The sequence below is a fragment of the Argopecten irradians genome, chromosome 3, assembly GCF_041381155.1.
Source record: "Argopecten irradians isolate NY chromosome 3, Ai_NY, whole genome shotgun sequence".
Lineage (NCBI taxonomy): Eukaryota > Metazoa > Mollusca > Bivalvia > Pectinida > Pectinidae > Argopecten > Argopecten irradians.
The window spans coordinates 7,564,088-7,817,869 of NC_091136.1; the positions used below are offsets into that span (position 1 = coordinate 7,564,088).

Below are 253,782 nucleotides of genomic sequence, written 5' to 3' on the forward strand. Positions count from 1 at the left end.
AGATGAATTTCCACGGTAGTCGGATAGCACGGCTTGTGTTTTTATAAAAGAGGATAAACGCCTCTCTAACTGCTGTTGGTTATCAGGAAGTGAGTGTTAAAACGAAAGACTCTATATAAGAATTAACGTTCCGGGTATGGATACTGGTAACTGAACTTGATTTCAATTGTGGGGGTTAATATGTGATATTGAGTCCACCGATGTCTCATCAGCAAAGAACACTTTCGACGACAAACATGGAAAAGTGTACACTATTAACACTCCTCGTCCTTTCTTCTCTTGTCATGGTAAGTAAAACGAGTAACACACACAGCCTTTGAAACAATAGTATTACGTGTGTAACGCTTTGGTACAGACTTTGGTTTTAATAATAACATGCAACTAACGAACAGATAGAGAGGAAAGACCCAAGTATTCCTACACCAAACTTATATATAATTTCACAGAAACCGGGTTTTCTGACGGGTCGAAATTAGTACATGTATATATATTCCAACTGGTATTTTCAAAGTTTGTCTAAATTTCATGAATGTTCTATAGAATTACGTTGAACCGTTCCTTGCGATGATTAGCAAAAGTTCAATTTTAATAACCCGTGGATATCCATTCGTTGTAATCAATTAGCGGTTAGTATGGTTTTTAATATTCATGCTACAATTTATTCCAAGTTTGGTATAATTTGCATATTTATACAGTATAAATCATCAATAATAACATATCCCTTGCTTCATTACCATATCACGTATCGTTTCCGTGATTAATTCATATGGAACCGGTACCACGGTCCATTGGGTCACACAGTTCGTGGTTTACATTGTATGACAAGCCGTGAATAATTAATGAATTACTTGTTCTAAAAGTACATTTTGTTCAACTGCCGCGTTATCCATCGGAATGATCTAGTTAAGATAAATGGTGTTCAAATAATTCTAAGCCCATTGATGCTAGAGAGCGTCACATTTATATACGTGCGTCAGGATAGAGAGGATTTTAAGTTGGATAAAGATAGTTGAGGTGTCGGGTCTTCGAATGGCTGCACCAGTCGAAAGAGCAATGATAAATTATTTTCTATATAGATATTGTCTTGATCAATACATCCTGCAACGTCTTCCTATGTAAGCTCCTTATATGGTATGAAATATATTCGAGTAGACGTTTGGGCTTAACTTCCTGACGATCCGCAATCGGCTGTCTCAGTCAAAGCTTGCTTAATATATTGATTAATGGCAGCACAGGCTTTTGATTCTACAGTTACACAGCCATCTATATATGTGTAATACTACAAATATATATATATATATAATGTGTGTCTGTATGTCTGTATAACTATGGATTCGAAAGCCTGTGGTTGTAGTAAACATGACGTTTAAACAGAGTTAATATTGTACCTGCTTAATCGTATTGATCAACGATTTGATATTTCAACGATATTAATTAAAATACTTAACAATGTTGTGGAATTTGTCAATGTTTTACGTTATATGTTTCACAAGAAATGTAGAACAATACATTTATGCTATAGTTTGCTTATTGGTTATGTAAAAGAATTTGCCTGAGTGAATTATCTCTTTAACATCTATAATATGGTCTACTTGTTTGGTTTGGAGTGAAGTGTAGTGAAGGTGGGGTGACCATAGGGATTTCGTTACAACGCAGACCTACAACTATCATAGTATCGAACTTTTTAATAAGTGAAAATTTACCACGGGAATACAATAAATATGTCTTAAAAGTCCTAGAATCAACCCTTATGAAAAGGGAAAGCAGATGTTTTTAATGTCCTTATCTTGCAAGGTGTACGTGAGGACAGGATTCTTTATACAAAATATTCATCAATAATTCCGTTGTTATCCTAGATTACATGCTAGTATTACAGCTAGCAAGTATATCTTGTTGAGCCCCTACACGTTTAGATGACATCTTCTTGTCAGCTGCTTTAACGTTGACCTGCATTCATTTCTTGCTTCACATCACAAGTGACTACACAAATGACCATGTTTATAAACTACAACCAAAGAAGTGTGTAATGTTATAAGAACCTTGCAGGCCAGAATCTCTGGTTAGTTAATATACCTTTTGATACCAAAAAGACAGCGAGACATCCTCCTTTATCACAGAGAAACAGTCCATTTAGGTGTCGTTCACTCCAACATCCAATTCAGTTTCTCTTTCTCTGAATGCCAACATCAAGAAGGGGAGACACTAAGGCATGATGAAAACCGGTCCAATTGACAAGAACTGACTAAATTCATCTACAAATATCCACATTGTCGTGACATATGTTGTCCCAAATCTTATCCTTTGGATTAGAAATCGTCTTCTATCTGACAAAGAACTATAGCAGCGCAGGAATTGGGAAGTTCAGAAACGCAAGTGGTATCATGACCTGATACTGCGTGCATGCAGATGCAGCAGTATACATTCTTACATGGATAACTCACCTCCTTTACCATTCTAATACACTGAACGGCATTATAATACACGATAGACACGTTAGAGAATAATCGTTCTCACAAAGAAATAATGGTACATGGTCATCTGACCTCTTACAATTGGTAGGCAAAGGTTGCTGTGTCAATACAATCTTCCCAATGCCTTTGGATTACTTGATGACGTCCCACCATAGGCGCCTGGAAGACAACTGCCACAAAGGCTGTGGATTGGTACAAGGAAAATAATATGTTAGCATTGGTGTGTTGTATCTATCATTCGAAAGATCGAAGCTGCAATCATTTCCAGCTTGGCGTGCTACGCTCAATCCTTGATTCCGTTAAAGATGTCTTTGTTCAGTACAAGAAGGACATCGGTCATCTCATACCAAGTTTTTTTTAGTATATATAACTTGTAAGCCACAAATAAAGTTTTAATAAAAATCATGCGCATGATCCAATCAATCTGTCTTCTTTGCAAATAGTGTCCAGAGAATAATACGCATTTAAATATGTCGGAGTGTCCAGAGCTTGCAGATAAGTAACTACTTATCTTCGAGCTTTCATATCATGGATAACACCTACAGCACACCTATATTAATGTAGATATCAATACAATTAGAGAAATATGAACACCTGTTGTATTAGAATGTCATTTGTCGACTTTGCGTGGTATTTCGTGTAAAAAAGAATTCTAAAGAAGTCAAATCGGCCCAAGATTCCTATAAAAATAGAGAAGCGATGCAACAGGGTGGTCAATATGTATATTGTCAAGTACTACCGTAAGGCAATTTTTAAAAATTATATCTACATAAATGAATGCATCTTTTAACTTTTCAGATAATTATATATTTTTAACAAACTGGCTTCTACTTTTATTTTGTATCTGTATAAGTTTTATATTTTCAATATATTTAAATTAAAATCATGAGTAGTCTGTCTATCCGTTCCATAACAAAACGGAGATTTACTACAAAAATACTTATTTTCTGAAACTCCCGGCACATGGAAGTAGAATGCTAGTATGTATAAATGAAATGGTGGTTTGATTTGTTTTCCCGAAAAATCCAAGATGGCCATCATGACCGCCTAAAAAAGACTTTTTTAATTGATATATTTAAACAAAAATTGATATACAAAATTAATGTACATACACGGGAGCGCTCATCTTTAATATTCCAGGGGTTCCGATCATTTACGATCTCTACTCCCCTGGACTATCTCATAGAAAAACTAAAGGCAGCTCAGAGGAAAAAAATCTGAACCAATCACAGGCCAGCAAAAAATAGGCCTAAATCACCTGTTCTGTGTATTGCCTCCAGTTTAACTATGATATATAGTCAAGGGGTGTAGAGAGCGTACTTTTTAAGTGATCGAAACCCCTGGGGTATCGAGAATGGGGCGCTAGATATCACGGTTATAGTTTTGAAGGGATCAGGAAATGCAAATGACCGCAGAAGCCACGAAAAAGATTAAAAACTTGGAAATCATTCGGTGTCAGTGAAAACAGGTAGAATGACCTCCGGTTTAATCCCTTGGCTAACTACTTTTAAGCGTATTCTTTTAAACATGATATTTTTGTATCAATACAAAGTTTAAACATTATATCAAACCAAAACAATGTCTGTTTGGGTTACTTGGCAAAAAGCAAAAAAAAAAAAAAAAAAAAAACAATAGGGTCGGTAGGTCGGGAGGATTTAAAAAAAAAAATTCTAGTGCTTTGCACTCTAAAATAATGGCCGGAACCGAAGTCTGGGATCGAAATGCCGACTTTTATTTTATTTATTTTTTTAGTAGAAAAACGGGTAAAAAATTAGAGTCGGTCGGGTAATCCAAAACAGACAATTAATTATTTTTTGTTGCCTCATGGTTTGATATGGCCAGTTTTCCCGATAATTATGATTTAAAACGATTTCTGAAAGCATGTAAATAAACAAATTTAACCCGGTTTTTTCAGAACCGGAAGTGCATATTGTTTTCTATATTCGTATCTCTATCTGTACATTGGTGTAATATAGCCACGCCCCCGTGCTCACAAACGCACGTGTTTCTATTCAATGTCGGAGCAAACATCGTAGCACACACAATACAAAATACAAAGTCACGTGCGGTTTGATTGACAGCTGGTGATCCGTCAATTGTAATACCCTTATTAGGTTTTTTATACTTTATAAGTACATAAGTTGATTTTTCTTTTCTTTCCGAAATCGTACTCAAACCCTCTGAATATATTGATTTTTGTAGAATACATTATTCTCTTGTTTGTAATCTATCTAAGAGTTCATATATAAAAAAAATATGATAATATGTCGATCGCAAAAATGGCGAAGTTGCTCATATGACGTTCCATCGTGGGTTACGTCCCCTTGTAAGTTACCGAACGTACATATATGGTCAACCTGATCGTTACGCCTTTGAAACTAAAAATTGCCGCGCCTAAAATGTTGTTTATTTTGTCAATTATGTAGCTGCAATTTTATTTTACAACTGTTCACAAACAACACTAGCTTTAATATCTAATGTATCTTAAAAAATCGACGAAGTAAAATATCGGTGAAAAAATGGTACCTTGTACACCCCTAATGGGCAAGTACATTGTATGTTGTAGCGGAACAGATTCTGCTACAACTGTAGCTAGTGAAAGAGGTAAAATAATTATCTAATTTCACTTCTGGAATAATCGGAATAAAATCATTTAATTCGTTGGTTTCAGACAATGAGTGCATATGAAAAGCAGGTTAATAAGGTTCTTCATACGCATGCGCATTTTTTCCCGCCATTTTATATCGAAGCGTTTCAATGATGATGATTTTTTATTTACTAGTGAGCTGAGGAAGCTGATTGTAGCGAACCGAAGGATCATAGAAATATGGATCTGTATGCCATGTCCTTATTGATAATTCTATTTCGTTTCATATAGTGATATATAGTGCATTTCAACTTTTTTCGTAATGTTCTATTATCTTAAGCTTCACAAATATAGCATAGTTAAAATGTGGACTTTGAGGCTCTTTCCGGAAATTTGCATTTTTCGCCCCAAACAGATTGTTTGAACTATTTTTTTCGTGAAGAGTCTTCTTGTTATGTTCAGAGTACCTTTTGGTGTCTATAAAAACATTTGTATCAATTGAGATGGCTTCTTATATGCGATATTTTCGATCCGCCATTTATAGCAGCCATTTGCATTTACTACACTAGGCTCCTGCGCTATTTGCTGGTCCGATTTTGCCAAACAAACTGTTGGAGTACCTGGTGATTGATAATTCTATAATATGTAGCTACTTTTTGTACTTTTTTATAAAGACATCTAAAAAGTTTTCATGGCGGCATACATGCAGTGAGCGCGTGCCTCACTGCATCGTAAAGTAAGTTTTACTTAATTTTAGGCCTATATTTGAACGAAACAATAAAGAAGTCACAGATTACAATTTGTAGGCTTTTTTCATCCCCTATCTTTGGTAAGGAGAAAATATATCAATTGACTTCATTTAATCTTTATCACATATGTCTAGAAGTTTTTGCTCAGGATTTGGTCCCAACTGTGTCTCCCTCCTGTTTGATTAGAAAAATAATTGTCATTTTTCTTTTGTTTTAAGGAAATACAGTCACAGGCTTTGGTTACAGTTTGTCCACTGGGTAAGCTTTAACGAGAATTCTTTTGTTACTACATATATTTTTTATCTACTTATTGTAAGCAAAGGGAGACAATCCCAACTTTTTGTTATGGGTAAGCTATAGGCCTATCTATCATATTACAAACAATAGAAGAACATGGGCTTTTCTCTTACAGTGTTTAAAAAAAAGAGAGAAAATTAGAAACAAATGAAAGTTTATTATGGATGCGTAATTAATTAAATAGGAAATTAAGCACAATAAATATATCTTTTCTGCATGAAGACTTCCACATGCTTGTATGGATCTCATCTATGAGTACAACTTACTGTAATAATCATACAAGCAAATAGCTGTATACTATATTGTTTTGGATTTGTATCAATTTATCTTATGTTGTAATATTACATATGATTCATTGAATAAAAATATATATGAGAAAAAAGTTTCAACAAGGAAATAAAATCATTTAAAAACAAATTAAAACTGCTTGATTTTTTAGGATGGACGAAGGGCTATGAACGATGTTACTTACCTGTGCAGACTCTCAGATCATGGCATACTGCCAAAGGGTACTGTAAAAGGTAATGACTGCTAGTAAAGTTTGATGCGAGATCTGGACACTGAAGGGATGTATGAAACTTAATAATTTCATACAAGTCAGAAATTTATCAAGGATGCAGAGAAAGTTATGATGGCTTAATGGAAAAAAAAGATGTAAAGCTTATAATGGGAAATTTTAGAAACACAAGGGAATTACATGTATAAATTTATATTATTGTGACTGAAAATAAAACAATATAAAATAAATATTTCAGTCGCTTTAACACAAGTGTCCGTGAAATAAAAATACTAATGGTCGCATGCATGCAATTCTGAGATCAAATTCATGACGCAATTGTGAAAATGTATATTCTATAGAGTTCTATCATCATTGGTATCAAGGAGTCTTCACTGGATTAAACTAACAAACATACATTACAGCAACAGTACTACTCTATTTTTATTAAGAAGCTGCATCAGTTAAATTGCTATACATTTTTTGTATCATTGCAATATTTATGTTCCCCAAACGAAGTGGGGGGACATATTGTTTTTGCTCCGTTTCTTATTATTATTATTTTTATTCTTATTTCTTCTGGTTTCTTCCGCCGCGCGGGTTTCCGCAGCTTTTCTCAGAAACTACTGGGCCGATTATCACGAAACTTCACATACATATTCATTAGGGTATGGGATTGTGCATAAAGGTTTTTTTTTCCCAACCGGAAGTCCAAGATGGCCGCCAGGGCCCATTTCCTGTTTTCAGGTTTCGGTCTCCGATCTTGCTGAAAATTGGTCTATGGGGGTTTTAAGGGATGGCGAACATCATGAAAACATTTTCGTGAAGATTTTTGGTATTCCAAGATGGCTGCTGGCCAACTTCCTGTTTTCAGGTTTCGGTCTTCTATCTCAATGAAAATTGGTATATAGGGGTTTTTAAGGGATGGCGAACAACATGCAAAGGTTTTCGTAAAGATTTTGGTATTCCAAGATGGCCGCTGGCCAACTTCCTGTTTTCAGGTTTCGATCTCCGATCTCGCTGAAAATTGGTCTATGGGGGTTTTAAGTGATGGCGAACATCATGCAAACATTTTCGTAAAGATTTAAGTATTCCAAGATGGGTGCTGGCCCACTTCCTGTTTTCAGGTTTCGGTCTCCGATCTCAAAGAAAATTGGTATGTAGGGGTTTTAAGGGATTGCAAACAACATGCAAACATTTTTGTAAAGATTTAAGTATTCCAAGATGGCTGCTGGCCCACTTCCTGTTTTCAGGTTTCGGTTTTCTATCTCAATGAAAATTGGTATATAGGGGTTTTAAGGGATGGCGAACAACACAGTGTTCTCCCCAGGATTTTTTCACTGCGCAATGGTAATTTTTTTCTCGTTGCAAACTGTGCGGCGCAGCACGGATAATCTTTTTGTACCACAATTTAATTATAATGACCTAGTGTTATAATTAAAATAAAAATAACAAAAAATAATAACATTTTGATTTCACTGTCACATTTACTGAATCCAGATTAATTGCATTTAAAAATTATTAGAATTATTTAAATTTTTAAATTAGAATTATTTTAATGTGTTTCACAATTCTAGATTATTATAGGATAGAGAGATAGAAAAATTATTGTTAAAATTTAAGTCTTTTATAACACATATCTGTACACTTATATGACATGTTTATTATCATCCAATTTTGGAAATTTTTTCAAATCCGGATTTTTTATACCCATCTGGCTCTATTATTACAATTACCTAACACCAAAATGGCGGCCATTTCGGTTGCAAAGTTTGTGGTATCTTTCAGCTGTATATGACATTAAAGACGTGAGTACATCATTTACAATTGCAGGCAGGGTTTGTTTTTGGGATGATGCTCACTAGCTCTAATCAAAACATATGTTGAAAAGGTGTCAGTTTTGTTTCCTAAACTGCCGATGTGCTGTATTTTAGTTTACGTCGCCGTAGCTCACATGATTGAAAGGGATTTGATCAGTGATTTCTCCTCTCTCTAGCTGACCTATATCCCCAGACTGCTAAATAGAACAAGTGAGGTCTTGGTTAGGAACTAGTCACACCTCTTTTGTTTACTTATCAATGCAATTTAACAGTACAATCTGTCAGGACACCCCTGCGGATCACATGTAATCAACACTGTCACGGTCGTAAAAATGGACCCAACCACATGGCATAGCGGCATGACAGACACCGTAAATTTATAAGAATACTACTTGTCAGGTAGCAGGAGGGATTTATTATGAGGTTTATATTCAGTAGACCTTCTTAGAGAAAAATGGGGGTCTGATTTATTGATGTACAACGGGAGGCCGAAAGTGCGCAACGGAAGAAATTCCCGTGCAACGGCTCAAAATTTCCACATAACGGGACCGTTATGCGGAAAGGGCCTGGGGAGAACACTGCAACATGCAAAGGTTTTCGTAAGGATTTTGCTATTCCAAGATGGCCGCTGGCTTATTTCCTGTTCTTAAGATTTCGATCTCCGATCTCCATGAAATTTGGTCTACAGGAGGTTTTAAGGGATGGCGAACAACATAAAAACATTTCCGTAAAGATTTTTGGTATTCCAAGATGGCCGCTGGGCTCACTTCCTGTTTTTATATTTTGGTCTCTGATTTCAATAAAAATTAGTATATAGGGGTATTAAGGGATGCTTATCAATATGTTGAAAATTTTAAAAGATTGTCGCTGGGCAAACTTCCTGTTTTCAAATTTTCGTCAGCATTTCATTGAAAATTGGTAAATGGGGGTTTTAACTTAAAATTTTAAGGGATGCCATACAGTCATGATTACTGCCAAATCAATTTCTCTGAAAATAGCCTGGTATTACCGTATTTTTGCGCATATAGTGCACACTTTTTTTCAGATTTGTTGCAATTGGGGGTGCGTTTGGGGGACTATGTAATGGTGTCCATTACAATCAGTACTTGTTGATTTTTGTAATTAAGTAAGATAAATGTCCAATATTTGTATTTGTAGCAGTAAATAAATGTTAAACCTATTTCATTATAGTTTTGGAGGGAGACTAGCAGAGCCAACTGGATATATACTAAATGACTGGCTAGCTGGACTATGGGACAAGTCTCCCTATTGGATTGGTAAGTACATACTTTATGGCTGGCTAGTTAGCTGGTCCAAAAGTTGGAATGGGTATGATTCTTCCTTTGATATAAACAAATCAATGATAATAATCAAAAAGACAAAAATGATTCTATTATGAAATTAAAGTTATAATTAAATGGTAAGTCCATACCTTTAATAATTAAGCTTCTGTTTTGATTCAGTTGTCACAATAACTATAGACTTTATACTTGTTCAATGATAGACCTGCAGGAAGTGTGTGGCTTTGGTGCTGCAGTTAGTGCAGCCTCAACTTTGTGTTATAGCTCAATTGTATATGAAATGTATGTATTGCAGCTATTAATATAGCTGCTATATATTGTAGCACCAATCTTCATTATGGAACTATGTGCCAGATAATTACGGTAAGAGTATATAGCTATTTCTGTATCACAAGTGCTGGTTATTAATTTGTTTGACCAGCGATTATCATTTTTACAGAAATTCAATATATTGCCACTTTTTAAATTTGATGTTTTGTTGTTCCTACCATAAATTTTTTTACAGTTCAAAATTACAATAAATGAGGGTAATTTTTTTTTCAGGCTACAATTTGGTAGGTTACAATGGCAATGACATTTTCTTTGGCCAGTGGAGTGATGGTCGGCCGACTGATGTGGGAGTTGGTGTTTGGGCGGAGTTTGAACCAAGTACTCACAAAGGGGACTGTACCTATGTCAACAAGTCAGTCAATCAGAATCGTTGGTACATGGGGTCGTGTGATTGGCTACTGCCATTTGTGTGTGAGCTCTCTCCATGTCCAGCAGGTAATTAAAACAGTCGTAATTGACCATCTGATTAACAACTCAATCCAATGTAACATTTAAAATCTCTTTTATGTCTGATAGGTAAAAGAGAATACTAGTTATAATTTTATAAATTGAATGCTGATTTCAAAGGATATTTTCATAAATACTAGACTGGTAAACTCAGAAAATTATTATTTTGGATTTAATTAACAATATATTTTATGAAAATATTGATGCAACTCACACGGAAGCTTACTGTAGCTTTTATTTCATACTGATATCAAAGGCAGAAATGAAAAAGTCATGAAGTAAATATCAATAAATCTGAATTAACATGTATTTCTAGAGATAGGTTGTCATTTATAAGATGATTTCAGCAAACTTTCCTCTAATTTAATTGCATACTCAACTAGTTCCAAATATCTTGATGTAACGACTTGTTTCGCTACGACCGCAGTCATTAGCGTAGAGTAAGAATGATACAATTAATTTGTTTTGCTCTGGGTTCGACTGCCGCGTTAGCTTGCAGATTCCTATGTCTCGCCACAACACTCAACGGCACCAACGAGCACGGACAATGGACGACATCAAATTCATTCAACAGTTTACTAACACTCAACATGCGTAAAGGTGACAACAAGAAAATACCCGCGTGGCCCAGTGGGAAGCACTGCGAAATGGACAATCCCGCCGCCAACACTCCCACGTTCTCGCCACCAGAATCAACTCCTACCCATCAATGAAAGACCGAGCACGCGGCGCCACACACCGGGCCGATTATCAATAGCCCAACCTCCAATTTCACAAACACCGTTCTCCAGCGAAGATTCTCAAAATATTTCCCCAACGGTTAACCCCGAAACTCAACACAGGAGGCTCCCACCCCCCTCCAGCCCACCAACGGCTCTCAACACAAGAGTGAAGACTTTCAAATACCACCGAAACCCGTCCAAAAGCGAGACACGCCAAGTCCGACATTGCACAATTTCACAAGTATTTCAACCTCAAAAATATAGCAAAAATATCGACTGACAGCGAAAAATACACACACAGTAATGTCAATGCATTTCCATACTACACGATAACAGCAAATTAGGGGAAGGATGGGCGACAAATATATAAAAATTACATAGGTTTCAAAAACACAACCCTCACCTCTCAAGGCCCAGCAGAAAACTGAAAGCCTCGGCGCAGTCCTGAGATCTCGTGCCCAGCAAATTCCCGCCAAAGTCCCGGTTAATATAATTTCCGGAAAATATAGCAACGAAGCGCACCACAGCTTCGTTACATACCCCCCCAACCACCTAGACAGGCTGCGACCCGTAGCCGTAAAACTGATCCAAGGGAGATAATTTGGAAAAAAAATAAACCACAAAGTTCCTAACAAAAGTTGAAACATTTAAAGCCAAAAGTAAGATGCACAAATTTCGAATTTGGAAGTATCCAGTTCACGAACTCGAACTAGAATAAAAATAGAATGGAAAAAACCAAACTAAATTTTAAAGAACCTATCTATCCAGTTCACGAACTTGAACAAGAATAAAAAAATAGGATGGAAAAAAAACCAAACTAAATTTTAAAGAACCTATCAAGGGGAGGTAATTTAAGGAAAGAAAAACCTTAAGTTCACAAAATCAAACATCTCTTAATAAAGGGAGGTAATCCAAGAAAAAAAAAAAAATTCCAAAATTTTGCACAAAGACAAACATGCCTTAATAAGGAAACGTCAACTAAGGAAAAAGAAAAAGAAAAAAAAACTACCTATATTGTCCCCCCAACCACCTAGACAGGATGCGACCCGCAGCCACTAACAACTTACTGCACGAAAAAAAATAATGTGAAAACTGCATCAACATACCGCGGCCATTCTAAACAGGAGATAGAACATGTCATTAATGATTATCCTTCAATTGTTCCTCACTGGCCAAAATCTCCATCATAACATGTACAACAACAAAAAAACAAAACAATTGTACAACAAGGTACCAAAAAAAACAAAGGAGGTGGACTCTCTATATAACAATTATCCTGAAGTGGAATTGGGATTTAAAAAGATAACAATCATCCCAATGCCAGTATTATATTACAATATAATAGTATAATATTACAATAGTACAATATTAATTATATCACATCACAAGTATAGAACATGTACAAGTATCACCGATTAATTATCCCTAAGATGTTCAACATTGATATTCCTGCTAAGTAACCACAATGCGAGCGCATCAGAGGTTAAGACAATGAAAGTATTATATTTCATCAAGCAATCCTGCACAAATCTACGTATTTTCATTTTCAACCAATTACACAAGTATTTCCTTATCTTTTATTTATCTTTATGGTTTTTTTTTCCACAGATATTTAATTATTACATCTTTATTTCGTAACACCACTGGTACGTACCCGAAAATCTCCACTTTAAACAACCCTGATGTATTAAATGTAGCATTGTCGGAGACAAGCTATGAAACCCCCAGACAGCTCAGAGAGTCACATGAGTTATGTGCCCTTGGTATAGGTAGTAGCTGGTGGCTAGCAAAGTTCAATACTCAGCTCACCTGTAATATCACTTATTTTCTCTACGAGTACATCAATCACTTCTGTTTAGTAGTGATTATATATATATAGCTTAGGGCATGGTTGTTTTTCATTCCTTTTCTTTTGTATTTCTTTCTCTTTGTATACCTGTTTTACAGCCCTAGCAATCAACTGCAGATGCCTCGTATATATACATTGTACTACCACCTGAGGTATGTACAATGCCAAGTGACCTCAGAGCAGACTGGAGAATTTCAGCGCAGAAATGGGTGCTAAAAGAATTGTAACAGGCACCCTTGCTTACTTTTGCAATAAATGTATATTAGAAGATGTTGTCGAGTATTACAATGGTGAGACCATAATAATTATTATGAAATGGACATCAATCAGCAATTGATTTTACCCCTAACATATATATTTGCACGCGTTACACCTTCCACTGTGCAAAGTTAGACACCACCAAACATAACTTAGAGAGTTGAATAATTTTCCAAGGCAGAAAAAGTTTAAGCTCCATGTCCCGGAACTCCGTACACGAAAACTTTAAGATTATAGATAAACGTAATAATCCCTTGCTGTCATTAACCTTGTGGGTTTCACAAGATTCCAGCATTTATATAAAAAAAAACCAGAACAATGTCCCAAGAGTCTTTTAACCAAGTTAAATTTCCTTTATACTTTAGACAATTCCAAAATCAGAAAAGTACCCATAGATAATTTTTTTCTTTCTGCCTTGGACACCACCTCCTTTTTACACGACTTTAGAACAAAAGGAAAAAAATATGACATTATGGGAAAAAAAATACACAAATACAAAAACATACAATTAACAAAACAAAGTTTTCCACCGGGCCCTAAACGATCCTACAAGACTGGGGAAGCCACTCTTATGATTTTACTTAACCCAACTCGAATGAAAATTTGGGGTCGACCAGAGACTTTTCCCGTTACTTATATAGCTCCCTCCCAAACTAATTAAGTCTGACCACGTGAGTACAAGACCCCAGTGTTGGTCGTATCAACTCTAACCACCAGAACCATAGTCCCCACAGTGGCCAGAATACCTAACAGCCAAAAACACCCACCCCAACAATTTTGAATAGGAGAAGTCCTTGTTAGGGTTATCTCGAGGTGTTGGTCATATCAACTCTTACCACCAGAGACACCCCCAACCACCTGGATCTTCTCCCTAACTAACTACAATTATACCTACAGTCCTATCTACATGCCCCTGGTCGCCCCCACCAATTACACTTAACATTACATACCACCAGTTCACCTACGTAACAACCTCCCCCCTCCCCCACCTATTGTATATGTGGGTCCCCCCCCCCAACCCCGGCTATATACCTACCTAAATTTTCTTTAATTCCCGGATAGAGAGGTGGCGCAACTCATGAAAATACCGCCGCATCCCCGTGGGGTTCAAATGAACCCCATCGCTCAGCAGCCGGGGGGACATGAGGGCGTCGCCGAGCCACATAACTCTGACCCCGGTCCCTCATCTCGAGGGAGAGAGCCAGAGACATGCGTGCTCGACGAGCCGCATACTCCGCCCCGGTCACCGCACGATGCCGGGTCCGCGGAAATACTGCCATAAGGGCCACCCGCTCTACCCCCCAGCTATCTAATGTATCTAGTATCATACGCAGGACCCCCATGAAATGTTGAAACCTATCCTCCCTACTATCTAGGTCGTTCCCCCCCACCTGCAATATTACTACCCCCGGCCTAAATCCCTCCCTCTTCATTCGATCTACCAAGTCCACAATATCCCAAATTTTCCCCCCCCGACTTACCATAGAGACGAACCCCCACCCCCGTCAATCCCAGATCCCGAGTAAACCTCCCCTCCCTAGGGTTATTGATAAGATTGCTAAGTCTTGTTATATAACTATGGCCAATAATTGCCACCTGGCCTGATACTAGTCGTTTCATGTTTGCTTCTATATCCCTACAACATACAAAGGAAATATATATATATAAAAACAGGTCATAAATACATCCACAGACTAGACATGAACATTACGGAACTACTCATCAATACTAGGTATGAATGCATGGAATGTTCCTCACTATGCGTATTATTCCTTAAAGTTCTGATGCCCCCTGGGGGGGAGGGATATTCAGGGGTCGACACGGTGTCCTCCAGACCCCTGTGCTGCGCGGTTCGGGGTTATTACCCTGCCCGATCGGGCCCAAACTATAATGTTCCCCTTGTGTAACACTGAAATTCCCTGGAATCAAGTACTGGGGGTTTTTGTTACCCTGGCCAGCAGCAACACCCCAATGTCCCGATACTTATCACCTCAAAGTTCCTCCGGGCACTTTATATCACACTCTCCGGAATAACAATAAGGACGTCTGGGTCCAGACAGGGCCCTGCGCATTTCCCCAAACCGCTTTGACGTTGTGGATCCAGCAACGACACAGGGGCCTGGGTCCTCTTCCTTAGTTCCTCCCCCCAGGTCAGGGGCACCAGTATACAGCAAACATGAAAAACAAGTTGAACAACAAATGTTAGTCCTATCAAATTGTAATATCAATACTACTAAACAATAATAACCCCTCTTATATACAATGCTAAGTAAGATCATAAGCACCTGACCTCATCCAATCGGGGGGCCGCCTACGGCGCCGCCTCGGTAATGGGGTTGGTAGGTCCCCAAAATCCCCCTCTATTTCTAGCTCCAAGTGGTTACCAGTTTCTAGATTCCCCTCATCCTCCGTACCTTGGGGTAGTTCCTCAGACTCCCCCATATCATCCCAAGGGAGGCTGCTGTCCCCTAAGGATTCTATGTGCTCCTCATTACTAGCACCGACGTCTACCCCAATTCCGCCCCCTAAAACTGTGTGGGGATAACTCCCCAGGGGCTCTAGGTCCCCCCTATCCCTTTCATAATAGGGTTTTAAACGATTAAAGTGTACCACCTGTTGGTTCCTGCTACCAGGCTTTACAATGACATAATTGAGATCGGACAGCTTTCTCTTAATGAGGAAAGGACCCTTCCAACTACTTATGAGTTTGGGACTTAACCCCCTTTTTCCTCTATTTGTATGTAACCATACCTGATCCCCCTCCCTGAAAGCCTCACCATGCACCTTCCTGTCGTAATATATTTTCTGTTTATGCTGCTGCTGCCGAACATGGGCCTGAACAGTTTCAAAAGCTTTATTACTATCTCTCCGTAGCCTCTCAACAAACTCATGGGGGGTCATTGGACTATGTGGAGGGGGCTCAACCATTAGAGTTAGCGGGATATTAACCTCCCTACCTAGCATAAGGCGGTTGGGGGTATACCCAGTAGTTTCCTGGACACTGGAACGATAAGCCATAGTTACCAAAGGCAACCTTAAGTCCCAATCTGACTGATCTAGACTGACATAGGAGCGAAGTATTGCTACTAGTGTTCTATTGAACCTTTCCACTAACCCATCACCACTAGGGTGATACGGGGAGGTTCGAGTTTTTCGCATACCCAGTAAATCACACATCTCCTGGAAAAGCCTAGACTCAAAATTTGGGCCCTGATCAGAGTGGAGGGTCCGTGGTACCCCAAATCTACTGAAAAACTTACTCACAAGCACCTCAGCCACAGTCTTAGCCTCTTGATTAGGGAGGGGGTAAGCTTCCTTCCATTTTGAATAGTAATCCCCTGCTACCAGAATATAACGATTTCCCCTGTCAGTAATGGGAAAAGGACCCAACAAATCTATAGCTACCCTTTCCATAGGTTCTACTGCCCCCATGTTCACTAATGGGGCTCGGGGGTTCCTTACAGGGTTTTTGTTAGCCCCACATATCCGACAAGAGCGTACGTAGTGTTTTACGTCCCGGTGCATTCCTACCCAGTAAAATTTTAACTGTAACTTACCCAGGGTTTTCTTGGTACCTAGGTGACCACCAGATGGCGCGTCATGGGCATTTCTAAGGACCTCAACGACCCACCCCTGGGGAATTACCAGTAAAGGAGAAGTTTCCCGGGTCTTGACATTATACCACTTTCTATACAATAGGCCCTCGTGCAATTCGAGTTGATCCCACTGACTGATATATAATCTAACCTGCGACGTTAGCCCCGCTAGTCTAGCACCCTTGGGCTTTGCGTAATCCTCTTGTAATAGCTGTATAACCTTGCTTAACGTAGGGTCGTCTCCCTGGGCTTGCTCTACATCGGAATGGGTCCACTGATTCCCAAACACAACACTGCTACACCCCCCTGGCCTACGACTTAAGGCATCCGCATTTGTGTGCTTAGTACCACTCCTATGCTCAATTTTATACTGAAAGGTGTCAAGGAAATCAACCCAACGAGCAACCTGGCCTTCTGGTTGTTTGAACGAAGCTAGCCATTTCAGGGAGGCATGATCAGTCCTAATAGTGAACTCCCTCCCATAGAGATAATGTCTGAAATGCTTAACAGCCTTAATGACTGCCAATAATTCTTAACGGGTCGTACTGTACTTTAACTCTGAAGGAGCATGGGTCGTGCTAAAGTATGATAGGACTTTTTCTTCCCCATTCTGAATTTGAGACAAAACAGCCCCGCAGCTATGTTCACTAGCATCAGTATCTAGAATGAATGGTTTATCAAAATCGGGATAAGCCAGGACAGCAGCCTCACACAAGGTCTGTTTTAACCTATCAAATGACTCCTGACACTCCGCACCCCAACTAAACTTTGCATGTTTCTTAGTAAGGTCAAATAATGGGACAGCTATGTCAGAGAAACCCTTCACAAACTTTCTGTAGTACGAACAGAGGCCTAAGAAACTCCTCACCTCGGTCACATTGGAAGGGACTGGCCAATTTCTAACTTTATTGACCTTCTCGGGATCAGACTTTACGCCCCCAGCACAAACCACGAATCCGAGGTACAATACCTCGGTCCTAAATAGTCTACATTTCTGCGGCTTCAAGCGTAAACCCGCACTATGTAAACAATCCAATACCTGCTGTAACCTATCTAAATGTTGCTCAAAAGTACTGGCGTACACAATGATATCATCCAGGTAAACCAAACATATCTTCCAATGTAACCCAGTGAGGACCCTCTCCATCAAACGCTCAAAGGACGCGGGGGCATTACAGAGGCCAAAGGGAAGGACATTAAAATGATAAAGACCGGAGCCCGTAGTAAACGCAGTTTTCTCTTTCGCCTGTTCCGCCAACCCTAATTGCCAATAGCCCGAGGCCAAATCTAGGGTTGTGAAATACGATGACCCATTCAATGCGTCCAAACTATCGTCTATGCGCGGCAGAGGGTAAGCGTCCTTCTTAGTTACCAAGTTCAATTTCCGATAATCAATGCAAAATCGCATGGACCCATCACGTTTTTGAACTAACACTATGGGAGAAGCCCAGGGGCTATCCGACGGCTCTATGATCCCCTCTGACATCATATCTCGAACCTGCCTATCGACCTCCTCGCGCTTATGTATCGGAAGCCTATATGCTCTTTGTTTAATAGGAAGTGCATCACCGGTATCTATGTCGTGAAGATATTTATCACAACGACCTAACTTTTTATCGGTTCATGAAAACATCTCTACTTTTCATAAGAAATCGGGCTACAGTCTCTCGCTTATCTTCATCTACGGCTGCCTGTGTATCCTGTATTAAAGTTTGTAGTAAAGGATCTTGATCAGAGTTATCCCCCTTATCCACGCCAGTCACACTACAGGCTATCGGGTGTAACAACCCTACCAGAGAACCCCTCTGAATGACCACAGCTGAATCCCCAGGATTCATTACACGAATAGGGACCATTTTATAAGAATCACATTGTACTAAAGTCTTAGCGAGAACAAACTCTGGATACTCAGTATCAGTTACACAGAGAGACCTGGGCTCTACAATACCCTCAGTGACCCCAGGGTCACATCGAGCTGCTAATCCCGTAATGAGCGCTTCCTGCCCCGCCGCTACTGTATAATCGTGCACCGCCGTGACCTTACACACACGGGGTCGAGAACCCGACGTAGTAACCTTCTGTAAAGCACCGAAAGTTACAGTTCGATCAAAGGCGTTAATATTTGCCCTGTATTTTGACAGGAAGTCCACACCTAGCAATCCCTCCTCAGAGGTCTCAGCTATAAGAACAGGGTGAGGGTACGCCTCCTCATCTATAGTAATTAATAAAGTACAACAGCCTGCTATATTTAGTCTATCACCATTCGCAGTGAGGAAAGCACGGCCTACGGGCTCTAAATCCGGCATATTACCGTCAAACAATCGCTCAAAGGTTTTTATATCTATGGTTGTAATATCTGAGCCGGTATCGACTAAAAACCGTACGTCGCCTAGCGGACCAGTGATATTTGAATCAAGTCCCCCAACCCCTGCAGTTATGAACATAACCCCTTGGTGGGCCTCCGCGTCCTTTGGCCAAGATGGGACCCTCATCTTAGCCTTGCTTAGTTTAAAGGGCAATCCCTCTGAACATGTCCCCACCCACTACATCGGAAACATTGGGGACCCCTCGGAACCTGGCCGTGCACGGTATAGGGATGGGGAACAGGGACAGGGGAATTTCCTTGCGGTTTAACCATACAATGTTTACGAAGCAACTGCTCTAACTCTGCTACCCTTTTCTCTAACTTACATAACTCAGATTCTGATTCAGGCGCAGAATTATTTTCGGTTAGACTACCCACAGGGTTATTTGCTGTTTTGGCCACGCCCTCTAATTTGTCAAAGCTCTCTTCATCCAGAGCCATTCTAACAGCTTCCCCGAGTGTGCTTGGCTTATTCCGCCTTAATTGTTTTTGAATTTCCTTATTGTCCAACGCATCAATGAAATGTTGTATTTCTATCGTACCCCTTGCCGAGGAATCAACCTCAGGGTAAGCCCTACATGTTAACCGTTGGATATGGCCAGCCAAATCAGCAAGTGATTCACCCTTCTTTCGCGTTCGACCCCGTAACTGTGCCCAAAATACTCCTGTATCCCTATCTGGGTCAAATCTCTCCTTAAGGGCTGTCGTGACAGTATCATAATCCTGCCTCTCATATGGAGACAAATCAGAAAATACCCTTAACGCGGACCCCTTTAATTTAACTGCTAGAAATTGACATGCTTGCTGGTCTGTCCAGCGATTAATATTCCTACAGGTGTCGAAATGCGTGAACCAATCGCGATAACTCCCCTGGCCATTGTACGATTCTGGTGTCACAATTGGTTTAACTAAATCAGGGCTCGCCCTCGAGGAACTACCCCTCGTGGGTGTATAAGCACGGCCAAATTCCCCTGGGGTCCCCCCTGCAAGAGTGGCCTCCCCAGTGACACTGCCGCCCATCCTTCCCCTATGTCCTGTCGCACGACTTCCCCCATGAGCCCCTATGTCTGCAGTTAAAGTGTGTATACGGGCTTGTAAAGCCTCGATTTCATTAACCAAATCCGCACTGTCCATATTCCCACTAGTACTAAGGTTACACGCCTACACAAGTTTCGTCAATCAAGCTAACCAGACTAAATCTAGAATACAATAGAGAAACACAGTGCAAGCTATAAATAGCTCACACTTGAGAAATTATACACCCAAGCGTAACCACTCAACCGAAACGTAAACAGTACACCTGTATAAATTTCACAAACACAGGGATTTGTCTCAACGCCTAGTAAATAAACGAGCAAATAAGTCAACTATCAAAAATTCAAATTAATTAATTAGATAATTAGGGCCCCACGTTGGGCGCCAAATTGTAACGACTTGTTTCGCTACAACCGCAGTCATTAGCGTAGAGTAAGAATGATACAATTTATTTGTTTTGCTCTGGGTTCGACTGCCGCGTTAGCTTGCAGATTCCTATGTCTCGCCACAACACTCAACGGCACCAGCGAGCACGGACAATGGACGACATCAAATTCATTCAACAGTTTACTAACACTCAACATGCGTAAAGGTGACAACAAGAAAATACCCGCGTGGCCCAGTGGGAAGCACTGCGAAATGGACAATCCCGCCGCCAACACTCCCACGTTCTCGCCACCAGAATCAACTCCTACCCATCAATGAAAGACCGAGCACGCGGCGCCACACACCGGGCCGATTATCGATAGCCCAACCTCCAATTTCACAAACACCGTTCTCCAGCGAAGATTCTCAAAATATCTCCCCAACGGTTAACCCCGAAACTCAACACAGGAGGCTCCCACCCCCCTCCAGCCCACCAACGGCTCTCAACACAAGAGTGAAGACTTTCAAATACCACCGAAACCCGTCCAAAAGCGAGACACGCCAAGTCCGACATTGCACAATTTCACAAGTATTTCAACCTCAAAAATATAGCAAAAATATCGACTGACAGCGAAAAATACACACACAGTAATGTCAATGCATTTCCATACTACACGATAACAGCAAATTAGGGAAAGGATGGGCGACAAATATATAAAAATTACATAGGTTTCAAAAACACAACCCTCACCTCTCAAGGCCCAGCAGAAAACTGAAAGCCTCGGCGCAGTCCTGAGATCTCGTGCCCAGCAAATTCCCGCCAAAGTCCCGGTTAATATAATTTCCGGAAAATATAGCAACGAAGCGCACCACAGCTTCGTTACATTGAGATATTATGCCTGGTCAGCAGACTCAGCACTCTACTTATGATATTTATGCTAACAATCGACCCCAAACTTTCACCCAGGTTCAGATTTACCTCTCAATTTGACAGACTCATGTTATTTATATCATTCTTTAAAATCATTTGGTACAGGAACGTTTCAGTGTGCGAACAGTATCTGTGTGGGGAGTCTATCTCTATGTGATGGTGTGGATGATTGTGGAGACCGGTCCGACGAGAGGGACTGTGGTGAGGTTTACTTTACATTGAGGTTTGATAACATTGGATTCTATTTATATGCCATTTCTAGAGAGTACTACTTTTGTTACAAAGGTAAAACTAGCAACATTTGCTGTGTTTGATTTGCTTAATTAAAAGTACACATCTAAATGCAGGTCATAGTGATGCTAATATTGGAAAGAAAAATAAAGATTGATGGCTCTTTACTTCAGTATGCCATAAGACCTACGACCATAAGAGGTGAAACTTATTACTTATTTTGATCACAAGAGGTGAAATAAGTTTTTTGTTGTAGATGACTTTCTAAAACACCAGTCCTTCTAGAATTTGAAAATAATTACAATTACATTTGTATTAGAAAGTTGAAGAATTCCTCTTGCGGTTTCAGAAACAAGCTGTACATTTTATCAGTCTGGAACAGAGGGTGAGGTTGTGAGCCCTGTGGGAGCTATAGTCGGCCAGTACCTTGATCGTGCCATGTGTACCTGGGTAATTCAAGGACCACCAGAGTCACACATACAAGTTGATGTGAGTGATAAAGTCTACACTTAGATCCTCGCACATTTAATAATATTAAAAAGTACACTGTCAGTTAAACATCACTAAGATCTATCTGCAATTAATATGAACCATTTCTATTTGATTGAACTAAATTTTGAAATTAAAAATTCAATTAATATCTTCAGGTGATTGAATTCGACCTTGAGTACGGGCTTGACTATGTTGAAGTGTGGATAGGAGGTGCAACTGTGGAAGGAAGTCGATGTCTAACTCGATTGACAGGGAACCTACAACAGTCATTCTCTAGTTCCAATAATTTCCTCATCCTCCGCTTCCTCTCAGACCATTCCAACAACAGAAATGGAAGCTTCAGATTCTCCTGGTATACAGGTAAATGTCAGGAACTATTCCTGCTCACTGGCCTTTTAGATATTAAATCGTAAAATGGTGTTCTTGATCCTCCAAATTATCACATTGTTAGACAAACTTTAAAATTTCTACAAAAATCCATCATGTAGTAATTGCTTTATTTCTTCAATTATTTTATTAGTTCCTGACTTGAAGGAAACAAAATATTTTTTTTAATAATTAAGGAATCAAATGTCTAAAAGATGCAAAATTCAAAGAAAAAGAATTTCTTTGTAACAGTTCTGAATCAGGGTGATCGCCTGCTAAATAACATACTGGTAGCTCAATTGATATAGCTAATTATGTTGTGATGATCTCCAGTTCAAACCCCAGTACTAGAGTAAGTGCATTTTATCTTTCCTAAATGTGTACAATTTCTTATTTTTGGCAGAGTATAGATGTGTAATATCACAACTGGCGAATATGCGAGAGACTGAGGGCCAGCCAGGGGGTGTTACAACAATCCCCAGGGATGGGGATGTAGGATACTGTTTGAATAGGTGTGAGGAGAGTGTAAACTGTATGGGGGTGAGGTACACCCCAGGGGACGGAACATGTTATCTATTGTCTGAGGTGGCCATACCTGTACAGCAGATCGGAACTCACCTGTATGTCAAGACTTGTCCTTCATCAATAGGAACCATACCCAAAAATGTGTTGGGATAATACTAAAAAAATGTGTTGGGTAATACTAAAAATATGAAATAAAAAAAATGTATTGGGATTTTGATAATCTAAAAAATGTATTGGTATAAAAATGTTAATACTAAAAAAAAATTGGATAATACTAAAAAATGTATTGGGTAATACTTGAAAAAAATGTATTGAGATGATACTAAAAAATATATTGGGATGATACTAAAAAAATGTATTGGGATGATACTAAAAAAAATGTATTGGAATAAATTAAAAAAAAAACTTAATCAAAGCTGTTATTTTCTTCAATGTTGAGATACATAATGTCAAGATAACATCAATGGTGGACATTCTGACATTAAACATCTCTATCAAACATCTCTCTGTCAAAATATCTCTATTAAAAGTGTATTGTTGATAGAAGAAGAAGTTCTTATTCTTTTTGGAATGAAGGGGCCAGAGGAAACATGGCTGAAGATGAAAAGTGTAGTGTGGTCAAACTTAATGTGTTGTATCTAGGTCCCAGATCAATCAAGAAATACTGCTTTAATTTGTATTTAAAGTAAAATACAGTTCAGTTAGTAACACTTCAATATTTAGGATGGTGTTTTTTCATAGAAATACCAAATTTTACCTATTTGTGGCCATTGTTGGTATAAAACTCTGAGAAGTTAATAAGTGGTACATCAAATATTAGTAAGAGTTTGCCCCTGCTGACAGTGTACCCAAGAGGAACCTTGCCAATGACCGGTGGGATATTGACCACAGAAAATTACCCACAACAACTTCACACTCCCTTCTACCCTCTCCTCCACCCCGGGGACCTGGAGGCAGACTGGGTCATACAATCCCCGGGGAGAGGCATAGTGTCTGTAGAGGTATGTGGAATCCATTATTGTAGTGAACGCCTCTTTTGGAACACTTATTCATTAATTGTGTTTATAATCATTCACAAGTAAGAACTTCAGAAATGAGTGTTTTAACTGGCTATGAGGCTTAAATCATTTTTACACTTAAATCAAGGAAATATTTCCTTTTCCATATATCTTCTAATGTTAATAATATCAACAGTTTTATAACATGGCCGTGAACATAGTTAAATTCATTTTTTAGGAATGTACAAGCGTTATAATAACAGAAAACTGAATTTCATATTGTATAGATTAATACTCCGATACCATGTAATTTAAGAATATGGGTAACTGTGTATAATGTCATATAAAAATTGATAAGTATCAATCACTACCAATAAACAGATAAAAGATGTTGACCTCTGTGGAGCTGATGTAATTAAGTTCAAAAACGGTGACGACCCACTGGCTGATGTTCTGCTGACATTGACGTCTGGCAGTGATTGGCCTGCTGTTATCATGGCAACAGGAAACAGAATGCTAGTATCTATGCAACTTGTTGAACACCTATCATGCAGAGGATTCCTTGTTACATATGGAACAGGCAAGTATTGAATTCAAGGACTAATAGTGAGTTAAATTGTCAGATGCTAGCTTCCATCTACCTCTTGGCTGTAAGTTGGAGACCCAATTGGGTAATTATAAGAATTCAAACTGGCCGTTGATTAGAACATCTGCCATGTCCTTATCTAATAGTAGTTGATAGTAATTTAAGTTAGACATGTTGCTTTTACATCAAAATTAGCTTCTTGTATCAGCCTCCAGGCCCTGATTTCTCTAAACAAACTTAAGTCAAAAACTGACTTAAATCATAAATTTTCATATAAGTTACATAAGGAGAAAAACTTAAGTTTTGACTTAAGTCTGCACTTAAGTTTCGAGGAATTGAGGCCAGGATCATTAAACATTCTTAAGTCTCCAACTATCTGAAAATTGCAGTCAGCCAATCACAGATGACGTTATGAAAAGTTATGTCATCTACGATGGGCTAAGCAAAAACATCTAAAAAATTGTCATCACCCTGAAATCTGGTCTTTGAGATTTAAGATTGATATTAAGTTAATGTGTATCAGATATATAAAGTGTATCAGATATATAAAGGGTCATATGTTGAACTCAACTTTGTTTGTCTAAGTCACGTAATATATGAAAAACTGCCTTTAATAGAGGATTCACCGGTTGATTATAGATTCGCCGGTTGATTATAGATTTTATATAAGAACATTTTTAACTGCCAATAGGTTGTGAGATTGACCTCCTGTCTGACAGTGGAAGAGTTACTTCCCCTGGATATGGTGTTAAGCCCTACCCCAATCAGCTTGAGTGTAGCTGGAAGTTACGCTCAATATCTGGTCGGCCAATCAGCATCAAGTTTACAGACTTCCACACACAGATGCAGAAGGATTATGTTAAGGTAACACACTGGTAGAAATAAATACACAGTGACTGCTTATAAAGCAATTTTGAAACACTCCCCTCATGTAATTTTAGATATTAAATGCAGAAACCTGGTACATATTTATATATATGGTGGGCATGTAAAATTTTAAAGAAAAAGACTGTTGTATTGGCTTCTTTATTGGTTTTCAAGGATAGTTAATTAAAGTCAAAGATAGGATATTATCTGTGTGGATCATCTACTCTTCTCATTTCTAGCATTGGTGTGCATTTCATAATTACAGTCCAAAATTCAAATTAAAACTGACCATATAGTAAGTTAAAGATGCTCCACCGCTGACAGAGCATAAATGATATTCATCATTTGAATAATAATTGGTGTTTAATCATGTATAGATATGTCTAATTAACATAAAAAATAACATATAAAAATAAAAAATTCCTTTGGGGTATTCTCAATCAGTACTTCATTCCATGTAGGATATAGTGCCACGGAATGTTTTCGGGATGCAATTAATTATATTTCATATTTTTAACTTAAAGTAATTAGAGGCTCATACTTTTCATTGGTGGTAATGGTATAAAGTAAGTAACTTTTATAACTGAAGAAAAATACTAAATCGTCTGCTCCTGTATTTGATAGTGAAAAAATATGATTTTTCGGCAGTGGAGTATCTTTAAATTGCGTGATAGTTTTCTATACCATACACATAGAGATATCCTAGATAAAAAATTTGTTTGTACACAGCTCTACGATGGACTGAACATTCAGGGTACACCCCTACACGACAGCCAAGGACTGAGCGGGACAGCCTCAGGTACGATAGTCACAGCCCACAGTGATGCCATGTTGATTTTGTTCTCTACCGGAGCTTATGGACAGGATGTGGGGTTTAATGCAACTTTCTCATCTGGTAAGTCAATGCCGGTTATGAAGTATTTGAAGGTTAGATATAATGCTACATTTTCATGTGATTATGTAACATTAACAAAATTCATCCTTTAATGTAAGATGCAATGCTCTTCCATATTTTAGATATAAATGTTCTAATGATCAATGTTATTGACTTATCATCTTGGTACATTCATTCACAGATTGCGCAGACTTGGTCGATGACACTATTGAGGCAAGTCCAAAGTCCAGTCATATCCACTTAGATGATGAGCTGACCGTGAGGTGTCGGACTGGTCATTTCTTTTTACCTCCATATCAGGAGTCAGAGTCGGTCAGTCTGACCTGTCTGGAGGGTGGTGTCTACGATAAAGAGCTACCTACTTGTGAATGTGAGTAAAAGGCTTTGAGATCTAAATGTGATAATGATCACATTGAATTTATGTGAACGTTGATATATTTGCTTGTGCTTAATTTTGTGATTTACAGTTTAAATATAAAAGCTTTACGTTATTTTCACAATTGGTAAACCTAATTCAGACATTTACACCATACAAATGTAATCCATATATTCTCAAGTTATTGCTTTTGAGGAAAAGTTTTGCTGTAAAAAATGGCCTTGGAGTAGGGTAATGTAATCTTACTAGAATCTGTAAGATTCCATGTAAACAGTATGTTAAATGATGATAAAATTAATTACCTGATATGCCAACTCTTTAGTAGCAAAATAATGAAGTAATAAATGTGATTGTATGAAAGGGCTATGTGATGGAATAACTTAGAAGAATAATGCTAAATTGTATTCTATACAAATTCATTAAATTCATTTTGTTTTTGAATTAGATAGCGAAATGAAAAGTTTCTACCTGATATCTGACATTATGTTTGGTCTTCAGTGTCGTACTGTGGTCCGATCCCCCAGATACAGTTTGGTGTTGTGGAATCGTCTACTGGTGTAAGGGGAAACAACTCTATCGTCTACAGGTGTAACAGTGGCTATACAGCAGATAGAGACCTAATGGTGGTTTGTGGAGCAAATGGAAACTGGGGAACTATACCTACATGTTTTGGTAAAATATCATAAGAACGATATAAACCTTCAGCTCACACAACCATATTTAGGCTTGAGCTACCTGCATTGTAACCAACCCTAATTATGGTTTTAACTTCAAATATCAATTCCCAGTTAATTTAAACTCAAAGAAATATTAATAAGTTCACTTTAACATATCACAGAGTTATCTCCCTTGCATGTTGGTATCAATGATGACACTTTGTGAATTTTTTTTACATCATTTCTGAAAAACATGTTGTTACATCCATGAAAAACGAAATGTTGCAGTCAGTACCTAGTCTCAAGGACAGACAACTCTTGATAGGTAAAGATATAAAATTAAGATAACGGCTATAAATAATATAGACATGTCCTTGTGTCTTACTTTGTAGCTGGTGCCTGTCCTCTACAACATGCAGTGTCTGATGGCTACATGGAGGTGTTACATGGCAATGGTACTGAGCACGGCACAATACTCAAATTCTCCTGTAAGGATCACAATGAACTGATTGGTCAGTCAACTGTAACATGTGACAATGGGGTGTGGTCACCTAACCTTCCGCTCTGTCAAAGTAGGTATTTTTTTGGAAATATAACCTCTATGTTTGTACATTTGAGATCATTGTTACACCTGTAGAATGGAACCTATTGGAATGATCACTTTACCTGTGTAATATACAAGTTTCATGCTGTTATTTTGCAAAATCAAAATAGCTATTGTAATAGGGGGGTTTCGAGATCCCAAAACAACGTGGGTAAAGTACTATTTACGGTCGATTAGTCTCACCTTCCGGTGATTATGACGTCGTCATTTGACGTGATTTTTGTGACTTCATAATCACCAGAAGATGGGACTAATCGACGATAAATAGTTCTTTACCCACGTTGTTTTGGGATCTCGAAACCCCCGTATTAAGTTTATGTCCCATGAGAGGAGGGGGAGGGGTATTTATATAGGGTAACCCATATCTTTTTTTCTCAGGCATGTTTTTTCCATTCTTTCTCCTTCAATCCCAATTTGTGTAGTTACATCACATCTTGTTCTGATTCTATTCAGAGATGAGACCGTTTATGGCTTAAAAAAAAAAAAAAAAAAATCCAGTGTTGGTGTGCGTACCTTTCTTCCATCTACCCAAATGAGAGTGTATTAATTTTTGATTATCATGTGTTGCTTGTATCCAGATAGAAGCTGTGGAAAACAGATGATACCTAATGCCACACTGAGTGTAACCATTGACGACTGGGTATATGTTAGTGATGTTGTCATAGTAACCTGTATGTCAGGTTTCACCCTCGTTGGAGCTGACCGGTACAGATGTGGCGTGGACAGTCCACCAGAGTGTGTCAGTAAGTGTGTGATCGTAAATGATAGTTTCTTATTTGATTTTACAGCACAATATCATTAAGTCATGGATATTTTATTTAGCTTGAGGAATTGAAACACAAAATGATGAACCAAGTTTTGTAAAATATCAACTGAAGGAATAGCATTGATTGTTAGATACATTAAGTTTTATCATTGAAGAAAATGTTAAATTAAAAGACTAAATAAGTAGATATTCATAAACCTTTTGTCAGGTGCCCACATAACTTTTAAGTTTTCAGTTATAACAATAAGTGGCTTGGTAGTTAGAGAAACAAATATCAGATTATACAAACTGAAAAAAGTTGCCACTGTTTTAGATATAGATGAATGTACCACATCCAACCCATGTCACTCTACACAGACCTGTACAGACACCGCTGGCAGTTACATCTGTTCTTGTCCTCCTGGTCATAAAACATCCGCCAATGATCCTAATATCTGTGAGGGTAAGTTTGCATAAACATTACAAAATACTCAACTGATGACCATATATGTAATTGACCTTGATCTATTTCTGAATCAATGATTGGCCATTACTTGCCTTTTGAAGAGAAGGTACTTATGGTGAAGGTGTTTGAATAACCAGGTTAAGGTTTTCATGCAAGTGTTGAAATACATACTGTAATCCGTAACAATTGACAATGATTTCTACAATTTTTTGGGATAAAAATTGTTGTGATGGGTATTAACAATTATTTAGTGGACGAAAATGCTGGATATTGAGAATTTCAAGAGGCCATATTGGCTGTAATGACCAAGTTAAGGTTTTAATGCAAAACCAGAGTCGAGCTGTTCTTAAACAGCCCATGCTATTTTACAGATATCAACGAGTGTTTAGAGGACAACGGCTACTGTGAAATGGACTGTGAGAATACCCCAGGGTCGTATCACTGTCGGTGCCTAACAGGGGGGACACTGTACCCCGGCCCGGGGGTTGGACAACTCCAGGGGGTGGGGCTGTTGGCAGGGGAGACAGGACTTGACCCCTGGAACTCTTACTACATCAACCATTCATGTGTAGGTAAGTGTCGGTGTTTGTAGATTAACTTCTGAATCAATACATGCAAAAATTAAAACGACTGTTAAACTGGATATCCATGTTCAACAAAAATACAGGATTACATTTAATGTAGATTATATGACCTTGGTTTGTTATTTTTGGTCAGAGGTTTGTATAAATTAAGGAGATATTGGGCTCTTTGATACCCTCCTTTTGAGCTTAGTTTCTAATTTCTATAACCAAAGGCCTTCTAATAAGATTTTATGTGTCATTTACAACCTTTAGGCCACATGTTTGAATAATCTCTAATATAGCGGCTTTCATATTGGTAGCCAAATTTTGACTGATATCAATTTCATTGTTAATCTTATAGAATTATGTATCGATTACAGTCGTAGTTAGGTTTTATATACCCTCTTTACATATTTTCATCGGTAGCTAATCTGAGAATGCATGGTTTGATTATCGGTAGAAAATTTAATTTTCCCTTTCCGCAGTGACCCAGTGTGAACTGCCTATGTCCGAGCGTCGTACCCCGGATAGGAACGGCCGAGTACTAAGCTTGAAGACGATTTTCCTATATAAGGATACATTGACGTACTTATGTGACATTGGCTATACCATCAAGGGGACATTATCTCCTACTCACACTCGGACCTGTCAGGCTGACTCAACCTGGAGTTCACCTGTACCCGAATGTCAAGGTCAGATTTATCAAAGATGTACACTTTAATCAGTTAGTACAAAGAGTCAATCACAAGCATATTGTTAAGTCTCCAAATTGACTCATGTATATCACACACTGACACATTGATAAACTACATTTATAATGATAGCTCCTGGATGGTCACTCAATTAATTTACAGCAATTAATTGATAAACGGTTACAGTAAACCAATTAATTAATAACTTACTGTCGCAGCTACTAAATTCTGCGATTTCAATTTCAAAACAAGTTCGCAAAGATTAATATTCTAATATATAAAATTTTTATTGGATTTCCGATCAAAATCAGTGATGTACATGTAGATGTTAATTCGTGGATATATAAACTTTTCGCGAATTAACGAGGCTAAAGCTTTGATCGTTAAAATTTGTACAGTATTTTGATTATTATCAAACATTCTATTATATAATGGTTAATAATACATGGTGTTTGCTGTTGAATTTTGTAACTTTTTACAAAAAACAAAATGATTAAAACATTTCCTTTTTTTGTGTTCACAAACCGTTATTTAACCTTGGAATTAAACTTTCCATTATTACTGTAATAGTAATATGAACTTTAAACTTTATCTAGAGGTGACTTGTGACTCCAGCACTATTGACCCTGGCTCTCCCAACACTCAAGTTAAATATGGAAATTATTACACACTTCCCTGCACTGATGGTGCGACAGTCACAACACGAAGGAGCTACTGTGCCTACCAACCAGCTATAAATAGATATCGTCTGGTGGGCGGCTGTTCTTGTAAGTTCAATCTCTCTGTCAAACTTTAAGAAATCAAATGTTGTGAAGTACAGATATTTCAAGAAGAAGAAGAAATTATTGATTAACTTGTGTTTGAATTTATCCAATCACATCTTTGGTATTCCAGGGGTTACTATCAGTGTAATTATATCCACCCCAGGAATATGTTGAGCAAAACAGATTAAGGCTCTGTGTGATGCAACAGATATGAACAAGTAGTTTGGTCCTTTGGTGTACATCATAAGAATGAATAAAGGTACACTGTAGCTATGAAGTGGTGCATCACTTTCACTATAATCTTCAAAGGAAGTCAGCAGGACTGTGATTTGTCAGTTCTTTTCTCCTGAACTGCCTTCAGTTTCACTATGACATAGTCCTCGGGTGGAAGTAACGACAGTAAGCCCTGGGGTAATGAGGATGATCCCGTCAAGGTCATCTTGATTGGTGTAAGCTGAAAGTGGACCAAAATCTTTGTGAAATGTATTACAAATGATCCGAGATTGATGTGACCTAATTCGTCTCTTGATTATGAAATATTTGATTTAAAACAATTTTCAAGATGGGACAGTCTGATCTTGCTCTTAAACCATGGTGCTTTAAGGTTTATGTGTCTCTATTATTGTTTTGCTTGGTTTTTTCCACACAAAAAATACTTTTTTTCCTTCCAGATAATTTCCACACAAAAATTTAATTTTTTTTCTCACATATAATTTCCACACAAAAATTACTTTTTTTCTCAAAGGTAATTTCCACACAAAAATTACTTTTACAGATAATTGTAATTCAGTACCTTGCTTGAATGGAGGGAGCTGTGATGCACATAATGCCACATCGTTTGTGTGTAGGTGTGCTCCTGGTTATACAGGGGAGTACTGCCAGAATTGGGAACAGCAGTCTGTGTGTTTGGATGGATTCTGCGGTGATGATCGTGATGTCTGTTATCCGGTTTACGTCAACGAAAGTTATGTGTGTCGCTGTACGGATTACTACACAGAAGGTATAACATGCTATAGGTATTATTATACCTGCCATAACAAAGTTAAGGGGGATATACAGTAATTGGTTTGTTTCGTCTGTCTGTCTGTCTGTCTGTCTGTCTGTCTGTCTGTCTGTCTGTCTGTCTGTCTGTCTGTAGACACAACTTTGTCTGGTGAGCTCCTCCTAAACTACTTGACAGTTTTTAATAAAATTTGGTACAGAGAACTCTGATATAATTAGCAGTCTGAGTTAATTAGCAGGGGGTACTGATTGTCCATGCTGGTAACAGTTCTCTCATTGTAATTACTACACAGTGTACATTTTTAAGTGAGATTTAGAACAGAATAATTACATCTTATTACCATTCCAAGTTGACAATGAAACCTGGGCAGAGAACTGATTCTTTGTATAATAACTTCTCAAATCTAAATCTGTTTGAATTTTAAATACTGATTTTCTGGCCAGAAAGGACAGATGCAGTGAAACCAAGTCCAGTGAGCCAACATCAAAGATATCTGCCCATTTTAAAACAAATTATTTTTGAAGATCAGTTATCATGCAGGCCACAGAAATAGATATTGTATGGTACAATATAAAAAAACTAGGGTGATGTGTTATATAATATTAATTAAAATCAATAACTTGTTGCTTTAACTATTTAAATCATATTCTTGGATCTTCAGATAGCAGTCGAATCTGTCGACAGAACAACTACTGTACAAATTCTCCTTGTCTGAATGGTGGGACATGTTACAATGGGGTGGGCCAGTATTTCTGTGCCTGTGTCCCAGGTTACGGTGGACTTAACTGTCGCTATGACTACAACGAGTGTCTCAGTCTCCCATGTAACAATGATGGCACCTGTACAGAGACTGGTATCAACGACTATAGCTGTGTCTGTCCACCAGGTACTACAGGTAAGGATCATCTCATTATAGAGGGTGTCATAGAAATAGACAGAACTAGAAGTAGAATGGTGATCCAATATATTCTTGGCTCTCTAACTTTAACATTCTTCCAATGGGTTGACAAACAGTTACTTTAAAATTAGAATTGTTGGTGCCATGGACATTATCATATTTGGTAGTTATCCATGAATATATAAAGTCCAATTTATTTGACCTGATTTCACTAGATGTGCAGGGTGAAATTGTTAACCATGAAAGTTTGAAAACCGATTTCAACATTGGAAAAAAAATCCACATATAAAAGACCTACACATTAACTGTATGTCATATTACTACATTTAGACTGGTCACCAATAGAATTATGTATTTAATCTGATAATAGGCTGGAAGTCAGCTGAACATCTGATAGTATTAAAAACACTTCTAGTGGTGTCGGTCTGTGAGGTGTTTAATTAATACAGCTCCTTACTACCATGCTATTGCATAGAGAACCAGACAATAACATGATGATAAATGACTGTGGACATATATTGGTGGCTGTGTTGTAAACATCTTAGATATGCTGCTAACTCTCCATTGTAGGTAAAAACTGTGACGATGTTGATGAGTGTGCGTCGAGTCCTTGTGATTCTGACCGAACAGTCCAGTGCTACAATCTTAATGATGATTTCTACTGTCAGTGTAAAGACAACTTTTATGGTAAAACTTGTTCTGTAAGTATATTATATACATAGTGGTACCATATGATAATGAAAAGTTGGGTAGTTTCATGAAATGGTTTAGATTAGACCATTTTAAAAATAAGATAATTTTCAAATTCTTATAACTGTTTTTTTTTAGTCTATCCGTAGCATCCATGGATATATAATAGAACAGAATCAGTGTTTAAATAAAAAGTGGATGATAATGGGGGGAAATGCTACTGGTGTTGAATTTGAATTGCTAATTGTGAAATTGTTTAATTGCTTAATGATTGAAAGTTTTCAGTCAAGTATATTTTTCATGGGTAATGAACGCCCATTTTGCCTTCGATTTTACCAATGAATTTCTGATCATAGATATAGAAATGTTTTGTTAATTGGAATACTTATATATTATTGAACAGTGATATCTGTATATTCCTTTAGCTAGGAAATGCCTGTGATAGTAATCCATGTCACCGCGGCAGTACCTGTATACCTGATGGTATATCCTACACATGTACATGTGCTGCAAACCTGATGGGTGTGAACTGTGAAAACGAGCTGGATAAATGTGACAACAGCCCATGTCAGAATGGTGGCACATGTTACAATCTCGTCACCGACTACATGTGTGTGTAAGTATGAATATTTTAAAACATGAAATCAACATGAATGATAGGCTATTATTTTTGGCTGTTGGATTCTTGGTCTCAAAACAACTATAATTAAGAGTTTCTATGCTGGTGCAAGTGCGATATTCTTATCCTTAACAACTGACATTGATTTATATATTAATTTTAGATTATGATGTATAGATGAAGAAAATGATGGATTTTGAGAATTTCAAGAGGTCCATTGGGCCCAAATTGACCTTGTTCAGGTTTTGGTGCTTAGTCCAGAGGCAAGCTTTGCTGTTCGCAAACAGCTTTTGTAAAAATCCACTAAATGGTGAGGCTTAATATAATATATCATGGTGTTTCTTATATCCATCCCGTCTCTCGTGTTAAATTTTGGCCAGGTGCAATGCAAGTTCCTTTTGTGACTTGTCCAGATTTTTGTAAGGAGTTTTGAGCATTTACATCTTACATTATGAATTAGTTACACTGATGTGATATTATTATTGTTACTGAAAAAACAAAGATCTTATATTGTTTATTTATTTGGTAAAATTAAATATTGACTTGGTGTTCACAGGTGTCCTCAAAACTTTATTGGTAAAGACTGTGATTTGACCTATGACCTTTGCATCCTGGCCAACCACTGCATAGGACCAAACAGTACGTGTTCTGTGAATTCTGGAGGCAATGTTACTTGTGGATGCTCCTCCGGTAAGTCATTTAACTATAATTACACTGCAATTTTACCTTCACGGTCTTATAACTTACCTTCAAAATCCTAACTTAATTCTGGGTTAATCATCTTTACAGAGTTACCTCCCTTGTATTGTGACATCTCTTTTTTAGTAAGTATATTATATACATAGTGGTACCATATGATAATGAAAAGTTGGGTAGTTTCATGAAATGGTTTAGATTAGACCATTTTAAAAATAAGATAATTTTCAAATTCTTATAACTGTTTTTTTTTAGTCTATCCGTAGCATCCATGGATATATAATATGAACAGAATCAGTGTTTAAATAAAAAGTGGATGATAATGGGGGGAAATGCTACTGGTGTTGAATTTGAATTGCTAATTGTGAAATTGTTTAATTGCTTAATGATTGAAAGTTTCAGTCAAGTATATTTTTCATGGGTAATGAACGCCCATTTTGCCTTCGATTTTTACCAATGAATTTTCTGATCATAGATATAGAAATGTTTTGTTAATTGGAATACTTATATATTATTGAACAGTGATATCTGTATATTCCTTTAGCTAGGAAATGCCTGTGATAGTAATCCATGTCACCGCGGCAGTACCTGTATACCTGATGGTATATCCTACACATGTACATGTGCTGCAAACCTGATGGGTGTGAACTGTGAAAACGAGCTGGATAAATGTGACAACAGCCCATGTCAGAATGGTGGCACATGTTACAATCTCGTCACCGACTACATGTGTGTGTAAGTATGAATATTTAAAACATGAAATCGACATGAATGATAGGCTATTATTTTTGGCTGTTGGATTCTTGGTCTCAAAACAACTATAATTAAGAGTTTCTATGCTGGTGCAAGTGCGATATTCTTATCCTTAACAACTGACATTGATTTATATATTAATTTTAGATTATGATGTATAGATGAAGAAAATGATGGATTTTGAGAATTTCAAGAGGTCCATTGGGCCCAAATTGACCTTGTTCAGGTTTTGGTGCTTAGTCCAGAGGCAAGCTTTGCTGTTCGCAAACAGCTTTTGTAAAAATCCACTAAATGGTGAGGCTTAATATAATATATCATGGTGTTTCTTATATCCATCCCGTCTCTCGTGTTAAATTTTGGCCAGGTGCAATGCAAGTTCCTTTTGTGACTTGTCCAGATTTTTGTAAGGAGTTTTGAGCATTTACATCTTACATTATGAATTAGTTACACTGATGTGATATTATTATTGTTACTGAAAAAACAAAGATCTTATATTGTTTATTTATTTGGTAAAATTAAATATTGACTTGGTGTTCACAGGTGTCCTCAAAACTTTATTGGTAAAGACTGTGATTTGACCTATGACCTTTGCATCCTGGCCAACCACTGCATAGGACCAAACAGTACGTGTTCTGTGAATTCTGGAGGCAATGTTACTTGTGGATGCTCCTCCGGTAAGTCATTTAACTATAATTACATGTCTGCAATTTATACCTTCACGGTCTTATAACTTACCTTCAAAATCCTAACTTAATTCTGGGTTAATCATCTTTACAGAGTTACCTCCCTTGCGGGTAGGTATCAATATTGTGACATCTCTTTTTTATTTCATGAGCCAAATTGGTGTCGTTTTCTCAGAAAAGTATGATGTTATGCTCAAAAACACATGACATCACAATAAATACCTACCTGCAGTGGAGGTAACTGTGACACGCATACACAGAATAGCTTGATCATCTATATTTAAATGTACAAAAATAAAATGGAAACTAAAATTTATTATAAAATTGAGAAAAACTAATGAGTAGTGGTCAGTACCCCACAACGGACCCACATAGGATTTGAACTTGCAACCTAAAAGTTGAGAGTTGATGGCGATAGGACAGGATATCTTAATCACTCTTCTGTCGCTGCTCTGTGATTGTCATAGAAAAATGTTCTTTACATTGCTATTCCAAACAGGTTCTAATCTTGTGTATGATGTGTGCAGTGATATATGTGTTGTAATTATCATGTAGATATCATTAAAAAATACATTATTTCTGTGGGTTAAGGTTCTAGATATTTAAGGACATTTATCATTGTCTTGTCATGAATTTATTTAAAATCTATTACAGACTACATGGGGGTAGGTTGTACTACACTAAAAGTGCGCTGTGATACATCCACATGTGATAATGGAGGGACATGTTCTGTGGTCAACAAACGGACACAATGCACCTGTCCTTCAGGTGAGATTTACTGAGCTCAGACTAACTAGTTACCCAAAAATATATTTGTTTCAAGACTCGTTGAATGACATTGTTATATAAAAATTATGTGGTTATGTTGTAATACCTTTTGCATTGTTACAATGGCAAATATTACAGTACAAAAATATATTTATTTCAAGACTCGTTAAATGACATTGTTATATTAAATTTATGTGGTTCATGTTGTAATACTTTTTGCATTGTTACACTGGCAAATACTACAGCACATCTGGTCTAAAGTGCTAGTAGGTTTCACTAAGGCCTGACTATCTGTCCTCTTTTATTTATGCTTTTATAGACATCGATATCATGAAAACCTCGGTCAATTTGGACTTGTCATGGCCTGCAGCATTCACCATGGAAGGGACGGCAAATTGTATTTGTAAATCATATGCCCTGAAGGGAGATTTGCACAACAAATATTTTGTTTATCCTTTAACACTTGTTCTGGATCATATTGAAGTAAATTTGCGTGTTGTAGGGTACTCTGGAGAAACATGCGATAAGAATGTTGATGAGTGTGCCAGTGGTCCGTGTCAGACTGGCGCCCTTTGTGAGGATCAGGTGGATGGCTACAAATGTCATTGTCCTGATGGGAAATTGGGCTTCAACTGCGAGAAAGGTACATAGGGTTGTACTACCGATATAAAGGCCGCTATTTTCTTTGTACTAAGTTTGTATAAAACCTGCCTAAAGGACCACCTCTGTAAAAACACCACCTGCTCAATAAGACCACTTTCTTATGGCCATTGCGCTACCAATTTCAACTCAATTTACCTGTCTAATTAACTATAAAGACAATTGTCCCTTGGGTGGTCTATATATAGACAGCTTTATAGACTAAAGTGAGGATATTTTTATAGAAAGTTTTTTATGAACGTTTAGTATACAGATAGTCAGAGTTTTAGAATTGGATGTTTTCTTATGGTCAATTTTAACACAATTCAACTTGGGTATATATACCTCCTGACTAGCTTATTTCAAAAAATCTTTGTGTCCTTTGGGTGAACTTTATAGACAGGTTTGACTTATTTTCATGTTCTTTAGGTAGTGGTAAATGACCTGAATGCTAGGTTTGAATTTGTCTTCACAGAGAGATTCAGTACGATTTTGATTTCATTCTACAAACTTCCTCTGTGTGTGAGACTATGGACAAAATGGCACTGTTCTCACTAGACTCCGCGTCACTGTCCATATCTCTGTGGTTCAGACTCACAACACCTGGGAGCACTGAGGGAGACAAAAACGTTGTTTCCATTTACGGACTAAAGTAAGGATATTTTAGAAAATGATTTTATAGTTAATTCTAGTACATTTCTGTATCTGAATTATATTTAATGAAAAAGTCCCAATTCTAGTACAGTTTCTGTATCTGAATTATATTTAATGAAAAAATCCCTGAATTTATGTCTCTTCTAGATTTTAAGTAGGAATTCTATGGTACTTAGACTTAAATGTTAAACATGAATAGTTCAAATATTAAAATATTTTGTTTTCATATGATGTTGTTTTAGATAACTTTAAAGACATTCTTCTTCTATTTTGGAATCAATGTTATATCCCGTCACATCATGGTTTGATATATGAGGCAGGGACATATTTCTCTCTGATTATTTATTTCTACTTTTATTGAGTGGAAATTGAATTATTTGAATCTTTACAGATCAGAAAACATGTACTCACCACACAGTCAGTTTCTGATCAGGAGCCAATCTGTGGTTGTACAAGTTGGAGATAGCCTAAGTTCGGTCCAGGACCTTGGTACAGGGATGTTAGACGGACTGTGGCACCATCTTGTGGTCACCTGGAATGGTCAGAAGGGTCTGGAAAGGGGCGAGACAACTGGCCGATTGACCGTCTACGTAGATAATATGAAGCATAGCGAGACTAATTCTATCGGCTCCAATGTCAGACTACCCTCATGGTTAATATACTTTTATTTATGATTAGTCATATATTTTATCACATGTTTATTTGACCTTATTATGGAGTCCTTCGATTTTGAGGCTTGATTATTGGTAGTCGTTGGTAAGGTATTAACTGTTTGTCTGTCTGTACAATAAGTTTCCAGAGATGTTTTAAAAGTGCACAATTCCATCATGCTTTGATGCATGTGTATGAAGTATTTCGGAGATCACTCTCTTACTCTGGACTTAATCACTAGTTTTTCACTGGAATTTCACTTTTGACATATTCAATTTCAGGGGTATTCTTCTGATTGGAGGAACATTTGATGCATCAACCAATCAGATTGATAGAAGTAACAGCATGCTTGGCCGAATCAGTCGATTGTACATTGTAAGAGAGGAGTTTGACTCGGCTGTCCTGATAAATGATTTGTACTCCAAAAGAATGATGTATATTCCAGGCAACACGGTTCATGCTCCAGTGATTTACCATGTTGAGCACGGTCCACTGACTGTCGACTATAATAGTGAAGTAGATACAGGTCGATGTTTTACACCAGAATCCTGTTCAGGTCTTTACCAAGGTAGGTTGTGATGAACTTAAAAATCACAATCATGATTATCATGATTATTATTGAATCATTATCATGATTATAAGCTCACCTGGTCCAAAGGACTGGTAGCATCCTTATGGGCTACTGACTGAAAATTGTACAAATGATGGGGCTGACCCCCCAGGGGCCTGAGGGCGGGGTCAAAAGGGGTCAATTTGGCTATTTTCATATAAACGACTTCTCTGAAACTGTGCATGGGATAGCACCCATAATGCAATGGTAGCATCCTTATAGGATGGGGATTCAAAATTGTACAAATGATGGGGTTCACCCCTCGGGGGCCTGAGGGGCGGGGTCAAAAGAGGTCAATTTGGCTACTTCCATATAAATGACTTCTTCTCTGCAACTAAATATGGGATAGCACTCATAATGCAATGGTAGCATCCTTATAGGATGGGGATTCAAAATTGTACAAATGATGGGGCTGACCCCCAAGGGCTTGAGGGGCGGGTCAAAATTTATCAATTTGGCTTTTACCATATAAACGACTCCTCTAAAACTGAGCATGGAATAGCACTCATAAAGCAACGGTAGCATTCTTATAGAGTAGGGGTATCAAAATTGTACAAATGATGTGGCTTATCATGACCCCCTGGGGCAGAGGGGTGGGGTCAAAAGGGACCACTTTGGCTGTTACCATATTAACAACTTATTCTCTGCAACTAAGCATGGGATAGCACTCATAATGCAATGGTGGCATTCTTATAGGGTGGGGATTCAAAATTGCAATGACAAAAGGGCTGACCCCCGGGGCCTCAAAGCTTAATTAGGCTACAATTTTCATAAAAATTACTTCCTCTCTGGAACTATGTATTGGATAGCATATTTGTATGGTATCTATAGCATCATTATATGGTTTGGATTTAAAATTAAACAAATCGTTGGGTCAAGTTTCTTTTTTTTTTTTAATTGTAAGAGTCTTTGTGATTTTAGAGTTGAAGACTTGTTACACGATATTCTTAAGAACTACTGAAGGGATTTTGTTCAAACTTCACATGGAGGGTAACCCTTGGTCCTAGTAGTTTGTGCATAAAGTTTCAATTTTGAGGCTGATCGGAAAAACAGAGATGGCCGCCGAGGCAGCCATCTTTGATTTTGGCAGTTGAAGTTTGTTATCGATATTTCTTCAGAACTACTGAAAGGATTTTGTTCAAACTTCACATGGAGGTTACCCTTGGTCCCTAGTTGTGCCATACAGATTTTGAGGCTGATAGGAAAAACAAGATGGCCGCCAGGTGGCCATCTTGGATTTTGATAGTTAAGATTTGATATCCCTATTTCTCAAAAAGTGCAGAAGGGATCTTTCTCAAATTTAATATGTAGGTTCCCCTAGGGCCATAGTTGTGCATATTGCATTTTTGGACCAATCGGTATACAAGATGGCCGCCAGGCCGCCATCTTGGATTTTAATAGTTAAAGTTTGTTATCGCTATTTCTCAGATAGTACTGAAGGGATCTGTCTCAAATTTCATATGTAGGTTCCCCTAGGGCCCTAGTTGTGCATATTGCATTTTGGGACCGATCGGTCAACAAGATGGTCGCCAGGCAGCCATCTTGGATTTTGATATTCAAAGTTTGTTATCGCTATTTCTCAGATAGTACTGAAGGGATCTGTCTCAAATTTCATATGTAGGTTCCCCTAGGGACCTAGTTGTGCATATTGCATTTTGGGACCGATCGGTCAACAAGATGGTCGCCAGGCAGCCATCTTGGATTTTGTTATTCAAAGTTTGTTATCGCTATTTCTCAGAAAGTACTGAATGGATCTGTCTCAAAATTCATATGTAGGTTCTCCTAGGGCCCTAGTTGTGCATAATGTGATTTGGAACCGATCGGTCAACAAGATTGCTACCAGGGAGCCATCTTGGATTTTGATATTCAAAGTTTGTTATCGCTATTTCTCAGAAAGTACTGAATGGATCTGTCTCAAAATTCATATGTAGGTTCTCCTAGGGCCCTAGTTGTGCATAATGTGATTTGGAACCGATCGGTCAACAAGATTGCTGCCAGGGAGCCATCTTGGATTTTGATATTCAAAGTTTGTTATCGCTATTTCTCAGAAAGTATTGAATGGATCTTTCTCAATTTTCACATGTAGGTTCGCCAAGGACCGCTATTTCTCAAAAGGTACTGAAGCGATCTGTCTCAAATTTTATATGTAGTATGTTTGAAAAAGTTTAAAAAGAAGCTAAAAATTACAAAATTACTCAAAAAAAACAACAAAAAAAACTCAATTTAGAAAAAATATATTTTGGGTAAAATCAAATAATACTGGTATTTATTAAGTTTCACGATGTTTATTCTGAGTTTGACTTTTTTCATAACTTCAAAACATTTTAACCTGTTGATTATTACATTTCCTCACTGTTTCTGGTTAATCCAAACATGGCAGTGTATTTGAACAGAATTATGTGTGTATTGTATTTTGCTACTTATAGTTGACGAAACATTATAATCGGCAGATTTTTTTTTATTTTAAAATTGATAATATTTGTGAGTATAATACATTTGCATACAGTATTATCCAACAAATGTATTTGTATCAGCCTGAATGTGAATCAGATTGCGCGGATTGGGGCTTGCAACACTAATCAGATTAAAGTAAACTGCATAGCAAGGTAACATATGCCTCGCCTTTCGGTCGCTGCGATAGCCAATGAGAGACCCCGTTACTTATGGCACTGGGTACTTCACAGCATCATACACCTGCTGCATGAAGTACTGAGCCAGTGAGCGAGCCATTACATCAGTGACACCGCCAACGCCTGTTGTATATTGACAGTAATAGCATTGACTCAGTGTGTCTGATTAAGACTTATTTTTTCAGCAAAAAATCTTTAGGTAAACAAATTGGGCATGACCCCTTAATTTCAATGTTTTATTTCGTAATGCATTTAAACATTTCCACAGAGCTACATGGCCCCTAATTATCTCTGGTTACATGTTCCTGTATGGACACTGCTTGAATAACCCTACTTTGCTTCACTTGTAGTATATTGTTTTTTCAGCATCCAACTATGCATCTGTCCGGTTTTGTCCTGAGGACCAGAATTTGACCTTTGACCGGGACAGATTAACTGTATGGACTTCTCCACAGTTTGACCAATCAGTTTTATCTTTGATGAACATGTATCCAGGGGGTAGGTAGACAAAATAGGAGGCCGGTTTTACTTGTGAAATATTTTAGTAAGTTATTCCCCTCTTTGAGATCAATTTTTTGCCTGAGCGTTTTGGGATTTTAACATGTTTACTGGTTGTAGAAGGATATGTAGTCTGTAAGTTGTCACAAGAGGTTAGGCCTTTGAATACTATAGAAAGAAAGGATATTTATCTACACTTTACGTAATAATAATCTTAGCAAAGATTGCTAACAAAGCTTGAATCGACAGGATGCATTGAAATAATTACAAGGGCGCTCATGCTATAGGACCAAATTCGGACAAGCCTTTCATAAAGCTATTGCACAAACTAAGCAATAAATAATTTTGCAAAAGAAATCAATAAAGAAATCCACAGTTTTCATATTTCCGTCTGAATTGAATTAAAGATATATAAAATTGAGGCCTAAAAAAATGGAGGGGCGCATATAGAGATGGGAGTGCTTATGGGGGGTGGAATACGGTATATTGTTTTTGATATAAAGGTTACTATAGGTTTCCTCGAGTAATTACTAAATTTGTGCAGCGGAGGGTATTACTTGTCCGCTCCGGTGACAGTTCTATTTATAGTTTCTGTTTACTTCTTTCAGCTGTACACCTGCCTACTGGTCTGTATGGAGTCTCTGCAGCAGGATACGACCGCCAAGGCAACGCGGCTGTATGTACCTACAGGCTCTTCATTAAACGTAAGCATTTAAAAGTGCCAAGGCTATGCATTGTGCACTGAGAATCTTGTTGGTCTGTTTACTGACATATTTATATTCATGAGACAGACAATTTAATATATGTGCTGTTAAAGGTATGCAACATCTACTATTGAAAGACCAAACATTTAAAATATAGCTGCATGTTCATGGAGCATTTGAACAAATGAATGGTTGCCAGAAGCTGTCCGCATGTGATTTCTGTACATATTAATAAACCCTACATACATGTATGTCAAGCCCACAGGGACCTGACACAAACATTTTAACCAACAGTATATATTATATACATATATTATAGTATCAATGGTATGAACTCAACAGTAGAGAAACACAGGTTTAACAACGAACTAGTAGGGAAAAAAATTAACATGACAGACTATGTGACGACTTTTTAGAAAATGTCTAAGGAACATTATATTTTATTTAAACATATATTATCGTATCAAGGGTATGAACTCGACAGTAGAGAAATACAGGGTTTACCAAAGAACTAGTAGCTGAAAAAATTAACATAACAGACTGCGAGACGACATTTAGAAATGTCTAGCTAGCCTATTTTTATTATCTCCTGATTCATCAGGCCATAGCTTGGTCATTACTTAGTGAATTTTGTTCATCAAACACACATTGGAAACATTAATTTTTTCTCTTTAAGGTAAGATATCCCTCACTGGTGTAAAGAGCACGTTTATCAAAAGAAATCAGGAATTTAAAACAAGTTGATCTGTTTTTCTCTGTGGAGTTCATACCCTTGATACTATAATATATGTATATTAATACCGTTGGTTAAAAACTTATTCCAAGTCCCTGTAGTCAAGCCTATATCAACACATTCACATCTCTTCATTTGATTAAATCAAAGTTGTTATTTTCTATAGGCTCAGATTGCAGATCCTTAGACTTACCAAACAGACTACAGGAGAACCCGGTAGGGGGTCAAAAGAGGTGTTCTGCTGATGGGTCAAACTGTCTACTCAGGTGTCGCACCCCAGACCAACAGCCAATCCGGGCAGACCCAGTCTTTTACAGCTGCTCTAAATATGGTCAATACGATAAAGATGATAGAATTGAACCAATCATTTTCCCATCTTGTGCTGGTCAGTGGATTTTTTTTATTCTTATTTTTGCTTTTGAGATAAAGTACAGAATGTAATCAGAAAATCTTTTTGAAAATTATTGTTTTTAATTAAATATTTTGCATGGATTAGAATGATTTCATATATCATTCACGCTTAATTCGTGTCAAAGATATATTGAAAAGATTGTATATCATTCACATTTAGTTAGTGCTTAAGATATGTGAAATAGTATAAGACTCTTTCATATGTGGATGTGAAGGATAGGAATTTTCTACCCGAGGGTCACAAATTGTTGTAAAACCCTAGGCTTGTCGATGGTTTTGCAACATTTTGTGATCCCGAGGGTAGAATATCCCTACCCTTCATATCCACTAATGAAAGAATATTTTTCTTTCATACATCAACGTTTTTTTGCAATTTTACAACTATAATATCCTGTCATTTTGAAATAAATTCCAACATATTCATGACTGAAAGTCAGTTTTCCATACATGAAAAAGAACTTGATATTTTCAACAAAAACTCTGTTGTTTGCATCTTTATAGTAAAACCAGTCAAGTTTGTGAAAAAGATGTTAAAATTTTACCGAGGAAATAGAAATTTTGTTGACGCCATGACGTCAAAAGGCTTTATTGCATGGGTAGTCATGCAGTACAGCCTCAGGCGATATGATGAGTGTATTGCCCTAGACCAGCCAGTATTACAGTATTACACCCGTAGGTTTGAAAGAAATGTACCATCCTAGCTTCTCATTCTCACATTTCAATGAAACTTAATTGAGGTCACATGATGGATAACTATGACATGAAGGATGGTCATGATATACAATAGCAGACAGCAGTTATGACTTTGTATTATATAGTTGACACCAACTTCAAAACAGAGGCTTGCAATTGTTTAAAGTGTAGACATTTCATAGCTAGTTGAATGTAATTTGATTTGACTCTGCAACATATAAATTTGTTAACAGTTCCAGGTCAGAATTTAGCTAATTTCCATATTTGATTGAATTTAGTGTTGTTTTAGTTTAGTTTATCATTGCCTTTCATTGAATGATCATTATATATATTCATCTTGGCCAGATGCTGTTGTTCTAAGATACAATGTGACCATGACACTGAACTTTGACCTTCCTGAGATATGTGCAGATGCACCATCATTGAAATCAAAGTTGACAGCTTCATTGCGAAACTTGAATTCTGTGTGGAGTGGAAGCTTGTGTCAGCAGAGTGGCTGTACAGAGGAGGTGACCGATGTTGTTTGTTCTGTGAACAGTATCTACCAGGCTGATGTGAGGCTACAGCTTCTCTTTATACCGTAAGTCAGTGACTACCATTTTCGAAGCTTATTTCACCTTTGTCATAAGTATTTTAAAAACTATTTATTGACAAAAAAAGAAGTAATTAAGATCAGACAGTAGGCATTGTCTATACAGATCTTCTCCCTACAGGACAACACAACGGTACAAGTTACAAACATCAATGAACAGTAATACACAAAACAAAAACATAGATAGTCATCTAAAAACTTAATATGATAATAACATGATTATTGAGCAACTATTCTTATAAAAAAAATATGTGAAGAATTGGGACCATGAATCTGACTACTTCTGTTGCTAATGATAGTGAATCATGTCATAGCTCTATTATGTGTTGTTTATCAAGCTCTCTTGTTTTAACTATAACATACAGTTGACTATACCTGTGTAGTTAGATTATCAGTTTGTTGAAATTCTTTCAATTGAAATGCATTTATCAAAATTATAATCTACAGGGAGGAGATAGAGAACTCTGTTTCACACACAACCTTACCTTTGTCTGATGTCCTTGCAGCAGCTATAGACAATGGCCAATTAATCATGCAGGTACTGTGTCAATTGTTCTATTATATACATGTTGAACTTTTATCAAGTACCAGAGAATAAGATGGTATCTGTTGTTTTGAGTCTGGAGTGATAGTACATTACATGTTGGTAAAAATTGTGATTTCCTGAAGTTCAACAACAATTAACAATTAAATTTAGGATTGTTAGATTGCATTTATTGGAGATATAAATGCAATCTGGTGGCAGATAAATAGAATAGCTTAATGGGCCCTATGAATATTTATCTGCCACCCAGATTGCATTTATATCTCCAATAAATGAAATCTAACAATTTTTCAATTGCTATATTTACATTTTCCTTTCTAGTTCAAAGTAAAACATAATTTAGATGCAAGTGAACATTTGAATTTATTTAACCTCAACAGCCAATATCAATGTGATAAAAATAGTCCCTATAAAAAATTGAAAAGAAAACAAAATATCAATGTTTTCCAATAGCTTTTCAGTTTACTTTCAATTATCCAGACATTTAAAAGATTTTTCATAACCAAACTGGTTCATTCAACTACAATGTCAATTTTTTTCCGCGCAGACTAACATGGTCTCAGTAAACAAAACTCACATCCATTTATATAAATATTATTGACGCTGCATTTATTGGCTCATAATGCAGATCACAATTATCATTAGAGTAATGAGAGTCGCTGTAGCAAAATGTAAATATTGTATAATATAAATTTAAAAAAAAAATTAGTTGTGAATTCTGTTTGACTGAATGTATTTTACCCCTAGGGGGCTGAGGCTGACGTGATGTCCTTGGATCTGATATTACAAGGCCCCTTCTGTCTGGAGGGGTACCAAGTGGTAGGGAATTATTGTGGTGAGTAATACAAAAGCCTAAAAAATCTTACTTTTGTATCTTTGAAAATTGACTGAAGATGCTCTTGCTGTTTATAGTCAAAAGAATGATCATTCAGACTGTTGTGATACTGATTAGAACAATGGATTAGGTCTTGTCCACTGGTTTCTAAATTGACACCAGTGTGTAATTGTATCTGCATGCATATGGCCACATGAATATCTGACATCTGTATCATTAGAGGATAATTGATATTAGTGACAAAAACTAACATGTGTGATAAGTAGTTTAGTATGATTATTTTTGGAGGTAAGGAATACAATATTCCATTGTTATAACTTTGTATTTGTAGTTGAGTGTGGGCCTGGTACATATTTCTCCACTGTAACCAAGACGTGTCAGTCCTGTCCTAGAGGTCAGTACCAGAACCTGTGGGGCCAGACCAGCTGTAAGGTGTGTCCGAACACCTCCCCCACCACCTGGGGTCAGGGGTCAACATCTGTCTCCAACTGTTACAGTAAGTATATCTAAGAAACCTCTAGGTTCAGGGGTCAACCTCTGTCTAATACTGTTATAGTAAGTTCATCTTAGTAACCTCTCGGGTCAGGGGTCAACCTCTGTCTAATACTGTTATAGTAAGTTTATCTTAGTAACCTCTAGGGTCAGGGGTCAACCTCTGTCTAATACTGTTATAGTAAGTTTATCTTAGTAACCTCTTCGGGTCAGGGGTCAACCTCTGTCTTCAACTGTTATAGTAAGTTTATCTTAGTAACCTCTCGGGTCAGGGGTCAACCTCTATCTACAACTGTTACAGTAAGTATATCTAAGTAACCTCTAGGGTCAGGGGTCAACCTCTGTCTAATACTGTTTAAAGTAAGTTTATCTTAGTAAACCTCTCGGGTCAGGGGTCAACCTCTGTCTAATACTGTTATAGTAAGTTTATCTTAGTAACCTCTTGGGTCAGGGTCAACCTCTATCTACAACTGTTATAGTAAGTTTATCTTAGTAACCTCTCGGGTCAGGGGTCAACCTCTGTCTAATACTGTTTATAGTAAGTTTATCTTAGTAACCTCTAGGGTCAGGGGTCAACCTCTGTCTAATACTGTTATAGTAAGTTTATCTTAGTAACCTCTTGGGTCAGGGTCAACCTCTGTCTACAACTGTTATAGTAAGTTTATCTTAGTAACCTCTCGGATCAGGGGTCAACCTCTGTCTAATACTGTTATAGTAAGTTTATCTTAGTAACCTCTAGGGTCAGGGTCAACCTCTGTCTAATACTGTTATAGTAAGTTTTATCTTAGTAACCTCTTGGGTCAGGGGTCAACCTCTGTCTAATACAACTGTTATAGTAAGTTTATTCTTAGTAACCTCTAGGGTCAGGGGTCAACCTCTGTCTAATACTGTTATAGTAAGTTTATCTTAGTAACCTCTAGGGTCAGGGGTCAACCTCTATCTACAACTGTTATAGTAAGTTTATCTTAGTAACCTCTCGGGTCAGGGGTCACCCTTCTACCTGTTATAGTAAGTTTATCTTAGTAACCTCTCAGTCAGGGGTCAACCTTATCTACAACTGTTACAGTAAGTATATCTAAGTAACCTCTAGGGTCAGGGGTCAACCTCTGTCTCCAACTGTTACAGTAAGTATATCTAAGTAACCTCTTGGGTCAGGGTCAACCTCTATCTACAACTGTTACAGTAAGTATATCTAAATAACCTCTCGGGTCAAGAGGTCAACCTCTGTTTCCAAGTGTTAGATAGTATTCAGTCTGTGTGTATTACTGAGTTATCTCCCTTACGGGTAGGTATCCATTTTGACATCATTATTTTCTAAGCGCAATTCACATTGTTTTCTCGGAAAAGTATGATGTTATGCTTGCAAGCATCTTAATCAATAGCTACCTGCAAGGGCAGATAACTCCGTAAAATGCCATCATTTTCAATTGAACATATGATTATATCAGTTTTATATCGTAACAATTTCCATTTACATCACATTCACCTTGTTGGTAAATTGACATTTTTATTGTCTCCCCTTGTTAGCTACCTTTACCTGTCAATACATAATGTATCAACAACCATTGGTATTCATTTACTTACCTTAATTTATACAATATTTGTCCTCAGTTGCCTGTGGTACTGGATATTACTATGACTACCGCGATGGTGTGAAAGCATGTGTAGCCTGTCCGAGAGGCACCTACCAGCCGAGTAATGGCTCCTTCTATTGTTTGGAGTGTGGCCTCGGACTTACATCAGTTAATACAGGGACAAGAGACCGTAAAGGCTGTGTGGGTAAGTGGACAACATCAGTTAATGCAGGGACGAGAGACCGTAAAGGCTGTGTGGGTAAGTGGACAACATCAGTTAATACAGGGACGAGAGACAGTAAAGGCTGTGTGGGTAAGTGGACAAACATAAGGGCGGAGACAGTAAAGTTAATACAGGGACGAGAGACAGTAAAGGCTGTGTGGGTAAGTGGACAACATCAGTTAATACAGGGACGAGAGACAGTAAAGGCTGTGTGGGTAAGTGGACAACATCAGTTAATACAGGGACGAGAGACAGTAAAGGCTGTGTGGGTAAGTGGACAACATCAGTTAATACAGGGACGAGAGACAGTAAAGGCTGTGTGGGTAAGTGGACAACATCAGTTAATACAGGACGAGAGACCGTAAAGGCTGTTTGGGTGAGTGGACAACATTAGAGATCTCCATTCAAATATTCTGTATGTACATGTGAATATACTTCTAATGGCATATTGTACAGAAAAGTAAATTAGCAGAACACTAGAGTTAGTTTGGTAACTTTGAGTACAAGTAGAAACAATTCCTGATCACTTTATAACGATTCACATTTAATATGCATTGTATAGGCAGAGTATTAATTTCATAAGACATTTTGTGAAACAATTCTTGAGAAATTAAGGTAGGCTCCTTTTTCGCCCATTTGTCATATCATTTTTTACCATGCACTGAATTTAAGTCAGGATGTCACAATGAATTTTCAGCAAATGAAAAACACACCAAATTATATAACACTTGTGACATAAACAAAACTATTACATGTGTGATGTCACTGAATATTGGGTGGGCTTTTGTAAACTCACTTTCTTTTGCGGCTACTAAATTTCACAATTTCCATTTCAAAACAAATTCATGAATTTAAAATTGGAATGGAAATACGTATCGATATAAATTATGAAGATGCTAATTCGCGGAGATATCATTTCACAACTTTGCATGGATTGCAAATTTTGCAAATTCTGTCTGTAAATCACACTCGATAGAATGTAAATTTACAGTATATGATACATTATATATATGGTCCTTTATAAAAACACCAAACTGCAGGCAGCTAAGAATAGATTATACTTAGGTACTGATAAAACAGTGGTATTCAACTTGATTTTGGAGGAGTCATTTCATCTGTTTGCAAAGAATCAGGAAAGAAGTAAATTTGCTATTGGTCTGGTGTTCGTAACATTCATAACTATATTTTGATACTACTGCATGTGGTCTGGGGATGATGGTGAGTGCCAAGATCCCTCTAGGAAAAATGTGCAAAACCCTAGATAGTTGAATTAAGATGGTAGTTGTTTCATGATCAAGCAGATCTAAGTTAATTAATTAAAAAGTCCTGCTTTGGAGCTCTATAGTAATCGCCTTGTCTGTCTTTTCTCAAAAAGCAATTGGCTGATTGTTTTTAAATTGAATGTAGTATTGACACTTAGCATTTAGATGTGCAGTATGGATTAAAAGTTTTCCTTAGAAATCCAATATGGCTGAGACCCTTAAAAATGTAATGGTTTGATAATTTCATTGGAATTTATTATCTGGGACTTTTTTGGGGCATTGGCATTATATTGTTTTGAAAATGATTGGAAATTCAAGATGGTTGTCCGTACTGGCCCCAAAAGGAGTCAAGTTGTTATACAAGGGTCAGAGTTGCTGAATATGTGAATCAAACAGATCTGGTGCATCGTTTCTTAAGGATGTAACTTCAAAATGAAAATTTAATGTGGTTTTGAGGAATACTGATCATGAACATAATTGTACCATGGTTGTTGATGTTCTGTTGCCAGGATCATAAGTTTTGAAAGAAAAGTTGAGACCTTGAGCTGGTATGCTGCATTCAGAGCTTTTTCTCACTCCTTTGGGAATGGGGCCTGTGGCTTTGAATTTTGGAAAATGTGCAGCAAGATTTGGGAAACATTATGAAATATGAAATAAACGTAACAAATTAGACTTTTTATTTCAAGTTTAGTTCATGTATTTTTCTGAAGCCAATTCACAAATATTTAAAGCCTCAGCCAACTAAGTTCATGCATTGTTTTTGGAAAGTCTTCAATAGTCTTTGATTTTGGGAAATTTAAGGCTTGAATTGGGAAAAATCAAGAGGATTTGCCATGGGGAATGCGGCCGATATTATGGCTGCATTAACTGCAGTTAAAGGTCAGCTTATAATTAGTGGCACAGGGTTCTTTCTGACACCAGTTTTCTCATTGTTAATTAAAGGCAATATATTTGTTATTTATTTTGCTACCAATAGCACAATGAATGTCGTTTATATGGAACTCAAAAAAAAACCTTGGGTTTACTTCTATCAACTATCTGGAACAACTTGCGAGAATCGTTCTTGAATCAAAGAAATGGGGAAAGGTTTTGAAGTCTTGCTGGACAGCAATCAAAAGGACAATATGTATACTAAGGAAAGCAAATAAACTTTACCATTGACAACATGTAATCTGTGTCATATGTCTGATGATATGGATATAGAGGATCGTTTCGTTCATGAATTCAATTAAATTGAACAGTCGGGCAAGGATGGCTAAAGTCGGTAAAAATGGTGTGAATGTATCCAGTATAATTTCTTATGAAATGGAAAAATAACTATTCACTTTAAATGTTTTGGTAAAATAGCTATTGAAGTCTCCGACACTTTCACACATTTTATTGCTGAGTGCATAAAAGTATATAGAGGGATAGACTGATCTTCAGTGGATGTATTGACTCTAATTAAATGATAACGTTTGTTATTGGTGGCTGTACTGTGTAAGGTGAATAAAGTCACTATTCACTGTATAATCCTTATAACCATTACCTAGTACCCTGGGCCAGCGATCATTAGATCTGTTTTTTTGTAGACCGGGCCAAACAACAATTGTTTACAGTTAAGCCTAACACACAATAGATTTTTGGGTATCAAAAGACGTATGTTACCATTGTGTCATGTATAACAATAGGCTTCAATTAAATGTCTATTTCGTTCTGTTGTGTAAATGATTACTTATAGAATGGTTTTCTTCGGACAATCATATACACTGTACCCGTATGCATTGTCAGCTTGATCTTATTTTTATTCTTGTTTGAAGAAATATACTTTATATGTCATGTAGAATGGATGATAAGTATTTTATGGATGTCATAAAAATAGCTTATTATTAATGATATTTCTCTGTTGAAAAAGTTTGTTATGGTATAGATTGAAATATGATATTTTAATTTAGTTCATTTTTTTTATTTAGATCATCAATTAGAATAAATTAATGTAGATAATGTAATTGCCAGAATTTAGACCAATAGCCATACACAATCTATTTAGAAACAAATTGTATTATAATGGTCAAGTTGACAATACATAGAAGTAAGTGATAATGCCTGTAAAACCGTATATTGGTATTTAACTGATCCTCAATGAAGCAAACATGCATCATTGGTTATGACCTTTAACCCTTACCTGACGACTAACGCTGTCATACATGTAGGTGTATTACCCAAAGGTGTCCTACCTGTATTTACATGTGTATGATTGACACGGTACTGGTGTGATTAAATACCACTGTGTTTACACATGTTATGTGTACAAACTGTTGGATTATTGGAAATATTTCCGCCGTCACTAAGGGCTGAAGTTATGGTGAGTTCACAGATAAATACTGCGTTGATTGTATGTTATATGAATTGTATCAACACAGCTAAGCGATGCTATTTTAAAATGGTTAGGGATACATATGTGTAAGTTTGATTCTCCTTGGTAACGAAATGATTCACGGCCTGTTTATACCGATATACCACACGTGTGTTTGCTATATGTAAGCTCACATTTTTATGATTTTATCACACACGTTAGCGGATTATACTAATTATCTAAATGCAGGTATTAATGGCTAAATTGTGTAGATTTTGAAATTATTTTAGATAAAGATATTTTAAATATAGATCAATAATGTTGCAATGTTATATTTAGAATCTGTTGATAATAATAAAAGATATATTGTTCTTTGCTATGTAAACCTGCATTTAAACAGCATGACAGACATACGTCACAATGAATTGATTTTATATGTTATTCAGTTGTGCACTGGGTAGTAACAAAACGCTAAACACCTAATTAAATATTGACTCTAGGTGTGGTGTTGTGGTTGTAACGTCTTATAAGCACAGGAAATTCTACCGTTTATATTTGTAACTGAGGCACAGTAGTGTGTTTATATTGCAGCAGGAATGATGCCAATAATGACTCAAACCATATATAACTTCAATTGTTATTATTAGAAAGGAAAGTTCTTATTTGATCTATACTAATGCTAGATCACAAACCGTTCCTCTCTTGCTGTACATAATGTACAAGGGATATATTGATAATGATTTCAAAGAATATTGATTATGATTTCATTGGGAAATACTTTTCATTTTCACTTGTAGAGGCCTGCATATACTTTTATGTACAAAATGTGAACATATATGTGCCATTGAAATCCATATAGATAGATGTTGTTGACAATCTGTTTGTGTCTCTGGCATTATATGCTACCTTAGTCTCAGTCTAGTAGGCTCCTGAAACAAATATAAAGCAGAAATATATCTTGGTGACCAAATAGAATTTTAAGATATGATGAATTGTTTGACAAATGTATGGATCTAAAGAATAATGTTTCTTCAATCTATGAAAGAGGCAGCTGCTCTTTTATCCAGAAGATTTGATATATTTTGATCTCCATCATTCTTGCATTTTTACTCTCATTTTCTTTTGACCTTGGCGATACCAGGCATAAATATTCTGATGGAGCCTGAGTTGTAAATTCATGGCTTGAAAAGCTCTGTATGCATAGCTTGGCCTTAAGAAGGAAGTATTTTATGCCTGTTGTACATGTTTACCATGTTAGAAGTATTTAATTAAAACTTTTTATCTAACAGTGGTTAGTTAAGTTCAATTCTAAATCACTATAATGACCTGGAGGTATGGGTTTTAGATTGGGAGAAATTGGAGTGCTCGAAGAAAATCGTTGTGTTCAGGCTAGTGACCCCTGACCTTAAAAAGTCAATGCCCAGAATCGAACCCAGGCTAATTAGGTGAAAGGCAACAAAGTAGCATAACCATGCACTACACCACTGGATCACCACCATCAATTACTGCAAATTATTACATCAATATATGTTTATGTTAATATCTTCACTAGGTTCTAGTAACATTGGATTATAAAGAACTGGACAGTTGCTACTGCCTTCAATCTGTATAAATGTTCAGATTTGTATGAATGTGCTTACATTGGAATGCAAATCACCTGAAGAGAACAAAGCCTGATTTGAACAGGATTGTGTGGTGTCGTTTTTCACGTATGAATGTAGTATTTGTTTAGACCTTACACTTGGCTCTGTACGGCTCTGTACATTACGATGCTATCTGGTATAGACATAAGTAAGTGTACACACAGTTCTCCATGTGTAGTTTACAATACATAAAAAAAAATTTGGCAAATACTTTCTATTCGTGATATATTTCATTGTTTAAAATGTAAATTTCAGAATACAAATATATTCCATATATGACTTTTTAACTTGTTTAAAAGATTATTATAACCCCCTCCTTGATTTTCAGAAAATTTTGCTTATCATGATGACCAGTCACTATACACAGGTTTAGTAAATTAGCCAATAACTCATCATCAAATAAATTAATTTAATTAGCATCACATGCTTCAATGACAATGGCATTGGAGGTCTGGAGGATATTTGAGTGGATTGTCATGGTCCCAAAAATAGAGGTAGCACTTACCTGTACCCATTGGTTTAGAATTCTAGTAATCATATTTGATTGAAGAAATTGATGAATATAACATGCAACCTCTAAATCATTAATTAAGATTAAAATCAAAATATATTAAACAACATAAATTTTTCCCAATTTTATTCTTACACTGCAGGCCAATCATTTTCATAATGATTTTACAGAAAAAAATTAATACGCTATATATTATAATGAAAGATACCATTTATCCATATCACTGTGTTCATATATTGACTTGACTATGGTTAGATATAAAAAGTGTTTGATTTAATCTGATGTTTGATTATAAGCTTTAATTACAGTATTTCTATAATAACAGTACTCACTCAGGTGTGCTATTATCTCCTATAGAAAAGAATGAGTTGACATTAACCATGCAAATATGCATGTCCAATTGATGTTAAGCTTTTGAAATAAGTTTGTAGTAGCTTGATATATGATGTGCAATATTTTGATTTGCAACGATCCCAATTCAAACATTTGTAATAGGAAAGGATTATTGAGAAATATATATATAAAAAGATGATTTATTACATTTAACTTTATGATCTGGTGTGTAATGTATTGTAATTGCGAGGAGTTGAACATGGAAGTTGGAAATAAATAAATGAATAAACAGGATTCACTTTAAAAAGTATTGATTTATTAGATATTAAATCCTGTTATTCACCCTATCTACCCTGGTCCTCTATTTCTCCTATCTATCGTTGATGATTGCTATTGACTGTAAAAGCGATCGGAAATGTTCAAGGTTAGGAATTATGAAAACTTTATTATTAAAATTTCTTGAATTATTATCCAATTGATAAACTCATGGTCAATTTTTATACTGCGTACTTTATAATGCAAAATGAATTGTGTTATAAGATGTCAGTGCTGTCTGTTATAAGACAAATTTAGTAAATTTAAGTGGCATATAAGGTAGTCTTTGTAGTGCATTTTAATGTAGATGGCTGTAGTCTAAATCTCATTACCGTAAATTTAATTTAAGAATACCAATACAGTATATATGAGATACAACTTCTAAATTTTGTTACAGATCCAGCTTTGATTACTACAGAAGAAACAGCATTAGACTACGGTGCAGGTCAGTAAATTAAATATTTATAGCAAATGTATAATATTTTAGGTAATTCAGAATGACCTATTGTGACCATACATCGTCTATCGTTGTCTGCTGTCTGATGTGCATAAAATTTTCATTTAAATGACTTCTTTTAAATAACCCAAAGGTCTAGGGTACTCATATTGGGCCTGTAGCATGCTGGCATAAGATTACTAACAAATTAGTTCAAATGATCAAGGCCACAGGGATCAAATAGGCTAAAATCTTTAAACAGATTCTTTTAAATAACAAAGAGTCCTAGAGACCTGATATTGGGTATGAAAGATTTCTAACAGATTGTTATATAACATATGTGCATAACAAGTTAAAGGTAAAACAAATTTCATCTAAATAAATGACTAAAATTATCATCATTAATTCATTTACTTGATAAGGAGATATATGTATATGATATCACTGTTATAATCAAACTGAGTAGTTTTTGTTGTGACCGACAGAGACCTATATTTGTCTACATGTTAATTACAACTGTAAATTGTTCTAATTGTTTAAGCTCGTGGACAAGTCATGGCAGACTCGGATTTATCAGATGAAATCATCATTGCCATAGCCATCCTCACTTTCTTCATCCTCCTCGTCATTGCTATATTTATCCTAACTTGCATATTTAAAAACAAAAGTGAGTATATATTTCTACATTTGAGCTTCAGCTGTTTAGTTTGTTTGTAATCTGGTAGACATTTGAAACCTAACACCAGACTAGGTCGATAAGATTTATCATTATAAAGGCTTGCCATTTACATAATTACATGTATATGATAACAAAGTATTGGTATAATCTTGTGAATTACATTCAAGCAATATCTGATTTTAATAACTTATCTGTCATCAACAAAATGTGTATTCAACGCTGAATTTACAGGTGTGTGTATAGTTAAAAGTTTTTCTTTCAGTTCCCTGTCTCACATCAGATGACATAACAGAAGAGGAGATATCACACAAAAGCAGATTTGGAGAGGCAAAAATTGACTTCATCACCAAACGTCTCAACAAAGTTCGCCATATGAGAGGAGTACCACCAATTCATGAGATTCATCGAAACCAACGCCATTTGCCTCGTCACCATGACAACCTGTCATACTATGAGGACGATCCCATGTCGCCTCGACATTATCAGAGATATCCTAGAGAAAATTCGAGTTATGCCCCCTCGATACAACTTCGTAGGTATGAGGAATCCCTGATGGATGGACAGTAAGTAGCTGGTGTTCATGGTATTGGGGGAAAATATAATGATAATGTCAAGATAATGTCCGTGCTGGGATTTAGGCCTCAAATGTCAGTTTTTGTTACCCTTGTATGGGATACATGTGATGGAAGTCAGAAAGTCAAAGTGTGTAATATGTATAGTCAGGTATCTGAAAATACCAGAAGTTGTTGTCTAAGAGTGTATATTGTTGTGTAGTAAGGAATGCAAGAATTTTATCAATTTCTACAATTAAAGGAAGTCATAAGGAAAGCAAGAAATTTATCAATTGATCTAAAGAGTTCATAAAATTTCTACAATTAAAGGAAGTCTTTCTAAGTACATGTATCTGGGTAATTATACTAATTAATGTTCATAAATTCATATCGATGATAAGACCCATGAGATATTTAATGATATGTGTTTTTTTGTAGCTCTCCTAGAAGGATAAGAACAAGGCGACTTGCTCCTCTTGAAGGGACCAGGACAGTTGATGTTGTCACCAAGAAAAAATCGAAAAAGAAACAGCACCGGGAAGGTGAGGGCAAGAAACATTCAAAGAAGACTGCTGAAGATGCTGATCCTCCAATTACAACTGAGGTCCCACTAAATCAGTTACCAGATAGCTCGAAACTAAAGGACTCAGGCTGGTCAAATGGTACCGCAAAGAAAACCGCAGCAGCCGAACCGAAACCTGAAATTAATCCAAATACATTTAGTGACTCCGAGGCCAGTGATATAGACATTTCAAGAAGAGGCAAACAAACATCACAGGCTTAATCGTGTAGTATTTATATTAGAAATTGATATTTTTTTTACTTATTTTTGTATGAAGATTAGATGCTCATGCATATGTAGATTTTACTTAAGGTGTGGAATTGCCTTAAATTCAAATTTGATATGTTCTGACAGTTTCATCATATTGAATACCTGATAAGGAAAAAAAAGAGAAGGAAATTAATTAATGGTTCCATTCCAGAGTTCATTTCATTTTAGACTATTTTATTGTTAGATGTTAAAGACAATTGGAATTGGGCAACAGGCCACATGGCCAATACATGCCCGCCCCCTAAAGGGGGTTCCAGAGAAATATGTGCTTACAGAGCCATGTATCACTGTATCCTAACTTTTTTGTTCTCTTTTCAAATATCAAATAGTTTTGAAAATAACAGCAAGTAATGTTGTCCTTTGGTGCAAGTCTTCAACAAAAATAATGATTATACAGGGTATGTTTACAAAGTTGATATCAAATAGCATTGAGATAATGTTTATTGATGAATACATGTGTTGTCCTGGTGTCATTTAACTAACCACTTATTTACTAGTGATACTGAATTTGTTGTTTTTTTGTGTTTATAGATATATGTTTACTATACAGTATAGTCAAACTTCCTTCATTTGAAATTATGTAACTCAAGTCCAAGTATAAATTGAAGCAATTTGTTGGCCGTGACTAAACATTTCACATTGTATTCAGTGTTCATCTGACATTGCGAGCAAACTGTCCAGTTATATAGTCTTTTTGTTGTATACAAAGTATGGGAAATGAATACAGGTAGTGAAAAATAGGTCTTATCGAATGTTATAAAACATTTGATTTTTATATTAATTGCTTTCTATTCATATTTCAAAAAAAAAAATCATTTAACATATATATCATTTACACTCATATATTTTAATCAAAAGTGAACAAAATCAATGGAAGGATATTAAAAAACTTCTATAAAATAATACAAAGATTCTATTATATTGATTTATCAATATTCACTATGCAAACCCACAAATTATCAATCAAATAGATAAGTTTTTGGATGATATATTAATTTTTAATATGTCTGTGATAATACAACAGGAAAAATATTTTCATGGTGTAATTCTTTTTACCAGTTTCATTTAATAGTTTTTCCAAACATTATAATAGCAGAATAAAAAAAATGTGTTTTTAGATTAGATAGCTTTAAAATATTTAATTGCTTTAATTCTATTGTGCTTTAAGAAAATCAATTGATGTAATTTTGTATTTTTTATGACAACGATGATTGAAATGTATATATTTTGTAGTGAAAGAAAGTATATGATTAGTGCCATATAACAATACAGGATCTGTCTATGAACACTAGTAACCTAAATGTTTATATGTCATTACTTAATGCTACGCATCATGTACTAGTCTTAGAATTATTATTGGTCTATGACAATGTTTACAAAATTTGATATATTGTAAATGTATATCTTATTTATCTCCTGGCTGCTGTTTTGTATTTTTTCTTTTGCCAATTGTGATAATTTTAGAGACACGATGGCATGTAAAGATATGTTTAACCCTTCCAAGAGTTGTCGCCCCTTCCTTGTACTTTGTCATTGTTGATGCTATTTCAACATATATTGATCAATTATTATTACGATGTGAGATATTGAAAGTATTATTGAGTGCAAGTATAAGTGACTTATTTTCTTGGTATCTAGATTAGTAAATGATATTGCAACATTGCTTAGCTACCAAAGAACAATGTTGTTTCCACTTGTTTTGTCTTCTCATGTTTTTTTTATACTGATGCCTGAATCCATATAGACTCTGTGCTATTTTTATTATGACTCCGTCCATCTAGATATTATGTAGGATGTATTTGTACTTTGGTAATCGGGAATTGACATGTCTTATGCTGAATATTTTCTGTGATAATGATCTAACAAACATAACTGTGATATATCTGTTTTACAAATATGATATTCCAAAAATCTGCCGATAATTGGTAAAAGTACTGCAATATAAATAAAACTGTTGCTTCATAGACCTGATACATTTGATAATGGTGGATTCTTTTCAGGGAATCTTGTTTGCTATTCATGGTATCAAAAGAAGAATGCATTTAAGTTAAAAACCAAGTTCAATTATATTGCATTGCTACCACAAAATGTTTTATGATGTTTCTTAAAGTAGATCTACAATCAATACTTTTACCTCCAAACTATTCGTTGCATCTTTGCTAATAAATACGTTTACCAAGATTTGTGTCGTGTTTTGTTTACTCTCACCGGCAGTAGCCCAATACTAAATATGCCTGGAGAGAAACCTTTAGTTAAAATAACTGATCGGGGATTGCTTTCGTAACATACAAGAACTAGCCTAATATGGCTAAAATGAAACGTTTCTTTAAAATACAAGATCTGAGATTTTGTTTTCTTCAAAAATCCTTTTGTAAAATAGCATATCTGACAATGTGATTTCTTGACTCTTGCCTGCACTGCAGTGTAGTAGCACACTAAATAGAAACTGTATAAGGTGCCTATTGAGATCGTATTTTCCAACATCCTCGATACAACCAGAACAACGGACGTGACATTGTCTGTAACATGCAGCGATAAATGGCAGCAAATGTGTTCGTATGAATGACCTTAAGGTTCTCCCATACTTATATGACTTAAGCATTATTTTAAACTGTGTCATAAAGAAGGGTACGGTGATTGCTTGAAACCAAATATTTCCCGATAAATAACCTATAGCTAGACCAAAATGTTTCAAGCATCCAAAGATGTTAGCCTTGGCGATGACAACATTTATTTTAAACAAGTAGAGTTCCCACTATCACACAAGGAGACACGATGAATACCACGGTCTAATCAAAACACGTTATAGTTCCATTGCCTTCAAAGGAAGTAGCCATAATCATTTATGTCAACAAAATAAACAACAACAACGAAACACGCGATAGTTTCTGTCTTGAACTAGATGTTAGATGGTATGTTGTTTAGTTTATTTTTAGCCCACCATCATCAGATGGTGGGCTATTCAAATCGCCTTTCGTCCGTGGTCCGTCGTCCGTCCGTCCTTCCGTCCGTCCGTCCGTCCGTTAACAATTCTTGTTACCGCTATTTCTCTAAAAGTACTGAAGGGATCTTTCTCAAATTTCATATGTAGGTTCCCCTAGGACCCTAGTTGTGCATATTGTATTTTGGGACTGATCGGTCAACAAGATGGCCGCCAGGCAGCCATCTTGGATTTTGATAGTTAAAGTTTGTTACCGCTATTTCTCAGAAAGTACTGAAGGGATCTTTCTCAAATTTCATATGTAGGTTCCCCTAGGACCCTAGTTGTGCATATTGCATTTTGGGACTGATCGGTCAACAAGATGGCCGACCAGCCGCCATCTTGGATTTTGATAGTTAAAGTTTGTTACGGCTAATTCTCAGAAAGTACTGAAGGCATCTTTCTCAAATTTCATATGTAGGTTCCCCTAGGACCCTAGTAGTGCATATTGCATTTTGGGACTGATCGGTCAACAAGATGGCCGCCAGGTAGCCATCTTGGATTTTGATAGTTGAAGTTTGTTACCGCTATTTCTCAGAAAGCACTGAGGGATCTTTCTCAAATTTCATATGTAGGTTCCCCTAGGACCCTAGTTGTGCAATTTGTATTTTGGGACTGATCGGTCAACAAGATGGCCGCCAGGCAGCCATCTTGGATTTTGATAGTTAAAGTTTGTTACCGCTATTTCTCATAAAGTATTGAAGGGATCTTTCTCAAATTTCATATGTAGGTTCCCCTAGGACCCCAGTTGTGCATATTGCATTTTGGGACTGATCGGTCAACAAGATGGCCGACCGGTGGCCATCTTGGATTTTGATAGTTAAAGTTTGTTACCGCTATTTCTCAGAAAGTATTGAAGGGATTGTTCTCAAATTTCATATGTAGGTTCCTCTAGGACCCTAGTTCTGCATATTACATTTTGGGACTGATCGGTCAACAAGATGCCCGACCAGCAGCCATCTTGGATTTTGATAGTTAAAGTTTGTTACGGCTATTTCTCAGAAAGTATTTGAAGGGATTGTTCTCAAATTTCATATGTAGGTTCCCCTAGGACCCTAGTAGTGCATATTGCATTTTGGGACTGATCAGTCAACAAGATGGCCGCCAGGTAGCCATCTTGGATTTTGATAGTTAAAGTTTGTTACCGCTATTTCTCAGAAAGCACTGAAGGGATCTTTCTCAAATTTCATATGTAGGTTTCCCTAGGACCCCAGTTGTGCATATTGCATTTTGGGACTGATCAGTCAACAAGATGGCCGCCAGGTAGCCATCTTGGATTTTGATAGTTAAAGTTTGTTACCGCTATTTCTCAGAAAGTATTGAAGGGATTGTTCTCAAATATCATATGTAGGTTCCTCTAGGACCCTAGTCCTGCCTATTGCATTTTGCGACCACCATCTTGGATTTTGATAGTTTAAAGTTTGAAAAGCAGAAAAAAGAAGTGTAAGTTTGAAAAGCAGAGAAAAGATCCCTCTTTCATTTGTCAGACATAGATCAATCTTTGGTGGGCGCCAAGATCCCTCTGGGATCTCTTGTTAAAGTGTGTACACGATATCTTCTGTTTGGGAATGTTGCGTTTGAAAGTTGGTATATTCTACTAAACTTATGGTGAACGGGATTAAAACACATCCTATAAAATTGTAAATCTCCTGTGTCTCTGAATAACGTTTTATAAAGTTACCCAGCTGACGAACTCGCAGCCATAAATTTGGTTTGATATGGCCAAAGGAATGCTGACACGTGGCAGATATTTATTCCTAATAAATATCTACGTCGAGTGCCACGCTTTAAATGTCAAATAGTTATATAATTTATGGTCGCCTACTTTCTCGATCACTTTATGTAATACAAACCGCTGTGATTAAACTATCTTGAAATACACCTTTCGTGCCCGATTTGATTTTGCGAATATTGTTATCTATCTGTGGGAAAATATTCACCAATAAATATCTACTGATTAGTAATTCCAAAAATTATAGTATTTATAGTTCTCACAATTGTCACCCAAGCAAACATTCCTAAAAGTCTTAGACAAAATGTAAATATTATTTTTTTTTTTATAAAAATCTAGATGCCGCAACATAAAACATATCGGCTAACAGAAATATCGTCTTTTTTATTCAGACCTGATTAATAGCCAATACTACTCACACCTGACATACTACTAGGGTATATTGTTCGATGATTGTTAAGGAATGACCAAATAATAAGTCTTTTAAACTGAACAATATATTTTTTCGAAATAATAAGGGTTACAATTAGCATAATTTATGAAGAAACGCTCATCATGTTTGTTATCTGATGAAACACCTTCTTTGGTGCACGTGACTGAGTTTTTGAAAGTGATACATGCGTTTTTCGGAAGTAGATGTACTTCAGTGATACATACGTGCTTTGTTTCAAAAACTACGATAATGATAGATTTACCTCTCTCTTTTCTACAAATACTTATATAGCCAAGGTAATTGTTTATCATAGGCCAATCTGATAAAATTAATGTGTACTCTATATAGAGAGCCCATTCTCACTCTTTAAGTATGCTTTATCTGAGGCAGTCTGATGACTGACGTCAATCACTGTGTTCTAACAATAGAGAAGATATTGTGTTCTGTCCAGCTTGTCGTCCTTATCATCGGTCGGTATCAGAAGTATCAACAACATTGTTTATCCGCCTTCTTGACTTCGATAGCAAATCATAAGTGCACTTCAGTCAACGTCAATGGCGCACTTCGCTGGTCTGAGTTTAGGTGATGGATGACATTTTTCACAACCGTCCAAATATGGTTTTCTTTCTTGTTCCTTAGAATCGTGTCACCAACTGTTCTTCGTTGTTAAAGAAAAAAAAAGAGACCCCCCCCCCCCCCCAAAAAAAAAAAACCACCAATGAGCAGTAGTCATACATTTTAACTAGAAACACCCACTTATGTACAATAATGAATTGTATAAAAAGTATAATTGAATTTACATTACATATTTTAAATTCAGATACAGACACAAGATTTTTTTAAATAAAAACAAAACAAACAATTTTCGATACTGAAAACAACCACATATTTAACCACAATTTTAAATTCAGAAACGCAAGCAAAGATTTTCAAATAAAATCATGTTCAAACAATCTGGTGAATACGCTAATTAATACTTCATCTTCTTTATGTACAGTGTCAATTTAATAATGCATATATTGATTGTATAAATATGATTTATCACTATAATAACTACTATTTTATTTAATATGTCAAGAACGGCAACATTGTCAAAGGAAAAAAAAGCTGTATAAGCAAGTCATCCTTACAAGTTGGTATGTCTAGAACATAATTCAAAGCTGTCGTCATGATTGTAAAATAAATCAATATAAAAGTAAAGTAAGGTGTATCAAAGTCCGCATTTTAGGATGACTATTGACATTTCTTATACATCCTGTTAACATTGTATAAGGTTATAGGTGATTCTAATACAAAAATGTGGTTTTGGCATTACATATTTGATGGGGGTTTATCAATATTGTTTTTTTAGCAAGAAAAATAATTAGAAAACGCAATAAATGAAATTGCAAACCATTTATTAATCTAAATTTCATTTTATGGAATCATCAGATGGGAAAAAACATACTCCATTAAGTGCCATTACAAAAGAAAAAAACCCAAAACACACACACACACACACACACACACACACACACACACACACACACACACACACACACACACACAACACACACACACACACACACAACACACACACACACACACAACACACACACTTCACACACACACACACACACTTCACACACACACACACACACACACACACACACACACACACACACACACACACACACACACACACACACACACACACACACACACACACACACACACACACACACACACACACACACAAAAAAACCCAAAACACACACACACACACACACACACACAAAACAACCCAGTAACACCGACATTACAATTATATGATCATTGTTTTGATATTTTAGCAATGTATAGGAAATACTGTATCATTAAGGGTAATCTTACAATATAATATTAGAAAACAGAATATGTTAATCTGGTCCCAGGACAACGAAACAGACTTAAATCTAAAACGGTTTATGCTTAGCCAATCACAAATAATGTCACTAAACGTTACATCATACCTGATTGGTTAAGCTAAAACTTAAGTCTATGACTGTTTCATGGTCCTGGATCGAGGTCTTTTGGCTTCGCAAATAATGGTTTTAGCATCAGTGCATTTACCGTATCCATGGATGAACTCTCAACTGATCTTTTATGATATATATTAATTTTGCTATAATTAGTTAATTGCCATGTAGGATTTACCACATAACCCAAATAACAATCAACTAGAGACAAGAATAAGCATACACAAAGAAGGAACAAATACAATAATTATCAAAAATAAAATATAACAACATTCGGTTGTTAAGATCAACCAAAGGCCGGTATGAATATGTGTTGTTATGTAAAAACACAGACCGACATCTTATATAAACTATCTAAACATCACATCATCTTGACCTCAATATCCCCACTCCATATAATCTGGACCAAATAAACATTCGTTACCTGTTAATACGTCACCGGAAGTTAGTATTTATTGCCTGGAAGGTTTGGCTCTATCTGTATCGAATGTCACTCAAATTTCTGGTCTCCATCCCTCTATATATATAACGTAGCGGTCCACTGTGGGTCATTGTCCATCCGGTATTGGGAACCTAGGCAATAGAGAACGATTTTTTTTATGAAAACCCTGCATTTAGTAAGGAGCGATTCTCCGCTAGTCTACTATTTCAAGATTTTTTTTCACATATCGTATTGCCTTTGCTGACAAAAGAATACATGCTGTTTATTCAAACAATTTTTCCTACATTAAACTGGATATTCGTGCAAAACATCGACTAAAACCTATCAGTGGATGAAACTGTTCTTAAGCTTTCTATCTTAAGATTAGGAAGGTCATTGTGGCAGTTTGCTATAGTCATACAATGTCTAATAATAGACTTTAGACACTTGAGGTGTCATATTGTTTATTGCTCCTGAACATTTCACTGTGCCTAATCAGGACAATCTACTTAGAATGGTGCTCCACGCTGACATAGAATAAACAAAAGCAGTAAAACGTCGGTGCATTTTGTGATCGTCATAGCACATTGGCCGGGGAATGTGTTGCAGTATGGAATTCTTGGTGACAATATTCGTAGTTCTAGCAAGTAAGTAATAACTCTCTATTTCAATTTTCATGATAATTACTATTGTTTTCATTATTATAGAACGTCTGTCTGTGTTGCGAAATGGATTTGATAGGTGTTGTATGCACGTGTGTAGATGGGCGTATTCAGGTTACTGTAGCTTTCCTCAACACCGAATTATCCGTAAACTCTCATTGTTGTTTATGAAAATAGGGGAAATATATATTTCGAATTGTAATTGGTTTACCTGATCATGAAAAAAATATAAAAATATGCGTAAAATATATTCTCGTACATAATTAATTATACTTAAAATTAAGATAGCTTTATGAACTTATTATGATGCTGTTTGTAACGCTAATGATGAACATCTATACCTATAGGTTCTAGGCTATGGTTGTTGTACCCAAAACTTTTTAAAAATATCGTTTATAGGAAATCTACTCTAATATTTTATTGTATGGTCGCCACGTGTGCAATGTAATTACAACCATGTTTATTTGTTGTAAATAATATATTGTCCGTTATCCGTTTTCGGATGATTATTGTCAGTATTTTCCATGAATGTAACACTGTATAAGAATCCAAATTTGCCTTAAAGTTGAATTTTCAGTTATATTTGTTTATTAATTCCAGTTGCCATACAAATGACTGATGCTAAGCCAACAGTTGACCCTACCCAGCTTTGTAGTGACGTTTTAGGCCTGGACTGTTTGACGGACTATATCGCACATGAAGAGGAAATTTTATGTGGTACCGACGGAGTGACTTACCTGAATAAGTATGTGTAAAAACATCATCCAACAATTTGATAATTAATTACACGACACAGATTTAACGATGAGAAAATAATATGTCGACAATGGAGATTGATAAACAAAACAAATAACACAAACTGATAACCAGATTTTAAGAATACTTTATGAGGGATGTCTCTGTCATATCAAAAACAATCTCGGAAAATTGAATATTCATGAGGGTTTTTTTTCACTTCTTTCTACTTCTCTTCAAATTGTCAATCACATTTTTATTACAAACGAAAAACTGGCGTCACTCGCTTGTTATATGTAATACATTATATACATAAAACTTAAGAAATTAAGAAATTAAAAAAAACATCAGCTGCTGTTGACGCCATTGCTGAATGTTTTCGTTTATCTGATGCCATATATATTACAGATGTTTCCATGTACAAGCGAGATGCAAGGATCTCACGATAGACAAAGCGCACGATGGCAAATGTGACGATGATGATGACGTCACACCAAGTGATGACGTCACCACAAAAGTATCAAGCACAACAAATTTCGATAAGGCCACAACAGAACCGCAACCATCAACGTCGGAAGTGCGCATTACAACAACATTACATGAATTTGTATTCAATGAGCAGTTCTGTAACATATCAATAAACGATCCTTGTCCAACGATTCTAGATCCAGTGTGTGGAACTGACTTAAAGTTCTACCAGAATAAGTAAGTATTTTACTGGAGACACGGTGATATGAATTCTGTATTGTATCATTACAAAGTAACCACCATGATATAAAGAATAGTATCGATGTCGGAAGTGAAAACATATTCTAGCTAATGAGTACAAACCAAAATCCAAATACAATGTAATGAAAAACTGCCTACGATGAAATTTTTATTCCTATATATAGTGTAACTAAGTGTTTCATACTTTTTTGTGGGACCCACATCAAATTAATGATGTAATATGCTTCCCTGATATTTATCAGCATTTTTTTTTATTGCGGACGAAAGTAATGTCAATTGTACGACAGGTGACTATGAATTCATTGCTTAAATTCTTGAACTAACATATTTTGGATGTGGAGGATCAAAATGATATTCACATACTTAATTAATTAATTTCCTGCAAATTTTCATAGTTTTTGTTTTATTTAATGTAAAAATAATTATTCATATCTTTCCTGTATTGCAGTTGTGAGTTCCATAAAGTGAAGTGTATGGACAGAGATATAGAACTTCAGCCTCTAAGTAACTGCAAGGACAATAGACGGAGTTAAAGCATGACATATCAGAATAGATGCAGCTTACTCTTTTATTGTAAATAATTATTTATTAAAGTTTTGTTTATGTTTGTATGATATTTTTTATTTAAATTTTATTTATCAAATGACAACATTGCACTGGATTTTTGTAGTAATCACCGAAACATAGTTCCTTGTAAACGGACGGACATGCCAGAACTTTGGGAACAAAGTGTACAATTACCATGAAATAAATACTTTAGAAATAGATAGACCAATGATATAAATGTTACTTCCCAAAAAACATATTGTTTCCTGTTTTTACTTACATATAAATCTTTAGATTCCGTAAATATGTCATTTTTTGTTATGAAAGAGTCGTAATCGTGGTTAAATTTATTCATTATGACCATATAACGCCTCTATAATAATTAGAAGTTGATCAATTAACTAGATAAACATGATGGATAAGTATGTCATTACTTCGTTTTAGAGTTCCAAGAAATCGTTTTTCGGATAATGGTTTTTAAACTAATTAATGCACTTTACGGTGTATCGAACAAAGGCTTCCAATACAAATTCGACCTTAAAAATTAACATCAGTACCTCAGAAACCTACATTGTATTGGTAAAACCAAGTAAATCAGTTTCAACTTAATTTTCAAAGTTAACAACAATACCTAAGGAATCTACAGTGGGTCGTGGAATAAAGAAGATATAAAGTAAAAACATCCTATCTTTTCAGTACACTCGAGCTAATCAGTTGACCTTTTGGCAGACGTTTGTGTCACGACTGTTTCCCTATGAACTTGTAAAAGTATCATGTCGGTAGATAAACACATTGGATAGCGACAGTATGGAATATATACTAGGATTGTATTTACTGATAATGCCAGGTAAGAATATATTTTGACGTGATATCATTGTCTGTTTGTTCCAGGATATAAAGTGACACTCACTTCAACGTAACAAATCAACGATAATCAAATACACGCATAGATCAAACAGATACTAAGGATAACGCAGGCTAACTTCAAATGCAGTCAGATGGAAATGTTTTCACCATTTGAAACTCCACAAAAGACATATGTTAGCAATATAATACGAGTGTGTTAAAGGTTGTTACAGTACAATTTTGTCGACTTAATGTCCAAGTACACTTTTCCTGAACCAATATAGGTATGAGGGTCAGAAATGATATCCTGGCATATTGTATCTACTTGCACTGAAAGCATATAGATAAAGATTAGGAGTAAGGTTGAGGGAATAAGTGAAAAATGAAACCCCGCGAAATGTGCAGGAAAGTTACAAACTCTTCTTGCTAAAGGGTTTAAAACATCATATTACCATTTATGAAATTAATGGGTAAACGAAACCAAAATCAACAATGAAGTGATTAACACATTAAAGACAAATCCAATATCGACCACTGAATCAGAACACAAACCACAATAATCTAAAGCTGTTAATAATTCATTTAACTTCAGAAAACAAAATTTAAGTTAAAAAAACAACCTGATTTCGACATTGCAAGTTTTGGTGCCGGTGAAACGTTGAAAATGGACCTCCGTTGAAAATTGACCTCGGGTCATTCAAAAGGTTGTAAATTCCTCATTTTTTTTTAAATCAGGCAATTAAGTTATTGTATTTGAAATATAAATTTGATGATTGCCATAATTTAGACGCAATTATGATGATAGGGGTTAATTATTGATGTTTTAGTTATCATATAACAATACCAGATACGCAATTTGGATTATTTCTGGTAGTGGTCTGTAGGAAACTGTATATACCAATCCTGACAAAAAATACCATTATTGAAAAACATTTCGCACATACTGGCATAATTATGCATGAATATACTGCACTGATGTATATATGAGTTTTCAGGGATATTTAACAATTTGTATATATATATGGATTAATCTAAATTGATGTTTTAATGTTATGAAGATATAACACCAAAACCTCAGTGTACTCAAAATCGCCAAGCGGTATATGAAGATTTACTCTCAGTTTTTGTGGTATATATCTCCATAACATAACAATATATTCAAATTTATCCTTATTATTCAATTTACGAAATATGATATCTTCAAAATTCCTAATTCACTTGCAATTGGGGATTCTTTGATATCGTTACGCCGTTAACTCAGCCAGTCAGAAGCGACGTTGCAAGTTTTAAACAAGTATTCATTTCATATTGGAATTTTTAAAGTCTTTTAGTTTTTATTGGCGAGTAAAATCTAACACTTCGAGACGACTTCCATAAAATCTCATGTAAGGTGGTCACTAATTTGTGATAGCTTTGATGATATAACTACAGCAATCTACATATGAAATGCCTGTTTCCAGAAATATGTTAAACTTAGTCCAACAAAAACGATACCATGAGTTACATATTAACGTTAGACAATTGTCCGAAGGTGTTAAGCGCTTAATAAAAAATCTATAGAGTACTTAATTTGTTTCATCCAAAATAACTAACTAGTTCTTATTTCTGATGAGGAAACATACGATTTCCATTTCAGTCATATTTCAGTACATACTCGCCGACCTACCTGTAGTTTCATTGGATCAACTGTGTGCTCAGGTCAGTAAAATGGACTGTGATACTGAATACGTGAGCCATGACGACACCCAGACATGTGGAATGGATGGAGTAACTTACGATAATTTGTACGTGGCCAATACAAAGTTGACAATCAAAGATTTAATTAAATTGTTCGACTAGTTTGCAAAATTGGTAATATTTCCGAGGGTTTGATTTTAGTAAAATTCGTGGATTTCAACAAACTTTACGAAATATAATGATTTACAATTTTCAATGTCATGGATTAAGTATAACACCATTTGACATCAATGTCACTTTCAAAAGATACAGGACGATTCGCGAAAAAAACCCACGAATAAGTTTTTAACCATGAATCAGAAAATTTTGTACTCACGAAATTTAAGAACAATTCAACAGGCTAGTATAACTACAGCTGTCTGCGAATTGTGCATAGGAATGAAATGCACATAGACAATAAGTTGGAAAATTTTCCTGGTTAATACATTTAGCCTTTAGCTTCTGTGACTAGCAACAGACAAAACAATGCATCTGGATGCTTAGTCTAAATTTTGCACCCAATTATTTCACAATACGCATTATTTACAAAATCCCATTTGTGTGCAAGATAAAAGGGTTTTGCCCATACAATACTGCGAAAAGAATAAAATAGTTAAAAACACACAGTGTATTTACTGTAGGCATATTTCGATAGTAAATATTTAATCGAAATGATTTTTCTCTGTCTCATCATGGACCAAAGTTCACATGTCCAGGAAAAGTAAAACTCGTCTCTGGCTCTGGTCCTTGTGTTGATACCATCAATCAAAGAATTCAGCACCTTCGCACTTGTTTCTCTACTGTATCGTTACTCTTTTCGTAGTAAAAAAATGTAAATAGGATTGATGATACGGAACTCAAGTTTGGATTAGATATCGAGCAAAGGGAACCAACTCTGATGGTTCAATACATTGTTAATGTATAGTGGTGAACAGAGTCGAAGGAATTCGGTTTGCTTGATGTTTCTAATTGGTTTGCTTGAATGATACGCCAAACAGGCTGATTTTATCATTCTCAATTCACAATTATTTATCTTCTGTTTGCATGGTAAAATACAACAGTTTGATGATAAGTTAATGTTATTGAAATACTATATTGAATGAAAATAGTAATCCTGTATTTTTTCTGAAAAATGATTTTATATTGAAATTCGTCATTTAAACTTTTGGTTATCTAGAATCCATCACATTATTGTTCCCTCAGACTTGTTACGGACAGTTTAACATGCAATAACATGTGATAACGACAGTGATAAGTGTAATTTAAAGCTACTGATGTTTTCAATTGTAGCTGTGAATATGCCAAAGCCAGATGTTCTAATGTCAATATAGGAATAGCCAATATAGGGAGCTGTGTCGCAGCCGATCCTAGTAGTACACCACCTCCAGACCACATCGTCGCAATTCATGCTGACATCATTGTACAGGTACGTCACTATCACATCCATCATACCTCACCCTGACATCATTGTACAGGTACGTCACTATCACATCCATCACACACCTCACCCTGACATCATTGTACAGGTACGTCACTATCACATCCATCACACCTCACCCTGACATCATTGTACAGGTACGTCACTATCACATCCATCACACCTCACCCTGACATCATTGTACAGGTACGACACTATCACATCCATCCACACCTCACCCTGACATCATTGTACAGGTACGTCACTATCACATCCATCACACACCTCACCCTGACATCATTGTACAGGTACATCACTATCACATCCATCACACACCTCACCCTGACATCATTGTACAGGTACGTCACTATCACATCCATCACACACCCTGACATCATTGTACAGTACGACACTATCACATCCATCACACACCTCACCCTGACATCATTGTACAGGTACGTCACTATCACATCCATCACACACCTCACCCTGACATCATTGTACAGGTACTCACTACACATCCATCACACACCTCACCCTGACATCATTGTACAGGTACGTCACTATCACATCCATCACACACCTCACCCTGACATCATTGTACTACGCACATCATTCACACCTCACCTGACATCATTGTACAGGTACGTCACTATCACATCCATCACACACCTCACCCTGACATCATTGTACAGGTACGTCACTATCACATCCATCACACACCTCACCCTGACATCATTGTACAGGTACGACACTATCACATCCATCACACCTCACCCCGACAGTATGTACAGGTACGAGACACTATCACATCCATCACACACCTCACCCTGACATCATTGTACAGGTACGTCACTATCACATCCATCACACACCTCACCCTGACATCATTGTACAGGTACGTCACTATCACATCCATCACACCTCACCCTGACATCATTGTACAGGTACGTCACTATCACATCCACACACACCTCACCCTGACATCATTGTACAGGTACGTCACTATCACATCCATCACACCTCACCCTGACATCATTGTACAGGTACGTCACTATCACATCCATCACACACCTCACCCTGACATCATTGTACAGGTACGTCACTATCACATCCATCACACACCTCACCCTGACATCATCATTGTACAGGTACGTCACTATCACATCCATCACACACCTCACCCTGACATCATTGTACAGGTACGTCACTATCACATCCATCACACACCTCACCCTGACATCATTGTACAGGTACGTCACTATCACATCCATCACACCTCACCCTGACATCATTGTACAGGTACGTCACTATCACATCCATCACACCTCACCCTGACATCATTGTACAGGTACGTCACTATCACATCCATCACACACCTCACCCTGACATCATTGTACAGGTACGTCACTATCACATCCATCACACACCTCACCCTGACATCATTGTACAGGTACGTCACTATCACATCCATCACACCTCACCCTGACATCATTGTACAGGTACGTCACTATCACATCCATCACACACCTCACCCTGACATCATTGTACAGGTACGTCACTATCACATCCATCACACACCTCACCCTGACATCATTGTACAGGTACGTCACTATCACATCCATCACACACCTCACCCTGACATCATTGTACAGGTACGTCACTATCACATCCATCACACACCTCACCCTGACATCATTGTACAGGTACGTCACTATCACATCCATCACACACCTCACCCTGACATCATTGTACAGGTACGTCACTATCACATCCATCACACACCTCACCCTGACATCATTGTACAGGTACGTCACTATCACATCCATCACACACCTCACCCTGACATCATTGTACAGGTACGTCACTATCATCACATCCATCACACCTCACCCTGACATCATTGTACAGGTACGTCACTATCACATCCATCACACACCTCACCCTGACATCATTGTACAGGTACGTCACTATCACATCCATCACACACCTCACCCTGACATCATTGTACAGGTACGACACTATCACATCCATCACACACCTCACCCTGACATCATTGTACAGGTACGTCACTATCACATCCATCACACACCTCACCCTGACATCATTGTACAGGTACGTCACACTATCACATCCATCACACCTCACCCTGACATCATTGTACAGGTACGTCACTATCACATCCATCACACACCTCACCCTGACATCATTGTACAGGTACGTCACTATCACATCCATCACACACCTCACCCTGACATCATTGTACAGTACGCACTATCTCACTATCACATCCATCACACACCTCACCCTGACATCATTGTACAGGTACGTCACTATCACATCCATCACCACCTCACCCTGACATCATTGTACAGGTACGTCACTATCACATCCATCACACACCTCACCCTGACATCATTGTACAGGTACGTCACTATCACATCCATCACACACCTCACCCTGACATCATTGTACAGGTACGTCACTATCACATCCATCACACACCTCACCCTGACATCATTGTACAGGTACGTCACTATCACATCCATCACACACCTCACCCTGACATCATTGTACAGGTACGACACTATCACATCCATCACACCTCACCCTGACATCATTGTACAGGTACGTCACTATCACATCCATCACACACCTCACCCTGACATCATTGTACAGGTACGTCACTATCACATCCATCACACACCTCACCCTGACATCATTGTACAGGTACGTCACTATCACATCCATCACACACCTCACCCTGACATCATTGTACAGGTACGTCACTATCACATCCATCACACCTCACCCTGACATCATTGTACAGGTATATCACTATCACATCCATCACACCTCACCCTGACATCATTGTACAGGTACGTCACTATCACATCCATCACACCTCACCCTGACATCATTGTACAGGTACGTCACTATCACATCCATCACACCTCACCCTGACATCATTGTACAGGTACGTCACTATCACATCCATCACACACCTCACCCTGACATCATTGTACAGGTACGTCACTATCACATCCATCACACACCTCACCCTGACATCATTGTACAGGTACGTCACTATCACATCCATCACACACCTCACCCTGACATCATTGTACAGGTACGTCACTATCACATCCATCACACACCTCACCCTGACATCATTGTACAGGTACGTCACTATCACATCCATCACACACCTCACCCTGACATCATTGTACAGGTACGTCACTATCACATCCATCACACACCTCACCCTGACATCATTGTACAGGTACGTCACTATCACATCCATCACACACCTCACCCTGACATCATTGTACAGGTACGTCACTATCACATCCATCACACACCTCACCCTGACATCATTGTACAGGTACGTCACTATCACATCCATCACACACCTCACCCTGACATCATTGTACAGGTACGTCACTATCACATCCATCACACACCTCACCCTGACATCATTGTACAGGTACGTCACTATCACATCCATCACACACCTCACCCTGACATCATTGTACAGGTACGATACACTATCACATCCATCACACACCTCACCCTGACATCATTGTACATGTACGACACTATCACACCCATCATCACACACCTCACCCTGACATCATTGTACAGGTACGTCACTATCACATCCATCACACACCTCACCCTGACATCATTGTACAGGTACGTCACTATCACATCCATCACACACCTCACCTGACATCATTGTACAGGTACGTCACTATCACATCCATCACACCTCACCCTGACATCATTGTACAGGTACGTCACTATCACATCCATCACACACCTCACCCTGACATCATTGTACAGGTACGTCACTATCACATCCATCACACACCTCACCCTGACATCATTGTACAGGTACGTCACTATCACATCCATCACACACCTCACCCTGACATCATTGTACAGGTACGACACATATATCACATCCATCACACACCTCACCCTGACATCATTGTACAGGTACGTCACTATCACATCCATCACACACCTCACCCTGACATCATTGTACAGGTACGTCACTATCACATCCATCACACCTCACCCTGACATCATTGTACAGGTACGTCACTCTAACATCCATCACACCTCACCCTGAAATAATTGTACAGGTACGTCACTATCACATCCATCACACCTTACAATGACATAATTGTACGGGTACTTTACCGCCACTGGCGACACACATCACCCCGACATTCCAGAACCGTAACACAACTACCCCATTGCATTCTAACAGGTTTAGTAGTTAGACAATGACAATCTGTTCGTGTGCCTCGATGAAACAGATGGTGGCATTTTTTAGACTTTGTTTTGTCTCACATTCTTCAGATGTTTTAATAGTTTTATGGAGAGATTGATACATGTATATAGATTGTTTCACTGATTTGGTCTGAGACAAATAAGAATCTCAATCTAACTGTTAACATGAATTATTCTTATTAAAGCAGACCCTACTGTTTTTACTCATTTACCGTATTTTGAATACTAACCCATTGCTAACATATTTTGTGATTGGGTTGTAGTTTTTCTGTAATAATGCCAATACCATTGACTGTCTACTAGAAGGTAACGATGCGTATTGCGGTAATAACGGGATTTTATACCAAAACGAGTAAGTATGTCTGTCAATTATTGATCAGGCATCATGATAACATTGCATTATGAACTTTTATTAGTAGGAAAATGAAAGTTGGAAAATTGCTATCTCCTCATTAATCTCATTATAAAAAGTAACATTGACGAATAACTATCTTATTTATCTTGCTGGATACCTCCCTGTATGATATTTTCGAAGGAATGGATCATCCCACGTAATATGGTTTGATATGAAAAACATATTTTTTGTTCGAAAGTTTGTAGAAATAACGATAGGGGACGGTGGCTGAGTTTTATTTATTTTAAAGCACCTCGACATATTTGTACTACCCCTCCTCCCTTCTACCTCTGAGTATCGAGTTCAAATTCTTCTACTTCGTGAATCAATTGCCAAGAGCTGACCGTAGATCAATGGTTGTTTAAGGAGTACTCCGAACTCCGGGTGTCATCCACCCCTCATCATATGGCCACTCAGGCGTAGGATATAAGACAACAAACAGATGTGGATAATGAAGTGGATTCTCATACAGTGAAACTTGGTTGATGCGAACTCGGATAATTCGACAACCCGGCTTAATACGAAGTATTTTGACGGTCTCGGCCGCATTACCTCTTTATCGTTGTTTAAACAAATCGGATAATTCGAATTTGGAAAATCTCCAAGATCTCGGATATTACGAAGTAAAGTTTGGGTCCGAAGGACAAAAACTCTTGGAGTATGCCGATTTCTTTTTCATCAATCTGCCGTTTACATTTGTAATGTATTATTAAAATTTATATCTAGGTTTTCTTGTTATAATTTTGCAACAACCATCGGCGATCTTGACATTTCTCTTGTGCATATCGTTTTACAACAGGAATTAGTCTATATATACCAAGTAAAGAGATAGTTAGTAGACACGAAAACTCGCTTAATTCGAACACTAGGATAACTCGAAGTTTTATCTCGGTCCCTTCCAGTTCGTATTAACCGAGTTCCACTGTATTTGTTGTTTATTGTAGATCCAAAAACATGCCCCTAATTCATAGAGTTATTTTGCTAATTTCAGATGTACTTTTGCCAAAGCCAAGTGTACAGTGCCATCTCTAACCAACCAAAGCCTACAATTCTGTGCTGACGGCAGTGAAGCGGTGGGAAAGTAAAGTTTGATTAAGGCCTCGGCAAAACGTTAATTAAATGATGTCATCTATGTCAATGGAAAATGAGGAAGTGATGCCAATTATATAACTCAAGACTTTGTTTACTGCAAAACATTTATTAAACTATATCACATATGTCTATGAATATTTGATTAAAACACTGCTATTGTATTTCATTTATAAAGATGATTAACTATTAGTTTAAGTGGATACATAAAAAAATATAAATTACAAAGTGTTCCGTTGACAAGATGCAATAACGTATTATTGATTATTTCTGACATTTGATGACAATTAAAATGTGCTTACTTCCGGTTAAATAGTGTATTCTTTCTTAGGAAAATCATTTCCAAAATATTATCAATAAATAGAATGAATAGAATTAAACAATGATAATCAATGTCTTAATAACTATTGCTTTCCAAGACACAACTATTCAAGGGGAGTAATCAAACGAACATATTTTTTTTGCAGAATTTATCCCCCCTTGATCTCATTTGTTCCAAAGATAATCATGGAATATGTTATTTATTAAAGAAGTTATTGTAATCAGTTATTACCAATTATTTCTATGACATGACACACGAGTTTTATGTAATCGGATATTTACAAGAGAATGTTCGAATGGATATCACCAATCGCATCTCGAAAGTTCGGCGTAAAACCTGAGACTACTGGGGCATGACATGACGTGAGCAATACCGCCAACGTCACACTGGATATATTTCGCTGGATCTGAATGAGCCAACTTATCTGTGTTTCCATTGCACGGGTTTCCGGAATTACCGCCGATGCCTGTGGCATCCTGTGCCTTAGGCGCGCAGTTCAAAATATCATCGAACCATATCTGACCGGGAGGACAGGGCATGATGAAGGAATTTCCATGTGCATCACATTGGATGAATTTCGTTTCATCCTTTGGATAGGGGAAGTAATATTTGTTCAGTTTCTGGGCGTCCTTGCAAGGATTCACGTCTTGTTCTCCGTTTCCAACGCTGTCTTCGTCTGAATTGTCGTCTTCTGCGCCATCATCACCATCATCGTCGTTGTTGTCATTAGATGAGATACAGTCCTGTTTCGCGACGCTAAATCTCTCTCCGGAAGGGCACTGTGTGATCACGTGATCACCATCGCCGTCACACGTGATGAACTTGTTGTCGTCCAGAGGATAAGGGTGAACAAGATGACCTTCGCTGAGGGCACAGGAAGTACATGGACTTTGTAACGGAGGTGATGTTCCTGGTTAAGGAAAACATATTAGTATGGACGTTAGATTTAATACATTTATTTATGGTAGCAACACTTTTCAAAGAAAACAAGGACGTGTTCTGGTAATTATTGAAACTTTTAAAATTAATTAGCTGTTCATAAGTAGTCCGTTGTAATACATTAAAACTTTAATCTAACGAATGGACCAGGAAAATAATTAAAATAATTATTTGTAATAGTTATTCACTATAGAGTTTTCTGAGTTTGAGAAACAACAATTCGACTTTTAAGTACACATTATGTGTTTGATTTTCCAAAATAAATCTTTTTGTTTTATGGAAATGGAGAGGCAATATATTAAATATTATCTTTAATACCAATACGTCAATTATTAAATATTACTGTTGACATACCTTCACAAAGTGTATCGTAGAAGCCCTGAGGTAGGTCCCCCACCTTACACTCCCCTAGACTACCACTGACTCTACACAGGATCAGGTGTAAACTGAGAGTATCGACAGTACCACCTCCATAACCAGCACCGCTCCCGAATGTCCACGTGTGGGCAGCCACACAGCCCCCATCACTGTAGAGTTTACCGACGGGACATTGACTGATGTACATTCTTTGTTGGTCTGGACACGTGATGAACTTGGCTGGGTCACTGGGGTGAGGGTGATACTTAGCTCCATCAGGGCTACACGGATTAGGGATGGTGTTCCAGTCGGTATTCTCATATACTAAAACAAAGATCATCACTCAGGTAAATTTAACTTCACATCTATATTTCTAAAATTCATCTATTTACAGGAAACTCATATAGGTCATAACACTACAAAGAAAACTTTATATTTGCTTGGATTTGTGTCTACTTTGACAATCTAAACACATATTTTCAAATGACTTTGTCAATAAAATGATTTTCGTCTTTTCGGTAGAGAATATCTGTGATATTTGATCGCCAAATGACCTGTTCTCTCATTCATAATTCTCGATCGGTGCGTCTCCTAACTATATAGACCCATACAACTAATTGCATAGAGTTGGGGTCGTTCTTTAATTACCATGGCGTTTAATAGGACGTAGAATATAATAACCGAACCAAAACATATTGCTTGTTGATATATTACGTAATTGTGAGTGTGATCCATGTCTCTTCATTAAAATATATATCATATAAATTTCAGTTTTGTATACAATGTTAATACATGAAAGGAAACATTAAAACATCCTACCTCCACATATGCCTTCAAAGTCGTCATCCCAATCAATAATACCGGAATTGCACAATTGCCACTTGCCGTTTACTTTACATATTACATCAGTACCTAATACATATAATAAAAAGAAATCGGATCAATATTTGAACGTTTATCATTAATTGTAAAGTTGTAAATCACTTAATACCAAACAAGTAATACAAATGTAAGTCATTAGTTCACGTAAGATTATCAAGGTGTCTGTATATATTGTTTGTTCACTTTTAACGTGAATAACCCGAACTGATTGTTCGGACAACTTGTTAACATTCAAAAGTCTACATATCGTAGCTAGTGTCAATGAAAACAATAAACAGATTAAGAAAGATGTCTAAAGGATGGATAAATGAACGGCTTGGTGGACGGACCAACAGACATCCACATGGTGTGTGCCTACCAGTATCTTTTGGAGGGTCATTGGAGATGTCTCCGGTGAATGAGGAATTACGGCAGGAAGGATCGGGTTTCAATCTTACAAAAGTGATGAAAAGTGGCCGGCTGTCAGTCACATGAACTACGAAGACGGAGGGAGAACCGGCTATGGCTGTGTCCTGTTTGTCGTAAAACGCTGGTCCCGGATGTGACGTAGAGAAGGAAGTGAATATGTTCAGTACACCACAGTCTACTTCTATCTGTGAAATGCATTTTTTTTAGTGAAAATCAATCGATAACAGCAGAGTGTTAATTCATTTCTTCGTAGTTTCATTTGAGTAGCTGATGTGCTTGTCCACTGATGTATAGAAAAGTACGCATATCCTACAATGTTGACATTAAGTGTTTCATGCAAAACAGGAGTATGAAATAGTTACAAAACGACTTGTTGTTGTTATGTTTTTTTATGAAAAAGTTTAGTTTGGTTGGAATGAATATGTGTAAGATAAGAAAAAAATAGAAATTGCAGTAATAAATCTTCTGGAATTTATTTTGAAATAAAAATCGCAAGATTTAATATCCGCGAAAGAAAGTTGGTTTATAACATACACCCTTAGTGTGGTTGAACAAAATATATATTAAATATTGTATAGTGTATGGTATTTTAAAGGCGATGCAACGTTCCCTCTTTATCCACTCTGACCTCTATACCTACAATGACAGTCTTGTTGTTTCCATCATTAGGAACTTCAATAGTTGATCCCCCTCCTTCGCCCTCGGGTACAATCCCTTCAATGTGTCCATCTTCGCCTATCGGATTGGATGCTGAAACAAACGTTATTGGACTTGAGACAATAGCACTGTGGAGAATAGCCATCATAGCAATTATAATTAGAGGACCATTGGTTACAAAAACATAACGGAGAACGCAATATGTACGCATACGTATGATGAAATCCTGAGTCTTATTTAAAATTATATGTACAACATTGTTTAAAAGCAACATCTGTATATTCTGTTGAGTTTTATGTATCGCGACTTATTTCGTTGATTTTTTTTGGAACAGTGGGCTGAACATGTTGCTATGGTAAATCATTGGTCGCAATGCTTCGGAAACTGTTAGAGGCCAGTGAATGCAGCTATGATCATTATTGTGCAACAGACTCCAGTTTCCACTTCCATCTGCAAAAATTTAGAGAATATTTGTTTTAAACTGTCGAATAATTTACCTACCTCTACATGCACTCTTCTTTATCTCATAAATGATGTCATCAATTTGGTTGAAGTTGGTAAGAACGGACACATGAGTGCAGTCGGGGTCACTTGATGCATAATTCAGTTCTACGATATTGATGCTTCCTATACCAACAGCAAATATCCTAATGCTGTTATTCTTAGCAGCCTCAGCTGTTTGTTTAGTAAATATGAAAGACGAAGACCGTCCATCTGTTACCAAAATGGCTACTTTCGTAGCTTCTTTCCTTCCTCCGTATTTCTCCGGAAACACATACCTGTCTGCATACTGAATACCTGCACCAATACTTGTCCCTCCACCCCTATACGAGGTTTTCATAATAGCATACTGTAATGATGATTTAATCCAGTGGGTATTCAGACGAAATTCCAGCGTGGCACTGCTTTGGAACTTTACGAGACCAACCTGCACGGCTTCCGCCCCAATGTTTAAGCGGTCCACGACCTCCGACAGGAACCTTAGTACCTTGGCGAAATTACTGGAGCCAACACTCCCGGATTCATCGATGATAAAAACTACATCTATAGCTTTGTAGTCACAGGAGCCTGTAACGGAACAAGATGTCAGATTTTGCATTAGAGTGAGGTTCTAGTAGGTTTGGGTGGAATTTCAAAAATCGTAAGGAAAACAGCGAAAAAAATGAATAATTTATCTATTTCAAAAACAGAAACAAAATTCTTATTGTACCCAACGACTCTTTAAACTAGTTATTTGACAATAATTGTAGGAAGACAACATGAGAAATAGTTTGTATGGAAATCTAGCGATATCGGTATTTATTTGCTCAAGACTATTACATGTCTCGCTGAGAAAGGGGGTATTAATTATTAAAATATATATTACAAGTACATAATGCAATATATGTAGAGGCTGAATTTACAGAAATGTCTATATGAAAATACCAACAATTCGCAGTGTATCGAAAAGGAACATGGTACCGGTAATGTTCGCGTAATTATGTCTTAAAGTATTGCGGGGTATGATTATATGACATACAACCGCTAAAATAATCGTATAAGAGTCCCATATGCCCCCGCTTAAGCTCCGAACAAATATTTTACCGAACCCCTTATGGCCACCTGATCAAAATCGAATTGTTAACATTGCATAAGATGGGATAAACTCCCGGTTATGGCGTCATCAGGATGACCGCCGTCGCTAATTTCCCTAAAAATGAAAAACAGCCATAACTTTGACATTATTCAATCGAATGAGTTATCAAAATGACCGTAATAGAACACTTATTACATATCAGGACCAACTAATACCAAATATTTAGATATTTGTAGGCATTTGAGTACAAATTCCAAAAATAGCCCGCCAAAAACCGGTTATACGTTATTTACGAAGACAAATTATCGATCATCTTATTCAAAAGAAACAAAACGCTTCCGGCATTAGTTTAAAGCTAAAAAGTACATTTAATGCTATATTCACCCGGCGGTGCCGTGATTAATCTATTTATATAATACATATTCAAGTTTTCATGTTAAAAACGGTTTCATTTATCATTTCACTTTGTAATTTGTTATGAAATAAATTAGAGATATTATCACCCCGATTGTTATTGGTCTTGCAGTACTCCGGTCGCATGACATAAGCGTTAATAGATTATTCCGATAAAGTGGTCACCTCATTGTTACACTTTGGAACTTGTATTATGATACTTACATTTGTATCAGTAATTTATAACATATAAGGCACAAAAATAATCTATTTGGTAAAAGGTACTTAGTTATTCCGTGCGTTGTAACAAACAACAAAGCGTGGGAATGAAATCGATGTTGATTCAAAAATACATTCTGGTTTATAATGGAATATGACATAAATTAAAACATACATTGACTAGATCGCTGTATTGCATTGCTATGTGTAGGGTTTTAGCGAAAATACCCAATCGTTGACTTCACTAACCAACGTCCATATAGTTAAATACGCTTTAATGAACAATAACATATTATAAATCCAGAGAAGCATTTGACCCATAATTATCGCGATTTCTCAAAACCAAAAAGGCAAAGAAAGACTATAAATCATTCTATTGTCTATTTAAATAAACCAGCATTAATGTTTAGGTTTGTTCCGAGATATTGGTGTCAAGATGATGGTAGAAATGTAAAGTAAATAATTCAAAACTTAAAAGATGTTTTACAAAGAGGTAACTTCTGATGTCAATAATATGTGAGAGTTCTGATAATGAAGGTATGTCAATTCATAATACTTCAAAGATGCGTCAATACATTCAAGTAAGTCATTCTATTATTCATAAGTATATATATAAGTTTATATGCAATGTTAATAATGTAAATGTCAGTTAACGGTTCAAGACATAAGTACCTCTAATTAACACTGAATGTAAACCAACATGTGACCTTATCTAAGAGAAAGGAAAATTGTCTCCAATCTCCCAATTTTCTGAACATGTTTTGTTATGAAAAAGTATACGTTATACTCAATCAAAACTAAATTAAAATGCTCTGTAAATCAAAGTTATGTATTTACATAATATGTACCTAGGTATAGATATAAGCTATAAGTCTATTTTCCAATACCAACTTCAAATGTATTTTTAAATTATATGTATGTATATGACAGTTTACCCGGATAAAATATTGTTTGAACTGACTTAACTAAAGTGAAATGGTATACATTGAGTAAAATAGTAAAAAAATGCAATAATATTTTACCCTCGGTTGCTGTCTCCATTTGTTGCACCTTTGTTATATAGTTTGAATCGCTTTGACCTGGCTGAAAATGTGATGTCCAAAACAACGCCTGACTGGTCAAGTTTCCGGGAGCAGGGTCGGCTCCTTGTAGTTTAAGATATAAAGCGGCCGCTAGGCCGGAGTACAATGGCTTTACGAGATCATTCCACTCAACGGATGGCCAAGTAATGTTGAATTCCGACAAAATAATGTTGCATTCATCGCGAATTGCAGCGTTTCTACAGTTTTTTGTCAGCTTGAATTTATCTTCGTCAACCTACACAACGAAAGTTCAATCATGTAAATTATTTAAATATGTTTTGCGCATTTAAATCAAAACTAAACATCGATCATGAACAAAATAGCTCACAGATAAATACATATGATCAAAAGTATTGCTATAATAACGTCATGCAGAACATCCAACCGAAAGTTAAGTATATTGCAATGTAATGTTAAAATTAAGTTTACTATTGAACTGTGAAACTGTTTGTTAGTCAAAGATATACTAATTCAGATCACTTGCTTTTACTTTCTTTTACAATACAACAAATTCAGTGATGGTGCATTGCTATTATATCCAATATTCAAGGCCGCCGAATCATGAAACAGACTTAAATTAAGTCAAAACTTAAGTTTATGATTCTTTCATGATCCTAGAGCCTAATTGGCCTATGACTATGCCGCTATTAAAATTTTCCACGAGCTCATGTTCAGTATGTCTGACAGCATTATACTCGACGTACAATTCTTTCGGTTTATGGAAAAATAGCATCAAAGATAACTAACTAATAGAAATGAGAGAAACAAATTGAAATTAAATTATATATCTGTATCGCGCAGCCACTACATCACAACAGTCTCGCATCAGGTTCATGACATTGACCTCAGTGAACACAATACATCTGTTTGTTTAACTATCATACCATTCATATACTGTATTGTATATGTCTAAGTTTATAATAAAAGGGATTTTTATAAACCAGTAAACCACTTCATGTTGTCATAACATCAGTAAATAAAGTATTCTGAAACATATAGTTACATAAAAATGCGTATCACCATATTGTTTTGTTATAAAACATCCGTTTTGTATCATTACATACAGTGTACATGTATTTTAAAAGCTAAGCATTTGAGGTTGTGCAGAATATTCAGACATAGACGCTTATGTTATCCTACCTGCCAAATCCCTCCGTAGTATCCACTTCTGTAGGTGCTGCTCATAGTGCCGTCATCTGATTGAGCAATGGCTAACCGTCTGATAAATAAACGGTCGTCGGCGAAGATGCAGCTCTCCCGTATGCGGTCACTGACTGCCTGTACCACAGCCGGCCCAGAGGATTTAGCCTGTATTGTCTCGTCATGCTGACCAAGGCATAACGATTGTAGGATGACTGTTCAAAGAAGAAGTTTATATTTTCAATACTTTATATTAATATGAAAAGTTTTTTTGTTTCCATCTGAATATACAAAATGACGATAACATTGTGGGCTAATTCAAGAATAACCAAATATGCATGCTATAAAACCCAAAGAACAAGAATGATGGATATGATTTGTAAAAAATCAGACATCACTGAGATCTAGCTTTTACTACTATAATGTAGCCGAATGATAATGAAAATATTTTATTTTTCCTCAACTATCTCCTCCCGATTATTATCCTTCAATTGCTCCATGCTCCATTACTTGCCTTAACTTGAAGGCGGTCAAAGAAACAGAATATAAACTAGCATTACTAGTTAGAATATCAATTGAAGAGGTAAGGTATTATTTTCGTTTGGTAAATTGTTCCAAACTCTGTATGTATATTGTATATAAGTCAAATTATTTAAAGACATCGCTGTGTATTCTATTGTAACAATGACCTTATCATCACTTACCAAGGACAAAATCAATCACGAAAAATGTTGACCATTTTCCATTATTATTCTTATTAACCAAAAAAAAAAAAAAAAAAAAAAATCAGCAAAACTTTACAATAACATATTACTTATATAAAATCAAAATAATTTGCAGCACTCATAATTATCCACTGGTATCAGCTGAAGATGTGTAAAATTGTCAATCTTACCTATTGTAAGGAATCTCGTCAGGAAATGTGTCGTCATGTCAAGCCTAGACGATAAGAAAGCTTCAAACAGGAATATATCTCGAATTCGACTATTCCATACGCCTAGTCGCGAGGCCTAAACGACGATGATCTTGGCTGCCTTTATACTGATAGGTACCCTGGTGACCATCCTTCAGGTCACAAGTGCTTTTGGTGTTGTCAACAGCCAGTCTATAACGTTAGTTAGATTGATTTATTTGTTCTTTTCATCACCATTTCACTCCAATCGTTGATTTTAACACAAAACTGAGATATATATTATTACGATATCTTTCTCACAAGCGCCAGTTTTTTAACGAATGTTTGACATAATTAAAAGCGACTTAAATCAGCTGAATGTTATACTTAATAAACTAACAAAACTTGAGATAAAAAGCATAAATCGGATCATCCGTGCAGAAAATGATACAAACGATCTGTAACAAATCATTTTTGAAGTATGACGGTCCTTAAAGCAATAATTTATATTTTTGTGAATAAGACTTCAATAAGTACGATAAACAAACCATGAATATTTGTGCAGGCACTTAACTGGCAGACTAATAAATCTGACATAAAAGTTTATCTAGTCCCTCCCTAAGATAATCAAATTATGCATCATACCATTGTCTTGAAACTGTTATTATTCATTTTATGGGACTTCCTGGTCGAGAAAATTTATGAACTCCGATTGAATTAAAAGAACAAATAAAAAAAATTATGTTGTCGAAAAAGTCTACAAAATAAAAATTAGTTCGTATCATAGAATATAATAAAATAGCACGTCCCGAAAAGATATCTAATAAGAAATACTAAGCAAGCTAGAAACATATCAAAATAAGAAAAATATAACAAACAAACAAAAACAAGAAAATATTTGTATTAGAAATGTAAGTTTCGAAATGGCAGTACATTTTCTCATTTGAGGATACGTGGACAGAAATATGACATTACGACAAAAATCGCCATTTTACATGGCAATATACGTTAACCGAGCAGTTGGTCCACTGTGAAAATTATATGAAAATAACAATCATTTCCGTATTTTGCCATCTTTCCTGCTTTTAAATGCAAGTCTTTAAATGAGGTCCATTTCATATCGATAAGCAATTTATTAAACATAGCTTCATTTGATTTGTGCAACAAGATGTTATTTTAATTACGAATGCCTCAGAAAAAAACTTATCTGTAAAGACAAAAAAAAATCTCGGTAATTGTTTTGTTTGAATTGCGAGAAATATGCATAATTGAGAGGGCAAGTCTAAGTTATTCTTATTGGTGCATTTCGAATAATACATGGATACAACGGCGCAATTGATATTTTTAATTTACGTTGGCGTGTAATCGTGATAAAAAGTCGCCAAATCAACAGGTCAACATTCACAGGGAGGGTCCTTCAGGGGGTAATAATTTACTGGTAAATTGTTAGTCAGGCAGTTACCAAACAATACCAAATCATTTCAAGATGGCTACTTCTTTAGCTGCACAACATAAAAGACTTTCAAGTGTCCCCAGCGATAATGCAAATACTTTGTCATATATTTCCAGAAATGGTTTATTTGGTTTATATGTTTGTATTGTGCTGACGTCATTTCTAAACTTTAATTTCTCCAGCTTGTCAGTTCATTAAAAATATAACCCAGGAACGTTTTAAGTACTTCATACCCAGACTACATACTGACGATCTTATTATTATTTGTTTCCATTAGCAACCTTCCGTTGGTTTTGAGTGTCGTAAAATGACGCCCGCTTTTATTAGTTTTTTTTCATGTAATCCCTCAGAGCTGGAGTGCTGTATATGTACGTGACATTTCATGTGTTAGATTCGTGCCGTACTATCATAATATGAACCAAGCGAAGTCTGATTCGGTCAAGAGCTTTACTGAAAATATTAATGTATGTATTGATGGCTATCAAACCCTTTTTTATACTAACACGCAAATGGTCGTTTGGAGAAGACTTACTGAATAACATACATATGGCAGTGGTCGAAAGGCCACGTTGAGTTCTGAAAAAAAGCGATCACTGAAGCGAGAGAGAACGTTGAAGAGCGTGATGTAGTTACGATCAAATGAATTTCTGTGGTATATGGCATTGCTGCGAAAACGGATGTAAATGTATCTGAAAACTAACTGGTAACCTGAAACTATTTTATACTTCATTAAACCTGAAAATATATCACATCAGTACGAATAACCTGCCTTGAAGTCTGCTATCTCGCTAAAAGCATATCAACAATTTAGCCATAGATCTTAATTAAAAAGGATTGATGATTTATTTCTTCATTTGAACTAAATATGAAATTCAAACAGATTTTCGAAGACAATTTTAGAGACATATAGCTGTGGTCAATAGCAAGTATACTGATTTGCAATTTTGGCAAGAAACCATAAAAAGTAGCCTGCGATTAAAAAACACGATTTCACAGAGTCATGGAAGCTTTCATAATCCATCACATATATTGTTAGAATTGCATATGTACAGAGAGACTGTGGTATATTCGTGTGGTGGAACTATTGCCCTTTTATAGTGCTAGATCACTGAAGCAATACAACCCACTCGGTCACATTATACTAACAACATGCGAACCGGTCACCCTGCTCCTTTAATTCCGAGTGTTAAGCAGGAGCAGAAGCTACCGCTTTTAAAGATTAAGACGGATTCAGGCCAGGTGACAACACCCAGTGTCTAGCTCACAGGATTGAGCGCTCAACCGAAGGCCAAAAGCGAGGTGGTGTAAGGAGAGAAGTTATGAAGAAAAAAATTACTTGCCGTCTGAATGTGTCAATAGCGTTAGAATTTTTCTGTGTGGGCCAATTTGTTAATCTGTGATTTTATAATTTTCTAGTTAATGTGTTATCTACATGAACTTCAACGTCTTATTAGTTTTTTTGAGACGGATTCCAAAACCCTTCCCTTTTCCCGATAGTTATGGTCCGTCACAGTTCTTGCATTAATTTAGCTGTATTTGTATGATTACCATTCACATACATTTAATTACCAAGCTGACGGATGTGTTTCACAATGATGTAGATTAATAAATATAGGTTGCTCTGGTTAAATATGCAATAAGCAGTTCTGTAATCATTAATATTGTTTTGTCCTCTAAAAGTAATCTAATTATCCTGTCAACTTTAAAGGTTAAAGTGCTACACCACTGAAACATACTGAAGCAACACCAAGAAACACATTTAACCTGGTTTAATAATAATGCCTAACCACAGACCAGCCGCTCTAAATCCTCTGCCCCGATTGACCCTGGGTAGAAAAATGGTGTAGGACATATTATAATCAATGCAAATGGCACCGGACGTCAGACGAATGTAAATATAGAAGGCATAGAGCTTATAATTCAAACAAAGCTGTGACATCGACAGCAAGCAAATGGATCAGTTTTGTTGGGAACATTAACACCCTGTCATTGAACTGAGAAGAACTAAGAAATGGGTTCCACGAAATTTTCGTTCTATGGGGCATTATTTATGTTAGCTGTGATTAAATGTAAGTATGAAAATATAACAAGGTGTTACCGCCAGACGGGCCGTTTTCTTTACTGATACAGATGTGCTAGAACAAAATGTGCAACGATTATCTTTAAAGTCTTTTATAAATATCTGTATCTGTATGATTTTTTTTCATGATATAGACGAATTTTGAAAAAAAAATCCTGTTGTAAATTGTACAGAAACAACGTTAATTCGAAGTCAAGATGAGCGATAACGATTCGGAAACTTTTGATAAAAAAATCTTGATTATCGCTAAGAGAAAAACTGTATGCACTTGGTATGATTCGTTCGGGTTGTATCTATAAATTACGAACACTGACAAATTCAAAATATTTGCAAAGGTAATTATTTGCATAGTATCACAAGAAAACAGGATAACCAAACTACGCAATTTTGTTTTATTGATTTATTTAAGCATTAAACTGCTTTCATGGGGAATTTATGGTCCTACATGTATAATTCTACCATGATTGCAGACAATTTGAATAACGCGCGTTAGCGGTACAACAAGTAAACCACGCATGTTATTTCAATGTTGATAAATGACTCGATAACCTGCCCCATCAATAATAGGAATGATAAACTGCCCCATCAATAATAGGAATGATAAACAAAATACAATCCTAAAATACATTATCATCAAAAATAATTCGGGAATAGAAATACACAAGAAAGAGGACGATTTTAACACTAACAAATCCTTTGTTTTATCAGGATTTATCAGGATTTTATAATTAGATTTGTTTCCCTATTATTATATTTGATCAATATATTTAACCAGGAATTAGATATGAATATAAAAGCAACATATCTTTACATGAAACATAACTGTTAAGTATATGGGTTGTTAGAATGTATCGTTAAAACAAATTAAATTATTCATCATAACATCAAAGGATATGACGCATCCTGTTTATCTTCACTTGAAGATTATAATGCAATCTTTAAATATAAAAATTCTGCAAGAACGAGCTTTTCCTTTTTCTACATGAAATGACAATATTAACGGTTTTATTTCGCCTCTTTGTTTTTATGTAAAATAAGAAAATGGCATTATGGAAATGATTTATTTGAATATCGGCTGAATGTTTATTTCGCCTTTAAATATCGTCCCACCATTAATCTTGTCAAAGGGTATGGAAAAGGAACATACATGTATAAACTCTCTTACTCTGTATTATTCTCTTCTGTTTTCAAACTGATGACCAACCAAATGAACCAAGGAATAACAAATTTATATACGAATGTGGATATTCGTATTTATTTATACTTATATATATTTATTTTTTTACAACATAAAAGCATAAAAAACATTGCTTTTGTTTTAAAACTCCAATTCTTAATACATTTCAATCCATAATGAAATGTTCTATTAATGATTAAATATTTCAGTATCCGGATATTCAGTTGCAGGTTAAATTGTGTGAAAAGTCATATATCGTCCAATCTCCATCGTAACAAAAACCGGCATGGACGCATATAAATTTGTAAACACATACAGCGGAATTAATTGTTACATTTATCGTACAAAGGTTGGTCAAAGTCAATTCAACTCGGGTAATTAAGGAGTGGCATTCAGATTTTCTAGACATACTAATATTTATCACAAAATTCGCAACATTCACGACAAATATAAGTGAACAAAAGTGATGCTCAATGGAATACTATAAAAAAAATCCATTAAATTTTAGTTCGTTTCTCTCTTTGTAGTTCACAGAAGCAACGGAGACACCGCTGCAATGACAGTGCATATGCTGGGCATCATGAAAAATCGAAATATTGAAAACGTTACAACATTCAATATGGTTATAATGAATTTAAACAGTGACACAGCAAGTGTTCATATTTCATCATATGGTGGACATTTGGGAAATGTTACAATCCAGAGCAACGGTGTCCATACCGAACGTTTCAGCAGTGATTTCGAGGTGCTTAATTCTGGGCTAAGCCGTAAGGGAATCAAAGTGATTTCTGACCAACATTTGTCGATATATGGCATCAGCAAGCATCGAAATGGATTTGAAGGTTTCTTCTCGATTCCAACCAGCCTTCAAGGAAACCACTATTTTGTAACAACAGGAACGTCGTCTTCAGAAATTCTTGTTGTTGGTATTTACCAAGATACGTGCGTATTTGTAATTCTAAATTCAAACAATACACGCGTTTTGTACAACGGGAATAGCTACAGCAATGGAAGCATCATTAAGGAGAATTTAAACGAACACAGCACAATGCAAATATATAGCGAGGGTGATTTGAGTGGAGTAGAGATCGAGGCCTCCAAAACCGTTAGTGTGTTTAGTGGCAACAGAGTTAGCGGTCCGTACGCTGGAAGAAATCACATGCTAGAGCAAATACCTCCTATAAACCAATGGACTAAAGAATACGTAACAGCGCCTCCAAAGGGCTATTCATATGATTGTCAAATAATGTCGGGGTATCCAGACACGTATGTGAATTACACATGTTCAGAAAATGGCGAGGAAAGCACTAGTCTGCCAGAAGCCGGATCCTTTATAACACTGACATTTGGCGATTCGGTGTGTTCTCTTATTTCAAATAAGCCAATCATGGTAACGATGATCGTAGAAAAAGTTGACCGGCCATGTTTGATTACTGTGATTGGACTCGTTAAAATGACTGGAGGAACAACTGTGTATGTACCACCCAGTATAATAGATGCACAATTGGTCATTGTAAGTAATGGAAGCATTACGGTGGATCCTGTGGATACCAGTGAGTCCACACATATAATCTGTCCAAGCTATATCAATGGATGTGTAACATATGTGGACAATTTGAGGAATGAACAGAAATACATCATCAGCTCTCCCGAACAAAATTATCTTATTTCAAGTTTTTTCCACGGAAGAGGGAGTTCAAGAAGAAGGAAAATAGGGTATCCCATTCAACACTTTAACATAGAGGTAAATATGAAGATGTTCTCTTAGTAAAACATTATATTTGGTTTTCATCGTGCTAATTCTCCTATTCCGGATGACGGTCATTGAAGGAAGGTCTTCTTTATATCAGAAGTGGATGCATACGATTTATGAATAGCAGAACGGTATCTGATTACACAACACGGTCAACGGGAAAATCTGTAGTGTGTGTTGCAGTTGGACTTCAAAAAAAAAATATGACGTCATAAATACAATTTGTTATATAAGGTTTAAAATCGATCCAAAATCCGTTTGCAGAACGGCAATTTGAACAGATGCAAGAACAGAAACGGATTCATTCCGGTCACGCTTTATAGATAATTGGATGGCCAGTAGTACGCGTCTTATTCCCCGAAAGGTAGATGTTAAACTAAACTAGAATGAGTTTGTTTTGCAAATAACAGTGATGGTATTTTATCTCAATAATTTTTGTTGCATTTTATCTCCAATAATTGAAATAGCTACGTACTATGTTACAATGATTTTGAATTAAATTTTTTACAAACAATAGATACATGCATCAGGGCAGTAGCACTTTAAGGTATTATAACGCTTTCGCAACAACAGTTTACCAATATAATTCAATGTTGCTTGTTACGAGCATTTCCATTGGCTTAAAAATTTACTTTATCAGCCCATAAAGGAAAAAAGGGCGTCGCCGTTTGTAACGTCGCTTCTGATTGGCTGAGATGACGGCGTAATAATTTCATAGACAAAAGAGTCCCAAAATGAATTTTAAATGTTGAAGAGATTATCTTTAGTAAATTGAATTATAAGGATTAATTTGAATAGATTTTTTATGTTATGGAGATATAACACAAAAATCTGAGTGTACTCTCTTCATAAACCGCTTCGCGGTTTATTTAGAGTACACTCAGATTTTTGTGTTATATCTCCATAACATAAAAAATCTATTCAAGTTAATCCTTAAATATTTACATCCACTAGCCACTTCAACACTATAAACTAACCACGACAACGTGGAGTCTATAGGAGTAGACTGACACCCAATGAGCATTATGACGTCACTAATGTTGACATGGTAACGTCATCTAATCACCGTCAAAATGGCTGTTCAATCTTGTGTATTTAATCGTCGTTGATAAGCTGTTTTCTTGGTCTTACGTATACAATGTTAATACAGATACCCTAAAATGAGTTTATAATGTATATGTAAGTATTAAGCTGCCTTCCTTTATGGAATCTGTGGTCTATATAAATGTCAGAGCTTCGCTTGCAGACAATCATCTAATAACACTGTTAGAATCAAACCGTTTTAAATATGTTTGTTATTTTGTATTATCTAGATGGAGCAAACAATGAGGGAAGATTCAGATGTTGAGTGTGTTGAGAGTACCACCGATGGTAAGGCAATTGTCGTCGAAAAAATCACTATATAGATAACAATCATTACGATACTAGTAATTTTCACAGGTTGTTTCTTTCAAAATTTTCGGTGTTCATATGGCCTTTGCCATGCATGTTTAGCCTAAGAATAGGAATGGACACATATTGATTTTAATTTATATCATTGTCAATCATTTCATAAATGAATGACCTTATTCCGAAGATGCCTGCGAAAACCATCTGGAACGTCATATCCAACTTATGCAAAATTAATTGGATTCAGGAAAAAATCACTGAAATAAAATATTGATGTTATCATTAGTATGTAGATTATACAATTTATAGTTCAAATGTTAGAATTTCCATACGCCTTAAGATAATAAATGGAATAAGCGTCGGTATGACCTTCCGAAATGTGTTGGATTGAGACACAAGAAAGCCTACCCGAGTCTATTATTTGTGGCAAATGTTCATTCCGTGTTTCATATTGCGAATAGCATACCTTTGCTCGTTATTGCCAATTCCATATTTCCAGATCCAGAACTACCGAGGACATGTCAGTGCTGTAGTTCCAACAACTACACGACGGATGAACTTGACAATATATTGCAGCAGTTGAGGAATGAGTTATATGTCCAGCCGACTAAGACAGTGAGGTACACTCGCTCTCTAATCTCTGCACCGGATCATAGGGTCTCTTCAAAGGTCATAGGTTACACGTGTGGGTGTGTTATAGGATGTCTTGGCTTGTGCTTGTTGGTTTTTGACAGGGACAATATCCTGACAATGATGAAAACCATTCGAGAAAATCTTTCTTATAAGAAACTATAGAGTGATGAAAGCAAGTGTTTTAAACGAATGTGGTATTATATATATCTTGAACAAAAAGTACTAGACTAAGTCCAAAGCACAGCTCCCAAACTTTTGAAAATAGGTAATGATTATTAGCAAGCTGTTGCTCCCTGTTCCTCATAAGGCGTTTCATTTTAATCTAGCAAAAATGTCACTTTTAACAAATAATCATATTATTCTATTAATAACTCGTCCCAGGTCTTTGCGCAAAGTAGGTTTAATTATTGTATTCCAATATTGTTCCAAGTTTAAATGCGTTCTTGTTTTGTAGTTTCCATTTTGCTTGAATATCGTATGACATGCAAACAGTTTGATAATACAAAATGATCCATCGATTCGAAATACATGTTGATGAATATAATACATGTTAATGTGTTGAAATAGGAAAATATGTGTGATATACGGACATATTTCTACAATATTTTTAAAGATGGTGGTTCAGTTGTTAACTCAGCTTTTCGTTGAGACTTGATCGTTACTCTGACGGATATCATTGAACATTTACCTTTCAAAAATACTTGCATACAACGGTCAAATGTTAGCAAACTCGAGATCTACATCCTTCCAATTCTTCTCAAACTGGATATTATAATACATAAAGCAGTTTTCTCCAGCACAAATCAATGTTGGTGAAATATATCATTGTAACTTTAATCTGTATATAATATTCATTCTCAAAAATATCGTTTGTTGTTGAATAAATAAATGTCCTGTCACCATCTGTGAGGGTGGCCTTTTTAATTCAATGTGATTCGTATGTTATGACTTGTAAGTGTGTAGATACATAATTATCATTACGCAATTTATTTAAAATATCATTGTTTTTCTTTTGATAAGAATTCATGCTAAAATCCTAGTATTGTTATGTAAAACCTGCATTGTTTAAGTAAGAAATTAAAAAGATATCATTAAGATACTTGAAGGTTAGAAATTTCAGAAAATGTCTCACATATACTGGAGAAACATTGTGACGTTTCGAATCTTTAGTGCCCGCGCGGGTCATTTTTTTCAAATTGAAGATTTTTGCTTTGCAATACGGCTCTGTGTAGTTCGCGGCAAGGAATTCGAAATTCTAATATCATCATTTTTTGTTCTGTTTTATCTGTTTGAACTAACACTCTGTCAATTCAAATATGTTGTAAATGTCACCTATAATTGATCTGTTGATGTCGATATTCATTTTCAGACAAGATAAAATAACCAGTTTTTTACCAACGAAATATATATTGATTCACCCATGAAATATATCGCCCTTCAGATGTCACCCATGAAATATATCGCCCTTCAGATGATTGACCGGTAGCTTGGGTGGCTAATGCTGTTAATAGCGTGCCGAAATGAATGGAATCATTTTAATCGTTTATAATTATACATTTACCGTAACGGTATATCATAAACATGTCAATGTACGTTGTAAAGGTAACCAATATTTGACTTTTAAAATCATCGATTCATACTATACAAAAAATCAAAAAACAAATATGTTGTTTTAATCCTTTCCAGAGAATATTTGTCTTTACTTTGGTCACTTATGGAACCAATATAAAAACCCATTAACTTACCATTGTTGCATTTTTGTAAATTAATTCATTGTGTAAAGCTTGTGAGTTTGACCTTCATCCTTTTAATATTAAACTAAACTACAATACGCCGTAACAATAGTCCTGTTTGATTAATTCTAGGGTCGCAGTGGGCGAGAGGTTAATGTGTATTTAAATTGTATCAAAAAAAGTATTTCCGAAAACAAAGTCCCGACATTGTACCAATAGTCTTTCTTACCTTTGGGTTTAATCCGCATCGGAACAGTTTCGAATTACTAGCTATATGTCGGTAGTATTACCCGGGTACGCAGACTTCCTTCACCTTCTAAGTATGAAACGTTCTTTATTGATCCTGACTAGTTAAATATGACCTAAAATGAAAAACATTGATAAATTATTTGCAAAGTTCATATTTAAGCTCATTTGAGAAAAGATAAAAATTAACGAATTTAGTTTGCTGTACAATTAAAAATATATTCTAAAAATGAGTTCAAGCAGATTTTAAAAATAAAGTTAGAAAAATCATAAAAAATCATTTTTGCGATAGTTGAAATGTAGCCAAGTTCACAAATTATCCTTTTATGAGAATTAATTTTAAAATATCTGAATTAAAACTAATTAAATTGCTTTAATATCGTTATCCTAAGCACGAGGTGTGTTTAAAAAATATCACCATTCTATTCAATATCCAAAACAACTACTGGATATGTTTGTTGAATTTGGAAACCAGTTTTATGTTATGAATAGGTGAATATATTTTTTTTAAATGAAGTACTGTCACGTCCTACACTGTTATTGCCGCTGTTAGTCATAGTTAGAAGATGTCTAAATCATACCTTATTGCATAATAAAGCTGTAAACACAATTACATGTACATGGTTGATAAAAATGGCATTCACAGGTTGTATTTTAATTTTTTTACCAAAATAAACAATAAAACATTTTGATACTTTTTAAAATCTCAATAAAGCAAGAATTATCAATGGGCATCGTTTTCATATGATAATTCTACGTTTAACTTTCAGATGTGGTTATCTGATGATGTTCAACGCCTTTCCGTAATATATATCAACTTGGTTTGAGAGAATAGTATACTCACCTGAAACCGAAACTTGACTGACATTTATTTTTCATGGTTAAATAAAGTTATAATGATGAAAATCTTATATCAATATCCATTTATTCTTGTTGAACTTTTGTTTACAAATATATGCATACTAAGTAGTATTAATGAAAGGACAGCCATTTCTTTACAATGTATATCTATTTGTTTAGGTTTTGTTTGACTATATTGTGATATATTCTTGTTAATATAGGTATATAGCCAATTGTACTAAGCATACTGTCGATACCAAGTATAAAGTATTCCAGCAGGTCACATGTCTAGCCAGTACAGTTTATCTTAAAGCAGTGCACTTAGTTATCTTTTAACAAGGGGACACAATCCTAAACTATGTAATGTCCTGTATAATTCGTCATGATCCTGATCCGTAGATTAGTCTATCCCTTTGTAACTGTTACGTCACTACCTGTCTGTCTGTTAGTCTTGCCTTCCGGTGAATACAGTATGCAATCAGAAGTAAATGTTGTCGTCTCTTTTTAATCACAACTACCAAACACTACAAACTCCTTATAAATAAAACATCGATTTCACTCTTTGGGCGTTTGTTTACAGAATATTTCATTCAAATTGTCTGCTGATATAGGTTTAAAAATACATGTATAATTGTTTTGACATAATTTTAGTGATATGTTAACGTCACGGTATACAAAAATACAGTGTACATGTAATAATTCCAGTATTATTTTCTTAAAATTAGATTCGATATTCTACAGAAATTGATTTTTGTTTTGTTTTGTAATTTTTCCACGAAATCATTGTTCTTCTTATACAGTCTTATACATAATTTTGAAAGACCGCGTATAGATTAATGTTATCGTGTTAGTATCAATAGTACCAATTCGCGGAAATAAATATATTGTGGTTTCGTTTCTATCAATACACATATCGATAAATAGCATTTAAGGTTTTCAGAAATCCTGTATTGACCTTCACAGAAATATAATATTGACGTTCACAAATGATATTTGTAAATAACTTATTTAATGATATGTAATGCAGATAACACATCATTCCGTGGGTGTGATCAGGACGTGAAATAAGTATATCAGGTAAGTATGAATAGGTTTGTACCAACACCTGATTAGGATGATGTTGGAGGCTCATTACATCGATGTTTATTGAAATGATCATGAGGTTAATAGTTGAAATTGAAGTTATCGGCCTTCGTATGTCCTATGAGTAACATAGCTATAAGCTAAATCCTTTATTATTAAAATGCAAAGTTTCAACATAATTATTTTGTAGACGAAATACTGAATTCTAATTCTTATCCCTTCTATGTATATTCAACTTCAATTCACGCGGTGAAATAGACGCCTAAGTCATTGTATGCAGATACATATACGTGTACTTATTTAAATCGATACCCTTGTTAATCAGATACATGGATGTTAGCTATATATAGTAATAGATCAAAATGTGTGTTTGCGTCGGCCATGTGTAATAGATTGTTACCTTAAACGTATGATACACTGTATGGGTAAAGTCTATTGTTATTTTCCTATCTTACTCTGTGGCACTGTCATGTAAACGTCTAGAGAGTAATGGATATTTCATCCAAAAACATTATGACGATGAGTCACAAATTTCAGTAAAAATGCTTTGATCTCGAGGACAGATTATACACCTTGATATATACAGCTCCTTTTTTTCTTCCTTACCAATGTTGTGAAACTTGTCCATTGTATATCATATATAGTCCTTAGTAATTATTGTGTAACGCTGCAAGACACAAGCCAGGTCAGGTTATAGAGGTTTAATGCTCCATGAAATCAATACAAAAGGAGAGAAATGTATATTTAGGCTCTATATTTATACAATATTTCAACAGATCACGAAGTATTATATACAATACATAACAGACTACAACAAACCTCACACAATGAATACAAAAATTAGCTTGAAACTCACTATCTCATTGTAAAAAGGAAACTGAAAACATATTTCATCAGTAACGAGTTACCACGAAATCCACACCCTCTGGTTAAGTAGTAATCTCAAATAGTCTTGGTGCATATATCTAACATTCGGAATGTATAATGATATACTTACGTCCAGTCATGTATCTACATTGTATAATGTCTCAATGTGATAGCGGAAACGACTGACAACTGTATAAATAAACGAATCATACTTTGGAAAGTTGCGTCTGCAGCAAAGTGTTATTCTCAAATTTTCAATATATCACATAAAGGTATAAGCAAAATATCATAAACTATGAATGCGGAGATCATCACTGACACCAGTAGGTGCCTTGACGTCACGAATAAACTCGAGAAGTTTGACGTCATCGCAGTTGGCACCGAGGGAGTTCACCTTGGCAAGGATGGCCCACTTACATTAGTACAGATTGGAACGATTGATGACAATGTGTATCTATTTGATATCCATACAAACAAGGATCTCTTCACCAAGGGTAAATTACAGGACGTACTGACATCGCCGGGAATCACAAAGGTACGCCGTAATGTCTCTAATAACCCTGGTGACTGATTTCGGTGCTTGTTGCATTGGTGACCCTGCCGTGCGAAGAATGATAATATGTCAGGCCAAAAGTGACTTTGTGCAATTTGAAGAAGGACAATGTGCCATGCGAAGAGCGACAGGGTTTTTTGGTCGTATGGAACATTGTAGCTTTTTGTGTAGTATGTTATCGTTCTTCGCACGGCGGGGACAACAATGTGATAATGTGTCATGGCCGAAATCAAAAACTATAAAAATGCAATGTTCTCAACAATACGGAGTTTTCATACTGAACAATCGCTCAATATCCAAAAATGTAATTGTATTTCTATTTAATCTAATACCAAAATATTTCATGAAAATTAATCTCCGCAACACATGTCCGCAATCTAAAATACAATTGTCTAACAGGACATTAAAACATTTCTCTCATATTCCATTGATAAATAGGTGATGCATTCTTGCTCTGTGGCAAGTGCCGCCCTCTACTATCAATTTAACATTCGACTCCAGAATGTGTTTGACACTCAGGTAAAACAAAAAGATTGATTTCTATATTATATTGATCGCTATAACATTAACTTTTTTTAAGTTGATATTTCTATCTCGGGTGCAACATTCGTGTAAGAAGCTAACGATCGTTAAGTCCTCTCACACGGGTTACTTAATTCCTGTCTTTAATGTATTTATTACTAGCAGAAACATGAAATGTTATTTGATATACAGTAAACTTGCTTTAGGGACCACCTCTGTATAAAGAACACCTGCTTAATAAGATAACATGCATGGATATCCAATTAGTGAATATCAACTCAATTTCACCGAAATAAAAAAGACTTCAAGTGGGTTCTTCTGGTAGTCTTTAATGACACGCTTGAAGGTATATTTATTATTTTATTTATATTTAAGTCACCATATTTGTCTCAAGTAATACACTGATCCATATTTAGGTAGCCAACCTGATGATAGAGGAGAAAAAGGGGAGAGAACTCGTCTCGTTATTGAAACTGGAGGAAATATGCGAGAAATATTCGTCAGTGTCAAAGGTCAAAGATCAAGTTGCAGAAAAGGTAAAACATCGAATTTATAACATTATAATTCCTTTCACATTTACTAAGCAGGATAGGAATACTTGAGTGTGATAGGAAGTTAAAATAGGTGTCGTGTTGAGTGTGGTAGTCGAGGCACGTGTTGAATTCTGAGCGTTCAATGTTAAATTGAGAGCCATTTTGATAAGTATCACGTCTCGCTATCTCCTAGAATTTCAACTTTTATCCAAATAGCTGTTCAATTAAAATGTCTACAACCTGTTGAGAAAGAATACCGAAAGGTATAGTTATCGCAATGGACATTTCCAACATACAAATGCATCTAACTTCAAAATAACTGTTTAGTCGTCGATAAGGAAGATACTGTGTATCCCTTCACAATACCTGGTTCTAATCTTCAGAAATCCCCATGATACTTTGATCACCTGTTATATTTATCGTTTGTCCATCCGATTTTAGCCAGGTTTTTGGTGGAATTTTATGGTAGCTTGTTCTCCTTAAATAACAGGACATGGGGATAAGAGAGATGGGCAGTCTGTGGGATAGGCGTCCTCTATCTGATGATATGGTTCAATACGCAGCAGCTGACATCATCACTCCTGTGCAGGATGTGTACAACGCCATGAAAAAGTAAAGCAGTCACCTTAAAAAAAATATAAAAAAGAAAAAAAAAAAAAAAAAAAATATCAATACGGAGCAGCTGATGAAGCATAACTCCTGTCCAAGTAGGGTATAATTCCATGAACAAGTTAAACATCCATTTATTTACAAACAATGTATAAACAAAAACAGCAAATAAAAGCAATTCATTACGAAGCAGTTGACATAATAACTCCTGTGTTGAAAGTGCACAACGCCAGGAAAAGTAAAAAAAAAACCTCAATAGCATTATCATGTTCAAACCTGCTTAATACATATATTAAATCAACTATCAATAAATGCAGTATGGAAATGACATGTTTTTTTCTATTTTCCTCTCTTAGGTTCATAGACGAAAATGAGCTTTTAGAGCAATTCAACAAGCGCATAGAAGAGGAAATTCTTTACTTCGTCAATGAGAAAATGCGAGAGCAGCGAAGGAAGAGAGTTAACGAAGCGATATTACGTGTTTTGAGAAAGATTGATCAGCGATATTCACCTGAAACAAACTGGAAGGAATTGGACGACCCTGATGTCATAATGGCTATTGAGAGAGTCCCCTTCAGGGAACTTGGCGAATTTTCGCCTCTTATATCTCGGCTGAAGTACCAAAATATGCAGCAGGACTTAGATAAGGTGGAGGAGAGCTTTGCCTCGGAGGATGGCATTACCAACATATTGAGCGGGCAGTTTGCTAGTTCGCTGAGAACTGCACGTAGCTGTAGGGAGGGTGTGATAAAGGACAGAACAAACGCCATATTAGATCGGGTTATCAAACTAACACTGGATCACATCCGTAGGAATTATGACGTCACCACGCCATCGTCGCACATCTCACGTTTCGAGAAGGATATCCTGACTTGGATGCGACCATGCCCATCAGGGGAACACGACCCACGATACAATAAAGTTGTACTAGGTATTTCAAACATCAGGCCCGATTTCTTGAAACAAAATTAAGTAAAAATTGACTTAAGTCATAAATTTTCATATAAGTTACATAAGGAGAAAAATCTTAAGTTTAGACTTAAGTCTACACTTTTGTTCGAGAAATCTGGGCCAGATGACATATAGTTTTATAATAGCAATACATATTATAACAAACTTTACTTTCCCGTTATTTACGAATGGGTCTTTTACCTCTCTGTTGGTGCGATCAAAGAATTCGATTTTGATATAATCAGTTTCACTTTCGATACTCCATTGCTCCTCTTTGGCTTCACAAACATGATGCAGTTGATTTAGACCCAAATTGACCAGAAATATCTGTTCAGAGGGGTCAATCTATATACCAAATTTTGCACGTAGCTATTAGTTCGAACAGAGAAGTGTTGAACTTATATTTGTTAATCTAATTTATAATATTATTTTAGAGAAACAAACCATGGTATATACTCCATCAAATGACGTTTTTCGTTAAATATTTAACGTCTATTTCACAGCTTTATATTGGAAACTGATGGAGTCTGAACTTGACGATACTATTCAGACGTTTGAGCGAGACCCGGATGAGTTCGTCATGTATGAAGGGCACTACAAAAAGGTCAAGTTTTTCGCGAACCGAAGGTCAAAGGTACCTCAGGCCATAAGGTTGAAAGCGTCAAATTTCCTAGGAGAACTCGACGATATGTTCGGGCCAGGAGTCATTCCAGACAATCGATCTGCCCGTTGATATGAACAGTGGTTTGGATAGCAGTAGGTCATGGGTGGATTAATAACTGAATCAAGTCAATTTGCCTCGCGTATTTGAAACAGACAATTAATAACATGATCAGGGATATTGATTAATCATCGACCACCAGATTGAGCATTCTGTGATCAATTGACCTATTTGTAGATTTAACATTTAAAACATTTTCTGTTGTTGTATTTGTTTTGTTTTTGTTTGTTATTTACATGAAGTTTCACTGTGATAAAATGAACATTACAGTTTTAATATCTATGTAATCTATATGTTTGACTGTCTATATATCATAAATGACTTGTGTTATCCTGCACAACGCCTCTTTGTAAGCGAGGTCTCCTGAGGAAATATCAAGGTTAGATGAAACTTTAACATGGCCAGTTTCACAAAGAATAAAGGCCGTTCTGAATGAGTTTATATCACGTAAAAAACGATCTTAATGTTATTTTTCCCTCCATATATGTGCTTTAACTTAGTTTGAACAAAGGCAGTTCTTTCATTTTGATCCTTCATATAATCTTGTAGTTTTTAAAGTTGTAAAATAAAGCTGCCATTTAATGTTTAAAGTGTAACAATACAAAAAATGAAGAAGCCTTGTAATTTCAGTGCTTTCTTTTAATTATAAAAAGATATAGTAATATCTATACCTGCCTATTACTTATTGGAATCTGTGTGGAGCGTGGTAAATCTCATCGATGATTCCGTACATCATGATATTTACTATTACCAACAACATGCATGCTAATGTCATCGATACATATATCATATTATTAGTAGAACGTTCGCTTGTTTCAGATATTTATGGCTGTGATAGTTTGACATTTTTCTTAATTTACTAATGTTTATGTAATTCAATGTTTATTTTGACTATTTTACAATTGTTTGGTTGTGAGAATATACGAATTGTTAATAAAATATGTTGTCAATCTCTTTATAAATGAATAAATAAATATTACACTGATAATTTTGACACGTTTATTTGTTAGATATATGTTCACTAACAAACTAGATTCCCATCTCGGTCAAATATACAAGATGCAAGAAGCTTTATCTACAAAACATAACGAATGCCAACATTAAAGACATACTAAGTATAAGTAAGCATTTATCACACAGAATCATTTATATTGAACACAACAATACATGAAGATGAATAAAGAAAAAAAAGAAGCATAACTGCACAAAAATGTATAAAATGTAGATATATTGTAATTGAGATATTTATAGATATTAAATGGAAAACTTATCTTCACACTTGTTCAACAAAGTATTAACTAGATTAATATATTTTATTTAACGAATCGTTATCCAGATTAGGTCAATGTTCTCTGTTTAATCATCATACGATATCATTTGACGATAACAAAGTAAATATGCATATGAAAGCTATGGTTGCGAAAGGAAAAGAAATCTTTGATTGACTAATCTCCTTACACACGTGCTCCATAAGTATTTAACACATTATACATGCTTCGTAACAACTCATTATACTATACTAGTGGGAAAAAATGAAATATCATATATATTTTTTTAGCTACGTATTTGACCGAATGCATTGACGACGAGTTTTAAGTTCAATTAGATTTGTCGGTTTTTCCAAAATAAGTATTTGTTTACCGATATATGAACCACGAGCTCGTTCAATACACGTATGTGTATAGAGTATTTCATTTTGTTGTGCAACAAGGAAGCGTTAAGTTAGATGTTGTAAACATAAGCAGATTCAGTGCAGCAGTTTATCACACAGGCTGTGTATGGAATAAGAGCAACATTTGAAGGTAAGTTTATATAAGTCTCTTGGGGGTATGTTTCTTAATTAATGGTCAATTTACAGGTAATATTATTCAGCAAAATATATTACTTTTTAGACAAAGTGACTATTATATCATTAATTACTGATTAAAATAAACTCAATTTTATCGGGCAAGAGGAATGTACTGCTTTCATAGTTATTTATTGTTGAACGGTAGACAAAAACCAACATATAGTCTTACTGCCATAGTGGAATGCACATGATAAGATAATTATATATAGGTGAATGAATACATATATGTCACAGCTAATGCGTATATTCCATTTAAATCGATGACCTAGATATCCAGGTACACACGTGTGCCTATTGATAACATATGTGTTTCAGTCACGTATAGACCTCGAGATATCTTACCTGTGCTAATACATGTGTAACAAATTCATGAGAGTTATATACCCTTAATACTTATAAGAATGTGGTTATGACAGGTGGAGATGTTCTGCAAGAATATTATTTGTGTGACATAGACGTTTATATCGACGTATAGTACTAGACTATGTTTAATGCATATGCTTTATAGATGTCCATGTTAACAATAAGCAAGTTTCATTAAAGATTCATCACGCTCCAGTCTGGGTTTTAGACGTGTTTACAGCTACAAACATATTCATGCTTTCCTTAAGAAGATTCGTACCATGTGTACGGTACCACGATTGGCGAACAAAGGAACGCGCTGGATAACAGACCTAAGTTTTCCCCTGTGTTCTAAGTATATAGGATATAAACGCAGTGGTTACATTATATCGACATACTTTGAAATACGTTATCTATGCTTTTTCATACACCTTCTGTTTTGCTTTTAACAAAGACAAAGAAAACATGCCATTGACAAATGAAAGATATAGGGTCCGTCATATTTGATCCAATTGGCACGCTTTAAGAATCGAACCATGTGTACCAGTTCGGTTTTGTTGGTACGACACGTTCCATTACAGCGGGTTTGTACCGGTATTTCTGTTTAGGGAAGGCACTGATAACTATATTGGACTTGCCTCAGAGAATATTCCCTGAAGGAAGTAAGACTATTTCACACGAAAGAATTTTTGTAATAAAAAAGACATATTAATTTATTATGATTTTCAATCGTCTGTAATATATATTGCAAACGATATTCACCCCTTGTATACGGCGCGCATGTGAGCGATACGAGTCGATACAAGAAAACGCGTTTTGAGGGGGAAAATATTTTCTTCGTGTGTCAAAAAACAAAATAACACATTCCTACCACCTCCGCAAAGGGACAAAAATATCAAAAACAAAAACCGTGAAATACATAGATATCAATAATTGTTGAGGGGAAAATGCGCTTTGTGTTTAGTATCGGTGTATTCAATGTAAGAACATGTCGACTAATCGTAAACTGTAAAAGAATGACACCAAAATTTATCTTCACCTATTTACCTTAATAGATAAAAGAGCAAGCAGAATGTCACAAACAAGGAACGTGGAGGTTGTTACTGACGTAAACAGGTGTCGTGACATCGTGAAGGAACTGGAGAAATCTGAAGTCATCGCGGTAGACGCTGAGGGGGTCCAGCTTGGTAAGGATGGACCCCTAACTCTACTTCAGGTGGGGACGGTCGACCATGACGTCTTCCTTTTTGACATTCATACAAACAAGGCTCTTTTTACTGAGGGGAAATTGCAGGACCTTCTGACATCACCAAGGATTACTAAAGTATGCGAGAAATTAATTTGATTATTAATATCCTATTCACATATATCTCATAATCTTTTTTAAAAATTAGTAAAATAATACACATACTATGTATATTGCACGTCCGACGTCTTGTTGAAGGAAAATTCACCCCCTGTATCAGTGGTCAATGGAGCCTAATTTCAGCACTAAAACATTTAAGACCAGACACTTTACACATGAATTTAGGATACAGCAAAGTTGCTAAACAATCAATATAACACAATATACATTGTGTATATTCCTTTACGGACCTTTCAATATCAAATTGAATTTCCCATTATCTCCCAGGGTTCATTGCGGTCCTTACAACCACAATACATTCTGAAAATTCACGTCATTTTCAGGTGATTCATTCCTGCCATGGTGACAGTGCTGCACTATACTTCCAGTTTAAAATTCGTCTCCAAAATGTGTTCGATACACAGGTATGATTGTTATTTTGTTTGAGTTGCTCGATAGAAATGAAGGTAATTGGAAAAATATGGACCGCAATCGACTTTAAAGTTAAAGGTATTGCTTTGAAAATAGCATAATATCGTAACCTGTCATGGAATATGTTTATTTTATTTAAGGATTAACTTGAATAGATTTTTTATGTTATGGAGATATAACACAAAAATCTGAGTGTACTCTAAATAAACCGCGAAGCGGTTTATGATGAGAGTAGACTCAGATTTTTGTGTTATATCTCCATAACATAAAAAATCTATTCAGATTAATCCTCATAATTCAATTTACTAAAGATAATCTCTTCAACATTTAAAATTCATTTTGGAACTCTTTTGTCTATGAAATTATTACGCCGTCATCTCAGCCAATCAGAAGCGACGTTACAAACGGCGACGCAATTTTTTTCCTTTATGGGCTGATAAAGTAAATTTTAAGCCAATGAAAATGCTCGTAACAAGTAAAATTGAATTATTACGGTATAGCAGTTACAATAGTTCTCTGCTAAAGAGAGGAAACGCAGAAACAATAACCATGCGATTGCACTATTCACTTTTTACCTACTTTTTCTTGTTCTTTAATTCGGATTAAGGTTGCAAACCAGATGATAGAGGAAAGCAAAGGGAGAGAACTTGTCCCGCTTTTGAAGCTCGAAGATATTTGTCAGAAATATTCCTCTGTGGCGAAAGTCGCAGATCAGAAGGATGCAGTCAAGGTAAATAGCTATATCACACTGATCACTTTATGTTTGATATTGTCTGATATTTATAACGGCTGATTTCCATTTGTTTTTATGTTGATTAGCTATTTTAAAAACCAAAGAATCATTGTGTGCGTATTCCAAGTTCTTTCTCAAATGTTACTACTCAATTACACAAGCTAATAAGTAAGACGTCATACCAATACGCAGAAATTGACCACAGATAAGATTGCCAGTATTTAGTGATATCAAATATATTCATAGTCATATACGGTGTATTGTAACGTAAATTTGAACTAACCATCACAATTACTAGTTATATTGAATTGTCTTGTTGCGTGCCAGGTTATTGAGACCTTACACAGATCTGACATAGCTTAGTGGCAATTTATAACGGTACATGTTCCAGAACATCTGGATCTCGTCTTCGTGTAAGAGGCTTGTATATCACAGTATCTGCTAACCGGCTTTTATCTAATATATTTTGGCAGGACCTGTGGGTAAGAGAGATCGGTGATCTTTGGGCTAGGCGTCCAATGTCTGATGACATGGTGCAATATGCTGCAGGTGACGTCACAGCCCTTGTTCCAGAAGTGTACAACAACATGGATAAGTAAGAAAGCCATATCCTCAGACAAATTATATTATTACATCAAACGCATGAAAATGATATATACATGGATATTTTCACCAAGCAGTTATATCGAAGTTCAATCGGTATGACTAATACGTTCTAACAGCAGAACTTTTTCTGTTACTATATATTTCTTAGAATATACCTCCTATTTTTCTTTCCTTAGATATATCAAGGAACACGGGCTTCTCCATCAATTCCAAAAACGCACTGAAGAGGAAGTTCTTTTCGAAGTCGATGAACAGGCGAGAGAACAAAGACAAAGGCGAGTTAAGGAAGCTACTAATCGTATTTTGAAAACAATTGATCAGAAATATTCATCTGAAGCAAACTTGAAGGATATAGATGATCAAAATGTTATAATGGCAATCCAAAGACTTCATGTCAATGAACTTGGTGCATTTTCGCCCCTCATCAATAGACTGAAATGTCAGAGTATGCAACAAGGCCTAGATAATTTGGAGGAAAGCTTTCTTTCGGAGGATGGGACTTTCAATATAGTGAACGGAAGGTTTGACAGATCTCTGAAAACTGCATATAGTTCTAAAGATCCATTGATAAAAGACAGAGCAAGAGCTTTACAAGACCGTGTCGTGAAAATAACACTGGATCATATTGCTAGAAAAAATGACGTCACAACTCCACTGTCCCATATCTCACGTCACGATAAAGACGCTCTCAACTGGATGCGACCATCACCGTCAGGAGAGAATGACTCACGATATAACAAAGTCGTACTAGGTATGTTTTGCTTTGTTATCTTTAAATATATTATTGCTATAAGTAACAATTAGCATAATAGAGTTCCCCATTAGTTATTGCTGAACATAATTAGATATACAAATGATTGGCAGCAGCTAATTTATTTTTTTTTAACAAAATAACATTCTTTTTATGAGTACATTTGTATCTACACCTTTACATTGTCTTGGCTTTATTGAACATGGTATCCATAGCTGAATTAAACGCAGTCCGGAACTAGACAAAACACAATTAGGATTGCAATATGAGATGTGGAAAAAAAAACATACATGGATGAATTTGGCAAAGTACTATTTTCCTCAAAGTATCAGTTGTGATCCCGTTTTCTGACACAATAAACGAAACACGTTCGAGGCTGATGTTCCAGCCAGCAACGCATTCCAATGTTGTTACATTCGTGAATAATTTCAATTATATTCTTTTGTTTTAAAGCATTATATTGGAAATTGATGGAAGCGGACCTTGACGAAACTGTTCAGAGCTTTGGACGAAAACCGACCAAGTTTACTATGCATGAAGGATACTACAAAAAGGTCAAGTTTTACATGCATAAAAACACATCGGTACCTCAGTCAATTAAAGTTAAAGCAATAGATTTTATGAAATCACTCGAGGGAACGTATGGCGAAGGAGTGGTACCTAAACATCGAGTAAGTCGTTAACATCACGCAAAAGATAGACAACATGTTACTTAACCCCAAAGAAATAATGAATGAATGAATGAATGAATGAATGAATGAAAGAAAGAAAGAAAGAAAGAAAGAAAGAAAGAAAGAATGAATGAATGAATGAATGAATGAATGAATGAAGGAATGAATGAAGGAATGAATGAATATCAATAACTCACTGCATAACTGAAATATAAATAATTGATAAAGAACGAGAACGGGTTTTTTTCCAGGTAGCTGCAATATCATTTAATCATATATATGAATGTCTTAAAGATGTTATCTTTTTTTTTAAATCTGACATTAAATATATTAATGATGCCGATGTTTGTATGATGATATCATTACTTCTAGCGTTGTGCTCTATAAAACATTTTTTAAAACATGATCTGATGGAATATTTATATCGCTGATGCATCCTGGTTCCAAAGCATTTGGATCTCAGGGGTTGATTTAGCTAGATGGAACTCTTGTCATATTTGGATTTATTTAGTTGTTAGCTCAAGTTTCCCACGAAACTTGAATCCTTACAATGTGGATTTATTTTAATGTTGAAAATAGTTCTGTGATATTTTGCCATTTTCTAAACTGTACTTTTAATTTATGCATGTATTTATTATCGTAATGGTACACGTAGTACACTAACATAGAATCACAATATCTTGGAACTTGTATACATTCATACATTATGTACTTGATTATATGTAGGACAAGGCATTTTTGTTGACATGTAATCAATTTGAATTTTACAAAAAATAATAAAATTTTCGATTCTAAGAATGTCCTTGAAAATATTTATAATAAATAACATCGAGAATCAGTTTGAAAAAAGTTGTTATTATCAGTGCTAATTATATCTTACAGAATCTGGTAATGTTTTAATGTGCATATAGTAATGTATGTATCTAACGTGACGCTACCCAAATTGGTACGTTACCCAAAATAGTACACTTTTAATATATATGAAGCAATTTTTTTCGTTTACAATCTAAACTGACAATAATTGTCTTGAACAATCAATAGTAACTGTGACATTTTTCATGTGTCATATTCTTTCATGTTGCTTATTATCTCTATTTAAACATAAAAATAACGAAATTGTGAAAGCAACCGGGAAATGACGTCATGCGACAACCCAAAAAACACCATTTATTTTAAAACAAGGACAGATATATGACTTAAATCAACTAAAATTTGTTTGAACTTTCCTTAAATGAATTTTATTTTTGTCTATACATTTATTAATCAAATGTATGAAGTTACCATTTTGTTTACTCGAGCCTGCTGAAACACCGGGCTTGACCGGGGATGTTTCAAAGTTCTCTTTTTGAAAGTATATGCACTGCTGACAAGTAAACAAATCATAAAATTAAAACTAAAGGCATCTATTAGTTGAAGAGAAAAATCTGAATCCATGAACACGTTTGAAAATTTTTGGATAGCGTCACGTTACACTTTAAAATTATTTAAATTGGAGTAGTGTATATACGTATGTCTCTGTCACAAGGGATTAGTAAGCACTAATAACACAGAACAAACATCCAAGATGATTACAGTACTGACTGACTGTCAAATACTTTGTTAGATTAACAACAAACCTTTACGATAACGTTTACTCTGTGGCAGATATTCAGGCATCAAGATCACATAAAGTTTGGCACCAAGATAATACTATTATTGCTCTGGCATTGGAGAAATAATTGATGAACAAACAAAAGGTTTTATAGTTTCGATTTTCCATTTTTATTTCAATGGAAACAGGAACAACAATACATACGTAGAGACAAGATAGGGAAATGGAATACAATGTTAATGACTATTTTCTAACGCTCTCTTAGTACCGCAAATATCATATATAAAACCGCATCACAACATGAGATTTGCAGGGTATGCGTACATTTCCACCGAGGTCTTACCATATACAATTACACTAAATACCACGCTTGGATCGCTATGCTCGATAGAGCATGTCGTGTTTTTGTTACATTCAACTGTGATAAAGTCGAACACTTCGCCATTAGTAGAAGAGAAATTCGTGCTGTCAACAAGAAGTGGACTTCCGCCGTCCGTGGAGTGGATGTCTAGTCCTGCCATGTCTGAAACTCTTATAGTGATTACGATGTAGTTATGAAAGGGTTCCGAATCTCCTATTGGAGGCTCAACAAGAACGGACTCGTGTGAGAATTGGTCTAAGGACGGAACAATTGTCATTGCAATAGATTCTGCCACCGGAAACAGCAAAACCAGTATAGGTTTATCACTATGTATGGCATATGGTTGTGAAGCATTTATATCTATATCAACAAAGTTAGAGACCGAGTATGTTTTGTTGAACGTTGTACCGGAGACATTAGCATTCGTGTTATTCTCTGAGGCAATGATCCTAATGATACCACTGTTAATTCTAGAAATTGGCGGAACTATGAACTTCGACCCCCATTTGGAAACAGGAGGCAGATACTCCACCAAGTGGTTGCATTTGGTGCCTCCTTGGGAGCACAAATTACCTGACACCACTGCCACAGGATTATTACTTCTGATAAGTGTTCCCGTTAGGTCATCGTTCGAAGGATTATTTGCCTCGATATAAAACGTGTCTAGTTTGTGCAGCAGAACCGTGACTGTGTTCCCCTCCCTGTGATGCTGACTTGGTACTACCACAGCCGATGTGCTTAGTGTTATATTAACCACTGTGTTGTCGTACGGAGCCCCGACAGCAAAGGAAGAGCCAGTTTTACTTTGTGGTTTTGACGTTCCAACGATGTATGACGTACCTAGTGTGTCCATCGGTAGGACGTGGTAGCCCTCCGTTAGACCAAGCCCATTCACATTGAATGCTGTAGCGGCTGTTGAAGTATCTGTGTTTATGATGATCCCTTTGGTATGTCTTCCATTTTCACGCATAGTCATGTTGGGATCGATGTTAATGGTGTATGCTGGACCTGTGAGAGCATTTGATGTCGAACTAACAACGGTTTGTGTTTGTATGTTGGTATTTGGCGATGAACCTGCTACAATAACACTCAGCTTAGTGAGGGAGTAGATGTATGAAAAGTTTTCCATGAACATAACGAAATACGACTTCCCAGTGAACCCTGTAAAGTAAAACGTGAAAACTGTAAATAACTAGCTATTACAACAACATTTCCGTGAATGCTTTGCAAATGGTGAGACGAGTCGTTCGTCAGCGACTGTGCGCGTGTTACGTTTCCACAAATATATTCCTAGTGTTAAACTTTCATTCCACTTAAGCTTAATTCCGTCTTTGCATATTACAGAGTTAGCTCCCTTGCGGGTATATGTAGGTATCAATTGTTACGTAATTATTTTATGAGCGCAATTCACGTCGTTTTCTCCAAAAATTATGACGTTACCCTCGCAAACACATGACGTCACAATCAATACCTACCCGCAAGGGCAGATAACTTTGTAATATGCAAATTCTGAATAAAACCCAACAAGCATGACAATCAGTTTCTGTCACCTTAATGAGTTGGCGTCGTTTTGTCACTCTAGGGTATACAGTAAAACAAGTTATTTTCACGCCAACTCTAGGGCGATCATTCCTAAAATCTTTCACAATGATTTTATTAGATTATAACTGGTGTCCTTTTGTGCCTGTTTTTGAAAGTTGTTCACGATTTCTTTCTTTCTTTTTTTGTCTTTTTACGATATTACATTCGCAAAACTCAATCCCATGCATATAAAATAATCTCTAGAACAAGAATCAGTGCCATCTAAAGTAATCAATGACGGAGCATTACCATGTCTTGGTGGTGCCAAAGTCGAAGTTGCTTTTGTTGAAGGAGCTGAAATAATACAGATAATATAAGTGTTATCAAATTTCCACTTTCAATTATTTACATTGAATATGACATCATAGATATCGATAACGTGTTATGCTAACTACATCGAAATTTTACATTTGTATTAAGGAAAACGCCTTTGGTTTATTGGTTAATTCAAGTACTTTAGTGCCCAACGAACCTTCTATTGTATAAAAAGGGAAAAGAGGGGTTGTCATGGCAAAGTGACTATGTGATATTTCATTCAGAGTGTTCATTGGCATTTGCTTCCGAGGTACAATCATAAACGCACCATTATGACTCAAAAACAAAGAAATCTCTCGAACACTTTGCAAGCTCTTGCTTTCTCTATAAGCTCACAAATTTTCTGCACTTGATAGACGTAAAAATGCTGTCCTTGAACTATACATAATCTAATGATTTAAGGAAACTGAGAACAATTTAGTTTTTATGATATCGTTACTTTCAGCTATGTTAGTTCTAATGATCGATTAGTGTTGGATCGAATACAACCCAACAAATATACAAACCCGTAGAAACTGAAGTTGGAATTGTTGTCAGCATTGTAGATGGAACATTCGATGTCGAGATATTAGCTATAAAGTAGAAATCTGCACGTTATGTATTGTTCATTTTTGAATGGTTTCTTTCAAGTTTATTCCTGATAACGCTGTCAGCTTATATCTTTAAGTGTGGAATCTACCTATTGATATTTAATGATATGACTTCAACAAAAGAAACATCAGGAACAGTTAAAGTGAATAGTCGGGCAAAGAAAACCAGTCTAAATGTGTTCATTGGCCTTCCAAAAGTTCTCACATATTAATACGACGGTCAAGTTCTGCTTACGTTTCCCAGTTCTGACCATTGAAATAAAGAAAAGTTGAAAGCATTGAAAGCGAGGCTGCGTGGAAATGTAACCACGGACATAGTCAGCCGGGAGGACGTTTTAGGATTCCTATACTTTAAATTAATTTCTACTTACGCAGACAGATTTTGACGAGAAAGTTTATTTTTCTATTCCATAAGAAATTATACTGGATACATTCACACCATTTTTACCGACTTTAGTCATCCTTGCCCGACTGTTCACTTTAAACCTTTAAACACAATGCATATGTTTAAAAAGAGTATAAGTGCAATTTTAGCATCAGAAATATCAGAAATGGAAATGAATACATAAACAATAACAACGCAAAGAATTATAGGTACATGTACACGAGTATTCCTGTCTTAAAGCATCACAAAAGTTATCTTATCATTGTGCGGTTTTTATTCTTGTACTGAACTCCTCAGTAGCAATAAATACGAGCTTAGTTGATACATTTTTCGAAATCAAAATTTGTTATTTACGTTTGACGGATGTTTTTTTTAATATAGAAAATATAGGAAATTTACAAAACATTATATGCCAATAATTGAACAATATCAATAAAGATATAGTCTTGCATGAAAATTGAAATTAATATTCAATCATTTTTAACAAAATCACTTTGATGCGCGCCATACACGCAGTATTTTATGCTAAAAGTGGCGAACAATATAACATCATAATTTTGTATATACGTATGACTTACTTATTTGAGCTGTTGCCGTTGACAGCGAGCTCGAGGATGCGGTAGATGATAATGACGTCATCGAAGTCACTGAAACTAAACAAAGGGGCGTGTACGATCAGTTGTTTTCCTACTTTCGAAAATTGTTGTTAAGGAATACGTCTTGTATGGTAGCTTTGTTCAACAGGCTTAGAAAAGTGATAGAAAGCTGGAGTTTAACTCTTTCAAAATTACCAACATTATAATGCTAGCAAGTATAGAAAATTGAGACCCAACACCTCATTACCGTGTAGACTATCTCATTTTGGTACCATCAATGATGACTGCATCCAAGGTGTTTTAGGGGATCGATTTCCTGTTTGAGGTCCGCCTACTATGTATCAGTGATGAGAATTGCAAGAAACAATGATTGGTAGACCTATGTATCAGTGATGAGACATGCAAGAAACAATGATTGGTAGAAAACCATTCATACATAGTTGTAAATGTAGCTGGAAAGCATACCTGTTAACAGATTATTATAATTAATAAGTATACCCCTTTCGACTACACTCACCTCCACACAAATTACATGTTTTAAAGCAGCCAATTCTACTGGCGGCGTCCACATCGTTACATATATGTAGATGGCTGTCATAAAACGCACAATCGGGTGATGTATCGGCACATGGCTGGGAGGTAGACGACATATTGCTACCTGATAAAAGAAAAGAAATGAATCTTAATCACATTTTAAGGTACTAATATTTTACGAAAGAGTATTGACTTTGTTACAGACACAGCTCGAAAACGATTTCTATTAAATAAGTAGAAAACAATGACAACGGAGTTTACACCTCTCAAAATTGCATTAATTTCAAGGTCAACCTCAGATGCCGATTGAGCAGTGTGACAAATATATTGATCGAGGATCGAGATAATTGAATATATAAAAATAGATCATTATTCCAAACAAATGTAGCCAACTATTATTAACGATTTCTTACATTTGGTATTACACAGGTCGCCCTGACAACAGGTGAAACAGGTTCGGCGACTGGGCGTCTGTCGCCTGCCTACTTGTACTGGGTTATATATAGGGGGGTCAGCGCATTCCTGTAATGGAACAACCCACACGTAAATCAGGAGGAATAGAACTGCCAAAATTAAAGATGTCTATTGTCCACATGTATCTATCTTTCAGTATCTGAGATGTGTTCGGGGGTATATTAACATTTCAGTGCGATTGCAAAACAACATATTAAATCATTCAGATATAACATGGAATCGATCACGAATATATACCACACTCTCCTATATTTTACGGTGTAATACAGGTGAGAAAAACATCTTATTAAAAAGCTATATTTATACAACAGCACGGGATGTTTTTCCAAAATAGTTTGTGATTTTGTTATTTCATACCGAGATGCAAGTAGGAAAAAGGACACCTCAAAAGACTGGCATATGTTAATTATCTACGTAGATCTATACCATTGCATAAAGCAACCCCGTAACTCAGTGGTAATCTATTACGAATATCAGATTTAGAGATAGTGATATGGGTTGATATTTATTTCATTGATTTTTTTTTCTTTTAATGGCAAATCTAAAAGTTTCTCTTCTTATGTATTATGATTTAAATTGCAAAATGTTCTTGTTGTGATTGGATACTCACGAATTTCCTCATACAGCCCGTCTTATAGAAAATGTCCCCGAACTGGTGCGTTTCTTCGACATGGCAAAGCTACATAGGTCAAATCATAACAGGTATCATATCAAAGCAAGCAAATCGTCTAAAAGATAAATTTCATTTTGCAAAAATAACCAAATAAACCATTTCATACATCATGAACATAACGTCTGCCGTCATTCACACCTTATAAGGTTATAGACACATGATTTAGCAACTTAGTTGAACATTTCTATTTGTTTTAGAGAACATGTACTAATAATTGGAATACGACAATATATAGATGTCATGACAAATTGTGACGAATGATATAAATGTAATTTAAAATACTAACAAAAGGCTTTCAGTGGTTTGACATATATATGACACAGTTAATTTAATTTACCTCCCCATCTAGACAGAGGGAAATTACGTCACAGCTAGCAGGATCACGTGATTGTTGACAATTTAAGCATATTGGACCCCTCGGACTTGGAAACCCTAAATGAAAACGAATGTAAGGATATGGATTCGGTTTTCAACATGTTCGTACCTCAAGGAATGTTTATAAATATAAACAGGTTATAATTCACAAATTATACAACTTTGTATTTTGATAAAGTGTTAGATAGAACTGAAAACATGGTCTGCTCGACATTAGCTTGCCAGGCACAGTTATGTTATCGTGGCATATTCCTGCCATCACTTATAACAGTATAAAAGTAAGTATCGCGATAAATTGTCTTAGTTATCGTGATAAGTCATCTTATTGTGATACTTTTAACAATTATCTCGCTAAATATTTAGTTATGGCAGGAATATGTTACCATATCATAGTGAGTAACAATGTAAAAAGTACCGGTGGTTCCACAGCCGGCAGCATTACACAGGTCACTTTGACAACAGTCTGTACACAACGAATGGACGTATTTGCCTATTGTGTCGGAACGTCTGGTAGTGTTGATCAGAGCACACCGCTTTAAACAAACAAAACTTATTATATATTTACATTTCCACCAATAATTCAAAGGAGGTCGTCGAAGAAAACAATGTTCATTACTAAATTGAATGAATAAATCCTCCGTCCAAGTTACTTTTCTTTCGTATGACATCGTTAACGAACATAACAAAAAAACAAAAAACAAAAACAAAAAAATGTTGGGTACTTTTGCATGCCATATATTTTGCGCAAGATGATAATCAAATGAGCTAGAATCATCCTGACAGCTACATATAGAATAAAGAGTAGAATTCTGTCAATACCGTATTCAATGGTACTATCTAAAGAAGAAGAGCTAAATTATTTTAATGAAATTGTGCTAAAAAGGTATTTTTTGCTCATATGACAGAGCATAAGATAGGCAACTACCGGATAGATTGATGTTTGATTTCTATCTGAGGAATGGAATGAGTACATTGTTAAAAGGAAACTTCATCTATTTATGAATTGAAAAGGTTAAAAAAATGGTTTTATGACTCCATGTTCAAACATACCTGCTGTGACATACAACCAAGGTCAAACAGGTATTCGCCGTTCTCGTTTCGGTATGCTTCTGTCATACAGCTCTATATCGAAACAAAGATTTCGTAAAATGTTAATTGTCAAAAGTCACAAATTCGTTCGATTCGTGCCAATGCAATTGTAAAACAACATGAAATATGATATTTTAAGAAGACATGGCTTCTTTCATAACAATCTCAGTAAAAGTGTAAAATCTTCATAACGTAAACAAGCATCACAGCGTACCCTTCAGCAACAAAACTTTGAAAAATATCATGTCACTGGCATTATTCTATAATAACATTCATAACAGCAGGTAACATGATACCGCTTAAATATCGATTTGTGGCCAAAAATTCTTGAAAAATGTATCTGAACAATGAATAAAATCAACAAATAATATCTTTGAATAATAAATAATAAATTGGACATGTATCTCTGAATAAAATAATATTTCTGAATAATAAAATAAATAATATCTCTGAACAAAAAATGATATCTAGGGAAAGTTACTCACATCTCCGTCCGGACAGTGTTTGATAACAGAACAGTGACGGGGTTGTATAACGTCATTGCAGCTCAGACATCGAATGGCTGTGGAAACTGCGAAGATATTTCAGATATTACTTTCAAATTTTAATTCCACGCTTTCAATATTGGCTTAAATGTTGGCAACCATTGGCATACCACTTGTATCTATCTTCAAGCATATAGTTTTACCATATTTTTTGCGATTTCTACATTGGTAGTTGGGGTTATTTAAGTGTTTTCTACATTTTGGTTTAGCTTAGATACCTTTAACGGCCAATTTTAACAGATATGTGCAATAAATGAGGTCTCCACCGTATGCAGTGTGAATGAGTTGGTGATAGAGTATGTATGTTGAGCACTCACTCCTGTGAGGTAGGCTCTGGGTCTGTTTCCTGGCCGAGACACACCATAGTCTTTACAATTGGCGATTCCTCTCTTGCTTTAGCGCTCAGCATCAAGGACAACTGGCGTGCCCGGTTTTAGTATAATGTAACGGAGTTTGGTGTACTGTTCCATGTCTTTGGATCGTAGTGAATCAGAGAGATAGCGCGAATATTGCAAGGAGACACAACCCTGATATAAATGTACCCCATCCTACTTAAACATTGCGTACACAGGAGGCCGACCTTAATTACTTTAACTGTTAAAAAGGATATTAAGTCCCATCAACCAACCAACAATCTGATAGCATATACTTATGGTAATGTTATATCATTATCTTCGTGCCAACTGATCCTTGCCATGATCATAAAAGACGAATGACATTAGGATCCAATTATTGTTATATTCTTATTAATTGTTTACCCCTCTGAGGATACACTTGGGTTCTATGCACTTGCCACAGCACATCTTTGTGGTCATTTCTGCTCTTGCCTAACGTTATAAGCATGAAATGATTGAGTGGATATTGAGGCAGAGTGGGAGTTTGGTGTATGACAGTGTACATAAGTGTACCACCAACATAAAGAGACACAACACGAACGTACTGCAGTCAATAAAAACACACATACTCACCAAACATAACACACAACATACAGCGGAGGCCGTCCTTACTAAATATTAGTAGTTCTAATTAGGACATTATATAAAATTAATTAAAGGCCCACTACCTTCCGAAACGGCTTTTAACTTTTAAAATGGGAATGTAGAACGAGATCAATAATCTTACCGTTAATACTACACTCATCATCATCTCCTGAACAAAATAATTCAAATAAATAAAATGTTAATTTTCATAACGCGGGTCGTCTTATGTTTCCCGCCGTCGTCCTGATTACCGCGCGGTAGTTGAATACTACTGCGCCAGACCGCAAAACAGCGAAATGAATCTCCACAGTTTTCATATATTACGCAGGAAATCTTGCATATGTTTGGTGTTGTAACCTCATCTTAGGCCATCGATATGTATTTTCTTATGTTATTAATGTTTTTAAGAAACCTATAAAATTTGCTCCGGAAAGTTAGTGGGCCTTTAACATAACCCTTTGCCGTGATAAAGAGCATTGTCCAAGCAATGATTGGAATACATGTCCAACAATCCATGTGATGTATATAAAATAAAAAATATCTTGTTTAAATTTAAATTTGATCATATTGTCAAAAAAATGTTATTCACACGGCCTTAACATATTGACAACAAATAAAGCAAATCACTGGCTTAGCAGGGGTATATCTAAGTGGAATGTTTGATAATAGTTAAAAATGTCAAACTTACATTGCAGGCTGTTCCATATCACCAGAAGTATGAATAGGAAGTTTGTGTAGGAACCTGAAAGTCCATCTATAATGTTACGTCATATAATGAATGGTATTTGACATACAGTAAACAAACCTCGGATGCCCACTACGTTCCGTTTATATCGGTACCTAGTGTAGACTGATTACTTGGGTAACCAACGATGGCAGTAAAAATCACGAACGACGTTTTAGAGTTAAAGAGTTAAAATATAAAGTGTGAATATTCCCCAGTTTCGTTACATTTAAGTGTTCAGTTTTACTTTCCCCTCAACGCTGATGCTAAAATAATATGACGTGTCTAGAGGGAATCAAAGCCACGACGTCCGAGAATATATCCACGGTCAATACGAGACTAAACAATCTTTCCTACTTTACTACACCATATCGTTTCCAGACTTAACAGTGATTTCAAAATACTATTAATCTGGGGCGTCTAACTTATAAAAATTAAATATCAGGCTGGGCAAATGGAAAAGGCCAATATTTAACCAGTTGCGTTGATTTGAAAGTTTATTCGGAGTTCCTTCCTGGTGTTAGTTTTCCTACCATTCGGTCCGCTGTTTCCTTGGTTACCTGTACAAATTGCCTTATCTAAGCATTCTACTAATTTCATATCCTTATCGTGACCTTCTAAGATGTGTCTCATCTGAGTTCACAGACTTGACTAGTAACTTCAACTCCCAGTTTGACGTTGCTCTAGATTAACACTTTTGATTGTGATTTTTGATTTTATCATTAAAGGCCCACTAGTATACCTTTCCGAAACGACTTTTGATTTTTAAAATGGAAATGTAAAACGAAATCGATGATTTTTAAAATAGAGTCGCATAAGTATAACTTGCCGTTAATACTACACCTATCATCACCTTCTGAACAATTTAATTCAAATAAATAAAATGTTAATTTTCATATTGCGGGTCGTCTTATGTTTCCCGCCGTCGTCCTAAATAACTCACGGTAGTTGACTATCACCGCGCCAGATGGCAAAACAGCGAAATAACTCTCCACAGTTATCATATATTACGGATGAAATCTTGCATATGTTTGGTGTTGTAACATCATCTTAGGCCATCGATATATATTTTCTGATGTTACTAATATTTCTTTAAAAAAAATTATGTTCTGCTCCGGAAAAGTAGTGGGCTTTTTAATAATTATTTCATATTCAAGTGTTTCATTTGGCTTTAAACTTTCCATCAAAACAAAAAAACTACACAGAGTAAAAATAATCTCATTAGCTATCAACTTCAACTTAATTGTTCTTATTGAATTATTTTCTCTTTTATTCTATTTCACTAAAACAGTTCGGGAGCGAACCTTAGTCATTAAATTCCTAAATGCAAGAATGAAAGAATATTAGGTATTTGAAGGCTGGTATTCCTAAGCAGGTACGTCAGTTACTCTTTGTATTAAACAACTAATTAAATACGGAGCAAACTCTAACAAATGAAAGATGGTAGCTTATTATATTGTATGTAAATAATTTTGATGACAATGAGAGAAATGGAATACAAGTCGGGCGATTTATAGCTAGAAAACAAATAGCTGTACAACTCAATAACTACAGATTTATCCACACATAGGATGCCGACCGAAAAGCACAGTAAGTATATATATAACCTGAAAGTGGTCCATTTACTTTTGTATTATAGAATAACGAAATACAAACCCATTGTAAACACTCCAGATAGCATCCATAAATTCCACGATATTACTTAAGTCCCAGACGATGTGCGTGACTTTGAGTTTCTTTGCTTTCTTATCGGTTAGAGTTGTAGGCGGTATGCTTGCTTACTGGACGACTGTGGTAGCATTTAGAACCAATCACACAAGTTTACCTTGACACGATTACAGACTGTACTTCTAGGAGAAAGACAAATAATAACCAGATTTGATCGCGATCAAAACACGGGATTTCCACCTATGCAATGATGTAAGTAATGTAAGCGAACACACGATTGCTTTAATACTCTTTTCCTTCGCTTCAAGTCGAATGAATGAACGAACGGACGATCTCACTCAATATTAATCAGAAAGCGTTTCTTACGAAAGTAGTTTGTCCAACTGAAAAATAGATTTAGGGAAATCCCGTTTTGGGCATAAGATTTCAAAATGTGTGGGTCTGGCAATACATGTATGGTAATCAAATATAATTTGCTACTGTGGGATATGGTGATTAATTCAATTCAATTCATTTATTTGCATTTTTACATCCACAAACAAGGATCGATAGCAAATTACAAAGATAACATCACATGTATAACACATTAACAATAAAACAAGAACAACTTATGCATTCAGCAAGCCCGCTTTCCTCAGTTCAAACGACTTTTTAATGAAGAGGCCCAAATCCTGCAGAAGTTGTGGTTCATTAGATGACAATAACTTTATTAAATTTTCATAGTCTGTGAACATAGAATTAATGTTGTATTTAGATAGGAAACTTTTTCTTTCAGTAGAATTTACTGTACACTGGAGGATGAAGTGAGCTTCATCCTCTACAATATTGCAAAATTTGCTTAACCGGTGCTGGCGAGGTATCTTTTTTGTCCTACCAGCTTCAATTTCTAGGTTGTGATTGCTGATCAGAAGTTTTGTCAACAATTTTCGATATTCAAAATTTTGCAAAGAGAGATAATATTCCTCTTTATAGTTTTGTTTAAGTTTACTATATAGAAATAGCTTATTACTACAATCTAAAAGCTGCATTTTGCTTGAGAAAATAATGTCAAATCTGCCATGTATGAATCTTTTTAACGACCGTTTTAATCTGGCCTGTGCCTTCCTACTGAAGTTTCCCCTTTTAATGTCAAATGTGATGTTATTTTCGTTGATAATACTTGATACGTATGAATACCACGAATATGATCCACTTTCATGAATATTTTGACTGACCTTCAAAGCCTCTTTTACAAGATTATTAATGTCATCTTGTGATATTCTAGCCAAATAACACAATGCTTGAGTATTAATGAAACAGTCTAGTGTATATTGTCCTAATTCAGCCCTGGAAGCAGCATTTACTGCATATTTTCCAACCCCAAGGGCCATTTTGCAAAATTTTAAATTTATTTGTTCAAATGGCGTTTTATCTATTATTGAAAATTTGTCAAATGTTGAATTATTCACATGCGCTCTTTTACTTGCATTTGCAATTTTACTGTAAAAGTCAGCATACCATATTTCAGAATTATATGTTAAGATTGGTCTGACTAAAGAATTATACAACTTTTTCCAGAGCCATATGGGCATATCAGCTATTTTATCTAAATATTGCTTAATTGAAAACAGAACTTTTCTACTTTTTACACTAAGTTCCTTAGCAGCTAGCATGAATTTACCGTTGTTACATAAAGTTGTACCTAAATATTTATACTCAGAGACTTGTTCAATTTCCTGATTTTTAAACATAAACGGTTTCACATTATGTTTGGTTTTTATATTTCTCTGCCTAGTTTGGAAAATCATCGTTTTTGTTTTTTTAGCATTTATTGAAAGCTGCCATTTTTCACAGTAGTTTTCCAATTCAATTAATGATTGCTGCAGTCCCTCGGGAGTTTCTGATAAAATCAATAAATCATCCGCAAATGACAAACTACCTACTGCTAAATCCCCTAATTGTAGTGGATTATTATTTAGAATGACTGGTAAATCATTGATGTACATGTTGAAAAGGGTAGGACGTAAACTATCTCCTTGTTTTACCCCCTGAATAATGTTAAAATATTCTGTCGTGAATGTTTTAAATTTTATTGAGGATTGCGTTTTTCCATACATGTCACTAACAATTTTGAAAATATTTTTTTCCGACACCATGTTGTGCAAGCTTAAATAATAATCCATTTCTCCATACACTATCAAAGGCTTTATTGAAGTCCACAAAACATGCTTAGATTTTTCTCTTAGACTGTGAGTATTTAGTTAACAATGTTTTTAGTACGAACAAGGCATCAGTAGTTCTACTATTTTTTTGAAACCCAAATTGATTTGGGCATGAATGACGTTGTATATTGAGTGAATATATGTATGATGATGGTGATGAATGAGGGAATGAAGATTATGAATGATTTGTGTGCTGATATCTAATGTAACTTTTACATTTTGAAAACTTCTGAAAAATAAAAATAAAAATAAAAAATCATGTAGATATAAAAAAAATTGTAAAGAATTTTGATAACTTCATTTAACCTGAATAGTAGCAAACGTTAGCATTGTCGTCTATGGGAATTCATTTGGTTCTGCGGTTTCAAAACGTCAGTTTTTTTTCCAAAATAGCACCGGTTTTGCTTGTAAACATTCGTCGTCTCAGGTGACAGCTCTGCCACACACATAGAAGGTTTTAAACCTATCAGTTATTGGGTTTGTGAATTACTTTTGTTTGTTTGTTTGTTCAAATGTACGTCCTATTAACAGCTAGGGTCACGTAAGGACGGCCTCCCATGTATGCGGTGTAGCTACACATATACGTATATTTACGCAAACATGTGTACATTGTTCAGTACGTGTACATGTAGAACTTAAAACATCTCGAAAAGCATTTAAGTGTGGTATAGGGAATAACCAAATAAATGAAAAAAAAAATAACCTTCGAAACGGCCCGTGTGTAACCCGGCCGCTGAATTTTAACCCGGCCGCTGATTGGCTGGCTATTCTTGATTTTCAAAAGTAAAAATGATTTCTGACAGGTAATTTTTCCTAGATAACCATGATATGTATTTGGAAATTCAGACTGAGATTAAGGTTCAAAATATCATTTTTAATAATGTATAGGTAAAAACATTAGAATTTCAGGATTTCTTATGTGCAAAATGCGCCTGATTTCAATGAGGCTACCCTGGTTGGAGCTTGAGCTGAAGGATCCAAACTTTTTTTTTCTATCTAGTGTTATATGAGAACCTAGACTTTAATCATAGACCACATAGCCAACTAATATTTCTTCGCTTTAATAATACATCACAAAACTTTAACACTGTGGTCTATGTAAAATTATTTGAAGACAAAAGTTCATACAACATAGGTACGAAAAATCAACACTGTGCATACAGGTTTAAAGGCGCTGAAACAACTGCCGCAAGGACAAATAAAAAATAAAATTTTGATTTTTGATGCACTATATCTCCGCCATTTTGAATCATATGACCTTGAAATTTGTCATTATATGTGTCTGAGAGCATGCTCTTTATACTTCAATTCAAAACATTTCTGTTTGAAATTTCATAAATTACGACGAAATTACGTTAAAAATGAACGAAACGCCATATTCGGAGGGCTATATTTCCGCCAATCTCATATTCATGACTTTCTATATAACTCCTTGAAATTCATAAGTTTTGAAAACAAAAGTTTATACGACACAGGTACAAAAAAATCAAGACCATACATGCAGGTTTAAAGGCGCTAAAACGTCTCATGCAAGGACAAATTTCGATTTTTGATGACATATATATCCGCCATTTTGAATCATATGACCTTGAAATTGGTCATTTTGTGTGCCTCAGAGCATGTTCTGTCATCTGCGCTCTTCAAAACTTTTCTGTGACAAATTTCGTTTTTTACCTTTGCTTGACCCCGTTGCTACTCTTGACCTTGACATAATCTCTGATAACATGGCGTAAGAAAAGCACACGCAATGTCAGAATCTGTCTGTATAACTAAACATGGACGATGTTCAGCGTATTGTTATGAAGTTATGAGCGTTTAAAGTTCGTTCAAAAAAGGTAGTTTTTTTACGTCTGTGACCTTGACCTTGAACGTTATCGTACAAAATCGAACGTACGTTTCAAGCACTCATGTACGTACATAACGTGTCCAAATTTGAGCGTCGTACCTTGTTCCGTTCGTGAGAAAAAGTGTTAAGAAGGTTTTGTGGAAATAATAAGAATAATAAGAAAAAAAACCAGAACAAAAACAATAGATTTCCATCCTGAATGGAATGGAAATCCTAAATAAACAACTTTTACATTAGGGAGATAATTAAGTAGACTTGTTTAAAAGTTCTTGTTTCTGTGTTTAGATTCCATAGACATCGCATGCACCACTAGTATACTAATTATCCATATTTAAATTAGAGACGACACTGAAGCATGGCCTATTTACATAAATCATCCACGTATTGTAGAGATCATAGCTAAAATTTACCCTAACCCGTTAGCCTGGCATCCGCTTTAGTGTTATGAAACAATAAATATATATATTACTTCCGATATGGATTTACAAATGACTCTATCATTTAATCTATCGCTATCTAAAAAAGGTACTGTGTTTCTAAACTTTTGATGTCTGAAAAGGGGAATACCTGAAATAAAGCTGAACTGCGTTGAGCCATTTTACGGTCGTGTGTATGGACAAGGCGTTGAGGTGACATCCAATCTAATTAAAATACAGATCCTTATAACCACTCCGTTAAATAGAGGATCTGAGAACATCCCATTAGGGGTCATGTTCGGATGACCTTTATACCACGTATACTTCAGATCAAATGCATTTGCTGCACATTGCTACATCAATTAACAACGTCATTTGGCCCCAACATATATATACATATATCTTTGTTGTGCTCTTTGGGCGAGATGACTACGTTCATGAAAATAATTCTGACAGCTTTTTTTTAACAATTTCGTCCCATGAAATTCAACTTCCAAGATTGTGTGGGCAGCAATTTGATTGACCATCCCCAAAGGTCATCTAGACATGACTCCTAATGGGATGTTGTCAGATCCTCTTATCCAACTTTGTTATAATAATAAGGATCTGTATTTTAATCAGATTGGGTGACATCTGCTGTCCCCATAGCAAGTTATCAAATGGTTGATAACGGCGTTTCCACTTGAGATAACTGTTCTATGATTTTCCACTGAAAGTGTCTCACAATTTTTCGACTTGAGGGGTTCCCTTGTAAGAATGGTTTTAATTGCAATTGTCGCCATATTAGTCTATGAACCTGTTCTTGCTTAACACTCAGTAAAGAGGGAGTGAGGGACTGCCAGTATAGTGTGCCCGGGTGGGATGTGCTGTTCTTTATCATTGATAGTATGCGTCAGTTATATAACGCCATACAGACAAAAGGTTCCACTATTACAAAATGATACGACATGGATATCCAGTTGTCTCTCAAAACATCCACTCATCTATTCCTGCAACACTTTGGATACAGACGGAGCCATTTTAAATGGCCTTAGCTCTTAATGCAAATTACGTCATGATGATCCAGGTTGCAGTAAAATTGCAAAACGCAAAAAGTCAAAAAAAGAAAAAAGAAAAAAAAAAAAAAAAAATAACAACCTAGAACATTACGATATACATGTATAGAATAAAATATTGGATCAAGCATCATTGTTGAAGTACTCCTCTGAAGGTAGCATGCAAGACAAGGGTGAAAGTGTCGAATGAAACGAAAAATAGCGGACCTAGGATACATCCTTGAGGCACCCCTATGAAGGTTGTGGTTATCACAAAATGCCCTTGCAGCATTTGCGGAAATTAGAGTGTACGACGGAAAACATATATCTACCATTATGTTTTTAAGAAATTAGAACAGAAGAAAGTCAGAGGTCATTTTAAATTCAGTCCTATGAAGATGGCACAGAAGATGTCAAAAAAATCATATGCAATTATCATACTAATTGTTATCTATATAATTTGAATGTTGTGTATAAAATTAAGAGGCTAGGCCTCGAGCATTTCCAATATCACACTGATGTGTAAACGAAAAAAAAAAGCCTTTCATAGCCATATTATCAATCTGTTGTGGAATGATCATGATTTCGTAGAAATAATCTTTAGGTTCCTGCAACATGTAGCGTCTAAAGTTATTTATTTTTTCTTAATGAAACTTCCAAAAAATATCAATAAATCAACTAATCAAAATTATGTTTTGCACATTTTTATTCAAAATGACTTTTATATAACATCAAAATAATAAATAGCAATGTCTAATAACTTTCACTCATAATCTCTTCTATTTTGCATTTGTTCTCCTTCTCGTATCTCATTCTAAAAATGTTCCTTTGTACAATTTCACACGCACTGTCAAACACACCCTCTTGGGCACCAAATTTTATTACTTTCAAACCTTGCTACTCCAACAATGCTAGATATTTGCACGACAAGAACGTGGAATAAGGACTCGTACACATGTAGAAGTACCTCAAACACAAATGATATCAATACTTAGATAATAACATATGTGATAACCAGTATCACATTTTCATAATTCATTAATAATTAGCCATATTGTATAACTCAAATAATATATTATTGGGAATCAATGATCTAAGGTAGTTGATACAAAGGTCAATTAGCAAACAGACTAATCACAGTTTCATTAATAATGATAGACCAGAGAAAAATATTTCTAATGAAACTTACTTAATATTTACAAAACTATTACAAGAACTCCACAGTTTTGTCTATCAAAAAATACAATTTTGAAATACAGATGAAATGTAATGGTAATTTCATTATTCAAATTTTGAACATAGTGGCTCTATTACAATCCAATCGTATGACTCTAACTTTCAGACATTTCATAACTCACAGCTCAACATCAAATTGCAACTCTCAATTGCTCTCAGTTCTTCATTTAGACATTCTCTTTTTTTTTTCTCAGCACTAATTTAAGACATCCAGGTTATTAATGCTTGTACCTTACCAGGAATCTAAAGTTTTTATTTACAACCTGGATATTTTTAGCAGATGATTTATTTTGAGATGTATTCAATGAGTGCAAATATCCAAATTTGCACAGTGATGAATCAGTGTACAAATGATAGAATTAACATAATGGGTTTTACAAGATAAATGTGAAATATTGAAATTTGTTATCTTTGATTAGTACATTTGTGTTGTGCATTTGATGAGTTTAGTATATTGATGCATAATTACATACCATACCAGACTTATCAGTGAACTTGAAGTACATGGTCCCATCAACATTGCATGGACATCATTTGATTACATATAAGACATTATACATGTGGTTCTGTTTGTGGTCGTAAAAGCTGGAGAACAATATACATTAATGCATAACCATTAAATCTAGCACTTTGTCAAAACTTTTTGTAAGTATACTTATATAAAATGGTTGTGAAGAACTTAACATCAACAATGTAAGATTGACTAGCACCATTTAAATACTAAGTCAGACAATAACTCACAACTTAAATACAGCATAAACACAATCTTGGTATAGGTTTTTTTGTAAACCGGTGGCCGTCCATCTTTCACATTTGTCAATGTAAAACCAATCTATGAGTAGCTACAATCCATTTGTTGTCTGTCCATACTCGACCATTGTTAAGGTCTCAGTCAATATTGTTACATCTGAAAAGAGAGGAATGATATAAAAACTAAAATTAATGTACATGTTACAGAAATGTTTTTGAAGATTTATTGTTGTTGTTGTCCATCTTCATTGCACGTCATGTACATATGGTACATGAAATTTGAAACTACAACACTAACTATGTATACTGTATTATAATAAGAATCAATTACCTGCTTACATTACACTGATGAAAATATCTAAAGTTTTTTCTCATCAGAAGTTACAAAATGTTTTCATTATTACAAAGAAAATACCGTATTTTCAGGTACTTTTAAATTATAAAATGAAGCATTGGATCATATTAATATAAAAAATACAAACATTAACAAGATATATAAACTATATAATCCATAATCAATTTACCTAATATAGTCAAATATTAATTTCATGGAATGCCTCTTGGGAGGACAAAAGACAGCTTGTCTCCTATGACATCCCAAGCCACACGATTGGTCTGGAACACTATGACCCAGGTTAAAATGATGGCCACCCATATCACTGTCCCAATAATTGACCGGATCACATCTGCAATAAACCAAAAAATTCTGTCATTAACTGACATTTAGGTGGCAAATGTCATTCATTACATTGCATGGAAAGTTTTCCATCTGAAATATTGCAATGGCTACCAATAGTCTGACAACTTTTATGCACTTTCTGTGAAAGTAACTAGAAAGTTCCTGTATTTTTCATTTTAAGTATATAATATAATGAATTGTTTCTCCTGATACATAGTAAATATGTCAGGTGTTATCTCTATATTTACATTTTCACTGCAGTCCCACTATGTAACCTTATACTATAAGTGCAGTTGGCAGTCACATAGAATATGAACTTCAATCGCTTCTTATGACGTCACTATCATTGTGACGTCATTCATGGAATTTGCCTCTGTCCAGTTGGCATTCCGATCGGCTATGAACGCCAATTGAAAGACGTTCAATACTTAAATGACTAACAGAATACTACAAAGGATATATTGTGTGGCTTTTACAGGTGAGACGCTGTCGTCAGAAGTACCTGTACATGTCTGTACCACAATAAAAGTAGCTACAGAAAACAATATGCATACAGTTTATGAATATGTATGTCATTAAAACTGTAGCAACAAATAAGAATAAACAAAAGATTAATTATACAGTTAATTAATATTATGATTTAGCATTAAAACATTAGCAATGTTGTTATAAATAAAAGAGTAATTACATGTCCTTATCTGTTTTTGTTCCTCATAACTGGGATGGATGAAGGCTTCTTTGAAAAACCAGACTGAGTTAACAAACCATAGGAACGGTAGCATGGCAAACCCACCTGTAAGTGTAAGATTAGTAAGTATATGCAGCGAGTGTATATATAATTACTGTAATTCAATATCATGATTGTAATCGTTTACATAATCATGTTTACCGTATTCAACACTATAAAAGCCCTCTTCTCCTTATTTCAGGCCCCTATGTCACTTACATAAAATTCAATGCAGACTGAAAATATGAAAAATATGTATTTTTCTTTAAAGAATCTTTATCTAGATTGATTTATGGCTAACTTTGTGCAATTTTGAAAAAGGCTATAGTCCAAATTTTGTTCTAGCTATTACACATTATTTCATTTTTTAAGTCCTTGGGTTGAATACTGTAATTGAATTAAAAGGAATATAAAAATTTTCATTGTCAAATATTCAAAAATAATATTGTATTGGAACTAATCAATATCGGCAAAGAAATGTCACGATCTTTTGTGGATGTTCAGGTGAAATGTAGTTATATGCAATTTTCGTCATATATTTTGATACATTTTTGCCTCGATTGCTTCAAAATCGGCGTGGCATTTTCGCGTGTCGGCTTTTCTTTGATGTGCAAAAAGTAAATAAATTCACAAAATAAGAAGCTTTATCGGTCAAGAAGCGAGATTTTGAATTGGCAATTATTATTCTAGGCCACCGATAACACTTTGGAATAGATATATTGTGTAATTTGTCGTTTAATTATAGATTTTATGGTAGTCTGAGCCGTGAGGCATGGCTTCGTTAAGTCCAGGCACAAATCATCAAAATACACGGAGTTATTTCAGTCATCGAATTTCTCATTTAATTCTATACATTTATTTAAACTTAATTTGAACAAAAAGTTATTACTATAAGCCGTATTTTTCGTTCACAAACGTTAATTCAGAGACATGCAATTTCAAATAATTAACATTGAGAATAAAATTTGAAGAATGGTCCAATTGTTTAATATTTTGGGTTTCTTTTTAATTTGTAGAGCTTCCTTCTACTCCATAGATGACAAATCTGATGCTGAGGACTAGTACTAGTACTCCTGATGTCCAGCGCTAGCTGACACATTTGAACACCTCACAACCAGCCTTATTTTATTGTGTGTCAGTGATTTAGTGATGTGTGACAAATTTCCTAGGTTATATATACACATACTTTTATCAAAGAACTCTTTTTGAAGTCAATTACAATTGTTGTTAACTACTTAATTTGGACATGCAACTTTGTTACAATTTGTATATATTTTTTAATTTCAATTTATTAACTTCTTGATATCATGGATGAAAGTGTTTTTGTTTTAATATTGATAACTTGTAATGTCTGAGAGATGTGTAGATATGTCTACTGAGTGCATGGTGAGATTACAGGGAGCTGTGGATACATTGTTTTCAACATTTACTAGCTATATAGTTGTTAAATAAATTGAATTTAATTGAAAGAATTTTGTTTCTTCTCTTTTCATTCTGTAAATACATTCAAGCTCATGGATAGAACTAAATTCTGAAACAAAATGGTAAACACATGATCACTTAAAGACAAATTGTGGCAATTTATAATGCATGTACTTATTTGGTAAATGTTACTTGATGCAAGACTGAATGGATTTTGTAAATGACAACACACATTGCAAAAACAAATATATGGAAGATGTTCTTAAAGTAAGACTTAAGGAATCAACAGAGAGTACAGAGACAACTACAGAACTGAAACAAAGCAGATTTTGTGGCATCCTGTTAATCCAAACAAGAGGCCCAGAGGGCCTGTATCGCTCACCTGGTTTGTAATGCCAAATAATTTTCTGAATACAGGTTCATTGTTTCTTTTCTGAAGGAATTTTAATATTAACCTCTAAATCCCCTATTGGGCCCCACCCCTCCTGCCCCCTGGGGGTCAGAGCCAAAATTTATACAAGTTCTGTTCCCCTTCCACAAAGGATGTTTCTGGCCAAATTTGGTTACAATCCATGCAGAACTCTATGAGAAGTAGTGATTTAAAGGATTTACCTTTCCCCTATTGGGCCCCACCTCTCCTACCCCCAGGGGATCATAGCCAAAATTTATACAACTTCTGTTCCTCTTCCCCCAAGGATGTTTCTGGCCAAATTTAGTTACAATCCATACAAAACTCTAGAACAATTAAGTAGCAATTTAAAGAATTTACCTATAATTCCCCTATTGGGCCCCGCCCCTCCTGCCCCGGGGACCAGAGCCAAAATTTATACAAACTCAGTTCTTATTCTCCCAAGGATATTTCTGGCCAAATTTGGTTACAATCCATGCAGAACTCTATGACTAGTAGCGAATTAAAGGATTTACCTCTATTTCCCCTATTAGGCCCCACCCCTCCAGCCCCCGGGGGGCCAGAGCCAAAATTTATACAAGTTCTGTTCCCCTTCCCCCAAGGATGTTTGTGGCAAAATTTAGTTACAATCCATGTAGAACTCTATGACTAGTAGCGATTTAAAGGATTTACCTCTATTTCCCCTATTGGGCCCCGCCCCTCCTGCCCCCTGGGGGTCAGAGCCAAAATTTATACAAGTTCTGTTCCCCTTCCCCCAAGGATGTTTGTGGCCAAATTTGGTTACAATCCATGCAGAATTCTAGGACAAGTAGCGATTTATAGGATTTACCTCTATTTCCCCTATTGGGCCCCGCCCCTCCTGCCCCCGGGGGGTCAGAGCCAAAATTTATACAAGTTCTGTTCCCCTTCCCCCAAGGATGTTTCTGGCCAAATTTGGTTACAATCCATACAGAACTCTAGGACAAGTAGCGATTTATAGGATTTACCTCTATTACCCCTATTGGGCCCCACCCCTCCTGCCCCCTGTATGTCATATATAAAATGCCCTAAAAGTTTTATGTCGCGGAAAAAAATGCCCTTTTTTTGCCCAGCGCCCTGCCCTTTTCAAATCCTAGCTGGAACACTGACTTGAAGAACTCGACTAATCAATATTTGTTTTGAAATCACTTGAAGAACTCTTTACACATATAGATGTAATAAGTAAGCATTACTTTTCCATGCATTTCATCACTAAAAGTAGATTTCTTCTACAAAAAAATGAAGTCCTTCAAAAACCTCCCCTCAGTGCTTCCTTTCATTGCAGGGACATAAAAAGCAAAACTGATGAAATTAATTTATTTGTGAATATTTTTCAATTTCAGGGATCAATAGTGTTGATATCACTGGCTTACCTATATAATACTTTCGGCATAAAGACAACTTGTCCTCATTACTGACACGCTTAAGGTCCATCTTAGCTGAAATGAATGTAAATTAGATTTAAATAGTGGAAATACAATACAAATATATAGTGAAACAGATTTGGTTTGGTGTTATTAGTTTATTGTTTATAAATTTAAGTCCTATTAATAGCCAAGCAGAGTCATTTATAGACATGCCGGATTTGTTTGTGGAGGAAAGCTAGCTATATAGAGTATCCGGAGAAACATCAATGACTAGCATGGTCAGAATAGCTGGCAACTGCCCTACATTGGAATCCAACCTGTAAACCAGAGGTAGATGGCTTGTGCTAATGATATGTTTAGGTATCTAACTACATAGTCATCACAGTCTTTTGTTATTGAACGTAATAAATTCCAAACTAACCTTATCCAGGTACGAGTATTTATTCTTAATCAATTTTTAAAAAAGTGCAAACCAGCGATCTGTGTTAATTACCTCTCCTTAAGACACACTGGAAAGGTGTTTTCGTAATTATATGGTTACAAAGGTCTATTTATAGCAATTTACATGTGAATTTGACAACTACATGTTATAATAACTGATGTTCCAGTGGTTGGTTAAGATGTCCACAAGCACTCCACCTCTGGGTCGCAAGTCGAACCACCTGTTGGAAAGCTAGTTAATTAATTGTCAGGTATTTACAGAAGGCAGGTGGATTTAATTTTTTCCAGCATACACCTGTTATGTCCTTAAATGTCCCTTGCTGTTAATTATAACAGGACATTAATCAAACAAAAATCAAATGGTATAAAGAAACTTCTTTTTAGACAAGCCGTAATCAGTGTCTCATCGTGCTACACCTCCAACATTGTTCAAAATAACAGCTATTCAAACCTAGCAGACAATAATGAAGATGGGAAAAAACAATTTAATCATAGGTTTGGCTCTATTTTGACTAATGTTAGAGCAGAAACATATTAAAATATGTTGTTTCTGATTAGAGGTAAAGCACAACAACACACTTTTGAATCATTACATTAATGTATCTATAGCTCTAACTGGGTAACTGTTTTTTGAAATGCAGAAATGTTACTCATATGCGAGGTTAACATTGTGCCCGACCTGTTTAATGCATAGGTATTAAACTTGTCTGTCAAATATTGACAGACGTGTTTAATACCTATGGTTTAATACATACAATACACAATTTAAACATGTTGAGGTGAAACTGAGTTTACAAATTGCATGTTAAAAGAATATGTAAGAGCACGATATCATCGAAGAGACAAGGTTCAAACCATGGTCGGGTTTCTACATTTATTCCTCTACTGGTTGAACCTCAACCAATCCGACCATTGATTCATTATTTCATATAATCGATTAATAAGATAAATTAACCAGGTTATTAATTATCCTTACTGCACATAAAGAAAATAACCTTAAATGTGATTAAATAAAGTCTGGTTGAATCATTTATGTCCCTTATTCAACATCTTTTTGAAATATATGGAACAAAAGATAGATATTTTCTACTTTCTATTTATTGTTTAAAAATGTGCTGTTCGAGGTGAAATCACTAAAATGACAAGAAAAAACTGATTATAGGATCAGATAAGTTATCTGATTCTAACCGATGATCGACTGTAATTTTAGCCGATTATACAACACTAGACTGAGTAGTGAGTCATAATTACAAGACTGACTTGTGATTGACTAGGCCTACTGATCTGAGAGACTGGCGAATACTGTTTCATCGGCTGTAACGGAAACGGACTACGTACGTAACAGTTATTGTGCGGATTAATTTAAAAATACCGCTATTAATGTCAATAAATTGTTAATCATTGATGCCTTGGTCATAAAATATATGAAACCAGACCTATGAAACATTTGTTTACCTAGACTTTGTTGTATTTCCTTCTTGACAGTGTTCCGTTCCCGACTTCCGAGTTGTGCAAAACGTCACTAATTTTGATGTTTACCACTCATCTTGGTTACATTCACGCTTGTCATCTAACCGAGATATTCAAGCTTTCATTTGACCGTGTTAACCGTAGCACGCACGAAAGATGGCCGAGTACTTGGCGTCAATTTTCGGCACAGAAAAAGATAAGTGAGTATTTTTGTAATGTGTCCAATCAGAATCAAATTTATGCTGTGAAATTGGGATATTTGAAATACAATTTATATCACATTAGATGATTTCACCGAATATATGTACTGTATTTGCCGTAATAACATCTAATCGCATCCAGTCACAAATCGATAAATTACGAATTGCTTCAATGTTGACCTTTTGTTTTCATTTTAGTAGGTTATGGATTTGACTTATAGCATATATATATGTACATTTTTTTCAAATGGTTAGTTTAATTTTGCAATGTGTATATTTTGCTCATGTAGATACGCTGATAGGCATTCAAATTATGAAACTACATATTATTTGGGGCGAGTTGACTAAAATAAATGGTCCAAATCTGAGATCCTTTCTTAGAATTTCAGTTAATTTTATCAGTTATATATCGTAAGTGTGATGAATCTGTTATTGAATCATCGTGCCAATACAAATATATGTCTGATGGAGTCATATCTTTGGGTTGTTTTATTTTTTGTAAAAATGAAAATTACATGCAACATTACATGTGATGCTTTTTTTTTACAGAGTTAACTGTTCATTTTACTTCAAGATTGGAGCATGTCGACATGGAGAAAGATGCTCACGTCTCCATAATAAACCAACGTTTAGTCAGGTTTGTCATATTTCATGATCACTTGCGGCAGAGCTGATTATGTTATAAAACTGTAGAATGTGATTTTTCTTCTTATAAAAATTTACATATTTGTTAATATTAAAGCTGACATTGCAAGTTAAAAAATGTACATTTGAGATTAAAAGAAAAGTAATGAAATTTCTTTTTTTTTGAAAATTTGTTTCTTAGACAGCCCATTGCGTTTCTAAGGACGGGCAGACGCCATTTTGTTTGAACTCTGCTTGGATACGAGACGCCTGCCGACCCCTATATAAAGCGCGAATCGACACACGTGCGCTCAGTCATGTACATATACACCTAGCAGTTGTCCATTGTGTATCACCTACTAATACATAAACAAAACCCCTTACCTGTAAATACATGCATGTGTAGGGCTGATTTTAGCAAGCAAACATGCCAACTCTTCTAAGCTGTTATTTAGATGTACGTTTCACAAATTTAACTTTCCATACAAAATAAAAATCCTGATAATAATCCGTCCACATATCTCCATGTATACTATCATACCCGATGTACTCGACTGGCCACTTTCATGTGACCACCTGTCCCGAACAAGTGACGCTTCCATATATATAAACAACTAAAGGCACACGCGTGTACATGTGCGTGTAATATCTAATATGTTGAAGTATTTTATTAGCTCGTATTTGACATATTTTGGGATCTAGCTGACATTATTACTTCAATGAAACCTTGTCAGGTGAGTGCAGTATTTATATTTAGTTTGACAATGTTATCTCCTATTAGAATTTCCGTGTTTGTTTACATTATAATCAAAATGGATCTCGCACGTGGAAAGAAAGTATAATTCATTCATTACTTTTAATTTAACTGTATATATCTTTGTATGGTTCTTAGAAACTTTATTTGAGAAAACATTGAAAGTACTAACCATTTTATTATAATTAAGTCTTGGGTATATAGTGCAGTAGATCTAGAGCCGGTTAAGTGTTAGTAATGTTACACCTTGAACAGCAAGTGTTCAACTGATTGCACATGTGTGTGGTTCACACGCTTTATATAGGGGTCTGTACCCGGTGTTGTAGCCAAGCAGAGTTAAAACAAAATGGCGACTGCTTGTCCTTAAAAATGCAAGGGGTTGTCTCAGAACCAAATTTTGAAAAAAAATATTGAAAAAAAAACTTTATATTTTTTTATTCTCAAATGTATATTTTTAACTTGCATTGTCAGCTTTAAGAATGTATCATGATTGCTCTGTAGCCTGGATTCTGTTTGCTATGTAGTCTGGATTCCTTTCCCACAAATGGCGAGTGCAGCCAAGCAAGCTAGGGTCTAAATCTATTTGACATTGATATGTATTTGTACCACTCGTTCGAGGGTTAAGGATATCGATCCCATTCAAGATTTTGTTCTTTAATATTGCAATATAGGGTCTCGAGATCTCAAAACGAGTCAATGACGTGGGTATTAAAATTACTAGGGAACAATTTACCGTCTATTACTCCCACCTTCTACTGATTGTGACGTCATGAAACTCACAGCAAAAGATGACGTCATAATCACCTGATGGTGGGACTAATTGATGGTAAATGTATACGTACTATACTCACATTGTTTTATATATATTAACATGGTCTATATTCTTGTGAAAAAACATATCACAACTGTCACTGCTAAGAAGAGATACAGTCAAACCTCGATGTATCGAAGTTCAAGGGACCGTCAGAAAAACTTCGAAACATCGAGACTTCGAATTATTCGTGGTTGAAATTAGACCGATGTTTTTTAACCATGACCAACTGTGGTAGTTGTGTACATGTCGTCTCCGTTCCGTAAACTTTATAATCATTGTACCACAAGCAAAACAAAATAAAAAACGAAGTATGCAATTAATCACATGTATTGCTATCGTTAGCAATACATACGTATATTATAAACAAGACTTACGTGTACTAGGCCTAACCCATGTACAAGTGTTCGTTTGGTGACTATTTAAGCGATGGTTAATATTACGGAATGAATATAAAAACGAAAACACATTGTAAAACCGAAACTCCAAAGGAGGAACCGAAAGCGCTACAACACCTACAAAATACTTCGATTTAGAATGATCGATTTTCTCCAGTATTTATGCCAAAGTTGTGCAATGTAACAGTTTTGAGCATGAGTTACTAATAATGTGGCTCGCTATTTACCGTTCCGTAAATTCTACAAACCGCTACCAACGGTACTAACTGTATCTTTGCCGTACTAATAATTTAATAACGCAGCTTGTAAAAAGAAAGCACCGGGTATCGGCCTGATTAGTGATATTAATTATCTTGATGGTATCAAGCTAGCAACACAAGCTGTCATAATCCCTATTGTCCGGCGAAGGGCCGTCGCGAGACAGCTAGGTGTGACAGCATGCCGCGGGGTATCGGCGAACACCTGATCTGTACAGGTAATTTTTTATTCGAATCATCGAGTGTCAGTTACCTATGATTCTATAACAAATGGTCCATGAAAATAGTTCGATACATCAAGAACTTCGATTCATAAAATTTCGATTCATACATGGGTTAGTTAGTAATGTTATATAGTGAAGAAATTCGGGACCAGACAAAAAGTTCGATACAGCGAGAAATTCGATTCATCGAAGTTCGAATCATCGAGGTTTGACTGTATGTATAAATACATGTAAACATGCAAGATATCTGATATATTTTTTATCCTTTTCTTATCCTTTTATTTTTGCAGACTGTCCTTATCCAGAACCTGTATCTAAATCCACAGAATGCTGCCCTGACGGCGGACGGATCTCACAGTGAGTTTTATTGGAGTACAAGTGTTGTAACTTAAAGTAGTGTTCTTCATCACCTGTCTGGTCTATAAATCTGCTGTATTCATTTACACATCTGTAATCACGAGTTCCATTTCAAAATCAATATTAGAAATTTCTGGTATAAAATACATGAATGCATTGGAAACATTTTCCGATGTGTATAATTGTAAAGTTGATTTTTTCCATGCAGGAAACTGTAAATTACATATTAATTAGGGCTGAAACGATTCATCGCGATACACATTGAATCGCGATATTTGTATGTCGATACGATTTTACGATACAGCCTTGCCGTTTCGGTTCGATACGATGCAATCTTTAGACTCACACTTAAAGCAATAAATCTTAGCCATATCAAGATTATCAGACACTGGGATCACACCTAAAAGAGGTGTAAATACTCTCTGAACATCTCTCCACCTGTTTTGATTAACAGCCTGAGCCTATTAAGCCTGGTAGTGAGCTAGTGTCACTATTCATGTGTGTCTGTTACAGAAGTCGACCAGCTGGTCGCGGCGGATTTGGAAACAATCTACCAATATTTAAAGCCCTTACAATAAATGGAATGACTACAGCTAGTAAGAATCACATCAATAGCAAACACTTTTCACATTTGTTAATGGTTTACTCACGTTTTCAGTGTTAAATAGGCCTACATTGGCTGATGGAAGTCATACAATTTGCAATCGTAATGGCCGCCATTTTGGCATTTGGTAATTGTAACAAAGGAGTCGGATAGGTATAACAAATTCGGATTTAAATTAAATTTTATTAATGTTATATGGCCTACTACTCAAATGTCAATAAATTTTACTAGTATAAAAACAATTTGTATTGAAATTTTATGAACACAGATTTTTTTTTTCTCTTAAACATAATTAAATGTAATAATTTAATTAGTAGGTCAAAATTTATTTTATTAGTAATTTAATTAGTAGGTCAAAAGATTTTTTATCAGTATTTTAGGTATATAGCTAGTTGTTTTGAGAACAAGCTCACAATAAAATGATAATTATTTATAGTTTTGAATCCTGTTCAATTAATTTAAAGAGATATTTGAATATACTAATTAAATCTCTGATTTAAATAAGTATATTATTGCTTTAGAATTATTTCAAGTAGACATATGAACTTAGTATTATTATTTTTTGTTACAGTTAGATGGCTACATATACTTATACTCATGATCAAGTAATCAATTTTTTTTTTTACCTTTTTTTGTAATAATTGGAAAAATTTATGTTTGTTTACATCAAACATAAAAAATGTCTCTTTTAGGTATGATTTATTAATGCTTTAGTTGTACATTTTAAAATCCAGATGTAAAAAAACTGTTGAAAACGCAAGATGGCACAAAACAGAAGTATCGTATCGAAATAATAATCGAATCGATGGGCATGTATCGTGATACGTATCGTATCGGACTACTGGTGTATCGTTGCAGCCCTAATATTAATATAACGCAAACTTACTTGAGTACAATTTCTTGTAATGTAGGTTTACACTACATATATTTAAATATTTTAAATATATTGAAAGAAACCAGAAAAGTGATAAATGTTGTCTTTCTTAACTATTGACATATATATAATTATTTCATTGTTTATTTCAAAAATGAATTACTATCGATTAATAGTATTCTCAATTATTAGTATTAAATACAAAACACATGATCGCAAACTTTATAGATTTCGTGAAACTGATTTCAACTTACAACATATTTTGATATTATTGAATTTTGAGATACAGCAGCTATAGACTAGTACTTTCTTGGGTGTTGTATGTGGAAGCTTATCTTTTTATTTGTACAAACACATTTTTGATTCATAGGGTTTTCTGTACAGTGTATTTGATTTTCAATCCAAATCCATTAATTATATATTATTTTTTATAACTATATTCTTTCAAACCTTTTTCATATACTTTTTTTTTAAATAAAATTTGTATAAAGCTTTCAAGAAATTGAAAAAAAATGGATGCTCTTTAACTCCATGTTTTCATTTTCAGTTATTTATATACATTATCCACACAGTCTATATTTTGGGAAGTAAAATTAAAGAAAGAATATTTTTGTTTATCCCTATGAAAGTTGTTTAACAAAGAGTTTATATATTATTATTGCCTTAATTTAGTGAGATTGATTTATTATTTCCTTTTAAGCGATAAGTTTTGGTGTAGGAGCACTGTTTTCCATTGATCTGTGTCAAACAAGTTGTTTTCCTTTTATCTGATTGGTTCTCTTAGTGATTATTTAATGAATACGATAAAAGTCATATTACTAACAAACTTCTAATTATTCTGTCTTTGCACAGTACAGAGCTACCTTCCTTGCAGTTAGGTATCTATTGTGGCGTCATTATTTAGTGAGCGAAACTTACAATTTTTTCAGAAAAGTAAAACGTTATGGTTGCAAACATATGATGTCACAATCAAGACCTGTCAAAGGGCAGACAACTCTGTAATATGCAAATATATAATTTAGTTTTAAAGCAAAAACAAGAGAAAATATGATTCTATTATCATTTTAGATTAAATTGCCCCGTGAAACAAACCAATCATTTTAAAACAAACAAAATACAAGTAATAACGTGACTTTACATTATTATTCATTGAAAAATGACCAGTGAATGTGCATGTGTACTGTAGCCTATTGGTATTATCAAGCATTTACTTACAACTGGATTCACTGGTATATCTTTTAAATATGACTTTTTTTGTTTCATTTTGTTTTAAATTTAATGTATTGTGTTTCTGAACTTTATTTTAATTTTGAGTTATTTTCATTTCCTTTCAGTTTTATTTTGGTCTTACTTTACAGGCTGCATGGAATACGCAATGTTTCTTTTCAGTGTCTTCCAAAAGAGAAAAAACATACAAGTCTGGAAAAGAGACATCCTCACATGTTTATAGATAACAAAGTAATTCTTACTAAACAGCATGCATTAATTCTATTTCATGTATCCATGCATGATATTACCTTTTAAAACAAGGTGATGTTTCTGATTTTTTCCTTTTAATTATTATACAATGAATTAATACAATGTACATTTGAATAACTACCAGGTATAAGTTAAGATGTGTTACATTTATAATTTTTCAATACACTTATCAGGAAAAAAGGAGCCAAGAAAACTCCAAACATGTTAGACATACCAGACGAATGATTTCTCTCTCTTTAACATTTTAGCAATTCACTTGATATTAGCATGCTTGTGTAATCATGGTGTTGTATATAGCATAGGTATGCAAACTAACTCATGATACTTCTGGGCATAACATTTTCTTCCATTGCATATCATTTAATCTATTTGATAAGTATTCTGTAATCAATTATGAATATAACATTTCGGATATAGACAATGAAAGCCTTCGAAGGTAAAGTTCTTCTTGGTAAAATTTGATATAGAAACCAGTTATAACCTTCACTAATGAGACATAAAAAAAGTACGGATTAAAAAAAAAATGAAAATAATATCTTATCAAATTGCAACAGGTGAAAATGAAATGCTGCACAATCATCTGATTAGTTTACTTGTGCTTCAGTCTTTGCTTGCATAGTCATCATAATGTTTGGTGGTGACCCCAGTCTTTTTAGATACCTCGTGATGTAATCAAAGTTGTGGTGGTTTTGTATGTTTTCTCACTGTTATTATGGAAATTAATTATTTACGTTATCGTTAATGTAGACAGTAGATAAGGTTGTTAGCTTAAAAATGAAATTATTAATTGAAATGTTAATTATTTATTATAATTATTGTTTTTTTGATGTATATAATTATTTCAGAGTGTTAGATATGATAATATTTTTTAAACCTGATTGAAGGCAACATGGGTCATTTTCATTGAATTGATTCTTATATTAATTTTACATGAAACTAATTGAAAGCTGTTCAGTTTCATTATGATGGAAATATTCAAATGAGATTAGAAACTTATTGTTATGAAAATAAAAAAAAAAACACTTTTTATTCATTTCTTTATTTATTTACAAGCCTGCTAAATGGATTATTCTAGGGTTTGTACTCTTACCATCACACAAATAACCTGAGGATTACAACATTGTTGTAGTCAATTTTACAAGCTAGGATACTAACTTGGAATGAAGCTATTAATCCCATATGCTGAGGCCAAATAAAACAAGTTTATTTTAGGTTTTAATTGATCAAACATAATTTGATATGATTCATCTTAGAAAAATCTCTAGTTCTATCATAAAAAACTTGACTGTTAAAAATTATTTGTTGATATGCAGGATTTAGCTACGACTAGTACTATTCTTTAGTAATTTACCTGGTACGCGTCTCGTCTAGCTAAACGATTCCTGGACTCGTGACGTTCCTGTGGGATCTCGCCAAAATTTTGAGAACCCTCTATATATCTTTGTAATGGCCTGGACTCATCGAAATTTGAAAATTAGTGTTGTGGACTCACCATATAATAATCCTACAAGAATTTCTGTTCTTTGACAATTTCACAAATAAGATGTCGAGAATTTTACACACTGAAAAACAACATTAATTTGTTAAAGAGCAAAAAGTCATTGCTGATAAGATGAAATGAATATATTGGCTATACAGCTTTTTTTGAGAGCATTTGACAAGAAGAACTGATTTTATTTGGCCTTACCGTGTGTATGATTAACCAAAGTGTATGTTGGATTGTGAGTGCTAACATGTTTGTTTCAGTCGCAATGGACGACGTGGAAGCACAACAGGACTTTGATGATTTTTTTGAGGAAGTATTTTGTGAATTAGAAGACAAGGTAAAGTCTTGTTCATATTTAAGACATTTTACATGTGGTGAATCATGTAGATATACCAACTTCTCATTCAAAATCTTCAATGTTCTTCCTCAAGTCTTCATACTTACCCGGGGTAAAGGAAATGGTGAATATACTGTAAGGTCCAACACTAATAATCTTTAACCCGTGGCTGAAATTTCTAGTCCCATATACTTATACAATTGGTAATATTGGCCGACGAATGAAAACAAGCAAAAGTTATAAATTTCTATGCCAATACCTATTTTATCTCATAATGTGTTATATAATCATTAATTAAAAGATGATAATTGTTTTCAAAGTGGATTATCAATGAGAAAATGATATGCCTTGCTTATAAATACAGTAGAATTGGCTATTTAGACAATTAAAAAGAAGAAAATTGATAAGTCAAGTGACTGAAATTTGGTGTTGAAGAACTTTAGTTAGAGCATTATTTTTGATGAGAACTTGGTTTAAGTCTAATAGAAGAGTGCCTCTTGTGAAATGACAAAAGTTTTGCGAAAGTTGTTGTATTCCATGCATGAGGCTTTGCTAAAATATTCAAGAAAAAGAGAATGTTTTTGGAAGGTGTTTGTTAATATTACAGGCAGTTATTTCCTGATCAACAGTCAAAACTTAAACCAGAGGCACCCTTATACATTAGCTTTTAATCTTACTTTTTTGAATTTCAGAATTCATGACATAGACAGTACAGAGGTAATATTCTTTTTTTTTGTCAGGATTGTTCATGGTGTCTCATATAAGTTAATCTGAAATTCACTTCAAAGATGTATTCAGGTCATCTTTTGGTAATTTTCTAACAGAAACAAACATTTAGAAAATGAAATGTGTTATTTTTTGTATAAAATTCAATGTTTTATTAATAGTATACACCACAGTCCATTGAGTGTCCTGACTTAGAAAGTACATCCTTCTGTAAACCCTGGCCAAATTCTGTATTAGTAAATAGACCGATAAAAAGAGAATGGGGTAAACAGGCTTAAGGGATCACTTCTATGTAAATAAAGCTTACAAAATGATCAATAAACTGATAAATTCATATTGCCTGACTCTCATACATTATATGTATGGTTCAACAGTTAAAAGAGGTAACTGTCAGGCCTAGCTACTACACATATTTTGGCCATTGTTTTAACTGTCATATGATCATGAAACAATAAGGGATGAAGTCCAATCAGAATGCAGCGTCAACAGAAACCAGCCAATCAAATGGCGGTGTAGGTCGATTGAAGTTGTTGAGGTGAGGACACATATGAGTGACATTGAGTGCTTGTTTTTGTTTTTAGTCCAAATGGATGAGTTAGCTATTCAGCAGCACTATGATGAGTTCTTTGAAGAAGTCTATGTAGAAATGGAGAAGGTAGGCAAACTCAACGTCATATTCCACTACAATGTAAATGTATAGTACAAAACTAAGCCATTCATAAAAAAAAAAAAAAAAAAAAAAAACATGACGTCTGGCTTTAGGATTGTTTGTCTGTTTAAAGGTGTTTCATCACAATCTAAGCCTGGGCTAAAACAAAAAATTATAGTCTCCGCTATCAAAATTACATATAAATTAAATTCGCTGTCAAAAGTGGAAACAGTTTCTAAAATTTTGTCATTAAAAGAAATAGAAATTAAGTCAGTCTATATATGTTGGCATCATGTAATTTACTGTAGCAGTGATGGAGGTTTTTATACCATGGGGATTACCAGTAATCTCACCCAATGCATTCAACATGCATGGAAAGTGAAAGTAAATTCATTTGATACTAAATACAATTCATAGTCATAGATATAATATATATACTTGCTAACCATTTAGAGGCATTACATTTTGAAAAGTGATAAGCAAATTTTGGTACTAAAAAATGAGTTTCACTAGACCTTTTCAGTGATTTATTTGCCTAGAGTCTTAGTCATTTCCTTTGGGATTCATCATAAGTTTGAGAACCCTATATAGCTAGATCTTTTATTGAAAGATTAATATTAAGTTCTGAAATTCCTTTAATCTATACATATTGTTTTATTAGGAAAAGCTGCAAATTCAATATCCCAATTTTAGCATTAATCAAATTCTGTATGATGTTGACGGATAAAATCTTGACTCGAGTTTGAAAAGAATTGCGTACCAATTGAAACTAAGCTTTGTATGCATAAATCTTTAAAGGCACTGAACATAAAATTATGTCTAAACAGGTGAGTTGAGTATATATTACATGTAGATAATGACATTCGATAATTAATATACATGTATTAAAAATAAGATAGATCAATATTTTCTCTGAATTTGTGCTACAGATGCCTATATATATTATTATTAGTATAATTATACCTCGATAATGTTTATAATAGTGTTTGATGATTTGATTACATCACATGACAGGAAAATGAAGTGTCGTATTTCCCTCCGGGATAATAAATATCTTATATCCCGGGTTAGTCTGTTCCCATGGTGATCGCCTAGTGAATTTAGGTAATATTTACTCCCCAAGTTAGAGAATCATTTTTTATATAATAAACAATTCATATCCCCAGTGACAGTGTGAAATGAAGGTTAATTTACCCTCAGATGTATTATCTCCCTAGGGCAAGTCCTCTGGGAAATATTTTTGGGTAAATATACCTTCATATCAGTATCACGCTGTCATTGGGGCCATAAATGTATAATGTATATGCTGTGATAGACTCGGTTTACAGGTAAAAGAACTCCTTAAAATTAACATTATCAGTTCATATAGTTCACATTAGATTTTGTAATGCACAGTAATTACCTCCGTACCACATGACATGTTATTTTGATGCATTTTGAGGAAAAATTCATACTATTATGATAAAACATGTATGTACCTATTGATATATGATCACCATAGTGACGGCCAAAAGGCTGAATAAGTCAGAGGTGAATTATATGCAAAATGAATGAAGAACTGTAGTGATTTGGTTTAATTTCAGTATGGAGAGATAGAAGAAATGAACGTCTGTGACAACCTGGGAGACCACTTGGTGGGCAATGTTTATGTGAAGGTAAGATACAGACACCAACGTTAACTATTATGTCATGTCATCTGTTTGAAAGACACACATGTAATGGGACTATTTTTCTATAATTCCCAGCATCCGTTCACTAATTAGAGCCTCGCATCAGAGATGCAGAACTCTATAGTGATCACTGTGTTCATCACTTTGTCCATCCTTTCGTCCCTTTGTCCATCTGCTGTCTGTCCATCCACCTTTAGTTTTACTCAGATTTCCTCTAATGTACTTAATAATAGCTGATATTATTTATATGTGCAATGGTGATTTAGAATTTTCCTGAGCATTAATTCAAGATGGCTGCCATGACCTTAAAGGAGTCATCATTAAAATTGGTCTCAGTGGCCCTAAAGAGGTCAACATTTTAAAAGTAACTGATTTCAATGGTAAACAGGTTTTCAGGGACACTGAATAACACGGTCATTATTTTGAAGATGTCTGGAAAGAGTCTTTATGTATACTCTGCTTTTACTGCAGCTAATCATAAGGGTCAACTAGCGGGAAGTGGGGCCCTTTCTGACGTAATTCATTTTCTAGTTTGGTTGTCTTTGTGATTGCCATTGTTGTTATAAAGATATTTGTTTCTTTAAAACAGCATAAATATGTTTCCATTAATGACACTATATATTTGAGCATTTTCTTTAAATAATTATTGAATCGTCTTGTAACTGATGTGTATAACATATATATAATTACCATTTTTAGTATCGCTATGAAGAGGATGCAGAGAAGAGCATGAATGACCTAAACAACCGCTGGTTCAATGGTAGGCCTGTCCACTCCGAGTTATCTCCCGTCACTGATTTCCGTGAAGCCTGTTGTCGTCAATATGAGATGGGGTACGCAACATAATTTTGATTTTAATTGATGGCAGTTTTGGGAGAAAAGTTTGTGCATCAAATTATTTTTTTAGAAAGCAATTATTGGACATAAGCTTTTAATTACCTAGTGAATATTTTGAAATTTAATTTACACTGTAGCTGGTTATATTTGCGTGAAGTCTATATTCATTATTTAGAACTTCATTTGAGAAATGATAAATATTCTCATTTAGCCATGTATTGGTAGTGAAAATTGAATTTCATTTTATTTCAACAAATTTTGATGTCAGTCAAAAGGATTGTATAACAGGCAAAGTCTTACATGTATGTCAGAATTAATTAAAAAAAATCAGCAACCAAAATTAGATTTTAAATGCTATTGTTTGCTTGTTCTACAGGGAATGTACCCGAGGGGGATTCTGTAACTTCATGCACCTGAAGCCAATTTCAAGAGAGCTTCGTCGTGAACTTTATGGCCGCAGCAGAAAGAAGAGGAGGTAGGACAACAAGTTCTGTTATACACTCATATCCTATGGTCAATGCTGATTCTCATACTTATAATTAAGTGACCAATTCCTGATACAATGTGTATACAATATCTGACTGGAGTACAGAGATTTCTTGGTTAAACCTTATTTGTTTCAAATAGAGCTGGTAATTCTGACAGTATAGCTGGTGTACAGCAGCTTTTCATGTTTCGACATTCTTCAGTTTATGTAATCAGAGAAATAGATTGTCTATGATCTGGTAACTTCATAGCTAGAACATGGTGTAGTTAGGTGCAATATAGCTAGAACATGGTGTGGTTAGGTGCAATATAGCTAGAACATGGTGTGGTTAGGTGCAATATAGCTAGAACATGGTGTGGTTAGGTGCAATATAGCTAGAACATGGTGTGGTTAGGTGCAATATAGCTAGAACATGGTGTGGTTAGGTGCAATATAGCTAGAACATGGTGGTTAGGTGCAATATAGCTAGAACATGGTGTGGTTAGGTGCAATATAGCTAGAACATGGTGTGGTTAGGTGCAATATAGCTAGAACATGGTGTGGTTAGGTGCAATATAGCTAGAACATGGTATGGTTAGGTGCAATATAGCTAGAACATGGTGTGGTTAGGTGCAATATAGCTAGAACATGGTGTGGTTAGGTGCAATATAGCTAGAACATGGTATGGTTAGGTGCAATATAGCTAGAACATGGTGTGGTTAGGTGCAATATAGCTAGAACATGGTGTGGTTAGGTGCAATATAGCTAGAACATGGTGTGGTTAGGTGCAATATAGCTAGAATATGGTGTGGTTAGGTGCAATATATATAAAACTTGGTAATTCCATCTACATTTGGTGTTTAACCTCCATGAATAACTAAGCTATCCTCATTCAATTTATATCATGAAGCATGAATTAGAACGAGGATAGAATTTATGATTTGGCATATGATTTTGGCGAAATTTTTATATTTTTTTTAAATTGTGTAGTAATTTAAGATGCTCCACCGCCGACAGAGCGTAAACGATACCCATCATTTGAACAATAGCTGGTGTATAAATGTATTTATATGTGTCTAATTGACACAAAAATGCATATAATGATATACTTTGCTTTTGCGCATGTACAATCATTACTTAATTCTATATAGGGCAAATGCCATGGAATTTTTTCGAAACACAATTAATTATTTTTTTTAATATTTTTATTTTCAATTAAACATTTCAAAGGTGGTAATGATGTAAAGCAAGTAATTTATGTAACTGAAGAAAGATACTTATTCGTCTACTACTGTTATTGATAGAAAAAAATACCATTCATCAGCGTTGAAGCATCTTCAACAGAATTATTGATTCTTATAAAATAAAATTATGGAATGTGTAATATAAATTATCATGACTTTTATTTGTCATTATCGCATCCTCTACATCAGGTCAAGGTCAAGGTCACCACCAACCCGAGGCCGCAGCAGGAGTCGAGAAAGGAAGAGGTCGCGTAGTCGGGAGCGAAGGTCATCATCGCGTGGACGGGATCGACGCGGCAGAAAGGAACGAGACGGTCGTCAAGGGCGATACTAAACATTATAAACATACCAGCATAATGTCATACAAATTCGTTCATGGATGTGTATCATTAAAATCATTCATTAAGAAAAAAAATAGTTCTGTGAATTCTGACGGAAAGTGTACCCTGTGGTGGCATGTGCGTGCGATTTTCTAAACTGTGTCTGTATTGACCAACAGATTTACACAAAGACATTAGATGGTCAACCCTTCCACGTGTACATTGGGTGATTTTAAAGGCAGAGACCAGTTGCAAATCTGGAATGTAGTTGATTTCAGTACTACAAATTAAAATTTGTACATACATTTACAGAGCTGAGATTTTGTTGCATTGGGTAATAATTTTACATTTGTTATTGAACATAAAAATCTACCATTAGACACGGTAATTCACCGACAAGTTCAAGTTTTAATCATGTTAACAATGTTGACAAATCAAGTTTTTGTTTTTTTTACTTTCAAAATTTCTCTCAAAGTTCAAGATCTTTTCGTTCAATATTTTATTATGTCATGATGCGAAATAAAATTTATTCAGCTATAATTCAACTTCGAATTATACTTTACTGCAGGTTATTATTTAACTTGTTTCTGAATACACGAGGGCGCAGCTCGAGTGAAACTAATTCTTTCCAGGGGGACAATTCTAGATGTATCCCGACACAGTGACATACTATTTCGAACAAAATTAAAGTCAATCCATAAATTTGTTCAAATCAATACCAACAGGCTATCTTAATTTCTGGTAAAGTAAATCAGCAATATATTTGTCACCAATGGTTCTTAATCCGTCGGGCTTTAGTCTAGATGAATGAGGTCAACATCGTGCCCTGACTCCATAATGAAAGTCAAAATGACTTCGATTCATTTTGTTGTAGCACCTTTGTCATAGAATTGTAAGCAACATCGTTGCTGAAGTTGCAGAAGACGTCCGGTCACGGAACTTCCAAAGGGTTACTGTTTACCCACTGGATAATTTCTCCAACCTTCGAATTCCGGTGAAATATGGAACTTATTCAATGTCACGTGATCTAATCGGAGCATTCTAATGAATGAGAGGTATAACACAGTAAAAGCTAGTAAAAGTATTCCTTTATCATAATAATAATTCTGTTCAATACTGTGTTCCATCTTGTAAGCTGAACGTACGGGAGCGGATCCTAAAGTTGACAAGGAAAATATTCACTGCCAGGAATCGTCATTGATAGAAACGTACTTACTGGACCATGTAGTTAATCCATCACAAGGGAGAATATGGACCTTGTTGACATCTCCGTAACTGCACTTAAACTAAATCACTGAAAATTGTCTCCTTTTTTCCATGGTTAACGATTAGGAAACAATCCTTAAATACCCGTGTATGGCGATATATGACTTCTCTGTACGGCAACATTAATCTAGAAGGCGTCAGTCACAGACTGATAATTGGTCAATTTCGCAAACAAACTGCTTCTTCATTGAACAATAATGATCGTCATACCTGAAGCTGGAGCTCTGCCAGAGGTGTATACACTCGCCGTTACCCGACGGATTCTCGGGCGACCATAGAGAAGTAGAATTGGACATGTTCATCGGTCGTCCATCAAGCCATTCAAATGTATTGTTGTTGTTGATTCCGCCAATCCAACAACAGTTTTTCACACCTATGGAACAAATGATATATTTGTGATATAAAATGATATTTGGACAAATTGCATACAAATACATCAATCACTAATGGTAAAATACAATTTACCCTTTCACACGGCTGTACGACAAATCTTCATGTATCGATGGCGTGGATTTTTACGTGACGCTACCCAAATTTGTACACTTATTAATATATGAAATAGAATTTTCAATTTACAAGCTAAACTGCCAATAAATGTTCTGAACAGAAATATGATGCTTAATATTAACTGTGCCTTTTTTATGTCATATCCTTTCCTGTTGCTTATTATCTCTATTTAAACATGACAATAATGAATTTGTGAAATACACTGTATCCGGGAAACGACGTCGTGCGACAACCCTAAAAGCAACATTATTTTAAAACCACGAAAACAATTGCCGAATAGGAAATTTTTGACAGATATGTGACTTAAATAAACTTAAAAGAGTTTGAATTTTCCTTAATATTTTAGCCCACTTGTGCATATTGCATTTTGAGGGAATAATTTTCAAATTTCATATGTAGGTTCCCTTAGGGCTCTTGTTGTGCATATAACATTATGGGGCCATTCGGTCAACAAGATGGCCGCCAGGCAGCCATCTTGGATTTTGGTTGTTAATGTTTGAAAGTAGAGAAAAGATCCATCTGACAATTGTCCACATAGATTTTTGGTGGGCGCCAAGATTCCTTTGAGATCTCTTGTTTTTTTAATCAAATCAAATTTAGGAGGTGTGCAATTTTGGGTACTCAAACCTACTGAAACACAAGGCTGGACCGAGCATGTTCCAAAGCTCTCTATTTATGAAAATATGCACTGTTGACAAGTTAAAAAAATGAAATCAAAACTGAAGACATCTAATTGTGGAATGTTAAAAAGAAAAATCTAGATTCAAGCACACATTAGAAAATTTTAACAATTATCTTCAAAAAACGTACCTATTTGGGTAGCGTCACGTTACATGAAAAGCATAGAGAATTATTAAGATCAATTTCCTGGAAAGGTCACCGTAAAAATCATTTATGAACAACCAGTATAGGACGTGTAGAATAACATGTGAGAGTAGATACAGCAATAAAGATATGGGCACACCTTCTTTTTGATAAAGCATCTGTTTGACCTGTTGCAGCTCTTCTTCGGTATGCGGAAAAGCCAAGTGGCCTCCGTATTCTTCACAAACTTCATTGGCTTGTAGAAATCCCAATTCAACTTGTCCAAAATGTGCGTATGGCCATGTGTTATTGGATACACAAGCTGCAAAAGACGTAAAAGGGCCACAACTTTATCATGTAGCAATGCCTGACGAATGCTAGTCCGAAGTGATAGCAATTCCTTGCTAAGTTTTCTGTTTCTTGTTCAGTAATCATGTAATTAAAACACCAATTTAAACCCTTCTGGCTTCTGGAGGCCTATCTCTGTATAATGATAACTTTTTTTGAGTCAGCGATTCATACATTTACACCTTACCGTTATATTGTTGGAATACAGCGAAACATAATATCGTGCGGCTCAGTTTTCCTTTATAATATTGGTCAGAACTGACCATAATTTTTTAAGTTCTTAAGCATTGATGTTACTATTTTTTAAGTTCATCTGGGTATAAAAGAAATTTTGTTTGCACACTGTGTGAATCCGTGTAGCGGATTTAACAAAAGTTTGCAATCAAAGTTTATTTCATAAACCGATAAAGTTAAAAAATAGTTACATCAATACATATAATTATTTTTTCAGACTACTTGATAATATAAAATACGCTTAAACATACGATTCCAATGCTTTTCCAATGGATTTTTTTTTGGAATCAATACGCAACGTCGACGTCTCTATTGTGACGTCATGATAACGTCGGAGTTTCGCGCCATTCTCGGATTATATGAAGAAAAAGAATTTGCCAATCAGAAAGTAGGATTTAGTATGAAAATAAATAAAAAATAACTATTCGTTTATGATATTGTTACGGACCTTGTTATTTTTGGTGGTTTTATGTTGTTTTCAGAGGAGTCTTGATGACAGATTTGTAAGATATGTCTGAATTTAAAAGCTACATAACGACAGGAATATTTACTTGAAATAATCACACTTTTTGTCTTCCATAATTACTATGGTTCTTTATAACTAATAAAACCAACTCCGTAAACGCAAAAGACGGACGGGCTTAGAACATCGTCCTTTTCCTAGCATTTGATATAGACAAGTCACTAGGTCAAGGTTTCTCCCGATAGAAACACAGTAGTTTATAATTACATATGCTGTGACACATATATGACATGTCAGTGCGTAACAGAATATTTCCCTACCTAGAGGGTGTGACAACAAAAACACAACCCGACGGGTAATTCATGAAAGTCCAACCCGAGGCTTAGACATTCAGGAATTCCCCCGAGGGTGGTGCGTTTGTTGAAGCATTTTCACCGTGCCATCTGCACATCAATATTGATGACGTCATCAACAATGCACTCCCTGGTCACACCGCATTAAGTCATGACATCACGTAATTGTCTTCAGGTTCAAAAGGTTAGCGCGCGCAATCTGTCATACTCTAGAGGTTGACAGAGAAATCTTCCTCGGCTAAAACCGGTGAGGAGTCAGTGAATGGTGGGAGAAAGTGTATTCAAACTTATACGTATCCGGCGTTATACTATAGTTAAACTTATTTGAATTTCTGTATAGACACAATTTTTAATACTTTCTATAAGACAGACATACAGTTTAGCTGTTACTTATATTGCCTCGTGATTTATCGCGTACGCTACCCACATACATGAAGAAAACAGCAGCTTTTTAATTTCGTCTGCTTAATTATCATTATTGATCTGTGAGAAAATTAGCGATGAAAAATACATATATGAATGAAGAAACGAAACCTATAGTCAACGGAGGGGTTGTTGCATACGACAATTCGTTGCACAATGACAATGGCAGTTACACTTCATTAACGGACTATTTCTGTGTTAATTTTCTACAACACTTAACATCACGATCAGATAACGGCTGATTCATGCCGGTCCTTGGTGTCGCTACCGACCTAGAAAATCGTTCCCCTCGGCAAACGGCCTCGGGAGAACAGTTTATTGTCGATACCAAGAACCCGGGAAAACTTTAACTGTTGTCTAATCAGGCATTAGACAACCGGAAACTGCAACATATTTGATCCCCTTATGGTGAAACAAAAAGGATTAAAGTTTTAGTTTCCGTCTGTACGTCCGTCCGTCCGCAATAGCCAAGTGATTAGGATGTCCCAAATTACCACCACAAGCCCACCACCTTTGGGTTGCGGGTTCCAATAGCATGGCTATTTATACATGTAGGACGGTAATCCATTCAAACCAAATAGGTGGTCTTTATACACATATGGTCGCTAATGAAGGGTTGACTGCAAATTTACTAGTACCTTAGACTTATCATTGGTAAAAATATACTGTTACGAATGGTATAACAATGGTGCCCATGTCAACCAACAAAATCTACCACCGGCAACCATATTTGCAGATGGTCTAGAGCAGTCAGCTTATAATTAGGTAAGATCGGTAATGACGTAATTTCAAGATGGTGCCCTCCAAGTGTAATTGTCCTCATGACAAATTTTCCTCTGGATATGAATATATGTGGAAATTACAAAGTTAAAATGCATCCGTAGAATCAACCTCTGTTCTTAGCAATTGTATGTTGGCATTTTATTTATTCTCAATTGTACGATAGGTTTACCGTTGGTACCATTGACAAATATACCATCATTGGTAATCAAAATCAGTTCAAAGAACAGAGTCATCCCATGGTGCCAATGGTAATTTATTCTACCACTGGTAACTGAAATTAATACATTTTTTTCTTATCTGAACGCACCACTATCTAGGATGCATTCTAGTTTCATGATTTTGAGGCGAAGGTCAAATTACCACTGCGACTTTTAGATTACCACTGCGACTTTTAGATTACCACTGCGACTTTTAGAACATCGTAATCTGGACCCAATCGGCTTTGTTTTGTCACTGATCTATAACTACAAAGGATCTGAGGCTTGTTGGTGTTATGATATTGTCAAGTCAAGTCAGGTGCAATAGCTAGAGGGACTGGTATGGGAGATGTTTATTGTTGTTTTGCAATGCTCGGAATGATTTACATTCAAAAGCTATTAATAAAATGAAGAATGTCATTATCTGATATAATAAAATTGTCCGGTACACACTGACCTCTTTATACAGAGTATTAAGGATTGATATTTGCTTTGGTCGGTGTCATGGAACAATGTATTGAGGTGTTTTTCAAACATATTAAATGAATTGCGATGATGCATATTGTGTCTGCGGGATGTAGGTTTATGAAATTTTCTTAACCAATGCTATAATCTGGTCAAAGTTAAGGGCGAATAAAAACAGATCGTTTGCAGTAGTTTTGTTGATTTTAATTCGGGTAGAAACTGAAATAAGGAAGCTTTCACATTAAGAGAACACTGCACTTTGCACATTGTTATATATATATATATATATAAATTTTTCATTGTCAAGTACTTTAAAAATATCATAACCGTACTCAAATGATATCGCTGCGTATGTATGTACAAAAGAGATGAACACTTAGTATCATAGCGGAACAATGTACTATAATATCTTATTGTTCTAGCGACCTTCATTCGTCTTCTTATCATAGTAATAAAACACTTTTAAAATAGAATCTTTGATCTCTCATTACGATAAAATATAGAAATCAGTAAATAAGTCAGGACAAGTTGTCCAAGAAATAAATGAATAAACCATATACGTTATTTCATTTTTTTAATATCTATATAAAACGTTATTTGTGTTTCAAGGAATGATGTAATGTCGTATTATTACGTTTTGCACATTTTTTCCTAACCATACGGAGTTTGAAATAAAACCTATTATTTTCTTCATTATCGATATAGTGTACTTGGAAATATATTGTCGATGTCGTTACTATGGTTAAGAAAATCATTCAAGGTATATGAAGATAAATATGCTCACCTTTCCACATCGTTGTGTTATTCGTAGGGACAGGACCCTGAAGGATGGAGTACAGCCTACATTCTCTCGTTACGTCGTTGAATGAAGTAAACATACAATTCGGAGTGGCAACACACTTTAACGTACACTCTGATGAATTGCGTCCTGTTGATACAGCCAGACATGATTGGAAATCCGTGTTTACACGTGGTAAATGAGGCTTCCACCAAGAAGTATGTATATCTACAAATATAAACAGGAATATCAAAAGTATGTATACAAGAGGCCCACAAAATTCAGCATTCCTGAAAACCTAATATCATAAAAAAATCTTGCATCATTATTTTTTTAACATGCATAGATTAACAAAAAGAAAAAAAAAAAAACAAACAAACAAAACGAAAAACCAAAAAAAAAAAAAAAAAAAAAAAAACAACCAACAAACACCCACATTTGCTGAACTCATTTGATAGCGATGCTACAGTGATGGGTTGGTAGTTATTAATCGCAAACCTGAGGATGTAAATTCTATGGAAATATGTACTATGGTGTATTTTTTGATCGAACTATATTTCTAAATACTACATGTATAATGGCCAGCATGATTTATTTATAAACGGAATTAATGTCGACGTGTAATTGTTGATGGTGTGCTGTTGTTGTTGATGTGTTTTTGTTGTTTTTATAGTTGTATACGTACCAGTTAAGAGCTGTAATATCGACAGAAGAAAAGGTATTCGCATATCCATGTTTGCTATATAGTATCCCAAATCCCAAGAACCTCAACTAATGCATCCTCTCTGTCTGTCTCTATGCTTGCATGGATGTAAATTAGGTTTATGATGGCTAGAATAAATTCATTCTGGACGAATTGCTGAAGGAAAACTGTAGAAATCTTTGAACATTCTTTTGACAAATGAACTTCGACGCTGAATTTGCACTTATCATAGTATATGTCGAATGTCAATAGGTATTCCTTTGAATGTTATTACACCCACAGCCCGACACAACTTTTCCAATCTACAGGCATCTGTTAGTATGAATAATGAATTGCTTGTTTCCTCATTTTTAATAACGGTAATGTGTCTATCAGTATTTAATCAGCAATCCCATAGCAACACATATGATATTACGATGATTGGTATCTTTATAATTCATGAGTCCCTTGTGAGCAACTAGTTTACTTACATAATTGATATTTATACTGACAATTGCATAACAATAAGAGGCTAACTTTTTGAACTCATGTGTAAGGTGTTATCCATCATAGAATAGTATGACCGCTTACTTTCGCGTGAATGACATTTTCGCGATTGCGCGGGATATTGCTATGATCGGAAAAAATTGATCCGCGAAACATTCATGTGAATCATATGTATACCTTATACGTCAGATCGCGAAAATTGTAAAACCGCTAAAATGCGATTTTTTTTCTCGTTTTTAGACCTGCTATAGTATATACTATTGCTATATGTGTTTGGATACATTAACGATTATCCTACAAGTTTAAAGCTCAAGCTTTTAATTATAACACGTTTAGACAGATGGCAATGTGATCCGAATTAGACCTAGTCAGATACACAAGGTGAAATTAGGTGATTTTTTTCTTCTGAAAATGACAGGAATTTATTTCATTTTATGGTGAAAATATTTGAACGGAATTCACACGACGAGTTGTTCGGGGTACTAATTAACATGGGAGGTATTCCAAATATCTAATACGATTCCCAGACAAATTTCAAATTCAAGTTCTTTATCTATTTAAAGTTGAATTGCTTGTAATTTTCACCATCACAAACTCTCATAAAACATAGAATATGTGAATATGGATGCTTAAATATATAATGATGGTTCAGATCCATGAAAGCACCAAAATACTATTGACATAGCAGTAAATGTCGCATGAAATATCACACGTTTTGAAAGAACCGCCACAGTCAACGTCATGTTTTAAAATTCCGGGTAATATTGGAAAACGTGACCGACATTGGCGATACCCGTATCACGTGGTCAATATCGACAATACCCGTACAGATCTGAATAGATCGGATCAGTTCGGAAACTTCCGAGCTATTTTAAACGTGTGCGAGTTAAAATCGATATTTTAATTTGATTGTTTTATAACTTTGCAAATACGAACTTTACGAAAGTCGCTAAATATCGAAAGTTTTAAAACTTAAAGAGTCGATATCCCATTTCCGAAACCAAATTCATATTTTGTTAAAACTCATTTATTGAATAGCTTCCCCATACAACTGACCCTCTACATTGGATTTAGTTGCGTTATTCAATTGATTCAAGTTTTCGAAATCAGCGTGTAATAAATATATCCAATAAACCCGCTGTATTATAAAACTACTGTAAGAAAGGGGAGAGAATCATTCAATTATCTTGATTTGATAGTAAATATTCAGAAGAAAAAAAGTATAAACATAAAGATCTACTATTCTGATAAATAAAGCCAAAGCCAAGAGAAGTTTCATAATACTTTATTAATAGTTTTTCAGTATATTGACGTAAATCATTCTGGTACTAGAAGCAAAAATAAGTTTCCGGATTGATATTTTTCATTGTTTAGTAAATATCATTGACCTTTTTATGATTTAAGTACTTCTTCCATTCAAATACTCTGTATGGTACAATTTCACATGTTTAAACCTGAAAGTTTGATAATCCAACTGTTTCATAGTTCCAGAAGCCAGTATTATCAGCTCTATTATATTGATGGAAAAAAACTTGTTCACTGCAATGAGTACTGACAGAAAGATGAATTAACATAGAAGTCCAGACCTTTAATACGGAGAATTACTCACTAGAATTAAAGGTACTGTTAGATAAAAAAATGATAAGTGGGGTAAAATTGTGAGTATTTTTTTTACTTTGTCTGCTTAACATTCGTTTCCCATTTTACTGCATACTTCATATCTCTCACAAAGGAAAAGTGCAGGCAATAAATATATTGCTACCACAGTTGAGTCCACACATAATCACCTTTCATAATTACTATTTTATAAAAGGGGTTGAAACCCCCCTTTCGTGGCCAATCAGGATTATTTCATGACCATGAAACGGGCTGGACATGAGTGCAATCAACTATGGTAACAAATACCGTAAGAGAGGAGAGATAATTATTACTAACCTTGTTCTTATGATAAGGTCAATCAATAGACCAATTAACCATTGTTGACAAGAATTCTAAAAAGATAATGCAATAAGGAAATCACATTTATTTAAATAAACATAAAAAGCTTCAATTAATTAATGTTTCAATTAGTATATTGATAATAGCTGAATATCAACTTCAAAGTATTGTGAGAAAAGTTTTAACTCATCAGGAACCTTTACCCAACAAATGACACTTTAGAATTTTACAGGTGGAATTGGTTTTTAATACAATTTATTTACATTTAATGTTTCCAACAATATTTTTTTTATTTAGTACTTCGTTTTCTTCCAATCGTTGAATAGAGCTCGATAATAATTTCCCCTGAAAATATTTTGATGCAAAATTTTGTCTAATCAAAGTTTTTATCTCACATGATAAAATCGTTGTGCTCCTTACGATGGATAATGACAAACTGATGTATTAACATCGAGTAAATAACCCCTAGTACCAAAAAGTACTCACAAGCATAATTGCTACAGGTTAATCAAACAGAGAACAATGGAAGGGTCACAAGTATACGGATGAAGAATGGGCATTTTTCAATCAACCTGACTTTTTGTTTGAGGTTAAGAAGTATGCAGTAAGCCAGTTATTGCATGATTTCTCGTCATTCGAAATTTATTAACCCCCCCTCCCCGCTCGGGAGTTATTCATAATTCATAAATTAATAACACCATCATAGATATACATTTGTACAAAGGCAGAATTGAATTTATCAAACACGGTATAAAACAATGATCTAAATGATCTACAGATAGTGAAATGATCAGTAAAAGTGTTAAATACTCCCGATATTGAAATTTGTAATGCTATGAAATAGCGACTCGTTAACCATCAAGTCAACTTCGGGAGGACATTCATGAAAATGTCTCAAGCTGTCAATTGTACTCGAGGTATTGCAATTGAAAAGCCATTTATATACAAAGTTTATTGAATATATTATACAAAAAGACCCAGCACGATACGACTGTATTTCCCCATGGAAAACAACAATCCATAAACCCCGACTCCTACATCATTAAACTTTCACGCATATCCTCTTTGTTATCTATAATGGTATCGATCTTATGTACAATATATGATAATTTTTCGTTTACCACGTTATGCACGTTACGGTTGTGCTAATTACGTTTCTGACACTGTTTTACCCACTGTTCAATCATTTGTTTTCGTTGGGCTATATTTTTTGTGATTTTCATGATTTTAGAATTTCGTTAGAGGGTACCGTGCATGGTATTTATTATTTCTTTGGTAGCAAATGGTTAAATTGATAACCAACAAACACGATACGGCAACCTACAATAACGAGCTGTTTGAAGCCCTGAACGATATCACATAAATAGGTTTTTGAAGTATACACTTATAATAACGTGAACTAGGGAGCGCGAGTGTGTGATCAACGGCTATCCTTATTGTATGTTTGTATATATCGTGTATGTTACCGAGTAGGCTTAGCCAATGCAGGAAAGACTTATTGACATTAATTTACCAGTAATTTATGTATATACATTTATAAAAAAATAACATTTCGTGATGAAATAAAAATGAAAATTACGAAAATGAAACAACCTCGAGAAATAATGATTTCACAGTACATAAATAATCATCTCGGGCTAGTTCAAAGCACCTCAGAATCTATTCTGATGTATCATGTAGAATTACTGTTGACTACTCTACTGGGTGAAACAAGGGGAAACAACTCTGATAAATCAGTTTGACTTTGGAAGTACTGTCTACTTTTGTAATGAATACTGAAATATCTTGTGTGTGGTTTGTATACAGCTTATGTTTATGTGTTAATATAAGTTTTTGGTGGTTAGATTGCGTTGAACACACTATTAGTTTTATTTCAAATGTTGAAATAATGTGAAATTTGTCTATTTTGTTAAACATGTTTAAATATATTCATGAATGAATTTTGCAACAGACAAATATTCACTATAGGAGTACATTAGAATACATTACGATCCGGATGTATAACACTGCTCTGGATCTATATTGGAACTGGAAAATTTAATGGAACCAAAATAGGTCTGTTTTTTGTTTTAATGTTAAGTGTACTGACAACATGTTACATTTGTATGGATTGAATCAGACTTCCTGTTATTCTGAAACACTACAGATGTTAACTGATAAGCAACCGATTTATGTCATTTCTTTATCAGCTGTCAAGTGGAACAAATAGCTGTTGTCGAAGACTTCATTTAAAGTTTTGGTGGTAACAAAATGCAAGAATTGTCAATAGTGTAATAGTTATTGGTCAATATGGATATTCGTGTTTACAAGAACCTTTTAATTTGATTTTTTTTATGAATTCCCGATGTGTTTATTGAACATGTGTCATTAAAACTGATTTGGGTTAAAGCATGTTTTAGATGGCTTCCATTGCAACCATCATTTTAATGACAACTGAAAATCGTTACAATTTTATCAACGATATATTTAAGATTTGAAATTTAATAACCCATTTGCTAAATATTTGATTAAAAAATAGGGATTTGGGGGACAACAAAAAGAACCCAAACGCTATATAGTCAGTTACCAAATACATATTTAGATAATTCAATTATCATGTTGTTATTGAACAATTGTGAAAAGAATTTTTTTTCTTCAGATATGGCAAGTTTCAAAGTGCTTGCTGTGTTATTCCTGTTCAGCTTATCATGTAAGTAAGCTAACAATTGCTATACAAATCTATCTACCAAAGTAAATTAATACTATCGTTCAAAGCTCAAATTTGATGATATATCCATTCAACACAAAAATATTACCTTTAAAATGTCGATCGATTCTACACAGGATGTTACTAGTGGGGCAAACGCCATCATTGATAGTACATTCTAATAATGGACAGTGCTTCCACAATATCCCTTTAGGTAAGTTATCTAATTTCTCATCCGTTTATTTTTTTATTACTGTTAAATATATAAACATATATAAGCATATACTGTACACTGAAAATAGGAAATTCTTTGGACAATTTTGGTCGCTTATCCCTCATCAATTAAGAGTCTTGTTCCCCTAATCCCCAATCTGCATTACCTCCTTGTATTTTAAAAATAAACCTATTTTACTCCTTCCTTATTATTCTCTTCCTATCATGGATTTTCCTCACATTTGAATGCTATGTTTTCCGCTTGTGTAATCTTAAAAAAATATTTATTATATTTTCTTAAATATATTATATATTTTATAAATATTACACTTTTTCGTAAATCTTTGCTGTACCAATGGGGCTAAATAACATACCACGCGATACCTGATTATGTTTGAGCGAGACTATTGTTTCTGTTGGTAATAAAATGACACTAAGATTATATCCCGGGCTAACGTCATTTCAGCTGGAAGATACACAGAGTTGCGTTCCATCCCCATTTTATCTTCTATCTGTAACAATACACTTAACATGTTTGTCTGATCAAAATGACTGTTGTGTAATTATCATTTCATTTAATGTCTGCTTTTGTCTTGCCAAATGATAACATTGTATTAGCCATTTTCTTGGTGACTTCGACAAAGCGTTTCTCAATTATCGTTACTAAAATAGCAATTATTACAACCACTAGAGCAAAAATCAACCGCTATTAAATTGCCCTAATCTTGAAACTAAAATATTTCGAAAATTATGTCATTTATCGACAAGATACAAATTTTCTTCCAAATCGACATCTATCTGGTAGCTGGAAACATAACCTTTAATACAGAAAGACACCGAACTGAACGCTTTCCGCCATCAATTTCATACGTGTCTAATCTTTAATCATTACATAAATTACAAATAACAGCTTGCGTTAAATGCTTGTAGCCAAAACCACCACAATTCAAAAGAAAGTAATAATGTGATATTTGCAGAATAAAAACAAACAATTTTGCAAAATAAGAGGAAAGCTCACTTAAAATTTTAACGATTTGATGGCCTCGTTTTTAGTACTGACAGGAGAAAGTATTTGTGGCTGATCTAATATAATATTGATACACTCACCGATGTCATTTACTGATGTGCGCTAATTTCAATCGATTTTATTAAATTTGATTGCAAATCATATCCATGTGAATGTCAATATATAAGCGATAAACTATTAGCAAAAGGTACAATGAATGCAATTTTGCAATAGATAGATACTCGTATCGCTCACCGGCCAACAGTTAATTTATTTAATAAAAATTGAAATAATCTAAATAATCTTGTCACTCTAGCGGGCGATATTATATTCATTTGGTAACAGGTTATTGCATATATATCTATCCCAAATACCATATCCAAAATAAAAAATAAAATAAAAATTATTTCCTGGTGGAAATTTGAATACAATACAAAATATTTATTTAAAGTAGCTTATCAGGTACAAGTAACACCTCAGATCTATTATTGCGACAGACAAGTGTATAGTACATAACATTAACGACATTTAGGAGCAAATTATATAAAGTTGTATGACAAGAAGACTATATATCACGGGGATTAAGTATAAGATGTACTAAAATACCATACCTTAAATACATCAGATGACTCCAATGCTGGCGGGTCCCCTCATCAGGTGGATCCTCCTTCCTTAGACGTTTCGGCGCTTTCCACGACGTCCTCCAGAGGTGCGCCGGCTGGGTTGATCAGGCCCAACCAGGGATCGGTCGGTTATCGCATCCGCTTGATATTATTGCGGGTAGTTGTCTTATTTCTGCCTATTCATCGCCACAGTCAGCGATGTCCTTCTGCCATTCGTCACCTTGTGGCTAGCACTGTTGCTGGTGACCAATCCACTTCTCCTCCCTCTTCCTCCAACTGGAAGCAACTTCTGCCTGCCTGCTAACTGCTGCTATCAGGTTCCTCCGGTCTGCTCCTGTTACCCCTAATAGGCGTAGGGCTCTCCATACTGATTGGCCGGGGAAACCCCTGCATCCGACCCTATCGGTTAGCACCTTGTCTTCCATTCTCGATTAAGTATAAGATGTACTAATTAAGAATGAACACTGGTATTATGCACTTTGTTACTACAACATATATGTAACTGTTTTACCAGTAATTCACATATATGCTAACACAGGAAAGGGAAAAGATTGACCGAATATAGACTATATAGTGTAGATTGAAAGAGTGGAATGATGCCATTAGGATTAGAAGCACTAGCTGAAATAATAATGTTAAATAAGCAAATGAGCAAAGAAATATCACAAGAAGCAACAGCAGAAGCAACAGAAATAAGCATATAAAAAGTAATAAGCACTTAAAAACTGTAGGGAGACAAAGCTAATCTTATTACAATCTATCGAGTTTAGTTTATTTTTATGAATGGTGATACTTATTTGAATGCTTGTTCTCAACGTAATTGGTATTTTTATCCTTTTTTACTGCTTTTTATAATATCAAACATATCATGATGCTTTAGGATCTTCTCTGGTGTGGTTTCAGTTTAATCACAGTTCAGTTTAAATATAGAGAGCAACCAAATAAATGATTTTACATAGACCACAGTGTTAAACTTTGTTAAAGTTTTGTACTGTATTATTAAAACAAAGAAATATTAGTTAGGTATTGTGTTCTATAATTAAAGTCTAGGTTCTCATATAACACTAGATAGAAAAAAAAGTTTGGGTCCTTCTGCTCAAACTCCAACCAGGGTAGCTTTAATGAAATCAGGCGCATTTTGCACTAAAATATCTGGAAATTCTAATGTTTTTACCTATTCATTATCAAAATTGATATTTTGAACCTAAATCTCAATACGAATTTCCAAATTGATATCATGGTTATCTAGGAATAATTACCTGTCAGAAAACATTTTTACTTTTGAAATCCATAATTAGCCAGCCAATCAGCGGCCGGGTTAAAATCCTATCCTGGGCTCAACCTTGTATACACAGGGGCCATTTCGAAGGTCTTTTTTTATTTAGTTGGTTGATCCCTATAACCTTTTTGTGATTTTCAAAATATATGCAAAATACGTCAATAATTAGAAATCAATTGTACAGTTCATTGTAAAGTTTGTATACAAAAATTTAAAGAGGGAGTTACTTTGCATGAAGAATAAAAATGATACCCAAGAATTGAATATATGGATCCTACCATTACTACATGGCAACTCCAACATATATAGATATATAGACCTGATATAAATGATTTTGTTTTCATCAAAAATGTTCTAGCTGATTCAAACCATTTCATCAGCTACGTTTTTCTCATTTAGCTAGACGGGGAACCATGCTTTAGTAATGGAATCAAAATAACATTTCACAACGTTGAATAACAGAGCCATTGTAGACGAAGTTCCTCTGCTGTGGTCATTCATAAAAAGGATTTTATCCAGGGGAAAAAAGACACTAAAATTTTCATGTGCAAAGATGATACAATTTGTATGTGGTCTTGATGGTGAGATATCTGGTGCAGGTAAGACGTTTAGATGTTGATCTATTTATTCATAATTACCATGCATTCATGTTTATTTCTCATTAAGGTACCTTTATGTCTGTTCACTTCAGGCCACGAATAAAAATAAGAAATATCAGAAACTATGGCTTCTAGACACAGATAATACATAATTATCATCTTACAATCCAAGGTTTATTTTAGTTGGAGACATAGGACAGCCGATATGACGAGGCTTTGCCGAGCACAAAGCTTATTCGGCAGTAGTTATCCGTTAGTATGTGCGACAGTTGCAGAATAAATGAATGTATTTGGACACTATATTGATCATTTCATCATGAATTTATTTTTTCGAAACAAAAGTTTCAATTGCTATTTCACTCATACGTAATTCTCTCCTGGATATGAACTGGGAACGATGGATCGAGTGGGTTGCTGCGATACAGATATACAGGTTGTCTCCCTTCTATCGGCATTCTAGTTTCAGTTGGGACTTACTCCACAACTTGAATCACTGGTACATACAGAAATATTTAGAAAGTATATGCTGGTTAATTTTTTATAAAAGAGCTTTTTTCTTGGGGAATATAGGTGTATGTTTAAACTCTATTTACTATGGTAGCCATCGAAAATATGACAAAAATGAAGCAATGTATTTTATTCGTTCAGTATTAGCTAAAAGCATAGTAGACTCGTTCGGTACTGTTTTGCAGAACCATGGTCATATGGTAGTAGTAGATAAAACTATATAGTTAGTAAAACTATTTCAGCCATTTAGTACTACGAGAAGTAGAATAAACATACAACCCATGTTTGCATTGTGTAAAAAGCTTGAAATAATAATTTAAACACAACAATACAGTTACATTCAAGTTTTATCACTCAGAGGTTTTCCATTTGAGTAATCCTTGTTTAGATTATAATGGTGACACGGAAGTCTATTCTTGATGACTTCGATGCCTCATAGATAACGGTCTTGTCATACTAGTTATGTACTGTGTTTGATATGCCAACACAAAACTAATACAACAATCAATAGAAAAAGGTAGAAAATGTTTCATCATAATTTATGTTAGATTTTTCACAACATAATTTGGTTCTTTTAATTTAAGTATGAAATTAGATTATTTAATCAGTTGTTTAGTATGATATTCCTATATAAAGCGACATTTATTTCATCTAAGAAATAAAACTTTCATAAGATACCGATAATAGGCTTTAAATGACTATAAAATCCGACAAAATGAGAAAAGAAAGATATACATAGAATCCACGGGGTTTTAAAAGGATCGTCTACCAAATATTTCTAAATACTGTAACACATAGTGCCATTTAATTTGTTATGTGAAATGACAATACAGTATGTCAGGAACCCATTATTACCAGGAAAGTTTATACAGCACTGAAAGGAATGAAAAATGGCAAAGCCGGTAGCCTTGACTATATTGTCGTAGAGCACCTACGTCACGGTGGAATGGTACTATTACAGTGGATCACAAATTCATATAACTAGATAGTCTAATCTGAAAGTTACCCGTCGTCTTTCAAGCACGGAATCGTCATAACCCTCTTCAAAGGTGGAAAAAGGACAAACTAGACATGGATAATTACAGGGACATTACACTGACTCCCGTCCTCCAAACATTGTTTGAAAACGTTATATACAGGAGAATATCAAAGATATATGGAAAAATACATTTTTCACATTGACTTCAACAGGGCTTCCGCCCAAATTGTGGTTGGATTACTGTAACAGCGACATTTATTGTTAGGGAAGCCGTTCGTCACAATCTTGAACTTGGCACCAACGTTTATGCGGCGTTTTTGGACAACGCGAAGGCGTTTAATAGTGTCCGGGTTAACGGCCTTCTCTACAAATTATATCAGCTAGGGTTTAATGGCAAACCTTGGCGCATACTTTCACTACATTGACGAAAATAATATTAGCCCTTTATTTCAGTTGTTTCATATTGCTAGCCAAACATGACTATTGAACTGATTTTGTATTTTATATTGATGTTGCAGAGCATGCTGTCGGTCCAGGCTGAAACAATAACAAATACCATTTCTTGATCTCCAAAAAGACATCGGCGTAGATAACATGCAATATCATGTCTTATGTATATGCTTGGTCAAAACAACTCGCTTACCTATATGCACAGTCTGTGTTCAAGAGCAGCTGAATCGTCGTTGTTTTCAACGTTGTCAACGATTTGACTGGGATTAATATATGTTGTTGAAAAATATGGAGAGTGTACTCAAAATCTACTTCATGCAATCTCTTTAAACTCCAAATTTAACAAAAATAATATCTTACTTTTTTCTGTGAAAAAATGGGACGTTGTATCAGCCAATCAGAAGTGGCGTTACATACGACAACGTCATTTTTTTTTCTAGAGTTATAATGAAAATTCTGCTCTCGCTATCAATTCTGTTATTTTATACTAACAAGTTATTTCTGCAATCACGGATGTTTATCGCGCTTGATGAACGACCATAAATTGTTTTAACATTCATCCTGTCAATTTACGTACACAATTAACACCTAACCATGGTGAATTGGCCTATAATCAGATCAATTTATTGCGTGTGTAGAGACATAACTGACTGTTTTGTAATAATCATCTGGATGATAAGACTATATAGATATTAAATGATAGTACGCCTTGCATTTCTTGCAGTGACATGAATCTTCCATATATATCGACTTTGAATTTATGCTATATTATAAAGAAAGCATTAGTTTCCTTGCAATGAAAATAAATCTACTAAAAATGATTTTTTTATGTCTTGTTTGGCCAATAAGTGTATATACATTATTTTTGTTCCCTTTTGAATTACATGATAAAATGAAATTAAAAAGCGTGTACAGAATGCATAATTTAATTTGAATCTATATATGAGCAAACATAGAGTTACACAACCATTCAAAGCTTTAGAAAGTTATAGTCACACTTACGTAACACACAAAATGCGTTGAAAATGAGATAGACTTAAAATAATAGAATCTGCTTCAAAACTTCTTTGTTTGTTTATTGGATTAAATTAACCTGCTATTAACAGCCATAGTCATGTAAGGACGGCCTACCATGCATGTGGTGTGTTGTGTGTTGGAGATGGGTGGCTGCTTGTGCTTGGAGACCGCGGTATGTTCGAACTGTATCTCCTTGTTAGTGAAACTTTTGTAGGTAGTATTTAGTTTATTATTTCAAAAGTCTAGAAAAATAATCTTAATTTGGAAAAACACATTGATAAACAAATAAAACAAAACAAATAATTAAAAGCTTCAGAAATATTTTTCAAGCATCGAAAAAAGAAACGAGCGTTCATCTTTTTCGGGTGGTTACTATTTTGCACTTTCAAAAATACAGTGTACACTGTCAGCCGTTCCTATGGGGTTGCTACGAACGCGTATATTGTCTCCTATTGTTCTAATGCTAACTGCCGTGCGAAAGTGTGTTAGAGTTTGAAAAAACCTATCTCAGGAAAAAAAAGACATGAAATCAACTGCAACATATACTGTTTTACTCAATTTGTAGTTATTTAATATAAAATACGTTGCATATTCTATGGAGTTAAAGATTGGGTAAAACAATGTCTACAAGAGTGTTCTGGTCAATAGACTAATTCTGCCCACAACAATTACGTAAATGTTTCAGTCACAATTGTGATACATTCCCATTTTGCCTCAAACACTAACATATATATAAATATATATATATAAAGTGAACATGCAGTGTCCTATACAACAGTGCGTTAACGTCATAAAGCCACGATTACACTTTTTGCGTCTTCCTTCCTCCTTCCCTCCTCGCAATCAATGGTCTTTACTGACCTTCATGCAATAAATTTATCCATTTTATACAATCATCTGTGAAGCATTTGAATTCTCATTCGAGCTCGAACACTGGTCTCTCGTGAAAACGGTAAATCGTGCTTCATATTTGTTGAGACTAAATTTGGGAAAGGACATAACGTTTTCCTGCTTGGCTGGAATAGCATATTGCCTAAATTGTGCTTAAAGTTTACTTTTTGCATCCCATTCTTTTAATAAAACCAGGCTCCAGTATCACGAAACATTCTTAGGTCTAAAATCGTCAGAAGTTTTGATTTAGCCAATGACAATGTTATGGAATGTAATGTCATGTTTGATTGAATAAGCTATATTTAAATCTAAGATTGTTTCATGATCCTGGATTCAGTACTAATTGTGACTAGAAAATCGAAATCAATCTATTGGAATATATTTTATTTCTGAACATACTTGTCATCATAATAAACAATACAACGAAAATAAATTGATACGTCGAATACATCAATGTTTGAAATTATACTCCATTTATAATTAATCATACTAAGCACTTAGTCATAGAGATCTTATGTGAAACTGATTTTCATCTCATTTTCCTTGAAATGGATTGGCATAGAATAAGACGTTAAGCATTACGCAACTACAAAAGATCAACGTGTCATGTAAATTGCAAATACATTACTTGCTTCCTTTGCGTGACCAATTACGTTTAAAGATGAGGTCACTTTATTATTCACAATTTCTATTTTCCGTAAACTGTTTTGAATTTTTCTGTGTTGTACATGATATTAGGTTTGCAAAACTACCAAAATATAATAACTAGAAAGACAAGAATCACCTGTTTCTCATTATTAGTTAAACCATTATACCAAATACAAATTATCAATCAATTAGCTTTACTGCAAGTTACTTTACAGAGACTCATATGACTTATATAAATCATAAAAATACAATAGTTTGCTGACAAGATTTAGCAGAAATAGCGGAGTTTCAATTAAATAAATGTAATAGTATGTAATATTAAAACAAAAGTATGATACTTCATATTTTTCAATATGAAACGCCATCTTAGCCTGAAGCAATAAAACTTTCGGTGTATCGCATAGACTTACTTGTGTTAACAGTATCATCTTACAATTGCAAATATAATTACCGGTGTGAACATATTCCACACTGATTATTATATTTAGACAATTCAAAGGTAAACCAATATTAGAACTGGTCATATGAATGTTTATGTTACAAAATTCAATAAACAAAACTACACTACTATTTATTTGATAATCGTTCTATTTCGTTATGGCAGTCAAAAACTAAAATGAAGATGGCAGAAATGCAAGGTATAAAACAGAATTTGCACCAAAAAAAATCATAGAAAAAAGAGAAATTTACTAAAAAAAAATGATGTAATAAAACAGGCTTTTGTTTTAATTTTATAAGTTGTAATTTAGGGATACTTGTTAAATAAATATTTTATAAAAAAAATCTCATGAAATTAATGTTATAGTTTTTGTTGAAAGAATTAAAAGATTGACTTAAGAATAAGAAAATATAACTACACAACGAACAAAATTAAATCAATAAAAAGAAACATATTTGATAATCACAACAGATAATAAAACACTTAAAGTCAATATTGAGCAACATAGCTATTTCAATTTTGATAAATATTCGACAAAAAAGAATCGTTAGATAAAGCACGAAATGTGATTGTGTTCAATGAATTTGTTCTCTGAACCCCGACAAATTCTCATCAAAATAAGTAGGTGTTGTTTATGAAACAATGTACATTGCAATTTAATTTGTATAATCATACTAAATATTTGTATCATAGATTGCATAATGATTGTCTTAAAGAAACAACAATATGTTTTACATGATGCTTGAATCATTACGTGTTCTTTGTACATTATAAATCTAACATTACATTGTAGTTCCGTCCCCTGGACGAGCCACACAATAATCTAAAAAAAGTAATAGTTTCTCTCACTGCTTACCGCTCAACGGGAATGGAATGGCTGAGTTGCCCCTTGTCAGTATAACGTGACAGGGGATGTGCACATATTGCTTGTCTTTGACGTCGTGCTTCAGTAATATAACACTATAAAAAGGGGACAAGTTCCACTATCACAATGAGACATATCACCATCAATAAATGACATCATCTATTTAAAGAACGTTAATTCCAATCAACCAACCAAAAGAAACATAGATATGAAAAAATTGCTGTATATATTGATGAAAGTAACAATTTGGGCATATAGATAAAATGAAGTAAAAATGAATTTATTCGAAGCGAAATTTTAATACTCCTTCTAATTCGTTTAGGAATACTTTTATAATTTCTTAATTTGAATTAACCTTCAATTTCAAGCGACAAAAATAGACCCTAAAACATGAGAATAAGACGCGGCTTATTTTCTCTGATTGAGATTATAGGCAAAATTTCAACTTCTAACTTTTTTTTTCGAATTTCTTTTAAGAGAATTTTAGCGGTAGTCATATATAGTATGGCTTATTTTTCTTCTCTTTTTTGAGTTATCGCCCTTACTTTTTATTACATTTTTGAATTAGCGTCCCGTTTATCTATCTACTACAATATTAACATTTAGGACAACTAGTTTCAGAACGGACTAAGAAAAGTGTTGAAATAGTAGGAAAACTATACGCAAATCTTCACAATATAGGATCCAACGTTTGGAAATAACATTTACAAATAATATACTGGAAAATGTATAAAAATATAAATTGATAAATATGTATATAAAAATAGAAGAAAAACATGATTTTGCTATTTTACATGTACTGGCCATTACCCAAAACCTTCAATGGAATGTAATAATATTTAAGTAATTGAATCGAGTTAGGATTATAATGAAAACATAATGCAGAACCCAATGTTCAAATGTATGATCAAAATTATAATTTTAGTATTAAAAAGGTATTAAGGAGACATCAAAAGCATTAAAATAAATCCTTTTTATGATTACATTATTGTAGTAAGATTTGATAATTTAAAAGAAAAAATATTATCCAAATCACATTTTTACAACTGGATACTTAAGATAAGAACATGTTTTTACTAAACTACATCAAACAGCTGTACAATGCACAAACAAAGTAAATCAATAAGTAAATCAGCATGCTTTTGTTTTATTTCGACTATTTACAAAATTATTCCTTTCAATGAGTCTTCCCGTCCCATCCAAAATAACAGTTTAATTATCATTCGCCCATGTAATACTGCTATTGGCGCATTATCAATCCATAGGTGGAACACAGCAACACCATTGTAACCAAACCACAGTATATCATTAAATGCCAATTTTATGCTTTAAATATGCAAGATAGAGTTTGCTAATATGCGTTATATGTGATCGAATTCTGCTTGGATAAACAGTTCGGATAGTGATCGCAACAGGGACGGTACTCACTCTCAGAGGCCGATGACACGTACGTTGTTGGTCCCTGGTGTCGATAGAATGATGAAGTCGATGCAGGCGATGTACTTCTATCAGATGAAGAAGTGTTTTCCGATATATCGGATGGGTGCGCGATGTTTGCTTCCGAATACACCATCTGTGAATATCCTGGCTTGAGCTCTGCTGTTTGATACGGCGACGCTGAATCAAACCGAGGCTTTGCGTATCGTGGAATAGGTAGTAAGGGAGAAAGCGAATCACGAAAATGCATGTGTTGTAAAAATCGACTTTCCATCGCAACACGTGAATTCCAATCTACAGCCGCAGAAATGGGACCAGAAATACCCTTGTTTGATTCCATTATGATTTTGAAGTTGAATTTATAGGTGTATCTTTTGCCTTGGACCTTTGTTAGTATCATTTTGTCGTAGTAATACCGCAAAGCCCTGCTCAACTTATCATAATTCATGGAAGGCTTGTTTTTACGGGTACCCCATCGCTTAGCAACCTCTTCCGGGTCAGTCATGCGGAACTCTCCGTTGGGCCCCTCCCACTTGATACACCCTACGTTGGCTCCGTCTGTCAACAGCTCCAACAGAAATTGCCACAACTGTACTTGTCCGCCACCTGAAACAAATATGTAAGTAGATAAACATTACTTCGGAATTGAACCATTTTTTCAGTTATTTTTGTTATTTAACGGACTTATTCTATCATAATGATAAATCAATCATACTATTATGTTTTTATTTGAATTTTTGACAAAGAATGGATTATTTGTCAAAAGTATAAACTGAAAATGCAGCCGTTTTTTTTAAACTTTATAACGAAATATAAAATATTTTTCTTTTTTTTTGTTTCTCGCAGATTAAAGTATTTGTATGATATAATCAGCATCAATATTGATGAATAGAAGTTAAATAGTAATAAAATGCAAAGTAAACATGTACAATGATTACCAACCTGTAAGCAGAGATGCTAATTGTCGAAGGTAAGAATCGCCGTAGTTTGAAACGTTTATAAATGGAACTGTAAAATAAAACAAAAATCAATTTAATTATCAATATGCTCAGGACACAGTACTATGTTCAAATAGCTCGATTTATTAATTTGTATGAAAATCTTCTGATTTTGTACTAAAACAAATGGTCGTGGTCACGATTTTAACAACAGTAACCCTCCCCCTATAATATCCTATAATATCCTAAAATAGAAATACATTTGCAAGATATTTCTATTTACGGTCACTTTCATTTTAGGGTTGTTAAAGTGTCGGTTAAGCTAATCTTATCTGAAGTTGTATCGGTCGCCATATAAACAAATGCAAAAAATGAATGCTAAAGGAACATTTTTACAACGTCACTGTAAACAAAGTATGACTTCCATCATTGCTGTCGGTGGTAAAATGTATGTAAAACCACAATTCGTGATGGAAGTGACAGAACCTGCAATATGATTCTGGCACCCATAAGCTGTCACATTTTACTGTTAATTTTAACACATGCCTAACCTTAAAACCCGTTCAATAATTCCTATATATAGCCACGGAGGTTATCTAATAGAAAATATAACATTATAACAGGCTCACCTGGGTGGAAACTATTTCTCAAAATGATAACTCTTTACGTATAATACCATCATCAAAACTAATTATTACAAATATCCAAATCTTAGTCGGCTGCTATTCTGCGTTCTAAAGATATTTCAACGCCTTGAAATTAGTTTTTATTGACAGGGAAACAAGGACAATAGCAAATAAAGTTTTGTGCGACAGATTACTTAAATCCATACTTTTCTCATTGTTTCATCGCTTCGTGGATTGACAAATTTGCGTACACACGAAAGTAATTGAGTACACAAGAACTTAAATATTCGTCATTGCTATTGCGACATTTATGGAGAAGGTCTTCATTCGTGAATTCATTATTTGTTAAATTCATAATTACAACGTCACCTATATCACACATTGCACGAAATCAATTTCAATGGCATCAAAGGAAGTTAGCGATATTATTACATTGATCACAACACGTGATTGAGAAGCACATGGCACCTAGGTTTAATGAAGTAAAGAAATATCAGAGTTGTTACATGTTTATAAAATGCTTAATGCTAATGATATCGTATCGCTTTGTTCATATTTTGTTTAGCTTCACAATTCGTTTAATTGTATTTTCTTTTTATCTATTGTTTTAAAGAATACCAACATAAGGTTTATCCTAATCAATATTAAACATAACTGGAAAATTGAAAGAAATACGTAATAGTATAATTACCAAACCAGATATCAAACAGACATACCATTTTATTGATTGTACAGGTGATACAAATTGTAAAATCTTACGTTTATTGTAATGATTTGAAAAATTATGTAAAATCTATAAATTAGTAGTGCTAAGTTTGGATATCTATAATTATATTTTCGATATTGCTGTTATTTATTATCCAATATTAAGGATAAGTAAGGTTAATGTGAAAAGAAATGATACAGTTTACATATTGAGCCAATTGCAACCAACATTAATCTTAATTGCATTACAATATCTCCACCATTTATTTTGAATTCAAATTAAAACAAAATATGGTGATAAACATTTTCATATTATAGTCGGTTTCAATTGTTATATATTTTTATTACAAATAATGTTGAATTCGAACGAATGATGGAAATACGAATAAAAATTGTTATGATGAGCAATTGTGTTATAACACTTACGAAAAAATAAGCATAAAAATCACTCACCAAGGCTATAATATGGATGGTAAAATCTGAACGCCATCCTCTAATTGTAATATCCTTTTTGTTACAGTTCGCAGTTAACGTTCCGTTCACGCAAAATTCTGTATATGGTTACCTTAACAGTAGTAGTTGTGTAATTGTATCAGTCTTATAAGGCTGAGATGTGGAAGGTGCTAATTGAATATTTACACGACGAGGAGAAAAGTTAGGCATGCGTTTGACTACAGTTTCCTTCTTTAAACCATACCAAGTAAACCTATTTCATTATAGTAGTTTTGCCTTCATTTACTTTAATATATGTCTGTTTAATTGAATGAGAAAGTTATCTTAAGAACTTAAATGAGGTGTTCCAAGAGCCTTAGCTTAAATGGTTTTGCATAATTATATTTTACTAATAATATATACATAAATAGTCCATTGCACGTGCATGTTTATATCTATATATGTATGCATAAAATACACAAAAGTATATCAGATGATATGAGATGAACAAGCTGGATATTTAGGAGTAACATGTTTTAGCATTAAGATCTATATATCTATATCCCAATATAAGTCATCGAATAACAATAATTCTGAACACGAATCCATACTAACAAAAGATTGTACATTCATATATGAAACACATTACGGTGCAATTTTTATACATTTTTAAACCATATTACACAATCAGCATCAGGAGTTAGATAATCGTCTAAATTATGAATTCTTTGATGTTAACAACTCTAATGATACTAGCATTAACAAAATGTAACGAGAATCAGCCAAAATGCAATAGGCATTAACATTTAATTCAATCATTGGACTTTCCTTTTTTACCGCCAAAATGATGAAGTATTGAAATCATATTTTGATATACATAATGTACATTGTATCAATGAACTACTATAGATTAAAATTGTTTTAAAACATTTATACTGAATAATAAAATAGTAACTAGATCTATTTGTATGTAATACGTACCATCACTTGGCTGACCGTCCGCCGAAATACAGTCCATTATATCGTTAAGCATAGTAGCAGAAGATTGTACCTGCGGTGACGTAGTAGGATCAGAAATGTTACTATGACAGTTCATTTGGGGTGCACTGAACGACCTTGCCCTTGTTCGCTGCATATGTTCTGTATAGGAAGGAGGAACACGCCTGTTCATCTCATGAGTTTGTGGAATTGAATTTACCATCTCTGTATCATGAGGGGAAACATTGGAAACCGGAAACATAGTGCAATCATCAGTCCAGGTATGCGCACAGCCACCCATGTCATAAACGGTGCCGGGTGGTAGAGCGGAGTCAGTTATGACATATTCTTGTTCGCTGCCGTAACCATAATCTGGTGACCATCGGTCCCTGTCTTGCATTCCGTTGCTATGTTATCGAATCTAAAACATACGAATATTGGAAAATAAGTTCATAAACAGAAATAAACTTTGGCATCCTTTTGGTCTAGGGTATTTTAGGTTTGCATTTTAAATCCGAACTGGATTATGTTTGGTCTTAAACGATGCTGTGATATTGCATTGTATTGCTTCAGTTTCGATACATATTATTTCAATTAAGTTTGATATATACATCTAAATGCTCTACAATTGAGCGCCATCTATTTTTTATTCGCTTAATACACATTTTCTGCAATGAAGACAATAAATATAGAATGATAGGAAACAGCTAATAGAATAAGAAAAAAATAACCGTAGAGGTACTGTAGGATGTCAAAACAACACTAAAAACTAATTCTTCTTCATTCGCATAAATTAATTCTCGAAAATGTATCCATGGAAACAATTCCGTAAGTATTTATTTGTCATTCCTTCATTTGACTAGGCGGCTGCATGCTATTGCAATACGATTTTTATACAGCAACGCGATTTTGGGTTTATTATGGGTACTGTTCAGAACGAAGTCTAACTTAGTTGTTTATGTTCTTATTAATTGATTTCTAATCATCAGTTGAAACAAATCGATATAACTTGATGTAAGATCTGAAAAAAATTACATTCATGTATCATATACTTTATATTATTGCATCGACACAATCAAAAGTGATTTATGCTACTACTTCACAGGAAAGAATATTACCGATAAATCCAAACGAAAATTAAGAAGATGTTTTATAGCAACTATATAGTCCTCCTGAATGTCGACATAACACTACTAAGGGCTATCCCATGTTTCCTCATGGCGTTTACAATTGTATGACTGTCCAGGTTATCGATGCTGTAATAACTATGCCATGCCATGATATACAAATGATAACTCGGTGTGTAAAGTATTTATACCCCAACACATTGACCCGACACAATCATTGTAGTATAATGTGATCGCAGAGATAGCATTAACTCTTTCAAACACAATTGAAGGGAAAAAAATCATGAATGGAAACATTATGTTATTTCTAGACCGGATATTTTAAAACAATGATCAGCCAATCGGGTGACGGTATTAAAATTCTCGGCCAATCAAAAGAGTTCTTAAATCGTCTTCCGCTATGGGTCATTATTAACAGTTGAATAATTGTACCGAAAGACATGTCAGATTCAAAGACAGGTGAATTACACAAAGAGTATCATATTATTGTTTATTCATCATGCCAAATGTACCCGGAGAGTTATATTTCTATCTCGTGCATAGACATACATCTGTATATCATTGCAGTAAATATATGCGCGTTGTGTCAAAGATCAAGTATTGTTGTATAGATTACATTTCATGTGGTTTGCCAACGATTTCATTTCGAAAATCTAATCTATAAAACATGCAGGTAATTAGATGATAACATATTATCTATCATATTATCTATCATTCAGTATTCCAAACAATAATTAAGAAGGGTAATATTATATTATGTGACATTTTCATTGACGCATCACGACAAGTATGTAAACTGACCAAGCCGAAATGAAGAACTGACACCTAAAGCGTCAGCATTATAACGTCCGTGGTGTTGACATGGACACGTCAACCTAACACCGTCAAAATGGCTGTAAATCTTATGACTTAACTCAGTGTTGATAAACGGTTTTCTGGATCTAACTACAACAATTTGAAAGCTAGCAGAGAAAGCCAAAATAGTCAAAACATGTTATTATACGCATGAAGCTATAATTTATATTTCATTTTAATTATTTCATTTCACGTATTTACGTATGTTTAAGCAAAGCTAAGAAGATCTTACAAATTACAAGATTGTGTTGTGGTAAATTTTCAAGAACACGTCATACTATGTCTCAATATCAAAACGAGATATTTTATCATTTTTTACAATAGCGAATTAGACTGTGATCTTTGTGAAGGACTTAGCGACGAAAATAATAAAAGAAATATATCATAAACACAGGTTTTCTGCATCCTTCATTACTATCTCATTACACTGCCACTAGGCTTTGCTAAGATAAAAAAGTGATGTACTTTGGACTTCCCACATGAGAAGTTGTATCAAAAGACAACGTTTTAATTATCAGTTATTTCCTGAAATCAGAAATGGCTCTTTTTAATTAAGATACAGCTAAATGGAATACGCTTGTAAAAAATAATCACAATATTTGACTAATTTTTCATTTTCAACAATATTGTTTCTCTTGATTGAACTATGATGATGAGTATATGAATTTAAAGACTGTTTCGTTATGTTTTTATGAATGCTCTATAAACTTAATAGCTATACTCCTTGTAAACTTAACTTGTTCAAATATACAAAGTTTCGACAAAAATAAAGTTTTAAAATATTTCAAAATATAACATTTAAATGTGTATATAACTGTCTTATGGATGTGTATGTCCTCGGATGATCACCATGTAAATGTGACCGAATTTACGAGGAAATTCAGAAATGTTCGGATTTATTCAACGTTCTTCCGAATAACACAGTGCCTACTTTTAGATATCAAAAATACTAATTTAGAGTAAGGAACTCTTACAACTTTAAACACACACAAACTACAAAAGTGAAATATCGATAAGTATGGAATACCAACCTCTCAAATGAAATTTTCCCATATGGCATAAAACGATAAATTGCAAAGGATTTAAGATTTACATTTCGACGAAATTACTTCAAATCTAACATTCGACGAACACGTCATGTGATATCTCAATATAAAACCGAGTTATCTAATATCAGTTTTATAATCAGATAATAAGTTATCGATCTTTGTGATCAATCTGAAAACTTCACTTTTTATTTGTGATTGGTTTCTAGCGAAAGTTAGATTTGTGAGGTTTTTTTATAGAGACCTACTGACTTAACCGATTAAATTACGATGACTATGTTCTGCCGTTCCCTGTCAACGTCTATCACTTTAAAAACACCTTTGATATAAAAGGTTAATGCAAAGATGTCCTCACGTGTGATTTTACAATATGTGGCATTAATAACGGAATCACCGGGATTTCTAACCATTTATAAAAAAAACGTTTAACTACTGCGTTTTAATTTAACTAGACGTATGTTAGCGCTATCGTTTGGCAGAATTTTGTATTTTTTTACAATTCAAGTTATATTACAAAAACATAAATGGACTTTATATTGTGATTTACAAATGCCATACCAAGTGCATGAACATATGGAATACGTATACCGATGCATGGACGTATAATGCTGCTATGTAAAGCGAAGATTCACCAATAACATCACTGCACCCATTCTAACGACTAAGTGGACTGTTATACTGAAAGCTAAGCTATGCTTCATTTGTAATGCACTTGGTGATTTCGTAAAGATTACAGTCGATGTATTGTACAAACTTTTTGTAAGAATGACTTGCAGATTTTTTACAATTATATTTATGCCAGAACACTCTCATGAGCGCCTCAAAATCAGTTCACTAAGACTAATGCCTACACCATAATTGCAAAATAAATTCGAATCTAATTTGTACTTTTCATTGAACATATGCGATGTTACGACCCCTGTGTGTAGAATGATGAGTATTTTTTATTTATGATGAAAAGACGGAATGGTATAATGCCACATAATGGTGTAACTCCACGGAAATTAAATCCAATATCTCAAAGTCATGGCTATTTTGCTGCCATACACGTTTATTCCTCAACAGTTTAAGAAAAGAAAATTTATTTGTCGCGCTTAATGCCTCATAAATATGTAAATTGCATTGAATACCTAAAACTCATTCGGACCATATGAATTGCAACAAATAGGTATGCTGTTATGTCGACTATCTATTTAAATGGGACCCGTACCTAAAAAGAAAAAAAAGGCGACAGCGATATTATAAAACTTTAAAAAGTTAAACAAAGGCATCAAAATAGAGATTATGGAGTTTGATTTCACTAGACTTAAATACAGCAACGGATAATTTTTAAACAATGTTCTTTTACAGTGGATCAGTGATCCAGTTAACAAACATGTTAACATATGTAGTTACGCCTGCATTCACGCATTAAATGTTGTAATATTGAACTGTTTTGCGGGATTTTGCGGTGTGCTGTTGGCTATAAAATATCAAAGCATCTAAATCATGAGCCCTGATGCAAATTATTTTTAATGACAATTGAATGTGCATCAATATACTCCGTATGTGTTTGGCAAAAGACCCAATGACAATTGAATTTGATTACCACTGCGTCGATTAATTCCCTTTCTAGCTGAAAGTAAAATTGAATAGGGATTCCGGTAAAATCAGCTGTCAGAATATTGTCATTGTTAAATACACTTCTTATTTCATTATCAAAATGTTCATTAGATCGACTTCCTGTATTTATATGAGTTTATATACAAATCGATAACTTTTATCAATAATAATTTGCAAATGCCTTGGTTTATGTGGTGATGAATGTTTGCCTAGCTTACAATGTTGTAATGTGGGTTCATTTAATAAAACATGTTGTTCTATTGATATATTTAAACGTTCAGGTAAAAATCATTCGGATTCCATGTATATGTGCCAATATTGATCATCAGTGACCAATCTACAGGATATTTCCGTAAGGTCACGGTCCAATTTCAGTCAGCTTGCCGTGAAACAAGTTTTGTCAGAGTAATCCCCTGCAAGACGTTGATGAATAATTCATGAACATTTATGAAGAATTCATGAATTATTCTTAAATAAAATTATGAATATTCTTCAATTATTCATGAATATTTTTGGAAAAAAATTTTCATGAAGATTCATGAATCCTTACAGTCATGAATTCATGAACGTTCATGAATCTCTTTCAAACATGAAATCATGAACATTCATGAACAACCCATTCATAAAAAAATCATAAAAAGTTCATGAATATCTTCAGAATATTCATGAACTTAAAACCACCATGAATATTCATGAATGTTTATTCGTGATAATTCATGAGGTATTCATGAACTACAACTCGCAGCAGTATGTAAAAACAATTCATGAATATTAATAAAACTTCATGAACTAGAACAATTCATGAATATTCATGAACTTGAGTCATGTTCATGAAGTTTAATGAATACAAGTTGGAGTCAACGGCATTATATTTTCATTTATTCTACTAGGGGTCAAGAATTGAAATTTTCGATTAAACAATTCTAATTCTATTGGAATCAATTCGATATTTGATGAAACAAATCTTAGTATTTCCGTATGCTCAATAGGTATAATCCGTATTATTAATATATAACATCAGAGTTTAACATGAAATCACAAACAGTTTACTGTATTCATTTTATGTTCATACTGCCACAGATAAGTGCTAAAAAAAATGTTTGCAGTGATACGCAGCAATCAATGTCCAAAATAAACCTTTAGTTGTAAAGAATGACATCATGTGAGTGGGATTTTTATTTTGTAAATTTTCAAACACCAATAAATATTTTTGCTTATTTTCATATACGTGCTCAAATACTTTACTAAATATTTTAATATGCAATAATTACTGTAATAATAATGTTTTAAATGTGCATTGCATTATAACATATAATTACATTCTTTCAAAAGTGATTAATTACAGAAAAAAAATGATACTGTTTAAGCCAGTTTATCATACTTCTGAACATAGCAATACATTTATTGGTGTTTTAAAGTTTTAAAAATAAAAATCCCCCCTCCTCCTGCTCCCCTTCCCTAATCCCATTCCATACACAATAGTCTTTGCCCAAGTTTATAATATGCAAATATTATTACTCATTTTAATTTATTATGATATAGAACTTTTTCTGGGATGTTCTGGCACAAGATAAACTTTATTCTTACATAATTGACATTTAACATTATTATTCATAAATATTCAAAAATAGCATTTGGTTACAACAAAACTGGACAAAACAGAAAATTGCCACTCCTGTTTAACCCCCTCCCCCCATAGATTAAAAGGGACTCCGCCTGGCATTAATAATATGTCATATCATGATGTCCTAACTGACGGATATCTGTAAACAAAAATAATGGCCAGCAGAGGGCCTTAATTGACTCTCCTCCTTTAAGTTGTTCGTTGACTCTTAAACTCGCAGAGAATACCGCACATCGTATGGTTGGTAAGATTACTTCGGAATACCATATCTAATAGCATGACGCAGAAAGACAATATGTAACAACAAATGGTATTAGTAAATCCATCTGAGTACTTATTAACTAGTCAACCTCTTTATACTGAAGAATAGGGGAGAAATATCTGTCTCTTGTTTCGAAATATTAAAAGGTCTGTCTATTGGATAATGCATTTATTTCAAACTGACTATAAATATAAACACAATTTATATTAAAATAGCTTTTGTGTATAATATTAAAAAAATATTAAAATTATGTAAAATTAAGTAGATATTAAGAATGGTTTAATATTGAATTTGCATGCAAATATCAATACGATTACTTGAAAGCACTTTTGGCCTTTTCGTTTTTTTTGTATATCTTTTTCTTTATTTTTTTTGTTTTCTTAAAATGATTACTAATTTAATGGGTTATTGCGAATGAAAACAAATTGATCCATATCAATCCATTCATTACATTCTTATTATTAAAGAAAAAATGAGAGATTTTTTTTTACTGAAGCTAAATTATAAATCTAAAACAGCAAAGACATATATTTATATGTATGCATTACATGCAGAAATATATATATCAATTCTGTTTAGAAAACTATTTTCCAAATAAAATAATATTTCAAATAATAATGTAATTAGAAATCGGTTATTTGTTATTGGCTAAAGTCATATATGACCATTACCATTTAAAATTACCATCATTTTGAGAATCACAATTATTACAATACAAAGGTTTGAATATCACAAGTACCAATAAGTGCTGAAAATCATTTTTGTTCAATACTGCGAAAAATCATCATGTTTACATGTACAATGCGGTGGGATGACCACATAGAGTCAGACCATGATGTTAAGAAGTTATAATTCAATTTTGCTTGTAACGAGCATTTTCATTGGCTTAAAAATTTACTTTATCAGCCCATAAAGGAAAAAATGGTGTCGCCGTTTGTAACATTGCTTCTGATTGGCTGAGATGACGGCGTAATGATTTCATAGACAAAATAGTCCCATAATGAACTTTGAATATTGAAAAGATTACCTTTAGTAAATTGAAATACAATGATTAATTTGAATAGATTTTTTTATGTTATGGATATATAACACAAAAATCCATAACACAAAAAAAATCTATTCAAGTTAATCCTTAAATAAACCAAAACATAAAACATTTCAAAGTGTTATCAGAAATTGTAAAGTGATTTCTATAGCTATGTTTCCATCTAAGCATACATAAGTCATGAAAAAATAAGAATTTTAGGGTGCATAAATTCCGTGTTATAACTCATATTTTAAAAGGTTTCACAATTGTTTGTATGTCCATTTGAATTATTTTTACAGCTGATGGTTTTCAAACGATTACTGAAGAAAAAATAGCATATCAAAATTTTCGCCAAGTTACGGCACCTATAACCTTTCACAACAAGAAACTAAAATACACTATTTTATGGTGTCCATGAGCATTGCTGGCGACAATTTCCATGTTGTGCTTGTTTTTTGCCCTCAACACCACCCAAGGATGTGCGTACTAAATGTACCTGTAGTAATTTAACCAACAAGGTTTTGCTAACATAATATTGTATGGAAAATATGTGTGTAAATCATAACACAAATGATGATGATGTTGAGACAAAATGTTTTTCAAATAGTTGAAACTAGAAAGAAATCAGATAAAAAAACGTCGCATTTAAAGTGTCATAGAAAACCTTTTAATTTAGTTAATATTATTGCTATCATACATACATTGTCCCTTTAGAATACGTTTGCATTCCCATACGACATTTATGTAGCCAACTCCTTTTGTGATTTACAGTTATGTTTCCACTATAATTATTTTAAATGTGTTAAACCATTTTTGAGGATTCCTGATAGAGGAAACTCGGAATCAAGACTCCCGCAAGCATAATATTATGTTGGAATTCTTTATACGCCGAAGCATTCGATTTATTTTATATAAATATTATTAGATTATTGAAAGAATATATATTTCAATTCTGACTACAAAGAGTCCAAATAATAAATAAAATCACATCATAGCATTAACCCAATGAATCAATCACAATCATGAGAAGTTTAACAAGAAGTACATATACGTGGAAAAAAAAAAGTTTGTTGATCAAATGCAATTTAAAGTTAACGAATTTTACAGTAAAAGTGTTAATTGTATCCTATACCCATTGGACAAAATATCCAGATTTCTGAGGGCGAACATTTATCTGAATTTAATTTGTAAATATTTATTTTGTCTTTGCATTTACCTAACAACTAATCTTTCCGTTATGTCTAATCACCCGTATATATTTTTCATTTTTTTTTTCTATTCGTTTTGTATTTTCGAAAAAACTGTCCCTGTTCTCAAAATATTTTTAATGAACACCTGCTGTCTTTCAGTGTTTGAACATCAATTAAAATGTCTACTATATTAATATTGTAGTGTTTGGAATTTTTGTTTAAATTGTGGTTAACGGCACATCGTCAGTAAGTGACATTGAAGGTATTGTTTTGAAATGACGGGTATTGTAATTTAGAAGCATCCATCATGATTGTACAGGCATCCGGACGAACACCAACACACATTATTATTATTTTGTCTTCAGAGGCGACATTAATCTGAATATTAATTACGCTAATTGTATAAATCCACATTGCACGTAAACATAACTCTTATCGAAGCAATAAATATCATTTTATAAGCTGAAGATTAGTGATATAAAAATCTTACCTATTGTTGTAAATAGTCGATAGTTCTACCTTGCATATCATCAAAATTTACTTGTTATACACTACAAAATTTCTGTTTTTCCAACGTCCTAATTTTAGTATCTGATATCACCCTGCTCGTACCATATTGTGTTGAACTTGTAGACATGACTCACACCAAACTGTCCTTACTTTTTAAATATATGCCCAACTTGACGAGACACTGGCCATGGATTACAAAATATCATCAACACGAACTACTATATGGTGTGAAACTGCACATGCTAAACACACTTAATACATATCATAACACACAGGTATTGTTATAATAATTTTAATAATTTGACAGAACATGTAGCTTTGACAGACTCCGATTTTAGTGGTTTGTTGTCCTGAACAGTCATTTTAAAACTGCATGATTCATAATGAATGTATTTAAATCTTGGCATCAACGCTAAAATATCTAATCATTAATAAATTTGCTATTTTGTAAATATTTTGAAGTGCAAGATTTACTCACATTCCTTATTCCAGTGTATTTTAATGTTTTGTTTCTCTTTGTGTTTGAACTAAAATCGGTATTTGACTCATACTTTCAACGCAGTTTTAAACATATGAAAACATTTTATCTTTTTTAATACGCATTATGTGTTATATTACACTTTAAGTCTAGAACTTTTTCGTTGCAAAGTGACATCATGTTATAAATGCTCAAAATGAATTAAGATATTATTAATATATTACAATTAAATATTATATTTGCCAAAAAATGTCATTATGAAGTATGATTTCAATATTCGATATTATAAGACTTTACACATAATATACACAATTTCGAATCCCACATTGTTTCTTTGTCATTGTATATTTGGTATTGAAAACTACTATGGAATGATGGTAAAGTGATAAATTTGGGAATATTGTGATTCTTCTATTGCGAAAGAATCAACGATTTCGTTGCAAATGCAAAAGTTTTTATTTTTTTATCATTATGAACATTGAACTTATAGATTAAAAACCTGATGAAATATCAAATTTAGGCATAACTCATTGACATAAAACTTTGGCTGTGAACGCACTGTCAAGTAAATGACCACATTAAAAATTAATATTCTGTGTAATACTAACGTGAGGAAAAACCCCATAGAACGTTATGCGAAATATGTAAAGTATGTGGAAATTGATAAACTAAATTTAAATGTTGTAACCACATATTTAGTGCTGAAAAATTGATACCAGAGAAACTAAAGTATAAAAAAATACTGATGCAAAGAAACACTTACAATAGCCCATTATTTAAAATTACATACATATCATTTTTAGTATTTATCTACGGCAAATGTTTTTAAATGGAGAACAATGAATCTTTTAAACGATCTGTAATTTTAGTCATAACTCAATGATATATACTTTTTACAATTGGTGTTATTTGAAACAAAACCATTGAAATATACATGTAAAGGTCGTCCAGACTATAGCAGAACATTAGAGAGTTCGTATTGTCAGTGTGTATGATAAATGAAAAAAATAAACGTCTCTTCAGGTCGAATGATTTCTTACTACTCGATTCACCAGTCCGTTAATAACACTCAGCGAAATCTTGGTTCTATGCCTGATGTTAAAAATGTAACAATGCATGCCCATACAGGTAATGTAATGACCCAGAAATCAATGCTGCGCATGTACATTACACAATGAATATCTCTATTTCATTGCAACACTCCCAAATATTTAAAATTCTGCAACTCAGGCGTTTCTGTTTGAGATCGAGGACATTGTATGAAGCAGCGAACTGGACATGCCGTTTCTTGCTTTTTTAGAGAAAGAAGAGCCTTACGCTCGGATATGTACCTTTTAAAAAAACCGAAATAGAAAATATATACAACAAAATTGTAATAATAGTAACGATGTTAATACCATTCTTCAAAACATTTACACAAACATAATATACATTTTTGTCATGTCCATAATGAATTAACAGTACCAAACATATTAATATAGAATGATATAGAATGAGAAATGACTGGAAACAATTGCTATCATTCTATATGAATATGTTAAAATGAAAGAGGAACCTATTAGACACTACTGTATGCCAATATCCTAAGGGGATATAAGAAAACCGACCACACGATCAGTTTCAACACGTTTATAATTAATATGCTTATATCACAGGTTAAGAAATAAATGTAAAATTTCAAAGGTTTTTTTTTCGTGACATTCGTTTAAATTTTATCATTTCTTCTTAAAGAATTTTATAATTGAGTGGTTGTCTACACAATTTTCTGAGCGTCTCATGCTATGATATTATATCTCCTGTGTCTGTTATGTCTAAATAAAGACATGCATTTTATCTTATCTTATGTTTTAAGAATACAGAATGATGTTTAAGGACATAATTTACCTCAGCCTTTAATTACAAATGTGTGAAGATATACATGTTTGAAAAGTTTCCACATCTTTTTGACATGATGATGTTTTGGAAAACAAGACTGACTTTACCATTTGCAACATGTGGAGGCTCATATATTTGAAAATGTGAGCATCTACGCATTTTTTGATCAGAGTGATAATTTGGAAAACAAGAGTTCATTTCCTCTTAGATAAAAAATTTGTGTATAACGGCATGTTGAAAGAGTTGTTAGTGTCTGCACCTTTTGGACTAGAATGGGTTTTTTTGCGAAACAAGAGAAATTTTTCTTTTATTAATTTAAAAGTGTGTAAAGACGTTTAGATGGCGGGCAGGCTGTGGTGTACGTGGAAGGAAACAAATGCTGCTTTTCCACAGAAGAATGTTCACTAGCTGCTTTCAATCTTCATGAAACCGAATCTCGTTTAAAGAAAGTGATTTTTGCAACTATTGATATGTTGTACTTATAATGTAACAAATTGGTTAGGAAATGCAGATAGCTGAAAGGATAGTTCCATCCCTCGACAATAGTGCCCTCTCGATCAACGAGGCCATCACACATAAATAAGCCAGTTCTGCTTATCTTAGTAAAATAATGAAAAATAATAATAATAATAAAATAATAATAACGATGAGGTGGTTACGTATACTTTCATCGGATGACAACGTGAGTTAAGTTCACAAAATAAAGACGTCACTGTCGATACCTACTTACAAGAGTAGATAACTTTGTAATATGCAATGGGGTCCGTGGACATTTTTTCACCAGTTTGGAAAAGGTAAGAGATAGAAAAGTACGTCTTATGTATATTCCTTTACCAAACATTGAAACTCCTTATATCATTATATCGCCAGACATGTAAACACGTACCCTCGAATCTCTTTGTGTTCGAAATGAATATTCTGTGGTTTTGAGTCGCGCACTGATTTGACCAATCCTTCTTTTTTTAAACCCGATAGCCTTCGCTACAAATACATCGGTAGTTATGGATAATTCAGGTCATTTACCTTTGTCACCAGTTTATACCAGCATATCTATATTTCTGTTTCTTTCTGTTTCTTTATTGTTATAAAGTATAAATTATATACTTTAACTGCTAACGATTTTATTACAAATACATTTGCATCGAAAATGTTACAGTAATATCTTTGTTCATTCAATGTAGACAACGAAAATGTATACATGAGCGGTTTTTTTCTTATCAAAGATATTAATGGTACTCAAAATTCAATCCACCCATACAATCATTAATGTTACATGACTTTACAAGTCATGTGTTACATAACTCTACAAGTCATTACATTAAGAAAGCATATCTAAGATATATATCCGATGACCTTTTTAACACAATAGAGTCTATACGTCATACCAATGCAGCGTAGAAAATACATTGATATAAAAGCTCATACCTTATGCTATTAGCACTTTTTCAAGCCAAAGGTTCAAAAGCGTTAGTTGATAATGCTGTGAAATCTACAAAAACATTAGTGTATATAAATAGTATTTACCATTGTATCCAGTCTTTTTACCGGAAACGAGTATTTAACAGTGTTGGCGAGGAACATATGTTATAAAAATTGTTTGTACAAAGACTCGCCATTGGCTGCGATGCAACCAATGAAAAGATACCTTACAAATATATTTAGGAAGTTGATATGAGCTATAATCTCTAAAACCGCAAAGTTAAACTGATGAATAGAAATAAACAGCGATATAACATTAGGTTGAAATCACTAGTGCGTTTCAATGGATCCTATACCTTTATATCATTTTTAACGCTTTAATACTGGGAATGGTATTATTGCACCTTGACATAAATAAATGTCGCATCTTAATACGAAATGCAAGCAAAACTTATTTCCTGCAATCGAGTATGTAGAGTTATCTATTTCCATCAAAGCCTAGTTTTAGAGACATTCCCAGTCATTACCAACAAATATAAGTAAAACATGGTATTGTAACAACTTGCTTCAAAAAATGAATTATATCTTTGCTCACATATCCATAGAAGGGGGTTCTTCTCATCTGCCAGATATATCATATAAAATGAATAAAAGGTAGGCAGCGTGGAAAGCATAACTACCAACAAGATATCATGGAATTATATTTATCATGTCTAAACAAATAATTAGGCCCACTATTTTTCCAAAGCAAAATTTAAAGGTTTCTTAAAAACATTAATAACAAAAGAAAATGCTTATCTATGGCGTAAGATGAGGTAACAACACCAAACATATGGAAGATTTTCTCCTTAATATGTGATAACAGTGGAGAGTCATTTCGCTGTTTTGTCGTCTGGCGCAGTATTATTCAACTACTGCGCGGTATTAAGGACGACGGCGGGAAACATAAGACGACCCGCGTTATGAAAATCAACATTTTATTTATTATAATAAAAAATTTCTGAAGATGATGACGAGTGTAGTATTAAAGATGAGTTAATAACTTTTGCAACTCTACAAAATTATCGATCTCGTTTTACATTCCCATTTTAAAAATCAAAAGCTGTTTTGGAAAGGTAATTGGCCTTTAAAGTTAAAAAAAAACCAACATATACTTGTTAGCAAACACGTCCGAATATGTTTCGTTGTCTGATAAAATCACACTGTGTTGACTGCTGGAAGAATACAACCCATGAAGTATAGCGCTTTGGCAACATTATTATATTCTCCAGAAGCTATTCACTCCCTCTACGATTTGAGGTAGGCTTTTCCAAGTATTTGTTTTCCTATAGCTCTAAATATCTTCTTTACTTGACATATACTACACTGTGGAAAACATCGCTCGTCAAAAGACGCCAATGTAGAATTTATCACTATATTTTATTAAAGAGGCTCCCCCCAAATAGATAGGTATGAATTGTTTAATTGTGTATATATATATATTATATATATGTGTGTGTGTGTGGTCATTTAGCACAAAATTACATACGAAAAGTTATTTTGCTTTTTATGTGTTGTCTGCACAATCCGTAGCTCATTTTATATAAGGCATTGTGAAATTATGTATTTGTTTTGGGCTGCGATGAATGATTTTAAATATTTGTATTTATTCTTGAGAGACTTGTTTGTAAAATAAAACACTCAAACTTTTCGATAATGGTTATAGTGTATAGTATGCATATCTTCTTAATGAAGAAAAACAATTAGTTAAAATATTCGATAGAGTTAAGAAAGCGCAATATCTATTTGAATTTTTTTTACCAAAAATGAAAATAAATGATAACTTTCTTAATAAAAAATCATATCATACATTATAATTGTTCGTCCTTTATCAAAACAATGATGTCGACAATTAAATAGAATTATGAACAAAGAAAAAAGGTTATATTCATGAAAATAAGTGATATTCATGAAATATAATGGTAAAAAATGTTATATTCATGAAAATGGTTAAAAATACTCACAAATATCTCATTGTTCGGACCATATCAATACATATAAATCGAAAGAACGTTGGACGACATTTTTAGATAATACATTTTTGTATGTCAAATTAAAAAAGGAATTTATTGATTGTATGCTTTGGATTAATGAAGATTTTCTTCTTTGTTTAACTAACTTATTATGCATGTAATATCTGCGAATACAACCGTGTTATATCTAAGTATCATGATTCACCAATTAAAATAATTTAAACGGAACTAAAATCGATGTGGAATATTCGATTTTGCCACTATATTGACATGTCTTACATGAACATTATCAACTGTTGGTATATTGTAGTTTGTACCATCAATACATTATATGTTTACTTATTTTCTTTATAACTGTAGTTCTTATGTGTAACAATTGATGTTACTATATCATCCATCATAGAATGTGAATTCCTTTACGAAATAGGAAAACAAGTTTATTTAATAGTATTTCATTATTTACGCTTTCGGATATTATCTTATTCATTGAATTACGACGAATTAATTTATCGGTATTCTGCCCACACAATACCGATGTTTTATGGAAATAAGTATTGTTATAAATTAGGGGCTCATAAATATGTAAAATGACTTTATTTGCATTTGGGTGTCTAACATTGTTCTGCCTTTGTTGTGATAGGACAACATCGGTTGGACATGCCATTGTGATTAAGTAGCTATCAGTTGAAATATATATATCGGTTTTTCGCAACAATCAATTTGTTGCGTTAAAGCACGCCAAGGTTGGCTCTATCAAGAAATAATAATTCAATTTCATTCATTTCAAAATAATTTAACTACACCTGTTGGACTTAGCACTTGTGCTTTGGTTATAATCATTTTGACTAACCTCTTATTTGATCAATTGATAGAGAATAAGGGTTTTTTTTATTTCACACAAAAACATTGTTGTCTATGGTGAAAAAACTCGATCCCAAATATATCGAGATTTTCAATAGTGAGCGTATCACCACTTAAAGTTATATGTGCCGTATTTTTTCATACTCACGAATCAAGATGAGCTTTTAAGATGTTAATCATCACCAAAATTTACCAACTTTTTGAAAATTACAGTGCTTTCAATGCATAGGTTTTAATTTTACATGTACAAATAAGAGCTGAAAATGATTTTTGGCAGTACTGCCAAAAATCATTTATTTACATCAATAGTGAAGTGAAATGAGTACATACGGTGAGACCATGATGCCAAATTGTGTTCTACAATTTCATTACACATTTTTTCAATGTTTTTAGTAATCATAAAGTGACTTCTGCGGGTATGTTTTCATTTAAACATAATTAAGGCATAAAAACAACAATTTTTCAGTACAAAATTTCTGTGTTATAACTAACGTTTATAAGTCATCTGAAGCCATTCGAATGGTTTTTAGAGCTTTATTCATCAAACCTTATGGTTTTTAATAAATTAATGATGAAAAAAAGCATGTCAAAATTATTGCCCAGTTACGGCACATATAACTTTAATGTATAAATCGCTATCGTCGTGTTTTACGTTACCACAGACACCTTGGAGTAATGGTTTCTATCAGGACAGAATCAATTAAAAGGTTTACAAATCTGCAATATCATTCTGAATTAGCAGTTTAGACAAGGATATATTTTTATATAATTCTTAAATAAACAATGTGTACAGTTTTAGTTTTTTCAAGTAAGTGATAAGTGTGCTATACTTATGAAACAAACATTAGATGCTGCCATTAGTGGTAATTACAATGTATCTTACATCATAATTAAAGACTTAACATTTCTTTTAGTGGAAATCGAATTGATGCAATTGCCTTCCGACCATTAATTGGTATCAGACAGCTGTATTGAATAATAAGAAAATCCAACAAACAATGAGTGATAAAGCAAAAATAGAATTAGTGGCAGGTGCGAATTGAAGTATTTCGAGCATGTGTGTGGCACCCTGTGAGGTGTTACATTCGTATCAGACGTATTGAAGACATTATTTTTCTCCGGGCGCTCCGTTTTCCTTTCAATCTACGACCACTTGCGCGCTTACATCGTGATTCGAGTAAGTTGTAAAACTTATTTTGCAATCGATGTACAAATAATTATTTATGCATATATATTGTTAAAAACAACGATATGAAGAATTAAAGGATTATTTTGCAATCATTGAATCATCAATGAAAAAGTCCCCCTGGAGTTTTACCACCGTTCACTGGCTTAATATACCGAATGTTCACTGGCCGTTAGTTATATAAAATCGCGAAAATTAATGATTGTGGAAATATTTCAAATAAAGGTAAAGTAGAACCAGAAAGGTTTAGGAACATCGACAAATCAAATTATTACTTTTTGTATAGCAATCCGCATTTAACACCTGTAACAGGTAACAATGTGAAAAAATAGAAACTCAATTTTGACATTAAGGTGTTACTTCCCCTTTTTGCTTGCTTGAATATTTTTTTTTATGTGTACTTGTATATATTCTATTATATTTGTCTATATTTCTTGCCACTTGTCACCTTAAGGAAAAGAGTTAGATAGGCCTTGTCTGCAATCTACTCCTTTTGACTGTAAATAATGTGTCAATAAAATTCGTTGAAATTGAAATTAATCGTCTCGAAAAAAGTCTTTTCATAGCGTTCACACGGGGGATTTAGTCACCGCGAGAATGTGTTGGTTTACATCACTATTCCATGAAATGCAACTATACATGTAACTCCTTAGCCGTTGATAATTGATGATGTTTACACACACCAGCGTACAAACAACTACAGCGACTCACATTTGTCACTTTCTAACTCTCTCGATTCCGATTGGTTTTCAACTTTGGAAACGTTTTACAGCACATTTACATTTTTAACTTAAATTAGTAGCAAGTCTTTGGTTATTCAAATTAAAATAACAGAATATTGGTCCTCTAGTTGGACACCAAGTCGAAACGATATGATGATGCAATATGTGGTTAGCTTATTAAATGCGACAAGATACCACTGACTACGTATACCATGTTATAAATATAGAGTTAATGTTATGGAATACATGTTTTGGGATAATGAAGATTTTATTACACATGGTCAACAGTCTATGCATTTAAAACATAAGAATAATTATACATACATGTAGCTCCGAATAACTGAAGCTAAATCTTTGTCAGAAAAAAATATGATAACAATGATTTTCTAAAAAAGATTTTTTTTGTATACTGCAAGATTTTGGTGGCTTGAAAACCCTATTCAAAATGTAAATTATCATAACATGGCAGCAATATTGTCCATTAATGCATATCTTACAAAACCAGATAATAAGGAAACATGCAAAATTATATAAACTGTGATGGGTGCAATTGACTGTTAAAGCAAATATTAGCACTTATGGCAATAAACCATATAGTGCGGTTATCGGAGGGCACCTGTTGATTTGGTAGCGTGATACATAAAAAAGTTATGTCAGAATTGCTGACGAGTTATTCCCCCTTTTTAAATGAAGACAACTTCGTACAATGACAGCTCTGATAGAGGCTAAGTTTATGTGAAAAAATAATTGGTTTGAACACTCAATTTCTTCACCCTCCCTGAAATCCCTCCCATTGTTGGTTTTTGTTTCTGCTGTTGTTTTCTTTTTTGTGTTTCAGCCATGGTAGTAGAAGACAGGATCGTCACGGCTCCTGGACATCGCCCATGGTTCTACTGTTTTTATCAAGAGACTACTCCACAACTCATTGGACTTTGTGTTAGTGACAGAATTTTCCATGCAGTTTCTGGTGTTGCAGATTTCGCGGTACATATTAATGATTTATATTGATTGATTGACATCATATTTATTAGAAATGCTGTTTATATTGACGTGAATCAGTTGATATCTGTTTCCCAGTATCACTGATCACTATTGACATCTGATTGATTGATTGATTGAATTTATTGTTTAATTGATTGAGGATGGTTTCCCAGAATCAATCAATTTATTTGATTGATGGCTTGCCATTATGGTCTATTGATGGACCGGCGGCCATCTTAATTGGTGGATTACTGTTTCCCAGAATCTATCAATTAATTTGTGTTGCAATTTTGACTGAATTTGTTTGATGGCGTGCCATTATGGTCTATTGATGGACCGTGCCGCCATATGTATATATTCATTAAAGCTGTGACCATAAATCCAAAATTGAAATTCTTTGTTGTCTGTGCATCTAATGAAAAACCTTGGTTATTTACTGTACTATTTGCTAATATGTAAAATAACTTAAGTTCCCTTTTAATTTAATCTTTGTTCATGTATTCAATGTTGATTTTTTCGTGCTATACAATATGGGATGTACTTCTACTTTGTTCAATGTCACAGAAATAGTTTAATGAAATAGTTGGATGTTTGATGCTCTCCATTTGATACAACCAAATTGTTAGGTGTGTACAGAGACTTGTTTTTCCCATTACTATGAGGAAATATAATATAAACTTTATTTTATATCGATTATGAAACCAGTTATACAACTTATGTAAATCACTCACTCTCGATGGCCCAGATGTAAGCGCGCGAGGGATCTTAGAGTGGGAGGAAACCGGAGTGACCGGAGAAAACCCAATTAATCGGGCAGGTGGCCCCTAACCTTTCCACGTCCGTGCCGGGGATCGAACCCCCCGGTCGCCTATGAGGAAATCACCCCACCTTTGTATTCGGGATGTTTGTGCCCGCACAGGGACTGCATAAGAATGTTTATGTGAATGATGTAGCACTTTAAGTACATAGTGTTTATACATATTTAGCATGGTTCTACCCTTGAACTTGTGGTAGGTACAAATAGCATTGAACTTTCCACCAATACCAGTGCTATTATAAAACTTGCATAAGGCCTTATATTTATTGCATTTAATGAAAAATGGCATACAATGTATACTACTCCATTATCTATTCCTTTATGACTAAATCATTAAAGCTACCAGATTATGAATAAATGACTCTTCTTGACCCAAAGTAATATTAACCGCCCGAATATATATCTGAACAGACTTCCAGAAATTCCAGAATGTCTTAGTTTTCTGTCAGGAGATACTGATTTTTTTTACATCTTTCCGAATAAAACATGGAGCTAAAGCTTAGTCGGAAAAATATGATAACAATGATTTTCTTAAAAACAATTATTCCTATATTGCAATAATTTAGTGTCGTCATAATGTCCACGATCTACAGGGCATATACCGTAAAATGATTAAAATACATTTTCATCATGATCGTTTCTATACCATGCAAATGAAACCTGACTTGAACTGGACAGCTCGTCCACCGAGAGACAATAGTTTATAATGACGTCATACCTTGCTGCTTACGTCATTCTAAACATCACATAGGAAAATAGAATAGTTATGTAGAAACATCATTTTCTCTATTAGAACTGGACATCACATAGGTATTCTTTGAAATACAACCCATCCAGATCTATTTCTGATGTGTGATAGTAAATTTCAAATATTGATATTAAACTATCTCAGCATCGTTAACAGTTCGTGTATCGAAACACTCTAGTTATGACGTTTGCATATTATGTACATATATAACATTTCAAAACAATGTTATTAAAAAAATGTAAAATCAATACTCACATTTCATTAGTTTTCTTGTTAGAAAAGAAATCAAAACGATACACATTTTGACCAGAATATAAGTCCCAGTAGAAAACACTATGTATTCAACAACAGCATACAGATATTTATATGTGTTGTACTATTTTGAACTGTAAAGAAGAAGCACGAATGTTTGTTCATTTGCTCTCCAGAAAGGGATCTGCCTGCACTGGATAACCCCCCAAAGTACCTTGTCAACACTCTGTACGGTTTGACACCCAGGACATATTCATAACTAGTTCCGTCCCAATAACATATGTTTACTATTGGTTTACTATAAATCTACGTGGAACCCTTTCAGTATATGAATTACAATTTTTTATTGTGTTATGATCAATGTTATTTCTTTTCACCATATCAATGATATTATCATCGTATACTACATCGCTATAACACGAGCACTCCCTCGTTGGTTAGAGTAGTACACACATTCCCCTTTATGGTAACTTCGTGTGGGAGTGAGGATACACCGGCACGTATACACATGTTTAAATTCAAGCATTGTTATCTTTCTTTATATACACTTAGAGTATTATAGTGTATGTTGTCATGTATTAACTTATGTTTGCTATAATTTATATTATAACCTATTCCAAACAGTTTTCGCTTATATCCAATTGAACTCTGATAAAACTACTGCTTACGATTTCCCTATCTCTTAACAATACATTGATTAGATACTTCTAATGTACATTATAATATATATATATATGCATCGATTATATTTTACAACTGCTTATGTACAGTATAGTTTATGTATATATAAATTATATGTTATAACTACAGCGTTTCTGACCAGCTACAGTCAATTTCTAGTTTCTGCCTTTACATTTGATATTTAGTTTGACGGGCGGAACATACCTTCCATTAGTGTTTTAGTTTAACGTCCTGTTAACAGCCATGATCATGTAAGTACGAGCCAGGTGAGATTGTGTAGGAAAACCGGAGTACCAGAAGAAAAATCATCGACCAGCGACCAGTGACTGGCAACTGCCCCACATAATATTCGAACTTACGACCTTCAGGTGGATGGCTTGTGGCAACATGTCGGGGTATCTCAACCATTCGGCCACCACGGCCCATTATCAACATATACCCTCTATATTAACCGATTTAGATATTGCCATGTCCAACATACAATCAGTTTATTGTTTAATCTAGAGGTGTATTGTGGCTGTTGTAATAGACACATGTATTATTTTTATTTACTTCATAGTATTTGGTATCGACCAATCATATATTAAATGAGTTACTGGGAAAATCATTTTTATTGTTTGGATAATCTCTTCTTTTCGGCCCACGAGTAAAACGTCATGGAAGAAGGTTGTGTCTAGAAGATGCTACTGCTATACTTATAAATAAAGTGCAAAACATATAATGTTTACTAATATATATATATATATTAATTGATAAAAGTCTGTTAAAATAATGTTTAGTCATATTATTTTCATGCTATTATATGACTAATGTTGTGGGGAATTCTGGTGTTTTTGATTAAAACAAAATAATGAAATGCTAGCAGCTTTAAAGTCCATGTGTTAATTTATGTATTTCATTTATTCGCCGTGTATGAAATGTTTGCGACCAAATCATATTTACCCTGAATCTGTTTACATAATCAGCTATAGAATATATCAATGCTATTTTCTGTAACCATACTGTTGGTTTTTTTTTTGTTTTGCTATTTTATAATAGTATTTTCAAACACAGATAATCGGGTAGATCATCTTTCATTATCCACCATTATCACTATTTAAATCCATAGCATATACTTTCCTGATATAACGTGACTAAACTTGGTGGTGTTTGCAGCAAACGTTCATCGTTGACCAACACATTTTCTGGAATAAAGCGCAGGTTGGTCTAACATGTGTTCCCAACAAATAAAGATATCATTTGTTTGGGTGATTTTTTAGGATTTTTACGAATAAACATCTTTATTTTTTTTCAAATAAAAAAATAAAATAAACATCTATAACTTCATCTAGTGGGAACGGCACGAGAATATCGACGGCTCACTGCTACAGGGAATAGAGTAATGACGTGAGTTATCATAAGAAGGTCAGCAAAATCGCATACATATTGTCCATTAATGCATATTTTACAAAACGAGATAATAAGGAAACTTGCTAGATTATATAAACCGTGATGGATGATGCAATCGACTGTTAAAGCAAACATGCACTTGTTTGTTTACTGTACTATTTCATAATTTGTAAATAACTTAAGTTCCTTTTTAATTCAGGCTTTGTACATGTATTCAGTGTTAATTTTTTCGCGGGTGCTATGGAATGTGGACTGTATTTCCATTTTGTTCAATGTCACAGAAATAGTTTAAGCACTGGATGTTTGATGCTCTCTATTCGATTCAACCACATTGTTGTTTTTTTCTAATTAATATGAGGAAATCATCCTACCTTTGTATTCGGGAAGTTTGTGCTCGGTGAATATGTGAATGACGTATCACCTTCAGTACATAGTGTTAATTCATATTTAGCACGATTTCATCCTCCCGGAGATAGAATATGTTTTTTTATACTAATTCTGAACTTGTGGCAGGTGCAAATAACATCATACTTACCAACTAGTAATAGTACTATTATAAAATTTGCAAGAGGCCTTATATTTAGTGCAATTAATGGAAAATGTTATACTACTACTTTATTATCTATTCCTTGATAAATCATTAAAGCTACAAGATTATTAAAATTGACTTTTCTGACCAAAAGCAATACTTTTCCGCGCGAATATCTGAAAGAACACACTTCCAGAACTTTCAGAATGTTTTAGTTTTTTTGTCAGGAGATACTGTTCAACAGGACTTGTATCCAAACTGAACTAAAACAGTAAGAAAAAATGTAATTATGGGTCATGTTTTGCGTTTTATAAATATTACAGTACATCTGATATGAACACTGGCGTTTTTTTTTTCATTTCAAATCATTTTATTGCATTATTCAGTTTTTAAAACGTACTTACACCAATAGAATACCTTCATTGGCATACATACATGAGACTGCTCTAATTGATCAGTGAGGATGTACAAGTACATATTCACCAGAATGAGTATCGCATGTAACGACTTCCAATAAAAATAATTACAAATTGCAATAACGTTGTTCTTAACAAGGAGTGAAATATACACGTGCAGAATTATATGAGCTAACATATATATTCTGCTATATAATATATAATACTCCTTAAATTTTTACAGGGTATGTTAATTTGTATATTATATATACGGATACATTTCCACTTATCAATATAGCAATTACACGTAGCGCGACTGTTTTAAATATCTATAATCGCCAATACCGCAACACTGCCCCATTGAATTTCCCGGTTCTTGTCACAGCTGTTTGTCTCAGATGACGTCACGAATCTACGACCATCTGGTGATATCAGGGGCGATAAGCGATGCGATCGTTCTAGACAAGGGTCGTTGTGGACTTCGTTTCAAGCACATTTTATTGAAATTACGTCAAATACAACCTGCGTTTTTTGTTGGAAATCATAAAGTTCGCCATAATAAACAAATATCAACACAAAAATGTCATATCTAAAATCTGTTTTTATCACCTTTAATATAAGTACTTTTAAGAGATAATGGGCATTGCCAAACATACCAAACAATCATCCAGTGTTTTTTATGAGGAACATTAAGTTATGATATGAATCTTGAGTAAGTCACCATGATATTTAAGTTATGTGTGTCGTGCTTTCCATACTCACGAATCAAAAAGAGCTTCTAATAGAGTATTCACCCTAAACGCCATCAACATTTTGAGAATTACGATAATTACGATGCTTAAAATGTAACAGTTCAAAGTCAGAAAGGGCTCGAAATGAATTTTGGCAGAACTGAAGTGAAATGAGATAGACAGTAAAAATAAGAAACCAAGCTGTGGTTTACATTTTCATTTTACATTTGTACAATATATTAGTAAATATTAGTGACCTTTTCAGATGTTTGTTCATATAGACATACAAAAAGCATAAACAAGAACGATAATTACATGTATACATCCAATATTATTGCAAACACTTATAAGAAATCATCCATGTTAGCGTGTTGCATCTTAATTCACCAAAACTTATGGCTTTCAATAGATTACTGAAGAAAACATATGATGCGAAAATAGAACAACTAAGGCGCACATAACTTTAATAGGCTTTAATTCAGGTTTCAGTGTTTGAAATGCATTTCATTAACGTGTAAGATATTACACCATGCTTATTAAAAATGATAATGAAAGGTTCAGAAATTAAATTCAAATCCTACAATACTTAGCGGAAAAAATTTAGATGATATCACATTAGTTTTCGCAAAGAATTATATTACATAAAAGCGATGCCGATTGCCGATTTATTGATATCAAACTTTAGCCTACACTCGTTTTGGTTTGTGGAAATAAAAAAAAAAATACAAAGACAACGTCTCGAGGGAAATGTTTACAAAATATACAATTTACAAACGGGTTGTCCTGTCACATGACACCCTGCTGACGTAAGATAAAGTTACAGGGCGTATATGTGGAAAACAAGGCCAAGTGTCTGTTTTATAGTGCATGTAACCCTAACACAGTATATCGTTTATAAAGTTCGAGTGTCGGCGCGCACTGGTTGACAAAAAGGTATTATCTTCATACTGTATAAATGATTACCATTGCAACAATACATGTGACGTCATAATTTGACAGAACCCTTAGCGGGAATATAAAACCAAGCTAAACCCGGATATAAAAGTACACCCTGCAATGGACCCTCTTATGTCCGTGTATTCATCGGCTTTTTTAAATATTCTACGTGAAACAATGCGTAAGGCATATGTCGATTATTTTTTTAAAAAATGTCATATTAAGTTGTTTTACCTCTGCATTGTGAATTGTACTTATCAGTTTCATATCATAACACGATTCATTACTAATGATTCGCAGTACAATAGACTTGCACTCTGACCCTACAATTTTTTTTATAAAAGGGTCATTCTGAACATAAACACTATATTTTGATGTGCGATAGTATTAATGAGTCGTATTCAGTTAAGGCTTAATGCAATAACTAAAAAAACGCTAGGGACTCATATAATCATAGAAAGTCTAGCAAAAAAATGCCATTCACTTTAGCGATTCGGTTCGATGACCAGACGTCAATCACTTCATTTATTGAAGTCCTTTGTACGTATTACTTAATCATGATCACTCACATATCAAATCTATAAAACAGTATGTGATAATTACATTTCTAAACAATTTGTGTGAGAAAGACTCTGACCATTACGAGAGTGTCGACCTTTAAAGTGTGCTATATTAGTTTTGCATTGAGCTACCTTTTAATATACTATAGACGAAAAACCATTGGAATGATAGACGTCTTTTAGCACGTTTCGCGTCATTGATTTTGCGTTAAGGTGTGGTAGATTTCATTAATTGTATTTTCTGTATAACATTGGTATAACATGCGTAACGAATGTCAATATTCACCACTGCCTGTTCATAATATATTTCGATAGTTGCTATTTCTGCTGAAAATATACCTTAAGTTTGAATTAATGTTTGAGGTAACGTTGACGAGAAATAGGTCCTGTTCGTATTTCGTGTTCAGTTGGTGATCAATTCGTTACATGTAACCAGATCACCCATATATCCTCTATACCATACTAGTTTTTCTTGCAACGACAGTAGCCGAAATTGCTATGGTTGACAAACGGAGTCTAAATTTCGCTATTAATACATAAAGTACAATATAGAACATGTATAACAAAAACTCCACATGGTGTAACCTTTACTCTTCAGGTGGCATATAATATGTTATATTATTTATGATACTATTTTAAATAGTAAAGTTCGTCCCCTCGTGATTTATATAGATACTAAGTGGAAACTACAAAAATACAAATATCCTAAGAGATGCAGAAACTAGTTACCATTACTGATAATTTGTGTATTTTTGTGTGATTACGTCAGAGGTTACTAATTATATAAGTCTCTGTCTCCAATCGAAGTTATTTATACACGATATCAGAACTCACAGTAAAACATGTCTGAGGTTCATCATAGTGCGATACAACATCACGTAGATTTATCTAAAAATAGCTTTTTGGAAATACCAGATATTTGCGGTCATGTCGTACGGTTAAGACAGGCCTCAACTGGTGAAAAACATAATTATATACGTTAGGTATTTAACAAAGCGATATGCCTGTGGCTTGTATTGAGATGTGCAAGTGCTATAAAGTGTTTACCAATAAACACAAATAGGTATTGTGTGGGATACTTATTGAAAGAAATAATTAAAGATGGTGCTGTTATTGATGTTACAACTGCTGCTTATGATGATGGTTTGTGATGATAGTGATACAAATAGTGCAGAGGAAAAATTGAAATAGATAAATACAAAACAATATAATACAAAAAACAAAAACAAACAAAAAGTAACAAACAAAATTAAAAAAAAAAACACACACACAAAAACCAAAAGATTTTACAAAATAATCTACCATGTTTGCAAAGTAACAAAAAAAATAGCATATATATATATCTGTCAATACATTTTATATGCTTTATAATTTTCCTTCACTCTAGTATAAAACATGAAATAAAAGCATGACGGATTAACGTACTTTGATTGATTTAAAAATGATACTTATTGGTCGATGGTTCCCTATAAAACGCAATATGTTTTCTGAATCACATAATTATGCTACTGTCAAATATACCAACGATACATGTTCTGCATTGAGATTTGGTTGACTCACACATTCCTTGTTTGGCTTGAAAACACGATACACTCTTATCTCGACCACAAAATTCGGATTTTTAACACTTGAAGTATTCAAGCAATCTTATGCACGTAACTTTACGGTTTGGTGGTATCACATAAAAACCAACATAAACTTTTGAAATGAATGACATTAGGTAACTCAATTTCGTTTTCAATCTTTGAAGTTCATTAAGCAAATTAATTGTTATTATCATCAATTTTAATCTTAACCGCAATTCTCCAATATTTCAAAAATCATTAAGTTTTCTGAGTCAAGGAAGCGGAAAAATAGATCTGGTCGCTTGATATCTTTAAAACACATTTTAAACATCGAATTGGAAAAATGGAAATTCTAGAAGTGTTTAATTGTAACTCGATCTTGCTATTATTATTTATCACGAAATTCTATACAAGTTTTCTACAGCTTAAAAGATAATACTTAGTTTAAGCATAATCCACAGCACTATAGTGAATTCAAATTTTGAATGTGTTTTTTCGCTTCGTTTAAGAAACAGCTATTGTCATGAAAACTGTTACAAACATGTTATTATTGTATACTATTTACTTGAAAAAATCTCAATAATGTTTTGTCTTTTATGATAATGTAACGTATGTGCTTTTTATACTGCTGAATATTCCTGAGATTGCGATCACGTTCGCAATGTCTGTGTGCTCGATAAGCGACAGGAATGGAGAGAGGCTTGCAGTTTCATAGAAACTGATAAAATTGTATTTTATTACGGGATATAACCCATACGATGTGAAAAGCCAGATATGATGAGTTCGAGAAATGCGTATTAAGACATGAAAAGACACCATAATTGTTTAAGTCGACACGTATGACCATACATATGTCAACTGTCTACTAAGACTTTCATTCAACTGATCAAATCTAGTTCATAGGAAAAATAATAGAAAATAAAATGTTCTGTAAAACTGTAAAATGTCTATTTGCAGGGGTTCGATTTCTGTGTCTTACCTTTAAATCTTCGTGTTAGGTCTTAAAGCATGCTTAAACATAAATCAAGAGGGATCCAATTATCTGGTTTGGTAAATTATTGCCTTATTTATGTATTGAGTGAACACTGTCGTCATGGCACAATAAATTAGTCACCTTTCCCTATTTTATCAATACCGAAATCAGACTCCATAAACCAGGGGTTTTTATCATTGCAAATTTATTACAGTTATTGGGTATGACGATTGCGGCGTTTTGAAACAGGAGCCACTCTCTTTGTCTACGACTTAGTCACTGTTCTATCTTCTCTTTAACCAGATGCTTTTTATGCTCGCTTGTTTTAAGGTTTCATGTAAGCGCATCAAACATATATGAATTAAAGCTGTTGGAATCCGATTTTACGAATTCACTTTACCTGTGCGACACCGTGGATTTTTGTGTTGGTTATCAGTTTTTCGATATTTGTCCTTAATTAATTATTGTTTAAGAGACGGAATGTTACCTAGTTAAGCTATGTAATTTTACAGCGTGCAGTGATCGTACAGTGGTAATGAGAACTCCCATTTTACGCCATAACTTTCAGTCATATATTTTGACACCTGGCTATTAAGAAATTCACTACAATTGGTACGTTTCAGAAAGCATGGCATTTTATATGTATAAACATTTCTTCGATGGCAAATAATCAAAATGTCTTCCCCACAATAAAAAGGAACCACTCCTGGTGCACCAACCACTTCCTAAACCAAATCACAATTCTGTTTAAAGAAAATGGAAACATAATTTTCAATAGTATGCTATACATTGCATGCATGTCCGATTCCAGTTTTTTTTTCGATTAGCGACACAAATTGCCTGCTGCACGCGACATGTGATGGTATTATCGAAAATCGTGTGGAGTAAAATGATATATGAATTTTCGTTTCATTTAAAAAAAAAATCAACATCTTAATTGAAATTTTATTGAAACATTCGATTTCCAAAGTTCTTCCCTAACTATTGTGAAGCTGTCGTATCCTCTTGAGGTCAAAAGTATTCCAATGTACCAACACAAGTAAAGATATAAGTAAAAAATAGCATTACGTCAAAATCTTTAATAATCAGTTTTTTCCACTATTAATCAATAAAATCTAAACAATTAGTTGCTTAAAACAATGATGTATGTATCTCTGTCCCATGGTACGTCAGTATGACATCCATGTGCTGTTTTTTTTTAACTTTATATATTATCTTTTTATTGTGGTGAATTTGTTGAATTTCATGACTTAATGACATACAAACTTATTGTGATTGTGTTTTTATCTAAATTTTAATTTCTCAGCGTAGGTCTGAACTAACAGTTATTTTTATTATCACTAACCTATCCCATTGCTATTATTTGTATACATAACAAAAGAGAGAAGCACTCCAACCAATTTCCTTCCATTCTTAGACCTTGTACGAGAGTACAATGTACTTGCATCATAAGTGATTGGTATGATATATATATATATATTTGCAATATAATTAAATTCGATACAAAATAAAATTTTAATAGAAAGTAAATTAAATTAACAAAATTCGACACCATACTTGGTAAGGCTTGACTCCTCTTTATGCCCGGTATCGTTCAACGCCTTAATTCTAATTTCAAGCTTAGGGTTAATCCGTATAACCGGTAATTTTCGCGGACCAAAATTTTTACGGTTTGAACTAAAAATAAGAAAATCATAATTTTATTAGGTTAACGATTTTTAATTTTCGCGATATTGATTTAAAGGTAGATATCATTCAACATTTTTTCTATATTTCGAGGATCAAATTTTTGCGATCATAGCGATCAAGCCACGAAAGCGTGAAAATATCATCCCCGCGTAAATTACCGGTTATAAGGTATAATATAGAGTTTTATTTATTTTGAATATTAAATGCCATGTTGTAGGGGACATAACTCTTATAGCCAATATGCTCCAAATGACATTGCTGATATTCTACAACTAATTAAGGATACTTTTTTTTCTTAATTCGCTTTTTTTTCTTTATAAATTCGATGTGAAGTTCATGATTATTTTTAGTCGTTTAGTATTATTATAATTTATCATAAAAGAAGATCAGATACTTCGGATAAAAATATATTTCAATTTGTCTAGCCTAGCGATTTTGTGGTTTATCAATCACAGAATTTATGTTGAATTAAGGACAGTGCTCGTCTTCACCAAATGTATAATTTGTGGATCATAAGCAATGACATCCATATTTTATTACGGCAAAGCGATAGTTTAAGAAATCCATACTGACAACGTAAAAGTCAATCTTAATGTTTTAGAATCTGAAATAAAAGAGTATTCATCATGGAACCCGGATCGGACCTATTCATGCATAATCCTTTAAGTGGTATACTGCTCCGGCCTTAATTAAATATTTATTTTTTTCAAATGTTATTTTTAGTATTTGAACATCTATATATCAATTATTAGTATAATTGTTATATTTTATTGTAAATTATTTGTCCGTATTTTATACATGTTGACGTTTGCGTTTAATTGTGAAACAAAATTTACTTGTTGAAAGCATTTATGTATCCTAAAATTTCTTTGTGAACACATATCACGTAGTCTAATACAAAATGGAAATAAAATCTTATTTGTAATTTATTCCTTATCAGTTGTAAAATCAATATCAAATAAGTATTAGTGTATTTGACTTGATGTACATGTAAAAGTCTTAGTATTCTTAGGCTTGTTTTTTCTCCATTAATAAGTGCGCAATATCACCATATATCGATTGTGTATTTTGACGCCTTATCAGTCACACCGGTTTCCATTTTAAAGAGCGGCGGATTTCCTTGTTTACGGCACTATCGGGTTCTTCCTGTTGACAACCCATTGTTGTTCTTTTGTGTAATAAATAGAACCATAGCGATGTAAACAAATTATCTCTGAAAAAATAAGTACACTACTGCCATTAGTGTGATGAGTTCGTGGGTCAATCTAACGGTCAAGTGATTTACTACATAGTTCAGCGGTTACTGACATTGGGCGGCCAATGGTACTCTCCTATCACACGGGATGGCTTCGGTATTTACATACAAGTAACAACATAGTTATATAAGAATTATGACCTCTTAATTACCATTGGCCGAGAGTGTTCTCACGGATTGGTTTTTCGTAAATTCTACCATTTTTTCCAAAACAATGCATTTTATTACGCAGAAACAAAGGAGTTTTATCATGGTGTTATTTTTATTCGAAAACATGCAAAGATGTGTTCGATAGATTTGTTTCTCTATTTACACCAGCTGTCGAGATAATTTAGTGATATTTTTAAAGATATAGTTTCCATGGCAATGCTGTCAGTAATCTTAAAACAATTTAGAAAGATTATGAGTCTTTATTTACGATAAATAATAAATATGTTTTTGTTTGTTATATATAGTAAGTACTTTAACAGAATATTGATTCTCCTTTAAATAAAAATAGCGCAATTTAACAAAAGATTCTGCACGTGCGTTGTACTGCTTTTAAAAGACGGCGGTAACGTGACAGAAAGTTATAACTTACCCCTGCCCATAGCAAATTACTTAGACTATTTATCCTAATCTCTTTGATGTGGAATCTGAAAATATCTTCTCAGTCAATTTAAGCTTACACACAATACGGTATTATCGAACCCCAACCATCACAGGAACACAACTTTCTTTCAAAAAATGACACTTGTACAAAGTTTGTCTATTCTTGAATTTTCTGCTTGATTGGTTCAATTGGACCTTTAAAGATAAGGTAAACGACACGACATATATATATACAGCTGTTCGTAGTCCGGGTATGGGTTTCTCTGTGGAAAAACCAGAAACTTTTCAACTAAATCAGGGTGAAGGTTCGTTCTGCGGTTTGTCATGACGTCACAGTTAAGCCATATCGCGTGTTGTACCTGACGGCTCTTTAGTAGTTTTTGATAGGCGTTGTTTATCATGTAAATAAGACAGCTTATCTTCATGTATGGGTCGGGTGTCAGCTTACTGTAATATATATTTGATATTGGACACGTCGGCTCTTTTAAATCAAAAAAAGGTTTTCTTTGTGTGTTCTTATGGTTTTCATGCTTATGAGTAGACTGGCCAACAGACCCTAAGTTTTTGATTAGACTTTCTCAGCAGAGTTCTTTACTAGATTATCTCCCCCTTGTTTAAAAATTAGTATCAGGCATGTACCGGTAGTAAAGACAAAAATAATCAAGCCAAATTTTAGTGAATTTTAATATTCTAGAGACTGGTGGTCAGTCTAGCTTATGGGTAGAAATCAGACTTTAAATATCAATTTGTGTAAAATTGTACATTTAAGCATATTTTAAGGAAAAGAAGACAGAATAGAATAAATGAAACTGCACATAACTTGTGTTGCTCCTCTGTTATGATAATGTTTTGTACTCCCATTGGATACTTTTGCGAGAATATTGAGTTTAGCGCTGTCCATCCGTCCGTCCGAGAAGCTTTTTCAGGGCTAAAACTGTTAAACTCAATTGCAGTAAACGTTATGCATATAATCATATAGAGTTAGATCTTCATTTACATCCTTTGCTATAAAAGACACGGAAAAATAGAAAAGCGAAATAATTACTTTTTTCTTTCATATTCAGGTTTATATACCAACAGCTGGATATTGGGGATAATACCTCGATTTGAGTCTCATTGTTTATATTGTATGATTTTGCGTTGAAGAAAATTGTCAAAGACATTTTTTTTCTGCAGCAAACATAAGCAACAGAAAGACCTGAAACTGTTAAGTCAGTGTTAAATAGCTAAATCATTATCCAATTTACGGTGTTTTGAGATCATTGACTTGCATGACGAAAAAAACATACTTTTTGAATAAAAAAAACCCGTTTTCATATCATTGCATTTTGTTTCAGGATATGAGCTTTCATGTCAACTTACGACACTGGAATTTAGTACATGTGCTCTATTTGAAATACTATAAATCCAAGATAATTTACATCTAAAATTACAAATTTTCAGTTTGAAATGGCATTTTTCTTTCGAAACAAACAGTGTTTTAAACAAGAGTTATAACGTAGCATCTAACATGAACCCCATTTAATATAACCCATGTTTTCTTAAATATTGTTTTAATATTTACATTGATAACGGAAATTTGTAAAAAAAAAAAGTTATCTCAATAAATAGTATTAAATTGTTGAACATGAAGTTGATTGCGTTTGAAAATTTGATATTAAGCGGCTATCATCTTTCAATAATTGTATTGGAATTTATCAGTTAGCTTTCTTATTCTTTGATCTTTTAACGGTTAACGCTTTAATCATGCTTTTAATTGGCTTTAAACAGGGTATTCGTGCTTTTTAAACTAATAATGGAATAATAACCCAATTCTGTTGAATCACTAAGATGACTATATTACAATGTATTGATAAAATGTAAGTCAACCGATCAAACGCTAGCGGGTCAAGCAATCGCTTCAATTTTCTGTTATTATTCAAGAAGTGTTATTCTAAAAAAAATAGTATTGACATATGCTCTGACAGACGATCATTATGTCATTAATATAATTCATACGTTGTCAACATTATTTGTCGATGTCTTTTTATTTTCTCTTAAAACGAACATTAATTTCGGCGTTTAAACATATTAACCTTTGGGTTAACTGAACACTAATCGATTGATGGTCTGGTAATGCTTTCTGTTTAATACTGTATTTAAAATTCCATTCTGATTATACCCTTTCACAACATCTGTATCATTAATTTTCAACAGCAGTCTATAAATAGGCATAATTACGATCAATTTGGAGTATTAACCAAAGATAGTGTAAGGTTTATACGGTTAGCATAGATAACTATTATACAAAACATGCAAGGATAACAATTGATTTTTCAATTCTTCAGTATAATTCGCCAGGTGGTTGATGATGAGCAATGGAGCGTATAATTGATTTAAGAACAACCAGACATATTTTGAGAATGTGAGCGAAACTCTAAACGTTTTGAAACCAAACATTAATGATTAATAATAAATTTGATAAGTCAATGTAAAGTACTTTCTGAAGCAAAAGCAGGTAACTGATAACAAATTTTAACTCTTTGAAATTAATCATGACAAATGAATAAACAAAATGGCAATGAGGTATTTTGCAAGTTGATTAAACTGTCGAACTGTTAGTCGAGGAAACCAATGGAGTCTTTTCTCTGCTCCCATAATGTCGGGGGAAGTTTTTCAAGAAGAAAATTGTGTTTCCTATCAGAGAGAGAGAGAGGGTATATTGAGCAGCATTCACACGTGAACAGATCTATTCGACATTATCAATTTCATACTTAAATTAAAAAGCACGTCAATATATCTATATTTTATCTTTACACGCTTACTGGGTTAAGTGTGGAAAGAATGGCCTAAATCATCACTATCTTAAACTAGGCTCGTGTCATGCATTCTCAATTAACACCAACACGTTTGAGCTCTTAATAACATGTATTTACCAGATCACCAACCCCATAAGGTTACTAAAGAGTTATAGGTCTAAATAGGCAAGTCATATCCGCAGCTTGACTTTTTTTCAGGAAATAAAAGGAAATCATGTTTAATGTTCTTCATATTGGAGTTAGTTTGTCATGAATCCAGCAGATGGTTTCTTTTAGTGATCATTTTGATAATTAGATATGGAATAGCAAGACATCTGTAGGGGAGGAACTGAAATGGAGTTCGATTTTGAATCGCAAATCACTTTGGGTAGGTAATTAAGTGAAATTATATATTTTGCCATCTTTAAATTACCAATTTGACCAAACTCTATCACTGTATAACTCGAATTCGATATTTTGAGACTTCCATCAACAACGACCAATGACATGATAACTGGAAAGCATCCATCAGAAAGGTTCCTGCTCCCTGTTATGTTGAACATTTCTTGTAATAATAAGGCATTTTAGCTCAATTAGCCATTTCGGTTCCCCAATCTATGATAACTATTTTTATCATGAACATAAAAACATAAGTTCGTTAAGATCAAGCTACTTATAAAATTTTAATTTGAACTTTTTAAAGACCATTTAGGTTCCTTTGAACTATTTTTGCAAATAGTTCTAATGTAAATCATAGTGTGTCTCAGCCAGGAAACTGTAGATTGACGCCCCCTGCGGTGTGAGGCACGAGAATCTTAACCCGGGATGAAAGGCTCATATAAGTTGTCAAACACGAGGCTTTGCGGCATTTGATAGCTTAAGAATCTAATCATGAGGGTTGATATTATCCTGTCTCACCCAAAATATGGTGATTTTTTCTCTTACCCTTTGCGAAACTTTGTGTCTCTTATTATGCCATTGTCATATTTATGTCATAAATTCTACCTGTAAGGCAGGTGAGTTCTTTCTGTGCAGAACAGAAAATGTCAAAACGAAATTTCAAGTAAGCAACAACTTCAAATACCATACTCTGATATATAGCATTAGAAGTAATTCCGGTCGTTTCGTAAAATATGTTAAAAATAATCAAACTGTTGTTCTCGAGATTGTTACCGCACGATATACTTATAAAATTGCTATTTGAAGGGTTAATCCAGTCTAAAAATGAATTGAAGTTATTGTGGAGGTTCTTTAAGGATTTAACAATTATTTTGTTCGCTCGTCGTCATGCTATTGAAAATCAGTTATAAAATAGCAAAGATCAACCAGTCACTTTACACCAAAACCGCAATGTACAGTGTATGTACATATGTTCACCAATATACTGACGACGTAGTTTGGGAAATCCAGGCCGTTGAATCATTAAAAACACATCAACATGACATTTTATTAAATACGACAAGACGTGCATTTCAATAGTTACATGTATAGAGTCAAACGATTACCTGATACCCATCTAAGTAACATTTGAAAACATTGTGTCTGGAATAGATTGTGGTCCCGAGTGAACATTTCGGGATGGGTAGAACTTATTTAATAATAGCACACTTGTAGCACAGGTCCGTATTGTATCAGCATAACGCGCCGTTGTTATCTCTTAGATAGATATAGCAAAGCAAATATTTATTTATTTTTGGGTAGAACGTACCCTGTCACCTTAACAGAGCCTAGCACCAGACACACAAGTCAGACATGCACACTAACTAAATCCGGATATAAATTCAAAATTATCAAGCTATAGGGATACCATCAGCCAGTACCACATGATTTATAGAGCGTCTTAAGGTCTAATTGTATAGATGATGATTTTTTTTTCATTATCAAATTATAGTTATTAATCTATATTCGTTAAATTCTGTATGTCTTGCAAGATGCTCCTCTCTGAATGTATAAGTTTTTTAAAACTTAGCTAAGATGACCGTGAAATAAAGTTATAATGTAAAGTATTTATTTATTGAAGATTATGCATTTCCATTCGAATGTATTCCGCTCGATAAACCAGTTTTAACATTCGGCAAAATTAGATTTTTTTTCCAGAATACCATCCTTTCATTTAATGTTTCAGTTTACCTTTAATGTATCTAACTTGTTTATATAATTAATATTTCGGTTTATGATAATTACTTGATCGATATACCAGAAAAAGTATATACATATTATATGTTTCTGGTTATACATTATGACCAAAGAATGGATAGTTTAAGAGTCATAGGAAGTTTATCAATGAGGTTAAAGCCTTGTCGTCGCATGTTTGAGGTTAAGGCATACATGTCTCAGGTCCTAAGGGAATACTATAAGGTATAAATGGTGAAACTAAAACGTCTTTTAATACAATAAGTACTGTTGTTACTCATATATCTCTCTGTTTGATAAATATAAAGTGTTTTCGTTATGCAGCTTTAAACACAAGACAGCATTTTGTGGGTGCATTTCAATGATAAATGCGATGTAAAACCATTTTGATTTTCATAACATGCACCTATAACAAGTACAAAGGCAATTCACTAATACAGATACGGTTTGCGAAGGTAACCATTATCATAACGTTCTTATATCATTCACAAACTCGTGTTACAAAGACGCTGTTGTGATATTTTGAACAATAAGGCGCCTCACATCTGAGTTCTGCTGTTACATGTATTTGTTTAATCAGTATGGACTCAACATCCATACCAAGATATTTTATGGCTGCTTAGCTATTACTCTATTTGCTTAGTGACTCAATCATACGCTATGGACTTGATGAATTTGTACTTAGGACTTTATTAATCATTTTGCAATTTTAGATAATTCATTATACTTCAACACTAATCATAAGTCGAGACAGATTGTGTTAAGCTTGTCACATTAAGCTGATCAGGCAATGTAATAACATCACATCGAGATACATGTGTATATATTTACAGGTACAATATTACTCTAAACGTACTCGGTCAACCCTACTCCGACCTACATATTCACCAACAATACAGTCATGTGGGCGTAGAGAACCAATGAAATCGTCGATGCATATCACATGTTGTTTTCAGAACTTCCATATATGGTGTTGTTTACTATATTTTACTATTTTTCATGAATGAACTATATACGCCACTCCTACGTAAATTAGGAGTTGTAAATCGTAGTAAGTCAATATTAGAATGGCAGAAGGTTAGTTAAACAATGGCGACTCCCTCGTTCAATTATTATACAAATATAGGTAAATGTCGTATAAATTTTCGCGTAGTAATATTGTCATTTTGACTGAGTAACCGTCTCATGGACTATGGGGTACAGACCATACGAAAGGGGATACCTACCACGCGTTATATATATATTGTCATGTCTTACAAACATGGGATGGAAAATATGCAGGTGCATGCTTGATGTCAGGTGCCCACACTATCCTTTATCTTATATCGTGTAAAGTCACCCCATACATGAGCATGTCAGCAACAAGGAATGGCATTCGTTCAGTTTTTTATCAATATATTGTCCAATACGACACCTTTCTACCTATAGATCTTAAGATCGTGTTATTATCCATCACTGAGAATGAGTTTAACCTCAGCTATATGAACTAAATTTTTGATTCATTAGGGGAAAAATATTAATTATTTTTCCATTATATTAATATTTTAAAAGTTAAGTAATGGAGTTTATTGATATTGAAATAAAATGCCAAGACTAAAATAAAAATTCTTGTGTTCCATAAGTTGAATTTATTGGGGATATTAAAAATAACTTTGGATGTAGTTATATCCTCCATTGAAATTTCAAGCTTTAAAATGCTGGAAATGATACCCTAAAAACTCGTTATTTCTATGTCGCATTTTCTGACAATGAAGATCGGTTCATTTTGAAGCAAGCATACCACTAAAAGCAGAAGGACTGTTATCTGTTGTCACTTTCATTTATTATTAAATCTAAACCACGTTGTTGACTTTGTTTAGTCTTTGACTGGTTTGATATGATCGGTTAACCGTCCTATTACCAAAGAGGGTCGACTCAGGTCGTGTTAGGTGTAGGAGGTGGAGGAAACAAACACCAAGTGCTGTCAGTACCATGCAACTGTCCCACATGGAACTGACGACCAACAAGGCTATGATCCTTCGAAAGAATTTTTGAAGGAAGTCACAACATATGCATGTAGTCGACTCACCAGCACGAGGTAATGCGGATACACTTGCCATACACTAGGGTATCACCATCCATAAAAAAAGTCTTAGGTGTTGGCAGGATGTGATAAACACTAGATATTTTCTATCTTTAAAGCATCATTCTTATATAAAAGCGTAGGTATTGACAGGATGTTATAAATACTATCACCGAAACACCTGCTTTCATATCCTTATATATATCCTATATATAATGTAGCCGCATGAATCCAGTGCCTTTTATGGTAGCAGGTCGCATGCTGAGGTTGTCGTCCCGAGATGACCTTGACTGTAACATGAAATTCAATTTTCTCCTCCCTTATTTTTTTTTACAAAAGTAGCCCCATCTTTAATTCCGCCTACTTAAGGAAACGAACATAACCAAAAGCAGCATTCACACATAGGAAGTAAAAATGTTATTATTTAGTGAAACTTTTGACAAATATGATGCATTTTTACATTACACTTGGTATGTCAATTAATATGGCTACTGACAGTTACGATTGTGAAATAAATGCAATTATTTATACAGAATATTATCTTAGAAACACATATAATCTGCTTTTGTTACTTCTCGGAAATGTTTTTGAGATAAGTGTCCATTTTGATCATGATGTAGCGTTTATGAACTTATGAAATGTAACGCAGTGTCATAGAAAGTCTTACACTACAGACAACTAAATGATATATGTAAATACTGTCCGTTTTGATGTCAAATCCTGAATTTGAAAACGACGAAAATGTCTACTTCAGATGTACATAGACTCAACTATGGGATATTTGTTTTGATCTCGTTAGTGCATAATATTTAGGAGTCATTAATATCGTTAGAGCATAATATGTATTGTACATTTATAACTATATTTGAGTGCTCCAAATCTTGTTTTTGTTGAACAACAAAAGGCTGAACTCTGTAAAATGAAAGTGTAATAAAATAATTTTTGCATGAGTAAGTATTGTTAAGTATTTCTTTTGAAACCTAAGGTGATAGAGTTTAGATATCATAAACAATCTTGTTTACATCAAGTGCATGTTCTACTGAGGGGTCAACAATATTTGCATATATTATCTTGTTATTCGGGAATCAATATTAACAGGTAGTATAACAAAATATGTTTATTTCGAAGATTGCTTTATCTGAAATCCCGCGTAGTCAAGATTTTCTCAGCACATCAAACATGAAAAACATGAGTTAAATATCTGTAAAATATATGGACATCACGCTATCAATTAATTAAATACTAGGATACTGTTTGATATTTTGGAAGCTGACAATACTGAAGCTTTGTAATTTACCTTGATTTTGTGGCCACAATAACGAGAGGGAGGGGGTAACCGCAACATTTACAGCGTTATTTACAACAAGTGTTAGAAGAAATCGTATATGTTGGATAATTAAAGAGCCACAAAGGTGTCCCCCGGATCGAACTCGCCGCCAAATCTTTGGAATGCGAATCGAACCCGCTGCTTGAAATTCGCGGCATAACTAAAGAGTTTATCACCTAGGATAATATTTTAACTGCGGTAGGTTCTGTTGTTGGGAAGTCGAGAATTGATATACGGTTAAATAGTGTGGAATTGATCACCTAAGAAGTGTAGTGGCTAAAGAATGCCTATTTAACAGGACATAATATTGCATTCTGCCTTAACCTTGTCCTTTTCAACATTTTTTTATGCCAATAAAAGGTCAACATGTAACTTCGAAATTTTAACCATATAATATTCTGCTTAATTATTCTGTATATGTTCCCATGCATTAAATACATAAAAATGCTTCAGTATAGGTACTTCTTATATTTATAACAGAAGACATATAATGGTTTTTACTGCAATATGAAAAGCAATCCGTGATTTGAATATCAAAACAGAACTAATGAAACAAATATTCACATAAAAGCACCACTATTCACATTGATCATGCTACAAAATACTTAACAAATTAACGCATGAGATAAATATTGAAGAAAGCTACAATCAAAGAAAAATAATTCGAAATATATAGATGACATATTATCAAATCATGCTTCATGCTGATGTCATATGCTGAGGACTGATATTAAGTGTATTGGGTGTGTCAGGTACGTTTAATTGATGTCTTCAAATCCACATGCTTGTTACTGTCTAGGAAATGAGGCATCAAAATGCAGTACAAAAGTTTTGTACTTTTTATTTTACTTTGTTTAAAACAAATCTTAAGGGGTCGATTATAAAAAAAACCCGTTTAATCAATTAACAGAGCTAGCATCGACCTTCAACAATTCATATATATATATGTTATAAATTTCATGTATAATGCATCTATAATAGTGAATGCATACATTATGATTCTGCAAAACATACACGTTCATTTATTTATTTTCAAATGCATACACTAATTAGGTGTCAGGATTAAAAAAGAGAGTAAAACCTCGTATATTAGAAATGATTTAAAGCACTATCAGAATTGTGTAGACCACCTTTTATGTATTTTCTGTGTCTCTGAAAATCACTTGTTAGTTGGTCTAATATTGGGGAGGGAGAGCACTGTCTGTGGTTTTCAATCTTTATCGCTGGTGTTTGTTCATGTTAGAGTGGTGGTTAGATCCAGAGGTGTTTTGGGTACAGCGTATTCTGTCCTCGTTTACTGCGTCAGACTGGTAAACCCAAGGTTTACTGAGTATAACGACTTCATATAGAAATAAAAATATATGATACATTTCCATAGTATTATTTAATACGTCTAGCTTCTACTTGTTTCTCCATCAAAACATCTTTATGAATTATTTATTAAATTTTAGCAGACAGAATATGTAGATTTATATAGATGTTTGGGTGTCTATATTCGGTGTTATTCACACATGAAAGAAATGTAAAAGACAAAACAACATAAAATGGCGAAGGTTGATATATGTTTGAATTATGAAGCGTTCAATCAGAAAATTTATGATATCATTAAGACCAAGTCAGTAGAACCTTAATGCATTTTAATAAAAGAAAAGTTAAAAGGCGTTGGGCGACTGGACACGCTTCAGTGAATCTGTTGATGGAGCTTTTATAAACTAATAAGTAACCATAATCCGAGCCACGTGCCTTGGACTTCAAGGACAGACTCGGTCAACAGGTGCACCTTGTGTCAAATTTAACGTGCCCTGCATTGTAATGTCACAGATTCTTTTTTTATATAATATACATCCAATTATATAAATTTCATTAAAGTCAATAAGTTGCATTAAGATTTAATTGTTGGGGCCATTTTAATGCAGACATGTGTTGCATATGCATTCAAATTACTTATGTTTACTTATTATTTACAATATGAGCTTTCAGTTCTGCAATTAATTTCACGTGTCTTGTCCTTTTGACGTTGATAACACTTACAAATTCGATTGCCGTTGCAGCTGCGGTAGTCATCATTATGTCTTAATGCCTTTGGTACAAAACAGGAATGATTCAAGATACATACCTTTTTTCTGTCTGTGTCTCTAAATCATAATCTACGATACCTTATCTCTTTGTCTGATTAACCATACTATATCCTAAGCGTTTGGAATATCCGAGACATCTTGTCCTTATAATAAGTATATAAGCAGAAGTGTTTATGCTTGTGGGGTCAACCAGTCCTCAAGTAACCCTAGATACTGTTTTCACCTTGATAACCACGGCCTTAAATGACCAAAGATCTAAATAAACTCCTTAATGACCTAAGATACATGTTATGGTGTTCCCTAGATAGTTATCTTCATATAACCTTGTTTTCAGGTAGTAAGATACCACATAGTTTGGTGTTCCAGAAACCGCTACTAAGGCCAAAAGCTTTTTACCTAAACGAGGTCATTTTAACACTTTCAGACAAGCATTAGTCTGATATTCAACCAGATATCATAACGATATCAGAATATTTATCCCTTATCAGATGCTATAAACAAATTATATAAAAAAATGAAATAAGTATTCGCATGACTGGTATATATATGTTTTGAGAGTTAGTGGTCCGAATTGATCTAATCGCCATAGTTTGCACCTATAAAGCGACAAACATGTCATTTCCTCTATACTGCTATATTAACCGTTGTGATCATGAAACATCCCTAGTCCATTTCCCCCCTAATATATATTAGGCAAAAAGTATTAAAAAGCCTAATAATGTAGGCAGGTTTAGCGGACTAGAAACCTCCCATGCCACTGTCTCATATTAGAAATTGAACTGAGCAATCGGCTATGATCGGGGCACAATTTTGAATATACACAAATGTCAATTTTACTAACGTTTATCCCTCAACAAGGAGAGGGATGGGGTTTTACATCACATGACATGCTACTCAATTGTGATGTAACAAGATAGAGATACAGAGTAGGGGACAGTACACTCGCAAAAACAATTGAAAGAATGGTAAGTGTGTCACATGAAAAAAAAGAGATTAAAACATTACCTTTTTAATTGCTGTGGGATTTACTTGTTACTTTTTTCGGGGATACTTTAAAGTTACGTATCCCTCGATCTCCAGACCTTCCATTGCGCCAACCCTTTAACTTTAAAACCGACTAAATTGTAATAAAAAACTTAACATTTCGAAGAGTTTATATAGGATAACCCCATTTGAAAGAATGAAATGTTAATAGTTTTTACAAGTTACTGCCCCCTACTCAGCAGTTGTGTCTAGTTACTCGCATCACAAGTGAGTAATGTGTCATGTGATTTTACCTATGTCAGGTTACTCGCATCACATGCGTGTAACCTACCATGCTTCTTTTACTTCGTCAAGTCGTCCCATGAGTGTTTTTCTGTCACGGTAGATCATGGCACACGTATACTACAGTTGTCCGCAGAAAGGCACAGTGTGAAATAACATATGAATGAAACAATACTTGTCCTATCCATCATTTAGGATTACATTTAAGGAATATTGTGGTTGATATTTCGTTATTCTAACGTTTTCGTGTGTCTACAATGTCTATGTTCATTACAATTAGCAAAAACACATGAACATGTAATTAGTTTATGCGAAAAGAATGTTAAGCGAATCCTGTGTTATTTAGAGTGCTCTCCAAATTTTGCTCTAGGATTATCCAATTACGCTTCAATCATTATCCTTTAAGTCGAATTCATATAATCATTCCGCCGATATCGAATAAACGAGGTTTTGAAAACATTTTTATTTTAAAACTTTTTGATATGTATATTCTGATATACGACACTATTTGAATAAACAGACACTCGTTGATTACATACCTAATATGACCAATATCGGTAACTTTTATCTTTTCGTACTTAATTGAAGTTATATTTAGGCTTTGTTTATCAGCATTGTATGGAGTAAACATATCCGTGTTAACACCTGTTTGTACAAATTATTTGTTTATTTTAGTCGTACTACTTGACAAATATAGAAACGTATAACTCGTACGATACGCACAGGTGCATTCCTCAAGTGTTACATAATATTTCAGGCATGAGAACTATTTTGATAACGCACTGTCTAACACATAATTAAATCACACCTTTCAAAACAAACAATAGTTGTAATACCATAGATATAATTCATGATATCATCAACGAAGCTGCTTGAACTGAAATTGCAGTGGTTTGGTATAGGCACTAGTAAATACACATCCTAATACATACGTGCATTTGTAAAGAGTCTATAGTCTTGACATGGCACCATATTAAGATGCTATGTGTGTCAGATGATACCAACCTCGACACCGTGCTCAATCATTCACGATAGAAACTTACAGTTACCATACAGGGGTGCTAATATAAAGCATGGAAATCATCTGATTTCAAGCTTATATCAAATGCGATTGCATCAAACACATTGTGTTTTCAAAGTAAATTATCCTGTCAAAGTAAATTTGCTGAGTGATTTTGCGACCTGCATTTTTGTCCAATTCTTACTACATATTGAACTGAATATCTTCTAATTATGTATAATGAAAAGGATTTTCAGAGAATTTGCGGAAAGATTAGGACAAAAAATCGGACGGAAAATTCACTCAGCAATCCTACTTTGACAGAATAATTTACTTTCAAATGATAAAGTAATGTATTTTCATTACTTTAGTAACACCAGTATAACAAATAGTAATGGATATACCATTGGTAAGCTTAATAAATGCCCCGATTTTAAATATTTTTTTTTATTGATTATGACTTTTTTTAGTTAAAAAATATATCTGTATTTGTTAATTATTTGCATCAATATGATTAGTATCATATTTTTGATTGAGATATAACCTCTATAAACAAACAAGCCGAAATGTTCTGTGATAAAACAGCATGATTGAAAAAAGCGTATCGATTTCTAAGATAAATAAAAAGAATTCACCTTTCACCTTTTGTAATTTTAGGTACATAAATATTTTGTTTGTTCATTAATTCCATGTCAGCACATAAGGCAATTGAAATCGGCGACTTAAATGCAATCGGAGCATATGTTGTCCAGGGTATATACAAATCAATCAAACAATCAAACACAATCAGTACACGCGAACTAAGGAAATACTACAGACACTAGTTACAGTTTTGTTCAGGAATGCTTATCGACATGAAAATCCCCAAAATACTATTTTAGGATACAGATCATTGGAAGTGTTGAGAAAACATATAAGATTACAGGAAATATCATATTTTCTTACCAACCGCATACAAATAAAACATCACCAAATCTTATTTATTTTGCTTTCAACATAACAATGTGTCATGTTTTCTCGCATTGAAAAAATTGTCACGCTTTTAAGAGTTCCGTTTGTGAGCTTCATAGGATTTATGCATGAGAACTCCCGTCAAAAACCCGTTTTTGCATTCAGTTAGTAGAGTTAATCATACAAGTTCTAATTCAACATTATATTTACTCGTAGTTGATATATAACACAATTCACTGTTGGTTGTGATATTTGAATGTGTGTTTGAAAGGGTCGTTTTATAAATTGATAACCAAGCTGTTACACGTGATATCGGCTATACTATAGGTCGTATTTTTGTGTAAAACGCAAACTTCAAAATATTTCTTTTTTATTTTCAATTTGTTTCATATATATTTACTGGTTAAAATGTCACTTATGTATAAGAGGTGAATATCTTACATTTAAATTATAACATCATTTTATACATAATTACAAATATTGCATGATGTATTCTATATGAGAACCAATAAAAAGATAAGAAAAGAAGTTGCAGAAATTGGACAAAGAGTACACACTTTCCTCATATTTCAAAAATTTAATTTTCTTGCAGTCGTCATATTATATTCCTATGGTTTGTGTAAAGTTATAGTATTGGCAGCATAAAAGTACATGATGCACTGCTTACGAAAGTATGAGAACATGTGTCCTCCCGAAAAGAATATTTCCGTATTAGAAATTTGATACATTTTCTAGATAGTTTCATAATGTCTGTCTTAGCATGTCGATTCAGGTGAGAAATTAGACATGGTGATGTCAACAATTTACGGCAATGTTAGCGTGATCCATTTTATCTAAGGAGGTCACATAAATGTGTATTGACCTTATAATCATAAAGTCATATAACGATGGCAACACTGCACGATTATATCTGAAAGATGAGTCAAAGCGCACGATATAACCCCGCCGATGGTTATCAAAACGAGGCTTTGTGGCCTAAGGTTGATAGTGTGTACATGATACGGTAAGGTTAGAAGTTATGTTTTAATGAGTCAGACAACGGAAAAACCAGATTGGCGGAAACACACAACGTCTGGAAATAATAGTTTGGGAATACAGATCTGAAATATAAAAACTAAAACTTAAAAGTGTGGTAATATTGCTTTCAGATATATCGGTCTTCTGTATCGCTTCAAATTATGTTATGTATCTGTGTTTGTGACAAAGAATGCAAACTAAACGCCGAAATATGAAAAAAAAAAGTTTCATGTGTTATTAGTAAATTAACTAAACATGAACATATTGAAAATTGATTTGCAATTTGCATTCTTCACGTTTAGTCAGTGGATGTATCTTCAACATTTTTTTCAAATTATATATGAAATGGCAAAGAATATTATATTGATCATTGACAAAGACTGCAAACTTAAGAGTGTTTGTACATATAGTACATACTATTTTCACGAGAATGGAACTCAAGATGACGGGAAACTCACTGTACTTGAGGTGAAAATGTCACACAACCACGACTTTTCGTGATTCAATATTATGTTAGTTAAACAAACATAACATTTTTATCACAGTAGCGTTATCCCTGTATTCTGCAACAATTTCTGACAAAATTCTCGTTCACAGTGTATGAATATAACTTAAGGCATCGTCAGAGTACGGCTAACTTCGAAATTAATTTACAATGTATTAAGCCAGTCACAGAGACACAAATAAATAACACGATTAAAACATATTTTTTGAAATTATATAATTGGCAAAATACCATATCAAATTATATTTTCCAGAATGATACTTATTCTTATTTCTAATACGATCTAAGCATTTAATTTTGAAATAAGATACACTGGCCCACTTATAAATTTGCAGTATGAAACTGATTGGTATTGCAAAAATAATTGTTGCAAGACCAATATAAATTGGTATAAGTAATTAAGTATGTGTCAGCTAACTATTTACGTATTTATTTGTCGTTATTAAATTTTAACAAACGTGATTTTAAACGGATCGGTGCAATGTTAACATAACTTGTAATAATTGTAATACTAGCGTTTTACAGAAAATACAATTTGCGCTGATTAGCACAACAATATTTTACCAGAAAATGTGAGGCGTATCTGGTTACCGTATCTTTATTAATCGTTAACATTAAGATATTGGAATCATTTTCTATGACATTAAAATGTTCTCCAATAGAAAAAGTCGGGCAAAGAAAACCAGTCTAAATGCGTTCATTGGCCTTCCAAAAGTTCTCACATATTAATACGACGGTCAAGTTCTGCTTAGTTTCCCAGTTCTGACCATTAAAGTAAAGAAAAGTTGAAAGCATTGAAAGCGAGGCTGCGTGGAAATGTAACCACGGACATAGTGAGCCGGGAGGACGTTTTAGAATTTCCATACTTTAAATTAATTTCTTCGTACGCAGACATATTTTGACGAGAGATTTTATTTTTCCATTTCATAAGAAATTATACTGGATACATTCACACCATTTTTACCGACTTAAGCTATCATTTTCTATGATATTAAAATGTTCTCCAATAGAAAATGTATCACATAGTCGTGCAAATAGGCACGGATCTTTCAGCATTGTGGTCACTGACTCAGCTCTGGTATCTATCATACCAATCCCGAACAAGGTGACTAACACATTCACACACAAAGAGAGAGAACGTCTTACACCAAGATCGCTAACATAAGATAATCGAATCTATCAGCCAATTACTTAGGTATTTAACCATTTCATTTCGAAAGAATTCCATATGTTCATCTAATGTATTTTACTTTCCATGCTTCTCAATTTCTGATGTGATTTAAGTTAAGTTGAAATGTTTATGGTTACGATATCTAAAATGTTAAACTACTTAAAAATACATTAATAATTACTATTAAGGTGACAGGGATATGACTTTGATATCAATATGTAGTAAGCGTCATTGAGTATCATAACATTATTCTAAAACCTTAAAATGTGACCTCATTCGATTCGAAGGACACTGTTTGCACTGAAACTAATATAAAAAACATTGCCCGGAGGTAGTTTATTTTGCCTTTTAATATCATCAGCGACAACAAATCTATGTTTTAGATACATTAGTCACATAGAAATATACTTTGGATGATAACAAAGACTTTGAAAACTTCTGAAACAAGATGGAGTTGGAATGTATTCCACTAACCCCGATAATTTACCTAATGTGATAATTTCGACATTCAAATGACCTAATGATTTGTCTGTTAGCGTTCGTTCTAAATCTAAAGATTTTTTTCTAACATTAAATTAGTTTGGGTCTGAAAAAAACTAGCCATCCATGTATCTAGTCAAACTAATGTAAACGCAATAACTACGTAATTAGTAATAACATTTACTATCCCAAAATGTTTTGTAAATTGTAGTGCTGACCTTTTCTACATATGTTGTATAGCTGATTAAAATTTATTCAAAATCAATTTTGTGCTTATTCAATACATCTACGGTGTATTTCTCTAACATATGAGGATGGGATGCTAACTAGTTAAAACGTTATATGAAATGTTTAATTAAACTACACTTATCTGTTTAAAAAGAAGTTGTCGAAATGAATATAATAAAACATCACAATATCATTCATTTTTTTGCATTTTATTAAAAAATAAACTTCAACATTATATCATATGGCAACCAATTTGGATTTATGCAACGGAAACATTTACATTACATCAACATAAATAAATAAAACAATATTGTTTAGATATGGCGGTGTATCAGAAAAAAATAAGAAACAAATATCGCAGTACATCCGGGACTCTACGGTATTAACCAGTGACCTTAATTTCTCTTTTCCACATATGGTATGCATCAGTTGATATGTTATATGTTTTGAACTTTGCCATTTATATTTATTTAATACTGGCCATTTTAAGCGTTGTCCCGTTAGTTAGGATATTACAAATATTTATGGTATGAAAGATATACTTCTTAAATCGAAAATAAAATTGGAATACTACTTGCAACCATGTGTATTATATGCATTTCAAGTTAAACAAAGAAACGTTTTCCAAAATGAAATTCATAGATTAAAGGAGAAAATGTACTAATTAATTACAAAACTATATTATATTTATATCGGACCAATTATCAGCATTCTCATTTGGTTTAAGCAGACAATAATTAAGTAACCTTCTAAACATATTTCGAGAAAACGATATATTTCAGTATATCGTTATATGAATCAAACACAATATGAGAAAAACATGAAAATACAAAATGAATTGATGGACTTCTATGGATTTCTTTCAAAGAAAAGACAAAAATACATTTGTAAAATAAAATTTATAAAAAGAATATGTAGCCATTGTCACGACCTGCGCGGAAGCTCAATATGCCTGCATATTGAGGTAGAAATGTATATAAGAAAAGCGGATATATTGATATTAAAGAAATTTTTTAAAAATCGGTTAAGAGATACTCAATATCTTACCGAACATTGGCAGTAATCCTATTGACTCATTTTGTCTATATGAACAATCCCATAGAGAGATATAATTTATACAGGGAAAGTAAAAGGGACCTTGTCCCAAAAGATTTTTGTGGACAATTAAATACGCATGCGTTTCCTCTTTCTCTCATGGCTGCTAAGCTCATTTCTGAATGTCATTTTCATGCCATGTTTTAATTATTCATCTTGGAACTATGATAAGACAAAAATAAAGAAAAATGGCATAACAATTTCGTCGTTAGGTAAAAGCGTTGTACAGCTTCCATAGACTGTTTCAGGTCATCGGCTTAATTAATGATTCTTTAGCGATCAAAGATCGGAAAATTTGGGTATCTATGTTACCAGGAATTGTGTGTATTTTGTGACACATACTGATACGGCGAATACCTTTGGATAGCCCTTGGCTGTGATCGATGACAAAGAGCCCCATTTTGACTCTGATGGCACTGTGTATTTGGAGTTTGCGCAAGGCTTGATGTATAACCAATAGTATAACCGGAAGCAGATGACACCCGAGATGGAAGACTTGAGGCACTGATTGTCTGTGGTGAGTAGGTACTGGAGGAGGTTGTGTTGTTTTGAGCAAATTGGCAAGATGTAAGAGGTTTTACATCTCTCGGACTAGACGAGGAGCTGCGAGACATGTCTGCATAACGACAACTACTGAAGGAAGGCTTCATTTGACGTCCGTAGCATGTAGTTTGGAGTCCATCGCTAGATGATGAGTATGCATGTGCGTTGGGAAGTGATTGTCTGTTCGGAACTGATTGCGCGTTTTGCACGTGGGGACTACATTGAACGTTTCGCACATTCTTAATGTGTGACATTGTTTTTATATTCCCTGATGCAACTGCTTGATATGCACTACCAGGGAAAGTTTGCGGATGGTTTTGCTGGTAATGATGGACGGAAGCAGAAGAACAACCATTATATAATGAATTCTGTAGCTGTTCTGCTTGTGTACTGGAAGAAGACGAAGAGCTCTGCATGGATTGAATTATCGCGTTAAAGTTGAATCTGTATGTGTGTCTTTTACCTGCAACCTTCGTCAAAATCATTTTGTCATAATAATATCGTAGCGCCCTACTCATGTTGTCATAGTTCATGGTGACCTTGTTTTTGCGTTGACCCCATTTCTTAGCGACGGCCTCAGGGTCAACCATTCGGAATTCTCCGCTCGTTCCACCAGTCTCCCATTTGATACAATCATCATGACCACTCTCAGTCAGAATTTCCAATAGAAATTGCCAGAGCTTGATTTGTCCGCCTCCTTAAAAACAAAATATAAAATGTCCTATTAATTGTCAAATTGATTTATATTTGCAATACCAAATAAGAGAATATATGCTCATATCGCTTATATCATTGCATTTAAGTTTACATGATGAAGTCGTTTTCAAATGACATATATAGCTTAATTTCATGCACGCTAACAAAAAATCCGGTGCTGAAATATTGAATATGTTTCCCTACCAAAAGCTGGCGAACATAGAATAATTTAAAAAAATTCCTTACCGACAAGAAGAGATGTAATCCGTTTTAAATGGTCCTCTCGAGATAGTTCTGGTGTTGTTTTGGGGGACATTCGGGACGGAACTAAAAATACAAACACAAACAAATTGGTGATATTTTTTGGCATTTGAAATATTGTTATATAAAACAGATATTAAATAAACAAGAAGGTATAAGATATATTTCAGTTTTTACATGAATAATGACTTCTCTTATTGAAATACAATATAATACATCTTACAGTATAGCTCATTGTCATCCATCTTACATCTCCGACGTTGTGCCAACCTACCCTTCTACCATATAACATTGCCTATAATATAGTATTTATGCCACTACACACCTTAACCACTGGGTACATGTATATATATAGGCCCACACACTGCACTGTCTGACATTTCATGCTTGAGCGATTTTCACCCCAAAAGTGTTCAATTTCTACATGATTAAACTCTAACTTCGCGTTTAGGCATATAATCACACGTGTTTGCATGGCTAATGACTCTGATGAATAAACCCACGCAGATAATTGAATAATTATAATACAATGAAAATTTGATGATTATTTTTTAACTATCCTCAAACGAACTAACATACAGAAACTTCAACTTATTTAAAACATTCAATGTCATAGACAGCATTGTTAGAACTGACATAATGGGTCTAAGTCTTATATTGCTCTCTTAAAAGCAGATAATTGAAGTATTTCTTGTACGTTTTATGGTATATAAAACAGTACTCTAATCCTCGAGCGATTTAATGACAACAATATGCTTCTGTAAAAAGTCATATATGATGTCAGACAGTAAGAATGAAAATAATATCTATTATGACGAACTGAATTTTTATGCTAATGAACATGCCTCAAAAATATAAACAAAAAGTGCAATGACGGTAATGAATCGGCACTCACCGTGAATGGTACGATCTGGTTCATTGTGGGAGATGCAGTCGATGATATCAGAGAGACGATCTTCATCTCGGTTGTAGATCATACTATGGTCAGATGCTGACTGCATGTTACTTGTGAATCCGGACCGTGACACGTGCTCTTCGTAACTTGGCGGGAACTTTTGATTTTGACACGTCTTCTGCTCGTGGGTTTCACTTTCTTCTAACGGGGAACATGAAGGTACAAAGTTTGTAAGATTCGTAAATGTCCTCGAATCATCACACTTTTCAGACGCAATACTCGAGTAGATTGACTGAGTAAATAACTCATACGAAGGCACAATATTTTCAATTTCTGCATCTGGCACCGCTTGGTCACCGGTCGCGTCTAACAGGGATATGATTTCCTGTTCAAAGTCTGTCAAACTTGACTGCTCAGTTGTCGACGACACATAGCTAGCTGGACTAGCTGAATAGCCGAAGATATCGGGGGATGGTGTTGGTTGTCGGTCGCAGTACATTGTCAGTCTGGAAAAAAATAACAACAATGATTACACATTAGTTACAGAAAGAGTGTTCTGAAATAATATAAATTATGACTCACAGAAATGTTAACAAATAATTTTAAAGTGCAAAGTATAATGTTTCAATGAAATATATAACAAAACATAAATGAAAAAAAAATGAAATAAAAAAAAATGAATAAAGACGCTAATGTAATGTAACTTACATTTAAAGATTGCATGTATTAGGTATTTGATGAAAACCGACTGAAGGTATACGTATTATAAGAAATTAAATGTAAGTAAAAGTATTTATCAAGTTGTTCGGTGCTGAATGTCTCCAGTAGTGCTCAGCTCGGGCTGTGACAAGGTACTTATACCCCAAATTGTGTTGTCAACCTCGATGACGTCATACAGCATGTCAACCTTTAAACTTATGTATGTCCGGGTTTAAGGCGGGAAATCCCGCATTTGTATTAGTGTATCGTCAAAACTTGTAATTGCTACTGTACAACATTTTAAAATCATATTTCTTTAAAATCTTGCAATTTTACCATTGTTTTGCAAAATCATCTTAAGGTATTTTACTTTTGCATGACATTTTTCTTATTTTGTTACCAAATATGACCATTTGAAAATTGCATTCCACAACTGTTATGCTAAATTATACATATTTGATTAATATGTATAATAATCGACAAATTAAAGCCGTCTACTAAATAATCTAAAATAGATTTTGGTAAGCCTTCAGAAACACAATATACCTCTATGTTATTTTTATGTAAGAAAAAAATATGACATTCCTACAGTGTTTGATAACGGGGAGCTATGCGCGCGCAAAGCATCTCGTGCGTCAGAGACAACCCTAAGCTACTCAATGCCTGTCATATACTATCAATAAGAGATAGGGACGAATTGTAGTTTCGCGTACATATCTCTCCGACTTAACAGGATTAAAGGGCTATCATTGGCCCAGTTTTTAAATATTTATCAGTGTGATTTTGATATCAAAATGTGGAACACAGGTACATTTACTAATCTGTCAAGAACAAAATTAACAGTTCCTTTATAGTAATACTAAGTTCAGGATCATCAAACATTTGACAGATAGAAAAAAAAAGCATTATGTGTATTTTTAGAGTTGTGATGGTCGGTAGAGATTTGATAAGTATAGCCGGTACGGCAGGTGTCAAAATGACATATATACAAAATAGGTAACACTACACTTCTTTGTGAACTGACACTAATGTATATAATTGTGTATGTTATATCAAGTTTGTTTATCAGATATCTCTGAAAATAAAAACAACCTACATTTGCACTCACACACGCTGACGTGCCAAATATTTTACAGAAAATTGCACATGTATTGTATATTATACCAGACACTATATCAACACGAATGAAAGATAAATTGTTGACTTGAAACACATAGTCATATAAAACTTATCAATTGGCTTTTCACAGACGTAAAAAAAAAACACATTGGCGTCCCGTCAGTATGTCCCTGTACCTTCATAATATATATATTGGGTAGGTGCGTTCGCCGACCTAATCAATTATGTAATCATTCGAACGAGACCAGAACAGGTATCTTTATAAATATGCATAAGACTAACCTTGGTTGGAGAAAACATATTATGTAATGCCACATACTGTATATATTAGAAGCAATACTAGACTAGGTGACATTGTTCAAAAAAGTCAAACATAGGCAGCGTTTTGAAAACAGATTTTCCATATAGGCTGTGGTTATCAATGTCAAAGCATCAGTACACATGGAATTTCACTTTCATTGTTGGTTACTACAATTATTACGGGATTGAACAATGAAGATTGCTATCGTATACTGTTATGATGAACATATTATTGTTTAGCCGGCATTGCTCTTTTAAACACTGAACCAAACGAGGAAAACCTTTAATATTGTTTTGAGAAATTATTTAATTTTGAATTCGTTTTGGAATTATTTTTATGATTCCTTAAAACACTTTGGCACAACAGTTTGTTTATATATCTTGTTCAGCATGATGATATACCCTATTAGCAGAATCAATAATTGGATGAAGCTGACCACGATAATGAATTATGTTTTACACGATATTCTTCCATATGTTTGTATTGCATTTGTATGTAGGTCAATGTAATTTCTGTTAACTGTTTTAGTTATTTCACCACAATCTGAATAAGTAAGTACATAGAAGTAAAATATCGCTGCTTGTAATAAATTGGAAAATATTAAAACCTGTTTGAGTTGATTATAAAACATTATTTAGTCAGTATGGAAAATAATCTATATTGTATATAAGTGTACCTACCTTGATTGGAACTATAGTCTATACTCCTCACACATGTGTATAGTATGGTTTACATTCTATGAATGAACTGATATGTGTGTCACACAGGTATATACTACCAAAAATGACTGTTTACCTGATAGGTGAGTCAGTCGTGTTACAATACAACCCACGGTCTCGCGGACAGTGTCACAATAACACTAAATGTTCTTACCTGTTACCCTGTCCCGTAGGTGTATATACGAAGGTGTATTTACCTATTTAGGTACACATTAAGGTGAGTACACTGAAGACATCAACAAAATATACCTACCTTTATGCATCAATGCTTACATCTATGACAAACATTACCTAACATGATTTTACCTGTAAATTTCACCCCTGCATTCCTCATATTTTCTAAACCAAAGTGACAATTATCACAATAACCGTCAATTAAACGGTAAATGAACCGTTAAAAGGATGCCGAACCCATGAGCTGGTACCAATGTCCTTACTACAATGTATATGTGATTCGGTTGACTGGGATAGTAAGCAGAAAGTCCTTAATTTATCGAGGAGAAAATAAATGTATACATTTTTATAGTTCGCCGTTTATAATGACATTGTGTACTTTTGGGATAATATTTTTCCTGTTATTTTGATACCTTGACTTAAACCACATTATTAAATAAGATAAGCATTGTTTTGAAATTTGTCGTAAAGTATTTGCCTAGATGTAGGGTATTCTCTGTACTTCTTTATTCTAAACTAGATGAAAATTACTAATACATGTAATTATGCCAAACGATCCTGCTTCTGACCATTTCATTTTTAATGTTATATATGCTTAAATACGCCAGATTAATTGACTTTTTGGAATACTGATACAGACGCTGGTATGATAAAGAACTAAGAACCTACCATTACGCATTTATCTTTAAATTCTTTCTATAAGGCGAATATTGTACTTCTGAAATTATATCTTCATCTTAAGTTTTGTTTTTATACTATTTCAAAGTTACATATACTTTGTCTTCGCCCAGTTAGCTTATATGGTTCGAAAAATTAAGCTTTTTTACTGGAACCTTGATATTTCAAACGTATTTTATTAATACATTCAAAGGGTCAAGACTGAAATGATGAAAAAATTGATACAGTATAGCGGGTTATTTTCGCGATTTTTCGGGATAATGAGGTAATGAAAAAACGATCCACAAATTACAAATAAATGATTTAATCATATATACCCAGATAGCCAGATTCACAAAAAATAATACCGATTAGACTAAATTCTCTCTTTTTACCCGCAAAACAACCATATAATTTGTTATTTCGATTTTGCATGTGTTAGCATCTAATGGAATATGCCATCAAACGTGTGAATCCTCCTGTCTCAATAGTTTACGAATGCGTGATATATTTGCTAACTAAAAAATGTGATGAATTCATTTTTCTGATCACAGAGGGATTCTAAGATACCCATTAGTTATGATGTCTTCATTATGACGGTTCACAAAGTCCTAGTATCGAGAGTTACGGAGGATCGAAATTTAATGGCAAATAACGATCAGAACAGTTCAAGGACCAGACACAAACTGCTTATATATGAAGTAAGTGTTGTCCTTAAAACTTGGTCAAAGCGATTTGATCAGTATAATGTATAATGCACTTGTGTATCTGTTTCGGTTACAGTTGTCATGATGAACTATATGTATATATAGTCGCTTGAAACCGAAAGTAAACTCAGGTATTTGGCTGACTCAAAATCAAGATATAGCAGAAAAGTATTTATATATACCAGAACCTCACGAGAACGATTTAAAAATAAAGAACATTTGTTTATATCTCGTTTATGTCTGAAAAGCATGACTAGATTACGTTTTAACGACATGCATATTCATTCCTGATTTACAAATGTATTTAAAACTGAAACTAACATTCAATTGACACGTAAAAGCACATCAATGATGTTGATATTTACTGACACAGAAACCTATAAATTGTACATACTGTGATTATTTTAGTTTCATTTTTCAACAACTGGAATTGGTTTCTAAAATCTAAAGGTTATTAGAAAAAAAATCATATCATAATTACTTGACTTCTTTATACTAAATTTAGTTAGCATCTGTAAGCATCAGAACACGTTTATGATCTCAGATAAATCATATAACTAGCGTACCAACCATTTATGTTTATTGATTTTATTACACATTAAAATAGAATATGTATTGTGATAATAATACTCGGTTTCATTTTCGATATTTCACAGAACGTGAATGGAATCGATGACTTCTCTCGTGAGAAGAATCTTCGCTGTAAAAAGACAATTATATATCAATCTAGATATGTCTTTATGAATCATCTTGTATATATTATAGCAACACTAAAGTAACAACGTCGAATTCATACGCTCATTTGGTACCACATTTAATTTTAGAATAAATTCATTATTCCACATTTTATTTGGATAGTTATCTAAGCTGTACTATCTTTCATGGCGATAGACCACGGGAGGTACTGCTTAGTGTTTATTGCGGGGACATTACAGGTATATAGCAAGATGTAGTAAAAAACCAGATGAATGAGAAATTGGAAGACGGGATGAACGGAATAATAACGGAAAGGGCTGTATAAATGGTTTTTTTTTCTTTTCTTTATTCTTTTTATTTTTACTTTTTACCAAAACAATGATACGTCACTACTTGTTGTGAACACGTTTTGCGAAATTACTCTTTCCAAGGTCATACAATATTTGGAAACCAGAAAACGGTATATACAGCAGTTTTGTTCCTTGTATATTAGGTTATTCCAGGAGGAAAACCTTAATAGTCATGCGAAGACAATACTTGGATGATGGACGATACACATAGTTCGTATATTCATTGATAAAACTTGGTATCATGTACGTCATACTGTCAAATGGCTCTATCTCAAGTGTTTGATTTCGACGGAGGTGTTACGTAATTGCTCCATGTGAAATTGTCATTTCTTTGAGATATTTGTGAAAGGTAGACCTTGCGATTAACCTGACAGTGTTTTATGAAGTTTATGACGGAACAGATAAACTCGCAGCTAACCTATGAACACTTTACGTGTAAACCTGAAACCTTATTCACAGCTATTGATTTGCCGATAAGACGTATCTCAGTGCTTACAGGTATCATTGCAGTAACATATGATGTAAACTAATGATTTATGTACCATGTGTTGTAAATTTCTAATACAAAACAATCAACATAAAATAAGTCTGCGTTCTACTTAAATCAAATTTCTCTTTTTTTTTCGAGAACATTCAACTAAATATCATGAAGGATAAGACTTGTTCTGATCAAAAGAGATACATTAATATGATTGTTATAGCACAACAAGACTACGGATTATCGGTCTTAATATATACAATTTGGCAATTAAAACAGCTGTGACAATTTTATTTTATTCACGCATATCCTTTCGACGGCCCGCAGGATTCGAACTTGACTCAATTTTGATAGTAGGTTATTACAAATGCCATCTATGAAAGCAGTTTGCATCTAGATTTCGGTTTGATGCCATTTTCACGATGATAACAAACAGTACACACAACAAACAAGCAAAAACAGTCACCGGAAGTCCCCTAAAGGTCACCACGCACGGGTCATGGGAGGCAGAAACCTGCGCGTGGGACTTGTTTTTTTTTTTTTTTTTGGAAATCGGTGCTATTTTCCCCTTCCTTTTCCCTTTCTCTCTATTTTCTATTACTTTGATATCTCTTCTATCGTTTAAGATCATCTGCCTGTCTGTATCTTGATAATTAAGCTCACAACGACAGGTTTCCGGGCACACACTAAAATCCGGATTTCAGACCTCAATTTTTGACTTATTTGGGCATGTTCAAAGGTGATTTGTGACGTCACTAATGCAATGACCGCATCAATATTGTCATGCTATATAGGGATGAACATCTCCTTTTCAAAAAACTAGTATTTAGTTTTCAACGGTCTCAGTGGGGCTCCAGAAGGGTGCATGAAATGGGGCAAATGAATAATTACGCATAAATACGTTACGGCCGTCCAAAGGATATAGTGATGTCCGGAATATGGAAAATCTCCCGGTTTTCGAGTCGAAATCATAATAAAACATTGTGTAGACACATTTTATGAAATAAAAATAAGTTTCTAGCCGATTTTGAGTTTTTTCTGTATATACATATGTAGCATATAAACAACATTATGTTCTATGTACACGCTTGTTTCTGAATCAAGTTCTTTTGTATTAATCTTAATTTTGTTTTATCGTATTGGAGCATATTTTGAAGACACATAGTAAGAAACACTTCTTTTCTGAATACGGTAAAACAACGCATGTTCGTTACGATTTAATTTCAATGTTTATGCATGAGTACTTTTTCACGGTTTCTTGATTTCGCCGTTTAAAGGGTCTACTTTTACAATGTCTTGGCACTTTTTCGCTGCAGTGATTTTTTTTCCAAAAACAAGATGGTGCAAAGAATAAAGGACATAATTTCGATTTTGTTGAAAATTTAATTCCGGATAATTATTTTAAACCTGTTGATTAAAATGATCGCCATCACTTTAAATGATATCTTTAAACTTATCGAAACACTTTAATGTGATGCCCTTGTGATTCAATAAAACCACATCAACACATCAATCTCAGAACAATGTTCAAACATGATTAATAGACACTAAGCCTTACCTTTACAACGTATGCTGATTTGAACGAAGATTTATAAAAAAAGAACGACAATAGTTTTAATTATATTGAAATCAATTTGATCCTTAGTCTATGGTTTTCCGGTACATTAGAAGATATATGTACTACTCTAAACAAAGACATTAGCTTTATTAATATCGAATGATTTTTTGTCTTTAATTTAATAAATGTATAGAAAATATAATAAACCTGTATGAAGCTTTGATACACAGTCCTTTAGAAGAGTCTGTTAATTTTAATGTAACTTGTTTATCAAGTATGAACAGTGATTTTACAAACTCGTGGTAAACTGCATCACTATTGATGTTAGCCTAACAAGGCTTTCAGTAATAAGTACTAGTGCACCTGGGTTTTTTTCTCAAAACAATGACGCGAAAGATATGAGGCTAAGACGGGTTAGGGCGTGGCACATGGACAAGGTTAAGACATAATACCGTATTCAAAGGCACACATCCGCAGATCATTAGGCTGTCCCGACAGGTAAAAACTAGGTCTTGTTAAGGAAGTAAGCCGAGGTTTTCTCCATAGTCAATATTTTATAAATAAATATCCCTAAACCAATACACAACAGTTATTAGAGCCTTTTAAATAGACATACATAACCTATGATAAGTGCCTGTCATATTGGTGCTATTCATACATTATTGTTGAATTAAACAAGTGACGTAGATTCCCTATAGAGGCCGTTAGAACTCGCTTTAATGTTTATATATTTGGTGCTGTTTGATATATAAATAGTAACATTTTAGTTATCATATTAAAGTCCACATAATGAGGCGTGAATTCAGTTTATTTTGGCACGGTGTCTTTATAGATAAGATCGATATTCAATATGTTTATCAAGTTACTTGAGATCAAGTACATAATTACATAAACTACAGTACGATTAATTCACTTAAATGTCATTTTGAATTCAGTAATATGTTGGTGGATATTTCCAAAAAATGAAAATACAAATAAACATTTTATTCTAATTTTTAGGTAATAAATGTCACTATCCGCTTTTATATTCAATTCCTTTGTCAAATGCCAGTGATATCGATGTCCCCGGTCTTCCGAAAAGTTTTATCAAATGATTATTAAAGTGATTTGTGTCGTTGTGGCCCCAAATCCATCAAATAAAGCATGTCATTTAGTGACTAATTTGTTGAATTGTAAATGTCTAATGTACATCCTGGATACAATAGATATGCTTTTTGTTTTTCTTTGAGACTGCTTTTGCAAGGTTATCATCTTACACAAGTACATATTTGTCAATTTTGGCAGTATGGTTCCCTTCCTGATACCAAAGAACGCATCCTTTAACAAACTTTGTATTTATTTAAACGAAGTTCTGAAGTACCTACATATTCTATTATCAAATTCGTTCAAGATTGCGCTATATCGTTTATGAGACAACAACTATAAAACATAGACAAACAATGACAATTTATTCTCAAATTTGCTAAATGTTAGCATATTTCGGATGGCCACCATAGTAGCTTATCCTGCAAAGAGGTTTTCAAATGAGATGGACTCTAAAATATTATAAATACTTTCAGTATACTAACTGATATTATGAAAATCTACTCTACAAATCAATGGACTTTGAGGCCAAAGAGGTCTTAAACCATAAGTATTCTGAGAAATTAAGATTGAAAGCACGCTTGACCATAGTTGAAGACGTTAATAAATCAAACAAACAAACAAACAAACACACGCTTGTTTATGGAACAGACCTATACATATGTTACTGGACGGACTAAAGGACAAACAGACACCGAAAACACGCCGTAAAAATGATTTGAAAAATCAACAAGCTTATAAAAGCCAACGCGTATCATTGTATTATCATGATATTCCTTGTAAAGATCGTCTATATTTCGCGATATTAAGAGCTCATTTGGCAGTGATATGCTTACTCTTTTGCAAGTGCAAATTGTCAGATCATTGTGGCTAAATTCTGACGAATCCCCACAATAGGAAAATATTTTGTAATAATTTGTAAAATTTTAATTTTTATCTTTATTTTTCTCTATTTGAAAGAGAACAGCTATGTTTATTGGAATGCATTTTTAGAGTCTCCAGTTACAATGTATGTGTTAATTGAATATGGAGTACTAATTATTATGATGTTATGACCAATCCATTATTTTGTATGTATTAATTGATAACTTTCATGTGATTTTTACACATATAACATAGTTTACTTTTAATAAACCGTCATCTTATATAAGATGTTATCATCTTTATAAGATGGCCATTTTCAATTCACACATTTGTGTCGAGTTTTATGTGGAGCATGCATAAATCATATGATTCGTATAGTGGCGGTAGTTTTGCATTGCTCTAGAACTTTGATTTCAAGGGACAAAAAGACTCCTGTATTTGAGACACCTTAGTCAAGCAGCCCCGAACGTTGAAACGGACAGATCCTGTTTCTGGAACACAATAATAGATATTAGACGTCATACAGTTCTGGATTGAGTAGATTTCACAGCATGATGGGGTCAGAGACCTACATGTATGGTTTTTACTCCTAGTTAAAGGTCTTTATACGGTGTGTAATCATGTGATGGACAACAAAGAATCGTGTCGGATTATTTCATTGTATCACCAAGCAATAACAGAAAACGTACACTTACCTTTAGATCTACTTACATTACGACAATATATTAATTCACAGAAATACCCTGTTGGACATGCGCTAATTTGACATTTTCTTCTTTCTGAGTAAAACAGGAAAGAGAGCAAAATCAATATGCAATATACATACATATTGATATCAATTCAGTATAGTTGAAAGATATTCTCTGTGTCGACATCGCGTTTCATCATTGAAAAGAAGTAAGAAGAAAAAATAAAAAAAAAAAAAAAGTAAAAAAAAAAAAACCTTTGCCAATATGTTTCAGAAAGTTCCCAGGAGTGATATACATGTATATCTTTTGTCGGACTTTAAAGATTTTAAAAGAAATTTAATAAAGGACCAATTTAACGGCCAATTTAAAAATGTGTGCCTCTAAACACTGTGGAGATTCGTATGTCTTGTTTCTGATTAAATTCCTGTAAAATTATTCCCTGGTTAACAATATTTCAAAATAAAGTACACCATTCTCCAATCATTTTTATTATTTTTTTTTCAATTGTGGTATTAAAACCTTAAAAAATCTATATTTCAAAAAAATGTTTGTCACAGAAAGGTTGACCACAGAGATCAATTTTTTAGAACAGTATACTTTAGAATAGTTTCTACTAACTATACATGAAGGCAAATATAGGTTTTGATAAGTTATTCTTATCATAATAATGCGTAATACTTGCTATTCGTGGCGATACTCTGTAGAATTATGTATAAAGTATACAATATCAATTATGAAGAAGAACTTCCACGTATTAGCGATCATTTACACGTAATACTATGTAAATTTGAAGTTTTAACACGAGACTCTACTTTGAATAATGTTATGTATGCGGTAATTACCGCTCTATAGTTAATATATTAACAAATCCAATCACTTTTTTGTGATATACATCGTGTAATATCCAAATACTATACACCGTATTACATTTACTGATCTAACATTATGTTTTTAAAAATTTTCATATGCAATTATTTTTTTTTACATATGTTACAGTTATAATTGGCATCATGGTGAGAGAGTAGATAGTGGCCTAAGTAATCGTCTTATTGAGGCTTATGGCTAGCACAAGAGAACCCAAATGAAAAAACAACGGTTGATTGTCACCTCAACTATCACTACATCGCTTTCCGTATTCTGAGGTAGTTTAAGTTTTATATAATACTGAATGACCTTTAGACGCACACGGTGGGCGGCAGTGTGATATGATGGTGCATAAATGTGTATGGATTCACCCGTATTCTTATTTGCATAACAATGAAAAAGCAATGTCATTACAACTGGGAGCAATCACATGGGAATTGTTTAAACTTTTTTTTATATAGCGTCTTTATAAAAACATTATCAAGGATGAAATATAGCAAAAAAATAAAAATCGAATATATACATGATACATGTATGTAAAAAGATACGAATCCATATATTATAAAACAAGTTGTCATCAACATTGCACTATGACGACTATATATATATATATATATAATTGTGTGTGTGTGTATATCTGAATGTATAACGATACAAAAACGCCATTTATACACAGGTGTGGTAAAATGCTATGTCTGAATACTTAGGATAACAATAGGCTTTTTCTCCCATTGTTTAACTCGTACAAATAAAGTGCATCGTCATTGTCTGTGTGGTCTACCCAAGTAAAGCTCATGTATCAGTTGATAGAGATACTAGCATGGTATGCACACAACTCAATATCGCATCATAATGGTTATGAGTCAAATATAGGTACACTAGTAGTGCAAGGAAGCATTTAGACATAACTGTACCTGGACAACCGATGACATGGCTTAATATCATGATTGACATTTAATGTTTTACGATTATTTACAAATGAGAGCATTGGTAATAACATATTCATCGTATGAAAAACAAACATATTCATTTGTTACAAAACATAGCTTTTCTCATAAGAATAAGAAGTAATATCTCAATATATAGAATTTTTGTTCAGCAGTGTTATAAACCAATTCGAAAAAAAATCAGCATCGTAAAAATTGAAAGGAATTCCACCTGCATGCATTCAAATACACCATAGCATTCAGTGATATGTATGGTACTTTATTCTTTGTAGAACCATAAACAAAGATATGTTTTGTTTTGGTTTTTGTTTTTTGCTTAAATAGTATAATGCATATGTCATTCTTCTTAGTTTTATTATTGTTTATTGTAATAGGCGTTACGGAATATTTTCTATGATTTTGTTTGTCAATAATTTACAAGCACTGAACCATAACGGGAATAAGGTACAAGGATATCACTATGTACAAATGGCAATTGACATAGAGGCGTTGTTATATGCCAAACTCTATCCGTTAACTATGTTAAACAAGACTGTCATTCAGGCACGAATTAAGGCCGAAATATTTACTAACAAAATACTGAATACTGAAATACCTTATTTATATCTTGTGATACACCCCTCTTTGATATACTACGCCTCAATGATATAATCCTGAAATACGACGAGAAGAGAGATACACATTGTGTAGAAATCACCCCAGTAACCATTTCTCAAATAATCCTTTTGATATCCAATACCAAAATTAAAAATATAACATCTTTGATGTATTAAACGAATTGTGTAAATCTAATATAACGTGGGGGTGGTTTTAAACGAGAACCGTACTACTAGACGAGACGAGTGTCAAGTCTATCACCAAGCCCATGTCTTTCCCTATTGTTAGCGCGCGACCGTCGCGCGCCATCTCATCCCCGTTTACATCAAGACGACTGCGAAACGGGCGCCTTAAAACGACCCGACAATAGAAATTTAGTAGTGCGATATAAAGTCCTGTATCAAGTTCAATAAAACGATATTTTGTGGTAATATCACTAGAGACCTTGGTGATACTAATTGTGCCACTGTGGTTTCAGCGACTGACTTCTCTGTAAAGGTAGCGGTATTGTAGGCTTTGGATAACAAATGTTGTGGCACAACGTCAGTCTCGCAATCTGTGTTTAATCAGAGTATCAATTCCTTAATTACACCTCATGACGATTCGTCGACGACTTTAAAACATTTGGATTATGTGTGAGTTACTTGGGTAGTTTGATTGATAACAAGCGTTTTATGTGATATACGATAAAATCTAAAAATACTAATAATTTCTTGTGGAATTAGTTGAAACGTAATGGTTATAGCCTTGTCCTGTAAATCTTCATAGTTGTCTGATATTTGAAATCATCTTTTTAATCGATATATGTATTGTAATTTAACGTGCAATGCGATTTCTCTTTCCACTAAATTACACAACCCCGATATACATTTTATCTTCTTTCTTTATGACAAAGATCAGCTAAAATGTGTTGTTCTTCTATAGATATCGTAATCATTGGTGTGTACCAAAACAATTAAAGATCAGTAAAGATAAAGCAGATTAACAAGAACATGTTTGGAGTAGCTATCAAATTAATGAAATGCACTATTAGAATAGGTGACAACGTAAAGAAAGATTGCTGGATAACGGCCGTTATGGAATGGTAACGTAGATCGTACACAATATAGAAATAGGAAGGTCGTAACACGCTTACTACGAAAAGACATAATGACCGTTGTAATAAGGAGCAAACGTGAACATAACTGGTACATATACTTAGTGCAAGGTCATAACACGGTTAGTACGAAAAGACATAATGATTATTGTAGTACGGGCTTAATGTAAGCGTCAGTGGTAGAGATATTTCGCGTAAGATAATGATTGATAGAATAGTGTAGAATGTATAATTGTAATGATAAATGTATAATGTAGCTAGAAGATGGCTACTTTTTGAACGTTTTTATATGTTGTCAAAACTATTAGAACTATATAGTATTCAGTTACTGCCATGCAGTGACTGTACATACAAGGTACAATTACAGCGCTATCCTCACCATACTCACCACACACTAAATGTTTGTTAGGAAATGTCATGTGTATATCATGCCTAGATATATGTGAAATGTCTGCTTTATAAACAAACAAACACAATTTACATATTAACAAAACTATCGAAACTCGACATATTGACTGTAAATCACAATAAACTTTTTCAAATAATATTGATTAGGTAAATTCTAAAAAACTGAATTGGAAAGACAATCGATATAACAGTATCTAGCTTTTAAATCGTGATACAATGTATGTTGTGGACTACGGGTCAGCAATAAGAACAGGATAGAATGATTGGACCAAAGTCTTCTGCAAAGGGATAGCCTTATGCAATCACGTGATTATTTAACAGTAGGCATTCATTCGACGTAAATACGCTTCATCAACAATGGAAAAACGGTACATTTTACATCAAATATATATATATATACACATGTACACTAAATGACTTGTGGTATATACGTTGTACACTGTACCAGATTTTGACTTGTTTATTGTTTTGATACCAAACTATTTTTGATCCGAATTTGCATTAATATGTTTAAATGTCTTTGTTGGCTTTTTTCGAACGAAAAAAAAAATAAAAACGAAAACAAAAACAACACAAAAATATCGATTTGGACCACAACGAATGATAAAATGAATGTAACAAAGGATATAATAAATGACAGTGAAATATTTGGTCCCGGAGGATTGCTGTAATCCATCTCAATTTTTAATAACAAAATGAGATACAAAGCTTCCACTTGGTAAAATGGAAGTGGTTCAAAAGTGTTTTCATTGATCAAATGGTTTATACATGTAGCTATATCATTAGCTATCAATAGTTATCAATGAAAACGCAACACTAATAAATATATGTAGAACAGTGGCATGTAGTAGATCGTATATTCATTAATGGCCTAGTTCCACGAACACTCCTTAACTTAAAACAATTCTCCATAGGAAATCATTGCATATTCTAAATGATGATACGAAACCTTAGAGTTTTTTCCTTCACTTCAGAAGTCTGTTATGTTTTGTTTTTTTTTCATGGGGAATTTACTCAAAAGAAGGGAACATACGTGAAGTTTGGACAAGTTAATATAAAACAGGCTAAGGATAATTATTTCAGCATGTAACGTGTATACGGAGAAACAAAATATTAAGAAGCGCGGTAGCTATAGTTTGCATGTTGGTTTTGTTTTTGTTTTTACGAATCATAGATGAGTAGTTTTCTCAAAATGTTGGTTCCAAATTTATTTCACCCCGTAATTACAAATGCACTCACACACACCCAATTCCTTTACAGTAAACGAATAGATGTTTGTACACATACAGATGGGGTGTGTTTTGTTTACCATGACTTAGCTAATGTTGGATAAAACTAGATCGGGGTCAGTTTTCCTCACGGAATAGCATTACAATAATAGCGTAACTGTTGCACTGTTATATCATCAATTCAGCTATTGCATCGATGGAGCAATAATAGAGAACACTAATATACTGTAAAAATGTGCACGAAAACAAATAATGTTTGGTTTCCGGTTTTTTTTCTCTAAAATTTGTTTACAGTTCATACATTATTTGTGTTATTTCTGTTTTGTTTCTTTGTTTTGTTTTGAAAAAGTTGTTTTTATTCTATTTTGTTCCTAAAATTGAGTTTTATAATAAACTTTTGTTCTGTATTAAACATGTGTTAAAGAAATAAACAAACTAACAAATTTCATTCGAGTTTTTTTCATGTATTTAGGTGATTGTTCATTCATGCAATATATTTGTATTATGCACATCCGACCTATCTTACTCATATTTTGTTTTGATAGATCATATGATATTTTTTCGTAATGTCCAACACAAGAAGCAATTATCAATATCATTATCAAATGTATACATAATGCGTCAACATATTTTTTTTTATTTAAACATTTCCCATAATTTTGTATTTTCCTAAACATTTCAAATGCCTTAAATGTAATATGTTGCTTACACATATCTATTACTTTATCAATGCTTATAAATAACCTTTTTCCTTATGTAGTTATTATCATGATAATTTTACAGTACCAACACACACTTCTGTCTACATATACAAAGTATGCACTTACAATTTGTACATATTTCTCCGGATTATTTTGGATTTTAAGCGAGGGGATGGACAATGAATTACAATACGTACGCCAATAATAGAACAGAAAAGAACAATGAATGTATATATTAATTCTACGATACGTTACGGTTACGCCCAGTTAACACCCATTAGTGTTTCAGATAGGATACACAGAGTCTAATAGTAGGACGTTTGTCGTAAAGGTTTACAAAATAAAATTGTAATTAAAAAGAAAAAAAGTTTACAGAAAAAAACCCCATTAAGTCCCTGTTTATTCATTTCCTGGAGTTGTTTTTATCCTTTTCCTAAATACTGTAATTCATTAACAACTTATCGTACGATAATGTGTAAATTCGTTTATAATTGTTACTTATACAGTGCGCTGTAACTGACTAGAAGAGCAGACTCGGGATAACCAGGGACGGCCATTTTAATTGGCTAAACATACAGATATCGTAAAACATTACTACTGAATTCCGCAATTTTGCGGAAGTATGCATCGTTGGTTATTACACATGTTTATATGCAGGATTAAGAACGTGAACTTGTGTCATACGATTTGTAAACATACATGTTTTTATATTTGTAAACAATAAGTGATCTTCTCATGCAGCAATTAATCTAAGATGACATTGTTTAGATATGCCAACTTCAAAATAACCGTTTGATAACGTATAAAAAACAATAAAAATACAGCAGTTTGGATAAAATGCTAAAATTAAGTGCAAAAACAAAATAAATAGAATTACGGTTGAAGTAGAAAATGTCTTCTGGAAAAACCATGTAATATTGCAGGTTGATAATATTTTATCTAATTATCTAATTTCATCTACTTTATCGTCAACAATAGACCAAGTACAAGTGTGTATATTACAGTCTGTACATGTACGACGATGATGACAATAACCCCAAACGCGTATTAAAAGGGGAAAATATAAATAATATCAATAAGCCTAGGGGTTCTTTTATGCTAAGGTCAATAGAAAGTACCAACAGTTTGTTTTTTCAAGTTTTGAGATACATGAGATCAAGTTTTAAGCTCAGCCTTTTAACCTATAGGATGTTTATATGTCCTTACCGTGCTCAAATACATCTGTACATTGGATATAGGGCAACGGGTGTCATGGTTCACCGGGATTAAAGTTTAAAAACACTAAACAAACTGTTACAACCTATGTGACATGTCCGAAATCAGAAAGAAAAATGGAGGTGACCCACTCAGCCCAATCTCCATAGTATTATAATTGATTTAGGAGTGGCGTATCTGTATCGAGACCACACCGCCATCTTGTTTACATTGTTGTTGCAGGACAATATGACTGAAAGCTCCGATTTGCTTTAATAATACCATTTGATCGGTTAATGTCCGCTAAGAATTCATAGCTAAAGGGTGTTTTAACAAGTAAGGGTAATGACACATATTTTAAAATAAAAATTGATTAAATGTTTGACGGCGTGGCATTAGATTGGCGATTGAGAAAAGTGTTTTTTTTTTAACTGAATACACTGTTACACAACGGTATGCAATTGAAATTGAAAAGAAATACGAAACGATGACCTGAAATGAGACATTGCCTCTCGATTACAGTGCCATATAGTGGTTATACCCCATAGGTGAATCACACGAGATGCTAGTTTAGGCGCTTTAACTGACCGGTCAAAAACATACCTCTTGATGCATGATATGTGCGTCGGAATAATAGTGCAATAGTTATTCTCTTATCAACGCTCCATTTAACAATAAATGATTTTCTTTTTTTTCATTTCAGAATATTTATTTTTAAGTGTTAAGACAATGGCGAGTGGGCAACATATGCAACATGCCTATACACGCCATATCCTTATGGCATTAACAGCACATATACAAATAATTATACTGTTATATATAAATGTATATTGTCATTTGCTACTACCTTTTTATCAAATTATGATGATATTCTAATAATATATAGCCAGACATTAATATACATTTATTAAAAAAATAATATATCACGAAAATGAAAAATAATAAATATGAATAATTTTATGTGTCAGTTATATATAAAATCTTGAATTTCAAAACTTTGATAAAATCTCATTTGGAATGAACACAATTTTGATATAACATATAAATACAAAGACCTACATTACGAATACTATTAGCGTGAAATCGTATGGTAAAAATCGTGCGTAGGCCGCCATTTTGTCCCGTTTACCTGAAATCCTGACATTACGTCATGGTTAACTGTGACGTAAAGATAAATTTGCACCCAATCAAAAGTCATATGCAAAAATATTAAATGGCCGAGCGCACTGGATATCGATCGGGATATGTGATAAATCGCGATGTATCTTATATTCTCCTTTATATAAATGTACATAGTAGTTTCATATATGTAATAGGTTTATCGATATATAGATAAATGCAATTGTCAAATATAGGCAAAAATAGCGCCTCTGCAAAAATATTTAAATTCATCGTTTACGCAGAAACGCGATAATGGTTATTGAATAATTTGATATAAAATAAGTATTTTTCGTATATCAACGTTTGTTACTACAATATTCATTTTAGCAAAAAAAGTTATAATTTGTCATTATCTAAAACTGAAGTATATTTTCAAATTAAACTCTTTAGAGAGTAATGTCATTAATAAATGACCTTTTAACAACATAATGGATAAAATAATCAAACATAATTAAATAAATACAAAATGTACTCGTAGGTTCATGTGATAGCGCGTCATCCAAAGTGATAAGAGTATGTAGCATTTTGAAAGAATCAGAAACTATATATTAGCAGAATTTAATACTAATTAACAGTACAAATAAAGAATACATTTGCAGTGGTCGAATCGTGATATTTTTTCATTGTGCGTGAGTGATTTCATGTAAGCGGTGACGTCAAAACAATCCCAACACCTCAGACCAGTAACCACACGGAGTGATGTCCCTTGATGAGTAGGAATAGAAATTATGACGTTAACAATTCCACATGAATGATTATGCATTACAATGGTATATATTAATCAGCTAATTAGTCTTCAAACAAACCCGTAGGTTTAATGTGGTCACCTAGTACGTGTGTAGTCACGGGCCGATAGGTTCTGTTGAAGTAATTTTGTGAACCTGGCAAGTCTTTACATGACACTAGATGTTAAAACTGTTGGCAACATACGTTTATGCAAAACGGCGAGATAGATTATTACAAATGATTAACGTAGAAGCATATGTTTCTGTAATTCTTTTGGTCTGTTTTAAGATCAAATATAGTTTTTATTTAGAAATGTTATCAAGACCTTAATGTAAGTAAAACATATATATTTTGTCAATCAAAATTCTTCATTCATTTATCCATATCGGTTTATCAATGATTTCTAAACGTACATATTCTAGCGATGATTTTTGACGTCTTATATGTTTCGCATGCTTTTAACATACTGTTGCGCTTATTCCGGTTTTGTCCATGCTTTATGCAACGCGTATTATTGAAAGATGCGTTTGCGAAAAACTCGTATTGTGCCAAAATAATTTCCTCAGTCCGAAGATATGAACAAGAAGACATGTTTATGTTGTTTAAACAAAATAAGTACTTTAAATGATACAGAATAACCCATATTCAGAGACGATCCCAAGGACAAAAACATCCTTAGGTGTTTTAATTAACATTCCATAGAAACAAACACGATTTATCTCTTTAAAACACAACATTTTCGTATCTTGATGTAGCTAGGGCAACATATGTTTTTATACTCCAAATTGAACAGTCGGCTCTGTCCCACGATTAAGTATTGTTGATAAAGCACGTTGACTTGTTTGCAGAATTAACTGTGGACTGCCACACATAGAATTCGTCAATACGCTTTTATATATAAAATGTCATTCTGCCATAGCACTGGCTTGGAGTCCGAAACTGATTGAGAAAACCAGTTTTCATTAGATCATTTCATTTTTGTTTGTGAAATGAATAAAACAAATATCACAATCTACCTTCTGACATTTAATGTAAGATTTCTGGTTAACTATTGTTATGGGAAATATCAGCAGTGATCATTTTAGTATGTAAGCATACATTAAAGATGCTCCACCGCCGATACGCAACATGTTAACAATAATTGGTGTTCAATAGTGTACATATGTCACTAATTAACACAAAAAATATGATAATGAATAATTTTGCTTTTGATGCTTGCGCAATCAGTTCTACATTCCATACAGAATATGGTGCCAGGGATTGTTTCAGGATGCAATTAATTATTTTTAATATTTCTTATCTTGAAGTCAAAATAGAAACTCAAACTTCTCAATGGCGGTAATGGTGTAAGTGACGTTTATAACTAAAGAAAAATAGTAAATCCTTCTTTTGTTTTTATATCAATTATGCATAATAAAACAAATATTATCGTATCACTTTATCGATTTCTGATCACGTCACTCAAACATTAGAAAAATATAAGAAATATTGTACTTGATGCATATATAAAAGACACAGATTAAAGCGCATTTGTAAGTACGTTTTAATATCGATGTTTACCTCCATGTCAAAAATTATTACTAGGCAGATTGCACCTTCATAATACTGCGGAACAATGCCTTATGATATAATAGTATTGAAGTCAAATTAAAGTCACAGAAATACGTGCTTGATAGTAAACTTATATTAACTCTCTTATCACTATATAACGAACATTATCATATGGCAAATCCAAATTGTATGTACTACTTTCTTCTTAGTCTCTGTTATTAATTTTATCAAGCACGTACTCAACATATGAACAATAGTTCCCATTTCATGCATTCACTTTGATCAAAACAGGCCGTCTTTTTATAACCAAAAATGTCTCCAGTATTCAAGTTTTTCAGTGCGCGTATACGGTGATAGTCTTTATCAAATTACAATTATATTTTCTACATGACTCTCTCCCTGTTAATTGTGGACAGTTTTTATCTTAAAAATTGTTGCCAACCTTAGTAGATATAATTAGATATTGATTTCAACTTGTAAGAACTTCTTGGCTATGTATCGGTGGATTTGATTTTGTTTTACTTTAAGATAATATTGAAGATTAAACATGGATTCAAAAAATGCATCCTTTCTGTTACAGTAACCTGACCACTTCAAAAGTTGTTGTCTTTGTTGTATCAACTTAATGTACAACCTTATCATCATTGCGTTATTGGTATGCTAATTTGCTTGAATGAAAGAATATAACTTTACATATATTACGATAATGCGGTCTCTTTGATTTCTTTATAGACAGATAGCAGGTTAACAACGTCTCAAAGTTCGAATACTACAACAACATAGTGTGCAAGAAGCAATGACTCAATGAGGAAGGCATAGCTAAGCATTCTTGTCATTTTTGTTGCGTGTGTTATCTTTAATTGAGTTTAAAAGTGAAGTAAAGATGTTTATCCGCGCGCAAGATAATAATCTACATATATGAGCTACTAACAGAAAGCATATTGAAACACGAGTGGACTCTTTTGTAACTAAAGTTATGATAATATTTTTTTTTTTTTTTTTTTTAATTTATTTTTCATCATCAATAGTTTGTTGGTTTCTAAAGTATCAATACACTAAATGGTGCAAATACCAGAATACGTGTTCCAGTATTGGCTTTATTCAATATTAGTAAGTTCTATAAAATAAAGATAGAATCTAAACTTTATTTTGAATATGAATCATACTTAACATTTTTTTTTTTATAATCATCAAAATAGCGTGTTGGAAATTTGTTCTGTGTCTCGTTCTTGTGCCCAGTTTACTTGCAGCGATGCTCGAAACTCTAAAAAATAATATTGATGAAAT

At 34.2% G+C, this 253,782-nt stretch overlaps 12 protein-coding genes and 1 long non-coding RNA gene across 21 annotated transcripts; 7 read left to right on the top strand and 6 right to left on the bottom strand.

Annotated features, from left to right (window-relative positions):
• Positions 1-236: 236 nt before the first annotated feature.
• On the top strand, positions 237-61,117 carry LOC138317186 (uncharacterized). Its single transcript, XM_069258738.1, has 45 exons — positions 237-287; positions 6,026-6,065; positions 6,544-6,625; positions 9,612-9,697; positions 10,265-10,486; positions 21,726-21,821; positions 22,201-22,340; positions 22,499-22,703; positions 23,113-23,377; positions 24,055-24,235; positions 24,614-24,812; positions 25,510-25,682; positions 26,415-26,580; positions 26,762-26,950; positions 27,455-27,628; positions 28,005-28,184; positions 28,795-28,959; positions 29,296-29,424; positions 29,799-29,999; positions 30,476-30,682; positions 31,279-31,449; positions 32,222-32,446; positions 33,111-33,344; positions 33,918-34,048; positions 34,463-34,653; positions 35,213-35,346; positions 35,901-36,087; positions 36,646-36,779; positions 37,443-37,556; positions 38,059-38,199; positions 38,673-38,847; positions 39,241-39,501; positions 39,782-40,068; positions 43,107-43,238; positions 43,847-43,942; positions 44,842-45,060; positions 46,125-46,359; positions 46,819-46,909; positions 47,663-47,750; positions 48,082-48,246; positions 49,854-50,021; positions 56,836-56,883; positions 57,416-57,541; positions 57,816-58,116; positions 58,543-61,117. Exons 1-45 carry the CDS (start codon positions 237-239, stop codon positions 58,886-58,888), a joined length of 7,551 nt encoding a protein of 2,516 aa, XP_069114839.1. The 3' UTR covers positions 58,889-61,117.
• Positions 61,118-66,634: 5,517 nt separating this feature from the next.
• Positions 66,635-78,971, top strand: LOC138317455 (follistatin-like). Of its 3 annotated transcripts, none has more exons than XR_011207764.1 (6): positions 66,635-67,146; positions 67,762-67,906; positions 68,305-68,601; positions 69,074-69,198; positions 69,868-70,018; positions 71,654-71,787. XR_011207764.1 is itself a non-coding variant. In XM_069259131.1 (6 exons), exons 2-6 carry the CDS (start codon positions 69,162-69,164, stop codon positions 78,929-78,931), a joined length of 504 nt encoding a protein of 167 aa, XP_069115232.1. In that variant the 5' UTR covers positions 68,463-68,601; positions 69,074-69,161; the 3' UTR covers positions 78,932-78,971. The 3 variants fall into 3 exon arrangements, 2 of the variants coding, with proteins under 2 accessions (XP_069115232.1, XP_069115231.1); XM_069259131.1 differs by lacking the exons at positions 66,635-67,146; positions 67,762-67,906; positions 69,868-70,018 and adding exons at positions 73,024-73,159; positions 77,716-77,804; positions 78,838-78,971 and having other exon boundaries at positions 68,463-68,601; positions 71,654-71,801; XM_069259130.1 differs by lacking the exons at positions 66,635-67,146; positions 67,762-67,906; positions 68,305-68,601; positions 69,074-69,198 and adding exons at positions 73,024-73,159; positions 77,716-77,804; positions 78,838-78,971 and having other exon boundaries at positions 69,875-70,018; positions 71,654-71,801.
• Positions 78,296-87,959, bottom strand: LOC138317453 (uncharacterized). The gene is made up of 9 exons (XM_069259129.1): positions 87,806-87,959; positions 86,911-87,125; positions 85,711-86,005; positions 83,002-83,568; positions 82,484-82,593; positions 81,794-82,028; positions 81,373-81,465; positions 80,551-80,877; positions 78,296-80,167 (listed from the first exon to the last, which is right to left on the bottom strand). The coding sequence occupies exons 1-9, from the start codon at positions 87,840-87,842 to the stop codon at positions 79,560-79,562; spliced, it is 2,487 nt and encodes an 828-aa protein (XP_069115230.1). The 5' UTR covers positions 87,843-87,959; the 3' UTR covers positions 78,296-79,559.
• Positions 87,960-93,100: 5,141 nt separating this feature from the next.
• Positions 93,101-96,569, top strand: LOC138317187 (uncharacterized). Its single transcript, XM_069258739.1, has 3 exons — positions 93,101-94,256; positions 95,579-95,636; positions 96,154-96,569. Exons 1-3 carry the CDS (start codon positions 93,132-93,134, stop codon positions 96,447-96,449), a joined length of 1,479 nt encoding a protein of 492 aa, XP_069114840.1. The 5' UTR covers positions 93,101-93,131; the 3' UTR covers positions 96,450-96,569.
• A 3,465-nt stretch (positions 96,570-100,034) lies between these two features.
• On the top strand, positions 100,035-106,383 carry LOC138317458 (uncharacterized). Its single transcript, XM_069259136.1, has 7 exons — positions 100,035-100,183; positions 101,329-101,591; positions 102,048-102,128; positions 102,548-102,667; positions 103,155-103,276; positions 103,630-104,204; positions 104,728-106,383. The coding sequence occupies exons 2-7, from the start codon at positions 101,352-101,354 to the stop codon at positions 104,955-104,957; spliced, it is 1,368 nt and encodes a 455-aa protein (XP_069115237.1). The 5' UTR covers positions 100,035-100,183; positions 101,329-101,351; the 3' UTR covers positions 104,958-106,383.
• A 238-nt stretch (positions 106,384-106,621) lies between these two features.
• LOC138317457 (uncharacterized) lies at positions 106,622-112,080 on the top strand. Of its 2 annotated transcripts, XM_069259134.1 has the most exons (7): positions 106,623-106,747; positions 108,192-108,460; positions 108,826-108,906; positions 109,521-109,643; positions 110,120-110,241; positions 110,429-111,003; positions 111,457-112,080. In XM_069259134.1, exons 2-7 carry the CDS (start codon positions 108,209-108,211, stop codon positions 111,684-111,686), a joined length of 1,383 nt encoding a protein of 460 aa, XP_069115235.1. In that variant the 5' UTR covers positions 106,623-106,747; positions 108,192-108,208; the 3' UTR covers positions 111,687-112,080. The 2 variants fall into 2 exon arrangements, with proteins under 2 accessions (XP_069115236.1, XP_069115235.1); XM_069259135.1 differs by lacking the exon at positions 108,826-108,906 and having other exon boundaries at positions 106,622-106,747.
• Positions 112,081-113,455: 1,375 nt separating this feature from the next.
• Positions 113,456-124,236, bottom strand: LOC138317456 (IgGFc-binding protein-like). Its single transcript, XM_069259132.1, has 13 exons — positions 124,144-124,236; positions 122,452-122,505; positions 120,724-120,809; positions 120,200-120,271; positions 119,565-119,682; positions 119,112-119,206; positions 118,712-118,780; positions 118,041-118,149; positions 117,611-117,751; positions 117,076-117,150; positions 116,029-116,094; positions 115,457-115,501; positions 113,456-114,787 (listed from the first exon to the last, which is right to left on the bottom strand). Exons 1-13 carry the CDS (start codon positions 124,166-124,168, stop codon positions 113,559-113,561), a joined length of 2,184 nt encoding a protein of 727 aa, XP_069115233.1. The 5' UTR covers positions 124,169-124,236; the 3' UTR covers positions 113,456-113,558.
• Positions 124,237-131,062: 6,826 nt separating this feature from the next.
• On the bottom strand, positions 131,063-138,251 carry LOC138317461 (gamma-secretase subunit PEN-2-like). The gene is made up of 5 exons (XM_069259140.1): positions 138,157-138,251; positions 136,267-136,332; positions 133,006-133,110; positions 132,163-132,324; positions 131,063-131,795 (listed from the first exon to the last, which is right to left on the bottom strand). Exons 2-4 carry the CDS (start codon positions 136,325-136,327, stop codon positions 132,185-132,187), a joined length of 306 nt encoding a protein of 101 aa, XP_069115241.1. The 5' UTR covers positions 136,328-136,332; positions 138,157-138,251; the 3' UTR covers positions 131,063-131,795; positions 132,163-132,184.
• On the top strand, positions 133,510-134,516 carry LOC138317463 (uncharacterized). Its single transcript, XR_011207765.1, has 2 exons — positions 133,510-133,548; positions 134,061-134,516. It is a non-coding gene; the product is annotated as an uncharacterized lncRNA (long non-coding RNA).
• Positions 138,222-153,028, top strand: LOC138317459 (splicing factor U2AF 35 kDa subunit-like). 2 transcript variants are annotated; one of them, XM_069259137.1, is made up of 8 exons: positions 138,222-138,371; positions 138,921-139,008; positions 141,730-141,796; positions 146,500-146,576; positions 149,535-149,606; positions 150,321-150,454; positions 150,835-150,933; positions 152,358-153,028. In XM_069259137.1, exons 1-8 carry the CDS (start codon positions 138,328-138,330, stop codon positions 152,500-152,502), a joined length of 726 nt encoding a protein of 241 aa, XP_069115238.1. In that variant the 5' UTR covers positions 138,222-138,327; the 3' UTR covers positions 152,503-153,028. The 2 variants fall into 2 exon arrangements, with proteins under 2 accessions (XP_069115238.1, XP_069115239.1); XM_069259138.1 differs by lacking the exon at positions 146,500-146,576 and adding an exon at positions 147,884-147,957.
• On the bottom strand, positions 152,928-160,097 carry LOC138317460 (lactose-binding lectin l-2-like). The gene is made up of 3 exons (XM_069259139.1): positions 159,116-160,097; positions 155,226-155,387; positions 152,928-154,127 (listed from the first exon to the last, which is right to left on the bottom strand). The coding sequence occupies exons 1-3, from the start codon at positions 159,207-159,209 to the stop codon at positions 153,892-153,894; spliced, it is 492 nt and encodes a 163-aa protein (XP_069115240.1). The 5' UTR covers positions 159,210-160,097; the 3' UTR covers positions 152,928-153,891.
• A 12,752-nt stretch (positions 160,098-172,849) lies between these two features.
• On the bottom strand, positions 172,850-200,363 carry LOC138317464 (transcriptional regulator Erg-like). Of its 4 annotated transcripts, none has more exons than XM_069259142.1 (4): positions 200,152-200,363; positions 179,558-179,975; positions 176,818-176,883; positions 172,850-176,481 (listed from the first exon to the last, which is right to left on the bottom strand). In XM_069259142.1, the coding sequence occupies exons 2-4, from the start codon at positions 179,952-179,954 to the stop codon at positions 175,790-175,792; spliced, it is 1,155 nt and encodes a 384-aa protein (XP_069115243.1). In that variant the 5' UTR covers positions 179,955-179,975; positions 200,152-200,363; the 3' UTR covers positions 172,850-175,789. The 4 variants fall into 4 exon arrangements, with proteins under 4 accessions (XP_069115243.1, XP_069115244.1, XP_069115245.1 ...); XM_069259143.1 differs by lacking the exon at positions 200,152-200,363 and adding an exon at positions 192,675-192,787; XM_069259144.1 differs by lacking the exon at positions 200,152-200,363 and adding an exon at positions 188,778-188,883.
• Positions 200,364-228,625: 28,262 nt separating this feature from the next.
• On the bottom strand, positions 228,626-234,885 carry LOC138317465 (uncharacterized). Of its 2 annotated transcripts, none has more exons than XM_069259146.1 (4): positions 234,727-234,885; positions 231,928-232,433; positions 231,018-231,098; positions 228,626-230,772 (listed from the first exon to the last, which is right to left on the bottom strand). In XM_069259146.1, the coding sequence occupies exons 2-4, from the start codon at positions 232,424-232,426 to the stop codon at positions 229,841-229,843; spliced, it is 1,512 nt and encodes a 503-aa protein (XP_069115247.1). In that variant the 5' UTR covers positions 232,427-232,433; positions 234,727-234,885; the 3' UTR covers positions 228,626-229,840. The 2 variants fall into 2 exon arrangements, with proteins under 2 accessions (XP_069115247.1, XP_069115248.1); XM_069259147.1 differs by lacking the exon at positions 234,727-234,885 and adding an exon at positions 232,636-232,788.
• Positions 234,886-253,782: the final 18,897 nt, after the last annotated feature.

Coding starts and splice junctions, on each gene's coding strand:
- LOC138317457 (XM_069259134.1), top strand. CDS start 108,209: ATGTCACAAACAAGGAACGTGGAGGTTGTTACTGACGTAAACAGGTGT. Junction 108,461..108,825: donor CATCACCAAGGATTACTAAA/GTATGCGAGAAA, acceptor CGTCATTTTCAG/GTGATTCATTCCTGCCATGG. Junction 109,644..110,119: donor ATCAGAAGGATGCAGTCAAG/GTAAATAGCTAT, acceptor ATATTTTGGCAG/GACCTGTGGGTAAGAGAGAT.
- LOC138317465 (XM_069259146.1), bottom strand. CDS start 232,426: ATGTACTGCGACCGACAACCAACACCATCCCCCGATATCTTCGGCTAT. Junction 231,099..231,927: donor ACCAGATCGTACCATTCACG/GTGAGTGCCGAT, acceptor TTGTATTTTTAG/TTCCGTCCCGAATGTCCCCC. Junction 230,773..231,017: donor GATTACATCTCTTCTTGTCG/GTAAGGAATTTT, acceptor TTTGTTTTTAAG/GAGGCGGACAAATCAAGCTC.
- LOC138317459 (XM_069259137.1), top strand. CDS start 138,328: ATGGCCGAGTACTTGGCGTCAATTTTCGGCACAGAAAAAGATAA. Junction 141,797..146,499: donor GACGGCGGACGGATCTCACA/GTGAGTTTTATT, acceptor TGTTTGTTTCAG/TCGCAATGGACGACGTGGAA. Junction 146,577..149,534: donor TTTGTGAATTAGAAGACAAG/GTAAAGTCTTGT, acceptor GTTTAATTTCAG/TATGGAGAGATAGAAGAAAT.
- LOC138317461 (XM_069259140.1), bottom strand. CDS start 136,327: ATGGACCTTAAGCGTGTCAGTAATGAGGACAAGTTGTCTTTATGCCGA. Junction 133,111..136,266: donor ATGCCGAAAGTATTATATAG/GTAAGCCAGTGA, acceptor TTACACTTACAG/GTGGGTTTGCCATGCTACCG. Junction 132,325..133,005: donor ACAAAAACAGATAAGGACAT/GTAATTACTCTT, acceptor GGTTTATTGCAG/ATGTGATCCGGTCAATTATT.
- LOC138317186 (XM_069258738.1), top strand. CDS start 237: ATGGAAAAGTGTACACTATTAACACTCCTCGTCCTTTCTTCTCTTGTC. Junction 9,698..10,264: donor CAAGTCTCCCTATTGGATTG/GTAAGTACATAC, acceptor TTTTTTTTTCAG/GCTACAATTTGGTAGGTTAC. Junction 36,780..37,442: donor TACTTGTGGATGCTCCTCCG/GTAAGTCATTTA, acceptor AATCTATTACAG/ACTACATGGGGGTAGGTTGT.
- LOC138317187 (XM_069258739.1), top strand. CDS start 93,132: ATGGTTATAATGAATTTAAACAGTGACACAGCAAGTGTTCATATTTCA. Junction 94,257..95,578: donor TTCAACACTTTAACATAGAG/GTAAATATGAAG, acceptor TGTATTATCTAG/ATGGAGCAAACAATGAGGGA. Junction 95,637..96,153: donor TGTTGAGAGTACCACCGATG/GTAAGGCAATTG, acceptor CCATATTTCCAG/ATCCAGAACTACCGAGGACA.
- LOC138317464 (XM_069259142.1), bottom strand. CDS start 179,954: ATGCAAGACAGGGACCGATGGTCACCAGATTATGGTTACGGCAGCGAA. Junction 176,884..179,557: donor GGACGGTCAGCCAAGTGATG/GTACGTATTACA, acceptor TTTATTTTACAG/TTCCATTTATAAACGTTTCA. Junction 176,482..176,817: donor ATTAGCATCTCTGCTTACAG/GTTGGTAATCAT, acceptor TATTTGTTTCAG/GTGGCGGACAAGTACAGTTG.
- LOC138317460 (XM_069259139.1), bottom strand. CDS start 159,209: ATGTTTACTTCATTCAACGACGTAACGAGAGAATGTAGGCTGTACTCC. Junction 155,388..159,115: donor TAACACAACGATGTGGAAAG/GTGAGCATATTT, acceptor CGTCTTTTGCAG/CTTGTGTATCCAATAACACA. Junction 154,128..155,225: donor GATGCTTTATCAAAAAGAAG/GTGTGCCCATAT, acceptor TTTGTTCCATAG/GTGTGAAAAACTGTTGTTGG.
- LOC138317453 (XM_069259129.1), bottom strand. CDS start 87,842: ATGACGACACATTTCCTGACGAGATTCCTTACAATAG. Junction 82,029..82,483: donor GAAACAACAAGACTGTCATT/GTAGGTATAGAG, acceptor TGCATTTCACAG/ATAGAAGTAGACTGTGGTGT. Junction 80,878..81,372: donor CTTTGAAGGCATATGTGGAG/GTAGGATGTTTT, acceptor TCTTTGTTTTAG/TATATGAGAATACCGACTGG.
- LOC138317455 (XM_069259130.1), top strand. CDS start 69,979: ATGGAATATATACTAGGATTGTATTTACTGATAATGCCAG. Junction 70,019..71,653: donor GTATTTACTGATAATGCCAG/GTAAGAATATAT, acceptor TTTCCATTTCAG/TCATATTTCAGTACATACTC. Junction 77,805..78,837: donor GGGATTTTATACCAAAACGA/GTAAGTATGTCT, acceptor TGCTAATTTCAG/ATGTACTTTTGCCAAAGCCA.
- LOC138317458 (XM_069259136.1), top strand. CDS start 101,352: ATGAATGCGGAGATCATCACTGACACCAGTAGGTGCCTTGACGTCACG. Junction 102,129..102,547: donor AGAATGTGTTTGACACTCAG/GTAAAACAAAAA, acceptor ATCCATATTTAG/GTAGCCAACCTGATGATAGA. Junction 102,668..103,154: donor AAGATCAAGTTGCAGAAAAG/GTAAAACATCGA, acceptor CTTAAATAACAG/GACATGGGGATAAGAGAGAT.
- LOC138317456 (XM_069259132.1), bottom strand. CDS start 124,168: ATGCTATCTGGAGTGTTTACAATGG. Junction 120,810..122,451: donor GATATGGAACAGCCTGCAAT/GTAAGTTTGACA, acceptor ATATCTTCGCAG/TTTCCACAGCCATTCGATGT. Junction 116,095..117,075: donor AACGGCAACAGCTCAAATAA/GTAAGTCATACG, acceptor TCTACTTTATAG/CTAATATCTCGACATCGAAT.